Source organism: Hemicordylus capensis, chromosome 3 (assembly GCF_027244095.1).
Source record: "Hemicordylus capensis ecotype Gifberg chromosome 3, rHemCap1.1.pri, whole genome shotgun sequence".
NCBI lineage: Eukaryota > Metazoa > Chordata > Lepidosauria > Squamata > Cordylidae > Hemicordylus > Hemicordylus capensis.
The window spans coordinates 65,628,434-65,880,893 of NC_069659.1; the positions used below are offsets into that span (position 1 = coordinate 65,628,434).

The following is a 252,460-nucleotide window of genomic DNA, read 5'->3' on the forward strand; positions in this document are numbered from 1 at the left end:
TTGAGGGTCTGATTATGCAATGAAAGTTCTAGAGATAAGTGGGACCACAGTGTCACTAGAGAACGCTTCCCTCCCTATACTTCACAACTTAAATTCAGAGGCCCACGACCACACTTGCCAACTCTAGAGAAGATCCAGAAAGGAAGGGAAGAGGTTTACATATAGAGAACCAATCTAGCCAGTCAGCAGCACTGGTGCCAGAGAAAGAGTAAGAATAAGGGGGCTTTTAAACATTGACACCAAGTAACTAAAATGTCTGGAGGGAAGTACCAGAAAAATTGGTAAAATCCACTAAAGCAATCTTCCAGCTCAAATTCTTGGAAATTTAATTTTCAAGATGACGCTGTTTCTACATTCCAGACAGGACATGCAATTCCTGGACTGTCTAGGTCCAGGCCAGACTTGGATATGTGGCAACCATGGTCTGGGCAGAAAGAGCCTTTCATACCTTCCTTGGTTTGTAAATAGCTACTGCTTTCAGGAGCTAGGATCCATAGCTGCTGCATTAGGGTTGCTATATTTATGAGAATAGGGAATCCAAAATATAAAGATGAGCCAAGTTCAGTCCTCAAATACTAGTAGTTTGCAGATAGAATGGCTGGGGGCCGGGGGACCTCGCTTGGCTCTTTTCAGCAGAGGAGGGGCTTTTCTATAAAGTCTCTGGAAGAATAGTAGGTATAAAGATCTCTTCGGTTTTGTTGACAGCCTCAGTTTCTAAGGTGCAAAGGGACTCATTTCATGAAGACTCTGAGCAAAAGGCTTTCTTTTTCACAGGACTGTGGGTCCATGACCTCTCGGAGTTCCTTCACAGCAAGTGAGTTCCAGACTCCCCTCCCCAACCCCTCACACTCTGGCCTGCATCCTGACTAGTGTTGTGCTAGTGTAATTCTGTTCTACTAGCACAAGGATGTTATGCAAAGAAAGGAACACCTGTCCCAGACTAGATCTTGCATAAGCAGAAAGTGTCAATAAGTTTCACAATGCCTCACACGTGTTACACACGTGTCCCATGGTTGTGCAACACTAAGAACATAAGAAAAGCCCTGCTGGATCAGGCCCAAGGCCTATCTAGCATCCTGTTTCACACAGTGACCCACCAGGAACACCACAAATTCACACAGCTCCACAAACCTAAGTCCATGCAATTTTCTCATTGCATTAGTGCAACACTAGTCTAGATGTCAGCCCGAGTTTAATCCCATCCAGCAGTCCAGTCCAGGCCACACCAGTGAATCTGAAAGATCTCGATTCTGATAAAAACTCACCATTTGATTTCTTTCTATCAGCAACTGTTACTCTATTGGGCTTTCCCAGTGGCCGGGCCCAACTCAGAAACCCCCTGCTGAGAGAGGGTCATCATGCTTTCTCTTCACTGGCCTTCTGCCATCAGTAAAAGACCTTTCTTTTTAGATAGGTCTTTGCCTCACATGGTTTCTAATCTCTTCAGCTGTTGGCTGTTTTAAATCTGATGTTACTGGATTAACTGCTGTCTCCTATTTTTGGAATTCTTCTCATTTTTATTTTATCATTCTTTAATTTTAGAAGAAGCCAGTTGCTTTGAGAATTTTTAATGGAAAGGCAGGGTGTAATTTTTTTAGATAAATAAACATTGGCCCACATAGAAGGCAGTGAGCCACACATACAGGAGAGATCCATGCTCACTGCTTCTAAGCCATTCTCCAGCCTGTCAGAGCTACCAGTGATGGCAGGAACTTCTCCATGCTACTGATGCATCTAATTATTGCAACTGTGACCTATTCTCATTGCAATGATGCTTTGCATTAGTGGCATGGAACAGCCCGTGCCAATGCTTGCAGTCTGATGGGCTGGTGGGTGGCTCAAATCATGGCTCGCTGTGCAATATGTAAGCCACTGACGCCAGAACTGTGCAAGATGATTTTCAGTGATATTTTGCCTCCTTTTGGCTATGACATGCTGATCAGATCAATAGAGTCGGGCCATGGTCTCTTCATCCCTAGTCCTGGAACAAATGTATGGGAGGAGCAGGTCAAAACAATCAATATCCAATTAATATGAACAGGAAGAAACGTCATGTCGAATTTTATCTTGTAACTTGATATGAACCCCGCCGCCTATTAAGATCTTCAGGGGAGATTCATCTGAGGGTGCCGCCAACTCACCTGGTGGTGACTCAAAGGCGTGCCTTCTCTGTAGTTGCCCCAGGGCTGTGGATTGTGGAATGCACTTCCTGCTGAGATTAGAGCTGCTCCATGCCTGTTGGCTTTTAGGAAACAACTGAAAACACATCTCTTTAGTTGGTGTTTTATGGATATTTTAATCTGGTTTTTATATGTTTTAACTGTTAAATTCTTGGTTTGTTTTATTATTGGTTTGTTTTATGCTGTAAACTGCCTAGAGACTTTGGTAGTGGGCAGTATACAAATTTATTAAATAAATAAATAAACAATTGGTTGTTCTCTCTCTTTAGCAACTAGATGTGATATGATATATACACACTTTTTATTTTTTGAGTGGGTAATCTTTTTAAAGATCATTTTGTCTATCGCCATTTTTTGCTCCAGGAATTGCTTCTTGTTAATGTGCAAACCAAATTGTTTTCTGTGCTGATCCTCCTTCACACTTGCAGAGCCAAAACAGAGAAGAGGCATGGCAAAGCTTAGTCAAGATGATGTTAGGAACAAAGCCTAGAAGACAGCTTTCAGATGCAGCTACTTTAACAGAAGAAGAATTCTTCAAAGACTTGAACTCTCTCTGCCCCTCTCACAGGAAGGGGTCTCATGGGAGGAAGAGAAAACAGCTTTCATTTTAACGAGTCATGGTATTTATGGCCCTTTCATGAGTTTTGTTTGAAAATATGAAAGTAGATGGACTTAAACCTGTTTCTAAAGAGAGCAGAAAGAGGCAGGAGCATATGAAGGGCAGATGAGGCTGAATCATCTCTGCCCGTGCTAAAAAGAATCAAATGCCCTTTTGTCTTAAAACGAGACTTTCATTTAAAAAATGATGGATAGACATTTTGTATGTGTGTGCGCGCGCGTGCATGAGTGTGTGCCGTGCATGTATGCGTGTCCATTTCATGAGAGAGAACATGAAAAACGAAGGTCATTTACATTTGGGGCAGGTAAAGGTAAAATAAGACAGTGCCAGGTGGAGCTCCTACTGATTTATTTAGAGTAGTAAAGAGCAAGGTGAGATGCTGGCAGGCAGAGGCTGCGTAGGACACTAGCAAAAGCTGGGCAAGGAGATACAAACAAAGGATAGGCTGGGCAGGTTGAGTTTATGGTAGAGAGTTTCAGTGAACTGATCCCCTTTGCTGGTCAAAGCAAAGGAGCAGGCTTGACCTAGAAGCTCTTATAGGGGACTGTCCTCGTCTATTGACCTGTTTTGGCCTATTGGCTTTCAGGAGACTTTTGTAGTTCATGCAGAGCAGACAAGCAAACATGCAGTGACATCTTTTACTACTAGTACAGAGTTCCTATTAGGTTCATTGTATACACACCTAAATGTAGCGTGATGCATTTACATTTAAAAGAGATACCCACTGTTGTAGCGCATGTTTTATGAGGCTATGCCTACTGCTCTGTTACAAAGGTAAATTTTTATCTTTGGAGTTGATTCCTTTATAGCAAACAAAATTAAAAGCCTTCAACAAATTCTCTCCATGTGACTGATGCCTGACATTTTGCTCCATTATGAGTTGTCAAGGGAACACTCTAACTTTTTTTCCTTCAGTTGTTTTCTTGATATAGATACAACAGAAACAGAAGACAATCGTTTAGGATTTAGAAGGAAAGGAATATTAAGCGTTTAGCTGTACGGCCCAAACAATAACAGAGCATCTGTGCTAAAGGAAATGGTACATTGTAAAATTGGTGCTGAAAGCTGTTGGTTTGGTTCCAGTTCTAATCATGAGGAACTTAACAGAAAATAGCAGAGTACCATATCAATGACTGCAGACAAAGGGTGGGGGGAATGCATCTGAGGTAACTATTTCAACTGAATGCTTGCTTTGTCTGTAATTTTATTTTTTTCTGTTTTGTTAAAGCACTTTCCTCCAGATTCAAGTAGCACTTGAAAAGTGCATACCAAGAACTGAATTCTGACACACCATCTTTCTTTCGAGGTGCTGTTCTTTCCCCTCCTCTCAGGATGAGAACTGAACTATAAGTATCTGTAGGACTAAACTCTGCTCTGCTCATAGGGAAGAATAATTGGAACTGTCATGGTGGGTGATCAAAGTGTAACATTTGAAACTGGTTTTCTTTCTGAGACTTGGAAGGCTTTCCTTTAAAAGTTGGAGGAAAATCATGGAATTGGTATGACTTTGCCCTCTATTACTCATCTTTTCTTCTTCGAAGCTTTGCCTTGGTTTCTTCTTGTCGACTTCTCCAGGCAGCAATAATGGCATCATCATCCATTTCTTCTTCTTCCTCCTTGCGAGAGTGTTGCCTGTTTCTGAATAAATGCCTTGATGAAAAACACTCTTTGCTTTCCTCCAGTTTTTCTTCTTTCTCTCCATTCTCTTCACACTTTGCAAAGCTTTGGGTGAATTTTCTCTTGGCTCCAAATTCAGAGACATCTGAACAGGACTCTTCCTCACATTCTTCCAAGTGATGTGTTCTGATTCGACTATGTGTAGATGGTTCAGAGGACTCAGAGCTGTGGCAAGGTTCTGGAGTTCTTCTGAAAAAATATGGCTCTGGACTTCCTTCTCTGGAACTTGTCTCACTTAACTTTGATCGTGTAAATCTGTATGCCCCCCTGTCTTCTTGTGCAGAGGCTGAGGAAAATCGGGATGAGGTCCTCTGCAAGTCATTTCCATATTGATAAGTGGAGGAACTATCCATTTCTTCTTTTTGGGACCTGTGAAACCTATAGCTGGAAGCTTCAGTATCCTGCTCTCTGAATGTGGATGACCTTGTGTATTTCTCTCCACTAGTGTCAGTGCTGTCCTGGTAAGAGGATTTTTCTTCTGTCATCAACTCTTTGAGCCACTGGTTTACATTGTTTTCCACCTCTGATCTTATAGCACCTACTTTGGCAAACTGGCCTGAGAGAGCAGAAGCTGTGTCGCTCCTGTCAAATTCTCCTTGCATGGAGTACCTAATGTCACCAGTTCTGTTTCCTATATCATTTTCTGTCATCTCATCTTCATCATCGCCCTTGATCTTTTTCTTCTTAAATAAAGTGCTACGTTTATTGTCACTGATAAGCTTTTTAGCCTGGTAATCTGACATTTTCCCTCTTATCTCCATTTGCATCTCCTTTTCTTTTCTGCTAAGTTTCTTCAGGTCAATCTCATCAGCAAAGAGGCTATAAAGAGGTTTGCTTGTTTGTGTCACTTTCCTGCTTGAGCTGGACCCTCCTGTCCTTCCACTCACTGAAGTGTTACAAGAAAGAAGAGACTGAGCATCAGCATATTGGGCATCCTGCTGGCGAAGCAAAGAACTAGACAAGGACAAGCCACTTTGTGCACTGAGCAGAGATGACTTGTCATCATCCAGATGTCTACCAGGATCACCTGATTTCACACTGGAAGCCAATGCTGATGAGGGGCGAGACAACATCAGTATCTCATTTTGTTTCTGAGCAATAGTTTCACTAACCACATTGGCAATCCAGTTCTGAATGCTGGCTATTGATATCGTGTCCTCTGGGCCAACAGGGAGGTTGGGCATACTTGGTGCTACTGCAGGGGTGAGCATGGCTCTGCCACTGCTTCTAGCCTGAGAGAATGATGAGCGATTGGTCTGCATGCTCAATGCTGAAGCAGAATCCTCTTGACCATTTACTGAAGCTGTTGATGGCCAAAAGGCTGACAAAGGGATACTTCCACTCATTGTGCTCTCTGCCTCCCAGCTGCAGAGAGACTGACTTTCTTCCAGAACTTTCTTTGAATGTTCAAGCAACTCCATTCGTCTCTGCTTTCTCTTGGCAGAGGCAGAATCTTCCCCTATCACAAGATCCACAATCTCATCCTTATTCTCACTGCCCACCTTCTTCTGGTGTTTTGTCTTCCAGGCCTGATAAGCTGTCAGGTTAAGATCTGACAAGTTCTTCTCCTCTTCTATAGCTTCTTTATTTTGTTGGCTGCCGTCCTCAGCCTTGGATTGCTCAGAAGCATCTGAATCTTTTTTATGAAAGCCAAATTGGATTCTTTTGATTTTCCATCTTTCTAAAGGAGTCAGTTTATCTTTGTTCTTTTGACAGAAATTATAAAAGGAACTAGTGTCAGATAATATACTTTCTTCATCTACCTCTTTTTTCTTTGTTCCACTTTCAGGCATCAAATTTTTATCACCACATTTTGTTCTGGAACAATATCTTTGAGCAGCTTCCTTCTCTATCTCCATCATCCTCTCATTCCACATATCCCAACTGCTTTCTGTAGACATGGAGTCTGTGCGCCCTCTCCTCATCCTGTTCATGCCACTTGCTTCCAGCTGTTCTTTCAAGATCCTGATCTCTTGGCTACTCACACTTTCAGTATCACTTATATCCCTTACAGAATATGGTCTTTCTCCCATGCTAGAGTCTCCATCTTCCTCCCTGGGAAACAAGTAGTTTTCCATTTGGTACTTCTCATTTTTGCATTGCCACTCTTGGATCATCTGCGTCATGTCCTCATTAGATTCTTCCTGCACGTGAAATGCATCATATGGGAACTTGCTATCCCCATCCTTGTTTGAAAGTTCCCTTGCAGGCAAGCCTTGCTTCTTTCTCCATTCTTCATAAAGTTGCTCTTCCTCCTCTTCACTAATAAGTGTAGGCTGTTTGGAAACCAAACTTGATTGTCCCATAGAGGAGGCAGTCATAACACTTCCCAGAAGGCTAGTAGTATCTTCTTCCTCTACCATGATAGAATGGGCTTTAGCTCCCATGATACTCCCGGAACCTTCTTCCCCAGACAGCTGGGAACCGTTTCCCACTCTAACAACAGAAATTTGGCTACCTGTTTCATCATCAGAATCTTCTACATCTTCTTCCTGCCGTTCTTCCAGGAGCTTTTCATTGAGCTCCCGAAGCTGTTTCAGAAAGCCATCGTTAGGATAAATAGCCCGCTTCTTACGCATAGTCATCAAGGCTTCCAAGATTGTCATGTGATGGAAGATCATCAGATAAGCAGCTACCAGCACTGCTGAGCGGCTGATTCCCATTTCACTGCTTACCAAGACTTTTCCTAGAAATAAAATTATACAGGTAGTAAATCACTTTTGGTTGCATGCTAGGGTAGTTCTGAAGTATTTTCTGGATCAGGTAAGTACTGGATATTTTCTGCTGTCTTAGTCTTTATTTCAGTGTTTGTTTTGATTGGTTAGCATTACCATTAATGCTGGGAATGTTGGCCTACATCCAGACTAGTATTGTATTAGCATAATCCTGTTGTTCTAGCACAAGCACTCAATGTCATCCCACAAAGAAAGGAATGTCTGTTCCACACTAGTTTTTGCACTAGTTGAAGATGTTGATAATTTTCCACTAGCAGTTGCACACATCATGAAGCCCTACAACTCCACAAAGTTCTGCAAACTTCTCAAGTGTGTGCAGTTTCTCTCATTGTACTAGTGCAACACTAGTCTGGATTTCAGCCATTATAAATTAACTAAATAAAGAATTCGTATTCCCCCCCCCCCAAATCTCCAAACATCTTGTAAACATTAGTAATTGAAGTTTTATTCTTGGGGAAATAGTGCACAGATAATTATAGTTCCCTCTTTGAATGAAGTATATTATACTGACTCAGTCATGCCAGTATAGTTAAGATGGAGAGTGTTTTAACGTTCTACCATTATAAGCCCTGAACATTTTATTGCTTATATATCAAAACCATCTGATCAATCTGCCTGGTCATCAGCACACATTAACTACGTGACAACCCCCCACCTCCCTGCAAATTTGGTGAAGATCCATTGAAAAATGGCTTAGAAATGGCAGTTTAATGTGTCTCTATTGAATAGGGGTTTAAAGTGCTGGTGATGTTTTTTCAGACTGAAGGTGGCATTTAAATGATTTTGTCATCCATTTAGGCAGTTTCGCCTTTAGAGTGTATACTGGAGAAGTGCCTTTTATATAACTCACCAGGATTTTAAAAATTGGTATTTTACAATTGTTCCCCAAAGTTATGATTTTAAAGACAGAAAAATGCATACTTGACACAAAGAAGAGAAAAATGTCTGTGCAGTAGCAATGCTGATGTTCCAAGTGCCAATAGCACTGCCCACACAGCACTACCCCACAATCAATATGGTGGCTGATTCTTACCCTGAGTCGCTGGAGCACAGCCATTGTTTCCTTCACTGCCCTTCTCCCTCCCCTCCCCTCCCCTCCGCTATGTGCATTGCTGGTGCTGGCTGGCAGTTGGGCTGGGCTGTAGAGGTGCTCTTCCCAGCACGGTCCAACCATATGCTTTTGCTCCCTCTGCAGCCAGCAGACCAGCAGTGGCTGGGGAACAGACTCACACCATTGGGCCATACTGGGAAGAGCTTCCCCAGTGGAAGAGCCTGGGTCCAGCGGTTCTTGAAGGCATGGGAGGGAGACCAAAGTGGAAGATAAGGAGCGCTCACTGGGTGCTTGTTCTCTGCCCTTACCTTCATGTAGTGGGTTTGGTTGGTCCCACTCTTCCAGTCAAGAGAATACTATCTTGGGCAGGCTTGGGTCCTTGCCAGTGCCACAAGATGGGGTCTGTGTGTGTGAAGGCTGACTAGACAGCTGCGAGGAGGTAGTTTGCCTTTGGAAATCTGCCTCTGCTGGACTTGTAGGGGATCTGGCTCTCTCGCCTTCCTTTCATTTCTCTCTTTATCTTCTTCCTTATGCACCTACACTTTGCCTTGGTCTTTCAGTAGGAGATTGGGCTGTGGAGGGATGCATCCAGGCAGACATTTAATAGGTGCAGCTTCCCTAATCACTTCCTAGAGATGCCCCTGATGAATTTCTGCCTGATCAAGGCAAAGTGTGGGTGCATGGAGCCTCATTTCTAAAGTCATCATCATACAGTATGTCAGACTGTACAAAGTCTTTACAGCTTATATAGTGCGGAAGTTAAGGTGGGCACCTTAACTTGCAATTTCAATTCTTTTTAGAGCATGAGTGAAAATGTAAAGCATCTTAACTCTCACCTTAATCTGAAGGTTTTTAGATTGCTGAATATTAAATAAATCTTGTCCTTAAGATATGCTTTTTAAATTTAATTTTTGAGAGGGCAGTTCTCTCAGTTTTTGAAAAATCAGAAATTTTCCTGTTGATTCATATAAAAAATCCATATGCATATTTTGGTTAAAATCCACTTAAAACTATCATCAAATTTGGGATGGGAGTGAACCATATCTAGTGTTTGGAAAATGAAATGTCTTCCCCCAGTTCACACTCACTGCAACTGACGAACCACTTATATGAAGTTTGGTGCATACCTATTAAACAATCATGATGCTACAAAATTTCAGGAGTGGGGTGTCCTTCACATTATTAAAAATTAAGGTTTCAAATATTTCCCATGTTTTCCATTAGACAAATTATAAATGTGTAATTTTTATCCTCCTATCTTGTAATATAATGATCTTCCCAAAGGAAGACATCAGTGTTTTAAAATGGTGTCTGACATGACATGCAGCGTCTGGAAGGAGAGCTGGCCTTGTAGTAGCAAACATGAATTGTCCCCTTTGCTAGACATGTGTGGGCACTGTAAGATATTCCCCCCAGGGGATGAGGCCACTCTGGGAAGAACATCTGCATGCAGAAGGTTTCAAGTTATCTCCCTGGCATCTCCAAGATAAAGCTAAGAGAGACTACTGTCTGCAATCGTGGAGAAGCTGCTGCCAGTCTGCGTAGACAATACTGAGCTAGATGGGCCAATGGTCTGACTTGGTATAAAGCAGCTTCCTATGTCCCTATGTCTCAGTGATGCAGCGAACCATGATGGGCCTGCTGTAGACATGTAACTCCACCATGACATTGTTGAGGAGGAGTGGTTGTGTGAGCAGTGCTGCTAGAGTTACTCCCATTGTGGCCAATGGGAGTAATGATGGCTGCTTGTCCTCAACCATGTTGGGGCTGCCTTACACGTCCACAGCAGCCCTGACATAGTTTGCAGAGTCACAGAGGTGCTGAGTGTCATGTCAGCCACTGTCTAAAGAACAGAGGCAAACTTATTATTAAAGACCTTACTATCTGCTTCACAAATGATAATGAAACAATAACAGCCAAATACACAGATTAGTGTAGGCTCCTGTTTACCTTTATAGGTTAATAGTGCTTCATCAAGGAACTCTGCAGCTTGACGGAAATGTTTAGAGATGTCGGAGTCTTGGAAATCATCTACCTCAATGCCTAAGTACTGGATATCCATTCCATTGTAGAAGTCTGGTCCTGTATATACACCAGTGCCATGAGCAGCATTAAGGATGTGTGTAATTCCTAGTCGCTTTAGACGACCTTTATTCACTGCAACACTCCTTAAAGGCAAAGAAATAAAGATGAGATTTTGACTCCTGTCTTGAGTGCTTGAGTACTAGTCTTGTGCCCAAAGGGTATGCAAAAGAAAGAAGGTTAAATCGATGAGAATTGGATGAGAAGCATAACCCTCCTCATCACAACTAAGTTTGTGCAAACTGACAATGAGTCAGATAGTTAAAATGGCATCAGAAGTGCCAAGAACAGAGCAGATTCACAATGCATGTAAAATATGTGGTTGGGTCCAAAATGTAACCGCATGACTGACCTCTAGAAGTCTCTCAGCTCACTTCATCATTGTGCGCATTGGCACTCCTCTCAGGCATATAGCTATAATGGGGTGGGGGAGGGACAAATGTCCGTGGGCCACCAGAGCTTGTGGGACTTTTGGGGGCTGCCAGAGGCTTGCCCCCATCTTTGCCCCACCTGTTGCATTGCTTGGACATCAGGTGCCCAATGTAGCTGAGCTGTTCCACCACTCCTGCCATTGCTTTCTGCCACTACTGCCATGCACGGGGTCCACCAGCCTTCATGGCCCCTGCCGACCCTCTGGTCACCTGCCCACTCATGCTGCCACTGCGGTCTAATGAGGTCATGGTGCCAGCTTGCACCAGCTTGGTGATGTTATTAGACTATGATATGTCCCAGTCCAGCTGGCAAAGGGAAGCAGGATAGGCTGATGGGCAGAGCATGAGCAAGCGGTGGGTGAGTAGTGCGTGGTAGCAGTGGTGGGGACCAGCAACAGTGATGTGGAGTTGTTGTCTGCAGCCCTCTTTCTTTCTTTCTTTCTTTAATTGTGTGACTTATGTTACTTTCCGAACCCATCCATCTTAAAATAATTACCAACGCCTCTGGCTAGTCATCTGAGAATTCAAGAAGAACCAGTTTATCTACTCACTTTTCTGCTATGAAGATATTTGGCCAGACCTCATCAATGGCATCTTTTGGTGACTCAAACCGATCCTTCACAAGTGCCCTCTGCAAGTCCATGACACATGGTGTGTTGAACAAGCTAGTGTCATCTATCTTTTCCTTAACCCGATTGTACAAGTCTTCCACCAGTAGCTGCTCTGCAGATTCCAGCATCCCTGGACACACAGAGTTTGCCTTCACCTCCTTTGTCTTCAGCTCTGGAATGAACCAACACTGTCATTGTTAGAATTGGAAGCAATGTTTTAGTATTGTTTACCTTTGCTAATTCCCCTTAATGAGTGTTCAACACAGTGTCCAAGCTATATGCACACTAAAGTTTTATTTATTTATTTGTCACATTTATATACCACCCTATATAAAATCTCAGGGTGGTTTACAACTTAAATAGACAGCAGCTAAAACCTAAAAATCATATAAAACAGATTAAAATTACCATAAATAAAACTTTAAAATCCGAAAAAATCATAAACAAAAAGCCTGATGAAACAGGAGTGTGTTCAAAAGTAATTTAAAAACAGCCAGAGATGGGGAGATTCTGATGTCATTTGTGGATGTGTTCCAGAGCCTCAGGTCAACCCTAGAGAAGGCCTGGTTTTGGGTGGCCACCAAGCAAGCCAGTGGCAACTGCAACCGGACTTCCCTGATGATCTTAATGGGCAACAGGTTTCATGAAAAAAGGCACTTTCTTAAATACCCAAAATAAATACCATTCAGGGCCTTATAGGTAATAACCAGAACTTTTAATTTTGCCCGGAAACTAATTGGCAGCCAGTGTATTTCTTATAAAATAGGAGTAATGTGGTCTCTATGGATGTGGTCTCTACGGGTGGTCCCAGAAACCAACTTTGCTGCCACATTCTGCACCAGTTGCAGTTTCCAAACTACATAACAAAGGAGCCCAACGTAGAGTTCATCGTACATAGATGTTACCAGCATATGCACCACTGTTTTAAGGTCATTTGTCTCAAGAAATGGATGTAGATGGAGTATCAGCCGAATCTGATAAAAAGCACTCCTGGCCACTGCCTCATCTTGAGATATCAGAGAGAGGTTTGGGTCCAGAAGTCTCAAACTACATACCTGATGTTTCAGGGGGAGCATAACCCCATCCAGAACAGGCAGATCTAAACCTTCCTAAGTTCTGGCCTCCTACAACGAGTACTGCCATCGTGTTTGGATTCAATTTCAGTTTGTTCTCCCTCATCCAGCCCATTACTGATTCAAAGCAAGCATTTAGAGTGGTTAAGCTGACTCTTGATGAAGCTGATATGGAGAAATAGATCTGGGTGCCATTAGCATATTGATAGCACCCTGCTCCAAATCTCTCGATGATCTGTCCCAGTAATTTCATGTAGATAGAATGGAGCCCTGTGGAACTCCATACAATAGCTCTCTTGGAAGAGCAACACTCTCCAAGCGACACCATCTGGAATCTACCCGAGATGTAGAAGTGGAACCACTGCAAAGCAGTGCCTCCCACCCCCAGCCCCCTCAAACAGTCCAGAAGGATACCATGGTTGATGGTATTGAAAGCTGCCAAGTGATCCAAGAGGACCTATAGGGCACTCCCCCTGGAGATCAACCGGAGATCATCCATCCGGCTGACCAAAGGAGTCACCCTAACCTTAGCCTGCCTGAAAGCCAGTTTGAAATGGGTACAGATAATCTGCTTCTTCTGAGACTGACTGGAGTTGAGAAGCCACCACCCTCTCAATCACCTTACCCAAATGTGGAAGATTGGCCTATAATTGCCTAGCTCTGAGGGATCCAATGCAGGTTTCTTAAAAAGTGGTCTAAGAATTGCCTCCTTGAGACAAGGGGTCATCCTGCCCTCCCTCAGAGAGGCATTGATGATACTAACAAAAACTCCACTAATAATTTCCCTGCTAGACTGTATAAGCCATGTAGGGCGATGGTCAAAAGAACAGGTGGTAAGGCAAACTTCTCCAAGCAGCTTGTCGACATCCTCAGGAGTCAAAAACTGAAACTGATCCAACCTAACCATCTTATAAATTCAAGTTATAATCTTAATGGATTGTTATGCCTTAGCATTCTATCACAACATTTTGTTTCAGCATGGAGTTAAGTGGAATCTCATTCCCATACCAGATGGATGGAGGAATGTAGTAAAGGAAAGGGGGAATTAATTGGCCATACAGAAGAGGAAGCAATTTACGGCAAAAACTGTAAGATGAAATTATAAAGAAAGCAAAGCAGTCCTGAAAAACTTCAATAACTGGTGCTGCTATTGTGTTTTAAATTTTTTTAAGCTAAAGATCAAATCTGAAACAAGACAGGAGGAGAACATTAAAAAACACTGGAATGCAACAAGCTAACAATAAACAATGGCAGACATCCAGACTAATGCTACACTGGCACAATGGGGAAAGGGTGTATTCAATTATCTTCCCTTATCTCTGAAACCCACTTTGCCTCCTGAAAATATGTCCCTGTGGGTTGTGCAACCCTCAGGGACAGATTTTCAGAAGACACAGAGGGAAGGCAAATTCAGAGATTGGCAAAAATTGCCTCACCCTTGTAGCACCAGTGCAGCTTTAGTCAGCCACTGTTGTCTGGATTCTCTGCAAAAAGGCAACAAAGAATGGCAATTCCAGACTAACTGCTAATATGGGAGCACATCAGAAGAGGGAGATTCTATATGATTTCCAGATATTGTAGAATTACTGAGTTGGAAGGGATAAAATAACATCTAGTCCAATCCTTTGCACCAAAATGAGGCCATCTACAAACCAGCTTACTTACTTCGCTACCTTCCCCTCTGCCCCCTACCTTCCTTGATGATCTGTTTAGCAGCCACAGCAGATGACAGGTGGATGGGTTCCATGAATATGCTCTCAGTATCTGTATCTGATATCACTGAATATCTGTTGACCAATGACAACTGCATTAGGCAAGCTTTTCTGATTCCACTGGCACTCACTTTTGGCTTCAAAACAAGTAGCTAAAGGAAAAGTATGTGCAAAACAGCTGGTAGGTGAAGAGGCGATATGGCAAGAGGGCCTGAGTTTGAGTGATTTTTTAAGAGCAAAAAAGTAATGCTTCCATAGACACCCATTCGTATGAATATTCTCCCCTCCAAATGTGGTGAATTAAGAAACAACATAAAATTAATTTGTGGAAAATCAATGTTGCGTTTCCCATGTTTGGCTGCATCCTCACAATCACAGTGATTGTGAGAACGCAGCCTTTATATGTTGATTTTACCATGTGAAGGAATTGTGGAAGAAATATATGAAAATGTAAACTCATAGTGACATTTCCTTTAACTAATTGCTTGTATAAACTCATCCATTGACTCTCACTATGCTGTTTCCAATTTCTCCTCTGTAGCACAGAAGCAATAAGCATCACTGCTTATATTAGTTACAATTATACTCAGATATACAGGTTAGATTACTATAATATGTTATATGTGGACTTGTCTTTGCAAAGTGACTGGAAACTTCAGCTAGTGCAATTCAGCATCTAGACTGCTGACTAAGAGATCAAATCTGTTACTGTAATATCAATATTGTACTATCTTCCTTGGCACCCAATCCAATTTCATTCCCAGTCCAAAGTGGTTCTCACTTTTAAAGATTTGGGATCAGGATGTCTTGGTAATCATCTCCTGCTATATTAATCTACCTGTATGCTCCAGTCTTCCAGGGAGACCCTTTTTCATATTCTACTTCTGGCAGAGGCGGGTGGGAATAGGAAAAATGCCTTTTTTGTGGTAGCTCCTGGGCTCTGGAACTCTATGCCTTGGGAGGTTTGTTGGCCCCCTCTGTTCATTTTTAATTAAAAAAAAAATTCAGTGATTCTCAAATGAGAATTTATTTTTGCTGCAATTCTCTGATATGAGTGTGATTTTAGCTATTACCACATTCTGATTTTTCTCTTTTTCTCATAGAAGGCTGTGTTGTTGGGTGTTTTTTTTGCAGGGGGGGGGGTTGGCTTGAGAAGGTGTTCTTGCACAACTGTGATACTTCAAAAGGATTTCTGCACTGTTTCTTCTGGGGGGAAACAGAATGTGGTAATAGCTGGACAGAGAGGTCTGAAAGTTGGCACACAGGTAGTGGAGGCTGGCAGGACTCTGTGTACTTAATTTCAAGTTAATCAGCTCATCAAATGATTTTTTAAAAAATCAAGGATTTTTGATATGAAGTTCCCCCCCCCCCATGATTCTCTTATGTTAGTGTGGGTTTGGCTTCATCTTTAAATAATCTTTAAATAATCAATAAAAAATCAACAGATGAACATATTTAATTGAAATAAAAACAGAACCCTGCTATCCTCCACACCTGTGTGCCAAATATCAGAGTTCTCTGACTAGCTGTTTCTGTGTTCTGATTTTTTAATCTTTTCCCCAAAGAGTGGGATGGTTAGGATGTAGCCCTCCATGACATTAGCTGGACTGGAGCATCATATTGATCTTGCATGCCAATACTCCTGCACAAAAGCATCCTGAATTTTTTTTTTTAAGTGTGTGTGTGTGGGGGGGATATATACATGTATTCCCTTCTTCACTATATGGTCCAGAGGGAAGTGCAGCAATGAGAAGTAGGTGAGTTTGTGAAGCTGCACTCTGTGCTAAAGCGCTCTATAGCCCTCCATGGGGGAAAAGATAGAAATATGACTAACTAAGAAATGTGGTTTGCTTGGGCATCTGAATTGCACGCAGATAGTCTTGCACAAAACCACTGGAAATAGCAACCGTGAGAAATGTGAGAATTTCACCCTGAGAACTACTCTCTCCCCCTCAGTGAGAGTACAAATGTTGTTTTGGATTAATTGCTGAGCTCACTGACTATAGATGGTTTCAATTGATCCCTTGCACAGATATCCTTGAACAAGTACACCAGGATATTGGCGGCGGGGGGGGGGGGGGGAATGGGACGGAAACATTAATTTGGGGGCAGGGAACCCTGGGCACCACATATGTGAACAAAGGTACACCTTAACTACCTGGGGAAAGGTGAATGCAACAATAGGAAGCAAAAGGCAGGGCATCCTGCCTCCTCTTTAACCTTATTAGCTAGAAATGGATGGATCAGTATCGATCAGGGAAAGCCTGCTGTGTGAACAAACCAGTGTTTGAAAAAATGTTAACAAACTATATTCAACTGTAATAAAAAGCAGCCATGTGAACTTACTCCCATTTATGCTTATTAATGCTTATTGATGTTTATATGTGTTTTGTATACTCTTATCCTAACTCATCCTAACTTAGACCACTTTACACCACAGTAAAAACCCCAGTCTGTGATACTGCCTAGTCAGGGTAGCAGAGCCATGCATACTCCTGATAAGCAGTTTGTTTATTCATTCATTCATTCATTCAATTTCTATACCGCCCTTCCAAAATGGCTCAATTAAAACAGAACAATTAAAATCAGTTAACAATTAAAACAGAGATTATAAAACACCATAAAACAATAATTAAACAATCAGAACAATGTAAAAACCCTGAAAAATCAGGTTACATCCTTAAAAACCCTTGTGTGAATTCAGTTGTGTGAATCCAAACATCAAGGTAGAAGAAGGGGAGAGTGATTGTGTGGGAGCTGGGTAGGATGGTGTTTCATCCAACCTCGATGAATGCTGGGGAAGGAATGTGGGTTGGGTGTGCCCATTCTACCCTGGATCCCATTCTACCCTGCTTATAGCTCTTCTATCCTGGCTGGGCACTCATCATCAGCTGTTTAGGGTCATGTGAACGAGCCCAATAAACATCGAATGATATTGATTGTAAAATTATTTGATATATCTGGACTGTGGTTTTAAATTGTTTTAAGGTTTTCATTTTTAATCTGTTTTATGCTGCAAACCACCCAGAGATGGAAGTTTAGGGCTGTCTACAAATCTGAAAAATTAAATAAACAAACAAATATACAGTAATAAAAGAAAAAATATTGTGGAATAATGTGGTATTGGCAGTATAGCTTGCTCAGCACCAGAGGAAAGGATCATTCATGCAGCAGCTCAGAGAAACAGTTGCATTTCTGTCTCTGTCTGACTGACTGTCAGCCCGAACCGAACCTCGGACATTAAAAGGAAACATTGAGAAAGGAATGGCTAAAATATCCCCTGCCCTCTGTTGACAAGATCAAGTGTCCACCATTGTGGCAGAGTTAAAGAGCAGAGTGTGCACGCACTGTCTCTTTACTGAAGAGGAGGATGTTTCTTTTTCATCCACTAGAGGTCCAGATGTCTCTAAATGTTGTAAACAGACGGGTCTGTCTGACAACTGCATTAATCAAAATGGGTCTCCACAGCAACCGATCATGAAATGTTATATGTACAGGAAAGTTCTCAGGCCAGTGGCAGCTGAGAGGACATGAAAGAAGGCTGTGCTGTCTGGAGGTCAAGTACATGAAGCAATGGAATGCTCTGATTCTGGTTAATGCATATTAAGATGGAGGGATGAGCAAAGGTAAGAACACGAATGGAGCCCTGGTGTTTATATTGCATGTGTGTGCATTGCCTTTCTATTTCCTCTGACAAAGGTAAACAGAGTTTGCTCCCTTTTCCTGCCTCAGTCCTCTTAAAAGCAGGGCTGCTGTCCAGGGATTACTTAGAAATCCAGGGATTACTTAGGTGTACTACCCAGCTTCAGGATACTGAAGCCATTGCCCTGAATTTCCTGTGGCACTGGAGCACCAACATAAGAAGAAAGGATTTGCTCTCCACATGCATCCTCCAGATACATCCTGCAGCATTAATGATGTTCCTTCCGTTATAGCACCACAGGATGTCAGTTTGAATTATGCTTCTTCATTTTGAACTAAGTTCCTTACTCAAGAAATTTCAGCATTACCAACAAGCTAACAGACTAGCCCAGTTTTAATCACTCCCTTGCCTTCTTTATTGTGCTAGAACAAAGGCATAGATACTATATCACTCTACTGATGGTGTTACCTACCACCTGTTTGATTGATTTTCTACAAAAATAGCAAAGAATCTTATTAGTTTTCTAGTCACGCCTGTGAATATTGCTGCCAAGCAGTTGTTCTAGAAGCTAAGGATGATGGGAAGAAGAGGAAAGCTCAATCGGTTGAATTTCTTGTCATACAGAGCCCTTGTAGGAAAAGCATGTCAGCCCTAATAAAGGGGAGTATGGGTTTGGAAGGTCTGTGTTATTATGGCAGGTGAAGAAACAGAAGTATTGAGGAAGAATTACCCCATCTCTATAAAAGATGAACAGCAACAGGCTTCTGTAAATAACTTTTCTCCCCTACAGTGGAAAACTGTTAGTTTCCTCAACCCTAAATACCTCTGCTATTTTATAGAAGATGGAATAAGGCAACTGTTGGAAATAATGGAAATTAAGCACCCTAATTTGGCATGCTTAATTTGCTTAACTAGATTTGTATATCATTTACCTTATATTGGCCAGATTTAGGGGAAAACTGGAATACAGCATCTCCCTGCTCTCTGAGATCTCTAAATATATATACCTGCCAACATGTCCCTATTTTCTCATTCAGGTGAATGGGAAGAATCTCACCCAGATTGCTTAGGCCACCCAGATTCGCCTGGATTTCAGCTTTCTTTTCTTTTTTTTAAAGCTAAACTCTAGCCAGTGTAGAAGCTGAGTTACGGAGCAAAACGTGCAGTCACTAATCTGCTCAAAAATTATTTTCAAGCCAATTTACCTAATATGCAAATTAGGCACTGGATTTGGAAAGCCAGAATATGGCAACGCTACCTACAACTCCCAACATCCCCAGCCACAGTGGCCTTCGGGGTAATGGGAGTTGTAGGCCAGCACAATATCTGGGGGCCCAAGGTTGGAAACCCCTGCCTTAGCCTTGGCCAATAGATTACACCAGTTCTTCAATACTCGCTCTCAGGAAGCTCAAGTAGCATGGCAGAAGAGAGAGCACTTTGAGGTCCCAGCCTTCAAATTACCTTCTCTGCTATTGGGCTGTGGATTGGTGCCCCAATAACATGCCAAACTCCAAGTTACCGTCTTTGCCTCCATATTTAAAGGATTCTGAAACTTGTTTAAAGCAACTGCAAATAGGTTTACAATGTACATGCAAATGAGCCATATGCAAAGTAAAAACTGAACTTGGCCAAGTGTATTTAAGCTGAAAGAAAGACAGATGGCTTGGCTAGTACTGTTCATTTTCATCGCCAGCTATGGGAACAGAGAGATACAAGAAAACTGGATCTGGGCTACATAGCCTGATTTATCCTTTACTATTTCTTAGGAACGGAGTGCAGAGCTCTTCAGATAATAGCAGTCCTTTTCACACATTCACTGAATGGTAGGGAGGGGGAACATAGTGTTTGCTGTCCCTGCTCCTGACTTCCATGCATTTATCTGAAGGTCGGAATAAAGCCTACCTGTGCACAATGGAAGGCAAGTAGATTTTGTTCAAAATTTAGATGAATGAATGCAGGCCGGGGTAGGATCAGGAAGTACAGTCCTGCTTCTGCACTATGGCCCCATGCTGTGGAGACAGCAGCCAGGAAGCTGACTCACTGGGCCTACTTGGAGCTAAGAGGCAGAGCTTGGGCCCCACCCATCCCTGAAGTTTTTTTAAGAAGACCTGCCCAATGCCAGCGGGAGGAGAACCTGGAAACCTATTGCAAGATGTCTTTCATCTAGTGGAGGCTAGATGAAAGCAGCCCCTTGTCCTGAGGAGGAATGGACAGGGGTGGATTAAGCTTTTTGCCTCCCATAGGCAAAAAGTCTTTGGCTGCCCTTTTACCTTAAACAAAAAAAATTTGCCTTTTTTTTAAGGTAAGAGGGGGGGACTTTCTCCTTGCCCACTCCACCCTTGCTGCAGCCGCCGCTGCCCACAGAGACAGATGGCAGAATTTGAGGAGGGGCAAATTTTGCCGCTGTAGGCAAATGCCTACTCTGCCTGTCCATTAACCAGGGCTGTCCTTAGGGCATGGCAAGCAGGGAGACTGCCCTGGGCCCCGCTCTTTTAACCCCCATTAGAATTAACTGCAAGGGGGCCCTGCACTGGCTGATTTTCCCTGGGCCCCGCACCCTGCCAGGGCTCTCTAAGGACAGCCCTGCCATTAACCCACCACTGGTAATGGAGACTGAAGGTGAGAGAAGCTGATGGGGGAGAGAGAGTGTGAGGGAACAAGTCCCTCCAAGAACCGAGAAGGTCAGGGAGGGTGAGGGAAGCCACAGTCTTGCTGTGTGCTACCTGCCCACTTGACAAAGCTTGCCTCATTTTCTGTATTTACCTGAATATTTATTTATTTTCTAAATTAATATCCTTCTCTTCCTCCAAGGAGCCCAGAGTGGTGTAAATGGTTATTTTGATCCTCAAAACAACCCTGTGAGGTAGGTTAGGCTGAGAGTTAAGTGACTGGCCCAGAGTCATCCAGTGAGTTCCATGGCTGAATGGGGATTTGAACTTGAGTCTCCCTGGTCCTAATCCTGCACTCTAACCACTATACGACATTGGAAAAGAAGGTGACTTTGAATTTAAGCTGATGCCTTAAAAGATAGAGGTAAAATTGCATTTACTCAAAAGAAAGAGTACTCTGAATCCAAGATGACTCCCCTATATTTAACAAGAAAGAAATAGGAACATCAGCATCTTGGATTTGGGTAAATATGGTACTTTATGGAGCCCGCCCCACCTCCGGCCAAAGGACCATTTGATGTGGAATTGCCTCCTTGCGGGGAGGAGACTGTCATATACCTTCACTGAACATGTGAAAAGGCCTAGGGAGTTACCTCATTGGCCCATGTAATGTTGGGAAGGTGGAAGAGGACATTATATTCACTAAGGGCAGGTCAGCATTCTGATTCTTGTCCTCTTCAAGCATCTAAAAACCTGGCCTGAGACTTAGGCTTTCCCTCACAACTGCCTGCTTCATTCTTTGGGGAACTGTTGCCACAAGTAATACATGTGGCCAAAAGTTATTGCCATACCTGCCAACATGTCCCTATTTTCCCATCAGGTGAATGGGAAAATAGGGACATATTGGCAGGTATGGTTATTGCTAATGGAAACTCCAAGCACCTTCTTTGGTGAATCTCACTTGCTCTACCTTATAAAAACCATATTTGTTTTTCAAATTCAGACAATTTTCCAGAATCAACTGAAGCCATGCACTAGGTAAAAACTTACATAACATACCTCCATGCCTGTTGCATTTATTTCTGATGCAATAAAAACAAGAAAAGTTAAATTTATTTTGGTGTGCAGTGTAATCCTGCCTGCGTTTACTCCAAGGTACGTCCCGCTAAATTCAACAGCTTTTATCCTCAAATAAGTGGGCATAGGATTGCAGTTTTAGACATGTTAAAAAAAAAAAAAGAGGCAAGAAGGAACTGCCAAGGCAGAAAGAAGCATCTTGTGTGAGAGAAATGAAAGATCACAGGTTGAAACATGAAAGATCACAGGAGTCCAGAAAGACTTCCTGTAGCAGGCTTGAACAAATGGACTAAAGAAAACTTTAGAAACAATTGCAGCCTGATTGACACTGTTTTCCCGAGAACCCCTCTGTGCAGGATCCAGCTATCCTGCTGCATGTAGATCCATATCTATACAATGAGCTGAATCAAACACTTGGAGCCAAACTTATCTGAACTGTGGAAAAACTGATAAAAACTCTCACAGCTTGGGTGGGCTCTGCCGCTTCTGTCCTGCCTCAGCAAACTTTGATAATGCTTTCTCCAGTAACCCTTGTGTTTGTGGAAAACCTCAGTGGAATTAATTGGATAAATAATGCATGAGCTCTGCATCCTGGCCTCTGAAAGGAGTAAGAATTCGTTAGGCTCTGTCCTTCATCGGGGTTTGGGTAATATGCAGGGCTAGTGTAGAAAAGGTGTGTATGCGGAGGGGGAGAGAAAGCATTGAATTTGTTCCATGCTGCCTGCCAGTAGATTTCTACTTGGCAAAAGCACTCACCGACTGGGGGAGGGACTACGGAGATAGTGGGCTTGCACTGTTTTCACACTGGGTCCTTCTTCATCTGGCACCACCTGCTCACCATCTGAATCCGTACCACTTGCCATGGCTGTTTGGGGGACCTTCGGGAACTGGGGAGATAGCAGGGTTAGAGAGATCAGAATACACTGGAAACCATCATCTAGAGGGTTCCATCTGCCAGTTTGCAAAAAGCAGATCAGTCCAGGTAATATATTTTAGAAGAAAGGGAGGTGAATGGGAATATGACAGGTTTGCTTTCCATAATGAACCAATGATCATGATCAACCTAATGATTCCAGAGAAGGTTAAATCCCAGGACTCAGTCTAAGGAGGCCTTTGACATGGGCTGATACCCATTGCAAGCTGGAAAGGGGGCAAGGAAAGGAATCTGCATGAGGACCGTATTCAGGAAGGGCAGGGATTTTTTTTTTGGGGGGGGGCTATTTTTCTGGCTAGTTTGCTAATTGTCCACATTGGCCTGGTTCAGATGATTCAACAATGGGAATGCAGGCCTAAGGAAATCCAATGCTGTACTCTCCCTCCTCTCTTTTTGTCTATACTTCTGGCATGGAGCTATGGCAAGTATTGGTTAAATCACATAAATCCATGGTTTGTTTGAGCTTAGGAGCTGGGGTTTGTCACTTACAAATCAGGGGATATGAAACTGGGATCTCCTGGTCTTAAACCCAAGTTAATCCACAATTTCTGAATTTGGACATGTAGATTCAGAGCTGCTTTGGCTTGTATTCATGAGACAACAAACCATGGTTTGTTAGATTGAACCATGCCATTTTAATAGGACAAGGTACACCTTATAAAAGTCCAAATCCCTTTCCTTAAAAAGTGGACCCATGTTGATAATATTGCTCTAAGTTATAAAGTATATTTAAAAAGTGATCACAGAAAACCTTTAAAATACACAATGTTTTTGCAATTTATTTTAAATCTTGCAAGCCCACTGAAATATATTTGTCTCTCCCAGCCCCACAATTTAACCTCCCCCCCCCACACTGCCACGGGTCCTGTGTGTGGTTTAGTTAATCTGAAGAAGCCGTAGTCACTTCTTCAGACTATAGAGAGAAGCAGCCTGATTTGGTAGCTCTTGCTATAGAAATATCTGTCCCATTTCAGCCCACATGGCGTCTTCCCACTCCCCACTTAGTACCCCTTGCAGCTTGTCTCAAATGTCAGGAATGCCGCGGCCATGCCTCCATAAACAGGCTGAACTGCTGTCACACAATGACCTAGCAAAATTCAACTAAGAAGATACGAGAGCCCAACAGCAACTTACCGTTAGCACTGGGGGTATGTGTGTCGCTCACACAACAGTACAATTTTCCTTGTGCCTAACTGAAGCACTGAGTGGAAAAGCTGGTATTGTGGCAGGAGACAGCTAGGACAAGGACATTTGCCAGCCTCCTCTCTCTGTGGTTTCTTCTCAAAGGGGCAGGACAACTGTCAGCTTCAAACTTTATCAGCCTTCTAAATATAGCATCCCCCAACACTGGCTGCTGGGAAGAAATGCAGTGCCTCACAGACTGTGCCCATGTGAACTTTTTCAACTCTGTCCCCTTCGGTCAAGGAACCTCTTAAGCTGCAGAGGAGGCCAAGTATATGAAGAATGAAATTCTGATTTGTTTTCCAATGCCTCCTTCAGGAATCTTGCTGGTGATTTTCAGTCCCCTATCTGCCTCTTTTCTCTAGGCCATCATGGACTGCTACAATCTGAGAGAGGAAGGCAAGTGGGACCAGGATTCTAATAAAATGTTATTTTGGGGGAAACAAGGAGCAAACTTTCTTTCATACGCAGGATCCAATGAATATGTAATCTGGAAGATTCCCCCCCCTCCGCTGCGGTCAAACTGAGTATTGATCCAAGTAATCTTAGGAATTTTGCAGTTTATGGGTTATCTTACTTGCCAAAATGTGCTACTTTATAGGTACACTGGTATGGTGTGCTTTGTTTGCTTCTGTTTCTGTAGTATGTTGACCTGGATTGTGTGTCTTAATCCCTGAGGGCTGGTGTGCAGAGCATTCTCCTTTGGGAGCAGGCTTAAATGACTTACTGACTGAAATGACTAAATGACTTACTATACTGTCACCTTCCATCCTCCATGATTTTTTCCTGACTCTTATTCCTGACTCTTCTTGTATTTTCCTACAGATGTTTTGAAGGTAAAACAAAGATATTATTCCTGGGCCCTCCCAGGTCTTGGGTATTTTGTTGTTTCTATATGATACAGTTGTGTATAAATAATACAGTTGTTTATACACAATATAGTTACTAGTGTGCGCTCATGGTGCACACACATCCTTATCATGAGGGGATGTAATGCTTACTATCTTGGATAAACAGTTTGGAAATAATGCCTGACGAGTCTGTTTCTGCATTCAAATTCATACCATCCCTTGCCAATTTCTAAAAGGGTAAGAGCAAGCAGAAGCCTGTTGATAATATCATGACATGGTGAGTCAGCTAGTCAGGGAGACCCAAGCATCATTTTATGTGTGATGACTAGTATTCTGGAAGCACAAATACAACTCTAAATGCTACTGCAAACATTCTGGGCCCCAAATCTGAGTGTACGGAAGAGGAACTTCCACATCTCTCCATTCTGTTGAAGATCCTGGTGGTTGCTACAAATGCCCTCTTCCCCATTGCAGAAAGTTTAAAGTATGTGAAGGTGAACTCTCTCAATCCTTAATTGTAGCTTTGGTCATATACAGGGGTGCAGGGTTGGTGGGCCCTGGGACAAGAAGTGAAGATGGGCCCCTCCCTCCCTGCTGGGCATCTCGCCGCCTTCTCCTCACCACCCCATATCTTTGCGACATGAGAACAGTAAGGAAATAGTAAAACATGAAATATTCTCAACACATTGTGATTTGGTGGGGAGCTTAAAACCAAAGGTTCTTGGGCACTTCTTTCCTCTTGCTCCTGTAAAAATAGCACATCCTCACCACATATCCTCGCCAGTAATCAAATACTTTCACATGTGTGCATTCCCCTGACTTCTGTGTACATTTCCCTGATGCAGTAATACTTTTTAACATATATGCCTAGTATAATCAAACAGTATAGCCATACATCAACAATGCTTTTCTTATTTGCCTGCTCTCTCTCATGCATGCACAAGCAACCCAGTCAAAGTTAGCAAGCCAGTCAGGTGGAAAGGGGAGGAGGAAGAGGGAGGGAGAGATGCTGCCCCATATTCCCCCTCCCCTCCTGGGAGGGGAAAGGAATCATCCCACTTGGAGCTAAGTCCTCCGATCTGGAGCCAACAGCATGCCAGTGAGTAGGGGAGCCCCACCCCATTCCTCAGGACCCAGGGACATTGGTCACACCTTGCTGATTTATAACTATATTCCTGAGTCATATATATTCTTGAGACTCCCTGTACTTTCGCTTCTGATCTTTACTTTCGGTGGGAGCTCCTGTTGAGAGGAGAGCTGGTCTGTTGAGAGGAGAGCTGGTCTTGTGGTAGCAAGCATGACTTGTCCCCTTAGCTAAGCAGGGCCCACCCTGGTTGTATATGAATGGGAGACTTGAAGTGTGACCCCTTGGGATGGAGCTGCTCTGGGAAGAGCAGAAGGTTTCAAGTTCCCTCCCTGGCATCTCCAACAGGGCTGAGAGAGATTCCTGTCTGCAACCTTGGAGAAGTCACTGTCAGTCTGTGTAGAATAGACAATACTGAGCTAAACCAATGGTCTGACTCAGTATATGGTAGCTTCCTATGTTCCTGTGTTCCCGCCTGCTTAAAGTGCCAGTCATACCTTTCACAGTTTCTGTGTATGATTTTACAGACATTAGAGCTTCAATTTCAAACAGCAGATATACAAAGACCCAATCCTCAGATTTCGCTATTAATCCGGGTATTTTGGTCTACTTGATAACCAAACTCCAGCTTTCTAGCTGTTGTGGGGATAACTTAGCATTTGTGATACTCTTGTGACTGTGTTTATATACACAATGAAATGGCTGGTTTCAGGTTTCGGGGGGCCTTTGGCAAACCACTCTCCATGACCACATTCTTCCTGTGTGGGGCCCAAGAGAGTTTCTCTGCCACAACTACACAAAGGCTGGAGGCACAGACATGGTCTCAGAGAGCAGCGGAGGGCACTCCTGAGGGCCCTGGACCCTCAACATCTATCTGACACAGCTGACCCCCAACACCAACCCTGCACAATGATCGAGTGGTCTCTCTAAGGTGTGAGTAAATTAACAAAACCTTTTGGTCCCTGTCTCTGTCACGTACAGGCGCTGGTCTGAGGAAATTAAAGAGAGGCCAAGAAGACACCATAAGCACACAGCAATTTGCTCAGTTTTAGTTCTAAAAATACTCTAGACAGCAAATTGCAGCACAGTGGGTAGAAAGAATGGAAGGTGTTTAATAGCATACAATATATATAACAACAGTGCTGAATAAACAAAATACTGCAGCAAACAGAAGGTAAAAATGCAGTTAAGGAGACTGAATAGAAATTAGACAGAGGAAAGTTGTCCTGATCCTTTTAATGGCGACAGATAAACATCATCCTTCAACTATCACCATAACATCTACAGTGCCTGGAGCAGGACTAAACCGTACATTTTGCTGCTGTGTCTTATAGTGTTTGTACTGGCACTTTCACCTGGACTCCTGGGATACTTTATTGCTTCCTTTGTGTACCTGTTTTTCAGATGAGATCAGGGAGGGTGGTTTGTTTGCTTAAGTGAGGGTAGGGCTAATTAAAAAGCCACAGTTGTTTCGTTTAGGAGAAAGATAAGAACACAACCTTAGTGGAGAGTGAGACAACCTGTCATTCTAGTTAAAAGGGGTGGGAGGGAGGCGAACAAAGGTGAAAGGCTAAGGGCGTGAAAAAAGCAAATTCAGGAAGGAAGTGAAAAACACAGTACAGATCACAACCAGCTGATCATCTTTCCCTCAAACACCAGATATAACATCAGTTATATGGATATTTGGCATCCCTAAAAAGGCTTGGGAGAAGCAAAGGAGACAAAATGCGAGCAAGGAAGGGGGCTGAGTTGTTCATACTCAGTATGGGTGAGTACTACTACCTTCCTACTACTAGTAGTAGGAGAAGGAAATGTGTTACTATATAGATGGTCTTTGTGAATCTCTCTCAGAACAAACCTCAGAGCCTTGTAATCCCCCCCCCAGCATATTGTTACTGATTTTTTTAGACAAGATCCAGGCATCTTCCCTAAAGTACTGCTGTTACTGGATTATTGCCTTGTTTCTGGACTCAAACGACAATATTTCATACTTTGGAAAATATGATTCGCTACCAGGAGCTTTTTCAGACAGATGGTGACTTTTCTTTGTGAGGCTGTGTATGTGTGTTCACATATCCACTAGATTTACCTCTAAGTTGATGCAATATATCAGAGGGCACTTCACACACGATTTGTGTTTTTCACTGCATTTTGGAATCTAGCCTGATTTATGTCCGGGGTAAAAAAATCCTCTTTTTGCATCAGTGTATCCATTATACCCCAAACCCGCAGTAAAACCTGCTGTATGAAAAGCCTCTAGCTAGTGTATTCATTGCTTTTGCAATTATATGTATATATATAATCTCTCTCTCTCTCTGAGGCATACCTGTTGCTAATCCCATGGGTGGCAGCTCTCGTAAGAGTTTGCGAGCGAGCTGCCGGCAGGGGGAGAGGAAAGTACTGGTGCCAGTGGACAGACTTACGGGCGAGATGGGAAAGATGGTGGTGGGTGGGGGGGAGAAAATGGCGGCGATGGGCAGGTGAAGAAAGTGGCGGTAGCAGGTGGGCAAGAAAGCAGCCATGGTGGGCAGGCGGGGAGGGAGGGAAAGAAAACAACAGTGGTGGGCAGGAAGGGAGGGAAAGAAAACAGTGGCAACAGTGGCAGGTGGGCAAGAAAATGTGGGTGGGGAGGGAAAGAAAATGGCGGTGGGCAGGCAGGAAGGAGGGGAGAGTACTAGAGGCGCAGATGCTCTGCACCCCGCCCAGCTAGTTTTTTATATTCCTAGACTGCCTTTTGTCCTAGGACCCCAAGGTAGTTCACAACACAATAAATCTGTGTGGAATGTAGATCCAGGTGCACCATGGGTACCAGGTCCCGACTGTCCTCGCACACTGCTTTGTCAAGATGCTTAGACTGATGCCTTCATAAGAATCCACTGAGGGGCCTTTGTGCTTCAAAGAAAGCTCAGGGCATTCATTGCCTGCAGAAGCTGCATTTGTGCATCTTTCCTCCTTGTACTAAATGGGGAAATCTCTGGAAATGCAGGTTCTCCAATCCCTGCTCTGAGCTTCCTTTGAAGCCTACAAGAGCCCCTCAGTGGATCCTTATTAAGGTGGTAGGCTGCACATCATGTCAGCCAGTTAGGGATGTGCACGAACCTGTTCAGAGGCCCTTTTATGGACCGGTTAAAAGGCAGGGGGATACCTTTAAGGACTGGGGAAGGTGCACTTACATCCCCCCCACCCTGCTGCTGCATTTTCCCTGCCAGCGCTGCTGTTTAGTGGCGATGAACCAGTGGTCTAACCCTATACAAGGCAGCTTCATAGCTCACTGGTTGTAGGGATGACCATAGAAGTGGCGGGGGATGGCTCAAGGGTGGAGGGGGGATACCTTTAAAGGACTGGGGAGGGTGCACCTACCCCCCCCCCACTTCATTTCCCCCACTGGTGCTGCAGTTTAAAAGGGTCTGGCAGGGCAGCAGCGTACCTCCCTGCCGCCCCATTGCCTCCTCGGACCAGAAGTGACCGGAAGTACCCGATGCACATGTGTATGTCAGACGTGTGCACGTTCATGTGCACATCACTCTTGCTTGTGTGCATGTTGGGCGCATGTGATCGAGCACAGCATGCATGCAACTGACGTGCACCAGGTACTTCTGGCCCAAGGAGGCAATGGAGTGGCAGGGAGGTACGCTGCTGCTCCACCGGACCCTTTTAAACTGCAGCACCAGTGGGGGAAATGAGGTGGGGGGGGTAGGTGCACCCTCCCCAGTCCTTTAAAGGTATCCCTCCTCCACCCTCGAGCCATCCCCTGCTGCTTCTATGGTCATCCCTACAGCCAGTGAGCTATGAAGCTGCCTTGTATTGAGTTAGACCACTGGTTCATCTATCCCAGTCTTGTTAGCTCTGACTGGCTTCTCTGAAGTGGCTCTCTCGGGAGTCAAGAAGAGGCCTTTCTCACTTCTCAGAGCCTTTAATTGGAGATGCCAAGGATTAAATCCTGGACCTTTTGCATACGGGGAGCGTGTCCTGTGCCATCAAAACACGGACCCTTCTTAGCTTGCCTCAATAAATCCAATTCATTTATGGCAGAAATGAGATTTGAATTGAAGAGACATTTCCTGACTAAGTGCTACACTACACATGTATTCATAAGAACTGTTTGCCAGAACAGGGATTGGAAACTGTAAAAAATAAGATAACGGTATGTAGGGATGGATGGGTTAGTAGTATGGATGAGTAATAGCATGTGGTAGTAGGCATGGTTCATAATATTATGCTCTGGTTCATGGTTACATTCCTCAGAGGGACTTTGGGTGTATTCAGTCCAGTTATTTTTCACATGGTCTGGGACAGTGAGTAGCAACACAGAAATGAAATGGACCACAAGAGCTGGTTTGGCCACACCTTGCAGTGCACTTCACTACATGTAGAAACTAGATCCATGTTGGCTTTCCCCATATAATCAGGGAGTCCAGTGAAGCATACAGAGTCAATGAACACAGCTGATGAATGCGTGGAATTCTGGAGCGGGAAGAGCTGGTGTGATCTTGCCCTCTGGCTGACTTCATGAAAAGGTGTATTGATTCCCACCCCCTAGCCTTACAGATAAATATTTAAAATAAAGCACAGCTTCTGTTTAATGTTCTTAAAGAACTCAAGTTATTAGTTTTAGTGCACTGTGAGTATGTGCTCCTACAGTACTCCAGAGTTGCTTCCACATTAGCCTTTTCCTCTGGAATTTTCATTCTACGCTTACTCAATTTGTCCAGTGAATCCAGTTGATATCCTTGTTACAAATGACAACAAACCAAACCATGGGAGAGATGGAGGCTTTACACACAGGGCTTCTATCCCAAATCTACTTCAGAGAAGAGTGTGTGCGTTCACACACCAGCCAAATGTACCCCAAAGTCCCTTTGAGATCCTTGGACCCACTCCACACACAAATCAGGCTTTGTGATGTGAATTCTAGCTTATCTCGACGTATTTCTGGATTTTTAAAATGCTGGTTGTAAGCTACTTTTTCTGAAAACACCAGAGCAAATAGGGAGAAGCACTGACGTAGAATTATTAACATGATAAGAGGGATGTTCTTGTTAGAAATGCATATATCTCTCTTTAGGAAGCTCCCCCCCCGCCCCCATTGGCTGGAAGGAAAACACAGAGCATGCCATTTGAACTTCTTTCAAAACATAATTCGAGAGCAGAGGGAAGGGGCTGCTTCCCTCAGTGTCGCGAGTGTAGTTTGAAGTGGCTTTGCTCAACATTTACCCCAAAGCATGAAGCCATGTGCGAATAACTTCCTGGAGGATTCGCGAGGGGATTAGCAGGGGGATGAACTTCCTCTGATTGCAGACAGGTACAAGTGAACACATACACAAAGTTTTCCCACACCACATCATTTCTGCTTCTAGAAGGACAATGGTGGATTTGACTGGGAACAGAGAAATGGTGGGCAGGGTAAGGGTTCAACACTCTCTCTTCTCCACTGCTTCTCTGTTTCCCCCTGCCTAAACTTGACCAAAACCAACTTATTTTCAGATCTGTAACCTATCTTAATCTGTACAGCTGAGAATAAAAAAGCATACAGGGTTAATGATATGATGAATGTCAAAGGGAAAGAGGTACAATAGATAGGGGAAAAGGCTTGCCAGCATCTAACAAAATTGGGAGTTGTCAAAGCCCAGAAGAAAAATTTAGAGATGATGCTTTGTGCTGATAGATCTTCCAGCATGAAAACTCAATCATAAACCAGTCAGAGAATATCAGTATAACAGAGGTGATAAAATAGAAGGTACCTACAACATTAACCCATAGCTTGCCTGTTGCCAACAGCACAATGATTCTCAAAGCATGAGCTAGGCCTCCCTAGGCACATATATAAAAGGCACAATGTCCTCTTTTACTGTGTCAAATTCACAGTTTCACTGAAGACTGCTGACTTTACAGTTGCCACCCAGATTAGTTATATTGACTGCTAGGAGTCAATGGGGCAAAACTCTGTTTCTCTAGGTTTCTGCTTCCTTGGTGTTCCTCCTGACAGGCCCAAATGCTGGACTGGCCCCTTTTGCTAGGTATACAGCACTTTGGAGTGGGCAATATGGTTACTGTTGGATGGAAGGCAAGCTACCTACCAGAGCCCAAAACTACATGAATTTAATGGAAGAATGCAGCCCAGAGAGCTATAAGCTCCAGAAAAGTTGGGAGTGGGAAGCGTATTAATATTTTGTCAAGGGAAGCATTAATATTTTGCCAACTGGGTTGTAGGGTTACTATCTATTGGCCGACACAATCTGCAGTCTAATGGAGCTGGAAAACAGACCTCATACTAACACACAAACACCTGCTGTCGCTGGCTGCAGAAGCAGCATTAAATCCCCAGTTAAGTTACCTAATGGTACAGTGGGGAAGTAACTTGCCTAGGAGTTTGCCGGTTCTAATCCCCACTGGTATGTTTCCCAGACTATGGGAAACATCTATATTGGACAGCAGTTATATAGGAAGATGCTGAAAGGCATCATCTCATACTGCGTGGGAGATGGCAATGGTAAACCCCCTCCTGTATTCTACCAAAGGAACCCACAGGGCTCTGTGGTTGCCAGGAGTTGACAGCGACTCGACGGCACAACTTTACCTTCAGGTTATCCTCATTGTCACATGCATGGCTCCTGGTTTTTAAAAGCTGCAGGGCTGCCTTCCAGCTCTGCTACAGCCCTGACTCCGTCTTGCAGTTTCGTTAGACTGTACATCATGACTGAAAAATTAGGAGTTTCCCAGACTCAAACACTCTAAGTTTATACGTGGATTGACTTTAATTAATTAATTAATACATTTCTATACTGCCCAAAACGCAAGTTCTCTGAGCGGTTTACAAACAATAAAAACAGTCAATAAAAGATTAAAACATTTCAACAATTAAAATTAAAAAGTTAAACCTATTAAAACACAATTAAAACAGTATCTAATTAAAAGCCTGGGTGAACAAATGCATCTTGACTGCCTTTTTAAAAGTTGTAAGAGATGGGGAGACTTATTTTAGCAGGAAGTGTGTTCCAAAGCCTTGGGACAGCAATGGAGAAGGCCCATCCCCAAGTAGCCACCAGATGAGCCAGTGGCAACTGCAGACAAACCTCTTCAGATGATCTCAATGGGCGGTGTGGTTCATAGTGAAGAAGACGTTCTCTTAAATACCCAGGGCTCAAGCTGTTTAGGGCTTTATAGGTTATAACCAAAACTTTGTACTCTGCCCGGAAACTTACCGGCAGCCAGTGTAGATGTTTTAAGATGGGAGCGATATGGTCTCTCCGAGATGACCCAAAGACCAATCTGGCTGCCGCATTCTGGACTAACTGCAGTTTCTGGACTACGTACAAAGGCAGCCCCACATAGAGTGCATTGTAGTAGTCAAATCTGGAGGTGACCAGCAGATGTACTACTGTTCTGAGGTCATTTATCTCAAGAAATGGACACAGCTGGTGTATCAGCCGAAGCTGATGAAAGGCACCTCTGGCCACTACCTCAACCTGGGACACCAGGGAGAGTTTTGTGTCCAGAAGCACCCCCAGACTGCATACCTGTTCCTTCTGGGGAAGTGTGACCCCATCCAGAACAGGCAGATCAAAATCATCTCCCGAGTTCCAACCCCATCTTGTTTACCTCCATCTTGAAGTACCTCCATCTTGTTTAGATTCAGTCTCAACTTATTACCTCTCATCCAGCCCATCACTGCCTCCAAGCAAGCATTTAGGGAGGTTATGCCTTCTCCTGATGACGTTGACATGGAGAAATAGATTTGGGTGTCATCAGCATACTGATAACACCCTGCACCAAATCTCCTGATGATCTCTAAGCGGTTTCATATAGATGTTAAACAACATCGGAGACAATATGGAGCCCTGAGGGACACCATACCGAAGTTCAGTTTTTGAAGAACAGTCCCCTCAGACGCTCAAGAAAGATACTATGATCGATAGTACTGAAAGTCACTGAGAAGTCCAAAAGGACCAACAGAGTCACACTTCCTCTGACAATTCCCAATTGGAGATCATCCATCAGGCCGACCAAGGCAGTCTCCACCCCATAGCCCACCCCAAAGCCGGTCTGAAACGAGTCTAGATAATCAGTTTCATCCGAGACTGCCTGGATTTGGGAGGCCAGTAGGGATCAGACCTGATTTGGGGACCTCTCAATTACCTTGCCCAGCCATGGAAGGTTGGAGACAGGCCTATAGTTGCTCAACTCTGAGGAATCCAGGGCAGGCTTCTTCAGAAGTGGTCTAATAATTGCCTCCTTAAGACAAGGAGACACCCTGCCCTCCCTCAGAGAAGCATTTATGATCTCTACCAGGCCTTCTACAGCAACCTCCCTGCCAGATAATATTAGCCATGTCTGGCAAGGATCAAGAGAACAGGTGGTAGGCCGCATCGCTCCAAGCAGCTTGTCCACATCCTCACGAGTCACAAACTGAAACTGATCCAGCCTAACCACATAAGAGGAGTCGCTGGACACCTCCAATTCAGACACTGCAGTAATTGAGTTTGAATCCAAGTCGGCCTGAATATGAGAGATTTTATACACAAAGAAATCATTAAACACATCACAGCGGGTAATAGATGGTTCCAAATTCTGATTCAAGGGAGGAGAGCTCACAACCCTGGACAACTCCGCCGGACGTGAACTTGTGGATGCAATACGGGCTGAAAAGAATCACTTCTTTGCCACCCGTATTGCCAGAGCATAGATCTTCAAATGTGCTCTATGTTGTAATCTGTCAGATTTGAGTCGAGTCTTCCTCCACTTGCACTCCAGTGGTCTGCCTCGCCGCTTCAGCCCCCATAGTTCTTCTGTATACTAAGGGCCCAATTGTGAAGTGGGTCGGAGAGGGTGCTTAGGTGCAATCATGTCTACTGCCCTGGTGAACTTGCTGTTCCAGTTCTCCACCAGGGCATCAACAGGATTACCGGCAGAGCCAACACTAAATCCTTCCAAGGCTTCTTGGAACCCTATTGGATCCAATAACCTTCTCAGGCGGACCATTCTAATGGGCCCCTCGCCCCTGTGAAGGTGGGGTGTGACTGTGAGTCCAGCCTTAACCAAATGGTGGTCCGTCCATGACAATGGGGAAATCACACGAATCCTCACTCACGGAACACCACCCTGATCAAAGTGAAAGAACAGATCAAGCATGTGACCTGCAATGTGCGTCGGTCCTGAGACCCTTTGGGATAGGCCCATAGTTGTCATGGCCGCTATGAACTCCTGAGCTGCCTCAGACAAATTGGTCCCATAGTGGACATTGAAGTCCCCCAGCACCACAAGCCTGGGAGACTCCAGTGCCAAACCTGAGACCAAGTCCATCAGCTCATTTAGGGACTCCACAGGGCAGCGGGGCGATCGGTACACCAAGAGAAGTCCCAGTCTATCCCTGGTCCCCAAACTTAGGTACACACATTCAATATGGTCAGATACTTCCACAGGGATCCTGGACAGGGATACGTTATTCTTATAGACCACAGCCACTCCACCTCCTCGCCCACATCCCCGCACCCACTCCTCAACAGAATAACCTGGAGGGAGAAGCTGGGACCAGACTGGGCCACCAGCCTCCCCCAACCAAGTCTCTGTAATACATACCAGGTCTGCCCCTTCATCCAGAATCAAATCATGGATAGTTTCCGACTTATTCTGGACACAGACCTGGCATTACAGAGGAGCAAGGTGAGAGTCTGTGGGAGGTTGGCATTGCTCCCCAAGTTCAAAGAGCTGGCAGGGCAGCCGGAAATGGAAACAGCTAATAGATTTCTGACTTCCCTTCTCCTGTAATGATGCGCTGACCTGCCAACTTTACTTCCTCTATTCCCCACCACCACCGGAATAGCCATCCCACAGTCAGTGGACACATCCCCTGTCTCCCCATCTCCAGACAAACCAAGACACATCTGAAACACCCAGGATCCAAAAACAATAGAAGCCAAAAAATTTCATCAGGCCCTCCTCCTCGTTGCTCCCCGAAGTGGCTCCCCCAAAGGGGCGACCCCCTTTGGCGTCGCCCCTTCGGTGACAACCCCACCACCATAGTGCAGCAGTCCTTTTATACACCCAGAAAGATGGCTACTCCAGCTGACCCTCAGGAACTGCTGACTCACCCCCTCTGGCCCTGATCCCACACAGACTCACCTGTAGGGCAGCCACAGCCCTCTGGGGCACCCAGGCTGGCAAGCTGACAACAGCAGACAGTAACCCCCTAGGCTCTCACCACTGGGCAGCCACTGTCTCTGGGAAGCAGATGTTAAAGCCTCCTTCTCCCTACAAGGCTTCTGGCATTGACATGGAGGGGAAGCTGCTGGTTGGTGAATGTGAGACTGGGGTTTCTACATGTGTACAGCTAGACACACTTGGATCTTTGAATGGAATTGGGAACTCTGATTGTAACTGATCAGGGTTCCTGACTGCATGGAAGAATCTATAAGATGAGGGAGAGGGACAGCTGGCATGTGGGGATTAGAAGTGGGGCTAGCCAGCTCAGACTCCCTCCCTTTCATGTGTTGGGGAGGGAGACTGAAACATGAGCACAGGATTCTCCTCGTTTTTAGCCAGGGGCACATTTGGCCTATATTCTTAGCTTTGCATCCTGGTCCCAACATGTTTACACAGGAATCGGTCCCAGTGTATTCCATGGGACTGACGTACTAGTAAACATGTCCAGGATTGCAACCTTAGGGTTTTTTGTTTTTTGTTGTTGTTGCTGTTTAATTTCTGGCCTCCATATTTTTTGAAAAAGACCCAAGAATAGTAAGCAAGGTAGAAAGACTGTGAGCCACTCCCCTAATCTTTATCTCAGCTAAATCCCCCCTTAGGTGAGAGGAGAAACAGGAGCTTCCTAGGTTACCTTGGTGACAGAACAAATACAGCTTTCTGATAGGCCCCTGCTGTGGATGAGATTTTAAAAAGACAGAGTTTTTTCCTGCTTAAATTTCTGGAGGAAAATGCTCAGAGCGAGACATTTGTTTGCATTTTTACTGGATGGGTCTCTCTCTCTCTCATTCTCGCCTTTCTGCTCCCTCTAAAGGCTATTTTATGACCTCATTATGAACCCAAGCCTGGAGGAACCAGTTTCTCAGGCACCACTGAACTACCTCAGCAGATAATAATAATGTACATGGTAAGAAACAAAAGCCTTGTGGGCATTCTTGCTTGCTTCCTACTGCTCAAGAGCTGATAGGGAATCCAATCTCTGCCTACTGACACCAAACAAGCCTTTCCTTTGGATATACAAAAACAAAAACAAAAACAACCCATCCAGGAAGCTGAATAGATGCCTCACAATGTAAGGGGCATGCATGTACATGTAGAGATTGGACTGAGAAAGAGGTAGGACCAGCCACATTTTAAAAAGAGAGGGAGGAACGGCTACATTCCGTGTTAGCTGGGAGTGCCACTAATAAAGACATAACAAACAGAGGACTTTGTCTTCCTGCAGTTTCTTCCTGTTAGAGCCCTAAATGTACTTTATTGCCATGAGTCAATGATGTTAGCCTCATCTCTCATGGTGTGTGTGTATGTGAGAGAGAGAGAGAGAGAATAAAAATGAAATAACATTCTGAGACCAGGGAAGGGAAATCGCAGATGAAAAATCTAGATCTTTTCTTAGCCTGTGTCGTGTTCTATTCTGTAAGGTCACATGCACAGCCCACTGTACCGATATGAAATTTGAAATATTAAAACTCTGAATGTTTTAAAATAAAAGCACATTTATATTCCTTCACACTCCAAATTCAAGGAAGATTTTCATAGCCATGGCAGGAACAAAGGGCAAGGAATATCTAAAAGCCTAGTTTTGCTGGCTTGGTTACCTCCCTTGCAATTCCATAAAGCTTTATGGAGAGAGCATTTAAAATGTTTTTGGAGCTGTACAGAGCCTCATCCATGTGGCAGTGATTTTTGGCACTGCTACATATCTATCCTGTGTGAAACGGGATTTTATTTTATTTTATTTTTATTGTTACATTTATATACTGCCTTTCATTAAAAACGATCTCAAGGCAGTTTACAAAAGTTAAAAAACATACAATAAAAATGAAAAAATAATTAAGTTAGAAATATAAAACCAATCTAATTAAAAATCTATAAAATACAAACACAAAAACTATACGCAAGTAAAACACATAGAAGCAGCAATAAAACAATCATGTAAAGGCCTGGATAAAAAGCCAAGATTTAACAAGCTAAAAACTGTGATGGAGTCAGAGGAGCGAATGGCCACTGAGAGAGCATTCCAAAGTCTGGGGGCAGCAACAGAGAAGGCCCTGTCCTGAGTACACAACATCCGGGCCTCCCTCATTGTCGGCACCCGGAGCAGAGCCCCCTCAGATGACCTTGTAAAGCGCGCAGCAACCCTTGGGAGCAGGCGGTCCCTCAAGTACCCTGGGCCCAAACTGTTAAGGGCTTTAAAGGACAATACCAGCACCTTGAATTGGACCCGGAAACGAACTGGCAGCCAGTGCAACTCTTTCAAAATAGGTGTGATGTCCTCCCACCCGGCAGCTCCAGATAAAACCCTAGCTGCCGCGTTTTGCACTAGCTGCAGTTTCCGGATATTCTTCAAGGGCAGCCCCACATAGAGCGCGTTACAGTAATCCAGCCTGACGTGACTAAGGCATGGGTAACTGTGGTCAGATCTGCCTTCTCGAGAAAGAGACGTAGCTGGCACACTAGCCGAAGCTGTGCAAAAGCATCCCTGGCCACCACCTCCACCTGAGCTTTCAAAAGCAGAGCCGGGTCCAGTAGTACCCCCAAGCTGCATACTTGCTCCTTCAAGGGGAGTAAAACCCCATCCAGAACAGGTAGAATCACCTCATCCCGATTGGCTCTCCTACTGACCAACAGTACCTCCGTCTTGTCTGGATTTAATCTCTGTTTATTAGCCCACATCCAACCTATCACGGCTGCCAGCCCCTGATTCAGGACATCCACCGCCTCCCTAGGATCAGGTGACAAGGAGAGATAGAGCTGAGTGTCATCCGCATATTGCTGACAACTCAGTCCAAGTCCCTGGATGACCTCTCCCAGTGGTTTCATGTAATGTTAGACAGCATGGGCGACAAGACCGAACCCTGCAGGACCCCACAGGCCAATGGCCACGGGGCCGAGCAGTAGCCCCCCAGCACCACCTTCTGGACCCTCCCCCCAAGTAAGGACTGGAACCACTGCAACGCAGTACCTCCGATTCCCATACTCGAGAGGTGGCCCAGAAGGATACCATGGTTGATGGTATCGAATGCTGCCGAGAGGTCCAGCAGAACCAACAGGGACGCACTCCCCCTGTCTAGTTCCCGGCGTAGGTCATCCACTGGAGCGACCAAGGCAGTCTCAGTCCCATACCCGGGGCAGAAGCCAGATTGAAAAGGGTCCAGATAATCCGTATCATCCAAGACCCTCTGCAGCTGGGATGCCACCACATGCTCTATAACCTTGCCCCAAAAGGGAAGGTTAGATACAGGTCTATAGTTGTCCAGGTTGGAGGGATCAAGGGAGAGCTTTTTTAATAGTGATCTTACCACTGCCCCCTTGAGGCACGATGGCATCCTGCCCTCCCTTAATAAAGCATTAATGATCACTTCCAACCATCTGCCTGTACCCTCCCTGGCAGCTTTTATTAGCCATGAAGGGCAAGGGTCAAGAGTGCATGATGTCGCCCACACACTGCACAGGATCTTGTCCACATCCTCAGGCTGCACCAACTGAAAAGAATCCAACACAACGGGACCAGATGGTTCCAAAGGCACGTCTGCCAGAACTGCCAAAACTCTGGTGTCCAGGTCAGCACGGATGTGAGAGACTTTATCTGCAAAGTGGCAAGCAAACTGATCACAATGGGCTGTAGAAGATTCCTTCCCCATTACCTGGGGGGATGTGTGGAGCAATGTTTTCACCACATGAAACAGCTCTGTCTGTCTGCACTGAGCAGATGCAATGGAAGTGGAGAAAAAAACATTTCTTCGCCACCCACACAGAGTAGTCCCTAAAATGGGCTCTAGCCCGTGTTCGGTCGTATTCGTCACGACTCTTCCTCCAGCATCGTTCCAGCCATCGCCCGAGTTGCTTCATTGCCCTAAGCGCCAAGAAAACCAAGGAGCCGATTGGGCTCCACCAAGCCGGAGAGGGCGTTTAGGAGCAACCGTGTCAACAGCCCGGGCCGTCTCTCCATTCCAGAGATCAACCAGGGCTTGACAGGGTCACCAGCTCTGGACACTGGAAACTCCCCAAGGGCCTTCTGGAATCCAAGCGGATCCATAAGCCTCTGGGGGTGGACCATCCTAATTGGTCCACCACCCCTGCAGAGGGCAGATGGAGCAGTCAAACTAAACCCCACCAGAAGATGATATGTCCATGACAAGGGAGTTGTCTCTAATTCCCCCACCTCCAGATCATTTATTCCCCGGTTGGCAACAATCAGATCCAGAGTATGTCCCGCCATGTGGGTAGGGCCCAATACCAACTGAGACAGGCCCATGGTTGCCATGGAGGCCATGAAATACTGAGCCGCACCCACTGGGGGGCCTCCGCACGGACATTGAAATCCCCCAAAACAATAAGCTTGGAGGAACCCAAGGCCACCTCCGAGACCACCCCCGCCAGCTCAGGTAGGGAGATTGAAGTGCAGCAGGGTGGTTGGTACACCAGCAGAATCCCCAGCCTATCTCAGAGGCCCACCCTCAAGGACAAACACTCAAAATTCTGAAATTGCCTGACCGGGCACCTGGAAACGGGGAGGATCTCTCGATAGACTACTACAGTGCCCCCTCCCCAACCCTCGATGTGGGGCTGTTGAATGATCTGGAAACCTGGAGGACAGAGCTGAGAGAGACCAACCCCACCCAGTTCATCCAACCTAAATGGGATGCTGGACTAGACAGGCCTTGGACCTGATCCAGCAAGACTGTTCTTATATTCTTATGACAAAAATGTAATTTGATTCATGGGGAGGGGGGGAGGGGTCATAACTCAGTGGTAGAGATTCAGTTATAAAGATTCCAGGTGATGGGCTGAGAGAGACTTAAGATCTAGAAGGTCATTCCCACCAGAGAAGACAATTTTGGTTTAGCTAGTTAGCTAGACCAATGGTACGCAAGTATGAGGCAACTTCTTTTCTCATGTGAATCCGTGCTGGTGTACTACTACAGTAAGAAACAGAGATACAAATCGAGACCTCTCTGGTTTGAAACTGCCTTCTGTCAGGAATCCACTAAGTGGCTGTAGACAACTCAGCCTTAGCCTCCCTCCTATCTGTCATTGGACCCACTCCACACACAAACTGGGCTTGGTGATGCGAATTCTAGCTTATCTCGACGTATGTCTGGGTTTTTAAAATGCTGGTTTTAGGCTACTTTTTCTGAAAACATGGGAGCAAATGGGAGAGACACTGACATAGAATCATTAGCATGATAAGAGGCATGCTCTCTTCAGAAATGCAGATCTATCTCTGCAGGAGCTCCCTCCCCCCACCATCGGCTAGAAGGAAAACACAGAGCATGCCATGTGGGCTTGTTTCAAAAGAAAACCAAGAGCAGGGGGGGGGCTGCTTCCCTCAATGCCGCAAGTGTACTTCGAAGTGGCTTTGCTCAACGTTTACCCTGAAGCCTGAAGCCAAGTGCAAATAATTCCCTGGTGTTTTTCACCGCAGTCACGCCTGACCTCTCTGCAGCAGCTTACTCCACCACTACAACTAGCTAATGTAAAATGAAAAGATGAGACATGTTGTGCAGATGAGATACTCCCAGGGTTGGCCCTAGGTTAAGTAGTGCCTGGAGCAAGGATTGTCTTCAGCATATGATGCACATGCAGGGAGAGAGAGAGAGAGAGCGCCAGCCCTCAATGGTTTGTTAATCAGCATTATCATAGTTCGTTAGCATCTCTTTCAGGAAGGTGCTTTGTGCAACCTCCCGGCTTGCCAATCTCTATAGCTGTCCCTGAGCACTCCTGCAGCTCCCTCTGTCTGTTTTTTTCTCCTGCCCCAAGGTCAGTTTCTGAAGAAACCTGGAACAGGGGAAAGGGGAAGGGGTGGAAGTAAAGATGTTTGACAGTTCCTTGAAAATGTGTGTGCATTGGATTAACATGGACAAAATCCTTACCATTTTGGGGTGGACAATCACCCATTTTATGATGCCCATGCATCTCTACCAGGCTCTACTGTCTAACCATGACAATGTGTGTGCCTCCAGTTGTTGTTGAACTACAATTCCCATCATCCCATCCACAAATTATTATAGCTGGGGATGGTGAGAGTTGTAGTCCAACAACAGCTGGAGACACACACTTTGCCTACCCCACCTACTGTGAGCTTAGTTCACAAGACTGCACTTAGTTGTGTGAGTGGCATCACAAGCATAGCTCCTGAAGAAACCGGGCTAGTAGCTGTAGTGTGGAGAGGTCTCCATGAAACAATCATTGACCTGGGAGGCTTGCACAGATACCCTCATAAATGTATACCTCCTTCTTGTCCTCCTCCATTATCTCTAATGATGGCTGTATTTTAATCAGCCAGAAGCAAATTATTCAGGCTTCGTCGTGACAAGAATGGGCCAAGAACAGAGTGAACAAGAATGAGATCCTTGCAGAAACGGAGTACAGTCTTATATTATACCTTACTAGTCTCTGATCTAACTTGTTTCTGCAATTTTTTCCCATTTTACAAAATGGTTTCATCTCTCTTTTTCTCTTTTTAGTTGTGGGAGTTATTCATACTGTCACGGTAGAAACACCTACCAAAAAGGTGGAAGTGGCAACAGGAAAAAATGCCACCCTGCCCTGCACCTTCAAAAGCAATAAGGACTTCCAAGCAGGAGACATTACTTACTGGACAAAACAGTCTACAGAGGTAGGCCATCATGATGCATGACATATACCTGAGTGGCTGTAGAATACAGAAAATGAATAAATGGAGAAGTGGGTTGGGGAACCAGAGAAGCCTCTTAGACCTCTGCTAGAGGCTGCATTTTCAAGGGTTCCTTTGTCCCTGACTGCAAGAGGAAGGGCGTAAAATGAAGCCTAAAATCTGCTTAGTCCCAGATTCTTAGTGTTGTGTTACAGAATATTGGACTACCACTATGGACCTGTTCTAGCACTAGTCTCAGGCAAAGTGTAATGTGTAACAATTGGTAGGATGCATCCAGCCAATTGTTGAGGGATGCGTAAAGTATTGGGGTTTGTAATTATTTAACAAAGTGCCAGAAGGAAGCTACCCACTCCAGTTAGAGTAGAGTACAGAGTTTAGTTGTTGCAGTTATTTTAAGAACATGTACAGAGATTGTTGTTGTACAATCTAAACTAAATAGGTTTATTGGTTAAGTACACTTGATTTAGGAAAGACCTAGTCCTATCTATTAGCTACATAATGGATATGTAGGGAGAGAGATATGTTTCCATCTACTCTCTACGAGGAAAAGAAGAGGACTGGCTCCCCACAGGAAATACTTGAGGAGTCAAGGCAGAGGTCATAGAGTAGAGGCAAGCGATTTTTATCTGTGATTTTTAAAATCTGTTTTTATGATTTTAAAATGTTTTGTTTTTATATTATGTTTTACTCTGTACACCGGCTAGAGATTTCTATACTAGGCAGTATAGAAATGCAATAAATAATAAAGGAGGGACAGGTAAGGAGACCGTCACTCACTACCCCTACTCCCAATGTCTCTAGTGGTCATTAGGATAGTTGGTGCAAAAGGTTGATGCACTGAAACTCCATCTCCCACATAGTGTTGGATCATATCAAAGATTACTCTACTCCAGGCTCGTCGTTTCCTACAGTAGCCCATCAAATCCCTCTGGGAGGACCACTAGCAGGAGATGAAAGTGGCCATGAGGATGAGGCTGCCCTCCAGGCTGCCCCTTTCACCTGTTAGGGGGAGGCCACCTGTGTGAGTACAAGCAGTGAAAGAAAAGAACAAAAAAACAAAGCAAGGCGAGGAATGTATTCGTAACAGTGGCTTACATACAGCACAGCACACTGCCCATGGAACAGCAGGCCGCCTGTCTTAGCTCTGTGCAAGTCCAAACTGTGTCACCGCTGCTAGCGAACATGGGGAGCCTTGTGACTCCTAAGGATTGTGTCAGAGCTGCAGTCACTCTGCTTCCCCTGGGAACAATGGAAGCAGGGTCACTGCAGTCCTTCCATGGGCAGTGAACTGCACTGCACATAAGCCCTCTTTTTAAGAAGATTCAAGCTTTACAGAAGAAGAAAGGCACACGTTCTTGCAGTGTTTATATTGATGCTGCAAACTGCCTTTTGTCCACTGTCAAAAGTTGGTATATATATCCTTATCTAAGCACAGTCTCTTCCCAGTGGCTGTTGCAGGTGTGTCGACCTTAAAAAAGAAAGAAAGAAAAAGACTAAGTCCTTTGGGGACAGGGAACAAACTTAGTTATTTATTATTTCTTTTTCTATATTAACCACGTTGAGAATGTTTGTTGAGAAGCAGTATATAAATATTTGGAGTAATATTTTAATAGATAAATTAATCATAGGCAGGATCTCTTACTGAGTACATGCTTGTCTTCTCAAACAAACTCTGTGCCAGGGACATCATTGGGGGTGACTCAGGGGATTCAGGCCCCCCAGTGAATGGCTCAGAGTCTGGAATCTCATCAGACACCTTCTTGAATGAGGAGCTGGGCTGTTGACTCTGCTCCAGCAGCAGCAATTGTTTCTGTCTCCTCCCTAAAAGGTGTTGTGCAGGCGGGGGACACAGACATTTTAGTCCTCAATACAGCACTTGTCTCCCCCAGTTTCCCTTTGGGGAGGAGTCAGAGTAATGATCCTTGGCGGGGGCATGTTTGAGTTTAACTATCAGAAGTGGGACTGTAGGCCGGGCCCCAGATCTTTTATTTATTTTATTTATTTATTATTAAAACTTTTATACCGCCCTTCCAAAAGGCTCAGGGCCGTTTACATTAAAACACCATTAAAATCAGTTAATAATTAAAACAAAAATTATAAAGCATAAAACAATGATTAACCATTAAAAACATCATAAAGCAACAATTAAATAATCAGAACAATTTTAAAATAGGTATTAAAAAGCTGAGAAAGCCTGGCTGAAGAGATGCGTTTTCAGGTGTTTTCTGAAAATTGCCAGAGATGGGGAGGATCATATCTCAGCAGGGAGCGCATTCCACAATCTCGGGGCAGCAGAGGGCCAGGGCCTAAGCCGTTTAGGGCTTTATAAGTTACTAGTGTTTTCAAGCCCGTTAAAATAACGGGCGCTAGTAGGGGAGAGTTCATCCCCCATGCCCCACTTCCTCTTGCCCTTCCCCCTGCCGCACTCCCTCCTGCCCTTGCCCCTCCCCCCTGCCCCACTCCCTCTTGCCCTGCCCCACTCCCTCTTGCCCTTGCCCCTCCCCCCTGCCCCACTTCCTCTTGCCCTTGCCCCTCCCCCTGCCCCACTCCCTCTTGCCCTTGCCCCTCCCCCCACCCCCTTTCCCCTCCCCCTGCCCCACTCCCTCTTGCCCTTGCCCCTCCCCCTGCCCCACTCCCTCTTGCCCTTGCCCCTCCCCCTGCCCCACTCCCTCTTGCCCTGGCCCCTCCCCTGCCCCCTCCCTCTTGCCCCTCCCCCCTGCCCCACTCCCTCTTGCCCTTGCCCTTGCCCCTCCCCCTGCCCCACTCCCTCTTGCCCTTGCCCCTCCCCCTGCCCCACTCCCTCTTGCCCTTGCCTCTCCCCCTGCCCCACTCCCTCTTGCCCTTGCCCCTTCCCCCTGCCCCACTCCCTCTTGCCCTTGCCCCTCCCCCCTGCCCCACTCCCTCCTGCCCTTGCCCCTTGCCCCTCCCCCCTGCCCCACTCCCTCTTGCCCTTGCCCCTCCCCCATGCCCCCTCCTTCATGCCCTTGCCCCTCCCCCTCCCCTTCCCTCTTGCCCTTCCCCCCTGTGAAAAAAAGACTCTTACCTGTCTTCCGCTCCTCCTCCCGGGTGTCAAACAGTTAAGTGATCAGTTTCGGAAGCGCCGGCGAAGCAGCAGCAGGAGGTGGCGACTGGTTCCTTTGCCGGCCGCGGTGGGCCCGCCACACCACGTGGCCTGCCATGGCCGCTGCCGACGCTTTTCCGTTGTTGCGGCTGGCTGCCGGACAGCCACCGCTCCCCCCAACATTAAACCTTTCCCCAGACCCTCCTGTTTGCAAGCATCCTTTTGAGAGGGGGAGGGGGGATGGGGGTGGGAGGTGCCTGGGCTATAGTTCTCTCTCTCTCTCCTTTTTTTCCTTTCCCCTCTTCTCTCTCCCTTCTTTCTCCCCCCCCGCAAGTTTATTTCTTTTCTTTTTACTTTTAAATATATGTGATTGGCCTTGAATTATGCCCCCTAATGGGCAATCTACAATTTTCTTGGGTTTTTTTGTTTTTTTTACAAAACTTTCCTCTTTTAAGCTTTTCCTTTTTTTCTTTTGCTTTAAGGTTATCCCAGTGTGAGCCTCTGTGGTTTTTTCCCCCTCTGCTGCTCTGTGATGTCTATGAAGTTTTAGAGGCCAGGGATGGCACTTTCTTTGGTTATGAGTGGAGAAGGGCTTCCGTGCCGGTTGGTCTGCTGACTCCCCGCAGGGGGTTTCGACTCCTGGCTGATTTTTTGTTTGTTGAAGGCAATGTGAAGACAGATATCACGGGTGTCTGCTGTTCTGCAATATTGGCGGTGATATAGCAGCGACTGTTGGTCTGCTCGCCTGCTGCCGTAATTTATGCAGCCTGTTTTCCCGCCCTTGGCTGGGGGCGGGGGCTTTTTTCTACTCTGTTATTGGTCAGACGGGGAGAGGGGGAGGGAATGGCAGCTGTGGTCACTGGTAGTGTTCCCCCCCCCACTCCTTTGGCTCTCGGGCGGCTGGGCTGGCGGGGACGTTGGAGATGGCCACTGCTTTTGTTTGTGGCACTGTGTGTGCTTTTCACATGTATGTATGGAGCTTTGTCTGGTTTTGGGGGTGTGTGTGCTTGTGTGTTACTTTGTGTGGTAAATCACGGGCGCTAGTACCTTTTTTGTTTTGTTTTCTTTATTCCTTCTCCCTCTCTCTCGCCCTCCTTTCCTTATTTTTTTGTTTGTTTGTCGGGCAGCCGGGCAGAGAGTTCCGCTGCCGCCGCCGCCCAGAGTTCTCCCCGGTTCCCGCTTTGCTGCTTGCTCATCGCTGTGAGGGGAGGGCGGAGAGTTCCGCCGCCGTCGCTGTGGGCGGCCGGGCGGAGAGTTCCACTGCCGCCGCCACCCAGTGTTCTCCCCGGTTCCTGTTTTGCGGCTTCCCGCCATTGCCGTCTCTGCTCTCCTGGTCTCCCCGCGGGCCCGTCTTTTAACTCTTTACTTTTCTCCCCGCCGTTTTTTTTTGTTTGTTCCCCGCTGCTCTCCCGGTTCCCCCGCTGCTGCCTCTGTCCTCCCGGTCCCCCTGCTGTTGCTCAACATGGCCGCCCGTGTCTGGACGGCCGAGAAAGACACGGACCGGAAAAGGACACGGGATCACGCTCAAGGCTTTTATTATAGAGGATAACTAGCACTTTGTATTTTGCCCGGAAACCTATTGACAGCCAGTGTAACTCCATCAACAAAGGAGTAATGTGGTCTCTCCGAGATGACCCAGAGACCAACCTGGCTGCCGCATTCTGAACCAACTGAAGTTTCCGGACTACGTACAAAGGCAGCCCCACATAGAGCACATTACAGAAGTCCAGTCTGGAGGTTACCAACAAATGTACTACTGTTTTGATGTCATTGATCTCGAGAAACGGGCGCAGCTGGCGAATCAGCCGGAGCTGATAGAAAGCACCCTGGCCACCACCTCAACCTGAGAAACCAAGGAGAGACCTTGATCCAGAAGTACTCCCAGACTGCGGACCTGTTCCTTTTGGGGAAGTGTGACCCCATCTAGAACAGGTAGATCAAAATTGTCTCTAGAGTTCTGACTCCGCACAATAAGTACCTCTGTCTTATCTGGATTCAGCTTCAGTTTATTCTCCCTCATCCAGCCCATTACTGCTTCCAGGCAGGCATTTAGGGAGGATATGCCAACTCCTGAAGAAGTTGACATGGAGAAGTAGATCTGGGTGTCATCAGCATACTGGTAACACCCAGCTCCAAATCCCCTGATGATCTCTCCCAGCGGTTTCATGTAGATGTTAAAAAGCATTGGAGAGAGTATGGAGCCTTGAGGGACACCATACTTAAGCTCAGATTTTGAAGAGCAACAATCTCCAATCGACACCATCTGGAATCTGTCCGAGAGGTAGGAGCGGAACCACTGTAAAACAGTGCCTCCCACCCCCAACCCCCTCAGACGTTCCAGAAGGATTCTATGGTTGATAGTATCGAAAGCCGCCGAGAGATCCAAGAGGACCAACAGAGTCACACTTCCTCTGTCCATTGCCAATTGGAGATCATCCATCAGGCCGACCAAGGCAGTCTCCACCCCATAGCCCGCCCGAAAACCAGTTTGAAATGGGTCTAGATAATCAGTTTCCTCCAAGACCGCCTGGAGCTGAGAGGCCACCACCCTCTCAGTTACCTTGCCCAGCCATGGGAGATTGGAAACAGGCCTATAATTGCTCAACTCTGAGGGATCTAATGCAGGCTTCTTTAGAAAAGGTCTAATAATTGCCTCCTTAAGACAAGGAGGCATCCTGCCCTTTTGAGATCCTAGCATCCTCAGTCTGTACTAGTACTAGCGAACAGCATGGGCATGTGGATATTTAGTATACTGGTGTGGAGGGCAAGGCTTGCAGGTAAATGTTTCATGAATGCTGCACCCGATTATGAGGTCATTCACACAATCGGAAATTGGGTATGACAAGTGTCCTAACAAGGTGTGGAGCCACTATTGTATGGACGGGTCCAAGGAACTCGGCCACCACTCCCCGTGGAGTCGCACCATCCAACCTAACCATGCCCCGTGTCTGACATCCAATGCAGGGAGTGTGGCCATATGCCGAAATGGGGCTGCACAGCCCAGTTCGCAAAGCGTTTCAGCCAGTGCTGGGTTCCCAGCTTCTCTCTGCCATTTGAGGCAGGGAAAGGTGCTCCCAGCCAGGCTGGAAACCCAGCACTGGCTTAAGCTCTTTGTGAACGGGGCTGTGTTGCCCTGTTTCTGCATATGGCCATGCCCCCTGCATCTGACATCAGATGCAGGGTGTGTGGCTAGGGTGCCTAGGGGCTGCTGGCAGCAGTTGCACCTACTTCTTGTGCACTTGTTCCTACCCAGGTTGGGAGCTGTATGTATTCTCAATATTTGGTTATGTGGGGGAAAAAAACTAGGTAGGATGAGGGAGAAGAGATTGTGTGGAATCTACTGTAGGTAGGAGGAAAAGCTGGGTGGGGCAGCTTTTCCTCCTGCCTTGGTCAAATGCTGGGTATGTAAGCTGGGTAGAACAGTGCTGTCTTACCCAGTTGTTCCTCTTACCCAAATTCCACACAATCACTCATCCCACTTCCTACATAGTTTGCTCCCACACAACTGAAAATTGGGAGCACACACAGCTCCCAAATCCAGGTAGGACACTTATCCTACTCAGTTTCCGGTTGTGTGAATGACCTCTATGTGTCCATGTTTTCCATAATAACCGAGCAGAGCTCTAGTTTGGACTTAAGTAATGTGTGAAGGTGAAAGCCTCTGTGGAAAGACAGATTGTGGGGAAGAAGTCCAAATATTAAGCATTGAGGAAACAATGATGAAGTCATCTACTCTTCAAGGCTTCTTCTTGAATTCTGGTGGAACTGAAAGAAACGCTGGCACCTACTGAAATGCTTAACTTTTTACAAATTTCATTTGGGCGACTGAGGCAGAATATAGGCTTAGGAGACAGGAAAAGGTTAGGACATCTCTTCATTTTTAGTGCATCTCATGCTTAGAATACTATAGCAGCCAGTGAAAAAATTGTGCCTCTATCCCACAGTTTAAATGGATGGTGATCTCTCTTTTCTAGGAAGAAGTTATTAATAAGTACTTTGATAATGGTCAAACAAATGAAGGACTGGGTTACGAGGGTCGTGTGAGCTTTTCTGGCAATATAAACAATGGCGACATCAGCATCATCCTCAATAAAGTGACTATGGATGACAATGGAATCTATGAATGTTCAGTCCGGTTACGCAGTGATCCTCCCCGGGGACATGCAACAGTGAATCTTTTGGTCCTTGGTAAGGCATTCAACTCTCTGCTTCGGTAGCCCATCGGAGCTTGCAGGAAGTAGCTTGAATATATTTTATATAGAAAAGCTGGTTATACATTAATAGGCTAAACTGATCAGGAAGTACTCTGTTCCTAAAAGTGCATTGATTTAGTACCTCTCGCAAAAAAAAAAAGGGGGGGGGGGAGATAGCCACACATAATTGTTCTAGATGAAAATATTATGTAGTGCTCTACCATGGGTGACCTTGGAGATAAGGCCCTTTTGCTTAAGAGAGAGGGAGTGGTGATAGCAGCCTGGTATTTTATCCAACTTTCTGTTGAATTGGAAAATGAAGAGGTAAGATTCTAAGAAGCAACAATATGATGAATATTCATTGCAGGATTGTGTGAAGAGTATCATACATAACTGTTGTGATGGAATCCTAAGACAGAAGGTAGGTTTCATGCTCTGCAACACTAAAACTTCCAGCCTTTCACTGCCGAATCTGCTCAGGTTATTCTTTCTCTCTCTCCTTGCTTATCTAGTGGCTCCATCAAAGCCAGATTGCAAAATTGTAGGGACCACGGAGTATGGACACACTATTAACCTTACCTGCAATTCTAATGAAGGCTCTCCACAACCTCAATATTCCTGGCAAAGCTATGATGCACAACACCAGCAGCGGCAACTTGGGGGAACAGTATCAGGTATGAGAAATACTGTTAGATCGTTTTGTGGAAAGCCCTGTTTTTGTTTTCAGATCTGTTTTTTGTTGTGTTTTTAGGTTTAAAATACATTATTTTTTAAATTTATCACTAAAACATGAAAATCATTACTGCTGTTTGCATTTACTTCTTAAAGCAAGACCATCCATTTCAGAGAGGGGGGAAAAGTGGGGTTGTGACTTTCATGTGTTCAAACCCAGCACAGATCTGAAACACCCACAGAAGAACTGACCCCTAATAATATTTTCCCAGCCTCTTTCCTGAAGTAGCTGCTAAAGCTTTTCAGACTGTGGGTCATGGGCCCAATTGCTGAAAGGCAGTGGGGTTTTTTTTTAGCTATTGAAGAAGATGATGATGAAGAAAAAGTAAGAGAGGATCTATATCCAAAGTTAGAAAAGATGTACACTCAAAGAAAACAAATGTAAAAAATAAACTGGCCAGATATTGCTGAGAGAGAGATAAAGGAGTCTTGCTTTTTCCTTTTCATATGTTCACATAGTCCTAGGAACACTGAAAAGCCTTTATATAAATAACACACCATTATAAAAGAGAAATGTTTTTTTAAAAATGAAAGAAAAACCTATGGATTTGCTATGCTGCGATGTTGAGGAGCTGTGCTTTGTGTCAGTAGTACTCTGATGCAAAAGGTGCACAAGGTTACACCTCTTCCACAAGATTGTGATTAGTGTGGGAGACTACAAGAGAATCATAAGCTGAAAGAAGGGCTTGTGTACACACCTTGATTTGCTCAAAAACAAATAGTCTGTACAAGCTCTGGGATCACTAAAAATCTTAGCCTTAAAAAATTAAGTTTCCAGCTATCATTACACTGAATTTCCTTTTTAAACTTAACAGCATGTTGCAGTATACTCTTAATTGCTTTCTTCAATGTCCCTTCATTTTCCTTCTGCCCAGCATTCTCTGGAAAGTTACTTTACTCTGTGACAATCTCTTTTTCTTTATCGGTCTGCTTGTGGCCATCTTCACTGCTCTGCTTGGGGTCGTCTTCACAATCTTTGATTCAATATTTTAAAAATCATGGGTGTGGCAAGGCAGGAGTGGCACACTAATGCTCTTCAATCAGAAGGACTTTTATTTCTAGTGGAGGGAAGGCCCACAATTCTACCCACAGCCCTTGAAAACTAGTACTGCCCAATAGTAGCAAATACAAAATAATTACCACTTCCTGGTTCTTCTCTTGTGATCATTATAATCACCACTTTGACCTGCTTCTGCCCTTTGACCCATTTCAAACACCTAAACTAATTAACCTAGGATGGATATAAATTACCACTTCTCATGTAGCAACTGAACACAGGTTGCATATAAACAGCTTGATAAGCTGATTGATTGGATTATTCTAAGGAACAAGCAAATGGTGAAGAACATTTTATCACTCCCCTGCTTCCTCAGATTTCTGGTATGCATGTTCAGGATCTTCCCTTTATTATGAAGTGTCAGTAACACAATTAGAATTCTGCTGGGTGAAAATCGGGTCCTTTAATTGCCCTAGTGGGGGAGACCTATTGCCAAATGCAAGACCAAAAAGGAAAACACGGATTCAGGGAGTGCTAAGACACAGGTCTGACGAATGAATTAATAGTGGTTTATTTTTTCACTACTGAATGCAACAACCAATGGGATGTAAAATGATAGCAGCATAACTGAAGCTGAGCAAAAGCAAACCTTGAATGAATGAATGGCCCAGTTCATATGTAATGGTAAAATGGAGGTCTCTTCGCCTCCAGTTTCCAGACATACAAACTCTTGGAAAATGGAGTTTGCGGGGAAAAGTGACCGGCGGTTTCCCACATCAAACTTTACTCTGAACAGAGTTTTGCCGCCACAAGCTCAATTTCTGCGGCACCAGCATTACGTACGAATTCTGGTACCGCAGTTTGGGCCCCACGGAGCTGGAGTTGAGGGAGGAAGCTCCTCCCTTACTTCAGCCCAATTAGCTGTATGAGCTGTCCTGTGAAGGAGAAAGCACGCAGTGTCAGTCTCCCGCCTCTCTGCAGTCTTGCTGACTTCAGAGAGACTGCTCTCCAGTATGTCTGAATGTAGATGGGACAGTGGGCAGAAGTGGGTACGGAACCATTGGACCTGCGGTTCCATGTTACATATGATCCGGGCCAATGTGTAAAGCACCCAAGACTGTCTAAAAATATCTAATGAATGGAGGAGCATTAATAAAAACACTTTTAAGTTTACACATCTGTTGTATTTTATCCAGAACCTTCTATGTTTTGTGGCTCACAAGTTTGTCCCAGTGGGGATCCTGTAGAAAGCATGTGGGGTGGAGTCAGAAAGGAGAAAAAGGAGTTGTTTCTGAATAAACTCCTAGTTAAATCTTTACAAGATTACTTTGTATTTGTGAGGGCAGCAACTATAAAACATCATCTCAGCCCAGGGAGAAAACAGTCTACCCGTGTTGGAATATATAGCCCAGTTGAAATAAGTGATGCTGCACTCTACAAATGCCATCATTTTTTCTGGTCATGAAACCTCTAACAGGGAAATTCAGTTCATTTCTCCTTAAACTAATGCTTTTGTTTGACCATAGAAGTGTCACACATTTCCCCTGCAACTTATGTTTGTAATTTTTTTTTAATGTGATAATTTTGCTTTTTCCTAGCTAGCACTTCCTTCCCTTTCAAAGAAATGCCCTGTAAGTTTAGGAACACTTATTTTAATCTTTTTATTCTTATTTGATTATTCATGTGTAGTTCTGCTGTTGCTGTTTGCAAACTGCAAACCCACAAAGAGCAACAGCAGAATGTCCTGGGAGAGAAGGAATGAGGAGGGACACCTTTGCTTTTCTTCTTCCCATAAATAACTCTGAAGTGCAAAGATGTCATAACAGTTAGTTGGCACATACCTGCCTTTGATTGCCCGGACAGGCCTTATGAACAGTTCAAGTTAATAGCAAAGGAAATGTGTTTCATACAGTATGTGCTTGTTGTTCATCAACCTGACCTATAGGTGGTGGCACTGCACTAGGAAATAGGTTCCTTCCCAGACACTGCTAACATGAGGTCTATCCCCAAGAGATACTGACTACTTTAAATTCTTTCCCTTCAGCGGGAAACTGTTTGCTCCAGTTTCACTTTCCCCCTCCTTCTTTCTCAACACCCCCCACCCCCAAAAATGCAGTCTATAAAGGGCATCACTGAGGTCAGATTATGGCACTAATTGCAAGCTGCTAGGGAAGGGAGGGAAGGAGAGGGAGTGGATGACTGTACATGCATTCACTTTAAAAGCAACCTGGGTACAGTTCCCCTCAAAGGCTAGACTAGAATATGTACTATGGACAGGGCAAGATATGTACTATGTAGAATATGGATAGGTAATGTACTAATATCTCTGTGTGGAACATAACGTATGAATAACTGTACATGCATAAAGTTCTAGATGTGTGTATATTGTACACAGAATGTGCATGTGCTGAAGATCTTGGTCCGCATGATATGCCCTGGGCCTGCTGCAGATTGAGAATGCAGCACCCACACTGAATAATGAACAGGTGTGCTATTGACGCTTCTGCAGTTTCCCCATTCTTGCACATGGGGAGGAACTGCAGAATCACTGCTATCAAAACTACCCCTTAACAGTGTCAGGGCTGCATCCCAAATCCACAGCAGCCCCAGGGGGCAGCATTATGAAGCTGTAATACTGTGCATCATGTCAGAGGATATGTGAAGAGGACATACATCCCTGTGATGTCAAATGCGAATTCATCCATGGAATTTCATACACCGTCTGGTCAACAAGGGAGCTAGACTAAAATAGTCACAACTAAGTACTACTTAAATAAATGAGACAAACAGATCATTACTAACCCAAGTCTCACCCCCCACCCCAACTCCTGTTAGGCTGCCTCATCGTGGAGGGTGTGTGTGTTCCTGGGAGGAATGAGCAAAGTATGCTGGGAAGTATACTCCCAGTAGAGTCACCCAAAGCACAAAGGTCAGCCCAGCTGTCCCGCTCAAGCAAGCAGGCACCTATACTGGGCAGCAGCGATATAGGAAGGTGCTGGAGGCGGACGATCACTTCAGTGATAATGACAATGGCATAGTTTCATATTTTGCTGTAGAAGGCAACGGTAAACCACTCCTGTATTTTACTAAGAAAACCACATGGATAGACAAAATAGAATGATTGTCGATGTAGTGATGGATAATGGTCCCCTCAGGTCGGATGGTACTCAACATGCTACTGAGGAAGAGCTGAGGATCTCAGAGTACCGATGGTGATTATGTTGTGGTTAGACTAAAGCCTTTTGGATGTCTAGCAGCTGATATTGATGTGTGGGAAAAGAAAACCCGAAGCTGCAAAGACAGAATTACAATGGGAACGTGAAACAGAAGCTTCAATATGGGAAAGCTCGACACAGTGAAAGATGAAATGAATCTACTATAGATTGACATCTTGGGCATCAGTGAATTAAAATGGACTGGAATGGGACACTTTCAGTCAGAAAATCATACCGTTTACTACTCAGGACATGAAAACTAAAGAAGGAACGGTGTTGCTTTCATATGACAGTACTTGAGTAGAATGTGGTCAGTGACTGACCTATATCAGATTTTGTGGACAACACTTTAACATGACAGTTCTTCAAGTCTATGCCCCAACGACTGATGCAGAGAAAGAGAAAGTTGATGCGTTTTATGCTTAAATTCAGTCTGAAACTGACAGAACATGCAAGCAAGATGTGATGCTGGTGGGTTGGAGACGGGAATGCCAAAGTTGGAAGAGGTAAGGAAAAACACAGTGTCAGCCTATATGGCCTAGGAAACAGAAACGAAGCAGGAGAACGACTTATTAATTTCTGCCAAGCCCATGATTTCTTCATTGCTAACACATTCTTTAAACAACCAAACTGGCGCCTATACACATGGACATCACCAGATGGAGTGCACAAAAATCAAACTGATTACATTATTGGTTGAACGAGGTGGAAGAGCTCAGTTATAACAGCAAAGACATGACCGGGGGCTGACTGTGGAACTGCTCATGTACAAGTTCCAAGTCAAGCTAAAGCAGAAAAACAAAGATATCCGGCTTCCACGATAAGATCTTGAGAATGTTCCCACCATTTTCAAGGAGAACATCAGGAACTGCTTTGAAGTTCTGAACCTCATTCATAGGGAACCAGAGAAGCAGTGGAATAAAATCAAAGAAGTTGTTAAGGACGAATGTGAAGAGACTGCCAAAGACCAAGAAACAGAAGAAAGCAAAATGGATGTCAGAACAGACGGTGGAAATTGCCCAGAAGAGGAGAGAAGCCAAAGTCAAGAAAGATAAAGACCTAAGGAAGGAACTTAATAGGGAATTTCAGAAAGCTGTTAGAAGAGAAAAGGAGCAGTACTACAATGACATCTGTAAAGACTTTGAGGATGGAAACAAACACGGAAAAACAAGGCAAGTTTTCCAAAAGATCTCTGAACTCAGAGGGAGGTTCCAACTTCGAACTGGTATGTTAAGGGATGCCAAAGAACAGATAGTAAATGATTCAGAGAAGATAAAACAAAGATGGGAGGAGTATACTGAAAATCTGTTCAGCAGGGATGTCAACATCCAAGATACTCTAGAAGATATTCCCTACTTGCAAGAACCTCTAGTATGGGAAGATGAAGTTGGATCAACACTCCGGTCATCACCTAGTCAGAAGGCTACAGGAATTGATAGACTAGCTACAGAAATATGGCAAGCAACAGAAGTAGTAGTAGTAGTCAAGGCTCTAACCAAACTATGCCAGCAAATTAGGAGAACACCACAGTGGCCAACAGATTGGAAGAGGTCAGTCTACATACCCATACCAAAGAAAGGAGACTTAACAGATTGCACAAACCATCACACAATATCCTTAATTTCACATGCTAGCATAATAATGCTCAGGATCATCCAATGCAGATTAGAGCCCTACATGGAAAGGGAAATGCTGGATGTTCAAGCTGGTTTCAGGAAAGGGTTAAGAAACAAGAGACATCATTGCTGATGCACGCTGGATAATTGAGAAAGCCAAAGAATACCAGAAAGAAGTCAGTATGTGCTTTGACTACAGAAAAGCCTTTGATTGTGTTGACCATGTCAAGTTGTGGAATATCCTTAGGAAAATGGGTGTCCCAGAACATCTCATTGTTCTCATGAGAAACCTATACACAGGGCAGGATGCCACAGTCCAGACGGAACATGGTGAAACAGACTGGTTCCAGATAGGCAAAGGAGTAAGACAAGGCTGTATACTTTCTCCTTCTTTATTCAACTTATATGCTGAACATATACTGAGAGAAGCTGGATTGGAAGAAGATGAGCATGGTTTTAAAGTTGGAGGAAGAAATATCAATAACCTGCGCTATGCGTATGACACCATTCTGATAGCTGAGAATGCGAATGACCTACAGGTTCTAGTAATGAAAGTCAAGGAGCACAGTGGAAAAATTGAACTACAACTAAATGTAAAGACTAAACTAATGACAACGGGAACAGCAACTAGCCTCAGAATCGACAATGAAGACATTGAAGTGGTGGATAGCTTCTGCCTTTTAGGATTGACAGTCAACAGTAAAGGATCCAGTACTCAAGAAAAACGCTGGAGACTAGCACTTGGCAGGGTTGAAATGATGGCCTTGGAAAGGATATTTAGATGCCGTGACATGTCTATACCTACAAAGATTAGAATTGTTTGGAAAATGGTTTTCCTCATGACACTCTGTGGATGCGAAAGCTGGACTTTGAAGAAGTGAGATAGAAAAACCATTGACGTCTTTGGTGCTGGAGAAGACTTTGGAGGATACCATGGACAGCCAGGAAAACAAACAAATTGATCATGGAGCAAATCAATGCAGAATTTTTACTTGAGGCACAAATGACCAGGCTCAAACTATCATATTTCGTACACATTATGCAAAGATCCAGCCCTCTTGAGAAGTCCATAATGCTGGGTAAAGTTGAAGGAAAGAGAAGAGGATGACCAGCAGCAAGGTGGATGGACTCGATTATAACAGCAATGAATGCACCACTGAGAGACCTTAAATGCCAAGACAAATCCTGGAAAGAAACTATCTATGTGGTCGCTAAGAGTTGACACTAACTTGACAGCACTTAATAATCAATCAATCAAAGTCCCATTAGTTTCAGTGGAACGTAAACATTATTCACCATATCCTGGATCCGACCCTAGGTCTCCAGTTGAATTCCTCATATATGTTGTCCCATCAATGTGTGTACATTATTTGTGTGGCCATGTGAATGAATGTGTACTGTCTACTAACATTTGGCACAATACAGTATTCTGGAAAACAAAGACAAATTCCTGAAGAGTGGTGTGTGCACGCACAGATTAATCTTCCATACATGTGGCTTACATCATTTTCAGATTTAAATTCCTGATTGATATTATGAATCCCCTCCCCAAATCTGAGTTGGGTCAAGAGGAACTGTCAGATCTGTTTCTGAGGTGCTGGCTGCCCTTAAGTGAGATACTTCACGTTACATATTTTGTAGTTAGATTAATAGATTTCTCCTTCTCACACTCTTCTGGTAATTCAGGTGTCTTTTTACTATATGTATACCAAATTATAGCTTTCCACAGTGCTGTAGAAGTACTGTATCAATTGTGCTACACTTGTGAGTGTGTTAGGGAGTCATTGAGGCATAGTATCATATCAGGGCTCTCAAACATTTGTCCCCAAACATAGGAAGCTGCCATATACTGAGTCAGACCATTGGTCTATCTAGCTCAGTATTGGCTCTACACAGACTGGCTGTGGCTTCTTCAAGGTTGCAGGCAGGAGTCTCTCTCAGCCCCATCTTGGAGAAGCCAGGGAGGGAACTTGAAATCTTCTGCTCTTCCCAGAGCGGCTCCATCCTGAGGGGAATATCTTACAGTGCTCACACTTCTAGTCTCCCATCATATACAACCAGGGTGGGCCCTGCTTAGCTAAGGGGACAAGTCATGCTTGCTACCACAAGACCAGCTCTACTCTCCAATTGTTGTTGGACTACAAGTCCCATCAGCCCGGCCACAGTGCCCTTTGGCAATACACCATACATATATTGGCTTGGACCCAAATGGAATCTAGTCATCCCTCATCTTTGTGTCCTCTGTAGCACCTACATCCCCCAAAAGTTTGTACATGATGTTTGGGGGAACTTTCTAGAAGAAGATGGAATATGGCACAGGTACTCTGTATTCCCTTCTGTATTTCTAGTTTATCTCTGAGTGGGGAAACCTGGATTCAGATTCCCACTCAGCCATGAAGCTTATTGGTAGTTATTACTAATTCGATTTCTATACTGCCCTTCCAAAAATGGCTCAGGGTGGTTTACACAGAGAAACAACAAATAAATAAGATGGCTCCCTGTCCCTAAAGGGCTCACCTTTCAGAGTTACTGTGAGAATAAAAAACCAGGAGTGGTCATGTGTTCCTATCTGAACTCTTTGGAGAAAGGGTGGAATTAATGGAATTATATTTGCTCACAGAATGGTGGGTTATTTTTGACAGACTGATACTAACAAACATAGTAACTGAATTGCAATAACAAGATCCCAATGTTTTTCTGGGCTGAAAAATGCAATTCCTATACATGACATTAAATTATCATATCTGGTTTATAACACTCTCTCACATAGACTGAATTTAGAATAATGATGTACTCTTCCCTCTCTTTGTACCTGCTGTCTAATGATGGCATTTTATGGCTTCTGTTTTTCTACAGGGGGACTGTTGACGCTAAAGAATGTTTCTGCAGATACATCTGGCTACTACATCTGCCTTTCCAAAAACAACGTTGGAGAGGAAAAATGCAACATCACTGTTTCCATTATGCCACGTAAGTCACTCATCCTTTGGTAAAATCCAGATTGGACTACTGAATTGCGCTCTACGTGGGGCTGCTCTTGAAGACGGTTTGGAACCTTCAGCTGGTCCAGAACATTGCTGCAAGGATGCTCATGGGTGCAAGTCATTTCATGAGTCACACCCATCCTGCAGCGGCTTTGTTGGTTACCAGCCCGCTTCCAGGTAAGATTCAAGGTGCTGGTTCAAGGTGCTGGTCTTGATCTTGAAAAGATCTACACTGCCTGGGGCTGGAGTACCTGTTGGACCACATTCGCCCACATGGACCTGCCAGGACCCAGTATCTCAGGCTCTGCTTATGGCTCCATTGCTGAGATCCAGTTGAAGGAGACCAGAGGGCCCTTTTGGTTTGGGCCCCTTAGCTTTGGAACACCCTCCCTAAAGGGCTTTGCTATGCTCCCTCCCTCAATGGTTTTTTTTTTAAATTAACACATATTTTTAAAAGAGGCTTTTAAATGTTTTATCTGCTGTTTATATCTAGTTTTTTTTAGTTTTTATAGTTCTCAGTTTTTAGCTTTTTATTAATAACTTCATTTGAAACCTTTTTTAAAAATCAGTTTTAATTGTAGTTTTACCCTGGTCTTTTATCTTGTTTAACTTTAATATTTTATTTTTCCTTGTATCTATTTTATTAATGTTGTGAGTTGCCCCAGGCAGTAGTGTACTGGAGGGGCGAGATATAAATATTTTAAATAAAGTGGGGTTACTCTACTTGCACAGAATCCTTGAGCACATGTTTGGACATTCCAACTTCATATGATGCATGCAAAACAAAACAAAACACCCCTCACCTCCACACTTAAGTGTTTGTCTGAAATGACAAACACTAATCATGGAGAGATCTTCCTTCCCATGATGCAGAATGTTAGGGTGACAACAACCCCCACCCCCACATTCTGACTCTCCACAAATATAGTGTTTGTTTTTTCAGACAAATACTGTCAACATGGAGAGCAGAGAGCAGTATGCATTATGTTGGGATTTCCAAGCATGCCCTCAGGGAAGCTCAAGTATAAAACATCTGAACAGGGCTTTAGCTACTAAAAGTAGAGTGCACTTTAGTTGAAAATAAGCTCAAGAGCCTCTAATACCTGATAGCTCTTAGTTAATATGACTATATTCCCTGATGAACATCACTTGACAGCACAACCCACCAAATACTTGCTTCATTGTTTTGCCCTCAAGTTTGAGGGAAATAGAATAAATGACAGACTCGTCTTAGACGGTGAGAACTAATGTCTTCCCAAAGGGGAATGAGTTTTGTTTATCAACTACAGATGACAGTGCTAAACATTTTCTTCACAGCATCCATGAACATTGCCCTCTATGCTGGAATAATTGGTGGGGTTGTTGCAGCAATCATCATTATTGGCGTCCTGGCTTATTGTTGCTGCTGTAGAAATAAAAAAGGCGATGACTATGAGATGTGAGTATTTTTTTGCTTAGAAATGTGGGTTGTACATAAGTAGCACAGAGTGTGCCTATTCTTGAGAAAGGCAGTAAGTTCAAGACTCTTCATTCCCCACTGCTGTTGTAAAGAATGTGACTTTAGGCTGGTTAAATCTCAATGAAGTCAGTGGGAGGGCTCAGACATCACAGATGGAACTACTATTTCTTTTAACTATGGTTTATTTAACAAACATGGATTAAACATGCTACAGATACATAGGTTTGTTTTGCCATAACATGTTTGTTGGGGTCACACTCCTCCTCCTTCCCTCCCATAATCAATGTTTGCCTCACTCACATAGGAAGCCCTGCAAGGGCAGATTACCCTTAAGATTCTATCTTATTGATAGAAATCAAGATTAAGCCACAAATGTTGGTTCAGACATCACAGAAACCCTGGCCAGGACAAATAAACCCTTTTCAAACCTTGGGTTCAGATTGTGGTTTGACTGCCCCAAATAAATCAGTTTGTTGAGGGAATGAAATAAACTGTGGTTTCACATTATGTCTGAACCTGCCCAATGAGATTTACGCGGCCTCTTTTCTGGAGAAGGGAAGAGATCTCTTCTTGTTCTCAATTAGAACATGCCCAGGCTTTATTTTTAAAATTTATTGTTAAATTGATATACCGCCTTTCATTAAAACAATCACAAGGCAGTTCACATAGAAAGCTAACAAGACTATAAAAGTTACACAATTAAAATATTATGCTAAAATATAAAAACAGATCTAATTTAAAAAAATTAAAAATACATACATAATGTGTTTACTATCACATTACCTTCCTTTGTAGTTTCAGATGTTGATTATGTGGGTTATCAACCAGAGTTGTGTTGATGCAAGTTTTAAGTAACAAAAAATAGCAAAACCCTTCACTTCTACCAGCTATAATGGTGAGAGCAGCTTCACACTTAGGCATGTAGATTTAAGACCACCTAAGTGGCTTGACCATTGCTCTATGGAGTAATCAGTTTCTGCTTGATAACCAGAGCAAGTCCCAAATTTAATCACCATCTAAGAAATTATGTCATATGCCTGCTCCAAACTGGGAGGTTACTGCTGTGAGATGCGCTATAGTACCTGTTATGGGAATAAAGAAAATAAAAACATATTCAAAACCACATTGGAGTATTTTGAGATCAGCTTCAACCATGCCTTCTTTTACATTTATAGCTTGCTCTTCCTCCAAAGTACATGGTTATGTTTATCCTCAAAAAGTCTATGAGGTAGGTTAGGCTGAGAGTTAAGTGGCTGACCCAGAGTTATCCAGTGAGTTTCATGAAAAACTAATGAAACTCAGTGAGTTTCTATAAAGAGTTAATGCTGAAATGTCTAGATATTTGCATAATTTGAGGCCTTGTCTTAGCATGCAGGAAAGGAACATAGGAAGCTGCCATATACTGAGTCAGACCATTGGTCTATCTAGCTCAGTATTGTCTTCACAGACTGGCAGTGGCTTCTCCAAGGTTGCAAGTAGGAATCTCTCCCAGCCCTATCTTGGAGAAGCCAGGGAGGGAACTTGAAACCTTCTGCTCTTCCCAGAGTGGCTCCATCCCCTGAGGGGAATATCTTACAGTGTTCACACATCAAGTCTCCCTTTCATATGCAACCAGGGCAGACCCTGCTTAGTTAAGACAAGTCATGCTTGCTACCACAAGACATAAAAAAATGTTATGGGCCAGTAGCTGACCTTCCGACTAATGCTGTGCATGTGCAGCCAAAATAAGTATGTGCAGCAGATGTGTTTCTGCTTCTGAAGCACAGGTGCTCACACACAGGAAGTGACTTTCACCAGTCTCTTCTTCCCACACATCTGTGCAACATACAAGTATGTCTGAGGGCTGTAAGACCCTCAAGGACATATTTGTGTGTTCCATAGAGGACTTCTATTGCCACCTCCTTGTATCTACATACATAAAGATCTAGCACAGAAGTAATAGCACACAGAACTCTAGTTCAAGTAGACCCACGAAACTGGAAAATCATTTTGGCCAATTTTGACTTCACGACTTAAGTCTACAGGCGAGATCAGTGTATTGTTTCAACATTATCCCCCCTGCCCTCATACATGCAGAGACAAGCACAATCCTATTTACCAAAATATGGGGGGGGGGGGGGAGGAGAACTAACATGTATGTTTTCACTGGAGATGAGAGTTTTCCAGCATGTTATCAAACCTCATCTAACCCCCTTCTGATAAATCAAGTTTCATTTTATGCAAAAAAGACACAGCAGTTAAACAGCAAGATGCCAGAACTATTTGGATCCAGCACCAGTTAAATAATGAGATGTATAGGCAATAGCAGCAAAACAAGTTATAATAAAATGGAACTTTAAAACCTAAAAACATTGATGTATAGAGTAGGTGTAACTATTTAGTAAAAGATACATCAATTTAATGAATTAAACTAATCTTTTCTCAATGTATCTTGTTACAAATTAAAGTTATAGGTAAAATGCTAAAAACCTATCAGGTTTTTATAACTTTAATTTGTAACTTGTTAAAAATGTAGTTTCAGCTTGGTATTTTAACCCTTATTTTTATTTTTATTTTGTATCTATTTTATTTTGTGAACCACCCTGAGCAGTAGTGTACTGGAAGGGCGAGGTATAATTATTTTAAAAAATAAAGTCACAACTCAACCATTATTTCTTTCCTAGTGTGGATCTAAGCAGTTCCTGTTGCAGAATATTGCCACAAAGGTTAATGCTAATTAGTTTCAATTCCACATCTGTTCTTGGACAACCATTTGTTAACACTTCCCTCTTATCTGGATTAGGTTTCAGCTTGTTTGCCCCCATCTAGCCAGTAGCGGATTTACCAAGCCTTTGTCTTAGGTCAAACCCACGTGAGAGGAAGAAAAATGCTGAATCATTCCCTCCATGCTTTCAGAACAAAGGCTTCTCCCCCAAAACTTCCATTTATTCCCAGTAGCTCATGGTGCCGCTGCCACCACCACCTCATTATTAACAGAGTTTGACCCCCTCTCCCAGGCTTGGGTGGAATTCCCAGGGAAGCACTCTCCTCAGCTATTGGAAAAGTACAAAAGCCTTTCATGTACAAGCTTACACATGGTGAGAAAACTGGTAGGTTGCTGAATGATCTGAGACATATTGCACCAGAGACAAAAAACCCTTTCAGCCCCCATTTTCTGAATTAAAAATCCACTCAAAGGGGCTTGTAAAATTGCAAAAAACAAAAAGAAAAATTAAGCTTTTCAAATACTACAGACTGCTTCAGGATGAGATTCTCTCAGCTTTTAATTACAGATAAAAGGAATACTCAGTAGGTTACAAGAATACTTCAAAAACCACCCCAGTAGATATTGAGGTGGCACGCAATCCTCCTTTCTGCAGCCATTTCCATGGCCACATGTCTTGCTGCAAGCCCAGCCCAGCTTCTTTCTAACAAAGGATACCTTCTCTTTCTCGTCATGGCCCCCTAGGTCCCACCCACCTGGTGTGCTTACTGGCCAATCCCTAGAATTCACCAGCCTGTCAGTCACGACAGTGTTCACTTCCAGTTCACTCTTTAGGGGAAAGGAGGAGGTGATTAGAAGCTGATCTTTACACAGCCTGCAAACACCAGTTAAGAACATCTACTGTCTCCCTGATATCTGCTGACAATGGGCAATCTCCCACTGTGATCCTCTTACACCAGCCCCTCCTTTCAGCATGGACTGCAGGAAGCTGTTAGACTGAAAGGAAACTGGAACAGTGATTGGCAGTTCCAGTTCTGCAGTATTGAGTCACTGTCTACAACTATTTTTATATATTTTAGAGTGTGAGACTTTGAGAGAAAAAGTACTACTTCCCAATTACTTACACATCCCAAATAACAAGATGTCACTTAAAATTATCTGAGTGAACTACTTTACACTCCACAATATGCTGAATGAACGGTTTAAATTATAACTTATTTTTAGAATAAATTCTGAATATAAGCATAGTTTTGCCTTTTATTGTTCTTAGATTTAACAGTCAATCAGATCAATAATTTAAGAAGCGACATGTCCAAGAGAAGCAGAAGTTCTTTCTAAGATTCAAATTTATTATGATTTAAATTTCCTATGCATGGTATATGACATTTGAAGTTGACATCCTACACATTTAAAACTGTTGCTTTTACATCCCTTTTGCAAGCACATTAATAAAAATTGTTATATATTCAATTTCTTAAGACTTTCCTATCAATATAATCTATATAAAATGACTAAAGTTAAAGTTGTGCCATCAAGTCAGTGTCGACTCCTGGCGACCACAGAGCCATGTGGTTGTCTTTGGTAGAATACCAAAGGGGTTTAACCACTGTCATCGCCCACGCAGTGTGAGATTATGCCTTTCAGCATCTCCCTATATCGCTGCTGCCCAGTATAGGTGTTTCCCATAGTCTGGGGAAAATACCAACAGGGATTTGAACCAGCAACCTCTTGCTCCTTAGGTAAGTTACTTCCCCACTGTGCCAATAGGTCAATTGTAGATCTCACCTACTAGTTTTAAATAAATAAACAGAATTAACTGAAACCAGTCCCTTTCTGTGCCATATTCTGTATTTAGGGAGAAAGAAAATGGATATCAGCCACCACAAAAAGAAGCTGTACGAATCCGGGGACCAGCTGAAGAAGAGATTCCAGAAGAAGAGGAGGAAGAAGAGAAGGCAGTGGCAGTGGCGATGATAGAAAGATGAAGAGGCAGGAAATACAAGCCAATATCACCTTACTCAAGCCATCTCTAGAGATTTCAGACATTCAGGGTTCCTTACTAATTGGGACAGGGAAAAGGAACCCCATTTTGAAAGTGTCCCTCTCTACCAGCTTGTTGATTTCCATGATGTACACTTACACAGTAGGCTCATGACAAGAATCCCCACGGTGTCCTGGAATGAATTTAGCACATGGCGAAGAATACTGGTTACAAAGGCATGCTGGCCCTCAGGCTCCTTTCTCAATTGTCCATCCAAGTCATCTATTTCATTAACAAGGGAGAGGGTATTCTACTGTGAATATTATCTTGTTACTGTCACATATGCTCCATACAGGTTTTCATATGCCTTGATTCTTACGCATTGCCCTTGTTTAGAAGTAATGAACATAGTTTAATGCTACATAAACAAGTCTAACAGTTCATGCACTCTCTGGCAAAAGCAATGCCAAGATATAGGGCAGATAACCGTGCCCAAATGTCTCAGGGTGGAATTTGGAACAGGACAGCCTTGCAAGAACATAAAAGATTTGCAAGAGCAGGTCAAGGCCTATTTAATCCAGCATTTAATCCTGATTTGCACAGTGACCAACAGGTACCTCTAGGAAGCCCATGAGCAAGAGATGAATGCATATGCCCTCTTTCCACCATGGATTCCTTGCAACTGGTAGTAGCATATAGCCATCAAGACTAGTGTCCTCAGATGTTTAAAGCCATCTGAGGTTGTCATCTAGAATACCCTGCTAGCCCCACATGTCTGAAGTACAGGCACTCTTGTGCAAGAGTGCAACTGTTTTGAGTGCACTCTCCACAGTCTAGAAGCCCTCCTTAGAGACATGTTTCCACTGTAATAGGGTGCTTCAGGTAGATACAGCCTAGAACATCACCTCCTCTGTTTTGCCCCGTTCGTCTAAATTCCACCCCGAGACATTTGGGCACAATTATCTGCCCTATATCTTGCATTGCTTTTGCCAGAGCTTGTGTTCCTTTTTGTTTCCCTCATTAGGACAGGACTTGTTTTCTGAAGGAAGCCTTTTATGGCTTTTATCTAAGCCTCGCAGTCATTCTTTGAGGTACATGTTCTAGCTGAGCTTCAATTATTGCAGTTTAAATGATCACATTCTGGAGAGATTTGATCCCCTTGACTTTCCCTTTCAATTTCCTTCTTACCTTCTCAAATACACTTTTGAGAAGTGAATTTTGAAACCAAGAGTGTTTGTGATAGAAATCCATGTCCGTTTCTCACTTTTCACTCTCTTCCTCTCATGTGTGAGGGAAGAGAAGAAAGCTGAGAGTGTGAGATCTTGGCTCTGTTCAGCTCACTCTCATGGCACCGAGCCATGGTTTAGTGTTATGTCTGAACTGTCTTGAGAAGCAAAGACCATTCATGCAAGTTAACAGATATATTACTTTCACTCTAATTACAAGAACAGGTTCCTTTGGAACACACAACTCTGGGATGTCTTCCATTCACTAAGTGGGCCATTGGGATGTGATAAAATATGAAACAAATGGCCTTTTAGATTACCAATTTGTAGCACAATGTGCACTAGTTTCTCATTTGGGGGGAGGTATCTGTGGGTGGGTCCTGATACAATCCCTAAAAGCTGTGCCCCCCACTGACATTTTACTTTCACTTAAAATCATATTGGTAGCAAGATGCTTTTCAGTCCTCTATTAGTGCATCCATTGCTATATGGAATATTGCAAGTGTCATGAGCACCTATGACACATGCAATATGCCCTATCTATGTATCATTTTAACAACTTTTAAATAGCTCTATACTTTTCTTGTAAGCTGTCATGAGCACACATACACCTTTTAGCCTACCATTCTTAAGTAAGCTTATGAGATAACCCAGCTTTCTGTCTGTGTCCGTGTGTCTCCCTATCAACTTTACAATGCCAGGACCAATTTGAAACAAATTTGGTACAGTTGTAGGAACACCTCAATAGCACAGTTTGCAATGGTGTCATCCACTGTAATTCAAGATGGTGAAGTGTGAATTTTTGAAGTACAAGTAGGCTAACTAGTAAAGATAATTGTAGATTAAGATTATAGTGAAAGCAGAGTAAACAGATTTCTTACAAGAACTTTTTTTAAAAGATGAGTACAAGCATAAGAGTACTGTTTTTGTCACTGCTGCCCATTCCATTTCAGAAATCTCAACTTTCAAGTTGTTTATTTACTTGCTCTTGGCACTGCATCAGTGCTAACATATTTTTTTAAAAATCATCTGAAAAGAGTCCTAACTGCAGTTTGTTGAAAAGCCTTCAATGCATGGGTTATTAATGTTTTTTTCTTTGTAATTTGCATTACTTTGATTATGGTTTTTAATTAAAGAGATATACTGCAAAGCTGTTATTGTTGGACATAACTGAAATCAAACTAAGACTTTCCCATACTTGCACCCTGACCCACATAACATGCATGTATGACTACACCACAAAGCATAGGAGCTGGCCTTCTTACTTTAGAACATGAATTGTGAGTTTTTACAATCATAATCATATCTTATTTAAAGAGACAAGAGGAATTCCAATCGGGCTATGAGGGGCATATTGGTTATACTAGCAATGCAGAAACCCTCAATCCCAGAGCAAGGATTTCCCACTTTCAAATGCAAAACACAGACAGCACAGGAAAAACCTTCCTGTTCCAGATAAGTAGTAGCACAGAGTGTAGTCACAGTACTGTCAGCATTATCTGCAGTTCAGACAAGGGTGAAGTGAATATCCACACCGCAGTTGAAACTCTAGAGACTAGCTGTATACCACTGCATATCACACACCAGGGATGTTCCTCAGAGGTCGTTTCCGGCCACAATTTTGTGGCTCATTTGTAAGAGAAAGAACTAAAGAACTAATGGTTTCCCACCAAAAAATGGTGGAGTTGAGTCTCTTGAGGGGCATTGTTGGACCAATGGGGACCCATGGAGCACAGTACAGGACTTTACTTGGCTTTTTTTCATGCTTTCCCTATATTTCCTTGCCATTGCCCCAATGCCTCGATATTTGTGGTTTGGGTATCCATGGTACTTGCTGAGGACATAGCCCCCATGAATACAGAGGCCCTCCTGCACTAGTTATCATGACTTTGGCATTTATATACCTAACAACTGAGCACTGACATATTCACTTCCTTCCATAACAGAACTGCCATCCTCCAGAAGACTGAGGATGCTGTTTAGGGCCAAATTACACATTAAAACACAGAGAATGAATCGTTGGCACTTACCTGAAAGGTCATTCTCCTCAGAGATATGGGTTGTATCCGCAAAGGATGCTGGGTTGTCTCGGCCTCCTGCTCCTAGACAGGGCCAATCAAGAGCTTTGGCTTGCAGCAGGAGGGAGGGGCAATCCCGAGTCTCCAGTTCATAGCCAGCTCTAAACAATGCTCCAGAACAGTATGGTTAAACGGAAGGTAAGAAAACAGGCAGCCATATAAATGCAACACAGCAAAAGATAATGAACTCGGCAAGGAACCCATTCCAGACACGTAGCCCGGACTAGCTAACAAACCCGCTCCAGGGAGAACCCCAGAAGGAAACCACCCCACAGGCATATAGGGTACAGTTGGGGTACAGGATTACAGGACAGAAGAAGAAACAGACCGGACGAACAAGCGGGTGGGGGCGGATACAACCCATACCTCTGAGGATGACGACCTTTCAGGTAAGTGCCAACGATTCATTTTCCCTCAGAGGAGGGTTGTATCCGCAAAGGATGCTGGGACCTACCATAGCCCCTATGATACACTGGGTGGGAGCTGTGAGGTCCGGTCTCAAGGAGGAACCACCTGCTGCACAACTCTCCTTCCAAAAGCAGCGTCTGCGGAGGTCCAATCATGAATTTTATAATGCTTCACAAAGGTGGAAAGTGAGGCCCACGTGGCAGCTCAGCAGATATCTACTAGAGGAGCCAAGGTGGAGAACGCAGCAGAAGCAGCTGCACTCCTGGTAGAGTGTGCTGTAATTCCATCAGGGACCGGGGAAGCGGAACCAGAATAAGCTAACCGAATACACTGGCAAATCCAGCGTGACAAGGTGGAAGTCGAAACCTTTCCCAGTGAACAATCCCTGAATGAAACGAAGAAAGAATCCGAAACCCGGGAAGGCTTAGTGCGCCTCAGGTAGATTCTTATCGCCCTGCGTACATCCAACTTGTGCCATTCACGTTCCTTGGGGGAAGAAGGTTTTGGACAGAAAGAGGGTAACATAAGTTCCTGAGCCCGATGGAAAACAGAATCCACCTTGGGAAGGAAGGTAGATCTGTACGTAAAAGAACATAGTCCGGGTAAACCAGACACAGTTCCTTCCTCACAGACAATGCGCGCAGATCCGAAACCTGCCTGGCAGAGGTAATGGCGATTAAAAACAAAACCTTAAAGGATAACAACTGTAAAGGTACAGACCGCAAGGGCTCAAACGGGGCTTTGGTAAGGGCCCTGAGCACCAAGTTAAGGTTCCAAGTCGGAAACCTGTGAACTGTAGGGGGATTAAGAACGGAAGCCTCTTTGAGGAAGCGCTGAACATGGGGATGCTGAGCCAAAGAGGCTCCCTCCAATTGCAACACCGAAGCAATTGCAAAGACCTGGCGGCGCAAGGTATTAGGGTGGAGTCCTTTTTCTAGGCCACTTTGAAGGAAACTCAAGACCTGTGTTATTGAAGCAGACATCGGTGAGACCCCTTGGGAGCTACAACAGCTGGCGAAGGTCTTCCAGGTAGACTGGTATACTCTGACCGTGGAAGACCTCCGGGAAGCCAATATATTGTCCTGGACCGAACTAGGATAACCGCACGCTGCTAAGGAACTCCGCTCAATCTCCAAGCGAAGAGATTGAGCCACGCCGGATCCGGATGGAATATCGGACCCTGACTGAGGTGGTGACTGTGCGATCCCAGAGGAAGCGGAGGTTCGACCGACAACTCCACCAGATCTGAAAACCAGGGCCTGCGAGGCCAGTGTGGAGCCACCAAGATGACCTCCGCCTTCAACAACCGAATCCTTCAAATGGTCTGAGGAATTATGGCAAATGGCGGAAAGGCATAGGATAGGCCCAGGGGCCATGGAAACGTCAGAGCGTCTACACCCTCCGCCCCTGGAGAGTGGTACCTCGAGAGGAAACGATGTAGTCTGGCGTTGTCTGGTCTTGCGAACAGGTCCATGACCGGCTGACCGAATCGCTGTACAATCCGCTGGAAGACCAGATGGTCTAGGGACCACTCTGCTGGATCTATCTGTGATTGGCTCAACCAGTCCACAACTACGTTCAGTGCCCTGCTGACATGGTCGGCCTCCAAGGACAGCAGGTGCTGCTCCGCCCACGTTAGCAGCAGCGAGGCCTCGTGCATCAGGGCTCGCAACTTCGACCCGCCTTGCCTGTTGATATGGGCTTTGGCTGTGGCGTTGTCCGTACACACTAGAACATGACGACCCCGAATCATTGGTAGAAATTCTGCGAGAGAGAGACGAACTGCCTGCAGCTCCAGCCAATTGATGGAGTTGGCGCGCTCGACCTTGGACCAAAGGCCTTGAGCCACATGCTGCTGGTAGTGACCTCCCCATCCCAGGAGACTGGCATCCGTCATCACCTGGACACGTTCCACAGGAAGAAACTTGGTCCCCTTCACCGTGGCTGGTGACACCCAGCAGTGCAAGGAGCTGACCACTCGAGGTGGTAGATTGACCAGCATTCTGGACCTGTCCATCACCTGGTCCTGGAATTTGAGGAGAAACCACTGGAGCGGGTGGGAATGGAACTGGCTACAAGGCACTATGCCCAAGGTAGACACCATGCGCCCCTGCAGCTGGGACAGAGACAGAATATTGGACCTGGGGTGAGCTATTAGTGCAAGACAGGAAGCCATCAGAGACTTCCTGCGATCCGAAGGTATGCATACTGTCCCTCGCACTGTATCGATTTCTGCCCCCAGGTGAAGAACCCTGGTTTGGGGAGTGAGGGAACTCTTGGGACCATTCACTATAAACCTGTGTGCCTCCAGTACGGAAAGGGTCAGTTGGACATCCCGCTGACCCCTGGTGAGGGAGGGGGACCTGATCAAAAGATCATCCAGGTACGGATAAAGATGGACGCCCTTGGTCCTCAAGTGTGCCACAAGTGCCACCATGAGCTTGGTAAACACCCGAGGCGCAGTTGAGAGACCGAAGGGAAGGGGCCGATTCTGGAAGTGGAGGGATTGATAGGCAAATCTCAGAAAATGTCTGTCCTGCTCGTGAATGGGCACATGAAGATAAGCCTCCTTCAAGGCAAGAAAATCTCCCCGCTGGAGGGCCATCAAGATGGAGCGGAGAGTTTCCATGCGAAACCGTCTCTTCCGAAGGAACTTGTTCACGAACTTGAGGTCTAGAATAGCTCTCCACTCCCCGTTCTTTTTGGGGACTAGAAACAGGATGGAGTAAACTCCCTTCCCCTGTTCCCCCAGATCGCCCAAATAGCCTGCAGGTGAAGGATAGCCTCCAGCATCAATCGGTGTTTGGAAGCCTTGCGAGACCCTGGAGATGGGAGAAACCGATCTGGAGGCTGCATCGCAAACTCAAGAGAGTATACTGAAAAACGGTTTATCGGATCCAGACGTCGGGACAAGTCTGAGCCCAGACCTGCGAAAACTCCCTCAGCCTGCCCCCCACCAGGGGGAGAGCTCGAGACTGAAGGAGAGGACAGTCATTGGGCCTGATTTCGTTTGAAACCTGGCTTGGGAGACTGGTTGGACTGCTGGGACTTTCGAAATGACATGTCCCGAAAGGAAGACCTGTATCCCCTGAAACCAGACGTGACTGGGGAAAAACCCCGTTGATCCTGGCACGGAGCCGCAGCAGCAGAAGGCATTGCTTTCTTATTGTCCTTTGTTTGAATTAAAACAGGCTCCAGCGCTTCACCGAAGAGCTTGCCTCCCTTAAATGCTGAATTGGCTAGATTAGACCGGGATTTCTGGTCAACTTTCCAATTCTTCAACCACAAATGACGTCTCACAGTAACATCAGATGCCAGTGCCCTGGCAGACAGCTGGGCGGCATCCAAGGATGAGTCCGCCATGAATTTGACCGCCTTTCCCAATTTGTTAAGGCCCTGCCGAAGGCTGGTAAGCTCAGGCGGGACCAAGGGAGTGAGTTCTTTTACCCACAAAACTGCAGCCCTAACAAAAATAGAATTAGCCGCAGAAGCTCTAATGGACAGCGCAGTTGCATCATGAGATCTACGCAGAGCAGCATCACACTTTATCTTCCACGTTTTTCAAAACGTCCTCCCCTTCTTTAGGGAGCACAGCCCCCGTGACCAGGGTGGCCACCTCCGCATCAACCAGTGGCACCTTGAGCTTACTCATGAGGGCGCTGCTAGAATTATACATGCGCCTCACCACTGGAGAAGGACCTTTGCCCTCAGTGGGCTTATCCCACTCAGCCTGAAACAGGTCCAGGAACAGCTGAGGGCATATAACACTGACCTCTTGTGGCCTTAAGGAAGAAGGTACTGTTGGGTCCCCTTCTGCTCCCTCGGAAGCATGTGGAACCCACCCACCCCCAGGCGAAGGGTGGTCTTAACCTTGTGCAGCAGAATGGGATAGTCTGCCTGAGAAAACAGGCGATAGTTCGATTGTTGGGAGGAGGAAGGCTCCTCCTCGTCTCCAGAGAGTTCCCCCTCCTCCCTGTCAGAATCGGAGGAATCCCCAGGCTCAGGTAACCCCCGACTAGAGGAGCGCTGAGGGGCCGCAATGGGCGGTGGCGCGATAGGGCGGCAAGGGGAGAGGGCGGGGGACCCCCCGGAGAGCAATCGGCCGGGCCAGCCTGAGAAGTGGCGCGCCTGAAGCCGTTAAAATGGCTGCCCCCGGGGATCGGGCGGGAAGCGGCAGGGCGGGAAAGGATGGCGGCACCATGAGCGGCTGCATCGGGGCCGATAAAGGGGCGGCAATAGGCGCAGGAGGCCAGGGCAGCTTGCTGAACTCCTCAGCCACCACGAGCCTTAGCAGAGCCTCAAAACGAGGAGGGATGTCATCCACCTCCTCAGCGACTTCGCCCCAGGCAGAGACGGCATCGGCAGCCTCTGGGTGGGGGACCTGAGTGGTGATCCCTCATACCCAATTCTCCCTCCAAAACCACCGTTGGTTCACCTACCGACTGAGCCACGACCTCCGTTTCACGCTGCAGGATAGGAGCTGCAGCCTCCGAAGGAAAATCGCCCCCACCCTCCTGGAGGAGAGCTTCATGGACGGGAGACTGGGGCTTGGTCTGAGCGCCTACCGGTCTGGCCGCAAGCAAAGCCTTCTCGCGCTTCTTTGCCTTCTTGGTGGCCTTGGCTGATTTGTGGGACCGAGGAACGGGTGCAGGAATGGAAGCCGCGACCCACTCGGCCTGGCACACAGAGTGCACCACAGAATCCTCTGAGAGAGAGGGAGAAGCCTCTCTCTCGCCGCGCTGGGACTCCATTGCCAAGAAAGGACAAACAGGAAGTTGCGGCAGAGACAAATTCTAATTTCCTACCACTATCGCCGAGGCAGAAAAGTGAAGTATAGGTAGAAAGAAATAGACAATAGAGGAGCAATTTGAAAATAGCCCTGCTGGAGCGAGACAGTGTGAAGAAATGGAGACTCAGGGGATTGCCCCTCCCTCCTGCTGCGAGCCAAAACTCTTGATTGGCCCTGTCTAGGAGCAGGAGGTCGAGACAACCCAGCATCCTTTGTGGATACAACCCTCCTCTGAGGGAAAAGACTTGCTTAACTTCTCTGTACTAAACAAAAACCACAGAGCCCCCCATTTGGCTCAAGACTGCATGCAGTGGAGACAGGTCATAATACTTTCCACCACACCATGGGCCTTATCTGGAACAGGTCTCCCACAACTACTATTTGACCCATGCAGAAAACAGCCATAGTACCAAAGGGATATTTCCACCTGGGTCAAATAGCAGTTGCAGGGGCTTATCCCAAGTGAAACTCGGTGGTGGTGGAGGTAGTGATAAAGCTCCCCCCACCCCCAGTCTGGTTTGGGGGCCACTGCAGCTTCAGTTTAGTGCAGAAAAGCTAAGCACTGATGTGCTTGACAATGTGCAGTTTGGTCCTCAGTTCTACCCTTTTAAATCTCTAGTTCAGAAGGCAACACCTTACAAAGCTGTAGGGCCAAACTGTATAGCACATGATTGGCATAGTAGTCATACCAGGCCATTAAAAACTGTGTGTTTTAAATTGTGAGAAACTTTACAATGCTGGCTTTCTACTGAAAGTATGAGGTTTTTTGTTTAGATGCTGCTGTTCTCATAGGACCTTTGGGAATTCACTACACATGAGAAGCTTATTAATAGCAACAAAAAGACATCTGAAATGTAACAAAAGAACAAACAATTTCAGAGAGGCTATTGAAAAAGGATGTGCAATAGACATAAAATAAGCTATTCCAAACAAAAGGTGAGCAGCAGTACAGAACTAAAGAACTGAGAAAACCACACACTACCATTTATTCAGTCTTGCAGGACTGATGTTCCTTCCGATAAAACAATTCACACAGACAATACAATGCTCATTTAACAAATCTTTACATTATTTCTCCACCCTGCTATAGATTAACTTTGAAGAAGTACATGGCTACTTAGGACATCAAGGAAGAGTTCGTAAACTTACTTCTCTGTAACTTATTCACTTTACAATGGTTTACTCAAGTTCTACTCAGACACACAGAGCCCCGAGAACTATCCCTGTGTCAGAAAAGCATGAGACTATATTGGGTAGAACTTGATTTGGTCTCTGTGCTCCCCCTATTTAGTAGTTCTCAGTCACCAACGTAGGCTGCATCTGCATCACAGTAAATATGTTTACATCTATTGTTATGTTAAATATATCAAATGACACTTTTTGCCCCTTAAGTGATCAGATTACTTTATAATCTATAAATTACCATAATTTATAGATTATAAATTAAATTATAACTTTATTTCAATAATCACATAGAAATGACTGGGGGGAATCCATTCCTAGTTTCGTGTGCTGGCTGGAGCTGGATAACCTTGCTCTGAGGCTATCCTGAGACAGACACAGTACAGACAGAGCAAAGTACTAGCCCTCTCCCAACACACTAGAACTCAGGGTCATCCAAGTACACAGACTGGAGATACATCTTTTGTCCTAAAACATTTCTTCACACAGCATAATGGAATTATTCACTACCATGAAATGTGGTGATGACCAGTAGCCCAGATAGCTTTAAAAGGAGATTATTCATGAAGGCTAAGGGTCCATGGCTACTAGTCATGGACTAGTACTAGTATTACACACTACCTCTAGGTTTATAGGCAATTCATCAGTTATAGGGGCACAACAGGAGAGGCCTACATGTCTCACTTCTGGTTGGCCACCACTATGAGAGGCATCTGGTTGATCACTACATGAAACTAGCTGGAACTTTTGTCTGATGTTATGTCTTCCTTGGAGCAGCAAGTGGTATCTCTCCTTGGAAACAAATAATCAATTTGGGTGTTGCCTGGGAAGCCGTTTGGAATCTCAGCCAGGGCAGCGGGCAGTCAGGTAATTGCTGTCCACTTCTCTGCCAAAACTGGAGGCAGGAAGAGCAACAGCAAACCATCACATCTTCTGTAATCTGCTGAAGTATTAGCTAGTGAGAACCAGTTGCCCACTTCTACCTGTAAGGCTGGAGAGCAAAGGGATATCCTATCTAGCAGCTTGCACTGCATGGGCACTCACAGGAGCCCGTGTGATCATGGTCAAATGAGTTTCCTCCCTTGGCTAGAAAAGACATGTGTGGCAGGGTGTGGGGACAAGGTAAAAGGAAAATTAACAGTCTAAAGTTAGCAGTTCTAGTTTTAGTACAAGAACCACAAAGACGCCTCATCAAAAGACATAGCCTACACATTGGAAGTGGACTCCTTTGTAGAAGGCTGGGTTACCTTCTGAGATGGAGAAGCTAGTGCTCTCCTATTAGAACACCTTTACTTCATTGAATAATTTATAAAGCATAGTGAATGGTGTATGTGACTAACTACAGGGAAGACCACCATAATAGTTTCATAACACAGCAAAACCCTTTATTATACTATCTTGCAAGCATTCCTTCTGTACCACTCTCCCTTCCCTCCTTGCTAGCTGATGACTGGAAGAGCTGCTTTGTTTTGAGGATGTAATAGTGTTGCTGCCAAGAACCCTGAAAAATATAAACCCTAGGAGATTGAATGAGATAGATGAACAAAGTTATCTAGTGCAAAACTTTTGTGTTTTTTGATTTCTTAGGCAAGTTTCATGGAAACCCGATATGGATTGAAATGCAGAAAACTGAAACATTGTTTATCAAATTGTGGAAGTCTGGACTTTCTGTTGAGGTTCAGGTGCAGGGATAGGGAGGACAGACAGTTGGACACACGCTTTCATTTTGCAAGCATGCATCCTATACCACAGAGTCTTGACTCTGTCTAAAATTACCTAAGAAAACTGCCAAAGTGGGTTTGAATCCCAACTCATGCTTTCAAATGAGCGTTTTTCTGCATTTTCTGGAAACTTAAGATCATTTCCCCCCTGGGGCTTTCAATTTTGGGGGTACTCCAGGTGTAGTCTGCATTTTGCCTATGAAAATGGCGTCCTTCTACTGTTGACAGGGACGCAGCAAGGTTGGAGTGGGCCCAGAGACAAGATTTTAAAATGCGCCCCCCCCCCGCCTCACTGAAGTTCAGCTCATGAAGAAATCTTAAATGAGGCTGAATAGTGGTAACAAAAAGCATAGAGAATTTTTTAAATATATATAATAAATATAACCTATGTGCCACAATAGATAATTATAAATTATTTTTTTAAAGGTTTTATAAATTGTGGATGATGCAAGTCATTTAATGGTACTAACTAGAGAAAGACATGCTGTTCTGGTAGCTCCAGATCTTAACACACATCAATTTTGTAGGATTAATACAACTGAAGGAAGCCCGGGCAGGTGCGCAGCTGCGGGAGTCAGTCATGTGACCTGCCTCTGGGGAGGGGGAGGCAGTGGGCCCCCAGACAACTGTCGCCCCTTGCCCTATTATAGTGACGCCCCTGACTGTTGATGGTCTGGAAGTTTCATGAACATGAGTGAGTCCCAAGCAGCTTTATTCAGATATTTTGAAGAATTTTTGTGAAATAGTCATACTTCCAGAATATTTACAGATATCAGATTTTGCATGAACAATCCTGCCACTTAAATTAGCTGAATGTATTGCTTTTTATGCTGGAATGTGCTGGGGGAAAGATTAAAATAGTTTGTTAGTAATATTTTTTTAGAAGAAACTAAATGTATTTTAACTTATTCTTCTCAGATTTTTAACATTCAATAATTAGATCAATAATTCCAAAACATGTCCAAGAGAAGATCTTTCTCAGATTTAAATTTACTAGGATTCAAATTTACCACACATGATAATTCAATAAAATGTTTGAAGTTTAAATGCTACAAATTTCAAACTTTTTATTTCCCTTTTGCAAGCACATTAATACAAAATTCTATAACTTACTTAATTTTTTGGACTTTCCTACCAATGTAAATTATGCAAAATGTCTTTGCCTGGTAAATGATGGGCATCACCTAATTGTTATTTATATAGTACCAATGTATATTAGAACCTTAAACGGCAACACAACTAGACAGGTCAGTGTCTCAAGGGGCCAACTTGATGTTTAATGAACCTATGCTAGCTACCAAGGGATACCTAAAGTAGAACATTTTTAAGATCAAAGGCATGTTGTGACAGTTTAAATTAAGGCTCTCATTTCCAACTCTTTCATTTTCCTAAATCACTTATCTTTCAGATAGCTCCTTCCAATCCATCCTTTGTCACTATTGCTTAGTATTGTTATTTACTGCCAGTACACCAGGAGTTCCCCCACAGTCTAACCCAACAGGTTAAATATATATCCAGGAAGTTTTGTCATATTGGTGCTGTAGATCAAGATTTTACACAGTGAATTTAAGCCTTCTTTAAACAGGATAAGAACACTTTCCTGCTTCTTGTGATCCTTCCTGGTTCTCAGATTAGCAGAGGAGTTCCATGTTTATATTCTATCAGGAAACCTAACAACAAATCCTGAACCACCATCTGCAGAATTTTTAAATAGTTCATCTCACAAATGGCCAACTCTAGAGGTTAGGAATTACCTAGGGCTCACCCTCTAGTTACTATATGTAATAGTTACTATATGTAACTATAGTACATGTGTGCTTCATCTGATCACTTCATTTACTCTTTCTGGGAGATAAGATTTTGATTGCCATACAAAGCACAAACTATGAACACACCAGCAGAAGAATCACCTTATCTTTCCAATGCAAGCAGCTCTGGAAGGAAATTTCTCACATCCCACCTTCACCTGAAGTCCTGGGGGAATAGGGCAAAAATGACAATTACAACATCTTGCTAGAGCTTAAGGCAGAGTGAAGGAAAAATTAGGGAATAGAGATAATACAAACTTAGCTTAATATTAGTATTCTTTGTTGTCTTTTAAAGTTATAAATGTACTTTTGTAAAAAAAATAGCTGCTTGGATGTATCTGTATATTGCGGATTCTTTGATGTTGAGGACACCAAGCAGGCAAAAAGCCAATGAATCCATAACTAAATAATGAGCTCTCCCCCTTGTTTCCGCCTCAGTTCTGTCTCAGTAAATCTCCAGCTGTCACTTGCTGCATAGAAAAATCTTCTTTCAGGTGACAAGCTAGTTCTATGCTCATCATAGACATACTTCAGCTAAATATAAAATTATCTTATTTACAGACACTTCCCTATGATTGTTTTCAGGTGCACACAGACCAGCTTACACACACATTCAACTGATAATTATACAACATTGTCTAATCCCTAATGATGTGCACAAACTGGAATTTGAGCACAGGTTTGGCACTGAATCAGTTCAGACAGTTAATAATCCACCATTATGGATTATTAAGGATGTGTACGAATTGAGATTCGAGCACACGTTTGGCGATGAACTGGTTCGGCGCTGTGGGGAGCGGAGTGGTGAGCGGCAGCTTTAAGGTGGAGGAGAGCAGGTCCTTACCTGCTCTGTCGCCCCTTGCATACACATGGCATCCGCACATACGTGAGTGCCATTTGTGTGGTCAGCAAAACCATAATGATCACAGAAATTGTGTCTGTGCATGCATGGATGCCATGGGCATGCTAGTGCCGTACGCAGGTATTTGGGACATAAGCATGATGCTGCATGGGGCAGCAGAGAGCAGGTAAGGACCTGCTCTCTTCTTCCTTAAAGGTCCCGCTCTCCTCCCTGCAGTGCCAAACTGGTTCATCACCAAACCTGTGTTCGAACCTCAGTTCACATACATCCTTAATAATCCACACCATACATCCATGCTGTTTAGTATTTTCACTAGTTTTGTTTATGAAAGTTTACATCAAAGGACTTAATTTGCATTGGGGCTCATCACCAGCATCTGTTTTCAATACTAGGGCTCAATCCTGGAATGAGAGAACATAAAGTATGTTCCCGAGGAAGTGCGGAGTGCTGTACCACCTCAACACTATCTGCTAACCAGACATTGGAAGGAAGTGATTGCTAAACAGCTCTGATATCAAATATCTTTTTCTAGAAATTAAGTACTGCTTGGAACATTTAAGATACAACTTAGAGCTCTGTCCGTTTGAACTTGGAAACTGGAAAAAAGTGGGCTTTTGAGAAGTAGAAGTAACTTCCATTTTCACATTCCCCCATATTTTTACATCTATTGTTTCCCAAACCTGCTGCTGCAACATTTTAAAAACTAAACATGGCTTATTGTATTCCACTTGAGCTAATGAGGAATCATGTAGCAAGTGAAATACTGTATCATGAATATGACCACATGGTGACATCAGTGAGGGCAAACCAAGTCAGTTTTGTTCTGAAGCCCTGATCTGTATCTAGTCTTACCACAATGTGCATTCAAACACATCTGAAAGTGCATTCAGATATACATCCTACTGAAAGCATTAAGTGCCAATAGGAGATAAACATCTTCGGATTACATTTGGATATATATGCATATCAGTGTTTCCAGTTCTATCAGGATATGCTGTGGTGGTTTCAGACTACACTTTAACAAAACACAGTGTCAGTTTTGTTACCAAGCTGCATGGGTTCATCTCCTAAGCACTTTTGCACTCTTTCAAGTCCCCTTCCAAAAGACAGTCCAACATGGAAGTATGCAGAAGGTTTCACAGAGGTCAGCATTTTGTTTCAGCTTGTAGTACAGTCCCTCCCAAGATTATGGGTGCAATTATGCAAATTCAGTCTTTCAGGATACAAGAACTCAAACTCATGCATTCAAGGAGAATTACTACAAAGAACAAATGTAATACAGGAGTACTGAGCTGGATGGGCCTCTGTCAGACTACGTATCAGAGCAACACTTTGGAACTCACACAAGGGTTTGAGATCAGATTCAGCATCATTTACACAATGATCTCAACATAAACAGGGGGAAAGAGCAACTTGGAAGGTGAGCCTTCCATTGGCAAGACAGGTCATATACAAATTTTGTTCAACACAGTTAACATCCTACAGAAAAATAGTTTTAGAATGTTTGAGAGGGGTGTACCCAATAAAGAAAACACATGACTTATATGAAGCATTTTTGCAAAAGTAGATATTGCTTGAGGACTGGGTAGCCTTACATTTTTTCTTCTTTTCAGAAGGCTAGTTATCAAGTTGCACATGTTGCCACATACAAACACTATTTACATGACTAAAGTAGTTCTGGTGTTTTAAGTAATTTCACATAAAGACAAAAAGATTTCAGTCTTTCTGAACTGTTATTGACCCCAAAATATCACAAATGAGAAAGTTCCAATTCCCTCTGAGAAAGTTCCAATTGCCATTTTCTCTACAAACCATCAAGTTATCTATTCATGCCACTCGTGATGCATTTGCTAACCAGTAGGTACTACTGAACCAATACAATTTTTTTGCTGCGACAAAGCTAACAGTTAATATTCAACAATCCCTATGAACACCACATCCTACAGAAGTAAAGCTAAAGCATCAAATCTTAATCTCTCACCTTAACCTCAATTTGAAAAATTGTCTTTGTCACCTGGACCCAATTAAGATAAAATTTTAGGACAAGATTACACAAGTTTGCATCCCAAGTACTACAATACTCTATGGAAGGCCTCTTCTATACTGTTAATCTCTTCAGAAGTGGAGTATACAAAATATTAAAAATGCAAAAAGCAAGTGTACCATTGTTCCATGCACAAACAACATGCAGGTGGCAGGCACAATGACAACTTTTCACAATACAGAAATTGCCTGTGCTTATCAGGAATAGATCCTTGAAATAATGCCTTCACTACCCACTCTGCCTCACACAGATCATCTATAGGCATCTGGCTCTGTCTTGCTAATAGCCTTGCTTTGCTAATAAGTATTTAGCATCATAGATTTGCATTCCGCAACCCGAACAAGAACAGGTAGTTATATAATCTTGACACAAGCTGTGTCAACCAGTCTTCTCTCTGAGTTGCCCATAAGGATCCATTTGAGAGTTTAGAATCTACTCCCGCCCCCATCCCCGCCACACACAGAGGTTACTAAGTGAAAAGTTTACACTCCTGTCTTACCCTCCACATTTGTGAACACAGCTAAAATGTTAGTTCTAGAAGAATGGGGGTTGGAAAAGCAACCAAGACCTGATATTCAGATGGTGTGCAAGTTTCCTACCAATAACTCTGATTCAGCCCCATGTACAGTATGGGAGTAACAGTCTTCAAGGAAGGCTATTCTGCTTGATTAGACTTCTTGTGGAAAGGTTAAATTCAGGGTACTTTGGCCACAAACTTAAGAACTTCTAGATCCAATTTTTTTAGTCACCATGAACGAATGTTATCGTGCATGTACAGGAAGAAAGCTGGTTCCAGAGAAGCAAATTATTTTACTAGGCAGTTGTGTGGCAGAAATTGTAGACATATACAACAGTCCCTCACAGGTCCAAGTTCTCATTTGTATTTATCCTTGCAATGATATCTACAGATGTATCAAGAGCAAACATATGATAGATTCAGTGTAGATAAATACCTAACAGCAGAGACTGCTTTAGAGTGTAGCAAAAAGAAGTCAAAGGATGCAAATGTTGTATTTATTGAGCCAACTTGTTAATGGCACCCACTTAAGTTCAAAACAGTTCACATTAATTAGACTTCTACTGCAACACAGGTAACTGAGCAAGTTTAATGTTTGTGGACCGCAGCCCTATAAATATTGGATACTATGAACAGGTGTGTGTTATTACTCTGATTGTTATTCAAATACTATTAGTTGCTCCATTACAGATCCATATCTACACCAAGACAGCATGCACAAGAGTCACTGAAGGTGCATGCCTGTCCTTCAAGCAGCTCCATCTCACTTCTAGATCTGTTCCTATTTAAATAGCATTCTAGAACTGTTGCTTTTACTGTTCTATACATGAACATACATAACATACAACTGTATTTGAAAACCAAGAAACTCAAGCAGACCCTGCCTAGACAAATTGGAAAGAAGGCCTTGTAAGAAAACAAGCCAAGTTTTCTTTAACCAAGAAAACTATCTTGGTTAAAGAAACATTAAATATCATATCCTCAAAGGAAAAAAGCCAAAATTTAAAAGTTATGTGTTAAATAAAACCTAGCTCCTCAAGAAAAGGACAATCTACTTTGAGCCTGGACTAGCCAATAATTTAAAAAACCTACTTACCATAACTGCAACTGAAGGTTTCTTCCATCATCATAGGGATAGCAAGGGTTATTGGGTACATAGAGTTGTAAATAGGCTTTGTTCTCTGAATAGTGGACAGAGATTCTGAAACTAGAAATCTTCAGAAAGTTTCATTTTATTCAATTTCTATTTAACATTTCTATTGAAATTCTCTTCACTACACTTCAAGGATAACAAAAACATTTAACACAACAGAACGAGATTCCCACCATCTTTGAAAATACAGATACAAACAAATGCTTTAGGAGACACTGCAAATTAACTGCTGGATAGCTTGGAGATATTGTCCAGAAAACGTGCAATTCCTCTTCCACATCTAGTGGTTGCTTCACACATTGTCTTCACTCCTGAAGGATGATCACCTAAGCAAACAGTGTATTTGTCAGCACATAAGCTTAACAAGAACATAGACAGCCTTACAGGTTGCTTACCTGTAACTCTTGATCTGGAAGTGATCCATTGAAGTAATAAGGAAATGGGTTCTGAGCCTGCGCAGGGACTTCGCGGGCTGACTGAGTATCTCCTCATGACTCCCCGCCCCGCCCGCACGTGCTGTGCTCGTTAAAAGTGGCAGTTGGGGCATCTCTCCTTCAGTTGCTTGCAGACCGCCCATGGTGACAATCCACAAGTTCAACTACGATGTCCTTTTCCACTATCTTGTACTGCAGTGGGGATGGTTCAGGAGGGGCTTATGACTACAACACATCACTTCCAGATCAAGCGTTACAGGTAAGCAACCTGTTTATCTGGATTGTGATCCGTTGTAATCATAAGGAAATGGGTGATTAGCTAGCTTCCCCTACTGGAGATGGGTACAGTAGACCCCCAGCTTATGCTAATACCCTTTTCTAGTACATCACTCCTGAAATTTGCCTCTCATGCCATTCTCAAGTCTATCACATAATGTTTGATGAATGGCTGTTGAGAGGATCATGTACTGCCATGCAGATATCCGACATCCTGATGCCAGATAGGTGGGCTGCTGATGTCACATATGCTCTAGTTGAGTGCACACGGACAGTATTGGGAGGTGCAACCCCCTGTCATCTATATGCCAGGAAAATCAGCTCCACAATGTGCTAGGCGCTGGCGAGAAATCGGACGGCTCTTGCATTTGCCCTTGTACCCCACAAAGAGTTTCTTGGATTTCCTAAATTCATGGGTTCTCTGTAGGTAAAACAGAAGGACCCCCCTCACATCTAAAGAGTGAAGAGCTTTCTCCAAGGGCGTTTAGGCCTCCTGGAAAAAGGTGGGCAGGATTATCTCCTGATTAAAATGGAAGTCTTTGTACAGAAGCACGGATCTAGCTGCATGACTACTTTGTGGGGATGGAACTGGGTATAAGGCGCATCCACCCAGAGAGCCGTTAACTCACTCACATGCCTTGCTGACATGACTGCCATCAGGAAAACAGTTTTCAGTGTGAGCAGCCCGATGGGCACTGTCACCAGTGGTTCAAAGCAACGCTCTTTTATAGCTGACAACACTAAAGAGAAGCTCCATTGTTCTATTGGCCTCCGCACCAGTGCATACAAATTATTAAGCCCTTTCATGAAGCGTTTACAATCAGGATGGGAAAACACAGTAGTTCCATCCCAATCCTTGTGCCTTGCTGAAATGGCTGCCAAATCTGCTTTGATTGACACATTAACCAAGCCTCCCAATTTCAGGGAGAATAGGTATAGTAGCATTTGTTGTAGAGTGGCACATAAGGATTTGAACCCCTTGTCCTTCATATAGGCCATAAAGTGCTTCCATTTGTTTGTGTAATTCTGCCATATTGTCAGTTGCCTACTGTTCAGCAGGATGTTCTTCATAACCTGATCCGCCATGCCGTCATTTGTAGGGCCTGGACCTCGGGATGTAGAACCCTTCCACCCTTTGTAAGAGGTTGGGTGCCTGTGGGAAATTGTGGAAGTTCTCCTTTGACAATTGTAGAAGCGGAGCAAACCACGGCTGGCGCGGCTACCACGGTGTCAGTAGAATGCAGGTTGCTCTGTCCCTTATAATTTGCGCCAGTGCCCATCTTATTATCAGCAATGGCAGAAACAGATATAGAAGCCCCACACACCATGTGTGTTGGAATGCTCGATGCCCGCATGAGAGGAGTAGTTGGCACACTTTCTGTTGGCAGTTGTTGCAAACAAATCTTTCGAAGGGCCTCCCCAGTTGTCGAACACCTCTAACAAGTGGTAACACTTGTGCCTCTGATTGTAATCGGCAACTCGGCTGAGGTTGTCAGCCAGGTGATTGTCCACACCCCTTATGTGGAGTGCCACTAGATAGATGACATGTTGTACGCACTACTCCCAAATCCTCTGGGTAAGAACACAGTGATATGGAGACTGTTCTCCCCTGCCAATTGATACAGGCAATCACCGATGAATTGTCCAACTTCATTTGTACCACTGACCCCTGGAATATCGGTTTGAATGCCTTTAGTGCTTGGAACACTGCCATCAACTCCAAATAGTTGATATGCCACTGGGTTTGGGGCTGTGTCCAAGTCCCTTGGATGCAATGGATTGCACAATGAGCCACGCAACTTGTCAGTGACGCATTTGTCGTGACCCAACAGGTCGGGGCTAAAGGCACGAATGGAACACCTTGAGTCAGATTGTTCCCTTCCATCCACCAGCAGAAGCTCTTTAACACTATCTGCGGAATTTCCAAGCAAATGCTCTGGCTGTCCACATTGGGTTGGAAGTTGCGAAGATACCAATGTTGCAATGTGTGCATGTGTAGCCGCATGTACCAGACTGTCGTGGCACAGGCCATCAGACCCATCTGCCTCTAAATCTGCACCACTGGCTACAGTGGTTTGTTCAAAAATTGCTGTATGAGGGAATATATCTGTTCGATGCAACCCTGAGGTAAATACACACTTTTTTCTCTAAGTCCAAGACTACACCTATGAAATTCAACCGCTTCATAGGGGTGAGGTTTGACTTTATTCAATTGATATTGATCCTTAGGTCATCGAGCAAGCGGACCACGTGTTGGATCTGTTCGACTAGCAGTTCCCTGTTGTGGCTGACAAGGAGCCAATCATCTAAGTATGGATAGACTATTATTCCTTGTGTCCTCAGGTAGGCCACCACCACTGCCACCACCTTGGTGAATACCCTCGGCGCGGTCGAAAGGTAGAACCGCATATTGGTAGATCTGATTGCCCACCGTGAACCTGAGATATTTGCGGTGGTTCTCCTGGATGCCCATGTGGAAGTAGGCATCCTTCAGATCCAATGTTGCTGCCCATGTCCCCTGGGCCAAGAAGGGTAGAACTGCCTGTAGAGTCGTCATTCTGAACTTTCTGTCATGATATAATAATTGAGGCCCCGAAGGTCCATAATTGCTCTGATTCTGCCATCTCTCGGAATCTGGAAGTACTGGGAATAATAACCCGATAGCCTGTTTGCCTACTGCACTGGAACAATTGCTTGCTTTTCCAATAACACTTTCACTTCCTCTTGGAGTACCACCGCGGCTGCGGTGAATTTCAAGCCCGAAAATGGCAGCTTGGCTTTGAACTCTATTGCATAACCCGTTCGTACTATGTGTAAGACCAAGCAATCTGATGTTATATTGTCCCATGATTAGACTGGCTTGCCAGTCTGATGGTATTTCCAGCAACTACAGGACCGATGATAGGGGTCCTGGCATGATTGGTGATTTTGAGTGGTAACAAGCCAATGTTGCGGGTGTTGGTGTTGGCCAGTGAAGACGTGTGCAGTGGATGAATAATCCTGTCAAAAGGTCTGCTTTGCATTGTCCTTATTTTGGCAGGCATTATTTCCTTTCGATTTCTGGCTAAACCCTTTAGATCATTGACAGGGCCTGTACTGCCTTCTGAGATCTCTCTTCTCCTGAAACTTATAAGGCCTCTGGCGAGAATAGGAGTGGCCCCTTGATGAATTCCCTGCTGTAGCTGAAGATGTTATAAAGGTATGCGCTGTGAACCTTGACTTCTTTAATGACTCCATCATTGTATCTGTGTCATCATGGAAAAGGCCTTTTCCATCAAAGGCAAGGCTTTCCACTCCATCCTTCATATATTGTTGTAGGGACGTGGAATGGAGCCAGGCATATCGACGCATGCTCATGGGTGGAGCGTGTCATCGTATAATGCTGCCCAAAGGTGAAGTGCTCAATTCTGCCGGGTTTGTTTAGAAAAAGAGCAGCAAACCTTACATACTGAAGTATTATGCTCTTCCCCAAGGCACATCAAACAAGCGTCATGGAGGTTTGTGGAAGCTTAGCCCGGCACTTCACACAGCGTTTGAATGTCTTTTTCACCTCCATTATCGAAGAGTACCGATAAGTTCTATTCTTCTAACTTAATTGGTAAGCGAAGCAAGTCTGTTCTCCAAATCCAAAGTCCAGTTCCAAAATCAACAAGTATTGAACAGAGCCAAATCTTTATCCAAATCAGAGTCCATTGTCCAAATCCAAGGTCAAACAGCAGAGATAAAACTTTCCACTGAGGAGTTAACACGAGGTTTGAACACTTAGGCAGTCTGTGAGAAACTGATGGAGAGATGCCCCAACTGCCACTCTTAATGAACGCAGCACAGTACATGCAGGCGGGGTGAGGCGTCATGAGGAGCTACTCAGTCAGTCCGTGAGGTCCCTGCACAGGTGCAGAACCCATTTCCTTATGATTACAACGGATCGCGATCCAGATCTTCTATATATTTATTTCTCCTAGGCATACACGCCACTCTTCATATGTAGCAGCTCTAGCAAGAGTTCGCAAGCAGCTGCTGATTAGCGACAAGAATGGGGGAGAAAATAGGAATGCCGGCCACGGGCAAGCTGCCTGGCCAGTGGGAGCAAGCTGCCCAGCTGGAGAAACAGGCAGTGATAGTGGGCCTTCCGGCTGCCAGGAGCAGGCCAGCCTGTCTGGTGGGAGCAGGTGACAGGTTGGCTTTCTGGCCAGCCCACCAACCAGAAAGTGCCGGGTGGGGGGTGAGAAGAAGCGGACTGGCTGGCTGCCAGGAGCAGGTGGCGGTGGCGGCAGGCTGGGCCACTGGGAATTGGTGGGTGCGTGGGAGGAGGTGGCGGGCCAGCTTTCTGGCTGGCCTGCCATCCAGAAAGTGCCGGGCGGGGGAAGTGAGAAGCAGGCCGGTCTGGCTGCCGGGAGCAGATGGCAGTGGGCTGCCCAACCAGCAGGAATTGACAGACGTGCTGGCAAGTGGGAGGAGGTGGTGTGCTGACTTTCCAGCCAGAAAATACTGGCCGGGGGGGGGGGGCGGAGAGAAGCAAGCCAGCCGGTCAGCCCGCCAGCCAGAGCAGTGGAGGTGCAGATGCTCTGCGCCTGGCCAAGCTAGTTTAATTTACATTCAGCAGTAGGCTCTGGCACAATAAACAACAGCTATTATCTCCACTGAGATTCAGTGGCACCCCTCTATCTGGCAAGGGAGAGAACCACAAGACATTCCTTTCCTCCCAAGTAGGAATTCTGTCTTGCTGGCATATTAGGCCAAAATAGGAACTTCTGACAGCAAAGGCCTACAGAATACTGCATGGGGTGGGATGGGGTGGGGGAGGAGCATATTGAACTTTAAAGTTTCGAGTTGTTTTTTTCTACAATGTATTCAGAGTAACATTCACATCAGGAAGCTACCACTAGCACTGTCGCACAAGGGAATCGCATATCTTGTGCAGAGGAGGGACCTTAATTTCAACCTTTGTTGTCCCCCTTTGCCACTACGCTAAAATGGGATTTGTGCTGGTATTCCCACATTCAAACAAATGTTTCTACTCAGCAATGACATCAATAGGTAGTATTAGGCAAGTCAAATCCATCCTGAACCAACTCACAGGGTTGTTTTGTGACTGGGGGCATAATTATGAAGCAATCTACATTGAGAAACACTAAAGTTCTACTATTTAACTGATTAGAATTAATATAAGTGTTCCTCTCCACCCACCCCAAGCATTTCTATTTACAATACATGGAACAGTTGAAGCTTTAAGTTCACAATAGTGTTAATATCAAATACAGCATCACAAAAATATTTCATCAGAATTGCACAGGCAGTTCTGAATATAATCCAGTTTTCCTCTTCTCTCAGCATCTGAGAACCTTCTGAGAATCAAGTTGCAACAAGAGGTTTCCATAAATACAGATGCACAGAATTTATTCCAACACCATTCTATGGATGTACATTTTTGAACCAACTCAAATCCTTCTAGAGTTTTGCATAAAACAGCATTCAGATTCCATTTTTTGAAGCTGTGTACCTCCATTTTAAGTACCACCAACAGCAGTAGGGAAACAGCAGTAGTTTGGTTCTTGACTGGAACATTACTTTTTATCACATCACATGTGATGAAATGCAGGTCCCTATCTTAGCTCAAGAAAGTATTACACTTCCACTCCACCCCAAGTGCTCTGAATGGGGGACATTCCTCCCTTGTACTGCTGAATGATGACAATTCTTGCTTTTTGTCATTGAAAGTACAGAGCCATCAACCTCTAATCTTAAAACCTTCACAGTAGGTGACAAGCTCAAACCAGACCTCTTTTTAGACATGTAACTTCAGACCCATTAAAGAGGAGGAAACTCTAAACTTGAGAGAAAATCTCAATCTTGGATTGGCCCAAGACCAGTGTAACATCAGAGATGTGCTGCCTCTTTTCACTGGATCGCAGCGCTGTCTATTTCTGAAAGAGTGGGAAAGTCTTCCCCCCTCCTTAATCACCATCTAATAGGGGTAGACCTGTCCTTTGGACAGACTGATTGGGGTGATTGTTCTGAGTTGCCCTCGCCCCCACGTGCACACTCTTCCATCCTGCAGCTAGCTAGCAATGGCAGCTGCAATGCATGGTCTGGGAGGAACTTGGCACTCTCTCCCCACCACCACCTGTGGCTGAGCACACTTTCTCTGTCCTCAGAGCAGTTGACGCTCAAAAGCAGCATGCACAGGCTCAGCACTCTCCCTACCTTTTAAGGAGGCACATGCTGATTCACCCACAGCCCGTGCCCTCCTAGTGACAGTCCTGAATAGGGACCCAGTCCCCCCACCATTTTATCACCAGTCCCTGACAAGAGTAATCTAAGTTACCCTGTCACCAGCTGCTTCTGGTGTCTAGAAAGGAAGAAGCCGTGGAGATCAATGCTCTCTCAGCCAAAGACCTGCCTACTGCTATACTAAGGTAAAACTCAGTGCTAGTTCATTAATATTTTTGTATCTTTTTAAAAATTCCTGTGTGCCTTTACTCCCAATTGCCCCCTTTTCCCTCAATTCCTTATTCTATGTGCAATCCTTACTTAATAAATTTCATATACTTAGAAGTGGCTTCAGCAGAACACTTTGCGATATGCCTTGTAAGGTCAGTTTTTTTAATATGTTTGTCTAGAGCTGGGTTGTGGAACTACGGTTGTACAGTGCCTGTAAGTCCTAAACTGGACAGTTGTAGATTGTTGAAGCTGTTTCTGAGCCTGGTCAGTGGCTTTAGATCGATCTTCTACTGCTGACAGTCTACCTCAAAGGAGTGGCATGTTCCTAAATTGGAATCACAGCAATCTCGTTACAGAGGGTAGATTCCAGGAAGTCATAGAATAATCTCTGGTCCATTACATGTTAGTGACCCCTCCCCTCCGTTTTAGGGTATACTGTAGCCAGGGCAAAAATAGACTCAAAAAATTGTCAGGAAGACAGACTATAAACAGCAACAGGATTGTCAAGACGATCCTGCTACAGATCTCCAAAGAAAAAGTATGAGGGGACAGAAAAGCTCATCAGGATTATTCTGAAAAAGTAAATCTAGGAGCTTGGTATTGTGTTAGAATGGTGATGTCTGTCAAACACGTGAACATGGGCCAATTGACCACATTCCATTCACCAAAAAGAATGAACTGATGGCAAATTTATTTCTGCCCTCTCCATCAGTGGAGGAAGGAATTCAAATATTATGTCCACTTGGAGAGCCCTCTCATTTACCTGAATTCATTCCTTGTTGAGCACCTGCCTCTCAAAGGCTGCTTCCGCTGAGGCAAATAAGTTTAGTTTAATTACAAAGGTCGATACTGGTGTTCACATGGTTGGTCTCCATATATCTATTACAGGTATATTCCTGCAAAGGGCCCAAGTGGCTGTACTTAGGATGTGCAGGGTTGCCACAGGTGACCTGGAAGCAGTGACTTCATAAGCAGCTATGAATCGTCTCTAAACCATCTATACAGCATGGCTTTAGATACTCTTTCAGGAAAGGAGTCAGAGCTGCAGAACCGATGTGTGTTTGAGCTACACCTTGAAGGCTCTTTCAAAGCTGAACATGTGCTACTTATGGGAAAGTAAAAAAGGTGGGAAGCACTAGTTCTTGGGTCTGTAGAAGTGAGAATTATCTGACCTTCCTAGCCAGGGTTCTCTTTCTACAATCTGCATGTTTTCATATATTAGACAGTGGTCCTGCCAAACTAAGAAAACTTCCAAATCTAAGAAGCTACATGGAAATGACCAAGAACACAATAGACACTGTCTGGATGGGTTCAAAGGACAATTTTGTTAGATCCTATAGCACTTGTATGTGCTAATACCCATGTATATTTAGAGAATCCACCCCACTCCCCCATACTTCAGGCAAGAGAAGGGCGAGACAAGAGAGGGTTCCAGCCAGCTCATGGAGACTGCTGTATTTCCCTTGAGCATGTGGTCTAAGCCGCTTTTCTAAGCCTGCACGGCCAAGACCACCTTATGAATCACAGTGCTGCTTCCTTTCCACCACCAGCAGCTGAAGAAGCCTCTTACTTAGTTTCATGTGGCATTCTTACTAGTCAGAATGCCAACAGTCAGTAACATGTTTTCATTACTTTTAGTTTTCCAATATAACCCTCCACTCACCAGAAGATGTGGCATCTTGATCCTGATTAAAAGATCTGAAGTACCTATCATTTCCAGCACAACCAGCTCTCACTTTCTGCAATACAAAGAGACAAAAACACCCACACATTCAGGCTGCAAGCAGACTCATGCATTACCTTCTCACCTACTCACTCATTGGGTTCCAAGTTATCCTAGTATATAACATCACCAGAGACACATAATTGATAAAGGAACACTTGCTTTTGTGCCAACAAATTGCATGCATTAATATTCTGCAAATGTTTCAACCAACAAATTATGTTGGAAGCTGGAAGAGGTCTTCTAGTCCATCAAGGCCAAACTCCTGCCCAATGTAGGCAATCCAGAGCTAGCGCATCCAAGAGATATCTGTACAACATCTGCTTGAAGACCTGCAGCAAGGGAAAGCCCCTGCTGCCTGTAACTGGTTAAACTGTCTTAACTGCAATGATCAGTAAGACGTTTCTCATTATTGTTCTACTGAAATATGCCCTCCTGTAATTCAGCCCTAGTTCTGGGGCACTAGAATACATCTTTGCTCTCCTCCACACTACAGCTCTTCAGAGATTTCATAGGAGCTCTCATGCTCCCCACCCCAAATCTTTTCTCCAGGCTAAATATGCCAGTTGCTTCAATGTTTCCTCATAGGGCGTGTTTTCAAACTTATTTGCCAATAAAAATATTATGGGGAATGTTGTCAAATGCCTTAATGGAATTAAGATAAATTACATCCACAACATCCCCACAATCTTCTAAGCTTAAAGAAGTTAACCGAGAAAGATTTAAGCTAAACAAATCCTCTTGCTGCTACTAATTACTCAGTCAAGGTGCTTGTATAATGATTTTATGATCTGTTCTAGTCCCCTGATATCAAAATCAGAATGACCAATTTGAAAATTTCCCAGATTTCTCTTTTTCCTTTTTTTTGAAGATTAGAACATTAAGTTTTCTCCAATCTCGTGGCAACCATTCTCCTGGACTTCTTAATGATAGAGTTTCAGAGTACATAAACAAAATGTAGCTTAGGAAGAAACTCATCCAGACCTGAACTGAACTGCAACTCTGACTCCTCACTATCCATACTGTTTTTGTGAGTTTCCACATAGTTCTCCTTTTGGGAGAAGGCAGAGGAGCAGTTCCAACTTTTGTTACCCTTTAACATTCCACAATTCTCCCCCACCCCCCAGCCTCCTTCATTGCAATGAGATTACAACAGTGCAAATGGCACATAGAGGCAATTTTATTGACCTCCATGCACACGCAAAGGCCTGAACTGGGCCTGCATGCTCCTGCGGGGATGGGGGGGACCGTCACAGCCATTCCCGTGGCACCTTTAAGGCAAACTGACTCCCTTCCTGCCCCAACTATGTTTAACTAAGTCCCTTGTCTCCCCCCTCCCCCTTTACCAGTGAATTTCAAACTGGCTCAAGTTGAACCGGTTCTGGTTCGGCTTGAATTTGGGCTGAACGAGGCCTGGTTTGGCTTGACCCGAACCCCTTTTAAGTCGAGCCAGCTCATACACCCCTAGTTGCTTTGAAGGCAGTGAAATATGTTTATTTGGATCTCAAAATGTGGTTAATACAGCAGAAACTTTCATTCCATGTTTCTTGAATGCCTCAGAGAATATTTAACAAGGGATGCCTGCAGACTTCTAGTTGTTGGACGTGTAATCTGTATGAGGGTACACTTTCACCTATCGCTTGGTCCTGTCTGGATATTGTGCCATTTTGGCTTGAAATTCATAAGGTTGTTAACTGACATCACAGCAATCATTGCCTGTCAAGGATGTTCAAGTTTTGTTGGGGTATATTCCTAGAATATAGAATATAGCATTACTTCAAGAACTGTGATTTCTTCATGCTTGGCAGGGGGTCACCAAAAGGATAATACAACACTGGAAGGACAACTTTACTCCTGAACTGCAACTTTGGATATAACTGATGTATTCCTGGACAGCATTTGAACTGGTTCCCCCACCCCATCAGAAAGGTAAAGAGGAATTGTCATCCCGCAATTCTTACTGAACAGTGTGCCTATCATTCCCTTTGAATGCACCTGAAAGAGACCTTTTCATTGCTCTGAGCTTCCCTTACCAGCCTCAGCTCTTTCTTAGCATTCCTTTTCCTCACAGTGCCCCTACAAAGCTGGACTACTTAACTCTATTAGTAATTGGCAAAGGGATAGTCATGTCTCTTAATTTTCAGGTCACCATTAAGTTTTTCGTGCAGTCACATTAAGATGTCTCACATTTTTCCTTTCACTGAGAGTGACTGAACATGCCTCTAGCAGCTCCTTAGTAAGAGGAAGCAAGCAATGCCAAGAATCTGTTGATGCTTGGCAGAGCTTGTATCCCAACAAGTATCAGGGCAGTCCTCCATTGGGTCATGAAGGACAAATAAAAGCCTTTGTTAAAAGCACAGAAAAATTATACCAGTTAACCATTTTTTATCATCCACCATGAGGATGTTATTTTAGAGTTCCCCAATGAAAATTACCTTTCAAATATTTGCTGAGTACCCCACAGGAAGGTTAACAGCACATAAGACCACACCATTTGTTAAGTGAGAAGACTGACCTGGAAACGTCCAGCATCCAAAACAATCGTCTTAGGGTTCACTGTGCTTTGGAACTCCTTGTCACGCAGTGGTAAGTGTGATGCAGTTAATGGAATGTCGTACATGCTAGCTAAAGAATTGCTGATGCAATATCTACATTGAACAGAAAAAAGCACTAAGACAAACATACCCCCTCTTTTAAGATGTGAAAAAGACAAACCCCCCAAACCATATCGACAATAGAAAGGTGAAATATAGTGACACCCTCAATACACACAAGAACTACAGGACCCAGGATCATGAGTGCCTGAGGAAGGAGGATGAGTTAGCTGAGGGACTAACTCAAATGAAGCATGAAGCAGTCTGGTGTGGAAGCAACAAGCCAATGTTTCAGGAGACGACCACCAGGCGGCTACAGAACCTGGGACCTGAAGCACTGCCTCAGCTACTAACAAAGACTATTGATTATTTGGGAACAAAGGCCTACTCATGAGTGAGGCCCTGATCATTAGCAGGGAAGGTGAATGGGCATAGTTAAGAGAGCCATCTATAAGGGGCATATGAAGGATTTCTCAAGCTGCTCTTAAAGCAAGTCCAGAGATAAAATGCAGATACTCATCAACCCTCTTCCCTTTGGGTAAGAAGCTTTTGGGGTGTTTTTAAAGGCTAGGCCAAACTCTTATCTCAGAAAATTACACCCATAGATCAATGATATATTAAATCACACATCTAAAGGTTTCCAAAAAGGACCTGTTCAGAAAATTTTATCAGAGCAATGAATCTGATTTTGTTCACAATGGCTTATTTCTACAAGTTTTATTCATAGTCACTGGAGCTAGATATCTACTATGTGCTTAAAAAAACCCATGACCCAATGCTTCCAAAAATAGGAGAAGTGCCACAGAAGGCACATCAGCTGGCTATTCAGTTGGGACAAAATGCTCACTAGAGTGTATACAGAAGTACCTTCAGATTATGCATTGAGAGCCCACAAAATAAGCCCAGACATTATGTCAAAGAAGACTAAAATTAAAATAAAAGTTGATTATTTTCTAAGATAGAAACAAGTCATATAATATTCACAGTATTCTAGTACTTACGCAATTTTCTTACAAGTACCAAGAGCACAGAATAGTACATCATTTTCTTCATGCCACTTGCACCTAAGTATAAATCATACTTGCATCATGAATCCAGATTTTCTATCTCCCTCTCACACAGAGACACTTCAGCACAATTATGTTTTAAGTTGTAGACACAAATTAAATAAGGTTCTATTTTTTGTTGACTCAAAGACTGAACTATAGCAGAGATGTGGGGTGAAAAAAATTCTTGAAAATATTCCCATACTTTATTTTTCTGTCGAAATTTCCCCATTTCTGAACTTTCTACCTGGCAACTTGAAAAAACATTTGAGATACAGTGAGGAGAAATTAATGCTGGAGGGTTTTTGTTCTTTTATTGCATAAGTAGGTCAAACAACACGCCAAATCAGATACAGTCTATTTAGGACATCAGAAAAAATTGTATAGTAACTTTTGAGGAAAAAATAATACAAATGTTAAGCAAATGAGGGGAAATTTGCATGGTAAAATTTTCCTATTCACATTTTTCTAGAAAACCCCCATCTCTGGAGACTACTGTTTTTATATCCATTTAGAAGGACAGACCACAGGTTTTATAGCAGGGAAAGAAATCAAGTGTTTGCTTCAGCAATAGTAAATACCATATGATGTGGGAAACTCACTGAGGAAATCTCTGCATCATAACCACCCCCCAAGATCTCCCAGAGCAATGCCTACAGCTTAAAAACTGCAACACTATACCTACCCATTGGTTTCTACTCTTTCCATTTTTCTTAATCAAGGAAGGTCTTACCAACAACTCTATGAAGATTATAAGAAATCCTATGAGGACCAACTTGGCATCTCCATACTCAATAGTCAGAGTTGCCCAGTTCCTGTAGAACATGTGGACATTATACATGCATATTTAAAACATGCATTTCCACATGTGAAAACTGACCAAATCATGGTGTAGTGATCAGACTCCCACTAAAGAGTTAACTGGAAGTGAACCCTGACTTGACTGACAGGCTGGTGAACTCCAGGGTTCAGTCAATCATGACACCAGGTGGGTAGAACCTAGAGTGTGGTTGCCAGGAAGAAGAGCAGTCTTTGTTGGAGAGAAGCAGGTATGGAAAGGCTTGATGAGGGGCAATGGAGTTTGCTTCCTCATGGTGAAAGCCAGCATGGAGGTTTCTCTCACGGAATAACTCTGTAGATCCTTAAAAGAAAGGATTGCAGGAAGCTTGATTCTCCTCAGGAATTGGATGAGTTCAAAGAAAAGGGAATTCAGCATAAGGAACAGTTTGTTAGACTGTGCATTAGAAATTTTATATTTCTTTGGTGTGTGTTTTGCATATTCCCGATACTGTTTTATTTCAGTTTACCTGCAACGTAATTGAAATAAGAAACACTAGCAGACGCCCACCCTACCTAGGGCGTTGCAAAGGGTCTCAATAAACATTTAAAGGTGCCTAAGACAACCTGTTTTTGTAATCGAGTAAGTATTTTTAACTATCTAAGAAAGCTAGAAGGCCTCAGACGGAAGCAGTCTGCAGTAATTGAAAAAAACTGTTTTTAAGTCTTTTCTTCTTACAAGTCTCTCAAAGTTGGTTTTTATTTCTGGAAAAGGGGGGACATGCGCAGGGGGAATTTTCTCTGGTGCAAGCACATCCTCAGACATTCAGCAGCTATCAGTTTTCTCATCCTGTGTAAGCTTACATGTGGAAGGGTTTTTAAAAAAATATTTGCCCAATAGTCAGTCACAGAGGGACCTTGGATGACAGCACTCAATCCACTAGTCCGGGTCTCTGCAAGTTTTAGGGTGCTTGGCGGCAGCATTTTGAACCTACCAACAATACAGGATAGTTTTAGGAGAAGCCTAGCCAAGCAGGGATGATTCAGCATCTCTTTCCCTCACGTGAGCTTGCTCTGAGACAAAGGCTATAATCTGCTACACATAGTTAGTCACCTAAGTGCCAAGTCTCCCCTAGTGGCTTGAATAGCAGCTGTGCTGCAAAAAAAAATGGAGCAACACAATCTTCCTTAAATTAATGAATTTAATCCTAGTGTTGTAATGCTATCAGACTGCTTTAATCTGTGTATTTGTTTGATACCTCTGCATGCCATCTTTATTCAAAGGTGTTCAAAGCAGCATACAATTCATTCATGTAGGCACTGGCCAGACCCAGTTTGACCAGGATAATGGAGCCATATGCCTTTAGGGTGAGAGTTTTTATCTATCTAAAATAATGCTTGGTAAATTTCAATTGGTCAATTACTTGCATTTTATTATTTCAGAAAACAAAAAGGGACACTGCAGCAAGGATAACATAAGAGGTGAAAGACGAAGACTGGATTTGTAAAGGAAAGGACATGGAAAAGAATCAGAAGATATTCTGAACCACTGGAACTAAGAAACCACTTTCAGCATCTTTCCAACACAAGTGTGTCTGAATATCCAGATACAGGACAGTTATAGCAGGCTAAGTTAGATGGGAAGGAAAACTTTCAACCCCATACAGATAAAAGACTAAAAGATTCCAGCACCACCTGCAGGGAGGAGGAGGAGAGTGGTGGCTGACAATTCTCTACTGCAGGCGTGCTCAACTTAGGCCCCCCAGCTGTTTTTGGACTACAACTCCCATAATCCCCAGCCACAGTGGCCAATAGCCAGGGATTATGGGAGTTGTAGGCCAGCATCTGCAGGAGGGCCAAAGTTGAGCAGCCCTGCTCTACTGAGAGGAACAAAGACGGCTGTGGGTCAACCAGACCCCTTAACTCTTTAAGTATGCTGTCCAAGATCTGAGAGATTGCCATGACTACAAGTCAAATGATCATTATCCCTTCTTGCTCATCCACAAGTGAACAAATGAGAATGTTAGACACAGCTATGTGAGCTGTGATATGAGTCTCTAGGAAGGCAAAGGGGCCCTGGTGCTTGCCTGATAAACAATGAAAAATGTATCTATCTAATCTGATAAATAAGCACTTGAAGACTTATCTCTTCACCCAAGCACTGGTTACACAGATGGTTTTGATAAGAGACAGTTGGTTTTCAGGACCACAATTCAGACTCTCTTAAAGGAGACCTATTGGCAAGGAATTGATTGTGTCTCAATAGGACTGGAAAAATGCATTTGACAGAAGTCTGACAAACCTAATCGGTGGGGGAGGGGGGAGTAAATGACCTAAAAGATCAGATTTGTTTTATGTACTGCTTTCAAGTTGGTGGCCACATGAGGCAAGGCTTTTTCTGTTGTGGCTCCTTCCTTTGGAATTTTAATCCCAGGAAGACTTGTTTTGCCCCCTTCCCCGATTTTACATGTCTAGCATAAAAATGCTTTTATGTCAAGATGAATTCTAGTGTCACAAACCGATCTGTAAGTGAGACTATAAGAACATAAGAGCAGCCCTACTGGATTAGGTCCAAAGCCCATCTAGTCCAGCACCCTATTTCATAGAGTCCCCCTAGATGCCTTGGGAAGCTGCATGACCAGCATACGAAGGCATGCCCTGTCCTCTGCTGCTAATACTCCTCTTCTACAATTGGTATTCAAAGACATCCTGCCTCAGAACATGGAGGTAGCCCATGGCTATCAATACTAGTAGCCACTGACAGACCTATCCTAGGTCTATGCGGAGGTATGGGATAGAAATATTTTAAATAAAATATGACTAGATGGCTTTAATAGACTTGGTGGGTTGACTCTCAGAATTGTAATGAGCAATTGAAAGGATTTAATTTATTTAAAAGAATAGATGCTTATCCAGTGGAGAGAATCTATGTAAAAATAAATGAAGGAAACAAACACGTTATAGTTGGAGACTATTACAGACTGCTATACCAAACAGAGGACAAGGGTGATAGGCTCCCGAAACAAGTTACAGCTGTTTCAAGAAAGCAAGGATTAGTAGTAACCGGCAGGGAGTGGGACCAAGTACCCTGAAATCTGTTAGAGACACGTTCTGCTAATGATCCAACAAATTCTTGACATGCCTTGTTGAAAACTTTCGTTAGAAGGCAGAGGAAGGAAAAAGGATACCCAAAGAATAGCCAAACCCACAGTGAAAAGTTGATCAATGAGGTTGAGTCAATGGGAACTATGGCAGAAAGTGACCAAATGCTGAAATTTTTTATCTTATGGAAAGCTAAGTGAGCTTAGTGAAACCTACCTTGGGTTTTAGGAAAAGCTGATTTTAATAAGCTCATCAGAAAGGTGTTAGGTGAAGAGTCAGAATTTCAGATCAAAATCAATAGGATTTTTCCTGACCAAATTCTTGTCTACCTTAAATGAGTTCAAGTCTTCAGAGCTGGATGAATTGCACCCTTTGGTACTAAAAAATCAGGGCAATGAAGATGGTTAGGACCTGGAAAACAAGCCCTTTAAGGATTAAATGAACAGCCTATGTTCCAGAGAGTAAGAGCTGGTCTTGTGGTAGCAAGCATGACTTGTCACTTGAGCTAAGCAGAGTCCATCCTGGTTGCATATGAATGGAAGACTAGAAGTGTGAGCACTATAAGATATTGCCCTCAGGGGATGGAGCCGCTCTGGGAAGAGTAGAAGGTTCCAAGTTCCCTCCCTGGCATCTCCAAGATAGGGCTGAGAGAGATTCCTGCCTGCAACCTTGGAGAAGCTGCTGCCAGTCTGTGCAGACAATACTGAGCTAGATAGACCAATGTTCTATGCTTCTACGATCCTGTTTGTACTCTGGAGAAAACTGATGGAGGACGCCATAGCCTCTTCCACATATAGGGCATTCTGCTACCCCTGAGGGAGATTTAAATCAAACAGGCCTGAATTACAGGACAGATTTCAGTTGACCAGTGGAAGTTTCTTAATGGAAAGAATAGTTCAACACTGGAACTATCACCTGGATGGGTGATCTTCCTCACTGGAAGTTTTCAAGCCAAGGCTGGATAGCCATCAAGTGCAGAAGTTCAAGCTCTGGGTTTTCTGCATTTTGTAAGGGACTGGACTTGGTGGCCTACAAGACCCCTTCCAGGTGCAATACTGTGCATACTTGCCTTTCAGGCAGAGGTCTCGCAAAGTGATTTACAGGCTATTAAATGTTACCGGGAGGCTTTGCAGACAGGGCTTCTACCCCGAATCTCCTTCAGAAGAGAGTGTGCGCGTTCACACACCAGCCAAACTTACCCCAGAGTCCCTTCAAGATCTTTGGAACCACTTCACACACAAATTGGGCTTTGTCTTATGAATTCTAGCTTATCTCGAGTTATTTCCAGGTTTTTAAAATGCTGGTTTTAAGATACTTTTTCTGAAAATGCCGGAGCAAATAGGGAGAGGCACTGACATAGAATTATTAGCATAAGAAGGATACTGTTTTTGAAATGCAGATATAGCTCTTTAGTAATCTCTCTCCCTTCCCCCCACCCATTGGCTAGAAGGAAAACACAGAGGCATGCCATGTAAACTTGCAAAAACAAAAACTGGGAGCAGAGGGGAGGGGCTGCTTCCCTCAATAACACAATTGTAACTAGAAGTGGCTTCACTCAACATTTTCCCCGCAGCATGAAGCCATGTGCGAATAACTCCCAGGTTTCAGGCTGCAGGGTTAGCGGGTTTTAAAGCTGTAGGCACAAAGTAAACAGCCCGGAGGAGGCCCCTGGCGATGACTCCTGCAGGGGATGAGGCTTCCCTTCTTTTGGCTCACAGATGTAAGAGTGGCACTTGAGAAACATAATATTCCTGAACTTAGAATAATTCTAATTTCCATCCCTTTCCTCTCTGAAATCTCAAAGTTTGCTTTGGAATATGTCATGCACTGGTACAGTATATATGAGCTAATAACCTGTGCAACACCATTTCACTGATTTCATGGTCAAAAGGATCTTCTCAGTCTGGACACTATACAGCGTGTATGTGCAATTATTATAACTTGGGTATAAATTTATACTAGGTATACATTTTACCGAGTATTGCTGGAGTAATCCCACATGGAGGCATCCAATGTGTTGCATACCCAAGTCTTAGAAGGCTCCTTTTGAAACTTCTGATGATACAGCTCTACTACAAGGTCTTCCACACTGAGAAGTTCCAGTTCATTAACTCTACCTAATAAAGAAGTATATTTTAGGAACATCTGAAAATGCAGAAAAATCCATCTAAACGTCTTTCCTACTGTAAAAGAAAGCATTCTCACCTGCTTCCCTAGCCATGTGCTTCAGGCACCAATTGACCCTAAACTGGTCATCAGACTGCAAAAAAAAGAAGTAGTCAGGATTCAAGCATTCATTGTAAGTCAAAGAACATGAAAAAATGAGGTCTTCCCTAGATCTCAGTGTTAAGTCTATTCTGGTTACTACGTTTACGTGCATGAATCCAGCTCTGCTGTTCTTGGAAGAGTTAACTTTACAGCAGAACAGGCTGTAAACAGAAACAAATCTGTAAACAGAAATATTTTCTGGACAGAAGCTTCTTTCCAGTTAAATTTCCACCTATGAGAAAGGAGTATTAGTCACTCACTCACCGTGAAGGCTTCTTCTAGCTGCTGTTGTGGAAGACATCTTGTGTGGGTTATCATCCTGAGCTCGCTCCAGAGAGGCAGGACTATGTAAATAAGCTACCAAGCCTATAAAAGCCTTGGGAGGATAGTCCCTCCCAGTTTAGGTTGTCAAGCTAAGCTTCTAGAAAGGAAGAGGTACAAGTTGTAGTTAATACAGTTATCAGCATAGAAAAAACAGGTCCCAGTAGTCCAGATGTCCTGGGTGGGTCGAGATGTCTTCCACAACAGCAGCTAGAAGAAGCCTTCATGGTGAGTGACCAATGCTCCTTTCTCAGCTGCTGTGGGAAGACATCTCGTGTGGGACATGCCATAGCTGATAGACCCTGAGAGGGAGGCATCCCAGCTACTGGGGAGGAAGAACGTGCTGGAGAACATGCCTGCCAAATGCAGCCTGAGAAGAGTGCAGCAAGTCAGTTTTATAATGTTTTGTGAAGGTCGATGGGGAGGACCAAGTTGCTGCTCTGCATATTTCCTCCAAAGGTGCGTGGGTAGAAAACACTGCTGTTGAGGCTGCTGCTCTTCTAAAGTGGAATACGCTGTGATCTTCAATGGTGTAGGTAAGTGTTGGACTTCAAAAGCCAATGCAATGCAGGCTTTAACCCAGCGGGCTAAAGTGGCAGCCGATACTTGCTGACCCATGGTGGAAGGCAAGAACGACACAAATAGACAGTCTGTAGCTCTAAAGGCTTCCGTTCTGGATAAGACAGGTTTTCAAACAGTGCCTGACATCCAACTTATGCCAGTCTTTTTCCTTTGGATGTGACAGTTTGCGAAAGGACGACGGTAAGATCAGATTTTGTGACCTATGGAAAATAGAGGCAACCTTTGGGAGCACTGAAGGATCTGGAATCAGAATAACGGAGTCTGCTGAAAATATACAGAACTTGGGGTGAGCTGAAAGAGACTTAAGTTCTGAAATCCTTCTGGCTGAAGTAATTGCCACGGGAAAAGCCAATTTCATTGATAAAACGCGTAGAGGAATTGAACGTATAGGCTCAAAGGGAGGAGCATGAAGCACCCACAGCACCTTGTGAAGTTCCCATGTTGGGAACCTGTGGACCACTGGTGGAGAAACTAACGTAGCCCTTGGGATGTGCACGGACCGGTTCGGAGGCCATTCTAAAGGCCTCCAGACCGGTCCAGACATGGGGTGGTTTTGGTTCGGGTGGGGGGTTCCAAAAGAGTACGGGGGGGCATTACTCACCCTCTCAAGAATGGCGCCGTATTTCATTGAGTAAGCGGGCGGCATACCTCCCTGCCGCCTGCTTCATTCCCCCTCCTCTCTGCGCGGCTTCTAATCCTCCTCCCTTTGAATACTCAATCGGGCGGCAGGGTATCTCCCAGTCCCTGCCGCCCGGCTCTTCAATTCCCCCGGCTCGGCTGGCGGCCACCCCCCGCAGCCCCAAGACCCCTGCTGCCCCTTCCCTTCCCATACTCAAGGGGTCGGCAGGAGAACTCCCCTGCCGACCCCGTCCCCTTCGCCGGCTGGGCTGCAAATGGCTTCTAGGAAGCCTTCTGCGCGCCTGCGCAGAAGGCTTCCTAGACGCCATTTGCAGCCCAGCCGGCGAAGCGAGCAGACGGCAGGGAGTTCTCACGCCGCCCGCTCTCTAAAGTCTGGGTCTCAACTTGAGAGAGCGGGCGGTGGGAGAACTCCCTGCCGTCCGCTCGCTTCGCCGGCTGGGCTGCAAATGGCGTCTAGGAAGCCTTTTGCGCAGGCGCACAGAAGGTTTCCTAGAAGCCGTTGCAGCCCAGCCGGCGAAGGGGACGGCAGGGGAGTTCTCCTGCTGATCCCTTGAGTCAGGCGGCAGGGACTGGGAAATACCCTGCCGCCCGATTGAGTATTCAAAAGGAGGAGGATTAGCAGCCGCGCCGAGAGGAGGGGGAATCAAGCGAGCGGCAGGGAGGTATGCCGCCCGCTTACTCAATGAAATACGGCGCCATTCTTGAGGGGGTGAGTAACGCCCCCCTTATTCCTTCTTGGAACCCCCCACCCCAGTGCCGGACCGCAGCTCCGCGGTTCCGTGCACACCCCTACATAGCCCCTCTCAGAAATCTTTTCAGGTGGGGGTGAGAAGACAAGTTTTTTCCCTTGAATTACGCCAGAAGAGGACTTAGCGCAGCTGCATGGCACTTGATTGTGTTCACGCTAAGACTCTTGTCCAAACCCTCTTGTAAGAAGGCTAGAAGTTCAGGCAAGGAACATGTATCTGGAGATTGTTTTTGTCTGCCGCACCAGCGCAGGAAAACTCTCCTTGTAGATTGGTATATTCGGTTTGACGACAATCGTCTAGAAGCCAAAAGAGTATTCAGGGTGCTTCGTTCATAACTCTGGCGACTGAGGATGTTACGCTCAGTCGCCAATTGGCAAGCTTGAACCAGCTGGGATTGTGGTGCAGAATTGGACCCTGGCTGAGAAGATCATCTGAGTCCAGAAGGAAAAAGAGACCGTGCACCGCAAGATAAAGAGTCTCGGTAAACCACGGACGTCAAGGCCAATATGGTGCGACCAAGAGGACCTGTGCTTGTAACAGACAAATGTGCCGCAACAACTTGCTCAGGAGTGGAACCAGAGGAAACGCATACAACAGGCCTGGAGGCCACAGGGCTGACATGGCGTCCACTGCTTCTGCCTGGTGATACAGCAATTGAGCGAAAAAACATGGTAGTTGGTTGTTGAGACTGGATGCAAAGAGATCTACAAGAGGGCAACCCAGCTTCTTGGTGATTTGTCTGAAGACTCTGGGATTGAGCTTCCACTCTGCAGGATGAAGCTCCTGACGACTCAACCAATCTGCCTGTACACTGAGAGACCCACTGACATGGTGAGCTATTATTGATGTCAGATGGTTCTCGACCCAGTGTAGTAAGAGCGTCACCTCCTGGTGGAGCGCATGAGACCTGGTTACTCCCTGTCTGTTGACATGCGCCTTGGCTGTCATATTGTCCGTACGGATTAGAATGTCCTTTCCCCATACCAGGAGCTTGAAGGCCAATAGAGCCAAGCGAATGGCCCTCAGTTCGAGCCAATTCATGCTATGTTTTCTTTCTTCTGAGGTCCATGTGCCTTGAGCTGAATTGGACAGGCAGTGAGCCCGCAGCCGTGAAGGCTGACATCTTTTGTTAAGATGATTCTGGGCGGATCTAGGAACGGTCTCCCCCTGTTAAGGTTGTGACGAGTCAGCCACCACCGCAGAGAATCCTGCATGTGACATGGCAGAGACCCCCTCCTGGGACTCTTGCTCGCGATGTCTTCCTGGAAGAGTAGTAGGAACCATTGTAAGGGGCAAAGGTGGAAATGCGCCCAGGGAACAGCCTCCAGAGTCACCACCATCAGTCTCAATAGTTGGGCAAGGGTTCTGACTGGAATTCTTCAAAGTGATAGCATGTCCTGCATTAGGCCAATGATCTTCTGTTTGCGTTCCTCTGGAAGAAAAAGCTTGTCCTGTATCATGTCGATGAAAACCCCCAGATGCTGCAGCCGAGTAACTGGAGATAGGTGACTTTTGGCTTCGTTCACTATGAAGCCATGAGAGTCCAGGGCATCCAAGGTGATGTTGATGTCCCTTTTTGGCATCTCTTTTGACTGAATGAGCATATCGTCCAAATAAAAGAACAGTTTGACCTTTTGCAGTCGAATGTGAGCTACCGGGGGGCCATTATTTTCGTAAAAATTCTTGGCGTTGAGAAAAGGCTGAAGGGCATTGTCGCATACTGGTAATGGTGCCCCTGGTAGCAGAAATGAAGCAGATGTCTGGATCGCTGATGAATTGGCACATGGAGATAGGCCTGTCAAGTCGATTGACGACAAGAGATCCCAGTGATGTAGGTTTCCTGCAATAGAACCAAGGTTTCCATGCGAAACTTTCTTTTCCGTACCCATCGGTTGAGGTATTTCAGTTCTAATACTGCCCTGAAAGTAGCATCTCTTTTGGGCACGGTAAATAAGATGGAGTAGATTCTGCAATGACGTTGATCCTGAGGAACTGGTTCTATGGCAGAGATGGCCAGAAGATGTCTGATGGCCTGCTGTATGTTTCAGATGGGACTTGGACCAAGGAGTGGGCATGAACCTGTCCCTGGGCCGGGATGTTAATGTGATTTCTCAGACTTGCAGCACCATCTCCAGGACCCACTGGTCCGACACTGATCCTTCACAAGCATGAAAGAATTGAGAGAGGCAACCTCCTACTTCTGACAAGTTACAAGGTTTGATGGGGCCTGGTTTGTTGCCTAAACTGTTGCTGCTTATAGGCGGCAGACCTGTTATTAAACTGTGGTCTATTCCAACGTTGCGGAGGATCCAGTTGTCTCTGTCCCTATCGTTGTTTCAAAGGTAGGGACGAAAGGACCGAAAGGGCTGATTGGTTCTTTTGTATGGTCGCTTGTCCTCTTTCCTTGTGGCTGAAGGCAGGGCCTTTTTCTTGTCCTTTGTCTCAATTAAAATGTCCTTGAGGACTTCATCCCCAAAAGGGTTGGTTGCTGTAAAGAGTACCGTGGATAGATTGGACCTAGACGCCGCGTCCACCTGCCAATGCTTTAGCCAAAGTGTCTGTGGCCACATTATTTGCTGTTGCCCAGGCACCAAAACGCACGGAATCCAGCGTTGCATCTGCTATGAACACTTGAGCTTTTTGTAATTTCAGAGCAATCTCTCTGCCGGGCTGGTTTTGGTGGAGGAGATTGCAACAGTTCATCAGTCCAAAGCAGAGATGCTCTTGAGACTATAGAAGCAGCAATAGAAGCTCACACTGAGAGCGATATGCATCCATTGTTCTTTTTTAGATGAAACTCAAGCTTCTTTTCTGTTGGGTCCTTAAGAACCAACTCTCCATCCCGGGGAAGAACTGCCCCTGACGTAAGGGCTGCGACATGAGCATCGACCGAAGGGGGGGGGGGCAGGGGTCTGAAAAAGATTGGTTGCCATGTCAACAAATGCATAGTGCTTGTTAGCCAAAGACGTAGTCTTTTTCTGGATAGCGGTTGCCTACCATTCTTATTTCAATACCTCAGAGAAAGTCTCAGGTAATAGCTCTGGGTTAGATGTAGTCGGAAGCACCAGAGATTCCCTAATTGGAGTTGTATTGTTTTGTAAACCTTCTATTGTTAGACCTAAAGTATGCAAGGCTTTAACAAAAAGGTTAGAAAAATCTTCAGACGGGAACAACCTGTGTGAATAAGATGAGGGTTCTGCTCAGTTCCCATCTGACCATTTCCCATCCTCCCTATCTGTATCTGTGGGATCATGCCCCAGTCCCAAAGGATCCCTTCCTCTCCCAGAGGGACTCTATGGGGTCTGTGTTGGCATGGGATCCACAGGTCTGTTTGGTCAAGGATCAGGAGAAGCATAATTCGAGTCCTCGGAAGAACGGGCAGGGGAAGGCTGTTTAGGTTTCCTCCTGCGCTCCTTTTCCATGTTGGCTTTATCCTTGTGTGTATGTTTACGTTTATGACTTTTTTTTCTCCTTTTAGGTGAGGAAGAGCCAGAGCCAGACCCTGAAGAGTCTGAGGCAAAGGAAGGAGACGAGTGGGGGTGTTCCCTACACCTGCGGCACCTTCTGAACAAACACTGGCTTTCCAAAGTGGTAGATATAACAGAAGTAAACCACTGGCGCCACTCAATGGATATTTCACCTACGGGTGGAGGGAGTGAAACAACTGGGTCCCTGGGTGGTTCTGTCCCTCCCGGGGAGACTGGCCCACTTTGACCCTGACTCACCGGGATCAGTGTTGGTGGAATGACGAACCCGACCTGTTGAACAGGCACCTGAGGTTGTGGTGGAGGTTGTTGGTTGCTCCCCCGCCTGGGCTGATTCGAATTGGTTGTTGGGCGATATCCTCCTTTTCCAACCCAGACGACTCAGAGGGGGTTGCTGCACCCAACTCCAAATCCACAGTTTTTCCTGCCCTCGCAGAACTGAGCAGCACCATCCCAAGAGCCTGGGCTAGCTGCTCGGGGTTAACTAAAGGAGAGACTGGGGGTTTGCGCTTTCACACTTTTCAGCCGCCACCCCGTTGGAAGTCTGTAGAACCCTGCTCGTCGTCTCTCTCAGCCATGCCCAACGAAGGCCCAGAGGCCTTGGGCAGGCTGCTTTCCACAAACACAGTGGTGCAGGGACTTAGCTGCTTTTGCTGCCGAAGCTGCCTTTTTAGCCTTGGCCATAATGCCCTGTAATATGCTGGCCCCTCTAGGCTCCATTAGGCAGGGAAAGCAGGTAAACAAAAGCGGGAGGAGAAAGACGCGGAGAGGATTAGCGGCAAGGGATGATAGGGCAGCAAGAATAAGAAGCTGAGAAGACCGAGGGGGTTTTTGTTGGTTTTTTAAGATACAGAAAAAACTGGAGGCTTGAGGGAAGGAACAAAATTACCAGATGAAGAGAGGAAAGAAGTTGGGAAAGGCTTGTTCTCTGACTACTCTGGAGTTCTAGCAGGACGAACTAAACTGGGAGGGGCTATCCTCCCGAGGTTTTATAGGCTTGGTAGCTTATTTACATAGTCCTGCCTCTCTGGAGCGAGCTCGGGATGATAACCCACACAAGATGTCTTCCCACAGCAGCTGAGAAAAGTAGCATGAACAGAGTAAATGCATGCTCAGTTGAAATATTGATCAAACAGCCAAGTTTGATCAAAGCAGGAGACTCCTACAAAGTTCTATGGTGTACTAGTAAGAGCAGAGGTAAGGGGATGGGTGAGCATCTCAAGAATTATTGACAAATAGATTCAGGATGTGGTTTTTGAAAAGTGATTTGTTTTTGGACTCAGTGCAGTAGAGATGTGGTGTCACTGGCTTTAGCATACTGAAATAACTTAGTTCTTCAGACCATCAGAAGCAAGGTCAGATAAATTTGGTTTAGCAAGTATGTACACAAGTTTAGATGGAAAAATTTATTTTTATAAATAAAGTTGGACTGGGTCTGTTTGACTCAACAATCAATCCCTAATAACAGCCAAACTTGGATGTGCTATTCTACCAAGTACTAAAGGCTCTGGAACCAAAAGAGACTAAGGCACCTGCCAGTGCACAGCACAGGGCACCCTATTTCCTCCCCTTGCAGTCTTGGAATGCTCCAAGGCTAAAAGAAGATGCCAGGCCTGTGCTCAGTCTTCATAACCTATGGAGGACAAATACCAAGGCTCTCTTGCAGCCCCATGTTAGATTTAGAGGCTGGAAAGGAATAAGCCTCCATGGGCTGCTCTGTTGAGGCTTTCTCATCCATGAGTGACAGTTATATATAGTTGTAGCTTCCAGGCTGGGAGGTGTCACTTGGGAGACAAGCAGGCAAGTTACAGATTGAAAACCTCATCCCTGTTAACTTTTCCTGTGAGAAATATTTAGGCAGAGATTTGACTACTACTTTCTGAAAAACATGAACCATTTATGTCTAAAAGTGCTAAACTCTACCTTACAATATACAGGTGGCCAGCTGTTCCGGCGTGGCTGAATAAACATGTACAGATCATGCAACACAGAATGCTCTGTAGTTGCAAATTCAAAGCCTGATATGGGAATCCGGTGTGAAGCATCACCTAATCGAAAGAATATAAAAGTGTCAGAAAGTGGTTTCAAAGTCATCTACACACATGCACTGTAGTTACAGTTCACAAAACTGTACTTAATACTTAAACATCTCCTTTAAAAAGTTGTCTTAAGTATCTGAAAACAGGGAAATGAGCCAAGTCAATCCTAAATGTACATAAAGGAGAGCTATAAACACGTTCCATAATAAAGAAGGAAAGGTTGTTAGAACTAGGGTATCTTCTTTGAAGAATGTGTCAGTCAAGGCCCATACAATTATAATGAAAACAGCTAGACTTAATTACTTTAAAGAGTTTTCTATTCAATATTGCTTCACCATACTGCAGCGTTTTTCACTGTAAGGACCAGGGGTCAGTGGTGGCTCCCATCAACCCTAAGTGCAGCCCCACTTGACTAATTGCTTATTAGGCCTATGCAAAGCTTTGACCAATGCCTAATCCTCCGCACAGTACCCCTGGCACTGTGTAGAGACTATAATTCTTACCATGCAGTGATGTACTTTGCCCAGTGCTGGTGGGAGATGCTCCTTTAAAGGAAATGGAGCCCTCTTGAGCCACTGCGCCATCTTGGAAGGCCTGCAGAGAGTATTAGGCAGTTGGGAAGTGTAGCCCTTGCCAGTGCTTTCCTCCCAGAGTTCTTAAGAGAAGGCTCCATTTCTTAAAGGCCCTCCCAGCACTGAGAAAAGCACAGTACTATGCAGAGATCAGCACAGGAAATGGCTCTTACATTGAAGGTTTTTTGCCAGTGACTTCCACTTGAAAAATATTGAAGATCATTGCCATACTGCCTAGCTTGGGGTAACCAGACAGACATATTTAAAGTTATGTACAGAGAAACGTAGTTTAGGTCTTCACTGAGAGGTAGTCCCCTATTTATTTATTTATTACATTTATTTATTATCCGAAGAACTGCCACACAGCCCTGTGGAAATGTATGCCAAATACTTTATACCAGTTAACATTAATCAGATCCAAATCTATAGGGTCTATAAGCCTCAAATATGAGTTGGGTCACACTGAATAAAAATTAAAAATGTGAATTTAGTTCCCCATCCTCAAGCGTCAGCTTTAGCAAGGCCTTCTTTATAAAATTACCCAGCTTAAAATGAAATCTGAACTTAACACCTCTTAAACTTCTTACTATAAATATAGTCCTTTAACATACAGCCCTGCTATAAATGGCTGCTCTTACTGTAAAGGACCATGATAAAAAGTATCTTTGCCAGCTATCATGCAGCACAATTGTTCATGTGCTTCTATTATAGGTTAACAGGGGCCAGAAACAGCATGTCACCACAAGTGTCACCTTCTGATCCATCTAGGTGACTTTTTACTCCTTCATGCTTACAAACTACCTTATGTCATCTGGCTCAGAGGCAGAACTCTACCTACCAAAGGACATGGAAATATACTTTCCATTTTATGGAGTGCTACAAGAGCAAACAGGCACTTTTTTAAAGTGGCGATTCTCTTTACTTAGCAGGGGACAGCTATGTAAACTGCTTTGGGGACTTTGGTTGAAAAGCAGTATATAAATATGTGTCATGTTAGAACTGCCTGCTTAGGAACTACTGGTCTGTAGCAGAAAGGGAAACTAAAGCCAAAGGGAGGGAAGGAAAAAGCAACACTTTCTAGTGTTGAGTCCAACCAGCACCACTCTACAAAAAAATCCATCATAGCTACATGTTTTGAGAGGCACACCCCATTTGGGAACATTCAGAGTAGGGATGTGCATGAATCATGATCTGAAGAGTGGTTTGTAACACATCCCCTGCACCTTTAAAATGGAGCGCAGGTGCAGATCTGCTCCCCTGCTGCTCGCCACCACTTCCTGAATCAGCAGCCATGTGTGTGCTGGCATTGCATGGGGGCAGCCTGGGGAGAGCACCGCCGTGCATGAAGATAGCTTGGAGGAGCGCCGCTGATTCAGAAAGTGGCAGCGAGCAGCAGGGATGCACCTGCTCTCTTCTATTTTAATGGTGATGTGTTAAAAATCGCCCTTCAAATTGTGAGTCGTGCACATCCCTAGTTCGGGAAAAGTCGAAGCACCCTGAGCATCCAATCCAAGAGCAGGGCATGTGTGCTGGCTCTGTGCACCTCTGAACTCTGCTAGAAAGGTTGCAAAACAATTACTACTGCCAATTGCATCATCACTACCACTATTTGTCCTTTCCTACTAACGGGAGAATTGTCACTGCAGTGATGGTGCAATTGTTGGTAGTGACAAGAGCCTCTGCAAGCTTGCTAGCAGTGTCTGTGGATTTGGGGATGCATGGAGCCAGTGCACATGGCCTGCTCTTGGATCAATAGGACACTGTACAGTATGTAAGCCACTGTAACAAAAAAATACAAGGCCTGGCTGCCAGAGTGAAGCAACGTTGGATATTTCTATTGTTCTAGCAACAAATCAGTATGCAGATTTAGAAAATATCTAGCACAGAACATTTTGAATTAAATCCTTGATTGAAGTCAGCCTTTTTTCCTTGGTGACTTAAAAATCAATCAATGAATTAATCAATCCCTTCCAAGTCTAGTTAATTCCATCACGTCAACATTCTACTCAGGACATCTTACAATAGGACATTAGTGAGATCCTCTAGGAAATCTGGTCCAGAGCATTTATACTGTAAATGGGATGGCTCAAAAATGATTGGATGAACATACATGAATTAAAGAAAGATAAAGCTATCAATCTACAAATTCCACTCTACTTGCCCAATACCTACTTGCTGCCTGGCAATGAAATCGAAAGCCCCGTGGCACTTCTCCTGCAAAAAAAACCCAGAAAGAAACCCAACTTTTTTTTTTTGCAATGCCAAGCTGTTAGTAGATTTCATGTTCTTAAAATACTGTTCACTTTCTTGTACAGTGAAGGTTTAGTATTCCAAATTCTTTTACGTTCATTTTATTTTTTTAACCGAGTAACTATCTGGATAGCACCCAGAGACAAGGAAATAGGCACAGAAGTGTACCGGAACCTTAATTTGGCAGCTTCATGCTTTCTGTTGATATGTGAAGTACTTAGTATATTTAAATTTTCAACTCATTTTTAGTAGTGCAAGAAATTAAAAATGCACCTGAATTTGAAAGCTTTATGTTGGTACAGGACAGATTCTTTTCTTCCATTACAAATGAAAGACAAATTTATTCCTTCCTTCCCACAAGCTCACCAGGATCTATAAAATGATGAAAGTCTTCAATGATGCCATCCTTAAGTGAGTATTTGACACAGCCAATTTCACAAGGAAGAAAACGCTGATTGGTGTGAGGAGGCAGCACTCCATGGCTGAAAATATTCAGGAAGTAGAATGTCGTTTCAAGCACAACTGCAAAGATATTTTGAACCAGGAAACATAAGTAATACAATAAGAACAAGATTTACTGTCACTACTATTTTAATGTAACTGGATGTTATACAATTTCTGTAGACCACCATGCAGGGCATTGCACCTAACAGGAAAAATAAAATTTATCGATGAAAAAACCTTTAAAATGAATAAAATCTGTTCAAATGACTAAACCAGAATTCCCTGAATATTGCTTTTCCCAAAGATAACTAGATTAAACCTACATGAAAATGTTTCTGTGATTAGGATCTCAAACTATTCTAATGGCCACTTAACTTGCGCGCTTGATGCAATTCAAACCTATAAGAGTTAGTTTTAATACTACCTGCAATTTGACTCGTGTAGTAAAGGAATAATGAATGCAAGAGAACAAGTGACATTGCAAGTTTTAGATGCATGAATGGATACTTTTATATTTGCAAGAGCCATTCATGAACAGCCTAGTAGAAGCTCCCTTAGCCAAACAAATCCATATAGACTGCACACACTGAACCTATTTATTGCGCTTGAAGAAGCAGCAATTGCTGCAGCAGAAGTATAACCATCAGGGAGTACAGATTGTAAAACATGCAGTATTTTGTGCATGCAACAATGAGATACTATAAAAGCTATATAAAATGTGATTGCACATCAGGAGTTGTGAGAGAATGGATGATGTTGAAATGTCACAATCATGTACTGGATATTTCCTGACAATGAAAAATTAATACTACTTCTTATCCCCACCACACCCACAATTATGTGATATTTTGGAAAGCAGTCTTTAGAAGTATCATACTTCATTCACCTACATTGAAAAGTGTGTAACCAGAAAAGTTATTTTAGAAAAGAAGGAACACAACATGACTATCTGCTCATCTAACATGAGCAAGCACACAAAGTTCTCCAGTGCATTCCCTCTATAATCCAAAGACCTCCCATTCATTTTCAGCTGCAATAGTATTAATTTGTCATGTATCAGTGCTACTTCAAATCAGAGGACCATGTTTGGGCACACTGTGAATGACACTTCAGTTCACTTTGCACGACAAAGCAACATTGCAGTGTCTAATAATTTTATCCAATGCAAGACTTGTCCTCCATTTAGAATCATTTGTGAATAACAATCTACAACAGAAACCAGTAATGTAAAATCACAGGGATAAAGCACAATACATCTCAACCAAGTCCAGCGTACGTGACATAGTGCTGTATTATTGAACAAGTACAATTTTTGGCTTTGCATGATAGATTCAATTCACATTACCACTGTCCAGTGTTCCCTCTAACAGGGAATCCCAGATGTTTTTGACTATAACTTCCATAATCTGAAGCCAAAGGCCACTGCAGCTGGGGATGCTGGGACATCTGGAATTCCATTAGAGGGAAGGCTGCCACTTTCTATTTCACTTACTGTTGCTATTCTTTGAAAGTTTTTTAAAGTTGCTCTTCTCAGCAGCTTAGATGCTTCAGCCTCCTTTATAACACATAGCTCAGCTGCAAATGCCACTATAGCCTTAATTTTTTATGTGAAGCACCCACCCACCCTCATGCTGAATGGTTCCTCCTATGACATTAATTCCAACAGCCCAATATCTGGATTTTCTTTTTATTTGTCCTATGTCCATCTAGACTTTCATGGTCCCTTTTCTTCCTTGCAAAGCTAGCTACCAGTCTCCCACCAGCAGACTACTTCTAGTCAGATACACAAATACAGCAAATATGTATATACTGCTTTTCAACAAAAGTTCCCAAAGCAGTTTACATCGTGTGAGCCTTGTTTGTTTCTGTCCCCACAATTGCTTTTCCTTGGATCAAAAAAAAAAAAAGGCAGACCTGTTTGCACTGTCCTCCATTCTAATCTAAATATGGGGTGAACTGCTCAAGCATCTAGGGTGTTCTTACAATACTTTACCTTGATCATGCTCTCCAGTGGGACTGGCAAGATTTGCAACAGGATCTTTCTGAGTATGTATGGGAGGAGGGGGCGCGACCTGGCCCAGTGACTAAGAAAAGGTTAAACAATCAATCAGTTCATTGTGTTCTGAATCAAGGAAAAAACACAACACAATCTTTCCCTATCTCCGTGGAACAAAGCACATGTTATGTCAAGCACATGCTTAACACTGGCATGCCGCCCGAGCAGTAGTGTACTGGAGGGGCGGGGTATAAATATTTTAAATAATAATGATAATGCTTGGTATTTATTTTTACAAAAACAGCAGCGAGTGGGGAGGGGGAGAACCAGGATCATCCTGTAGCTGCAGCCATGATTGCCCTAGGAAGAAAGTTTCCATTGGTATTAAATGATCTAGCCAAACTGAGACCAATACACACATAGAGCCACGTCGAGTTAACACATGAGTTAACACATCGAGTTAACTATGAGCTAAACCACGAGTTGCTCCTCAGACGATCATTCCAGGGAAGTATTGGATCACTGGGCTCAAACAGTGTGATAAATGGTTACACCAGTTCCCATGTCAATGGCTGAGATATCACACAGGAACAGAGCCACAAACCAGATGTGCACATGGAGGTTTCCATTCTCTAAAACAGTCCCTCTATATGATCCCAGAAGCAGCCCTATACAAACTTAAAGCAGTTAGGGAGTTCCTGATGTACAACCCCATTATTGTAGTGTTTATAGATTGTGAGCCCTCTGGGGACAGGGATCCATCTTATTTATTATTTCTCTGTGTAAACTGCTCTGAGCCATTTTTGGAAGGGCAGTATAGAAATTGAATGAATGAATGAATGAATGAATGAATGAATAAATAAATAAATAATAAAACATAGTAGATTTAAAGCAGCTGAAGTCTAGTTAATCTAGATTTAACGTTGACATACTATCCTGAGATACAGCTAAATCAAGTATTAGCCAAAGATTTACAAACATCACTCAAAACCTTACAATGCATTCTGTCTCTGTTTAATGAGACAGCAATGAAGAAAACAAATGCAAAAATTGCTTGTGTATAACTCAGGCTTGGGAATTTTGACCACACTACAACTGTTGCTTTACTTATTTTTCAAACAATTCATTATTTAATCCCCTAATTCAAGAATAGCTGAACCGACTCCTTACTCAAAGTACTGTAACCATAAAAAGCTAACTGGAATATAAGAAATATATTTCAGTTATAAGAATATAAGTAAAACTTAAAGGACAGACTAGAATAATGGCTACTGCTGGAACACCTGTGCAGTGATCAACCTTTCCCACCATGTCCTTCCTTCCACAAATGCATTAACTCTGCAAAGCTGCTATTATTTTGCTCCTCTGATCCAATAGTTCTTCAGTTGTGGAATCCTTCTGATTTATTATACAATTATTCCAACTTGCTAGAGGCCTTAAAGTAGAGAATGATATATAGCAAAGTAAATGTTTCCACTCCAGATTCCAGGTTCATTCTTTTTACCTTCTTTAATGTCACTTCTGATTTCTTAGCTTTCCACTGACGAGCCATTTCCACATACTTTTCTTTTTGTTCCTCAGTCAGCATCTTGAAGTAAAATTAGGATTACATTGGCTTTTCCAACATTTCCTTCTAACAAGACAGAAAAACTTCCCCAAAAAACATAGCTATCAAAGATCCAGAAACAAACACTTTTCATCCTTAATTTTGGGGAAATTAAGTACTGTACAAGCTAAACACTCACTTAAGTCAATGAGACTTTTAAAAGCACTTAACGTTGCTTGAATTGTGACTAGTAACATCACAGGTCATTATCTAATGCATGTGTTTTTAGATGCAAGCCCCACTGAATACAATAGTTATTTCTTCCAAATAAACATGCACCGGTTTACAGCTAAATCCTGAGCAAGTTCATATAAGTGTTACACTTCTATTGTACAGTATCAAAAATTCAAAACATTTAAAATGTGGTTAAGTGTGGGGGGAATTTAACCACGTTTTTTGTTTTCTGTAAACAGTAAAAAGCTGCATTCTATTAATTATTCTATTACTCATATTCACCATTAATACTACTACGGATCCATTTTTTTAAAAAAGCATTCTGTGCACACAAACTAAGTCGGACAGCAGTAACTCAGGGGAGTTTCTACCCCTCTGTACCCAAGTGATTCAATTCAATCTGCTGGAGCAATTAAAGGCCTGCATCCTCCTTGAGGCGTTCCCGACCCACTTTTGAATACTTGTGAACGGTAACGCAGCAGTTGCTCGTTGCAGACAGATGCCTTCCTTCAGCACGACCCAAGAAATAAAAGCACGCCCTACTTCAGGGATGAGTTTTACAGTGAGAGTTTACAACTTCTGTGAAAAAAATATTAAAGGTTTGCAGGCACAGAGTAACAACCGGATAGGATTCTGCCTGGGCGGGAAAAAGGGAGCAGAGCATTCCCACGCACTCCCAAACTGGCTGAACAGTCAACACGGCAGAACCGGGCGGTCTTATTTTGTTTTAAGCTACTGTGCGCCTCTGGGAGAAAAGTGGGATGAAATTTTCTTGCTCAGTGGGTATTACTGAGTTGCCCTACTAAGGTTAGTTGGTCGGCCCCGGCAGCTACGCACCCGCCCCAGCCAGGCCCAACAAGCGCACACAACCCCGCCCTGCTGGATCCCTCACCGCCCAGTCCGCAGAGCAGTGCGGGATGGCGTCGGCCACGCCTGTCACAGGCAGGCCGCGCCGCTTCAAGGCCGGCAGCTTCTCCAACACGAAGAAATAATAAGCATTGCGCGCGCCTTTCCGGTTCGGCATGGCCGCCCACGGTGTTGGGAAGCCTCACACGACTGAGCAACGAGGAGGACTCAACACGACTAGGGAGAGCCTGACACTACCTAAAGCCCAACGAGCGCTGTAAGAGAAACCGCCCTCTCCGCTCTCTTCTCCAGAGAGAGAAAAAGGCCAAGCGCTCGCCCTCGTCGACGCCTTTTAGAGAGCCGCGTATTTGCAAGCCCAGCGGGGCTGCACGTGCGCGCCACTAGCGGGCGACGGGGGAAGGGGCGGGGCTTACGGTTTAAAAAGCAAACCAAAGCAACCGCAAAAAGAAGAAACGTTCCTTGTTTCTGTTCAGATTGGCGCGGGTGGGCGGGAAGCTTTGTTATGATAAGGTCTCGGGGCGGGGCGGGGCAAAATCTAGCCACAAATGGTGGTTAGCGCCGCTCAAAGATTCTAAAATCTGCGTAAGTGGCTCTGGTGGGCGTATCCTGTGTGGTCTTCAGTCTCGACGCCCAATCGCCACAGCCCGTTATTGTACCTACCTATAGGAGTAGTAAGCTTGAGCCCCCGGGTCATGTTTGGGGTAGTCAGTCTCTTTTCCGGTACTTTTAACAGCTGTTCATCTCCCTGCTGGGACAAAGCTTCACTTGCCTGTTATGTCATCTCTCTCTAGTGTTGCAGAAACAAGTAATTTAGGATTGGGATTTATTATTATTATTATTACTATTACATTTATATCCCGCTCTTCCTCCAAGGAGCCCAGAGTGGTGTACTACATACTTGAGTTTCTCTTTCACAACAACCCTGTGAAGTAGGTTGAGAGATGCCTGACTGGCCCAGAGTCACCCAGCTAGCTTCATGGCTGAATGGGGATTTGAACTCGGGTCTCCCCGGTCCTAGTCCAGCACTACAACCACTACACCACGCTGGCTCTCGTTAATGACTCGCAAGTTTTACATTTTTACTTTATATACCCACTGTCTTGTTATGAATATATCTGTTTAATGCAGGTGGCTGAAGCACTACTGGTATTTGTAGGAGGTGTTTTATTTGTTAGTACTGTGTGGTTTTCCAACAGGAGATGAAGGCTACTGTTGTGTTCAGAAATTCTTGCTGAGGTGTAAACTTTTTTTTTTTAGCGAAAGGCATAAATGGCCTTATTAATACAAGCAAGTCAAAGGGGAGCAAAATAATGCATTTTTTAAAATCCAGACAATAACTGAACACAAATCTGACCTTGCTTCTCACCCTGCAATGATTAAATTCAGAAATGGGGGGAGGGGGTTTACCATTGCCATCTCCCGCACAGTATGAGATGTTGCCTTTCAGCATCTCCCTATATTGCTGCTGCCTGATATAGGTGCTTCCCATAGTCTGGGAAACATACCAGCGGAGATTCAAACTGGCAACCTCTGGCTTGCTAGGCAAGCTGCACCACTGCACCATTAGGTGGCTCTCAAAGCTGCTACACTTCAGCAAAAGACTTCAAAGAAAGATGTCTGTGTGAAATTGCTAAATGAGAATTTTCAACAAATTTGACTTTATTCAATTTAATATCAGCAACTTTATTTGTTGTCTGCCCCATAACAGTTCTTCTCTGGGAAGCTCACAAAATATAATAATATAATAAAACATTCAGTTAAAACACATTACAATAATTCAAATAAAACACATTACAATTCAAATAAAAGATTACAATAAAATGGTTTCATGGTTGCTGACCATGCAAAAATGGTTGCAAATGGCTGCCGTGCATGTGCAGAGGCCATGTGCGTGCTGGCGTCACACGGGCAGCTGGGGGAGAGCGCTACTGATGCACGAAAGTAGAAAGGAGCACCACAATTAAAGAAGTGGTGGTGCACGGTGGAAGAGCAGGTATGGACCTGCTCTCCTCCATGGACCACCTCATACCTCCATCTTAAAGAGATGTGCTGTGATTCGGCATCTGAATCACGTTTTGTACACATCCCTACTAAAATTTGGCTAAACTTCAGAGGCCACATTGGATGGAGTGCCCCTTTTTTGCCAAGAGTAGTGCATGTGAAGAATTGACTCAGAAATAAAAAGTTTAGTTAAAAATTATTTCTATAAATGTTGCTTGGTTTCAGAATTAATGAGTTAAAGCTTGTCAACTGCTTTCAGGTACTTGGATTGACAGGAGGAGTTCTATAGATGTCAGAACATTTGCTTTAGAGTAAGTGGGAAGTTAATTGTCAAGGAAGAAGCTGGGAGAAAGGGACTCAGACTGAAGGATAGTGAACTGTAACTGTTGTGCTCTGAACTGTTTTTGTTTTTGTTTTGAAAGGACCATCGGTTGTTTTGTTTCTGGTTCTGTTTCTTTGTGAAACAATACATGCTCTTTATTTTCAAAATATTTGGACTTTCCCTGTTGGAGTAACACTCCATGGGCCCTATGAAGGGCAGTAGATACTGGAGGAGAGGACAATTGAAGATAAATAGTGGTAGTGGATACAGGAACTGTCACAACGCACATGAGAGCTGTTAACATGTGAGTTTTATTGTATGTTATGGAGCCAGGTTACATTGTAACGGTTTCAGATGTTGTCATCTCTTTTTGCCTCTTTAAAAATCTCTTCTAAATAATGAATGTATTACTTAAATGATTATTTAAGTATATTACTCAACGTTCTAGTTTTCTTTGTCTGCAGAAGTTTTTACTGCCTCCCCCCCACCCCACCATTCCAGGCTCCTGTATGTTTAACAGCTGCACAGGCAAATGTTTAGTAGGGATGTGCACAAATTGAGTTTTTTAATTCAATTTGTGCCCCAAACAAATCACCCTTGATTTGTTTTATATCCAAATCTACTCCCTCCAAATCACCTCAGATTCGATTTGTATTTGCTTTGATTCAATTTGGATTCAGACCAATTCAGACCACTTAACAAGGTCCTAGAGGACCAAATTTGGGTGGTGGGTAGGTCCCCATGGGTGCCACCTACACCCAAATTTCAAGGCAGTGGGACACTTGGTTGATTTTTGATGAATTATTTTAGATTTTACTGATTTTGAACATTTCCGCCATAGGAAACAATGGGGATTCAAAGTTGCCATATCCTAACCCTAACACGGATCCCCAGCTTGCTTTCTTTCTTTCTTTCTTTCTTTCTTTCTTTCTTTCTTTCTTTCTTTCTTTCTTTCTTTTAAAGCTAAGCGCTAGCCCTTGTAGAAGTAGAATTATGGAGCAAAATGTTCAGTCATTATTTTTCAAGTGTTTGGATTCTTTGGTGCATAATAACTTTTCTTCATAATGAATCCCTATGAGGATTCATTGCACACCTTCATTTCTTCTGTTTATTTTGACTATCACTGGACAGTGTGGACTGTCAACTGCCATGTGCCAAATACACCCCCCACCATCTGCAAGGCAATGGGCTTGTCATTTTAATTTTTAGGAATATTGAAATGTTTAGATTCTTTGGTGTCTAATAACTTTTCCTCATAATTAATCCCTATGAGGATTCATTATATGCCTTCGTTTCTTCTGTTCATTTTGACTATCATTGGACAGTGCCAACTGTCAACTGCCATGTGTAAACTACACCACCACCATCAAAACCCACCCACCCCCGCCACACACACACTGGGGTACTCAGTTTATTTTTTAGGTATTTTTGAAATGTTTAGTTTCTTTGGTGTCTTCATTACACACCTTCATTTTTTCTGTTCATTTTGACCCCACTGCTTTGCAGGTGGGAGTGCAGAATTAGTGGGATCCCATGTTCCAACTACCCCACAAGCCACTGGGTACTCAGTTTATATTTTAGGAATTTTTGAGGTGTTTAGACTCTTTAGTGTGTAATGAATCTTCATAGGGATTCATTATGAGGAAAGGTTATTAGACACTAAAGAGCCTAAACGCTTGAAAAAAAATCCTAGAACATAAACTGAGTACTACCGCACTGCCTTGCTGGTGGGAGTGGGTTGTCGTTGGCTTATGGCAGTTGACAGCTGCCACTGTCGAAAAGAGAGTCAAAATGAATAGAAGAAATGAAAGTGTGTAATGAATCCTCATAGGGATTCATTGAGGGGAAGTTATTATACACCAAAGAATCCAAACACTTGAAAAATAGTGACCACATATTTTGCTCCATAACCACTTCTACAAGGGCTAGAGCTTAGCTTTTTTTTTTTTTCCCTAATGAAAGCTGAGAATCTGGGGAACTTAATAGGAGGGATTCTTTTTATACCTGAATCTAGCCAATGGACCACAGGGGTGATTTGTTTTGTCTCCAAATCACCCGAATCAGTTAGATTCGGGTACAAATTGATTTGTAGCCAAATCAATTTGCACATCCCTACTTTTTAGTGGGGAAAACATTTCCCCAACATGGAAAAGAAACTTTACATATGTTTAATATGCTAAAAAGGTACAGGAGCCCTAGAACAAGTTGGCAATGGCAACCCCTATCTTCTACATCAAAATTCCGTAAGTGTGTATGTGTTATAATAAGGACACTTTTGTTAAGTGCATTGTATGTATCTAGTTGCTACATTGTGCATATTGATGTCTCACTCACATGTTCAATTTTGTTGTGCTTCTTTGGGGCATGGAAAGCTGCCTGATCCTGAGTCATCCCGTTGGTCTATCTTAGTGGCCATGGCTTTTTAGGGTTTCAGACAGGGGACACACCTCCATACTCTATCAGGAGATGCCACCAGGGACTGGAACTGAGACCTTCTGGATACCAAAGCCTTTGCTATACCATAAAACTAGTATCATGCCTCTTCTTGGGTACCTTTAACATAAAAGTTTCCTTAGCTGGCAGAAGACGAGACCCTTCTGTTATAGGGGTATCAACCCTTCCCTTACCCACTGATGTTTTGGGGGGAAAGAATTAAGACTCTGTGACTCAGCTAGTTTGAAAATGCTGAGAACCTAAAAAGCACTGGGGATGGAAGTGCTGCTGAAAGATCACATTTTCAAGCACCTCAGTGGAATGGGGAGCAACAGAGTCTCAGGGCATTTCAAAGGAAAAGGTTCTCAGTATTTGAGGAAAAAGTTAGAGGCAGATTATCTGGTCTCACACTGTGCTCTTTCCCCCACTCCCTGAAAGAATTCATGTTGTGGCTAAATCCCTGTAACTGCTCCTTCCATGGCAACTAACAGTCTGATCAGGCTTCCTCAGATATAGCTGGAATTTGCTTAAGAATAAATTATATGGTGGTTAATCTGAAGAAATACTGCTGAACTGTCAGTGCAAACAGATGTACCCACCTGTAGGAGTTCCTGCATCTTTTTTTCTGATGCAGGACAAGCCTTGCTGCCCTTCTGCCCAACTTTGCTCCCGTAATGGCATCCATAGGTAGCTCTGAATCCAGCACTGATCCAGGTGGGTTTTAAGCTTTTTGTTTTTAATTCAGGTAGCTGGTGTGTTTACATGGTTAAACACCCATTTTATGCCCTTAAAAAAAATCTAAATACATTTACTGTCATGGTGGTGCCAATTTGGTTAAAATGAAGAGCCCTGAACATTCTATTGGTCATAAAATCTGAACTGTCTGTCCAACCTGCCTGAAGGTTTGCAGATGTCAACTAGGCAACATCACACCTCCAAATCTTGTGCAAATCAGGGCGCTTTCCAGACTATACCCTACAACGGGGTCAGGAAGCATCTCAGAAGTGTGTTTCTACACTTCCTGCATCTTGACACTGCAGTCCCTATGCAGACAGCAGGATGCCGTTCACATATCCTGTATCGTATATCCTATGTGAAAAAGTTGCTGCTTTTTCGGGTTGTTAGTTGCTGCGAGACTGCTCCCCCTGCTGTTTACATTCCAAATGCGACTTGCCCGAATGGAAGCATTTTGCTGCTGATGAGCAGTTAGTCTGGAAAGCGCCCAGATGTAAAATGGCAGAGATGTAGCAGTTTAAATATTGCCCCTTAAATTAGAAAACAAACGCTGGCTACGTTTTTAAAAAAATCCAGGTTTGCTAAAGCATAATCCTGTGTTTATGCTTTAAACACAGGTGGTGGGGATCCATCCAGTATTTCCTGAATTATTAGCCTCAGAAGTCCCCATACGAACAGCAGAGTAAAAATAGCTATGGGTGCAGATCAGCACTTTTGCTCACTGAGATTCTGAAACCACAGCTGGAAGCGAAAAGAAAGAGTGACTTCCTAGTTCTGAATGTAGCTGCTTGATAAAGAGAATCTCAAAGCACTCTGGCACTCCTAAATTAAACAAGCATAATCTTCTCCCTCCTTTCGCCTTGATGGGCTTTTGCTTCTTCCTTCTCTAAGGCAGTGGCAAGGTGGTGGGGTGCCATACAAGAGCACAGGAGCTTGTGGCAAGGGAACATATGGCAGAACAAGGTGACAAATGGACTTATGAGGGAATGCAAGGTAGTAGGTGGCATGGGTCTTGGGAGGACATGCAAGGCAGCAGCAAGGTGGCAAATCAACTTGGGTGGGCATGTGAGATAGTGGCAAGGTAGCAAACAGACTTATTAGGGAATTATTTTCTTATGAGGGAATGTGGGAGCAAAGTGATGGGCATAGCAAGGGCATACAAGGCAGGTCAGACTGTCTTTAAATGTGGTGTCCTACACTGAAGGTATATTGCCTCCCACGAGGACCTAGAATTCTATAATTGAACATGAACTTTCTGCATCGAAGGTGTACTGCCTGTGAGTATGGAGACTTTGTTTAGCTAGCATAGGTAAGAGTAACTGTTATGTTTCTCTTTCCCACATTGCCAAGCCAGGTTTTTATTTTCAGAAAGCCCAGGCATTCAGTAATCCAAAATCATTTGGTATAAGATGAGAGTTAAGATGCTTTAAATTTTTGTTTGTATTCTAAAAAGCATAAAAAATTGAAGTTAAGGTGCCCATCTTAACTTCCATGCAATATAAGCTGTAAAGACTGTGTATAGTTTTGTACATTATGCTGGCTTTAGAAATTAGGCTATATGCACTCATGCTTTGCCTTGGTTTTTCACCTCAAAGTTGGGCTGGGCAGAGATGTATCCAGGCAGAAATTTAAAAGGTGCAGTTTTCCCAATTACTTGCTAGAGATGCCCCCTGCTAAATTTCTGCCTGATCAATCTCTATTAAGTGTGTATGTAGGCATTAAAATAGACACTAAATTTGGATATTGTGGTATCTTTGGAAGATAGCGTTAACATAGATACCAACATTCAACTGGCAGACATGCAGCCTGATACTATAGTTTTACCAAAATGTCCACTGCTGTGCCATTGCTTGCACCAATGCGACATTGTCTGTAAATTGTCCTTACTCAGAAGCAGTTCAGCAGCAACCTTAACATAAGAACAGCCCTGCTGGATCAGGCCCAAGGCCCATCTAGTCCAGCATCCTGTTTCTCACAGTGGCCCACCAGATGCTGCTGGAAGCCACAGGCAGGAGTTGAGGGCGTGCGCTCTCTCCTGCCATTTCTCCCCTGCAACTGGTTCTCAGAGCAATCCTGCCTTTTGAGACTAGAGGTGGCCCACAGCCCTCCGACTAGTAGCCATTGATGGACCTCTTCTCCATGAAGTTATCCAAACCCCTCTTAAAGCCATCCAGGTTGTTGGCTGTCACTAGGTCCTGTGGCAGAGAGTTCCACAAGTGGATCACGCGTTGTGTGAAAAAGTACTTCCGTTTGTTGGTGCTAGACCTCCTGGCAATCAATTTCATGGAGTGACCCCTGGTTCTAGTGTTATGTGAGAGGGAAAAGAATTTCTCTCTCTCCATATTCTCCAAACCATGCATGATTTTGTAGACCTCTATCAGGTCTCCCCGCAGTCGTCTTTTTTCTAAGCTAAAAAGCCCCAGGTGGTGTAGTCTTGCCTCATAAGAAAGGTGCTCTAGGCCCCAGATCATCTTGGTTGCCCTCTTCTGTACCTTCTCCAGTTCAACAATGTCCTTTTTAAGATGTGGTGACCAGAATTGTACACGGTACTCCTGGTCGCACCATAGTTTTGTATAAGGGCATTATAATATTAGCCGTTTTATTTTCAATCCCCTTTCTAATGATCCCTAGCATTGAATTTGCCTTTTTCACAGCTGCCGCATATTGAGTCGACACTTTCAACGAGCTATCCACCACGACCCCAAGATCCCTCTCCTGGTCAGTCACCGACAGCTCTGATCCCATCAGCATATACTTGAAGTTGTTGTTTTTCGTCCCAATGTGCATCACTTTACACTTGCTAACATTGAACTACATTTGCCATTTTTTCGCCCACTCCCCCAGTTTGGAGAGATCCTTAGAACACTGAAAGAATCATGTGTGCAGGCACATGTAATGAGCACGACTGTACACATACAAACTGAGATTGTATCCACTCTTTATGGAGCTTTATGGAGAGAAAAGACTGCAGAGTATAAATTGACTAGATTCAGCCAGCAACAAAAATGTATGTTGTTGAGGCACTGTAAATAAGTACTTCAACAGCAATTTGTTGTGAAGGTGCTAGTAATGAAAGAGAGATTCTAAAAGAGAATGCTGACAGACAGGGAAGCTTTTATATTACATGGTACTCTTAAAGAAACTGACTAAACAATATGAAGTTACTGAAGAATTAAATGTAACTTTTTGCTGCATGCTGTTGGCCTTTAGTGCACGCAATGAAGCAATTTAGCAGTGTCTGTTTGTTGAGTGCTGCCTCACGTCTCAGAAGGCTGTTAAAAATCACAGTTTCTACAGAAATTGCTGGAAGGTAAATCCAGACAAATGCACTACAAAGAAAAGTGAATTTCCATATAAAATATAAGGGGAAGCTAAGTAAAGGTATCTGTGTCTTGCCATTGCAGCTCAAGCTGGAGGATATTTACTGCAGCCTGTGACAATTGCTTTTGTTCCCCATATGTGCATGCATGCAGGTGGGGTGTTGATGCAGGGTCACTTCTGTCATCATTTCCCCTTGTCTTTCACAATATTATATTATTACATACCTTGTAATCTTTCTTTCTGCTTCCTCTCCTGCAAGAACTTGAGTAAGATAAATTGCTACATGTGGAGATTATTTAGTCACAAGGCGTCAGTATAAAGACATCAGGTGCCAGTTGCGAATTTAAATAGAGACGGAATGTGCCTATTGCTGAAGAAATGGCTGCTGGACAGGGTAGTGCTGGAAAATTAGGGAGAAAGGAAGAATAACCAAGTAGCAGGTTCTGTGTTCTGCAGCACCAGCCTGTTTCGTCATGTTTTTATTGCTCTTGTGGACTTCTATGAGAGTATTCTGAAAAGGATAAAGCCAGAAACATTCCCAGCTTTTGCAGGAAATCGTTTTTCTGTATTAAACTCAGTATGATATTCTTTCATAACACAATCTAAGATACCCCAAACAGCTGAATTATATATTTTTAATCAGACTAAGAGGAATTGGTCCAATAAAAGGTTTTGAGTATTTAGATGGAATGTGTTATTCTCTAGGACTAACATGCCTATGCCAAAACAAATGCGCACATACACCCTTGTATCTGCCAAACAAACCTAAAGTCAGTTAACAACAGGAACTGATTATTGGGATGGGGCCAGTAACTGAAAGCTGAACTCTACCGCTTATAACATACAGGCTTTTACTGAATCATACAAAACTGCCCCACTTGACCCAATTGTGGATTATATTTGTATTACTAAATAATTGGCTAGTAACCAAGATGTTTTACAATAACATGAACTTATCTTTCATTGAAAACAAAATAATATGAAATATATCATTGTAAAATAAAAAATGTCTAATGTTGAACTAGTGATACCTGCCCAAGTTAAGCAAAATATTATTTGGGGCACCTTTAGGTGTAATCAAGACAGTACAAATATGGAGGGTTTGTTTGGCAGCCTACATTCTTGTCCTAGGACAGAAGCCAACTAGATCAAAGAAAAGGATTTCTGATTTGTGGTTCTGCAGTATCACTGAAGATCCCTAGGTGGGAGCCACATGAAATAAAAACAATAAGTTCTGGTAAGAACTAATCTGCCTACTTTCATTTCACTATAATCTTAATTGATAATTACCATCTTCATGTTAGCCTACTTCTGCCTCAAACGTTCATGCACCCATCATCTTGAATTGGGGTAGATGACATCATCACAAACTATGCCGTTGAGATGTCCCTATGTGTCATTACAACTGTACCAAGTTTAGTCCAAAATCAGTTGACAGTTCACATATTAGCCCACTTATGCGGCAAATGTTCAGGCATCCGCTATCTTGAACTGGGGTGAATTACATTATTACAAACTACACCATAGAGGTGTCCCTATGTGTGATCACTACAACTGTAACAAATTCAGTCCAGATCGGTCCAAGCATTGTTAAGTTGTGTCGCACACACACACACACAGAAAGCTGGGTGGCCTCATAAGCTTAATTTCCTTAAGGAAAGTAGGCTAAAAACTGCATTATAGCTTCACTGATTTGATTCCCTATGAAGCCCTAAACAGTTAGGCCCTGGGTATTTAAGAGAATGTCTTCTTCACTATGAGCCCTACTGCCCATTAAGATAATCAGGAGAAGTTTGTCTGCAGTTGTCACCATCTGGTGGCTACTCAAGGCCAGGCCTTCTCCATTGGGGCTGTAACTCAGTGGTAGAGCATCTGCTTTGCTCTACCACTGCGTAAAGTCCCAGGTTCAATCCCCAGCAGCATCTCCAGGTAGGGCTGGGAAAGACCCCTGCCTGAAACCTTGGAGAAGCCACTGCCAGTAAGTGTGGACAATACTCAGCTAGATGGACCAATGGTCTGACTCAGTATATGGCAGCTTCCTATGTTATGTCAAATACATTTGAGGAGAGGAGAGCTGGTCTTGTGGTAGCAAGCATGACTTGTGCCCTTAGCTAAGCAGGGTCTGCTCTGCTTACATTTGAAAGGGGGACCACATGTGAGCAATGTAAGATATTTACCACAGGGGATGGAGCCACCCTGGGAAGAGCAGAAGGTTTCAAGTTCCCTCTCTGGCTTCTCCAAGATAGGGCAGAGAGAGATTCCTGCCTGAAACCTTGGAGAAGCCGCTGCCAGTCTGTGAAGACAATACTGAGCTAGATAGACCAATGGTCTGACTCAGTATATGGCAGCTTCCTATGTTCCATTGCTGCCCCGAGGCTTTGGAATGCATTCTCTGCTGAGATAAGAGTCTCCCATCTCTTACAACTTTTAAAAAGGCAGTCAAGACACATTTGTTCAGCCAGGCTTTTAATTAGATACTGTTTTAATAGTTTGTTGTTTGTTTTAATAGTTTTAACATTGTTTTAAATTTTAAATTATTGTAATTTTTTAACCTTTTTATTTGTTATTTGTATTGTTTTGTTGTAAACTGCCCAGAGACTTGTGTTTTGGGCAGTATAAAAATATGTTAAATAGATAAATAAATAATCTCAATCAACTAAAACAGCATGGTGTAGTGATTAGAATGTTGTAATAGGAGCAGGGAAGCCTGAGTCCAAACCCTCAGTCAGTCATGAAACTCATTGGGTGACCTGAGCCAGTCACTTATCTCTCAGCCTAACCTACTTCACAGGGTTGTTGTGAGGTTAAACATAACCATGTATACTGCTCTGGACTCCTTGGAGGAAGAGCGGTATATACATGAAATAAATAAATGACTGTTGATTACAGAATGGGGCTGAGAGAGAACTTTTCCAGACAGCAATAAAATGTGGGATTTTGAAAGCTCTACATGCAGTCTTACTCACAGTCCATACACTCATATAGGCTTCTGTGCTCCTTCCTAGTCTAATTTTACTCTTTGCTGACTTACCAAGCAGGACTTCACACACTCCTCACAGCACCTCCTGCCAAAACTGAATGAGCTCCCTGCTTGGCATGTGGCTGGAGGTTCAACTCATGCTAGGAAGGAGCATGGAAGGCTACTGGAGCATGTGGACTATATGTAAGATGGCATTTGGAGCTTGTGCAGTAGCTTTCAAAATTGTGCACTATACAAAATACAGGGACTGACATCCTGACCCTCAGCAACATGTTTCCTCTCTTTCAGAGGCAGAGCACTTCTAGAGTATGGATAGAGTGGGGACATTTCATCCACTTGTACAACAGTGTGTGCATAGAGGGGCAGGTGGAATTGCATCCCATAGCCCCCTTTTTACACATGCCCATTGTTAGGGTGTCATTCAGGGCTTTTAACAAACAACTAAAGACCCATATTTGTAGATAAGCTTTTTAGTGTCTGTTCTTTGTCTTGAGTGGATTTTTAATTTGTAAATCTGATTTTAATTGGGTCTCATTTTTAAATGAATATTATTAATTTTTGATTCTTTTTTAAAAAGCCATCCTGAGCAGTATTGCACTGGAGGGACGGGATACAAATATTTTAAACAAATTACCATCTTGGAAAGCCCAGAAACAGTCCAGCAGGCTACTTCCTGGCTTTACAGTGTCAACAACAATGAGTGGGGAAGTGTGGTGTCAGGAAGGCATTTGTTCTAACCACTGTTTATGCATCCATGGGGAAGCCTGAAGAAATTTGATTTTCAAGTTAACTTTTAAGCTGGGCAGTTAGCATGAATGTCAGAAAGAGGGAGAAACAGACCAAAGGTCTAATCTGATCAGACCTGTGCCCTGAGCTACCTCGAGAACTCTTGCATTTGTTGTGCATGCACATTGAGTCTATCCAATGATAAACTCAGAATATAGGGATATTTCAAAGTGAGAATACATCTGCATTGCATACAGAACAATACAACTTCCTTGTATTGAGAATCTCTTTCTGTAGCAAGTCAAAAGTTTATTTTTAACAAAGGTGATCTCTGCCAAGTTTCCTTGCCGGTGCTGGAGGAAAAATGCAGAGAATATTAACTAAATACTCATGCTAGGACCTTTAGTAAGAACAATGTTGATCATCTGAGAAAGCATCAGCAGGCCTGTTCCAAGATACTTTGAGCTGGATTTCGTCATTTGACCAATAATTGAAGAAAATCAGGAAGAGTAATTTATTTCCTACTCTTGTTCCTTGGAAATGACTATTCTATACAAAACTTCATAGACCATGAGGCGAGTCTCACAATCAGTGAGACTCGCTGGAAGGGGGGTTGTGGAGAGAGTGGGCTTAGCCCGTTCTCCCTGCAGACGATCAAAAGGGAGCCCTGGGTGGCCGGATTGGCCACCCACACAACTTCTGGCTCCGTGATGGAGCCATCGGGGGCCATGTGGCCCCTGGAAGTTCCAGGATGCTCCACGTGAGCACACAGGGCATCCTGGAGAGACCCACTTTTGGGCGATCGTGAGAATCGCCTCTAAGTTTTTAATAAAAAGGGTGCAACTTCTCAGCTGGTATAAATCGACACAACACCATTATTACCCTAAAATGAGAGATTTTACTGTGAAACCACTATTTATGCCTTTGCTGAGAAAGTGGAAGAGCTACATATACTGACTGCAAAATTGTCAAAGAGCACTGTCACGTGGTATTGGGAACATTACTGCTAAGTGTAGCATCATGTACTGGATTCTTAACAGTCCTAAGCTTTCAAGTTTATTTGAAAAGCACAAACCACTAAGCACCCTGCAAGTCCCATTAGTTTGACAGTATGCTGCAGAGCTTAGCTGTGCCTGATGGGTTTTGTCCAAAGTATCTATTTAACTTAGCTATCTTCCAAAGGGTCTCAGTGCCAGTGTTCCTCCCTTGTTTTGAAATGAAGGACTAAACTGATTGACTGATTTCTGTGGCTTCTTTTTCTCTACTGACTACCAACTCATTCTACTGCTTATTTGACGGATGGTTTGGGCCCAGCAGGCTCGAAACCAAACAACATATTCAGGCCAGGGATCAGGTTCCAGCTTCTGTCCCAGTCACAAGTGGGGATGAAAAGAGCTCTTAAGGCCTTAGCCCTCTATTGCAAGGAAGAGCAACTGGATATTAACGATCAGAAAACCAAAAGCTTGGCCTTCTCCAACAGGAGGAAAAAATATAAATGGAGGATTGACAATCATGACATAGAACAGGTGAAATTTTTTAAGTATTTGGGGGTCGTATTTCAGGAATCGGATGAAGACCACCCAAATAGTTATGCTGTTGCTCAGGCACAGAGAAGTGTGTCATAAATTCTCAGCTTCTACAGGCAACAGGGAGGATGTTCATTCTGGCTGCCATCAACTTATTCAAAGCAAAGTCAATGGCTCAAATGCTATATGAGGCACAGCTGGGATCCTATGCTAACTATTCCCTCCTGGAGCAGGTCAAAGCCAGATTCTTAAGAACATTATATCTGACCCCCGTATGTATTTCTAATGCTACTCTGAGATTGGAATCTCAATAGAAGCCAGAACGTGGTATCTAATACTAATAAACTGGACAAAAATCACCTTATGGCTCTCTGGTCTCCTTCCCTTGTTACTATTGGATAGGCACTGTTCGAGCTGTGTGAGAACTGTGTCAAGAAACTCCATACCGATGGACTTTCTCCTGAGGCAGTCCTCTCTGTGGGTTTGGAAAGGGCCAAAGAACTTGTTAAATGAAGGATCTGGGGTGTTGAGTTTCAAAAAGACCTGTTGAGGACATCTAGGTCATTCCACCTGCTAATGGTGGGATGAGAACTTGCCCAGCAGATTAGCTATTTCTCCTTACTTCCCCTAAACATAGATGGGCCTTCTCGAGGGCCTGTATGAATGCCCTCCCTTTGGAATTTTTGGCTGGTAGATACAGTAGAATTCCAACTGAGCAGAGATATTGCCCCTGTAACTCTGATGAGATTGAGTCAGTTGCACATGTGCTCCTGCAGTCTGTCTTTTATATAGACCTTAGGCAACTGACCCTCTTTTACATAATCTGCCAGGTCAATTGGATGAATTCTACATCAGATGTTTGCTTATAGATGTGAATTTGTCTATCACACACACAGTTGCAAAATTCTGTTGTTGTGCAATACGAGTTCATCACACTCTGCTCACTAATGGTTAGATCTAGTGTACAGTTGTGTTACTAATATGGCTATATTTAAAATGTTATATTGTTTTAGATGTAGATGAAGGAAAATTCCACTGTCCCCTTTCACCTAGTTGTGTAACCTACTTAAGTCCTGAAGGTCACAAGTTTCTGCACCCGGCTGTTACGAGGGCCCCTTTTCTTGGAAACAATACTCTGCTGTGCCTGAGTAGAGATAGACACCTGTTGACCACAGCTTGCCCTGCCCCGAGTAGGCATAAACGTAGCTAAAGCTGATTGGTGCATTATTGCTGGTTTCTGCCCTGTAATTGGTTCACCTTGTCTACCAATGGCTAAGCTTTATTCTGCTTGCACTAGCATGAAACTAGCTGGTGACTCTGGGCCAATCACTTCTCTCTCAGCCTAACCTACTTCACAGGGTTGTTGTGAGAGAGAAACTCAAGTATGTAGTACACTGCTCTGGGCTCCTTGGAGGAAGAGCGGGATATAAATGTAAAATAATAATAATAATAAATTGTTTTTATTTCTTCTCGGCCAGATATAACTGTAGTCGAGAAGAAAGAAAAACAAGTGAAAATAATCGACATAGCAATACCAGGGGATAGCAGAATAGAAGAAAAAGAAATAGAAAAAAAACCCACAAAATACAAAGATCTACAAATTGAAATTGAAAGGCTGTGGCAGAAAAAGACCAAAATAATCCCAGTGGTAATTGGCACCCTGGGTGCAGTTCCAAAAGACCTTGAAGAGCACCTCAACACCATAGGGGCCACAGAAATCACCATCAGCCAATTACAAAAAGCAATCTTACTGGGAACAGCCTATATTCTGCAACGATATCTATAACAGCAACAACAACAACATTGACAATAAAATTCAGCCATCCCAGGTCCTTGGGAAGGACTCGATGTCTGGATAAAACAAACCAGTCAATAACACCTGTCTGACTGTGTAAATAAATAATAATAATAGTATGATTGGTGTATATCATGAAACTTTGGCCCTGTACTCTGTACTCAATCCTATAGCCTGTATGTAAACAGTATAAAAGACTCTTGCCAGAAGCCTGAGTGTGTGCTCTTGGAAGAGAGACACCTGGCATGCCGTGATCAATAAAGCTTGAACTTGATGGACGATGAGGGCTTCTGCTCATTAAATGAACTCAGAATTCCTGGAATTTCTCCGTCAGTGTTGTGTTATTGGTCAAAGACCATAATAAAGACTGACTGACTGACTGGTTCCAGCTTGGGCAGATGGGGAACCCCAGGGTCAGAGGCAGAAAGCATCATCAATGATGGTCAGGTTCTGGAGCAAACAAGGATCCAAGGGCTAGAGGTGTCTGGCATGGTCAAGAATGGGCTGGTACTTGCCCTGGGTATTTAAGAGAACGTCTTCTTTGCTATGAACCACACCGCCCACTGAGATCATCTGCAGAGGTTCGTCTGCAGTTGCCACCGGCTTGTCTGGTGGCTAGTCAGGGATGGACCTTCTCCTTTGCTGCCCTGAGGCTTTGGAACACACTTCCTGCTGAAATAAGAGCCTCCCCATCTCTTAGAACTTTTAAAAGGGCAGTCAAGACGCATTTGTTCACCCAAATACTGTTTTAATTGTGTTTTAATAGTTTTAACTTTTTAATTTTAATTGTTGAAATGTTTTAATTTTTTATTGGCTGTTTTTATTGTTTTGTAAACCACCCAGAGAACTTGCTTTTTTGGTGGTATAGAAATGTATTAAATAAATAAAATAAAATAAAATAAAATAAAATAAATAAATGTGCATCCCTAGATGGTGTACATAAGTTAAAATACAACAAATAAAACAGGGTAAGATGATTAGAACAATTTTATGATATAAAATAAACCATTTAAAATTAATTTATTAAAAGCCTGAGAAAACAAGTTTGTCTTAAGGATCCATTAAAAACAGCCAGAGATGGAGAAGCTTTGGTCTTGACAGGAAGTGCATTCCAGAGCCCTAGTGTAGCCACAGAGAAGGCCCGGTCCTGAGCAGCCAGCAAGCGAGCTGGTGGTAACCGTAACCGGACCTCCGCAGATGATCTTAATAGGCAGTACTTTCTTAAATTCCCTGGGCCCAAGCCGTTAAGGGCTTTATAGGTAATAACCAGCACTTTGTATTTTGTTAGGAATATATCAGTAGCCGGTGCGGTTTTTAAAGATTGGTGTTATATGGCCTCTTTGGGTTTTCCTGGACACCAGTCTGGCTGCCTCGTTCTGCATCGGTTGTAGTTTCTGGACTATGTACAAAGCCAGCCCCATGTAGAGTGTGTTAACAGTAGTCAAGCCTGGAGGTTACCAGCATATTTACCATGGTCTTAGTCTTGGTTGGCTGATTTTCATTCTGCCAGCAGAGGGGGATGGAGATGGTGAAGGGGATGGAGATAGTGATGGTGATTTCTGGGTCTGGGCAAGGAACTGAACAAAGGCAAAAATTCCATGGGTGAATTCTAAGACATAGGGTAACAACAACTGTACAACAACATTGAGGAAGGCCCACATCTATACACAAGTTATTCAATGAGCCAGAAGATTTCTGAGAATCTTAAAATTCTAATTATTACTGACAACATCTGTTTGTGGCAGAAATATCCCCCAGTTAATTCAAGACTTTTAGCTTGAAATAACTTCTTGTTTCTGTTTTGTAGTTCATTTCTATTTTATTAGTTAGGAAAGGAGAAATGTTTTATTTATCTTGTGTGGTTTGACCATTGCACAAGTTTTAAAATTACAAAGGTAGTAACTAAAAGTGAAAATAACCACCTTTTCTACAGATATTTACATTCTGCATTGGTTATTTTAATACATACCAGTCCACTCTGAATTTTATGATATGTCAATGGGATGTTGCCCTTAGTTTTAATGGGATACGTGTACAATGTAAACAGGTATTCCCTTGTACAGCGAAACAATATATTGATAGATTGCATTTATTTATTATAAAATTGCATTTGTTTGTTATAAAGTCTAAAACTTTAAAGATATAATTTTACCAAGAAAGAGATGCAGAAAAGGAAAAGCTTGAGTATCATCTCCACACTTGAATCTTTGTGGGGAGAGGAAAGACAACTTGAGGGCAGGAGAAAAACAGAAGATGCAAGTTATTAGGCTGATGAGGGGAGTTCAGTAAAAAGAGGGGGAGCTTCTCAAATGTGTAGGGAGGTATCTGCACCAAGAGAATGCTGCTGAGTAATCACTTATTTTTTCATTTTGATACTGTTGCAGAATGTTGATGTTTGTTTCAGAATGCTACAAGTTCTGCTGAGAGGGAGAGGGAGAAAGAGTGCACATGCCTATCTGTGTGCGTGTACACATGTGCGTGCATGCATACACACACACGGTGTATGTCACACAAGGGCTTTCTCTTCATACCTATATCAATCCCTTTAACTTTATTTAGGGTCACACGCACTGTCTTCCCATTTTAGTTCCAGTGTTTCCATTCTTTTGATTTCACTGGATTACATTCTTGGACCTAGTTGGTCCCTTTTATATTGCTTGCTCTTAGACTTTTAGTCACTCTGTTTGGCCCTTAATGCTAAAGAATCTACTGATGAACTCTCTCCTGTTCCTGGATAGCTTCAATGGACAGCCATGTGATTTAGAAACTCCTGTAGCCTCGGTTGTCTAGTGTCAGGGGGAGGAGAAGAGTTAAAACATCAGTGTTTTAAGCTTGCTTTAAATCTGGGCTTGGTCCAAGGAGTACAGCTGACTAACTGTGATTTCCCCCCCACCTTTCCCTGAGATTAATAAGTAAGTCAACAGGGAACAGAGTAACTGGGGAAGAGCTTTTATTTCTTCCCCCCCTAGCGAAGTGGTAGCTCCCATTCAGAACTCTCTATTCACACACTGTGCTGTGTGGTGGAGAGCTGCAGATAACGGGGAAAGAACACTTTGGGTGCTAGTCGATTCATAGCAGGGAACCTTATTTACTTTCCTGGCTTTGGTTTTGCCCCCTCTCTTTCAATCATCCCTCTCCTGTCTGGACAGATCAAGAAGATGGATGGGATCTTATTGGGGTGGACTGCTCTCCTATGGGTAACAGGTAATGCTTTCCAGTTCCATGTTAGTGAATAACTTTTTAGATCCCAAAGGGAGCTGTCTGTTTTTTCTTGTAGTGTGTTTGCAAGTGAGCTTGTTCAGTGGGGGTTCATGTTTGTTCTGTGAGTGGGAGACATGAAAAGAAAAAGAAAAATGCTGAAAAAATGCTGAAAAGCATGACTGACTGAGATTCCTGTTTCACTTATAAGTGTTGCAGACATTAAAGGGCAGCATGCCTGCACATCATATTTCTGTCAGCTGAGAAATGTCTCTTTACCTTTCTTCATGTCCTTCTTTCAAACCTCTCCCTTCTTGATTTGATTCAGAAACAGGCAGGCTCTGCCTAGGTATGGGCTGGAGAGAATGATAAAGAGGAGCAGGACTCCAAGGACTTCTGGAGAGATTGTGTTTTTCCCCTTGGGTCTCATCTCTGAAATGCTTTGGAGTTGGTTATACGTGGAAAAATATCTTCATAAAATGTATGGGGGGTTGGGGGGAATAGCAAGGCTGGCTCTAGATTTTTGTGTGCTGCCAGGCACAAGATTGTATGTGAGTTCCTAATGCAAACATAATGATAATTAAGGCAGAGCAATCACTACCCCCTACATCTATCCTCATAATAATTAATGTGTACTCCCACGTTAACCCACATCACCAGGAGGAAGGAATTCTCAGGCCACGTGTATCAAACATGCCCTTATACTCTTACTCTCTCTCTCTCTCTCTATTCCAGCTAATGACCAGCTGACCCACCTTTCTTGCCACTCTTATTTGGCCCCTGGGAAACTGGGGGATCCTAGGCTAGAGAACCACTTGTTTGGTCCCTTCCAAAAGCTCATCACTCATCCTGATCCCAATTTCTGCAGGAAGATGAGGCAAGATTTTCTGGCTTGCAGGCAAACAGCATGCCCTTTCTTCCATTCCTGTGTAAAATAGTTTGCTATCTCTCCTTTCTTAGCACAGGTGCTTCTTACACTGAAGATGCTGCCAAACCCAGTTCCCTCCCCTCCATTTATAGGGACTCCCATTTATACATTTTTGGACTGCTGGTTTTGATGCTGAACAGGTTGCCTGCCTGCCTGCCTGCCTGTGGCTGACACACTCACCTTGGCTGCCCAGATCCACTACAGTTCCTTCACCCTGCCATTCCATCAGGAAACAGGGCACTCCCTGCAATGGCTTCTGTTTTATACTTGAGTCTTCAGAGTGTGAGACAAGGGTTGAGGACATCAAGAGAACAAGGAGAGGGGCAGTAAAGCAGCAAGAAGTAGCAGGCCTGTGGCACTCTGGTCACCATGGATGATGTTCTCAGTGGGGTTGCACAGGAAATAGGCTAGCAGGAGTTGGTGCTCCTATCTTGCTTGTTATAAAAGGCAAGCAGAGTGTAGGGGTTAGTGTGGTGCTGTCTAGTCATTTACTCCCACTTTTTTGTGTTATCTAGCTACTGGCACAGGCCATGATGCACATAAGAACAGCCCTGCTGGATCAGGCCCAAGGCCCATCTAGTCCAGCATCCTGTTTTGCACAATGGCCCACCAGATGCCGCCGGAAGCCACAGGCAGGAGTTGAGGGCATGCCCTCTCTCCTGCTCTTACTCCCCTGCAACTGGTACTCAGAGGCATCCTGCCTTTGAGGCTGGAGGTGGCCCACAGATGGTGGAACTCAACCTCTTTTTGGCCTTAAGGAAATGCCCAAGCTTTCTGGCTATGAGTGCCAGCCATTTCTAATAATATCTTGAGAAAAAGAACCAGTCCCCAAAGCAGGGGGAGGGAAAACATATGCCAAAAAGAAAAAGCTAAGCTGTTGTCCTCATATTTGGAAAATGCAGTTTTCTGGTTAGACTGGCAGTTCTGCCTGCACAGGGCATAGTATACCTTTCCCTGTTTTTTCACGACCAAGTTGTTGCTCTCTTTGTTACTGCTCAGAAGGACTTTCTGAAATAGAAGAAGAATAGCATTGCTTTTTTGGCACCATCTTGTTTTGCTTCTCACAGATTTATGTCTCCTCTATTTGCTATGAAAAATGATCATATGTAGAAGTGTGTAGTGCCTCGCAATTCATCTTAAGTGGCACAGCGGGAAAATGCTTGATTAACAAGCAAAAGGTTGCCAGTTTAAATCCCTGCTGTTATGTTTCCCAGACTATGGGAAACACCTCTGTTGGGCAGCAGCAATATAGGAAGATGCTGACAGCCATAATCTCATGATGCACAGGAGGAGGCAATGGTAAACCCCTCCTGTATTCTACCAAAGACAACCACAGGGCTCTGTCGGTGCCAAGAGTCAATATCAACTTGACAGCACACTTTACCTTTAGTACCTCACAAATGTGTACATTAAGTGTCAGTTGGAAGGCTACTCTATGTAGAGCAGGCACAGCTGAGAAGGTGAGCAAGCTTTTCTAAACATCTAGTTTCCCCCCCTTCAAACAAACTAACAGAAAGAGGGGAGATTTGCAGGGGCTGTTTCTCTTTAAGGGGTAGGTCTTAGTCTCTCTCTCTTTCTCTCTCTTTCTCTGTCTGAGTGTGGGTGTGGGTTAGGGTTAAGGTTAGGATTTCCCAGGATTTCCTAGGGCCAGGAGTTGATAGGGTTCCAAATTCCAGTGTTTACTTAGTGCCTGCTTGGAGGGGGTGGAGTCAGCTAGGGCTGGGAGAGGCCCCACATTCCTTTCCTTTGACCCACATCCTGTGTGTCAGTTGGAAGGCTACTCTGCAAAATAAGTTAAGGCCTGAGAGCATAGCGAACAGAGCATAGCGAACAGAGCATAGCGAACAGGGATAGCAAACAGGACATAGGAGTTTTGCAGGAGTTTAGCGGGAGGTGTGCGGGGGAGTTTGGATCACAAGGAGCCTGGTGGAGAAGAGAATGTAAGTACATATTCCTCCCTCGTATCCCTCATATTCTTGGGAAAGGCTGTTTGGACAGTTAAATAGCTGACCATTACAGCTGAGACCTATCCTTCTAATAAACAGATAATAAACTACTTACAATAAACTATCTCTGAATACTGTAAACAGCCAACAAGACAGTATGAAGATAGAGTCAGCAGGGGAAGGGGCACTTCCCAGTGTATTGCACAGAGTGCCACATGTATGACTATTTGCCCCATGGGCAGAAGTCATGGGTGTGTGCTCGGTGCAAGGAGCTCCTGGCCCTCAGGGAACAAATCCATCCCCTTGAGACCAAGGTGGCAGATCTGGAGAAGCTCAGAGAGACAGAGAGGCATGAGGCAAGACCCTCAGTGATGTGGTAGAGGCATCCCACTCCGGGGCTGATAGCTCCTCTGCTGTCAGGGAAAACAAATGTCTTGGGCAAGGATGACATCAGTCTGAGGAAGAGGGAAATGCTCCTTTAGAAGGGACCCCTTCCGTGGATGATGAGCCCATATCCTCTCGCACAGGGAATATTCCTCTGGGGGGTGGGGGCCTCCTTGTAGTGGGTGATTCAATCATTAGAGGTATAGAGAGATGGGTTTGTGACCTGCGTGTTGACCGCACGGTGACTTGCCTGCCTGGTGCGAAGGTTGCGGACATCACGCAGTGTCTAGACAGGCTCCTAGGCAGTGCTGGGGAGGAGACAGCTGTCGTGGTGCACGTTGGCACCAACGATGTGGGGAAATGTAGTCGGGAAGTCCTGGAAGCCACATTTAGGCTGATAGGTAGTGTATTGAAGTCCAGGACCTACAAGGTAGCATTCTCAGAAATGCTACCTGTTCCACGCGCAGGTACAGTGAGACAGGCAGAGCTGAGTGGTTTCAATGTGTGGATGTGACGTTGGTGCCAGGAGGAGGGGTTTGGATTTGTTAGGCACTGGGACACATTTTGGGGCAAGCAAGGCCTGTACAAAAGGGACGGGCTGCACTTGAACCAAGATGGAACCAGACTGCTGGCGCTTAAAATAAAAAAGGTGGCAGAGCAGCTTTTAAAATGACACCTGGGGAACAGCCGATGGGAGCTGGGCAGTATCCCGTTTGGTAAAAGCCATCCCTTAAAGTGCGAGGGTGCAATGAATTCAGATAAAACAGAAGGGAACAGTGCAGAACCGCATAAAGAGCAGACAGGAGCCTGTGCCAGCAGGTCAAAGAGTCATAAGAATAGCATACTTCAGGGGAGAGATTCAGAGTATAGGTGCTTATATGCTAATGCCAGAAGCCCTCAGGCCAAGATGGGTGAGCTGGAGTGCTTGGTTGCTAACGCAGAAATAGATATCGTGGGCATAACAGAAACATGGTGGAACAGTGTGAAACAGTGGGACACAGTCATTCCTGGGTATAAACTCTACAGAAAGGACAGGGAGGGGCGCATTGGAAGTGGAGTAGAACTGTATGTTAAAGAAGGGATAGAATCTAACAAGCTTGAAAACCTAGGTGGACTGGAGTCCTCCACAGAAACCCTGTGGGTGACTATACAAGGCCGGAAACGGAACGTGCTACTGGGGATGTGCCATCGCCCTCCGGATAAAAACGCCAACAGTGACTGGGAGTTGCAGGAAGAAATCAGGGAGGCGTCAAGGAGAGGCAGGGCTGTAATTATGGATGACTTCAATTACCCACACATAGACTGGGTAAATTCACAGTCAGGTCAGGACAAAGAGGTCAGATTTCTAGATACACTAAATGACTGTGCCCAAGAACAGTTGGTCATGGAACCGACCAGAGAGAAGGCGACCTTGGACCTAATTCTGAGTGACACCCAGGACCTGGTGCATGTTGTCAAGGTCATCGACCCTTTAGGGAACAGTGACCACAGTGCCATCAAATTCAGCATACATGCGGGGAAAGAATCACCAAGGATGTCTAACACAGACATTTTGAATTTCAGAAGAGGAAACTTCTCCAAAAGGAGGAGGATGGTGAAAAGAAAGCTGAGGGGGGAAATCCAGGAGAGTCACTTCGCTCCAGAGTGCATGGAGTTTACTCCAAACCACAATACTAGAAGCCCAGTTAGATTGTATACCCAAAAGGAGGAAAGATACCACTAAGTCCAGGAGGATGCCAGCATGGCTCACGGGTACCGTCAAAGAAGCCATAAAAGGGAAGAAGACTTCGTTCCAAAATTGGAAGGCCTGTCCAAATGATGAGGACAGAAAGGAACACAAACTCTGGCAAAAGAAACGCAAGGTGACAATAAGGGAGGCAAAAAGAGAGTTTGAGGAACATTTAGCCAAAAGTATCAAGGGGAATAACAAAAACTTCTTTTTTGAAGCAGTAAACCTGCCAGGGAGGCGGTTGGGCCATTAGACAATGAAGGAGTGAAAGGGATTATTAAGGAGAATATGGAGGTTGCAGAGAAGCTAAATGAGTTCTTTGCATCTGTCTTCACAGCAGAGGATAGTGAGCATATATACCTGTTCCTGAATCAGGCTTTTTAGGGATGGAGGCTAGAGAGCTGAATCAGATAGTAGTGACAAGAGAAGATGTTCTAAAAACATCTGGAAAAACTGAAAGCTAACAAATCACCAGGGCCTGATGGCATCCATCCAAGGGTCTTCAAAGAACTCAAACGTGAAATTGCCAACCTCCTTGCTAAAATTTTCAACTTATCCCTGAAATTGGGCTCTGTACCAGAGGACTGGAGTGTAGCAAATGTAACACTGATTTTCAAAAAGGGACCCAGGGGCGATCCGGGAAATTACAGGCCAGTTAGCCTAACGTCCATACCAGGCAAATTGATGGAAAGCATCCTCAAGGATAAAATTGTAAAGCACCTAGAAGAACAGGCCCTGCTGGGAGTGAGCCAGCATGGCTTCCGCAAAGGTAAATCTTGCCTCACCAACCTTTTGGACTTTTTTGAGGGTGTCAACAAGTGTGTGGATCAAGGTGATCCAGTTGACATAGTATACCTGGACTTCCAAAAAGCTTTTGACAAAGTTCCTCATCAACGACTCCCGAGGAAACTTAGCAGTCATGGGATAAGGGGACAGGTACATGTGTGGATTGCTAACTGGCTGAGAGACAGGTAGGTATAAATGGAGAGTTTTCACCATGGAGGGAAGTAAGAAGTGGGGTCCCCCAGGGATCTGTACTGGGACCGGTGCTTTTTAATTAATTCATAAATGATCTAGAAGCAGGGTAAGTAGCGATGTGGCCAAATTTGCAGATGATACCAAACTCTTCCGGGTAGTGAAATCCAAAACGGATTGTGAGCAGCTCCAAAAGGATATCTCCAAACTGGGGGAGTGGGCGACAAAATTGCAAATGCAGTTCAGTGTTAGCAAGTGTAAAGTGATGCACATTGGGACGAAAAACCCCAGCTTCAAGTATATGCTGATGGGATCCGAGCTGTCGGTGACTGACCAGGAGAGGGATCTTGGGGTCGTGGAGGACAGCTCGTTGAAAGTGTCGACTCAATATGCAGCAGCTGTGAAAAAGGCAAATTTAATGCTAGGGATCATTAGAAAGGGAATTGAAAATAAAACGGCTAATATTATAATGCCCTTATACAAAACTATGGTGCGACCACACTTGGATTACTGCGTACAATTCTGGTCACCACATCTTTAAAAGGATATTGTTGAACTGGAAAAGGTGCAGAAGAGGGCAACCAAGATGATCTGGGGCCTAGAGCACCTTTCTTATGAGGCAAGACTACAACACCTGGGTCTTTTTAGCTTAGAAAAAAGATGACTGCAGGGAGACCTGATAGAGGTCTACAAAATCATGCATGGTTTGGAGAATTTGGAGAGAGAGAAATTCTTTTCCCTCTCACATAACACTAGAACCAGGGGTCACTCCATGAAATTGATTGCCAGGAGGTCTAGCACCAACAAACGGAAGTACTTTTTCACACAACGCGTGATCCACTTGTGGAACTCTCTGCCACAGGACCTAGTGACAGCCAACAACCTGGATGGCTTTAAGAGGGGTTTGGATAATTTCATGGAGGAGAGGTCCATCAATGGCTACTAGTTGGAGGGCTGTGGGCCACCTTCAGTCTCAAAAGGCAGGATGGCTCTGAGAACCAGTTGCAGGGGAGAAATGGCAGGAGAGAGTGCACGCCCTCAACTCCTGCTTTGGGCTTTCAGCAGCATCTGGTGGGCCACCACATCTGAAAAGTATACAGTGTACTGTGCTTGATGGGCCAACAAACCTGCCTGACCTGACCCCATAGAGAATCTATGGGGCATTGCCAAGAGAAGGATGAGAGACATGAGACCAAACAATGCAGAAGAGCTGAAGGCCGCTAATGAAGCATCCTGGTCTTCCATAACACCTCATCAGTGCCACAGGCTGATAGCATCCATGCCACGCCGCACTGAGGCAGTAATTGCTGCAAAAGGGGCCCAAACCAAGTACTGAATACATATGCATGCTTATACTTTTCAGAGGTCCGATATTGTTCTATTCTTCAATCCTTGTCTTCTTGGTTCCATGTAATATTCTAATTTTCTGAGATTGTGGATTTGGGGTTTTCATGAGCTGTACGCCATGATCATCACAATTATAACAAATTAAGGCTTGACTTATCTCGCTTTGCATGTAATGCGTCTGTCTCATATATCAGTTTCACCTTTTAATTTGCATTACTGAAATTAATGGACTTTTGCACGATATTCTAATTTTCCGAGTTTCACCTGTATACCTGTTTTAAATTCTTACATTCTTGTGAGTTCAGTTGCAGTTTGTGTCCTCAAACATGCACATGTTAAAAATACTGTGTTTGTCATGGTGTGTGTGTGTGTGTGTGTGTGTGTAGGGGCATGATGCTTAACTTGCAGTGGGGGGTGGGCTCTAGCAAGGGGAGGGGGAGGCTCCAAGGGCCTTTAAGTCCAGGCTCCAAAATTACCCAGGTGCATCTCTGCTGGCAGCATACACCATTTTAAGGAGAAGTAGAAGAAGGTGGCTGTATGGTTTTCCTTTGAATGTATAAAACCAGAAATACTATGGTATGCAACATTGCCTGCCTTACTCCTGTTCTTTCCCTTCTGCACAGAAGCAGTTAAGAGGGGACTATTTTTACATTTCTCCTCTTGGTGTTATATGTCCTTTAACACATACTATACAGTCTAAAGTTGAAACTAGAAATGACATTAACTGTGTCATCATCTAGTTAGGGGCATATTTTCACTTAAAAATAGCATGGTTGTGGGTGTTTAACTCTCCACTAACATGCTGCTTTCCCGCCAAAAAAATCTCCCCAGTGGCTATTTGATCCAAAGGTGCTATTTGATCCAAAGGTGCTATTTGCCATGGCACCATTTGAGTTAAATAACTGTGTCAAGTGGGCAATTTCCAATGGGAAAATGCTGCAGTAGTAGCTCTGTACCATTGTCCCCTTCCCCTATGTATTGTCCCAATTTTTAAGGGAAAATAAGCTCCTAAAGAGAACAGCACATTTAACACGGCCAGTTTGTTCTGAAAGAACATAAAGTAGGAAATGTGATAGAGGAATGTGAGATGGAAGCAGAAGTAGTAAAGTGGGCAGTGGGGAAGGGAAGTTTAAGTGAGCCTAGAAAAATCAAAGGAATAATTTTTCTGTAGTTATGGTGCTCTTTTGTCCCATGTCCAGTTTCTTTTCAATGCAGTTATTCCCAGCTTGACCTCAGGCAAGCTACATAGGATAGCTCCTATTAGTGTCAAATGAGGATTCAAATTTAAGGACAGAGAGTAAAAGAGTATCATAGCATAACCTTTTGTGGGAAGTTATCATTCAAGTGGTGAATATATGTCTTTCTTAAGTATGAAGAAAGGGAAGGGGAGGAAGAGGAGTAAGAACCCTCTGATCAGCCCCAAATAGGAGAAAACAAAGAATAAGCTCACACAACTGGAGTCTTGCATAAAAAGCTTGTCCACCACACCTGCTTGGACTTGGCAAGGGTACAAGGTTCTTTATTTGAGACCCAAGGTCAGCATAACATAACATAAACAAAACATCTCATAACATAGAAAGATACAATTGGAAAAAAGAGATATGTAAATATGGATAAATATCCACGAATAAATAATCAGTAAAATTTTAAAATTAATCAAAGACAAGCTTGCTGCCGTAACAATACTGCAATAGAACATAATTTGGCCACCTTAAAGGTGACATCTAAAGTTCTATCCGCAAGAAGATAGGAAACATAAAAATCTCCTGAACAACGTAGGAAGGGTGTCAGAAGAGGAGTTAATAAGGAATATCTTAAATCTCTATATAATGAACAGCGCAACAAAACATGTTGGATGGATTCAACTTCCCCCATACCACATGGACATAATCTGTCCTCCCTAGGAATCCCCAGAAACCTCCCCGAGAGCACCGCTGAAGGTAACATATCATGTCTTGCTCTGAAAAAGGCCCTCTGGTAACACATCATGCTCAAGGCATTCAAATAAGCAGCAGGGCCTCAACTAGAACTGCTCAAACCCAGCCTCCTTTTAGTACAATCAGGGATTCGAGAGAATTCTTGTTGGATTTCAGAGTCCAAGAGTCTTTGTTTCAGGATCTGCCTAGCCTGGTCGTGACTTAACAGGACCAGGTAGTCCATAGACAGACCCAAGGACACAATTTTGTCCTTAATAGCCTGGGCCAAAGTGGGCTGGAATACATCAGGACTTGGCAAGACTTTTCAAAAAATAATACTAGTCATCTGCAGCCTATACTTTGCTTCTCTGCAGAAAAAGGACACCAGGCTATCAAAATTCCACCATGTTACAAGGGGCCAACACAGTGGTACCCTTCACTCACCTAGTGATATTGTTATTCTATCCAGTCCAGTGACACACAGAGTCAAGTAGAAGCATTTGTACTATCTTAGTGTGATGGTCTCCTCATCTCACCTCACCTCACCGGAGAAGGTTCATACAAATTGCCCTGGTCCCTCCATCATATCCCCAGAAGAGTCTCTAGTCAGCAGCATTGCAACAAGGTAGCCCTTTTATTTTTCTGCTACAACTGCAAGCTTATCTCACAGTTTTCCTGTCCCTAGTATTCCATGGCTCATTCCATCACAGGTAGTGTTGGCTCATCTTTTAATCAGACAAATGCCCATCAGCCTCATGCTCAAATGTGGGATCTGCAGCTGATCCCCACATACATCAGACTACATCTCTGAGGGTGTGCCCTGCCCTCTACCAGGCACCTACTATGGCTCCAGTTTCCATCCCTGGAACAGCTGTGCCAGGGCCCTAACATCACCTGCTGTGTCATTCTCAATTCCCTGGATCCAAACCAGTGACCTTCTCTGAGTGCAGGAGCTGCCACCTCACCATCCTTTTTGCCTGTTATTGGGGTTCACACCTGCCCCACCACATCCCCACAATTCAGGGGGAGGCTTTTTAAAACCATGTATGACTCAAATAGTATTTCTACCACACGACTCAATAGTACACTAACATCAGCAACTATCTTTTCAGAGCTTCAGTCAGAATGATTCTGCATGGATCCCTTCTGTTAGTCACTCCCAGAACCAGAATCGATTTGTATATATTTATTGCATTATTTATTTTTAAAGCTTGTGGGCTGCTTTTCTGCAAAAACAAGAACACAAAGCAGTGTACACTTTAAAAAAATATACTGTACACAAAACAAAAACAAATGAAAAAGGACAGCACTGAAAATAGCATATTAAAATCATAACAAGAAATTCCCAGCAAAAGCAGAAATTGCAACAGCGTAATGCAGTACAGCAGAACCAAACAAACACTAATCACTTCTGGAGGCACAAAACCAGTCATATACTGAAGACCTGCCTATAATAATACAGTCTTTGCCAGCCTCCAAAAGGCCAGTGGAAAAGGAGCTAGGCAGGCTTCCTCAGTGAAGGAGATCTAGGATCTAGACACCATAGCCAAGTAGCTCTTGTCCCAATGTACCCATCAAAGTTGCTTCACTGAGCTCAGATGGAATGCAATGCAATGCACAACCTCCCCAGCAGATCTCAGGTATATCTGATTATGAGATTCCCATCCTCCCTTGACTGTGAATGATGAGGAAGGACTGAGATTGCCAGCAAGTAACACCATCTATCATATGGTCTTTGGTTTGCAGAATGTAATGGCACCCACAGCCTCAGAAACAATTATCTCAGGCACTAGCACTCTCACAACAGGAATGTCTAGCTATGTGGACTCTATTCTCAGGCTTTCACCGATAATGTTCTATAAAATGCCATTCTGGTAGCCATGGATGGAGAGAATCTATGTACCTATATCTTGCACAAAGATGGCCTACAAGCTATCAGAAATGTTATTTCATGAAGATGCCACAGCACTCCTGACTGCTGAGCTTCACTAATTTGTCCTTACCCACATGTTTCAGATTTGGGAACAATTTGTATGTTCAGATCAATAGTAGTGCTGTTATCCACATAACATTATCCACATAATTATCCACATAAGTTCACAGCATACCAACACGTTTATTGCTGATTTAGAAGAAAGGTTTTATACTCCCTCCACCACCACCACACCACCATGCCTTTCTTCTACATGAAATGCATCAATACTTCTGCTGGGCAGATGGAATGAAGGTTTTTAAGAAATACACATTCCTTAACGTCACACATACAGGGGTGTGGCATGGGCTCCAGAGAGCCCCAAGTGAGCTCTCCCTCTCTCATTTCAGTATGTGTGACATCATGTGCAATGGGGGCCTCATCGGCCCTTTTCATTGGTGGCCCGGGTTCATTGAACCCATTTGTTCAATGGTGGCTCTGCCCCTGAATGGTGCATTAAGGAATTTCTTCTCAAGCTGGGCACTCTAGGTGCCCGCCTTTGTGTCTCCTTGGGCTGCCTACAGCCCGAGCAGACACACAACTGGGGACCTGGTTAGAAGGACATGCTCATGCCCTTCAACACAGGTAAAAACCCAGGTAAAAACCTTGGGCTGCCCAGGGAGGCAGTGCTGGGATCGTCTAGGTAGGTAGGGCTGCCCTGGGATCAGCCAGGTAGGTAGGGCTGCTCAAGCCTGCATAGTGTTGCTCATGGGAACAGCCTCCTTTTATTCTAAAACTAAACCCTGCTGTCTTCATCTGTTCAGGGTGGATTCATGCAATCAGGTTTCTCATATGGTTGTTACCACATTCTAGTTTAGTTTTTTGTAGCTTCCATATGGTATTGGTTCATCCCAGGAATTTAGTAGGTACAGGTGCAAACCATCAATGGGTAAAATGATAGCTTGTAATCAGCTTATCACCCCATGAATGGATTTAAAAGGTCTGCTGGATATTCATTCAAGTTTCCTGTCCTCTATACTTGAACCTATCCCCAATTACTCTATTTTTTATATTAACTTGTCCCTCTGAATTTCTGAAATATATTCAGTGCATACTAAGTTTGATTCAGTTTTGCTCTCTTTATTTCAAATCCATCCCTATAGTGTCCTCAAGCAATTCCACATCCTTTCTCACCTTCCTTCTTCTGAACTGTTAGTTTGTTCTTTCTGATGCTTTACTTAGACTTGCAAATATTTTGGGAACTGAGGGCTCATTTAAATAAAGTCATGTATATCTTAGTGCTGCAATAGATGCTTTTAGAACCTCCACCCCATAGCTTTGACTTTGCCTATTATGCATGTCAATGCTTGGAAGGGGTAAGGTGGAGGTTTGTTAAGCTGATATGGCTGTTTCTTGTGCTTTATGTAATATAATATAATATAATATAATATAATATAATATAATATAATATAATATAATATAATATACTAGCTGACCCCACACAAAGCATCTGTGTGGTCGTGCACTGAGCCTGTGGCATCCCCCACCAACTCTCTCGCTCACTCGCTCCACCCCCCCCAACTCTTTCATTCTTTCTCCTGCGATTCTCTCTCTCCTCAGTCTTTCTGTCTCTGTCTCACAGTCCTTGCTTCCCTTTGCCACTGCCAGGGCCTGTCACCCGTTCGCCTGCCAGCCTCCGAGCTCCTTGTTCATCTCTCCCGCTCTGTCAGCCAATCGCCTCCTCCCTCTCTGTCAGCCAGTCGCCTCCTTTCTGCCATGTCCCCACACATGGCCCGTCTTGGAGAATTAATTAATTCTATCTCTCTATCTCTCTCTCTATCTATCCTCTCTCTCTCTCTCTCTCTCTCTCTCTCTCTCTCTCTCTCTCTCTCTCATATATATATAGAGAGAATATATATATATATTCCTATAAGAAAGGAATACAATGCTACTGCTGCAGTAACACCTATGTAAGTAATTCCCATAACGCTCCTTTGGGGTCTAACCATTCTATTTCTCCAGGTGGGAATAGTGACAGAAAACCAGGGAATGCAATGTTCAGCATTAGTAAATCAATAGAAATCAACACTTCTATAACCTCCTGTTCAATTTTCTTCCTAGCAGATAGAAACAGCTAACTGAACATTAAGTTATTAGAAGTGTTTATTTCTGTTGATTTGCTAATGCTGAACAATGTATTCCAGGGCCTTCAGTCTTCCCGCCTGGAGAAATATTGTTTGGATTACTGGCTCTATTTGAGCTTTTAGTAGGAGATGTCCTATTCAGATCTACAGTTTTCTTTACCATTTTGTAATGATCTGATGCTAGCTTTTTAAATTGCCTGTTTTATATGCCTGGGATTTTGTAGAGATAAAATATATCTTTATACTTAATTACTAAAATGACTTGCAGTATGCAAGCATACATCCTGTACCACAAAGTCCAGAGAAAACCACCAAAATTTATTCAGACCCCAACCCTACTGCCAGCCCCTCCCAACCCTCACCCTAATGTCAACCCTCACACAAATTCTACCACCATCCCTACCCCCTCCTGACACTAACCCTCACCCTCACCCTAATCCAAATGCTAACCCTAACCTTTGCTTTTCCAATAGGAGAGTTTCCCTACATTTTCTGGGAACTTAATGGATTTTTCTGGGGTTTCCCTTTTTTTGGTAGTCTGGACGAATTTTGATGCAATTTTCATATTTTCTGTGCTGTGTAACCACACTGAGGGTTAAAATGCTTGTGTCTCATATACAGCAAATAGTGAGGCTGTTCTCACGAGCAGCCAAGAGTGGGCGAAGGCAGCCAAGCCCGCTCTTGGGCTGCTCGTGAGAAGCAGCAGGAGGCAAATGGCTGCCGGCGCCGTGGCAAACCCGCCTGCAGAGCTTGCAGCTTATTATTTCTTTCATTCACTTATTTATTTAAGTGGTTTCAGAAAGGGGTCTTTTCCAGCCCTAACTGGAGGTGTCAGGAATTGAAACTTCTGCATGCAAAGCATGTGCTTTACCACTGGCTTACAGCTACTCCTCATCATGAGTTTGAGGGGCATCATATTTTGATGGCTTTAATCATTCCTGGATGACAGGTCCTAGAAAATGATTCTTGGAGAATACTGTCCTGCTCTTTGGCTTTTCACTTATGGAGGACTGAAGGATTCCATTTTGTCCCTGACATTTTTTAAACATTTGCATGGAACTTCAGGGTGAAGTTGTTCAGATTTGGGCTATGAAGTCAACAGGGTGCTGATGACACCTAACTCTGCCTATAGTTTTAATCAGATCCTAGGGAGCGAGTGGGAATCCTGATTGCATGACTGTGAGACTGTGCTTGATGGCTATGAGTGAGTAGATGAAAGAAAACAAACTGAAACAATGCAGGTAAGATCAAACTGGTGAGAAACTTCTGAACCCCGGAGCAGATATACAGCCTGTTCTGGATGAGGTTGTACTACACCTGAGGGATCAGGCTTGTAGCTTGGGGATGCTCTTCAGGCACAGCAGTGATCAGGAGTACCGTTTGCCAATTTCACCTGGTTTGCAAGCTGCCCCCAATCTTGGAAAAGTCAGATCTAGTCACAATCATTTATGTTTTGTCTCCTGACTTGACAACTAACAATCTACAGTGCTCTTGAAAAGTGTCTAGAAACATCAGCTGGTGCCAAGTTCTGTTGTTAACCTGCTCACTGGTGCTGACAGACTGGAGCATATTAGTCCAGTGATGTTTGATCTTTGTTGTTTGCGTGTTTGTTTCTTGGCTCAATTGAAGGTGCTAGATCTCTTACTTTTACAGTCTTGGATGGCTTGGAAGTTGGGACCTTAAGGACTTCTTTCTCCTGTTCATACCTCCTTGTATGCCCCAGTCAACACCTGAGGTCCTGCTTCCTAGGACCAGCTGATTCCAATTTTATGGAATGCTCTCTCCAGGGAGGTTGGGGTTGGTTGATTTTTATTACCTGTTGTTGCCGCACGGTGAGGCTGCTCATGTGGAGCCCAGCCTAACCCTGCTCCTAAGCCCAGCTCTAAGCCGAGTTTAAGGAAGCAAGTGCTCCCTTAACCTGGATACTGGGATTGTGTGCCTCCTTGGGGTCCACACAGGGCACCTAGAGTGCCCGTCTAACTGCAGATCCCGTCAATGCACCATGCTTGTGTCGCAGTGGGTTGGAGGATCTCTGGAGACTGGGGTGTGTCATCTCCGAACATATTGTCCCGGCCACCAGTGTGGATAGTGTGGGAGCGTGATCCATGCTCCCAGCAACCTTCTTGTGATCATCTGGGGGGAAGGCAAGTTGAAGCAACCTTCCCTCCCCCCCTCCACCTGCCCAGTCACGTGAATGGCCACCATGTGTATTCGTTTGTTTATTACTGTTTTGCTGCTGTGGATTGTTTTAATCATTCTGTTATTAATGACTTTGGATTATTTATAAGAAAATTGGGATATATATTTAATTTTAATTTCTCTGCTCCCTTATTGCAAATATTCATTCAGCACATTTTCTTAGCACTCACGTCTGATTATGACTTTAAGGTTTCAGAGGCAAATATCACCATTTGTTTTCTGTCTCATTCATATCCACTTTGCAGATGGCTTGAACACAGCCGGTCAATAACATTTTTGCTTTCCCCCCATAGCTGTGACTGAAGGGCTGCAGGTGATTGTGCCTGAGAAGAAACGAGTAGCCATGCTCTTTCAGCCTGTTGTGCTTCGATGCCGCTTTGAAACCTCTTCCAAGCAACAGGCTGTAATCCAATGGAAATTCAAATCCTATTGCCAGGATCGCATGGGAGAGACTCTTGGTGTGGTCTCTGCAGGGATACAGGCGGTGAGCAAGAGACACTTGGAATGGGATCCCTACTTGGACTGTGTGGACAGCAGGAGAACAGTCCGCATTGTGGCCTCCAAGCAGGGCACTGTAGTCACAACTGGAGAATTCTACAAGGGAAGAGATGTCCGCATTGTCCATGGTAACTCTACTTGCCTTGCATTGTCCATGGTAACTCTTTTTAGAGCCAATGGAAGCTTCCCCCTGCCCCAGGGCAAACAGTGTGTGTGTGTGTGTGTGATCTGAACTTGGCCTAGCGGGTGTGGGTGTGTGTTAAGCCATGATCCTGATCCAGTGCACTCCCCCCATGCTCTTTGCCTAGTAAAATAAACCTAAACTGAAGTCAACTGAAGGGCCCCACCAAAGGTAAACAGCATATGTGGGGCCCCCAGATATTCAAACTGGGATTGCAGTGGGTGATAGGCTTAAAATGCCCCCCACACATCAGGGCCAATAATGTGATTAAAGTTAGACCTCATTTGATCCTCAGTGCATGCCTTGACCCTCACCATAAGGCAGGTAGACTTGCCTGCCATTCTAAAGAACAACTTACTATGCAATATGTATATGTTTTTCTATTCATTTTTTGCCTTATTTAAAATGAGTTACAAAACTGCTCAGGAAACATGTGGCGGGCATCAATATGTGACATCAAAGCACCCTCTTCGAGTTGATCTTGCCCATTTCACCTCAAATCTGAAGAACCAGTTTTAAGGGCTAGCACTGAAGCTGGAGATGTGAAACTGCCTCTGTCAATGTAAAATGGTATATTTGTATGCCTCTCAAATTACTTGTGTGCTGGTGCGTGGAGATGGAATGTACATCCTAAAGCAGAAATGGGAATACTTCAGCTTTGTCCTATTGATGCCAATGCAGGTTTGCTGAAATTCTCTGTCAGTTTTGTCCTAGACATTTATGTCCTCCTATCTCTGCAAGCCAAGCAGGAATTATGTCTGTGCCAGTAATTTCATGATTTCTGATGTCACATTGGCACATGATTGTTATGCTTCATTCGGAGCATTTAATTTGTGCAGCATATCCTTGGACTTCTGTATGGCCTCATCTGTAGAATTGCACTTATTCTCCATTCAGCATTCTGGATTATTGAGCTGAGTCCCAACTGAAACACTGGTCTTTCATATCTAACCCCAGAACACTGCTGATGAAGCACGCAGCTCTCCAGAGTGCATTAGGCCTTTATTTGCAGTATTGACTATGAACCAACTATATCATTATTCTGGAGAGGAGAAATCTACCCCCGCCAATGGCAACTGGTGATGTCGGCCTAGTTTTTAACTGTTCATGTTCTTTGTTTGAGTCTGACCCTATGTGTTTTACAATGTATTTCAGATGCAGATCTCCATATTGGAAAACTGATGTGGGGAGACAGTGGGCTCTATTACTGCCTCATTATCACACCTGATGATGTGGAGGGCAAGAATGAGGAGTCGGTGGAGCTGCTTGTTCTGGGTGAGCTGCCTTCTCAGCTTGCTTTTTCCGGCAAATATAACCTACTTCTCTGGCCATTTCAACATCCTTATCTGTGTGTGTGGAATGTTGAGTACAAAAGGCTTGTTACATTTTGGGGATCTCAGTCTCTGTTGCTCTGTACCTGGCATAGTTGCTTATGCCTGAGTAGAGGTGATATAAGGAGATGTGAGCTCGTTCTGCTTCACAACCACTTAGCATTGCTGTAAAGCTACATGTAGCAAGGGGTGGTGGAGTGTTAGGTTCTCTCCTTCTAACATTTAAATGATAAAATTCAATTGAAACAGAATTCTGAGATGATACGCATTTATTTAAAATAATTGCATCCTGTCTTGTCTTTTGTAAAACTCAAGGTAGCTCACAATTAAACAAAAAGCATAAAAGAATGATTTTTTTAAAAAAAATCAATGCTAAAATCAGTATATAACAATATCACCACTCATGACATGTTAGGTACACATGAAAAATGCATTTTCAGAACAGAGTTTTGCATTCTCCTCATAATAACTGGAGAGTTTTCTAAATTGCTTAGAGAAATTGGAAAGAGAAATGTCTAGCTGAGCAGAACACTTTAAAACAAGCACAATTTAAACTGTGGACTCAGTATCAAATTGGTTTGCCTGATACTACCATCCCCTTTGTCTGCCAAGAGGATGGAAAACAGCAGAGGGAGATACGGGCAAATGGTGTGCATATCACATGGCACCCAAGATCTTTGAGTATATTGTAAATTCAGGCATCCATCCTACACAATTTTGTACCTGGCAACATCTTGTACTTGCTTTATTGGCAACATCTTCAAATCAAATGGTGTAACATGAACCATGCAAATCCAATTTCATTGATGCCCAGTTTGTTCCCAATTGCTTGCAATAGATAGATAGAGGTCAACTGCTGGTTCTACTAAGATCAGTAGTGCCTCAAAGTAAACTCGTGCGGGTGATAAGCCCACAGATAACTAGAAATTATTGACAATCAAGTGATAAGTGATGGAGCAATGATTTCTTTCTTAATGTTTATTTTGCTTCAGTTTCCAAGAGTGCTGTACACAGAAATGATAGAATGCACTTGTGCATATGCAGGATGTCTTACATTATATATACTGTATTAAATTATATATGCTTGGTGGGCTTTGAGCCTTAAGATTCAAATGAGTGACGAGAGAGAATCTCAGTGTACCTTAGAACTGACAAAGTATATCACAAGTCTTTGATTTAAAGATTGAAGGGAAAAGGCACAATGGCCTGCAAAGGTGAGTGGGTGCTGATACAGATAGGGTGAGTGGGTGCTGATGCTGGTATTATGTAGGTGTGAATTTCCCCCCTCAAATTTTAAAAGAGCAGATTATTGCGTCTGCTTTAGTGGTACAACAGGAGTAGCTCAGCCTGTAGAAGTGTAATTTTAGTATAGAAATATAAATGTCACTGAAAAATCATGTCAGCATGAAAAAGAAACTGGATTGTGCTGCTTGTCAGCCATAGTGCCAGAGGCACTGGCAAATTAGCTGTTTGGGACACTCGCTCAAATGCAGTACCAACAGCAGTACTAACTGCCATGAGTTTGTTTTTAGGGGAAAGAATTGCATTTCCCCAGCAACTAAATCTAGTGGTTTGATTGGGAGGAGAAAATCTGGATAGTGTGCAACAGCTTTTTAGCTATTTGACACTCACCCAGGCCAGACATAATGTAGAATCAGAATTGAATTCTGATTTTATGCCATGTCTTGTTGCTTTGGGCAAATGCACTCCTTCCTCCTTTTCACAGGATTACCTGAATTGAGCGCTCCTAACCAGAATCATCCAGTTTGGATGTCTTCTTCTAAGCCTGAGTCAGAGGCAAAATCTTTCCTCCCCTCACATGCAAAGGAGAGAGGGCAATGTGCATGCCCAAAGGCAGTATTACTTTTCCTACCATACATCATAGAGACACAATATGACATTATAATAAATCCACTATATTGATAGCCTTCTTATTAACTTAACACTCGTATAATGCTTTTTAATATACAAAGTGGCTTGCTATCCTTAGCTCATTTATCCCCACAATAACATTGTGAGGAAAGTTAGTCTAAGCAATAGAAAGCTTCATGACTGACTTGAACTGGGGACTTCTACATCTAAGGGCAAGATCACTTTCTCCTTCTTGAAACTGCATAGAAAAGTGGAACACAAAGGTCCTGACCTTCTTTGTGGTACATCTATCCCAGTCATCAATTTCCATACTTTTCATGGAATTGTGTGTCTTAGATCAGTGTTTCTCAATGTTTTCAGAGTCAAGGACCGGTACATTCTTTGTGCGCAGTTTCCTGGACCAGCAGTTAGTAAAGGGGTTTCAAGTTTATTTATTACCGCCCAAAACTTGCATCTCTGGGCAGTTTACAATTAAAATATTATAAGCATTAAAATTAGAATCATTTAAAAGCAAACATTAAATATTAAAATTATTTGCATTAGGCATGCAAGCCGGAAACATTTTGCATTAAAATGGGGACCTTGGATTGAATCGCTTGATAAGGAAAAGCAGGTACTGGTATTTATGAAGCATGTGAAAAGCAAACTGCTTTATGTTGTTTTCCTTCCATCCTCATGTGAGGCCCTGGATCTCTGTGAAGAATGATTCTTTAGCAGCTGCAGGAGGCAGTTGGGCTTGTCTCTGCCCTGTGCGTAGCTCCCAAGGCAAATCCTCCTCCCCCCTCCCCCCCCGCTCCCTACTGAGAACACAGAGATCTCTCAAAGATCTTTGAAACACAGGGGGCAGGGCCCAGTATCCACAGAGCTCTCCTGAGCTCATTTCTAAGCAGGCAGCCCTTGCTGCTACAGGGTTTACGTTCATTTTGCTTCCTCGAAATGAACATAAACCCTGAAGCGAGGGCTGCCTGCTTAGGAATGAGCCCAGGAAAGCTCTGTGGATACTGGGCCCTGCCCCCTTTGCATGGCACAAAGGGGGCAGGGCCAGGGGCGTAGCTAGGGGGGAGGGGGCCCGTGTTCATCCCTCTCTCTGGCGGCCCCCAAGAGTGAGGGAGACAATGAAGATAATAGGGAGGGATGGACTGGAGGGCCCTCAGCAGCTGGGGGTCTGTGTTCTTTGAACCCTTTTGCTCAATTATAGCTACGCCCCTGGGCAGGGCCCAAGAGCCACGGAGCGTGTGCTAGTTCTCCTGAACTCATTCCTAAGCAGGCAGCCCTCGCCTGCTTAGGAATGGGTTGGAGGATCTCTGGAGACTGTTTTGTCTCCTGACTTGACAACTGTAACAATCTACAGTGCTCTTGAAAAGTGTCTAGAAACATCAGCTGGTGCCAGGTTCTGTTGTTAACCTGCTCACTGGTGCTGACAGATTGGAGCATATTAGTCCAGTGATGTTTGATCTTTGTTGTTTGCTTAAACCGCAGGGTTTATGTTCATTTTGAGGAAGTGAAATGAACGTAAATCCTGCAGCAGCAAGGGCTGCCTGCTTAGAAATGAGCTCAGGAGAGCTCCCGGCAGCGTTGGCCTCCACCAGCTCAAAATTGTTGCGGGGGGTGGGTGGTGGTTAATTCCCCAAGTCACAGGCCAGCACTCAACTCTTCATAGACCGTTACCGGTTCGCAGACTGGCGGTTGAGAAACACCGTCTTGGATCACTTTACAATGGCTATATATGTATTTTATACTATTTCCCTATAGTCATGCATAGTTACATAACTACATGCATAGCATTTGTTAATTATAAGATACTAGCTGACCCCTCACAGAGCATCTGTGCAGTTGTGCTCTGAGCCTGTGGCACCCCCCCCAGCTCTCTCTCTCGCTCTCTCCCCCCCTGCAGCTCGCTCACTCGCTCTCCCCACCCGCAGCTCTCTTGCTTGCTCTCCCCACCCACAGCGCTCTCTCTCTCCCTCCTGCAGCTCGCTTTCTTGCTCGCTCCCCCCCGCAGCTTGCTTGCTTGCTCTCCGCCCTGCAGCTCTCTCCCCCTCGCAGCTCTGCCCATTGGGCGGGCCAGGGCCAGGCCATCCCACCACTGCCTCCCACCTCCTCCTCCCGGCTGGTAGGGCTTTGCCCGCTGTCTGCCCACTTCCTCACCGCCACCATTATTTCTCCCCGCCATTGCCTCCTCTTCCTGGCCAGTGGGGCTTCGCCCGCTGTCCACCCACCTCTTCTGGCCGGAGAGGCTTCGCCTGCCGGCCCTCCACCTCTGCATCCTCACCACCGCCATTATTTCTCTCTGCTTCAATGCTGGAACTCTCGCACGCTCTAGAGCATCTGCGCGTTAGTACTTGATTGCTCCCCTCACCTCAGAGATCTCCCCACCCTCACCTGAGCTGCACTCCAGCTCCTCCTCCTCCATCCCGTTGCTTCCATCCCCTTCACCCTTCTTGGTCGTGGCTGCAGCATTGCTGCCACCTATTGGCCAAGCTGCAGCCCCCTATCCCCAGAGACCTTCCCACCCTCACCCGAGCCCCGCTCCTGCTCCTCCCCCCAGGAGCAGCAGCAGTGGTTATCTGGGCCGTTCCTCTCTGCTGCCACCACCATGGCCGCTTGTTCCCCTCAGGCCACTGACAGGCTTGGACCCATCCTTTGCCTGCCTGCCTGCCTCCCTCTGACAATGACCTTGGTAGCCCCAAACAGCAGCAGTGGTTGACTGGGCCCTACCTTGCTGCTAGTCCTGCCATGGCCGCTCATTCCCCTCAGGCTGCTGACAGGCTCAGGCCCGTCCCTTGCCCTTTCTTCTGTCTCTCTTCCCCCTCCCTTCTTTTTCTCTTTCTCTCTCCTCCACTCACCCTTCCCCACTCTTTCTTCCCCCTCCCTCCATGTTTTTTCTCTCCCTCCCTCCCTCCCTCCCTCCCTGAGTTAACAGATTTTGTTCATCTTGTTTCCTCATGTAATTCACACAATGGCATCCTCCTTCTCCTGAAGGGGCTCTTTCCTCCCTCACGACCCGTCTTTTTGCAGACCCCTGCCTGCCTGTAACAGTTGGATTCCAACTGACCTTAACCATCACAGGATCCTCCGCCTTACCTGCATAAGGAATCCCCACTGCCCAATCACCATGGTGTTTCTGCTCTCACAGGCTCCTCCTCCCTATCTGCATATGGAATCCCCACTGCCCAATCAGGTGCTTCTGCTTGCAAACTCTGTCATCCAATCGCCTTCTTTCTACCACGTCTCCATGCATGGCCCATCTTGGAGAATTAACAATAGGGAAGATAGAAGATGCTTCACTGGGATCACCTATGACAAACCTCTGCTGTTTATTTACACAATCTGTTATCTTGAGGAAGCATTTCCTTAACTTGTTTCAGTTATGGGTTAATTTATTTTATCAAAGGATAAATTCAATCATGTTAAAAGTAGGAAAGAGTTATGGATATTATAGGATTTCCTGCTTGCTGCAGTTATTTTCCCAGCTTTGTTGACAATGCTATAATGTATTTTGTATTTTGTTTTTGAAGATTGCATATCCTGCAATTTCCAGATGCCCTGCTAACTGGGTAGAGGGGCACCTTTTTAAAGTGCTGGCTTTAACAGGGGGAGGAAAATTTAAAAGGGGAAGAATTCAACCCAGCATAGCATCCTTTTCAGTGGCTGCCGCTGGTGTGTGTGTGTGTGTGTGTTTAGACCGAATCTGCTCAACTTTGCCCCCCCCAGCTGTTTTTGGACTACGACTCCTATAATCCCCAGCCACAGTGGCCAATAGCCAGGGATTATGGGAGTTGTAGGCCAACATCTGCAGGCAGAGATTCACATAGGTAATTTTGGAGCCTGGAACTAAAGGCCTTTGGACCCCCCCCCCCGCACCCCCCCCCCAATTAAGCATCATCATGCTCAGCTGGGTGACAGGAAGCCTGGAAGTCCAGGGGTAAGAGCATTTCTGTCCGCAGGAGGGTCAAATTTGAGCGGGCCTGGTTTAGACTGAGAGCCCTTTTTTGACAAGGAATTTTATATTTTTGTTTTCTATGCAAATTGCTTTGAAAATGTTTTTGTTGAAAGGAGTATACATACGTATTTTTAATAATAATTCATGACATGCACTGACATTTACCTTGCAATAGTGAGCTGGGGCTATGGGCTACAAGACCCTGGAAACTAGTCTAGTCTGATATACTTTGTTCTGGTTCATTGCTCTTTGTGGCTATTTGCACTTACTTTCACCCTCAGGTTTTGTTTACAAGACAGGGTAATCAAACCCATTTAATGTGTGATAAGGAAGCCAAATTTCAGGCTAGGAATTAGGAAAGGTGCTGAAAACAAAATTGTCTGTGTAATAATGTCTTTACATAAACCTCATGGTGTTGCCACATTTTGAACACTGTGTGCTATTCTGGTCACTCATTCTCAGAAATAACAATATGGCCATGAGTTTAGGAAACTTTGAAATGGGTTTAGACAAAAAGGAAGGCTTTTTAACCTCATGCCCTGCTGTGGTCTTCTCAGAAGCATCTTTCTGGCCACTCTTCGAAACAGGACTAAATGAACCCTTGCTTTGATTAAACATGTTCTTAGATGTGTGTTTAATGCTCACCACTAATATTAGGGATGTCAGCACGATTCCCTGGGCTCAGAAAAGAATTCTTGGAGCTTCCTCCTCCTCTCCTGCTCCCCAGTTTAAGTGAGGGATTTAGAGTCCTCCCAAAGGCTACAGTAATGCAAGTACAATATCCTTTGAGAAGACTGCAGAGTCTAAGAGCCATCACAACTTTGATCTGGCACATGTTGTACATGATAACCACAGGAGGGTGGTGGTGGTGTAGTGGGGAAGCCTTCTGGGTCCTGTGCAGCAACACTGCTGCTCCCTTCCTGGTGCTTTGGGGTGGGGGTAGCCTTCCTCCTTCCCCCAAGACACTGCTACTTATTATTCCATTGCCCTGCCACCAAGGCCAGTGGGGACAGGGAGGGGGTGAAGAACTTGTCCAAAGTGCCTAAATTGGTTTGGCAAATGGTCTGAGTTCTTTCCAGTTTTTGAAGAACTCTGTTCATTTCCAGACTGCTCAGATACAGGTTCTGATGCCTTCACCCATTTCTAATTATATGCACTCGGTTTCCTGCATACCCAGTGATATTTCCTTGCCACTTCTTAGCAGTTATCTCTCTCAGGGCACAATATATAATTTGAAGCAGAAAATATGTACCTAGAAACTATCATTTGTTGATGTTCTGAAACTTCCTTGAACATTTAGACCCCCATCTCATTATTAGTGAATTGTAAGGAAAGGCTGAATATAAATAGACTATCTGAAGTCCTAGGAGAGTCACAGTGAGAGGCTTTTGTTTTCCTTTTTTCCTTTTTTTTTTTTTTTTGCTGTTCAGATGGGAGGCTGATTCCCTTAGAGGGGGATGCAAAACTAGAACACTGAAGGGATTAGGGGTTGCCTATAAATTATGCAACACCTTGGGTGCTGAGCTGCCCCTTGGATTTATGTAATATTGTCTTTTTATGCTGCAAATGCAAAGCTCTGGAAAACCACCCAATATGTGCTGTTTAATAACATATAGACAGTTATGGCTGATCCCACATAACTGAAAGAATTGATTCCCTCCCGTTGTGATAGCCTGTGTTGACAAGTGTATTTCACAGTTATTCTTTGTGTATTCCTGGGATTGCTATTGCTTAAGGTCATAGACCTACAAGCAGAAAAGAATCTATTGTATAAATATATGAAGGTGCTTTATACTGAGTTAGACCATTGGTACATCTTGCTCGGTACTGACTGAGGGTCAAACCAGATGTTACTCTAAGCACATGCTATGCAAGCCTGTTTCTTAAATGTGAAATATCAACCATGTCATCATGCAGCCCCTAACCCCCGGATCACAAGTGTGGTAGGCAGAGGGTGGGGCTGGGGCGGGATTTTTAATCCTACTACCTGCCATGGGCCCGATCCCAATCAGCCTCATCTCCCATTGCTGCTAATTGTTTATTATTTATTTATTTTATTCTATTTATATACTACCCTTCCAAAAATGGCTCATTCTGTCAATTACAACAGAATAAAACCAATTAAAACCAGTTAACAAAATCAAAATTATAAAAACAGAATAAAACCAATTAAACATTCAAACAGTTAAAAACCCTGGAAAACCAGGGCAAGCATTTAAAACAATTTAAAACAGTTTACAACAATTTAAAAGCCCTGGAAGCCCAGGGTGATTTCCAGTTTAGCTGCTCATTAGCAGCAAAATGCCTTCCTTTGGGCAAGTCGCATTCAGAACGGAAACAGCAGGGGGAGCAGTCTCGCAGCAACTAACAACCCAACAGAACAGGAACTTTTCCATGCCAGATGTACCATGTCGTAGCTCCATTTTACAGTGATTAAATTCGAAACAAGGCATTTGAAATGGTAAAGGCAGCCTGCTGTCCGCATAGGGACTGTGGTGTCAGGACGCAGGAAGTGTGGAAGCACACTTCCGAGATGCGTCCTGACCCTGTTGCAGGGTCTAGTCTGGAAAGCGCTCAGGCCAAACAGATAGGTTTTAAGGGCTCTCCTGAAAGGCAATAATGAACTCAAATTACGGATTTCTGCTGGGAGTGCATTCCATAGCCCAGTAGCAGCTACAGAGAAGGCCCGCCTCTGAGTCACCACCAGACAAACTGATAGTAACTGGAGACGGACCTCCACAGATGACCTTAACATGCGGTGGGGATCATGCAGAAGAAGGCGCTATCTAAGATAACTTGGACCTAAGCTGTTCAGGGCTTTAAACATAATAACCAGCACTTCGTATTTTGCTTGGAAACATATCGGCAGCCAGTGTAACTCTTTCAAGAAAGGCATAATATGGTCTTTCTGGGTTAAGAACATGAGAACATAAGAACAGCCCTGCTGGATCAGGCTCAAGGCCCATCTAGTCCAGCATCCTGTTTCACACAGTGGCCCACCAGATGCTGCTGGAAGCCTACAGGCAGGACTTGAGGGCATGCCCTCTCTCTTGCTGTTACTCCCCTGCAAATGGTACTCAGAAGCATCCCACCTTTGAGGCTGGAAGTGGCCTATAGCCCTCCAGCTAGTAGCCAATGATAGACCTCTCCTCCATGAAGTTATCCAAACCCCTCTTAAAGCCATCCAGGATGTTGGCTGTCACCACATCTTGTGGCAGAGAATTCCACAAGTTGATTATGCGTTGTGTGAAAATGTACTTCCATTTTTTTGGCCATAGATTTCCTGGCAATCAATTTCATGGGATAACCCCTGGTTCTAGTGTTATGTGACAGGGAGAAGAATTTCTCTCTATCCACTTTCCCCACACCATGCATGATTTTATAGACCTCTATTATGTCTCCCCACAGTTGTCTTTTTTCTAAACTAAATAGCCCCATGTGTTGTAGTCTTGCCTCGTAAGAAAGGTGCTCTAGGCCCCTGATCATCTTGGTTGCCCTCTTCTGCACCTTTTCCAGTTCAACAATATCCTTTTAAAGATGTGGTGACCAGAATTCTACATAGTATTCCAGTTGCGACTGCACGATAGTTTTGTATAAGGGCATTATAATACTAGCAGTTTTCTTTTCAGTCCCCTTCCTAATGATCCCTAGCATGGAATTGCTACGGATTGCTAGGGAAACACCTGCCACACATTAAGTGGACACTTTCAATGAGCTGTCCACCACGACCCCAAGATCCCTCTCCTGGTCAGTCACCGACAGCTCAGATCCCATCAACGTATACTTGAAGTTGGAGTTTTTCGTCCCAATGTGCATCACTTTACACTTGCTAACATTGAACTGCATTTGCAATTTTGTTGCCCACTCAACCAGTTTGGAGTGATCCTTTTGGAGCTCCTCACAATCAGTTTTGGATTTCACTACCCAAAAGAGTTTGGTATCATCTGCAAATTTGGCCACATCGCTGCTTACCCCTGCTTCTAGATCATTTATGAATAAATTAAAAAGCACCAGTCCCAGTACAGATCCCTGGGGGACCCCACTTCTTACTTCCCTCCATTGTGAAAACTCTCCATTTATACCTATCCTCTGTTTCCTGTCTTTCAACTAGTTAGCAATCCACCCATGTATTTGTCTCCTTATCCCATGACTGCTACGTTTCCTCAGGAGTCTTTGATGAGGAACTTTGTCAAAAGCTTTTTGGAAGTCCAGGTATACTATGTCAACTGGATCACCTTGATCCACACACTTGTTGACAATCTCAAAGAACTCCAAAAGGTTGGTGAGGCAAGATTTACCTTTGCAAAAGCCATGCTGGTTCTTTCCCAGCAGGGCCTGTTATATGTGCTTTACGGTTTTATCCTTGAGGATGCTTTCCATCAGTTTGCCTGGAACGGACGTTAAGCTAACCGGCCTGTAATTTCCCGGATCGCCCCTGGATCCCTTTTTGGAAATCGGTGTTACATTTGCTACTTTATAGTCCTCCAGTACATAGCCTGATTGCAGGGATAAGTTATATATTTTAGCAAGGAGGTCGGCAATTTCACATTTGAGTTCTTTGAGGACTCTTGGATGGATGCCATCCGGCCCTGGCGATTTGCTACTTTTCAGTTTTTCCAGACAATATAGAACATCATCTCTTGTCACTTCTATCTGACTCAGTTCTGTAACCTCCATCCCTGAAAAGCCTGGTTTAGGAACAGATATATGCTCAGTATCCTCTGCCGTGAAGACAGACGCAAAGAACTCATTTAGCTGCTCTGCAACCTCCATATCCTCCTTAATAATCCCTTTTACTCCTTCATTGTCTAATTGTTCAACCACTTTCCTGGCAGGCTTCCAGCTTCTGATGTATTTAAAGACATTTTTGTTATCCCCCTTGACGCTTTTAGCTAAATGTTCCTCAAACTCTCTTTTTGCCTCCGTTATTGTCACCTTGCATTTCTTTTTCCAGAGTTTGTGTTCTTTTCTGTCCTCATCATTTGGACAGGCCTTCCAGTTTTGGAAGGAAGTCTTCTTCCCTTTTATGGTTTCCTTTATGGTACCTGTTAGCCATGCTGGCATCCTCCTGGACTTAGTGGTACCATTCCTCCTTTTGGGTATACAATCTAATTGGGCTTCTAGTATTGTGGTTTTGTGTAAACTCCATGCATTCTGGAGCGAAGTGACTCTCCTGATTTTCCCTTTCAGCGTTCTTTTCATCATACTCCTCATTTTGGAGAAGTTTCATCTTCTGAAATTCAAAATGTCTGTGTTAGACTTCCTTGGTGATTCTCTCCCCGCATGTATCCTGAATGGTCACCGTTCCCTAAAGGGTCAATGATGCTGACATCACGCACAAGGTCCTGGGTGCAACTCAGGATTCAGTCCAAGGTCACCTTCTCTCTGTTTGCTTCCATGACCAGCTGTTCTAGGGCACAGTCATTCAGCGTATCTAGAAATTTGACCTCTCTGTCATTACCTGACTGTGAATTTACTCAGTCTGTGTTTTGATAATTGAAGTCACCCGTTATTACAGCCCTGCCTCTCCTTGAAGCCTCCCTGATTTCCTGCTGCAACTCCCAGTCACTGTCAGCGTTTTGATCCAGAGGACGATAGCATGTCACCAGTAGCACATTTCCTTTCAGGCCTTGTATTGTCACCCACAGGGTTTCTATGGAGGACTCTGGTCCACCTAGGTTTTCTACCTTGTTAGACTCTATCCCTTCTTTAACATACAGTGCTACTCCACCTCCAAGGCACCCCTCTTGGTCCCTGTCCTTTCTATAGAGTTTATATCCAGGAATAACAGTGTCCCATTGTTTTTCACTGTTCCACCATGTTTCTGTTATGCCCACTATATCTATTTCTGTGTGAGCAATGAAGCACTCCAGCTCTCCCATCTTGACTCGGAGGCTTCTGGCATTGGCATATAAGCACCTATACACTGAATCTCTCACCTGGTGTATGCTATCTTTCTTTGGACTCTTGGACCAGCTGGCACAGCCTTCTTTCTGCCGACTACATTTCCCCACATCGTTGGTGCCGACGGGCACCACAACAGCTATCTTGTCCCTAGCACTGCCTAAGAGCCTATCTAGACACTGCGTGATGTCCGCAACCTTTGCACCAGGAAGGCAAGTCACTGTTCCGTCAACACACGGGTCACAAACCCTCTATACCTCTAATGATCAAATCACCCACTTCAAGGAGGCCCCCACCCCCTGGAGGAGTATTCCCTGTGCGAGAGGATATGGGCTTATCATCCACGGAAGGGGTCCCTTCTAAAGGAGCATTTCCCTCTTCCTCAGACCGATGTCATCCTTGCCCAAGACATTCATTTTCCCTGACAGCAGAGGAGCTATCAGCCCTGGAGTGGGATGCCTCTACCACATCACTGAGGGTCTCGTCCGCATGCCTCTCTGTCTCTCTGAGCTTCTCCAGATCCACCACCTTGGTCTCAAGGGAACAAACGTGTTCCCTGAGAGCCAGGAGCTCCTTGCACCAAGCACACACCTATGATTTCTGCCCATAGGGCATATAGTCATACATTTGGCACATTGTGCAATACACTGGGAAGTGACCCCCCCCCCGCTGACTTTCTGTCTTCATACTGGTTTTGTTGGCTGTTTACAGAATTTAGAGATAGTTTATTAGAAGGATAGGTCTCAGCTGTAATGGTCTGCTATTTAACTGTCCAAACAGCTTTTCTCAAGAATATGAGAAAGGGATTTGTACTTACCTTCTCTTCTCCACCAGCTCCTTGTGATCACAGGGGCTTGTTCCAGGCTCCCCCGCACACTTCCCGCTAAACTCTCACAAAACCCCCATGTCCTTTTTGCTATCCCTGTTGGCTATGCTCTTGGGCCTTCAGCTCTCATGTAGAGAGTAGGCTTCAAACTGATACACAGGATGTGGGTCAAAGGAATGTGGGACCTTCCCTAGCCCTAGCTGACTCCACACCCTCTAGGCATGGACAAACAAAAACATTGGATTTTGCTAGCCCTGGCAAATAACAGAGAGAGAGAGAGAGAGAGAGAGAGAGAGAGAGAGAGAGAGAGAGAGAGACTAGGGCTTATCTCTTAAAGAGAAACCAGCCCCTCAAAATCTCCCCTCGTCCTGTTAGTTAGTTTGAAGGGGGGAAAGGCTAGATGTTGTTCTGTTTAGAAAAGATGGCTCACCTCCTCAAGCTGCTTCTGCTCTTCCCAGAGTAGGCTTCAAACTGCCAAAAGATTGGTCTCTTGGTTGCCCAGAGACCACTCTGGTGCCCCATTTTGAACTAACTGAAGTTTCTGAACTATGTACAAAGGCAGCCCCACATAGAGTGCATTGCAATAGTCAAGCCTGGAGGTTACCAGCTGATGCACCACTGTTTTGAGGTCATCCTCTTCAAGGAATGGATGCAGCCATTGAATCAGCCGAAGCTGATAGAAAGCACTCCTGGCCATGGCCTCCACCTGTGATACTAGGGTGAGGCCTGGGTCCAGGAGTACTCCCAAGCTGCACACCTGTTCCTTCTGGAGGAGTGTAATCCCATCCAGCCCAGGGAGCTCTAACCGATCCCTCAAGTTCCAATCCCACGCAATGAGCACCTCCGCCTTGCTTGGATCCAGCTTCAATTTGTTATCCCTCATATAGCCCATTACTGTCTGTAGGCAGGCATTTAGGGAATGAATGCCATTTCTTTATGATGAAGATGAAAAGGAGAAGTAGATTTGGGTGTCATCAGCATACTGATAACCCCCAGCACCAAACCTCATGATGACTTCACTCAGCGGTTTCATGTAGATACTGAAAAGCATTGGTGACAGAATAGAGCCCTGAGGGACTCCATATAACAGCTCCCATTTTGAGAAGCAGCTGTCACCAAGCTCCACCATCTGGAATCAACCCAAGAGATAGGAGCGGAACCACTGCAAAGCAGTGCCTCCTCTCCCCAACAACCCTAGGGGGATCCAGAAGGATACCATGGTCGATGGTATCGAACGCCACAGAGAGATCCAGAAGAACCAGCAGAGTCACACTCTCTCTGTCAGTTCCCCGGTAAAGGTCATCCATCAGGCCTACCAAGGCTGTCTCAACCCCATAGCCTGCTCTAAAGCCAGTTTGAAATGGGTCTAGATTATCAGTTTCCTCCAAAACTGCTGGAGCTGGTCGGCCACCACCCTCTCTGTCACCTTGCCCAATCAAGGCAGATTGGAGATTGGCCTATAATTATCCATTACTAAGGGTGCAGGGAAGGCTTCTTATGGAGCTGTCTAACCATTGCCTCCTTCAGTCACCCTACCCTCCCTCAGCGATGTATTTATGATATTAACTAGGCCACCTTTAACAATCTTCCTTCTAGATAGAAGCAGTCAAGTCAGACAAGGATCCAGAGAAAATGTGGTAGGCTATTAATTCCTATTGGTGTCAATAGGAACTTCCCCCTCCCAACCTTGAAAATGTTAACAAAAGTCTTATAAGGCTGTTTACTTAAATTCAGCTGTGGGGTAATGGAAGACTGAGGTATGGTATTAGGATTTTTATCCAGGTCTAAATCAGATTCCAAAGCTGAAAATCTGTTTCTCACAGGAATTACAATTTTGGTTTGTTCAGGGACGTCTTTGAAAAATTGGTCAGTTATGCTTTGCTTGCCTGCTCATGCATCCATTGCAGTCCCTTCCCTAGATCTTTTTGTTTTGCCACACATTTAAAATATACAACAAAAAACACAAAACAATCCAGAATACAGCAATAACTGACAGTGTAAAGAAACAACCTATAAACACCAGATAGCACTGCCAAAGGCCACTGCCTTGGGCTTTAGCCAAAGAGTTAGCTAAATAAATCGAACCCCAGAAGAGTTTCCAAGTGTTTCTGTCAGACTGCTAAAGTCTCTCTCCATTCTTTGAACCACAGCTGAGAGCAATGGCCAAGAGCCCTTGTACTCTTGCCTAGAGGCTCATGTCCTTGAGAGGCACAAGCCTTTTGTACCTGGAGAAGGAAAAGCAGAGTACAGTCTATTACTACTACTACTAGAACAACAAATATTTCTATACCACTTTTCAACATAAGTTCTCAAAGCGATTTACATAGAGATAGATAGATAGATAATATGGTTCTCTGTCCCTAAAGAGCTTATAGTTAAAAAGACATCTAAGATAAGACACCAACAGCTGCCACTGGATGGATGCTGTGCTGGGGCTGGATAGAGACAGTTGCTCTCCCTCTGCCAAATATAAGAGAATCACCTCTTCAAAAGGTGTCCCTTTGCTCAGTTTGCAGAGGTCTTGGGTTAGCAGTCTAAACACCAGCTCACCTGCAAATTGTTTTCCCTTTCCCTCTCCCAGGCCTTGACAAATATTAGCTCTGGACAAGAGCAGTCCAGGTCAGGACCGTAGTGGCAGGTAAGGTGAAAGTCTCCCTCTCTCCTCTCTGGTCCCCATTGATGGTGGTGAGAGAACCAGCTGCCATTTAACAATTAAAGCACAAGCAAAGAAAATGTTTAAAGTAACACCTAGTTTGACACTGTGGCTGCAGACTCTTCAGGGTTTCAGACAGGGATCTTTCTCAACCCTACCTGGAAATACCAGTGATTGAAACTGGGACCTTCTGCATCCAAAACAGTAACTGTGGCTTCTCCACAGTTACTCAGAAGCTGGCAGAATAAGGAAACAGACTAATTCATTATGTTTGACAAAGAAGAAAAGATTATATTGGCCACAGTCTACCATTTAAACAGTTTAAAGTTACCATGCATTATGTTTCATGGCCTTGCCTTGGCTAAAGCTTCAGGCCTTAGCCTTAAACAAGTTACTGAAAATATTGAAGACCCCATTTATAAATTCTTGCAAACTGCGAAGACCTCCCAACCAACTGCATTACCTATGCTACCAGTACTGCTACAAGTCTTAAAACAGGCTTGGAAGAAGCTGTCTACTACGGCTCCCACTTCCAGGCGGCTTGAAAATATGTATAAGGTCCAAGAAGAAGGTTGCAAATACCTTTTTAAACACTCACAACCTAACTCATTGGTGGTTAATTATTCATCATCTTCCCGCTTGCAACCTCGATTGACAAGGAGGGTCATAAGTTAGACTCCCTTGGAAGATGTTTGTATTTGACTAGCACCCTGGCAATGCGTATTGCCAACGGCACTGTGTGTTTGTCACGTTATTAACATTCTTTGTGGAAGGAACTTGCTGAAACCAAGCTGGAAGACGCTACAGGTCAGATCAGCTGATATTACAAAACAACAAATAAGCACGGCTCGCCATCTGATGGACTGTGAGTTTTGGAGAAAGATGTGATAGAGCTCGTACCCCAACCACCCAAGGGAGCAGGTTCTATTCTGGATATTTCCAAGTGCCAAAGAAGGACGGAGGCATTTGTCCCATCCTGGACCTCCGAACGCTCAACAAATTTGTACAGATGACCAAATTCCACATTATCTCCATTACGTACATGATTCAGCTTCTGATGGGAGACAGATGGTTTGTTGCCATCAAGTTAAAAGACGCTTAATTGTATCTGTCTGTCTGTCTGTCTGTCTGTCTGTCTATCATATTTCTATACCACCTGAAATGTACATCTCTAGGCGGTGTAAAAAATTTAAAATATTTAAAAGTTACAAATTAAAATACATTAGCCAGCCCTGCACAGAGCATCTGTGCGCTCTTTGGGGTCGGTGGTTACCTCCCCCCACTTCTACCCCAGTCTCTGCTTCTGGGCCCAGCCGCCTCTCCTCCCCACCGCCGTTTCTGCCCCCCCTTTCTTTCCCCCCTCCTGGGCCTTGCCTCCGCGGCTGGGCCAGGCCCGCTGCTACCTCTGGCCTCCACAGCCGGGCCGCTGCTGTGGCAACCAATCCTCCTGGGTGCGCCTCAGCCAATCAGGTGTATCCACCGACCAGCCAATCAGCTTGGCACTGGGGATGCACATTCCAAGGCACACCCAGGAGAATTATATAGATAGATGACAATAAAACAATAGACTAATATATATATTAAAATAAGTTTTAAAATTATTAAAATTAAATTTAATTAAAAACCTGCAAAAACAGGAGAGTCTTGAGGTACTCCCTGAAAACAAACAGAGAAGGAGATGCTCTTATTTCAATAAGGAGCATATTTGAAAGCCCTGGGGCAGCCACAGTGAAAGCGCGGTCATGGGTCACCACAAAGTGAGGCAGTGGCAACCGTAACCAGACCTCTCCAGAAGATCATAACAGACGGCAGGGTTTATGACAAAGGAGGTGCTCTCTTAAATAGCCTGGGCCCAAGCCGTTAAGGGTTTTATAGATAAGAACCAGCACTCTGTACTTCACCAGGAAACATATCAGCAGCCAGTGCAGTTATTTCAAAACCTGTGTTATATGGTCCCTTCGCATTGTCCCAGAGACCAATCTGGCTGCTGCATTCTGTACCAATCGTAGTTTCCAGAATAAGTACAAAGGCAGCCCCACGTAGAGTGCATTACAGTAGTCAAGCCAGGAGGATACCAGCATATGTACCACTGTATTAAGGTCATTCACCTCTAGAAATGGACGTAGATGACGTATCAACTGAAGCAGATAAAAAGCGCTCCTGGCCACCGCCTCAACCTGAGAAACCAGAGAGAGCTTTGCGTTCAGGAGGACTCCCAAGCTACGTACCTGATCTTTCAGGGGGAGTGTAATTCCATCCAGAACAGGCAGATCTAAACCATCTCTTAGATCCCGAACTTGCCCCCCAGTCAGTACCTCCGTCTTATTTGGATTCAACTCCAGTTTCTTATCCCTCATCCAGCCCATTACTGCCTTCAGGCAGGCATTTAGGGAAAATATGCCATTTCCTGATGAGGTTGGCATGAAGAAGTAGATCTGGGTGTCATCAGGATATTGATAACACCCTGCTCCAAACCTCCTGATGATCTCTCCCAGTGGTTTCATGTAGAAGTTAAAGAGCATTGGAGACAGTATGGAGCCTTATGGAACTCCACACTTCAGTTCTTGCTTAGCAGAGCAACAGTCTCCAAGCAACACCATCCCGAATCTGCCAGAGAGGTAGGAATGGAACCACTGTAAAACAGGGCCACCCAATCCCTCCTCCCTCAAATGGTCCAGAAGGATACCATGGCTGATGGTATCAAAAGCCGCAGAGAGATCAGCAGAGTCACACTCCCTCTATCGATAGCCATCCATCAGCCAAGGCAGTCTCAACCCCATAGCCCACACGAAAACCCGTTTGAAATGGATCTAGATAATCTGCATCATCCAAAATTGCCTGGAACTGAGAGGCCTTCCACTTGCTCAACCACATTGCCCAACCATGGAAAATTAGAAACAGGTCTGTAATTAGCTAACTCTGAGGGATCCAGTGTAGCTTTCTTCAAAAGTGGTCTAATAATAGCCCCCTTAAGACAAGGAAGCATCCTGCCCACCCTCAGAGAAGCATTTATAATATTTACCAGACCCTCTCTGATAATATGATTATCATATGAGATAAGCCGAGTTGGGCAAGAGTCAAGAGGACAGGTTGTAGGACATACAGTCTGAAGCAGTTTGTCTGCTTTCTCAGGAGTCACAAACTGAAAATGATCTAATATAACTCCATGAGAGGAATTGCTGGACATCTCCACAATAGACTCTACAGTAACTATGGAATCCAGCTTGGCCCGAAACGGAGATTTTATCTGCAAAAAAGTCATTAAAAATTTCACAGCGAGTGACTGATGGTTCCAAATTCAAAATCAAGGGGGACGGGGTACATACTAGCCCCCTCACAACCCTAGACAAATCAGCTGGACATGAATTTGCAGAAGCAATGCAGGCAGAAAAGAACCGCTTCTTTGCCACCTGCCAGAGCATAGGTCTTCAAATGTGTTCTGTGTTGTGCTTGATCAGACTCGCGCCGAGTCTTCCTCCACTTGTGCTCTAATCGTCTACCTCGCTGCTTCAGCTCCCGTAACTCATCCAAATACCACAGGGCTGTCTTTAAGGCAAGTTGGAGAGGACGCTTAGGAGCTATTGTGTCTACTGCTCAAGTAAGTACAGTATTCCATTTTGTACCAGAGCAACAACAGAATCATTAGCACAGCCAACCCTAAACCCTTCCAGGGCTTCTTGGAATCGTCTTGGATCCAATAACCTCCTTGAGTGGACCTATCTAATAGGTCCTTCACCCCTGCAGAGGTGGGTTGTGGCTGTAAGTTCTACCTTAACCAGATGGTGATCTGTCCATGACAGTGGGGAGATGACAGGGGCCCCACCCACGGAACACCACCCTGATCAGAGCAAAAGGCCCAATTGAGCATGTGACTAGCTTCATGTGTCGGATCAGAGACCAACTGAGATAGGCCCACATTCATCATGGTCGCTATGAACGCGTGAACCGTCCCTGACTACCCGGTCCCAAAATGAACATTAAAGTCCCCCACCAACAACAACCTGGGTGACTCTAATGTCAACTCAGCAATCAGGACCATCAGCTCAATTAGGGATTCCACTGGGGAGCGAAGTGATCAGTACACCAGCAGAAGTCCCAGTCTATCCCTGGTCTCTAGGCTTAGGTACACACATTCAGTATAGGCCAAATCCCTGACAGGGATCCTGGTAAGGGAGTTTGTATTCTTATAGAGCACAGCCACCCCACCTCCCTGATCACATCCTCTCACCTGCTCTACTACAGAGTAACCCTCTGGGAGAAGTTGGGACCAAACTGGACCACTAGCCTCTCCCAAGCAGATCTCCATAATACATACCAGGTCAACATCTTCATCCATAATAAAGTCATGGACTACCTCAAATTTATTTTGAACTGACCTGGCATTACAGAGTAATAAGGTAACGTTCTGTGGGTGAGTGGCATTGCTCTCCAAAATCAAAGAGGTGGTAGGCCTGCTGGAAGAGAAAATAGCAATTAAATTTCTGAATTCCCTTCTCCTATAACAGCCCGCTAGCCTTCCAACACCATATATTCATCAATTCCCCTTCAGCACTGGTATAGCTGTTCCAGGGTTAACCCGCACCTCCCCATCTCTGTTCATCCCAAGACACATGCCTGTACCAGGCCTAACTAAGTACTAGGCAACAATGAAATTGCCTTTCCAGCAGTCCAAGGCAATAAGTTGGTCCCAGGCCTCAGTCCCACCCCCAAGGGCTGCCACCAAAGGCCGTCCCTCTTTGGCGGTCAGCTTCAGTGGCCTCCTTCAGGTGCCCTGCACCAGCAGCTGTGCCTCTGGCTGCAGCCATCCTAATAAAGGCCAGGAGATCAGAAGTCCAGTGGGTGTATCTCTCACCCCCACCAATCAGACAGTTTGGGCAGGTGCAGAATATCAAAAACACAATTAGAGTGAGTCCAGCCCCCTATAACAAACAGGCTGCAAAGAGGAGGAAAAGAGCATAGAAAAAGCGTTGGCCAGACCCCTTTCCCACTCAGAGGAGATTGGAGTGCAGAAGTCAGATAAGAACTCCTTACCCCACAGCTGTCTTCCAGTTGCCCTTATCTTTTCATGTCTGGATCTGTCCAAAAGACAGAAAATGTCTTCCTTTCACTGTTGGCCCCCTAGCCTAACAATATAAAGTCCTGCCCTTTGGGCTCTCTACCATCTCCAGGGTGTTTACCAAGATGATGACTGTGGTGATCACTCATCTCTGTTGCCTTGGTCTAGAACTATACCTGTACATACTTGAACAACTGGCTTTTGACAGCACTGTACATGGACAAACTGGAGCAGTATTTGAATACTCTTCTGCTCACTTTCGGCAATTTAGGCATCAATGTGAATTACAAAAAGTCCAAAATGACCCCTACATGGCCCATACTGTTTATAGGAGCATTATTGGATTCAAATGAACAAAATGTTTTTCTTCCAGAAGAGCTGATGCTGAAGCTTCTGCACCACGTAAACCTGGCTCTCTCAACCCCTACGAGGACTGTACACAAGATACAAATTTTACTGGGCCTAATGTGTTCATGTACTGCTGCGGTAGTTCATGCAAAACTACGCATGCAACCTCTGCAACTTGGTTTTTGAGGAACTTCGATCTCCTTTACGGATCTCCGAGACAATTCTTGCATATACCGCAAGCTGTCCAAAATTCCCTTTGGTGGTGGTCCCTTCGGGAAAACCTGAACACAGGCATCAACTTCCAGCCATGCTTCTCACAGATGATTGTGACTTCGGACACTTCTTACGAAGGTTAGGGAGCTCACTGCTTCATTTACAAGGTGAACGGGTCTTGGACCATCACCCAGAGGCGACTTCACATAAATGTGCTGGAACTGCTGGAGTGCTTCCTCGGTTTGAAGGCCTTCAGACCAATATTACAAGGCAAAGTAGTACAACATGTGATGGACAACACTACCACCATCGCGTATGTGAACAATCAAGGGGGCGGGGACTATCTCACGTCCCTGTGCAGCTTGGCATTGAAGCACTGGGACTGGTGCATCCAACATGGAATTCATCCTGTTGCAATCCACATCAAAAGAGTTGACAATGTGGAAGTCGACTCACGGAGTTGCACTTTGTGTCACTTGGACGCTCATGAATAGAGCGTGTCCATTACCTACCTGTTACTGGTATTCTACACACGAGGGTTTCCGCGAGTGGACTTATTCACATCTGAGGAGAATATGAGATGCGATCTGTTCTGTACAAGGGTGGGCATGGGCACCACCTCCATGGAGGATGCCTTTCTCATTCTGTGGAATGAAACTCTGTATTACATATTCCCACCCCTTCCCTTGATCCCAAGAGACCTCAACAGGATCGCTGTATCCATCAAAAGACTGCATTCAAAAGACTGCATTATGATTACCCCAGATTGGCCACATTAGGCGTGGTATCTTACTGTGTTGAGACTGTCCAGGGGCAGATACCGACCCCTGCAAGCTGTTCTGGACCTGCTGTCCATGCATCATGGCCAGGTGTTGCATCCAGACATCAAGATGCTGAAACTTACTGCATGGAGAATCAAACCACTGAACCCAATGTCCAGCTACTCGAAGAGATCCTCTTTAATGAGAAGAAGCCTTCTACATGGAAGATGTATGCTTCCAAGTGAAAACACTTCACGTTGTATGCTGCAGCACATTCTTTTTTGCCCTCAAGGACTACCATATTATAGATATTGGAATATCTCTCTAGCCTGAAGATGGCTGGTCTCTCTAATGCATCTATTAGGATCCACCTTGCTGCTATCTCCAGCTGTCATGAGGGAATAGATTATTCTACCGTTTTCTTCCACCCTCTTTCCAAAATGTTTTTTAAGGGCCTGAAAAACATGTACCCACATACAAGGGCCCTGGCACTGCAATGGTCGCTGTCTCTAGTTCTGATGGGTCTCATGAATGTTTGACTCTATGGCTACTGTCCCTTTATGGTTCTTATCTATTAAAATGTCCTTTCTCATAGCTATCACCTCGGCCAAAAGAGTAGGGAGTTGTGTGCCTTAAGGTCTGATTCCCCTTATGTCAGGTTTCATAAAGACAAAGTAGTCATATCTGGATATGGACATATCTTTTATTCCTAATGTAAACTTAAGTTTTCACATCAACCAAGATGTGATCCTGTCGGCATTTTTCCGTAACGCACAATCTGACGTAGAGCGATTTCTATACATGTTGGATGTTCGCCGAGCATTGGCCTTCTATCTGGATAGGACTCATCACTTTTGTAAAGATAGTAGACTTTTCATTTCCTATAGAAAAGACAAGAAAGTCCAGGGTAAAAAAAATCCACTTTTTGCATTGTTTTTTTAGGCAAATTTGAAATATCCATAACTTGCAGTATTTCACCCCCTCTTAATCCCACAGTAAAGTCTGCTGTCTGGGAAAACTCTTGGCAACATCATGAATCTCTGTCCAGTTCTACTCCTGACTCCTTTAATGCTGTTTAGAAATGCAACTTGTTGCCCCATCATCCCATCTTCCTTGCCAGCCTCAGCCACACGCTGCTAACAAAGGATACCACACAATTCAAAGGCCTCAACTACTAAGGTTTCTATGGGAACAGCCTCCTTGGCAGTCTTTGTTGCCTGTTAAAACTTTGATCCCTGGGAATGACTGCTGCTGTTTTGCCCTTGATTGACAAACCAAGAAGGGGAGGCATGTGAAGAAAGAAAGGAAAAGTTTGTTTCTAACAGAGGGAGCAAGGAAGAATTTATTACATTGCCACACTCTCCCAATAAATCTCCCAGCGGTTTCCTAGAGGCCCCTGTAATTTATATTTATTTAGTATCTTGTACATTTTTAATGCTGTTACTAGATCATTTGCCAAAGCCCAGATAGCTTGGCCAAAGAGACATGTTTCCCACTGCTGGAAGCAGAATAGTACCCTGTTTCTTTATGCCTTTCACAATGAGTTTCTGTCACTGGGTTATAGAGCCAGATTACCACAATCCTAGCCTCTAAAGATAGTGGTTGACATTCAAACTAGCACTGAACTGGTGCAACCATGCTGAGTTCTACACTAATACTTCATATTGTGCAAGTGGGGGAAGGGTAATTTAAAAAAAACAAAAAACTATCTTCCCTCCTGGGGCCAACTGAGTGTCATGAAAATATGTCTCTGAGGATCATGTTACTGCTAGTAGTAGTAGTAGTAGCAGCAGCAGTAGTAGATAGTTTGTGTTAGTATGGAACTTAGTACTGCTGCACTGGCACGGTGCTCGTTTGAATGCCAGCCAAGGTTCTTGTAAATTCCTATCCTCTGTTTGATTCCACATGCGGTTTTACTGGACTTACATTTGTGCTTGTGTTATATAATTCTCACTTTGGCCACCATATTATTGTGAGATTCTTTCTATTTCCTATTTCATTTCATATTTTCCTAACCCTCTTTCTTCCTGTTTTATAGTCTTCTTCCCTGATCCCATAACCCACTCACTTTTTATGTTTATTGTCTTTGTGTGCAATAATGTTAGTTGTTCTCTCTTCATCCTTTCCCATTCCTCCCCAGATCTCTTTTCTCCTCCTGCTTTATTTCCCCACCTTATTATCAGCACATCTTTCCCTTGGTTTAAATGTCTGTATGTCCCCCTCCTCCTTCTGTTTTATATGCCCCTGTATTCAAAACCAAATCAGCTTCAGTTACTTCTTTGTAGATCTTGCTACACTCTTGTTACCACTTGATTATTTGTATGCCTGTAACTTCCGTTTGTGGCTGAGAGGCAGCAGGTGCATTTTAGGGAAATGGCTCAGAGGCAGCTGCTGGATGTACTTGTACAAAAGGTATAATCAGCAATGCAGCGGGAATAGAGACAATGACAGCATGTCCTAGTTTTTTTTAAAAAAAATTGAAACAAGGACAAACTTGCCATTTGGATATAACCATCTGGGACAGTCCTAATAAACTGGGCCATCTAGTCAGCCTAGCAGGACTTGCTGTGAATCATGGACATTTTGAGAGCAGGAGGGGTTTTAGCCCTCACTGATAAGAGGTGTTTATAGAAAAGACACTGAAAACCATGCTTCTGTCTCAATCCATTTATCAAACATCTGTCATTTCCTTTCCAGTGAGACAGAGCAATAATAAACAGGAAGCAAAGAAAGATGGTCTGTGTTAACTGGGTAGTTTAATATGCTGTTTTCCCTTGCCTGCTTGTTCCTAGTCTCTGCTCTTTTGTGTTTGATTTTCACTTGAGTTTGGCTCCTCTGCTAAGTGCCAGACTGAGATCTATTCCCTGTGTACAATTACGGGAACAGGTGAAAAGGCAGAATAAATGTCCTCACTTACCTCTCTCTGTGTGGGAATGATTTGTTCTGATTATCATTTAACCTGAGGCAGTTAGCCCTTAATAGTGCTAGTCCTGTGGGGAGGGGCTTCCTCTTTTCGAGTGACTCTTCAGTAGTTCCTAGTTACACTGCTCACACTTGTTTGTATAAATACACCTTCTAGGGAAGGAAATCCCATTTTGAAGCAGCAAGGGATCCCTGCTGAAATGATAGGACTTCGCTACTGACAATCTAGCTGTGGTAAGATATTTGGACACCATGAGGACTGCAAGTTTTAGTCATGAAAGACCTTGTGTAACAGGAGGAAGGCTGACAAATAGATTAAGCTTCGACCATCACTTCAGTAGCATTGTAATAAGAGAAGCAGCACTTGCCTAACATCTGGGAAAGTTTGTGTTTCTTATGGACTAGGAGTTAAGATCTCTAGACACAAATGATCTGTTCACTGAGGACATTTGCTTTAATTTATCAAATAGTAATACAGGAGGCCCTTTTTATTTGTGAGGGTTCCATTCTTGCCTACAACTGCAAATATGGAAACCGCGAATAAAGAAGCCGTGGGCCTATGGGAATCTGGGTTCCTCAGAAAACTAAAGTGTGCTAAAATTGTCAAAAAGGTGGGGGAAAGCAGAAATAAGAGAAGTACGGAACAGTGCCTTGCTCTCCAGGTCACTATCAATGCCCGCTCAAACCCTCAAATCCTATTATTTTTCGTGGGATTTGTGTGTTTTTTAAAGAGCCACAAAATGGCTCTACACTGCCACTGGACTAGAAATGACCCTAGAAATTATTTCCAGTGGCTCAGGAACTGTGGATAGGTGAAATTCAACTATTTTTTCTATCACTAATGAGGAAACCACATCTCTAAGACCCAACCGCGGATATGTAAAACCATGATCTGCAAAATCATAGATAAAGGCCTCCTGTACATATTTATGTTGAGTTATAAAGATATTTTTAAATACAGACAATACGTTAACATTAAAACTAAGAACACAATACTCACATTTTATGAGCCCTTTGATATTCCTTTCATACAGATTTCAACCACTCAAAACCCAAAAGTGTTTTCAGTAATGTGCTCTGTGTGTATATACATAAATATCTCACCTTTGATGTATATGGTATGATAACAGCAAGATGACAGGCCAGTAAACTACAATCTAAAATTCAGCCCAGGGGAGGTATCCAAGGGAAATGAGAGTGATAGAAATAAAGATAGGGAAGAATATGTGTTCCATTCAGTTACATATGTTTAACTTTGTAGCAGTAGGGAATGAGAACCAGAAGGTTGTACCAAAGTCTTCATTGTAAAGAAGGGTTTTGAAGATGGATTTGAAGGAAGAGAAAGAGGCAGCATTTTGAAGATGATATGGGAGGCAGTTCCAAACATACGGGGTATCAAAGAAAAAAGAGCAGAGAGAGTGGCATTTGAGGGAACAGATCTTTGGATGGTTGAGGTTGGTGGAGCTGGAAGAGTTAAGGTCACAGGCAGGGATATATCAGGATGGGAAGGCAGAACTCAATAGAGGACTTTGCAGTTATAGACAAAGAGCTTATGCTAGAATCGGGAGCAAGAGAGATGAATGGTTTTAATGGCAGAGTTCTGGAGAGAGTTGAAGGGGCTAACAATCGAAGGCCAAAAGCGAGAAGGTTGCCGCTTTCTGTTTGCTGGAAGACAGAAGGCTCAGGGTCTGGTTCTGCATGGCAGTTGCTAGACAGAAAACAGCAACTGAATAATGAGACTGGAACAGCTCTGTGAGTGAATATCAAACACTCTTAATATTACAGCTCCACCCTGAAGAATCTGGCAACAGTTGCATTTGACAATCCTCCCTTGCATTTCTATTTATTTTTTCAGCACACAGTCCTACAAGATAATATTTTTTTTGTCGCAGCGGTTTTTGGCCTGAATGTAGCTATCCCAGCTTTAACTGTGCAAAACATCTTCATTTTTGTACTAAAATCTCCAAAGGGTATTCAGACCTCTTCCTTCCTTCCCCACCCAGAGTGTGTTCTTTTGTCTTCTCTCGTTATATATTTTTGGTTCACTTGTTGCTCATCCCTGTGGGAGGAAAGTTGGCCTTCAATTAGCGAGCATTCATGACAAGCCTATGTGTTACCTCCTCCTACCGTTGCTGTGGTAACCACTGGTATGAACAAGAGTGGCTGGGTCAGCTGTAGTGTTTTTCAGCAGCCTACTTAACAGCCGGTATTAAAAACCAGGATCAGGGGGAGTTTCTGCAAAGGGAGAGAATTACACAGCAGTAGGAAGAGGGGTTATCGTTGAATTAATTCAGCTTATGGAAAGAATCGAAATGCTGAAAGCTGGTTGCGGCAGCACAGCTATTTAGTGATTGTGGTTTTTCTTTGTGTGGGGTGAGGGGGGGTGTTCAAGTCAATGGTTTGGATTTAGGCATAGCCTCTGCTCTGCCTTTTGCTGAAATGACCACTAAGAAGACAGCTTACAGAAATTCCTTTACAGATTGAATTCTTCAGAATAGTTGGGGCAATGGACTGCGAGGCGGAAGTATCCAAGAGACTAGGGGGAACATAGACAATCAATGGGACGTTGTGGTTTTTGCTGTGTTCCGGAATCCAGTTATTACCATTTTTGTGGGAGTATCATACTCCTTGGAACTCCAGGCTGATTTGAGCGGGAAATGACTTGCCTAGCAAGCATGAGGTTGCCTGTTCGAATCCCCACTGGTATCTATCTATCTATCTATTCGATTTCTATACCAGCCTTCCAAAAATGGCTCAGGGCGATTGACACAGAGAATGAATGAATGAATGAATGAATAAATAAATAAATAAATAAAGGTATGTTTCCCAGACTATGGGAAACACCTATATCGGGCAGCAGCAATACAGGAAGATGCTGAAAGGCATCATCTCATACTGCACGGGAGATGGCAGTGGTAAACCCCTCCTGTATTCTACCAAAGAAAAACCACAGGGCTCTGTGGTCACCAGGAGTCGACAGCGATTCAACAGCACACTTTACCTTTATAGTACATTCTAGAAGTAGGCATGGACAGCTAGCGGGGCTATAAGACCTGTTCTGTTATGGAGGCCAGAGTATTGCTCACAGTTTGAAAGAGCTCGGACGTTCACTCCTCCAGATCTTGACTCAGGTTTTCAGGGCATTTGCCGTTCCCCAGGCATTTACACCTAAAAATGCCTAACGAGAGTGGTGTGTCTGTGCTGTATGAATGTGTGTGTCTGTGATGGGGGAGTGGGTTGTCTGTTTAGAATATCCAGTACTTACAAGCATCAGAAGCTGCCTTAATGTACTGGGGTAATACCCTTGGTCTTTTTCGCTCAGTATCATCTACAGTCACTGGCAGCAGCCATCCAGGGTTTCAGAAAGAGGTCTTTCCCAGCTCTGCACTGCCAGGCATAGGAGGTGGGACCTTCTGCATGCAAAGATACAAAGCATGTGCTCTACCACTGAGCTATGGTTCCTTGTTGTTGCTGCTGTTATTAAAATATGTATATACTGTTTTTCAGCCAAAAAAAAAAAATGGTTCTCAAAGTGGTTTACCCAGCAAAAGACATGATAGATTGTCCTTAAAGAGCTTGCAATATTTAAAAATAAAATAAAAATCAAGTGAGACTCTGGCAACACCTACTGAAGAGATGCTAGGCTGGGCTGAACAGCGACAGTTGCTCTTCTCCTGCTAAATATTAGAGACCAACCACTTTACAAGGTGCCTGTTATGTATATATTTACTTACTTTATGTGGCTGAAAGCAACCAAAGACATTTGAAATTAATGAAAGCAGTCCTTCATGCAAGTGGGATTTTATATTTGTGTGAAGGAAGAATACACAATTATGGAAAGGAAATATACACAATTATGAAAAGGAGAATTGACCCCAGCAATCAGGGTCAAGCTAGGTGAGACTTGAGATATCTGAGCACAGCTTTTCTGATGTGTCCTTTCCCCTTAAAAGCAGCTACAGTGAAGAGAGAATTGGATCGTGGCTACAATGCTAACTTTTTTTTAAAACATCCCCCACTTCCTTTTTCCTGATCTAAATCACACACCCGCATACCAAAGCAGCTATTTGCCCTGCTGGGAAAAACATACAAGTACCAGGATGTTTTCTTCCAGCAGGGCAAATAGTAGCTTTGGGGTGGGTATGGGGCAGTGCGGGGAGGAGAGAGAGAGAGAGAGAGAGAGAGAGATTTAAATTGAGAAAATGTCATGGGGGAAGAGTTAAACTCACATAGAAAAGACAGCTGCAAGAATGTTCTCAATGTGTTTCAACTGTACTTTAGCAAGAGATATTATAGATCTGTAACAGCAATCAGAATATGCAATAAACATCACATTACATGACAACATACAAAACAATCAAATATCCTATTGTCCATAAATAAGCTAGAAATTTATTTGATCATTTGTATAAGGGCACCCCAGAACATCTCATTGCTCTCATGAGAAACCTATAAACAGGACAGGAAGCCAGAGTCCAGATGGAACATGGTGAAACAGACTGGTTCCAGATCGGCAAAGGAGTAAGACAAGACTGTATACTCACTGTAGGGAGAGAAAGCGAAATAAATGTTGTTCAGGCCGCAAACGCAATCTGAAATTGGGGGAGAGCTCTCTAGGGCTCTCCAGAGCCCAGGCCACGTCCCTTGTGACTGGCCAGTGGCCACTCCTGGCACTTTAAAAGGTAAAAAAGGGGGGGCATGCTTCCCTCCTTGCTCCCCCTGCAGCCAGCCACCGACATCATGCCCCATTCTGCCATGGTAGCCCCCAGAGAGGCACGGCAAAATTTGAGAAGCGGCAAAAGTTGCTGCACCTCAAATTTTGCCACTGTAGGCAGACACCTCCAATGCCTTAATCTGCCATTGTCTAGTAGTGAAAGTCAAGGAGCACAGTGAAAAAAATTGTACTACTACTAAATGTAAAGAAGACTAAGCTAATGACAACAGGTACAGCAACCAGGCTCAGAACTGATAATGAAGACTTTGAAGTGGTGGATAGCTTTTAGAAAGATAGATGAGAAAGCTGGACTTTGAAGAAGCAGGACAGAAAAAGTATTGATGCTTTTGAACTTTGGTGCTGGAGAAGACTTTTGAGGATACCATGGACAGCCAGGAAAACAAACAAATGGATCATAGAAGAAATCAATTCAGAATTTTCACTCGAGGCACAAATGACTAGGCTCAAACTATCATACTTCGGACACATTATGCGAAGATCCAGCTCCCTTGAGCAGTCCATAATGCTGGGGAAAGTTGAAGGAGAGAGAAGAGGATGACCAGCAGCAAGGTGGATGGACTCGATTATGACAGCAATGAATGCACCACTGAGAGAGCTAAAAGGTCAAGTTGAAGAAAGATCATCCTGGAGAGAATCTATCTATGTGGTCACTAAGAGTTGGCACTGATTTGATGGCAATCAATCAATCAATCAATCAATCAATGTGCATGTGGTGTTTTGTTTTACATTCTGATTACTTTTACCAGAGCATAAATTCCCTTGCTGCCGCCCTTGTCTGGGCAACGTTCTGCACAGTCTCCTGTTGATGCTAAGGACCCACCAGGGCCACTGTGTGACTTGTTTCCAATGGAAAGGAGTACTGCTGCCCAGAAGTGCTTTAAAGTCTTTCTGCAGTAGCCTTGTCGTTATATCATTGGAGCAGCCTTTCAAGTTGTGCTGTCCTGTGGCCCTGATGGGTCCTTAGCATTGAGAGGAGACTGCATAGAATGTCTCCCACTGTAGACCTGTTGGGACCAACAGTCCTTGCCATTCTTTTCCCCATGCTTCTGCATTTTTAACAGTCATTTTCATCCCCACTATTTTGTTGCCTGAAGTCCTCTGGCCACTGAGCAACATTGCTTGTAGGAATCTGTGAAGAAGATGAAATAAATCACCATCTGGAAATCCTCCCAGTTCAGTCACTGCTCTCCTCGTGTAAGCCCTGACAGCCAGATGCACTCACCTCTTGAGAGGAGAACTGACATGACAATTAATGCCGTAGGGCTGCCACAGTGCTGCAGGTGAGTCAGTGGAAAAGATGACAAGACTGAACATTTAATGATTGCTTTTAGGTAGGAGAGGGAATGTTGACAAGTGCAGTTTATCTCTCAGGGAATGAGGAAAGCTGCACTTTCTGAAATCCTCTCTTCTACACAACTAAAAAATGTACCGGAGCCATCTTTTCCTTTGCACTGGGTCACTCTACACAATGTGGTGGTGGTGGTGGTAGAAGATGAATTGGCATTGGAGTACCTGAAAAATGATAATCAAATATTGGCAAGCCGTCTATAGAGAGGATGAGAGGATGTGGTGAGGGGTGTGTGTGTGTATGTGGCCAGCAAACTGTAGTGGTTAGAGTGTTTGACTAGGACTGGGAAGACTGCAGTTCAAATCCTCCTTCAACCATGAAACTAACTGGGTGACTCTGGGCCAGTCATTTAACTCTCAGCCTAACCTACATCACAGGATCATTGTGAGGATAAACATAGCCATGTACACCGTTCTGAGCTCCTCGGAGGAAGAGCAGGATATAAGTGTAAAAATGAATGAAATGAATGAATAAATGAAATGAGCAGTGCAAAGCAAGGCCCTCTCGTTCAAACTCTATCTTACCTCTGCACAGCACTAACCATCATTGAACAAATCTTTACAATAGTAATTTAATTGCTATTATCAGGCTATGTTTTAACACTCTGTAGTGACTAGGCCTTACTTAGAGCAACTGCTGGGAGGGTGGGCCTTTCCTAATAAGGGGGAAAGCTCGGTAAAATAGCAATAGCAATAGCACTTACATTTATATACCGCTTTATAGCCGGAGCTCTCTAAGCAGTTTACAATGATTTAGCATATTGCCCCCAACATTCTGGGTACTCAGAATGCAAAAGCAAAATAGAAGGATCAATCCAGAGGACTGGGTGGGAACTACACTCACAGCCACCAGCAGAAGAGGAGAAAGTGTTTGTTCTGTCCCAAGAGTGCCCCAAGGAAGCAGCTGGCTGAGAAGCTGCTGGGAATTGGGAAAGCCACAGCCTGGACGCTGGTTACAGCAGGAAGATTCCTGCCTGTGTGAGTAATAAGATAGGGACCAGTTCAGTTAGATGTGTGAGGGAAGCTATTTTCCTTTATTTTATTGCTTGAATCTGAGTTGCCTGTTTAAGGAGAAACAGTCTTTCTCTTTTAAGGAGAAACAGTCTTTTAAGGAGAAACAGTCTTTCTCTTACAGTCTGCTTTATGAAGAGACAGTTCTTACTCTTGTTTCTCTTTTAATCTAATAAAAAACACTTGTTGGTGAAGTGTGCTACTTTTCATTTTGGGTTTGCCTTAGTCACGCCTTTGGAGGCCTAGGACTGCTGAGCCCTTCTAGGGAGGGTTTTGCCACTGCCCCCCCGCCCCGCTCCATCTTATATGGAGAGAATAATATGGAGAAAACAGCAGAGCTCTTTTCAGGAGGCATTTATGTTGTGTAACCTGTATGCCCAATATAAATACATGTAATAGTGGACATGCTTTCCAGGTTTCCTTCAAGGAAACTGTTCATTAAAGGAAAGAGGACATGACATACAAATATTGCCCTTTCCAGTGAAGGAACTACAGTTTAAATTTAGCAAAACAAGATGGGCTTACCATAAGGGTCAACTTAATTTGATCTGATCCATCATAACATTCCACTCATGGCTCTTGTCAGTTTTTCAAAGCTCCATGGTGCCCCCATGGAACGTTGAGTGCCAAACAACTTAATCCAGAGACATTATTCATTGTTTATATAAACCTCTTATCTTGGAAAGGCTCCTAGAGAGGATGAAGTGCTTGCAAGACAATTAAGGTACCTACAAGTTTCAGGATGACACAAACTCATGCTGAGATAATCTTTAAAAGTCGATGTGACCAGGCTTAGTGCAACCATTTAATCATATAAATGTGAAGCTGGTGCTATTATACTCTGTTTAAGTTACCACACATTGCACCAGTGAAATTACAATGGATTTTAGTTAAAATGTACTATTTTTGTTATAGCAAGGCTATTCTATTCTGTTCTTTTCTGTTCTGATCTATTCTCCTCAGCATTGTATCATCCGTACTGCTTCCAAGAAATCACTGAACTCTGACAAGCATTAGTTGTGTGTGCTTTTTGCCTCTTTTCTTTTCCTATGGACTGTACCTGAATGTATAGAGTTCTCTTTCTTCACATCATTTATTATCTGTCTTATTGTTGGCACAAAAAACACAGTGCAGAAACACCCTGTAGATGCAGGAAACTCTGGTACACGGGCATATTGCCTGTATGTGATATGTAGTTTAGCTTCATCCATTCATTTCTTAATTTAATTAAAGATGACAAAAGGGATCTACAAGTATAATGACCTAGACTATTTCAGTATATATAGCCCATTCCTTCTGAGAACTTAGGATAGGTAGCGACCACAGATTCTGCACTGAGTCTAAAACTGATTACTTCTGGTTTACATGGAAACAACCTGAATCAGCAGCACTTTACCGAAAGGATTTGCTTGACATAAGGAAGTATAGTCTACATGCTCGCCCCCACACTATTATGTTGGTGCAGCTTGGGTCAGCCCAACCTTGGTTGCCTGTGGTGCTTTCAGAGAGTCCTGACAGCAGCACCCTAAGGATGGCATTTTCTTAAGAAAGCTGATGTTCTTGAACTTAGTATAGGGATTCCTTAGATTTTTTCCTTATAGTTAAAGCATTGAAACTTATCAGTTAAAATAGAAAATGCTGCAAGCTGAGTTATTTTTCCACTACCATTCCAGTCTGGTTTGAATAATTTGATTATACTAGCTCTGTGCCTCACCTGCATCAGTCTCTGAGCACCCTGCAACAGCACAGGACAACCAGATGTACAAGTACAATCAGGCAACCAAGATGATCAGGGGCCTAGAATAGGGATTCTCAATGTTGGGTCCCCAGATGTTATTGGACTTCAACTCCCATAATCCCCAGGCCCAGTGGCCTTTGGCTGGGGATTATGGGAGTTGAAGTCCAATAACATCTGGGGACCCAACGTTTAGAATCCCTGGCCTAGAGTACCTTCCTTAAGAGGCAAGGCTACAGCATCTGGGGCTTTTTAATTTGGAAAAGAGGCAACTATAGGGAGACATGGTAGAGGTTGATAAAATTATACATAGAGTAGAGAATGGACAGAGAGAAATTTTTCTCCCTCTCTCACAATACTAGAACCAGAGGTCATCCCATTAAACTGAGTGCCAGGAAATTTAGAACCAACAAAAGGAAGTACTTTTTCACACAACACATAATTAATCTATGGAATTATCTGCCACGGGATGTGGTGATGGCCCCTAGTTTAGAAAAATTCATGGAGGAGAGATCTATCAATGGCTACTAATTTGGTGGCTATAGGCGACCTCCAGTCTTGGAGGCAAAATGCCTCTAAATACCAGTTGCTGGGGAGCAACAGCAGGAGAGAAGGCCTGCCCTCAGGCTCTTGCTTGTGGGATTCTCAAAGGCATCTGGTGGGCCACTGGGAGAAACAGAATGCTAGACTAGATAGGCCTGGGACCTGATCCAGTAGGGTTGTTCTTATGTTGTAGAACAACTATGCAAAGTGGTGTTTGCAAAAAAAAACCCCACAACCCCAGTATAAATAACATCATCCTCACACATATGTTGTGTATACTTTCACTGTGAATTGGTGTTAAGATCCATCCAACTGATATACATTTTTGAAAGGACTGTAAAATATTTTGTAACTAGTATTGAAATTGTTTTAAGTGCCCTTATATATGGAATATACCTTACAGATCTTACCTTGTAATTCTGTGCAAGGGAACCATCATTTCATCATGCTATGCCTAGATAGTTAAAACAGAGCTGATGAACTTCCTCATCATCACATGATGAGAGAGCAGCAATGCTATTAAGGCAAGGGCTGGGGAATCATTTTCTTGCACTAACTTCTCTCCTTCTTTCCCTTTTTCTGTCTCTTCTAGGCAGGACAGGGCTGCTTGCTGATCTTTTACCCAGTTTTGCTGTGGAGATTATGCCAGGTATTCAGTCACATCACACTTTATTTATCAAATCTTCTGTTACCTTATCTGTCCATCCACTCACTGCAATTTGTACATTCATTCATTCCTTTGTGTAGACATGTGTTCTTGATTCCTGGTCTCTTTCATAACTGGAGAGGAGAGCTGGTCTTGTGGTAGCAAGCATGACTTGTCCCCTTAGCTAAGCAGGGTCCACCCTGGTTGCATATGAATGGGAGACTTGATGTGTGAGCACTGTAAGATATTCCCCTCAAGGGATGGAGCCACTCTGGGAAGAGCAGAAGGTTTCATGTTCCCTTTCTGACTTCTCCAAGATAGGGCTGAGAGAGATTCCTGCCTGCAACCTTGGAGAAGCCGCTGCCAGTCCGTGAAGACAATACTGAGCTAGATTAACCAATGGCCTGATTCAGTATATGGCAGCTTCCTATGTTCCTATGCTTCCCACTGGCAGTTGGGGAGAATGGCTGAGAATTAGTAATTGAAGATAGCATTGCTGTTATTCAAGTGCCAGTCACATGGCAAGTAACTATCCCTTTTTGACCAGTAGCTTGTGGCAAGCTATTTGTCACACCCACAGCTAAAGCTACACTATGACATTTGACTGCTTATGAATAGGCATACAGCTTATTTTCTGAGTTTAGCTTATGAAGGTGGTTGAAGGTACCATCCAACCTGGTGCTGAAATCAATATGCCAGTGTTTTTAATATGAAATTGTTGTATTCATCCATACATTTTGTGTGTGCTCACACTGACATTGCTATCTCCAGGAGAAGCCTAGCTTATCCAAAATTGTAGCATAGCACAGTTGTACACCTGTACAGTATTATACGGAGCAGCTTCTCTTCAAATTACCACCATTTATCATTTGGTAAATGGTTGACTATGTCCATCCATTGCATTTGGGCCTGTTAGTGTAAAAGGTGGGCACAGAAATGCAATGCCTTTTAGGGCAAAACAAAAAAGTTCTTAGAGAATGATAGCTGCTGTTTGCGTCTGCAGGGATATATCAAGTCATGGACACTAGCTGGTTAGCTAGCTAGATTCATCCCTGTTTGGGAAGCAGAGAGTTTATTATATTGTACAACTGTGACTGAACACCTTTCCTAGGTGGCAGATTGCTTTTAGCTTTGTAAAGTGGCAAAAAGCCTCCAAGGGAGAGGTAACCAGTAAGGAGATCCTGAAGAAAAAGAGTTATGTTAATAGAACTCATAGTAACAAGCTTGTGAGCCACTTGTGCATGGGTTTGCTGCCTGCACCAGAAGAAGAACTGCCATTTTTTGTTTGTCTTTTGCCAAAATATTTTGAGAGCCGCATCTCTCTCTCTCTCTCTCTCTCTCTCTCTCTCTCTCTCTCTCTCTCTCTCTCTCTCTCTCTCTCACACACACACACACACACACACACACACACACACACACACACACACACACACGATTCATCAATATTAATTGTGACTGACGGGGGGGCATATAGGGAAATCAAGTCTAGCTCACAATAAGTCCCTTCTATTCTATTTCTTGTTCATTACAAAACTAACTTGATAACTATATACATGTTGCTGTTGCTATCTTTGTGTTCCAAACCCTTTTTCCAACCCCGTCTTCCCCAGCTGCCTCTCTTAAAGCAACATTATTACTTCTTTTACTTTCTCCTCTTGTGCTTCCTTTACAGTGCCCTCTGCTGCTCTAGCTGGCTTCTGGCTATGCAGAATCCAGACTCAGTCACACTTTACACATAAAGTGGTTCATTTAAAAGTATAAATAACGTACAAAGGTTAGATGTTGTTCTGAATAGGTCAAGATGACTTTTTGTTTACTTCTTCTTAACAAGAGTCAGTGTGTACTCGAAGAGCCTCATATGGCTTGGAGTTGCAGGTTGCAGACTCCTGCACTGATGTATAGTGTTGAGTCTCTTCTCTGACTGGAAATATAGAACTAAACATCTTGAACATCAGTGGAAATTGGAATTTCAGATGGATCTTCCAAACATTCTCGTTATAAGACATGGGCATGCACACCCCACATACTGGCACACCAAAAGATTAATGGGAAGCAGGCCTTTATAGCTTAGGGCTTAATAGAGATGTGATAGGGATAAATTCCTCATTTTATGGCTTGCTCAGTTTTTCAAATTTCAAACACCACAATTTAGGCAGTAGAAATTAAACTGTAAAACTTTTTTTTTCATCATAAGGAAATAAAAGTACTGGGCCCAGTATGGAGAATCTAAAGGTAAAAGGGAGGGGTTTGCCATTGCCATCTCCTGCGCAGAATGAGACGATGCCTTTCAGCATCTTCCTATATCACTGCTGCGTGATATAGGTGTCTCCCATAGTCTGGAAAATATACCAGTGGGGATTCAAACTGGCAACCTCTGGCTTGCTAGTCAAGCCATTTCCCTACTGCGCCATTAGGTGGCTCTAAATGACCTTAATAGTCTTCAGAAAAACAATACTAGGGTCTAATATGAAGTTATGCCGTCGAGTCGGTGTTGACTTCTGGCGTCCACAGAGCCATGTGGTTTTCTTTGGTAGACTACAGGAGGGGTTTACCATTGCCATCTCCCGTGCAGTATGAGGTGATGCCTTTCAGCATCTTCCTATATCGCTGCTGTCTGGGAAACATACCAGCAGGGATTCAAACCAGCAACCTCTTGCTCCCTAGGCAAGTTACTCCCCCGCTGTGCTATTAGGTGGCTTGTCAGGGTTAAAAAGTGCCTGACTTGCTGTCAATGTGCAGAGATGATTTCAGTGTTTGAGGGTGCATTTTTCTGCATATTGGTTATAGAGGGACAAAAAGGCTAAAGGCAATAGATAGAGCCCTTTCTGGTTCATAAGAAGAGCCCTGCTGGATCAGGCCCAATGCCCATCTAGTCCAGCATCCTGTTTTACACAGGGGCTCACCAGATGGCGCTGGAAGCCTACATGCAGGAGTTGAGGGCATGCCCTCCCTCCTGCTGTTACTCCCCTGCAATTGGTACTCAGAAACATCCTGCTTTTGAGGCTGGCCTATAGCCCTCTGTCTAGCAGCCAAAGATAGACATCTCCTCCATGAAATTATCCAAACCCCTATTAAAGCCACCCAGGTTGTTGGCTGTCACCACATCTTGTGGCAGAGAATTCCACAAGTTGATTATGCATTATGTGAAAATGTACTTCCTTTTGTTGGTCCTAGATTTCCTGGCAACCAGTTTCATGGGATGACCCCTGGTTCTAGTGTTATGTGAGAGGGAGAAGAATTTATTTCTATCCACTTTCTCCACACCATGCATGATTTTATAGACCCTGGTTTTATAGGCCCTGCTAGATCAAGCCCAAGGCCCATCTAGTCCAGCATCCTGTTTCACTCACTGGCCCACCAGATGCTGCTGGAAGCCTACAGGCAGGAACTGACGACATGCCAAACATATTTGTTATAAAACATGCTTTCAGTTGCAAAGTATCATTAAGCCTATAGACGATGGGTGTAAACATCAAAAGAACATGGATCAATGGAAAAGGAAATCAACTCACAATCTGAGAAAATATTTATTAATATTGAATATTTTTATTGTAATAACCATCTGTTATTTTCCTTGATCTCCTTTTCTCTCAGTGGCTTGGTTGATACATGGATGAGCTCTGGAACTTAGGTTCAGTTTCCTCTTTGTAGTAATATATGCTTAGGGAAATTAGTTTGCAGCCCCGCCCCCCGTAAGACTAGATTTGCTATATCATCCCTCCTGGCCTGTGCAAATGAATAAATTATTGTTAATATGCAGAAGATTATAGGGTACTCTTCCCCCTCCCCCCCACACCATTTGACATCAAAGAACATGCTCTTCTTATAATTGCCTCCCCCTGCCATCTCCCCTCATTACTCTCCTCTGTTCTCTCTAGATGCTCTCTATTCTGAGGGGACCACTCTTATTAAATTTGATGGTGTGATCAAGCCAAAAGCTTTGGCTTGATCACAAAAAAGTAATCAACTTTATATTAGTATTTCCCAACTCGGTATGAGCAGGGTCCCCCCCACCTTCTATTTTCTAAATTTAAAACACAAAATTTCATTCAAGCTCAATAACCAAAAACTCTCAGTTCTAGATTTTTAAGATAAGTTTTGCAATGTAATAGGATAAATCTCTTTTAAACTTTTTTCCCCTCATGATATTGGGCCCACTACATAAATAGCTCAATTGGAAATATTCAGTGGCCTTTCTAACCAAAGGATTATTGGCTTTTTGGAGCCAATATTGGAGACTCTAAATGAGAGATTAAAATCTTATTGGGCAATATCTAGAGCAGTCTACTGTGGGCACTCCTAACATCTGCTGCCATGCTGTGTGACACCCCCCCCCACCATGTTGTCTCCCACATTGTCCCCGAAGTGTGGGTGTCTTGCACAAGACTGCAAATAGGTTTTGAAGCTTGCCCGCACTTTGGAACTGCTCAGAATGGAAACACATCACTTCGTGATGTGTTTTCTGCTCTAAAAGAGCAATTCTGGAGCACAGACAAATATTTGTGCTCTTTGGGGAAAGCATAGTGCACACGGGGCAAGGCTATGTGGTGCCAGATGTCCAGAGTACCTGTGGTAGACTGCTCTGGATGTCAGCCATTTTTTTTTTAAACAATTCTATTTGAAATATTGTTTTGACAAGTTGTATGTTTTGTGGTTTTGTATTGATACCAGTTTATCCCAGGATCATGAGCCCTTAAAAAAAAAAATCTATAAATAAGAATGAAGAATATCCAATACCAAGAATCTCTTTACAATAAGGAATGCACAATTTATCTATACAATTAAAAAAAAACACAAATAGAATTTTTAAAAAGGGAAATCCCAATTCATCATCACCTTTAAATTTCAGGGTCCTTCTAGCTTTGCATTTATTTCAGACCCCTTACACTGTGTCCAGGACTAGACTAACAAATCGAATTTCCATAATAATCCTTTATGGTTTGATCTTCTTTCTCTGAAATATGATTCTAACAATCTTACTATATTCCAAGATTCACATAGCCTTTTTCATCTCCATATCTTTCAAGACAACAGTTCTATGTACTGTCAAAGTGGAGAAATGGGGATGAGATCGCACACTAACACCCCACTCCCTAACCTCTAAGCATTGATTGGGTCATATGCACAGAGTGTTCAAGTTCTATACACATAATCTGTACCTTGCATCACGTGGACGGAGTTGGCAAGTATGATCCTGCTCCCTACTCCATAAGTTGATTCTTGTATACATGTTTGTTTTCTGTACAGAGCTCAATAACTTGCTTGTTCTAGCTTATATGTTTGCTTTTGAGTTGACTGATAGCAAACAGTCGGAATTTAAAAAATGATTTTCAGCAAGTGTCCTACCTTTCTTCCAGATATTTATTATTTATTTTTATTCTGCCCTTTCTCCAAGGACCAAGCTTTTTATATATCCAGTGGTCTACCCAATTCATGGTGCTGGTTTTGACCTTTAAAGCCCTTAATGGTTTGGGCCGTGGATACCTGAGAGACCGGATGCTCCCAAGGGTTTCTGCCCACTTGACAAGGTCATCAGAGGGGGCTCTACTCTGCGTGCTAACAATAAGGGAGGCTTGGCAGTCGTGCACATGGGACAGGGCCTTCTCAGTTATAGCCCCCTGACTTTGGAAAGTTCTCCCTGTGGGCATCTGCTCCTCAGTCTCCATCACAGTTTTTAGAAAGCAAGTGAAATCTTGGCTTTTTAACCAGACTTTGAGTTGAGTGGTATTTTTCAAACCCATTTCAAATCCATTTTTCAGACCCATTTCAAACTGGCTTCCAGACTGGCTATGGGGTGGAGACTGCCTTGGTTGGCCTGATGGATGATCTCCAATTGGGAATTGACAGAGGAAGTGTGTCTCTGTTTGTCCTTTTGGATCTCTTGGTGGCTTTCAATACTATCAACCATAGTATCCTTCTGGAGCGTCTGAGGGGGTTGGGAGTGAGAGGCACTGCTCTGCAGTGGTTCTGTTCCTAACTCTCAGGCAGGTTCCAGATAGTGTCCCTTGGAGACTGTTCTTCAAAATCTGAACTTTTGTATGGTGTCCCTCAGGGCTCCGTATTGTCTCCAATGTTGTTTAACATCTACATGAAACTGCTGTGAGAGATCATCAGGAGATTTGGTGCAGGGTGCTATCAGTGTGCTGATGACACCCAAATCTATTTCTCCATGTCAGCATCATTGGGAGAGGGCATAACCTCCCTAAATGCCTGTCTGGAGGTGGTAATGGGCTGGATGAGGGATAGCAAACTGAGACTGAATACAGATAAGATGGAGGTACTCATTGTGCGAGGTCGAAACTCGGGAAATGATTTTGATCTGCCTGTTCTGGATGAGGTCACACTTCCCCAGAAGGAACAGGTACACACTCTAGGAGTGCTTCTGGATCCAAGTCTCTCCCTGGTGTCCCAGGTAGAAGCAGTGGCCAGAGGTGCCTTCTATCAGCTTCGGCTGATACGCCAGCTGCGTCCGTTTCTTGAGATAGATGACCTCAAAACTGTGGTACATCTGCTGGTAACCTCCAGACTGGATTACTGCAATGCGCTCTATGTGGGGCTGCCCTTGTATGTAGTCTGGAAACTACAGTTGGTCCAGAATGCAGCTGCCAGGCTCGTCTCTAGGTCATCTAGGAGAGACCATATTATTCCCGTATTGAAGGAGTTACACTGGCTGCCGATATGTTTCCAGGCAAAATACAAGCTGCTGGTCATAACCTATAAAGCCTTAAACAGCTTGGGCCCTGGGTATTTAAGAGAACATCTTCGTCATGAACCCCACCACCCATTGAGATAATCAGGAGAGCTCTCTCTCAGGGGCGTAACCATAGGGGGGGCAGGCAGGGCACGTGCCCTGGGTGCCACCCCGGTGGGTCATGTGGGGGGCACCAAAAAGTGGCTCTCCCCGCCCCCCCTGGATTGCCTGCCGAGTGTGGCGGCAGGAGTGCGGCGGCGATTTTGCGGTGGTGGCAGGTCGCCCGTGGCCCGCCGAGTGCGGCGGTGGCTGGTGGCTGGTGTGGCGGCGATGGGCTGTAGCACGGCCCGAGCAGCAGCGGCGGATTGCCCGCCAAGGACGGAGTGCAGGCAGAGCGACGCTGAGCCTGCCTCCTGGCCCGGTGTCGCTTCCCAAGTGTGCTGCCAAATCGCCGCCGCACGCCCGCCACCACACTCGGTGGGCGACCCGCCGCCACCGCAGAATCGCCGCCACTGCCGGCGATCTGCTGCCTGGGGGGCGCCGCCGCGCCCTCACAGGTATGTGGGGGGTGGGGGGGCATTTCAGGGCCAGAGCTTGCCCTGGGCACCGTTTCCCCCCGATACGCCACTGCTCTCTCTGCTTTTGCCACCGGCTCGTCTGGTGGCTACTCAGGGACGGGCCTTCTCTGTTGCTGCCCTGAGGCTTTGGAATGTGCTCCCTAGTGAAATAAGAGCCTCCACATCTCTGACAATTTTAAAAAAATCTTTAAAGACACATCTGTTCACCTAGGCTTTTAACTGATATAGTTTTATTTGTTTTAATGTTGTTTTTAGAATATCACTTTTAATTTTTTTTTAATTGCTGTGTTTTAAATTTCTTGTTTTTGTTTTAAACTAAAAACAAGTTTAAACTTGTTAAAACTTGTTAAACAAAACAAATTTTTTTTTTTTTAAAACTCTGTTCTTATCTGGTTGTAAACCGCCGAGAGATGTAAGTTTATGTTAAATAATATGTTAAATAAATAAATAAATAAATTTTGGATGCTGCTCCTCTGTATTTTATGGCCCTATTTTATGGCCCTATTGCTTTTTAAAAACTTTTAATTAGATTTGTATTTTTATATTGCAGTTTAATATTTTATTGTGTAACTGTTTTATATATTGTTTTAAATGTTTTGTAAAACACCTTGAAAAATTTAACTAAATAAATACATCAGTGTGCCCAACTCCTGCTCTAAATATATTGGTAAAAAAGGGACTTGTACCAGTCTATTTCATCTAAGACACAATTACATGTAATTGTAACCTCATTCTCCATCCTTTCCAGACTGTATATTTCTTCAGTTTTATAGGGCATCAATGAAGTTCCTTGGTTTAATTTACATTTAAACCCATTAAATTAATGAGGGTGAACTCTAATTAGAGGGCCTGTCAGTTAAAAGTACACTTGTTTTTTAAAAAAATATTTTAAATATATATTTTATATTTTATTTATAACAGAAAAGAAAATTACAGAAAAGAAAAAGATAAAAAGAAAATTAAACAATTGCAGCAAATAACATTTTTTATTCTGATGGACTAATGTAATAGGAGATGAAAAAATATAGAAGTTGGAAGTTGTTTCTAGTGGTTAATGGTAGCTTAATCTCCTTCTCCTTCAACAACAGGCACCTGCAGGTTTTTGAAAGAAGTGTAATAGCGGTTGGAGGATGGGTTGTGATCCTGTTCCCCTTTTTTCATCCATAGTTTGAAAGTATGCAGAACTGTTATCTTGAAAGGTGTAGAGATGAAAAAGGCTATGTGAAAACATGGAACATAGTATGATTGTTAAATCTAATTAGTTTTGATAATATGCAAGCTTATATTAAACACTTATTTATATTACATAAATAAGCATAAATATATTACTCCAAATATTCATGCTTATTGAGGGTGGTATTAGTGACTGACAGCCAATCTAAGTTACTCTTGAGGAGTCCCACCAAAATTAATGTGACTACTCAATAACAATTTGACCTAAATGTCAGCCACAATGTTTAGCACCTAGTAGGAAGCACGTCTCATTAAACAGGAAGGGACTTGCTTCCGAGTAAACATGCATAGGAGTGTGCTGTAATGGTTAACGTTAAGACATGATAAAGCAATAGCAACTGTTTAATTTTATTAATTTTGTATTGGTTTATATTGTGGCTATTTTATTCATGTTGTGAGCTGCCCTGAGCAGTAGTGTCCTGGAGGGGTGGGGTGCAAATATTTTAAATTAAAAATTAAAAAATATATTCTTTGTTGACTCTCCTGTGTTCTACATCTCTCCCTCGCTCCTCTCTGTTTCTAGAGTGGGTGTTTGTGGGCTTGGTGATCCTGGGGGTTTTCCTCTTCTTTCTTCTGGTTGGGATCTGCTGGTGCCAGTGTTGCCCTTATAGCTGCTGTTGCTATGTCCGCTGCCCCTGCTGTCCAGATACTTGCTGTTGTCCACGAGCACGTGAGTAACTGCTTGCAATATGGAATGAATTGTAAGTTTTCTTTCATTTAAACATACTGTCGTTCTTACTATATTCTTAGTAAAAGTAATGGCTTACATTCTCCTCAATTTTACAAAGATGGAGCTCTTGCTTCACTCTCACAGGGAGCCAGGACACTAGCTGCATAGTAGCTTTGCTCCACTCAGCCCTCAAGGATATGTTCCTGACACAAGTCTCCCTCAGTGATAGATAGTTATAGGTTTTATTTATTTATTTATTTTTACATTTTATATCCCGCTCTTCCTCCAAGTAGCCCAGAGCGGTGTACTACATACTTAGGTTTCTCCTCACAACAACCCTGTGAAGTAGGTTAGGCTGAGAGAGAAGTGACTGGCCCAGAGTCACCCAGCTAGTCTCATGGCTGAATGGGGATTTGAACTCGGGTCTCCCCGGTCCTAGTCCAGCACTCTAGCCACTACACCACGCTGGTTGGTCTCCAGTCTCCCATGGTTGGGCAAGGTGATTGAGCAAGTGGTGGCTAACCAGCTCCAGGCAATTTTGGAGGAAACTGATTATCTAGATCCATTTCAAACTGGCTTTAGAGCGGGCTATGGGGTTGAGTCTGCCTTGATGGGCCTGATGGATGACCTTTACCAGAGAATTGACAGAAGGAGTGTGACTCTGTTGGTCCCTTTGGATCTCTTGGCAGCATTTGATACCATCAACCATGGTATCCTTCTGGATCACCTGGGGGAGTTGGGGATAGGAGGCACTGCTTTGCAGTGGTTCCACTCCTATCTCTCAGGCAGATTCCAGAGCTTGGTGACAGCTCCTCTTCAAAACGGGAGCTTTTATATGTTTAGGTTAGCTGTTTAGGTTAGCTGTTGGCCTTTAAGAGAGCCCTAAAAACCTATCTGTTTGGCCTGGCCTTCCAAGATTTTTAAATTGTTTTTAAAAGTATTTTAATTGGTTTTAAATGGTTTTGAATTGTTTTTGAATTGTTTTTATATTGTTTTGAGCACAGTGTTTTAAATGGTGTGGTTTTTTGTGTCTTTTTAAACTTGTTGTACACTGCCCAGAGCCTTCAGATGGGGCAATTTATAAATGAAATAAATAAATAAATAAATTTTGTGGCACCAGTCAGGGCTTTTGCACGCAGGGGAGAGAAGCAAAAGTCATTTCCTGATCCCTGCCTCCCCGTGCACTGGGCTCTGAGTAATACTACAGTGCAGCTAGTCTCCAGGCTCCATGCAAGGGCAGAGCTCTCGTTGTAAAGCTGCAGAGAATGTGGGCCAGTATTTCATCTTTTGTGTCCTTCACTGACTAAAAGAGCCAGTTGTCAGCAGTGAACTACTATGTCAAGTTAAATTCAGACTTGCCAATTGCCAAAGAGATATTGGGTTGGCCTTTCACAGGACTGAGTTTCTCATGGATCTCATTATGAGGGGTGACTGCAAACCACCGTAACCCCAACCCAGCAGTAGTCATGTGCAAGAAGTTGCTTACAACAACTCCTGGGCACTGGATGAGATTGAGCCAATAGTTGTTAGGAGGCTTTGAAACTGTTGAAGATGGAGTTCCAGTGCATCAACCTTTTGCACCAGCTATCCTAATGACAAGGGGCACTGGGAGTAGAGGTAGTTAGTGAGGGTCTCTTTATCTGTCCCTGCTTTACCTCTACTCTGTGACCCCCGCCTTGACTCCTCGGGTATTTCCTGTGGGGAGTCAGTCCACTTTGTTTCCTCTCGGAGAGTAGATGGAAACATCTCTCTCTCTCCACCTATCCATTAAGTAGCTTATAGTCAGGGCTAGGTCTTTACTATCCAGAATGTACTTCACCAATAAACCTATTCAGTTTGGATTGTACTACAATCTCCATGCATATTCTTTAGATGACTGCAGCAACAAAAACTCTGCACTCTACTCTGTAACTGGAGTGGATAGTTTCCTTTGCTGATACTTTGAAAAATAATCGCAAACAACAACGGAAACAGTCTCAGATTTGTCACTATTCTTCCCTGCAGAACTCAGGTTGGCTGTATTCCTCCCTGAAGGGCTCATCCATTTTTTCAGGCCTTCAGCCACTCAGATGAGAGGAATGTGAGCCTGCTTTTCTATCTGTGTTGCTCTTTTAGTTAATATTTGGTTTTTTTTAAAAAGCCGCTTAAGTGTTGACGAATTTGAAACTGTTTGATTTGTTGCGAGATTATCCATGCAGTTGAAGTGAAATATAATTATTTAAATAAATCCACATCAATAGATGGATCAGCCCGTTTGATGCAGGCTAGATGATCATAGGAACACAGAAAGTTGCCTTTTACTGACTCAGATCATTGCTCCTTCTAGCTCATATTGTCTACACAGACAGACAACGGCTTCTCCAAGGTTGCAGGCAGGAATCTCTCTCAGCCCTGTCTTGGAGTTCCCAGGGAGGGAACTTGGAATCTTCTGTAAGCAAGCATGCAGATCTTCCCAGAGTGGCCCGATCCCCATGGGGAATATTTTATAGTGCTCACATGTATTCTCTCATTCAAATGCAAACCAGGGTGGACCCTGATTAGCAAAGGGTACAATTCATGCTTGCAGCCACAAGAATGCACAGCTAGCATAGATGTGCATTTGAATGCTCATTGATGACATGTGTAGAAGCCTTATTGGGTCCACAGATTTTACATGCTTTGTGTAGTGAGAAAAATCCATCATGCAAATCCTTGGTTCAAAATGTGTGCCTGCTATTGTTGTGAGCAGAAAAGTTGCATTGAAGTACAGCTGGAATTTCTGGCCAACTAGTTGCAGGCCTTTTATACAAGCTTGAGGCTGCCAATAGTATTAAAGGTGAATTGTTATGAGGCTTAAACAGAAATTGAATGGAGTCTATTTACATGGTGAATGCTTTTTGCTAATTCGACTGGGCAATTTTCCTGAAATTCCATTTAGGCTCTGGGTGTTGTTGTTCACTCAGTTATTTGAGTCTTAATTAGTGTTCCTGTTTTTTGTTTTGTTTTTTTAAATCAAATTAATCCTCTAGTTATTTTGCTCAGATAAACCTGCTTGAGAGTCTTTCTATGAACCTAACCTGATTTTGCATATGTGGGGAGGGCAGTATATATACCAAGGAATTTGATCTGGAATGTGGAAGCAAATCTGACACCTTCTGATGAGATTGTTAGTTTCAAATGGGTTCAATATAATGTGAATTTTAAAAACAACCACCCTGATATGGCCAAGCCCTTGGAAGAATCAACTGGCTTTTGAAATTTTTTGAAAAATACTAAATTCCAGTCCCTGGGGCAAGAACAAATGCAAAGTGATGAGCACCATGGAACTGAAGAACTAATATCCGTGATTAGTTGATATTCATTTTTTTCAGTGTATGAAGCAGGAAAGGCTGCAAAGGCTGGATACCCTCCAGCCGTTACATCTCTCCCTGGACCTTACTACATTCCCAGTGTTCCTGTGGGTGGTGTCCCATCTCATGCTGTCCTGATGGAGAAGTCACACCTTCCTCCTTTGGCATCAAGTGACTCCAGCACAGGAGGACAAAGTGGTAATCCAAAAACTTCCTATGTCTTTTTTATGTGTTTGCCACCCCTCAGTGGAAGCAGGGCAGGAGAAAGATTGTGTTTCCAGGTGTGATTAAATTAGCATAGTGCAGAGCTAATTTCTACATGCAGAAAATATGAAGTGCCCTTAGTCTCACAAAGATCCTTACAAGATTGAAAAGGGGTGTTTGTTCCAGAAGAATAAGATGCAGGCTTCTGCACATGAGTGCACGATTGGTGGTCCATGTGACGGGCAGCTGTTTCCACATATTACAAAAATTACTCTGAAAGCTTCCTCATGTCAAGTAGGTTTAGAGAGCATGGCCAGATGGTAGATACTGCACTCCTTGTGCAATTTAGTGCTAATTTGGAGGTGAAGAAGGACATGCTGCAAAATAGAGCTATAAAGGTAGTCATCATTTTGTGCAACAATCCCTTTTCAATCCATCCACAAGACTGTGCTCTTTGTGCTGACCACACAAATCCTCTGTGTGCTACTCAGCCTTGCAAGGACTGGCACAGTGTGAGGCCTGTGAGTACAAGTGTGCTGAATATGCATGTTCAACACCTGGACATTCCTCTGTTGCAAAGTGTACTCAAGGCTGATTCACACATTGCGATCAATCACCTTCCCCCCACCTCTACCCGCCTCCTCCCACCAGCTCATATAAGTGATCAGCGCACGTGACCCATGCAATGTATGAGATATAAACTATTGTAGCTACTTCTGTGACAAGGGAAGTACAGTTTGGAGCTCCCCCAGATCACAGACGTAGCCACCACAGTATTTTGTGATTTCTTGGTTCACCTGTTGTACTGCACTCAGAATAAACGGTGGTAATCAAACTGTCCTAAATGATTTGTCAGGGTTCTCCGGTTTCTGTTTCCTCTGAAGTTTCTGCTTACTTTTCAAACAACTGTGCACTCATTTTACTGTTCAGAATACTGTTCAGAATACATTTTGCATTTCCCACAATGGGTCTCTTGAGGCTCATGTAACAAATTTGAGAGTTTGCACAATTGTGTAAACTGAAAACAAAACACCCCATTGCCCCACTCACCACCTTGGCTGTGCTACCCACAGGCAAAATTCACAGTGTTTGATGAGCAGGACTTCCATCTGTACATTTTTAGCCTGGAATGTTGTAGCAGAACAATTTGCCCTTTTCCACACTGGTAAAGTGTGCAGTGTGGTGGCAGCCCACCTACACAGATTTCGATAAGCTTTCAGTGCAGGCTATATCATGTCAATGAATCAGCACTGATCTGTGCTTTTTTTAAAAAAACACCTTTGTGCTAACAAAATCTAAGGCTGCATATTTCCTTCCAGGTAAGTTCTACTGAACGTGGTGAGACATGCTTCCAAGTAAACATTCTTAGGATCAGGTGGCATACCATTTGCCCATCACTGATAGACACCCATAAAAGAACACAAAAGCTCTTTATGAACAGCACTGCACAGTGCTTTAGGATCAAACAACAATTTTCTTGAAACCACAGATGGCATTTCAGAAGAAGAAATCTGATCGGTAATAGTCACAAGTTTGACTCTTACCACAGCACCATGGTGAGATGACATTACTGAAGAAGCTTTTAATGATCATATGCCAGCAATAAAGCTTTGCTCCCTTGTGCTTGTGTATTGACCTTTTGCAGGATTGTCAGAAAAGTTGTTTCAAATAATCTGTGCATTCCTGCTCTCCGCCACTCAGAATAAGAATAGATGAACTAATGAGAACTGTTGAAGTGTACTTTCATTGTTAATGAAAAGATCTGGAGCACAGCATTTAGGAATAGGCAATCAGCAGTTGGCCCAAAGCGGAATTATATCCAATGAAAAAGCATCACCATCAACAAAACACGTTGGATCATGGACCACTGTGCGCGCTCTCTCTCTCTCAAATGTCACTGCACAACAATTGCTGTAGTGATCATATCATACACTGTGGTCTTGGAAACCTCTGGGCTTAGCATTAAGCAATGTATTTCTTAAAAGTCATTGGTATCTCATTGTTATTATCTCCAGTATTGGGTCTGATTTCCTTCCTTGTCATTCTAAATTGGTTTTTATAAATTGTAAGGATAACTAGCTAATATCCTGACTAACAAAAGAACAGGTGCAACAGGAAAAGCACTAGTGTAGCACCAGTGCTTCTGAAGAGTTCTAGACCAATGCTGCACTGTTATTCACAGGAGTTGAGACATCTTTGGAACTTTGGGCCAAAGCAGGGGAGGCTTTAGAACAACTAGTTTTGGGGAGCAGTGAGGTGGGAAATAACGTCAGAGGGTATGAGGATTTGCTATACATTAAATGCTTATAGGGGTAAGGTAATGTTTGTCTTATTAAGGAAGCTTGCTTGATATTTTCAAACTTAGTCAAAAATGGGCCAGATTTCTCTTAGAAAATTGTCTTTTTGGATTAGGACAAATCTTCCAGTCTCCTTCCAAGGTAAGTTTTCTTCCTGTCCAAGACCATGTAGCAGGGAAGAATGGAGTTGGGAGAGAGATCAGTATGAGGCCAGCTGAAATCCGCAGGGCAGAAGATTCCACACACCTCTGCACACATTGGCTCAGTTCCTGGCGAGGAAGAAAGCGAAGGGGTAGGCCTAGCTCCTTGGAGGAGTCTCGTGCCTACCTGGCTTCAGTAGCTTCTGATACTTATTCTGGGGTAGAGGAGCAATGGTAGATTATCGCATAAGCAATATAGCCAGCCACCTATGGCGGCAAATCTTGGGGAACGGCATCTTGTAGGGAAACAATTCTTTTCCCCCCCAACCTTTGAGAATGCCATTGTGTAGTGGCAGAGGCTCCGCCCACCTCCTAACCATCACAGGAGGTGAGGTTGGGCACTGGAGTATGGTGGCAAAAGAGGCCCTCACCCAAGGCCTTGCAAATGACACAGCGCGGGTGATTTCGGGCCTTTGCATATGCACGCTCAGAGGCCCGAAATCACCTGCTCTGTGTCATTTGTGAGTAAGCCAGGCTTGAGTGTGGAGCTGTGTATTGTCTGACACTGTGTATTGTCGGAGTGTGTATTGTCTGACCCTTTGCTGTAAAGTTCCAGTCTGCTGGATGGGGGAGCAAAATGGGGAGCAGGAAATGTTGTTGTTTTGTGGGGAGCATCTACTACCCCTTGATACTCTTGGTCTCATTCATGGGCCAAAGTAGTCAAGACATTAAATTAAACGTGTCTTTGTATAGTTAGTGGCTAAAATAGATTTGCGGAGAGCAACCAGACAGGACTTCAATATGGACCAGAACCATGGTTCACAGGTAGGAGGTGTTTCACCCTTCATTTCACATGTGCTCTAGCAGTGAACTACAGCCCTTCCCCTACAGTCACATTCTCATAACAGGAACTACTTATACTGAAGAGTTCTATTGAAATCAGTAGGGTTTAAAAGTGTGTAATTTTGTCTGGATTGTATCTTGGGTCTTTTGAGTCAACACACAGAAAACCTATTTTATCCATAGCCATCAGTAGTTGGATTCTGTGGTATGACATTTTAAAGCATCTAATTACCATGACTAAGTGCACATACTTGTGATTATCTTTTAACATTTAGCATTATTTAGCTTGCAGTATAATAGCAAGTACATTCACTCTGCTAGGTCATGTCCTCTCTCTTTAATCTATCAACAGATGACTTTTAGAAGTAGTGACAGAGCTGTTTTTATGTGGGTGAAATGAGAGAGCTTATGCGGGGTGGGAAATGTAGATCTGATCTTGGATCTCCAACTTGTACCTATTTTGGCCTGCAGAAAACTAATTTTAACACTATGAAACTGGGTCATGTGAATGTGTGACATGTTATGTCCATTGTAAACATAATCTGGCAAGTGTCTTTTGAAGTGTCTTCATTTAACTCTCTTCCATATGGTTCCCACTATGTGGCAGAAAAGTGGTCATTCAGTATTTTAAAATATCCCTCCTCTTTGTGAAACTGAATGTAGTTAGAAGTTGTATGCAAGTGACAAGAAGGAAAGTTAGCCCATTTCGCATTCAGGCTTGGAAAGATATTTTATTTATTTATTTAGCAAATTTTTATACCACCCTAACCCAAGGTCTCAGGGTGGTTCACAACAAACAAATACTAAAAACAGTTTAAAACAAATAATAAACAATCAAAAGTTTAAAAGTTAAAAAGCTAAAAGGCCTAGGTAAAAAGATAACTCTTTAGACACTTTTAAAAAGCCGCTAGAGATGGGGAGACTCTTATTCCCACGGGAAGCATGTTCCAAAGTCTTGGGGTGACAACAGAGAAGGCCCATCCCTGGGTGGCCACCAAACGACATGAAGGTAGCCACAGACGAGCCTCCCCTGATGTACATAGTGGACGATGGGGATCATGCAGAAGAAGATGCTCTCTTAAGTACCGTGGGCCTAAGCTGTTTAGGGCTTTATAGGTTATAACCAGCACTTTGTATTTTGCCCGGAATCTTATCGGCAGCCAGTGCAACTCCTGTAATATAGGAGTAATACGGTCTCTTTGAGATGACCCGGAGACCAACCTGGCTGCCGCATTTTGTACTAATTGTAGTTTCCAGACTACGTACAAAGGCAGCCCCACATAGAGCGCATTGCAATAATCAAGTCTGGATGTTACCAGCAAGTGTACTACTGTTTTGAGATCATGAACCTCAAGAAACGGACACAGCTGGCGTATCAACCGAAGTTGATAGAAAGTGCTTCTGGCCACTGCCTCAACCTGGGAAACCAGGGAGAGGTGTGGATCCAGAAGCACTCCCAGACTGCGTACTTGTTCCTTCTGAGGAAGTGTGACCCCATCTAGAACAGGTAGATCAATATCGCTTCCCAAGTGACGACCACACACAATAAGTACCTCCGTCTTGTCTGGATTCAGTCTCAGTTTGTTATCCCTCATCCAGCCCATTACTGCTTCCAAGCAGGCATTCAGGGAGGATATGCCTTCTCCTGATGATGTTGACATGGAAAAATAGATTTGGGTGTCATCAGCATACTGATAACACCCAGCACCAAATCTCTGGATGATCTCTCCCAAGGATTTCATGTAGATATTAAAAAGCATTGGAGACAGTATGGAGATAGACAGACAGATCTTACCCTAGTAAAGATGTTCTGTGTGGCCCTTTGAAAAAAGTTATGCTGGTGGTAGTACTAACCTAATTCACAGGCACAAAGCTGACATTAAGAGTTGCGACTTTTGGATATTTTAAATGATTTATGGAGAAGTCATTGTTTACAGCAATATTTTGTTATAGAGCAAGTGTGAAATGGAAGCAATTGATCAGTGTTACATGGCCAGCGAGTTCAGGGATACAAAGGTTTTATTGCTTACAGGCTTCAAACAGGCACACCCAACAATTTATTGTGTTGATTGTCTTATGCTTTAGTCAGCCACGAATAGGTTTACAAAGCAAAAGTGCACTGCCAAGAATACATCTTGGAAATAATTAGAAATGTTAAATGTCTATGATGTTAGACTTCAAGCATGCATAGTTTGAGATGTCATCCTAGATCAGCTTTGCCTCAGGTTGGCTCCATTCAGGGATATTACAAACATAAATTCTGTTGACGATTGTGAAGCAACAAGTAAAAAAGCAGAAGGCAAGGAATACTCTAATGCATATTAAAAAGCTTACTTCTTGCAATGAACATGATGACCACACATTGATTTCTTCTCTCAACAGTGCGCAAAGGCTACCGAATCCAGGCTGACAAAGACAGAGATTCTATGAAGGTGCTGTACTATGTTGAGAAGGAATTGGCTCAGTTTGACCCGACCAGGAGGATGAGAGAGAGATGTGAGATACAGACCTTGTCCAGTTATTTCTAGCAAATCTCAACTTTGCTTCGTTCAGCATAGTTGTCAGAATAGATGGTTGGTTTTCAGAAAGAACTCAGTGGGAACTGATAGACAGTTGATCCACTTGCCAATAACATAAGCCAAGTTCACACTGAAGTAGTAAGCTTGTGCTGGTGGTCTGTCCCACTTCATACTGCATGTGACAGCTCATATGATGAAATGCTCCCCCATGAAAAAGGGGAATACTAGCATACTAGGGGACAGGCTTGGTGAGAACCCTTCTCTATGTTTTAGAACCTTCTCTAGTGTCTAGATGGTACTAAGTCATAAGTTTCCAGCTAATCAGTGTTGTTGCACTGTTGGCTAGGGCTGTAAACACACAGAACTGTTTCCCCCCACTCTGAGCTTGATCCAAAAGAAAAGATTATACACCTACACAAAATGTGATTAGTGTACTTCCACAAAGGGCTCACTACTCAAACCATGGTATGTACATCTGTACACACCTATCATTTCTAGTGAAAGAAGACTGGAAAAATAGCACTGCAGACAGTTTGTGCAAGTCAGTGATTCATCCAGTCCATTCAGATATGGTGAATACAAATTATGTTTTATTTTAAAAAGTGCTGCCCTCTATTTTTAGTGTACATTTTCAATAGATCCAACTCATAAGTGCCATTAGGTCCTGGCAGTCACAGACGTGCAAGCTGCCTCAATCAATTGACAGACAGACTCAAGGAATGACTTTAATCACAGCTCTGAGAGAAACGAACAAATTACATGGTGTTCTAAAACAGTCATCACTGAACATGCTGCCATTTCCACCCACAAGAAATACTATAAAAAGGCTTCCTCCAGATTGGAATGCCTGGGATGCAGATGTCACTTCATGTAGTGGAGTAGGCAATGAAGTAGGCAATGGGGGTGATGGGAGGGAAAGATCAAGTCATTAAAAAAAAAAAGAGTTTGGTTAATCATATACAACCAGTTTGTCTCCCACTCCAGAAAGAGTGGAGCTGAGAGTGCATAGTTTTAATATGCTGAGGGCTGATTCTTCTGTAGTGTTTCATCTCCATAGAGGAGTACCTGTGAAAGGATGCATGTAGCAATGTTTACATGGCAACTGAAAGATCCAATTGATTTGCATTCCCTAGTGGCTGAGATCCAAAGAGCTACTTTAGACCCTTCGGCATGGCCAGTGGAATTTTTGTCTTTTTCCTTTTGAGCAGCAGACCCCTATGCCATACCACAAACTGCTTTTCAAATGTTCCTCATTTTGTGAAACACAATTCCGGTACCCACCCACCCCCTGCTGAGTACATGGAACTAGCCGTGTAGTTATTTGGATCCAGGCCTATATTGTTTACATGCACTCTTTAGTGAGCATTTCTCCATGGACTGAAAATGTCATATCAAAGCAATTGTCCAGTTAACAGTTTTCAACCTGGTCAGCTTATTTGACATGTGAGGGGAAGGGAAGGGTGGGGAACAGAGCCAGCGTTACTTTTGATAACCAATCACACCATTCCTACTACTAAAAGAATATAACTTTTCCATTCAGAGGGACCTGGCCACTATCTGAATGAACAGGGATACGTCCCAGCACCATCTTTTATCATTTCCATACCTTATCTTTCACCCCAGACAATAATACCATCTCAGAACTCAGTTCCTTGCATGAGGACAACAGCAGCTTCCGCCAGCCTTACCGCCAGGTGCGCCGGAAGCCTCTACCTCCTTCAGGAGACTTGGATGGTGATGCAGAATATTGGGCAGGGGTTGTCAATGGAGGTGGAACATCCAGACCTCAGACATGCTCTGATTACAGAGAAGAGAGGGGCAGTTTCAGGATCAGGTGAGTACAATGCCTGGGAGATGTTACAATGGAACATAGGAAGCTGCCTTATACCAAATCAGACCATTGGTCCATCTAGCTCATTATTGTCTGCACAGACTAGCAGCAGTGTCTCCAAGTTTACAGGCAGGAGTCTCTTTCAGCCCTAAACTTCTGCATGCAAGCATGCAGATGCTCTTCTCAGAGTGGCCCCATCCTCTAAGGGGAGTGTCTTACAGTGCTCACACGTTGTCTCCCATTCAAATGCATATCAGGATGGACCCTGCTAAGCAAAGGGGACAATAGGAATGTGCACGGACCGGTTCGGAGGCCATTCTAAAGGCCTCCAGACCGGTCCGGTCACGGGGTGGTTTTGGTTCGGAAGGGTAGTTTGAGGGGTTCCATTAAGGGTGGGGGGGGCTTTACTTACCCCTCCCGCGCTTTCCACACTCTGCTGCCATAATTATTGAAAAAATTGCTCCTCCGATGGCTCCTCCTCCGATGGCTGCTCCGTTTAAAAAAAATGGTTCCCCCCTTGAAGCCCCGGCCCCCTGCTGCTGCTGCCCTCTTGAAGCCCCCTCCCGCCTCCTTAAATCTTGCCCGGGCCCCGAAATAACTCTTCAGAAGCGGGCGGCGGGGAGATGTCCTAAAGATGTCCTCCCCGCCGCCCGTTTCCCTGCCGGTCTGCAAAAGTAAAAGTACTTTGGCAGACCGGCAGGGAAACGGGCGGTGGGGAGATGTCCTCCCGCTCCCTTCCCTGCCGGGCTCAGGCTGCAAAAGTCTTTAGGAAGGCTTCTGTGCGTGCGCGCGCAGAAGCCTTCCTAAAGTCTTTTGCAGCCTGAGCCCGGCAGGGAAGGGGGCGGGAGGACATCTCCCCGCCGCCCGCTTCTGAAGAGTTATTTCGGGGCCCGGGCAAGATTTAAGGAGGCGGGAGGGGGCTTCAAGAGGGCAGCAGCAGCAGGGGGCCGGGGCTTCAAGGGGGCAGCCATTTTTTTTAAACGGAGCAGCCATCGGAGGAGGAGCCATCGGAGGAGCATTTTTTTCAATAATTACGGCGGCAGAGTGTGGAAAGCGCGGGAGGGGTAAGTAAAGCCCCCCCCGCCCTTAATGGAACCCCCCACCCCAGTGCCGGACCGCAGCTCCGCGGTTCCGTGCACACCCCTAGGGGACAATTCATGCTTGTTACAACACCAGCTCACCTCTCATATTGAACAGGAAGGATGAATGCTGCCATTTTTTGCTTTCCTAATTTTCTGTGCCAGAATGGCATGGAAAAGAGTGATAGGCTATGAGGAGATTCATACTAATCATTGCCAAACTGGGCCTAATTGCATCTGTAGCTGTAAACAGCAGCTGGTGGTTGAGAGAGATCACAATCAGGACCATGGTGAGGGGGTCAGGGTTTATTTCATTTTATTTATTTAAACTCTTTATTGCCCTGCCTCAGTCTTGAGTAACATTCTCCACTACCACCACCGTGCTGCTATTTGCTTTGGGAGGGACCAGTGGCAGCTTCCCTTCTTTGGCGAATAGTGTCACAAGCTCACTCGAAGGAAGACACTGGCCAGAGATATATGATACAATAGCCAGTAGCTCAGGTATCAGTTTTGTTGCTGAATAGATGGGTTTAACAGTCTCACCAGGGATACAGACTTGAGGAGTAAGAAGCCCAGATTCCAAGGTCACAATCTCTCCAACAGAGGCTCAAGCCGATTTGACGTGTTGTTTCCAGCAGTTGTTCAAGACACAGGCTGCCTGATTTATAGTCAGCAGCCACATGCACTTAATCAACACTCCACCCCCGCCAGCTGCCATAGATTCAATCCGGCTCCTGCTGCCTCCTCACGAGCCCATGACTCCTCCCTAATTCCCTCACCAGTTGCTGACATCTTTCCCATCTGCGTCCTTGAGGAGATAGTGGCCATTCAAACTCTGGCTCAGATCCTGACCCTTCTCTCCCAAGGTCACCCGGCTCTGCTTGCCCCTGCACCAAACACTCACCCTGGCCTGTCTCAATTATCTCCCCATTCACATCATCGGCCTGCTCCTCCTCAGGTGCCTCCCCACCTACTAGTAAGTTTTCTGCTCCCCACTCCTCTCCAGTGTCCTCGAGTGAGGGCATGACAAATAGGAGTCTTGTAGAGGGGAATTTTTGTTACAACTATGGCACATGTATAAAAAGTTTTAAAAATCCCCTCCCACACCGTGTTCTAGGGATGTGCCAAAAAGCGATTTGACCATCCAAATTGTGGGCACATCCCTTGAAAATCAAGGGCTTACACAGACCCTTTAAATTGGAGGAGAGCAGGTCCATACCTGCTCCTCTGATCACCACCATTGCCGTAATCACAGCTCTCCCCCGCCACCAGCTGTGCTGGCGGGGTGTCTCCCAGCTGCCCCTGCGCAATGCCAGTACACAGATGGCCACCGCATGCATGCTGGAGTCACTTGGGGCAGCTGGGAGATGCCCTGCTGGTGTACAGGCGTAGCTGGGGGGAATGCCAGGATTATGGCAATGGCAGCAATTGGAAGGGGAGCAGGTATGGACCTGCACTCCTCCACTTTAAAGAGACTGTGTAAGCCCTCATTTTTGAAGGGATGTGCCTGTGATTCGGATGCCTGAATCACATTTTGGCACATCCCTGCCATGTTCCTAATTCTGATTCTGCCACCCGGCCAGCCGCTCACAATGCAGCTTCAATTTACAATGACAAAAGTAAAGTACATTCAGTGTAATGTGCAGTCAGCCTTTAGATTGCAATTCTAAGCACGCTTGGAATTGTTCCATTGATTAAGATGATCGGTTGATTCCTTGGATCAATCCAGAGAAGCAAATCAAGGTTTGAACTGGAGGTAAACATTAATTCATACCATGTGTGCCAATTATCTGTACTATACAGCTGAGGAATTGAAGTTGAGTGTCTGTGTCAGCTAGACTCCTCAAGGATTCTGTAGGTGCATTACATTTGGGCACTTGTCAGGCCACTTAAACACATTATGCTGCAGTAAGTAACAGTTTCCCATGGTATTTGCAAATAGCAGGGAGCCGCAACTTAGCTTCAGTTTGTGTTTATGTCTAAGACATACATAGGCAGAAACATGCACTGACTGCAAGAACTCTTACAGCTGAGAAGAGAAAGATGAATGTGGGCCTCTATCCACTCAGGACATGGTCAGTCTCACCACTGGTCATCTGAATTGAATAGATCAGGCAGTGCTTCTTCATTAAATCAGTGCCTGTATTACTTTAAAAACATACTCACTTATACATGAATAAAGTCATCTGTTGGAAGACCACCCCAATCTACCCAATAAGTCAATCAGGTTTTGAAAGGTCAGAGTGCAGTTCTCTGACATTTGGACCACACATACTGTGTCCTGTGGATTACTTTTGCTATGCCAAATTTGGAACTGTCACAGATTAGAACTATTTTTCTGCTCTCATTGACTTGTGCTCTGCTTCTCTTGCTAGGAAAGGGCAGGAGAGGGAGCCATGATGCCATTGAGGTGCTCACCTAGGCCAATGGGGTGCTTGCCTTTCCCCAGGCAAATGGAAAGCTACAAGGCCAGTCTAAAACACAAAACAATTTTTTTCTGTCTCCTACAGCCAGCAGAGATGCAAGTCGGAAATGCTCTCAAGGAAGAACTTCTCTATGGGAATGCCAGCTGTCTCCATGGATGAGCTTGCAGCCTTTGCTGAGTCCTACAGTCAGCGTGTCCGTCGAACAGAGGGAAGTCAAGAGCCCCGGTGCTTTGAGAGATCAGGTTCACGAGGACCACGAGGAGGGTCAATACATCACCCAAACAACTCCTCAGATGATTATTACAGCAAGCGTAGGGGAAACCAGGAGCCATTGACAGATTCTGACCGGGGCTGGTCGTATAGCCCATCGAGGAGACGTACCCATGAAGAGAAACAGGTTCCTAGGCTAGTGTGTCGGACACCTGGAGGGAGCCAAAAGTACGATCACTCCTACCTCAGCACTGCCCTCGAGAGGAAATCACGAAGCTATGATGAGAGTGGTGAGCATAGTGAGACGCCTTCAAAGCTCAGCTCACATTCCAGTCAAAGAGGTGGAACGTACTATGCCTGGTCACCACCATCTACTTACAAATCAGGACAGCAACTGCAGCAGCCACCTCCCCAACAAGAGGAAGAAGACTCTTTGCCGCCATACAGTGAGAGGGAGCTGACCCGGGGCCCTTCATACAGAAGCAGGGAACAATCAAACCTCAATGCTTCAGACAAGAAGAGGAAAAAAGAGCCCAAGAAAACAGTGAGGCCATGTCTGACAATCCTGATCCAACTGGGCTGAGCAGGGATCACCAGGCAGGGGATACTTCTGGGGGGAGGGTGGGGGCTTATGGGCTGCTCAGGGCCACTTCTAAAGAAATGTATTGCACTTTGGTTCTGATACACAAGCTGCATTTAGGAAAGGAACTCACCACCACTTGCAAATGCTTTGAAAGGAAAATCTGAAAATTAGAAAACTACACCCTTCTTAACTGATGCAAGATCATATGTTCGGTTTGGGAATAAGGTGGCTTCAGACAAAATGAAGTGCTGAGGGAATATCTGCAGGAGAAGGGTTTTTTGGTTTTTTTGGTAAAGGCTGGGAAAGGATCATAGGGAAAGAAGCAAACAATCTTAATGTTTTCAGTATTGAGAGAACTTTAGGTAGTCCATGATGCACCCATCATGGAAATGGAAGTTGGTTGTATGCAACACTCATGGGTTAAATGGAGAGGCAATTCTTAAGCTTATAACTGTTTCCAAGATTTAGAGTGGATATGTATGTCCTCCTTATAGCATTCATGCTAGATGGCACTTGGAAGTATATATTTGGGGGATTTGGATGTTGAACTATCATTATAAAGGGAACTTAGAGGGGTGTGTGAATTCTTCTGCCAGTTCATTTACTGGGGCAAAAGCATTTAGTTTTGGTTTTGATAGATAAGCAGATTAAAACATGCCACTTCATGCTTAGTGGCGTGTTTTATTTCATCTTCAATAGCTAAGCGTGTGTTTGCACTGATTTATGTTCCAGTGACTTATTGAGATAGGTTGTTGCCGTTTGTGAGCACAATTGGTGGTTAGGATTGCCCACTAATAGCTAAGCAAGAGGAAGTGCATTCATGTGTATTCTGGCCATGAAGAAATGCTGGAAGAAGCCAGTACAGAATGAAAAAAGGAAGATCAGTTGGTGCAATTGTGTACCTAAGTGTGTTGCCTGTGATGGAGAATCAGTGGTATCCTGTAGCTTAGAGCCAGTTTACAAAACCCTTGAACTCATTGTGAGCTTTCTTGGTTTCTGTTCAAACTCTGCAGTCAGCCAGTCTTATCAGTTAATCAAGAGTGCAGACTATGATTTTTATACCACAGTGGATATTCTATAACACATTTTATATACCACACTGTTTTTATATACCAAGGCGGTTTGTGAACTGCTTTGAGGCTTTTGTGGTATACAAATGTATTAAACAAACAAACAAACCATGCAGGTGAACAATTATACCACGGTCACGCTCCGAACCTGGAATGAAAGCAAGGGGTCTCCAAGTGAGCGTTCAGAAGGGTCATGTGAAACTTGAATTGGCCCTTCATGTTGAGGTGGTTGTGGTGCTGGGTGGGGTGGCAAGGGAGAAGATGCATGAGAAATGCTACCATTAGTCTAGTTGGCTTATGAGGAAGCCTCTTGACTGAGTAGTGGCAGCAGGCTAGTTAAGGCCCCTGTAGCCTGAAAGCAGATGCCAAATGGCCACTACGCTTCTGTTCTCTGCTGAGGCTGCATTTTCTCTTCATGTTATGATTGATATATTTTGTTTACAAATTTTTGTCTCTCTTCCTCAGAATGAGTTTCCAACGAGGATGTCACTTGTGGTGTGATACTGTAGAAGTGTTAATGGAAAAGCAAAAGCGGCCATAGAGCGGAGCCACGCAGGCTTCAAGGATTGCGTGCTGCCACCAGATATAGATATTCAGACTTGTCTGTTCATCGTGGGAATGAAGGTCTCATGCGGAGGCTAGTTCAAACCAACTGCTCTCATCCAGTTAACCCTTCAGAAAATAACTTTTACTCTACCAAGAAATGAATAATAGAGAAGGTTTATCTTGCCAAGCTCATCCTCTGATTTCTCTCAGCAAGGGTGATGTCTCCGCTTCCCCTGAATCTTCTCTGTACCTGCAGCACTGGAAGAACTACTTTCTTGTATAATTTAGAGTATATTCCCTTCCTCATATTATCTACTTCTCACCTGTACTGTTTTGCATTCTATATTTGTCAGGGGAAATTGCCAAGTCTAGGGGCCTCTCACCATTTGCCCTTTCTCTCCTTTGCTGAAAGAAATAAGCACTTCATGTAGCACTTGGAGATTGCTTTGAAATGAGAGCAACATCATCAAGAAAAATGGCAAAAGGAAATCTCCATCCTTTTGGAAATGTCCTAAAACTGAGACCAGGGGCACTGCACTTAGAAGGACAAGTTACCCAAAGACATTTTGGATTTTTGCTTTAAAGTCCAGCTCATTCAGTAATGGGAGCTGCCAGTGAGATTAATGTTTTGTTTTGAAAGTGAAACTCAGTAGATTTTGCTGTAATGAGAATGTGCCATGTTATTTCACTGTTGTCTGATATGATGTATCAGCGTTGCCTTACAGTTGAACTATAGCCATAAAAGGCTTCAGCTGGGACTGCTGATTGGTCCTACTGTAAGCAGAGCTCAAGCTCAGGTTCTGCTGACAGTACTCTCTGGACAATGATGATGATGATAATGATTTTTTGAGCCAACTAGTAGATAACAACAGAACTAGAATGAGGAAATCAGGGTGCAAAAGAAGAGAACAGCCATTGCTTTTTATACTTCTACAAGGGCCAATATTACTTCTTTCTGGCAACTGGCTGAGGCCATTCAATAAGGCAACAGAATATCTGAACAATAAATATATTGAGCGAATTACCAACCTTGAAAGTTACTTCATTCTAGCTGTTCACATTTTGCCCTTCTGCTAGTGGGTTAATAGCTCAAGGACCTGCCACAAAGGGAGCAGAGTAGCCCCCAAATGGTAGGAGTAGCAGCTATGAAAAAACATTTTGTTTGGTTCAAAGTTAAAGGAAAAAGCAGATTTTCCTGTTTTGCTTCAGCTCATAACAGAAATCTGATGTGTGAGCTTATCCCATGCGTGATAACTAGCTGAATGATAAATTGGTCATGGTTTTGATTTCTGTTATGATATTTAAGTCCTCTATGCTGGACAGGCTGTTGCTTACTAAGCTTAATCAAGAATAGAGAAACTTCAGAGTCACAGAAATGAGAAAAGTATTCCTCTATTGCCCTCTTCTGATGATATAAACAAGTTGTTCTGATAAGAATTAGTCTGCATACTTTCAACTATCATCCTAATTAATAATTACCATCCTCACAATTTAGCCCACTTCAGCCTTAAACATCCACACGTCCAATGTCTTGAATTGGGGTGGATATCACAAACTGTGCCATTGGGGTGTACCTATGTGTCACTCACTACAACTGTACCAAATTTGGTTCAGATGGATTAGGTAGTCCACAAGTTAGTCCACTTGTGCCTCAAACATTGATGCGGCTGCCATCTTGAATCAGGGTAGATGACATCATCACAAACTACACCACTGAGAAGTCTCTGCAAATTTGGTTCAAATTGTTTAGGCAGTTCATAAGTTAGCCCAGTTAGCCCTTAAACGTTTACATGTTTGCCCTCTTGAATTGGGGTGGATGACGTCATCACAAACTATGCCATTGAATGTCCCTATGTGTCCCTACAACTGTTGCGAAGCTGATAGGGTCACGCCTACACACAGAATACTGGGTGGTCTCATATGCTTACTTTCCTTAAGAAAAGTAGGCTCAATAAGGGATGCTGTACCTGCGTATTAGTGTCCTGAGAGTGCACTGGGAAACTCCACCCCAGCACTGAAAAGCCTCAGCACCCATCCCCAGCACTATCCACACTTATGTGCTGTCCATGCTTACAGTGTTTGTATGGTCTGCAAAGAGGCAAATGATGTAAGTGTGAAGGAGGTTGTTTCAGTCAGAAGACTGGGGCACTGTTTATAACATCCCAAGAGGGTTTATTTGTTAGTTGTAAGATGCAGGGACTCAATAACCCAATTGCTTAAAAATGATCAATTCTTGGTGCTAGAATTCAGTCAACGTGTACTGTAGTAGTAGATTCACTTACATCCACACAACTAGAAAACCTTTTTGGTCTAATTTTTAAAGACAAAATTACACTTGCTGCTGATCAAAGGTCCAGGCTTCAGATTAGTGGGCAGCATCCCAATTAAGTTTCACAGAAATTAATGTGAGTTAAGTCTGTCATGACCCCTACTTTGAGCAGTGTCTGACTCTGAGGGGGCAGGAGCAGCACTAGCTTCAGGCCCTGACACAGAGACAGAATTTGAAAGCACCCCAGAACAGGAGCCTCCTGAAATGGCACACTTAGAACCTGAGCCCTCTGAAGAGCTATCCTCTCCCACACTGTAGCACTTCCTGACTTCTTTGCCCACTCAAACATATGCCCCTGAGGGTTGCACAGCCCTTAGAGACATGCTTTCAGGTGATGCAGAGGGCTTCCAGATAAATGGGAAGTTGTTGAAATTCTCTCTCTCTCTCTCTCTCTCTCTCTCTCTCTCTCTCTCTCTCTCTCTCTCTCTCTCTCTCTCTCTCACACACACACACACACACACACACACACACACACACACACACACACTAGTTCCAGCACTAGTTTGGAACTCTTCAGGAGCTATACTGGTGCTTCCCCTGTTGCACCAGTGCTTTGTTAGGATGAAAGCCTCTGATAGTTGCACAGTAGTAGCTGTGCTGGCTAGAGGCTAAGCAGTATTATCTATCTATCTATCTATCTATCTATCTATCTATCTATCTATCTATCTATCTATCTATCTATCTATCTATCTATCTAATTTGTATACCACCCCAAACGTCTGTCTCTGGGCAATTTACAACAACATAAAAGTAAAAACCTTAAAAACAATTAAAAACCACAATTAAATTAAAAAGCTTGGGTGAAAAGATACGTCTTTAGGGACTTTTAAAAAGTTGTCCGAGATGGGGAGGTTCTTATCACAGCAGGGAGTGCATTCCAGAGTCTCGGGGCAGCAACAGAGAAGACCCCTCCCTATGTGGCCACCAGGCAGGCTGGTGGCAGCTGCAGATGGACAGCGGCCACCAGCTGCCTTCCTCCTATTAGAGAGGAAGACAAAGGGTGCCAGGCTCCAAGCCAGAACTCTGCCCCTTTAAAGTTTCCACCCTCCATGCAGGGAGATGAAGTACCATGAGCTCAGAGGTATTTAAGAGCTCAGGCTACTTCTGACTACTGTCTGAGCGATTTGTCTCACTGAACTGCCTTACCAACCTCAGGGGTTCTTATCTGTAGTTTGAGATAGGACATTACTAGGAATTGTGGATGTATCTTGGAAGCTTCAGCATTATCACCCCAGCTTAGCCCACACATCCTGGCTCCTATTAATCTGACGGAGCAGGGCCAAAAGAAAGATGATGCAATATGTGCCCCTCTCTCCCAGGAAGTGATCTGAGGTTTGCCCACAAAGATGGATGCAGCAGAGTTTTTCTCTCTGAACTATCACGGCTATATCTGCTACAGCATTGTGACCAGTGTTCTATTCCCCCCCCCCATCTGTGTGCAGAAAGAGTTTTGTTCTGGGCAGCAGTATCAAGGCAGTGTGTGTGCACGTGCATTCAGAGTAGGACCTTCAGATTCAACCTGAGTGGGATCTAAAATTAATTGAGCGGACATTAAAAAAATTGTGAGTGCACACACATGTGCATACCTTAGAAGAAACATGATTGTGAGATCTCCAGGTTTGGCTACAAACCATACTCTGGTAGATTGTCTGAGCAACAATGTGTGATCTTCCAAAGGCTGATGGGCAGTCTCTAGACTCTCCACTGACTTGCAGGGTTAGAGGCGCACTCTTTGGGGGCATTCTGACTGGCAGTTACATCATGCAGTCTTACTGCTTCATGATGTTGAGTTAGTGAATTTAATGATAAAGTAAAGTTGTGCCCTGGCAGTCACAGAGCCATTTGGTTTTCTTTGGTAGACTACAGGAGGGGTTTACAATTGCCATCTCCCGCGCAGCATGAGATGATGCCTTTCAGCATCTTCCTATATCGCTGTTGCCTGATATAGGTGTTTCTCATAGTCTGGGAAACATACCAGTGGGGATTCGGACCAGCAACCTCTTGCTCCCTAGGCAAGTTACTTCCCCGCTGTGCCATTAGGTGGCTCCAAGTTTAATGATACCATTTAATGATACCACCTTGGACTTTCCTAGCACAGAAGATGCTTTGCTTCTTCACTCTGGTACAGGATCTTTCTCAGTCAAGCTGTTCAGGGGCCAAGACACCCCTAGCTATGACATTAACTCTTTGCCCCTTCGGAACACCTTGGTTTGGGAAAGCCTCCTAGCAGACTCCACAAGAGGAAGCAAGAAAGGGCTATAATCAAGCAGGTTCATCAACAGTTTGCTTTGGAAGTTTGCCTCCAAGAGGACTCATCCTAGGAGATATGACATTCTCATACCTAGGAGATACCTAGGACATCTCATACCTAGCAGATACGACATTCTGGAGATTATGAAATTCTAGAGAGCCACTGCCAGTCAGTGTAGACAACACTCAGTTAGATGGACTAGTGATAAGGCAGCTTATCACTGATTCAGGATAAGGCAGCTTCATGCTGCACAGGAGATGGCAATGGTAAATCCCTCCTGTATTCTACCAAATACAGGAGTTCAAGAGTTAGCAGTTTCCCTCAGGCTGCAATGTCATCTGTTCCTTATAGGCTAGACTCAGGGCATGGCCTGAAAGTTCATGATGCTGCAACTTTTGCTGAAACTAAGGTGGTCTGGGTCTGATGAATATCTTGCCTGGGAATTAAGGCAATTCGTTAAGACAAGATATGCTGCCTTAAGTTTCATCATAGAAGAAAGGCAAGGTATAAAAACAATAGCCAATGGTCCAAATTGGCACAAAACTGTGCAACATGAAAGGCAGCCCCAATGGTGTTGCATGACAGTTGTGCAATGACTTAAAACAGCATTCCAATGGAAGTAGCACTGCTGTGTTCCAGCATCATCAGGGTTTCAATAGGCACACATTCAAAGTTACATCACTTACTCATCCCTATTGTAATGGAGGCAGCAGATAAGAAACTTGTCTTATCTGTCTTCTCTCCCTGGCCTGATGGCCAGGTATTGTCTCTGTTTGCGAGAGGAAGAGGGAGGTTTAGATTTCATTCCAAGGCTGAAATGATCTTAGATGCCAGACACTTGCAGTAGCTAGTGTTGGGAGTCTGCTTCGCTGGGTACCACACATAGAGAGTGTGAAGCGAATCCCCTTTCCCATTTGTGGGGCTTGCAGCCAAATCTAGGGGTTACCAGTCCACTGCCAGCTAAGTGACTTGTCCCCATAGACTGAGAACTCACATTGCAGTGCAGCTCCTGAGCATAGCAAAAGTGAGCATAGCAATCTCCAAGCTTGGAGATGCATTTGCAACCAGGGAGGCTTCTGGAAGCAGGCAGAATAAGCTCAGCTGGTAACAGAACCGATAGAACCATCTCTCTCCTCCTACCTATGTATTATGTAGCTGATAGGATAGGTCTTTCCTATCTCAAGTGTACTTCACCAACAAATCTATTTCGCTTAGATTGTACAACAGTCTCCATGCATGTTCTTTAAATAACTGCAACAACTAAACTCTGCACTCTACTCTGTAACTGGAGTGGGTAGCTTCTTTTGGTGCTTTGCTAAATAATCATAAACCCCAACAGTTCCAGCATCATCAAGGCTGCCTTTCAGCCCTGCAGTTGTGCAACAGCCTCGGTGGGTACCTAATGCCAGGGTAGCACTATGTGGAATGTAACCCTATAATGCCAGGGTGTGGGATGTCACTGTATCTATCCTATCTATCTATCTATCTATCTATCTATCTATCTATCTATCTATCTATCTATCTATTGCCTGCACAACCCTAATTCTGCACATTTTTGTTCCAATTTCTGAAACCTCCCCACACAACATAGGTACATACTGCTGGCTTCTCTTTTTTGTGCTACAGATTGATTGGGTGTGATAATAAGTGGCAGTTTTCTATTATACGATGGGATGAATATGGTAGATCCTGTCAAATGGCAGGAGATGGGTGTTCATCAATGCACAACAATTATGACTCATCTCTAATGGAAACACTTTGAATGTGGCATTGTCTTCCTAGAAGATTTAAAGTTGCTTAACCCTTGAAAAGCAGATTCACAAGAAATATATGGCATTTTTTAAAAAATCCAGTATTTCAGCAAATGCTTGTTATCCTTGTGTTTTCTGAACAGGAAAGGCTCTTTGCTCTCTGTGTAACCTTGTAGAAGTTGTGCAGTATTATTGATATAATAGCACCATCATGTGGGCATCTGCTTATGTTACTGCTGTTACTATGGAAAAACTTACATGCTGTGCAGCTTTATGAGGGTGGTTCAGCACCTCTCAGGCCACTGTAAGTGTTTAACAAACATGCCCATGGTGCTGTGCAACAGGGCTCTTCTGCTACTATTTACGTTTGTGGGTATTATTGGGAATAATGGAAAATGCCATTGTGCAAGTGCAAGTAGAAGCAGAAGAGTCTTGTTGCACAGCAGCATGGGCATGTCTACACTTGCAATGGGGTGGGTTGTTCTGAAACATCCTCATCAAGCTGTGCAGCATGTAAGCCGCTATTTAGATTGAAATCCTAATTTCTACTTACATGGAAATTTTATTGGTTTAAAATATTGATATCCTACCCCTCAAGGACAATACTGCTCAGGTTGTCTATGGGACCTAAAGGTAAAATAAAGTGTGCCATCAAGTCGAGTTCGACTCCTGGTGTCTACAAAGCCCTGTGGTTTTCTTTGGTAGAATACAGGAGTGGTTTACCATTGCCTCCTCCTGCGCAGTATGAGATGATGCCTTTCATCTTCTTCCTATATCACTGCTGCTGGTTCAAATCACTGCTAGGACCAGCAGGGATTTGAACCAACAACCTTCTGCTTGTTAGTCAAGCATTTCCCTGCTGCGCCACTTCTTCTTCTTCTTCTTCTTCTTCTTCTTCTTCTTCTTCTTCTTCTTCTTCTTATTATTATTATTAGATTTCTATACTGCCCTTCCAAAAATGGCTCAGGGAGGTTTACACAGAGAAATAATAAATAAATAAGATAGATTCCTGTTCCCAAAGGGCTCACAATCTAAAATAAACATAAGACAGACACCAGCAACAGTCACTGGAGGTACTGTGCTGGGGGTGGATAGGGCCAGTTACTTTCCCCCAGCTAAATAAAAGAGAATCACAATGTTAAAAGGTGCCTCTTTGCCAAGTTAGCAGGGGTACCACCTTAACCACTTAAGCTGGTTATTAACCTATGGGACCTACTTCTGAGTAAATGCATAGGTGCAATCAGGCAATGAAGATGTTCTTTTATTGCTAGAGATCTTTTTTTTTAAAAAAAGCAATTTTCTCCTTTCTGGCATATGTCAAACAGTTTCTTACCAACTGTGATTCTGAAGGTCAGCCTAAGGCTGAAAACAGTTCTAGAGTGCCTTAAGAACTGGAATAAGCAACATATCGTAATAAGCATTCAGTGATAAGTAATTGTCTTGAAACTGTGGAAATGAAGAGAAGCACCTCTGCCATTAGCCAAAGGATTAAGGGCCATTGTCTCCCAGGCCTGGCCCCAATAATCAGCCAGAGAGAAGGAGCAATTACTGGAGGCTTGATTTCCTCCTCTGCTCTTACCAGCTGAACACTCTGTCCCAATAGCCAGTTGCTCAAAGACTGTAGAACTGAATGGAAGATCACTTTGCTATCTAATGGAGGATGGAAGGCCGATGGGTTGTGTGTATGTGTGGGCTTTAGTGGGGCTGTGTTAGGGCAGCCTTCAAAAAATGAAATAAACTGGAGTGAGTAACATTTGAGAGACAGGTGGCAGGGTATAAACCTTCTAGATAGATAAGCAATTAATATAAATGACTACCACCTATGGTATGGAAATTGAAGAAAAAAATTCACCCCATTCCTACCCTGCAGAACGTATGGTTGAATTTACAAAACCACATACTGAATATTGCCATGTGATAATGAGGCTTTTGCCAGCAGGTGTAAGTCCACACTCTGGCATCATTTTGAAACAGAGAGACTTAAATGTTGATTTTGGAGGGTATGCATTTGTGTTGTGGAAAGACCAAGCAGGAGAGCTAAAGCTATTAAATAGGATCCAGTGGGATGGAGATTTAATCCCCGCATCTAAAGGGGGACATGGAGCTCTAGTGCAAACATTTTTCCTGTATTATTCAAAGGCAAGGAACGCTGCACATGTGACAGGGATGCCTGAACAGAACAGCTGCCCACGGAAATGAATGAAAGACCTTTTGTGGATTGTAGGCACATATGGATATGCAAGTGCTCCAAAGAGAGCTGGACTGGAGCACCACATTTACTAATTTATTAGTGAGGCTTTCTTTGGGAGATTTGGGCTGGGATTTTGTCATCAGTATGTTGATAATGACACCCAACGCGGCTTCTGCTTTTCATCTGTCCAGTGAGACCAGTTTGGGAAAGCTCCTGGACCCAGTGCAGTTGTTGGAGGCTTTTATTGGGAGTGTTTTGCAACAGCTTTGTGTGGTGTGCCATCTGGGTCCTCTCCTGGGAAATTATGGCCGTGCTGCTGTCTCAAATGCTTTCGTATAAGATGAAATGACTGGTGTAATTAATGCACTCCATGTGGCTTGCCATTTAAGACCTTTTGGAAACTGCAGTTGGGTTCAGAATGTAGTAGCCAGTCAGACTGTTGTCTGGAACTCAGCACTACACATATTAACATTCCAATAAAACTTATGTACTGACTTTCAGTTAATTTCCAGGTGCAATGTAAGGTTCTGGGTGGCTATTCCCCCACCCCCACCCCGCAACCTTGCAGAACATTCTCCCAAGGGAGCTTTGGTTGATCCATTCTATTATCCTTTCAGAAATAGCCTAAAACAACAACCCTGCTCTTTTCTAGAGAGTTTTTGGAGTGATGTGGAGGGGTGTGTGTGTGTGTCTGTGTCTGTGTCTGTCTAAGCCATTCCCATACTTCCTGCTTTTTATTATGCATTTATTTATTGTATTGTGGCTGGCTTTTTGTTCTGGTGTTATGTTGTGAGACACCTTTCTTGCATGTGGGAGCAGAAATGGTGGAATCAATCCTCATACTGTTCTAGTGGTGGGTGCTCTCTTTTGTTAATTGCCATGGGACCTGTGCAGATACTGAACTTTGAGGTACAAGCTTAGTACTGAATAGCTAGGCCGGATATTTTATTTTAAGACAAACCCTCAGAGGTGTTTAGTTTACAAGTGCAAATAATTCTTTAAGCACAATTTCCACCGACATTTTTAAACTGTTGCATAGGGAGAGAATCACATCCCAATTCTTTATTGTTAGAGATATTAGAAGTTATTTTCCCAAGCCCAAAATGTTACTTTTTCTTTCCTCTATGGCTCCCGTTTGGCTATGCCTTTCTAGAAACCAATTTTCTCTTGGGTTGAAAATCATGAATTAACCGCACTCATTGACACAAGTCTCTGTCTCTAAACCTCAATTCACTATCACAGGAGAATAATCATGGCTTACATACCTACCTACATACCTACCTGTCATGCTTATATACCACCTGATAGACACGATACATCACATTAGTTTACTAATGTGAAAAGTGGCTATAAAGATGATGGCTAAAACTGTTATTTAAATTATTACGAACCACTCAGAGAACTCAAAACCATCTTAGTATTTTTATTTCATTCTGCAACTTTATTTACTAAGGATGATTCTTTGATAGCTCAATATCCTGCCTTTCATTCTCAAAGCCCCCACCCACCCCCACCCCATGGCAGCTAACAATGGATCATACAATTAAAAAGAAACTGTAAGATTTCAGGTGGGTCTCCTCCAGCCCAACCTGCAGATCTTGTTAGGGAGTGAACCTGGGATCTGATGCAAGAAAATGCTCTGCCACTCAGCTACAGCCCCATCCCCTAAAGGGAGTATCTTAAAGCACTCACATCTAGTCTCCCATCCAAATGCAAACCAAGGCAGACCCTGCTTAGTAAAGAGGATAATTCATGCTTGCTACCAAGCCACCTAATGGCACAGCGGGGAAATGACTTGACTAGCAAGCAAGAGGTTGCTGGTTCGAATCCCCACTGGTATGTTTCCCAGGATATGTTTCTCAGGATGTGGGAAACACCTATATTGGGCAGCAGCGATATAGGAAGATGCTGAAAGGCACCATCTCATACTGTGTGGGAGATGGCAATAGTAAACCCATCCTGTATTCTACCAAAGACAATCACAGGGCTCTGTGGTCGCCAGGAGTCAACACCAGTTGACCACCACAAAACCAGTTCTCTCCACTTTCTCATTGAGAGATTGTTCTTCCTCCACAAAATGATTACCACAAGAAGTTCCATTTAACAATATTCTAACTTGATATTTAGAAACATATTTTATTTTATGTAAATATTAAAGTTATGCCCCCATCCTAAAGTAGAAAAAAACCATCTCAGGGACGCAATACAAACAGCAAAACAACGAGCCCTTTCTCATGAGCATTGAGAAAGGGCAAGGTTAGCGGGGAAGAAGAAGCCCTAAAGAGTTTACCTCCCTGCAGACAATTGAGGGTGTCCTCTTCGGGTGGATCACCTTCAGGTGGATCACCTGCTGCTGCAGGTAGCTCGGAGGGCTGGGGTGCTAGGATGCGTCATCCTGCCACCCAGAGCATTATGCAAGCAGACACAGTTGTCAGACAACCACAGAAACGGGGTTAGGAGAGTGCTCGCTCTTCTAACCTCGTTTTGGAGGATGTCTGCCTAGGTGGGTTTGCTACTTAGGTGCCTGCCAGGATCAGGCCCAATCCTGAATGAAAGAGAGAGTTTCATATAGCTAGAAGTGTCAAGGGGAAATAACAAAAATTTCTTTAAATATATCAGAAGTAAAAAACCTGCCAGGGAAGAGGTTGGACCTTTAGATAATGAGCATGTGAAAGGGATTATTAAGGAGGATAAGGAGATTGCAGATAATCTGAATGAGGTCTTTGCATCTGTCATCATGACAGAGGATACTGACCATATACCCTCTACAGAATTGAGTTTTTCAGGTTTAGCGGCTGAGTAACTGAACGAATTTGAGGTGACAAGGGAAGATGTTATTGAAAAAGCTAAAAATTAACAAATTGCCAGGGCCAGATGGCATCCACCCAAGAGTTATGAAGGAATTCAAATGTAAAATTGCCAATCTCCTAGCAAAAATATATAACTTGTCCCTACAATCAAGCTCTCTACCAGAGGACTGGAAAGTAGCCAATGTGACCCCAATTTTCAAGAAGGAATCCAGGCGGGATCCGGGAAATTACAGGCCGGTCAGCTTAACTTTGGTGCCGGGTAAATTGATGGAAAACATACTTAAGGACAAAATTGTTAAGCATATACAAGAACAGGCCTTGTTGAAGGAGAACTAGCATGGCTTCTGCAAGGGAAAGTCTTGCCTCTCTAAACTTTTGGAGTTCTTTGAGAGTGTCAACAGGCATGTGCATAAAGGTGATCCAGTTGACATAGTATACTTGGACTTCTAAAAAGCTTTTTGATAAATTTCCCCACCAAAGTCTCTTGAGTAAACTTAGCAGTCATGGAATAAGGGGACAGGTTCATGTGTGGATCAGTAACTGGTTGAAGGACAGGAAACGGAGAGTAGAAATAAATGGAGAGTTTTCACAATGGAGGTAGGTAGGAAGTGGGGTCCCCCAGGGATCGGTACTGGAACCAGTGTTTTTGAATTTATTCAACTAGAAGTTGGGGTAGACAGTAGGGTGGCCAAATTTGCAGATGACATTTAACAATTTATGGCAGTTAAATCCAAAACAGATTGTGGCGAGCTCCAAAAGTATCTCTCAAAACTGAGGGAGTTGGCAACAAAATGGCAAATGCAATTCAATGTTAGCCAGTGTAAAGTGATGCACATAGGGGCAAAAAAACCCAACTTCACATATACGCTGATGGGATCTGAGCTGTCGGTGACTGACCAGGAGAGAGATCTTGGGGTCGTGGTGGACAGCTCATTGAAAGTGTCGTCTCAGTGCACGGCAGCTGTGAAAAAAGCTAATTCCATGCTAGGAATCATTAGGAGGGAGGTTGAAAATAAAAATGCTAATATTATGATGCCCTTATACAAATCTATGGTGCAGCCACATCTGGAGTACTGCGTACAGCTTTGGTCACCGTATCTTAAGAAGGATATTATAGAACTGGAAAAGGTGCAGAAGAGGGCAACCAAAATTATCAGGGACCTGGAGCACCTTCCTTATGAGGCTAGGCTACAGCATCTGAGGCTCTTTACCTTGGAAAAGGGGCGACTGAGGGGAGACATGATCAAAGTGTATAAAATTATGCATGGAGTGGAGAGGGTAGACAGAGAGAAATTTTCTCCCTCTCTCACAACAGTAGAACCTGGGGTCACTCTATGAAACTGAAGGCTGGGAAATTTAGGACCGATAAGCAGAAGTACTTTTTCACACAGCGCATAATTAATCTATGGAATTCCTTGCCATGGGATGTGGTGAAGGCCCACCAGCTTGGATGGCTTTAGAAGGGGCTTAGACCTCTCCTGCTTCATGGAGGACAGGTCTATCAATGGCTACTAGTCTGATGGCTATGGGCCGTATCCAGCCTCAGAGGCACAATACCTCTCAATACCAGTTGCAGGGGAGCAACAGCAGGAGAGAGGGCATGCACATACCTCTTGCCTGTGGGCTCCCCAGAGGCATGTGGTGGGCCACTGTGTGAAACAGGATGCTGGACTAGATGGGCCTTGTGCCTTCTCCAGCAGGGCTGTTCTTATGAGATGCACACTCTGGCCGAAACACCTTCAATACTCATTATACTTCTAAGGCTTCTCTCCAGTGTGCAGCCTTGGATGCTAGACCAAGTGGACACTCCGACTGAAGCTCTTGCTACATTCAGAACATGCTTTCAGCCTCGCTGCTCTGGGTGTCAGCTGGAGGACCATGGCTATTTGAAGTTCCTCAAGTTCCCCTCCCAAGCAAGTTGACCAGCTGGAAAGTTCATTGTGTGCTGTGATGGCAAATTGAGTTGGCTTGCAGAGGGATTCCCCAGGTTGGGAACAAGAGCCGTTGTTTTCATTGTAAGCAGCTGCACTCTTTGTGAACATACACACTCAGAAGATTTCTCCTGTGGAATTGTTTCAGGTTCACTGTCTTCTCCTGGCAAAAAAGGGGATCAAGACATATTTAACTCCATTGCTTGGAACTTGAAAAAGTTTGTGTATGATTTAAAAACAACAACAACATGCTGAAGAGCAAAAGAAAGGCCTAGAGGATAGAGCATATGTGCGGCCTCCACATCATCTGTTCCGCACAAAGCTGAGCCATGGGGCTGCAAATACTTGGCTCTCTTCTGGTTCTCTTCTTTTTGTCCCTAGTGCTGTAAAGCCAGTGTTTTAATACTGGAGGGAAGCGAGAGAAAGAGATACATATTCAGTCCATATGGGCCTGATTCAAATGATAGCCAGCAACAGCACACATGAATGGGGCACGCCAAAAGAGTGCACGCCCATCAGGACCTCTGTAGAGAACCTTCCAATGCCCTTCTGCTCCGTCCCTTGATTACGTGTGGAGGCTGTTCATCCAAATCACCCTTAAACGAATGCTCAGAGTATTTTCAAAAACAAGTGTGTGGAGCACACATTTAGGGGCCATTTGGATGAGCAGCCCCCACACGCAATCAAGGGGTGCACTCGGAGGTTATCTTACATCCTTTGCTGATGTCTCGATGGGCAAGCTCTTGGTGTACTTCCTTCTTCTTCACATGTGCTGCCAGCTGCATTATTTGAACAGGCCCATGGAGTTGATTGTAGCCCTGTTCAAATGTTATGTTATGTTGTACATGTGCACAGATGGCCTGTACAGATGTGCACGTTTGTGTGAAAGACTGTACATGTGTTTGTTTTAAAAGTGAACCTGGGTACAGGCTCCCTCAAATGCTACATTCTCAAATCTGTTGCTTGATTTAATGGGAACACACACTGGGATGACCACCACTGCTTAAGTGACTAGAAGATTTCATGTGTGCTGAATTGACTCAAGGCTGTTCTCACATGCAACCCAGGCTATGTGAACGGTTGGAATCGGACCTAATCCCAGCAAGACAGTGCTACCTATCCCTGTTCTTAAACCTGGTTCTTAGCCATGGTTAAGAGCTCAAACGGACCCTTAACCTGAGCTCTGGGGTTGTGTGTTTGCTGAGGCTATGTTTATGTTACGTATTTCTGCTGGGAGTGCATTCCACAGCCCGGGGTGGCTACAGAGAAGGCCCGCTTCTGAGTCACCATCAGACATACTGGTGGTAACTGGAGATGGGCCTCCTAAGATGACCTTAATGTGCGGTGGGGATAATGCAGAAGAAGGCGCTAAGATAACTCGGACCTAAGCCATTCAAGGTTTTAATGGTAATAGCCAGCACTTTGTATTTTGCCTGGAAACATATCGGCATTCAGTGCAATTGTTTCAAAACAGGTGTAATATGGTCTCTCTGGGTTGCCCCAGAGTCCAGTCTGGCTGCCGCATTTTGAACTAACTGAAATTTCCGAACTACATACAAAGGCAGCCCCACATAGAGCGCATTGCAATAGTCAAGCCTGGAGGTTACCAGCTAATGCACCACTGTTTTGAGGTTGTCCTCTTCAAGGAATGGATACAGCTGTCGAATCAGCCAAAGCTGATAGAAAGCATAAGAACATAAGAACATAAGAACAGCCCTGCTGGATCAGGCCCACGGCCCATCTAGTCCAGCATCCTGTTTCGCACAGTGGCCCACCAGATGTCGCTGGAAGCCACAGGTAGGAGTTGAGGGTAGGCCCTCTCTTCTGCTGTTACTCCCCTGAAACTGGTACTCAGAGGCATCCTGCCTTTGAGGCTGGAGGTGGCCCACAGCCCTCCGATTAGTAGCCATTGATAGACCTCTCCTCCATGAAGTCATCCAAACCTCTCTTAAAGCCATCCAGGTTGTTGGCTGTCACCATGTCCTGTGGCAGAGAGTTCCACAAGTGGATCACGCATTGTGTGAAAAAGTACTTCCGTTTGTTGGTGCTAGACCTCCTGGCAATCAATTTCATGGAGTGACCGCTGGTTCTAGTGTTGTGTGAGAGGGAAAAGAATCTCTCTCTCTCCACTTTCTCCACACCATGCATGATTTTATAGACCTCGATCATGTCTCCCCGCAGTCGTCTTTTTTCTAAACTAAAAAGCCCCAGGTGTTGTAGTCTTGCCTCTTAAGAAAGGTGCTCTAGGCCCCTAATCATCTTGGTTGCCCTCTTCTATACCTTCTCCAGTTCAACAATGTCCTTTTTAAGATGTGGTGACCAGAATTGTACGCAGTACTCCAAGTGTGGTCACTCCTGCCATAGCCTCTACCTGAGATAGGTGAGGCCTGGGTCCAGGAGTACTCCCAAGCTGCGTACCTGCTCCTTCTGGGGGAGTGCAACCCCATCCAGCACAGGAAGGTCTAACTCATCCCTCAAATTCTGAGCCCCTACAATGAGCACCTCCATCTTGCTTGGATTCAGTTTCAATTTGTTATCCCTCATCTAGCCCATTACTGCCTGTAGGCAGGCATTTAGGGAATAAATGCCATTTCTTTATGATGAAGATGAAAAGGAGAAGTAGATTTGGGTGTCATCAGCATACTGATAATATCCAGCACCAAATCTCCTGATGACCTCACCCCGCGGTTTCATTTAGATATTAAAAAGCATTGGTGACAGAATGGAGCACTGAGGGACTCTATATAACAGCTCCTGTTTTGAGGAGCAACTCTCACTAAGCTCCACCACCTGGAGTCTACCTGAGAAACAGCAGCGGAACCACTGCAAAGCAGTGCTCCCTATCCCCAACTCCCCTGGGCGATCCAAAAGGATACCATTTTTGATTATATTTGATTTGCCGAGAGATCCAAAAGAACCAGCAGAGTCACACTTCCTCTGTTGATTCCCTGATAAAGGTAATCCATAAGGCCTACCAAGGCTGTCTCAACCCCATAGCCAGCTCTAAAGCGAGTTTGAAATGGGCCTAGATAATCAGTTTCCTCCAAAATTGCCTGGAGCTGGTCAGCCACCACCTCTCAATCACCTTGCCGAACCAAGGGAGATTGGGAGTGGCATCTGGTGGGCACTGTGTGAAACAGGATGCTGGACTAGATGGGCCTTAGGCCCGATCCAGCAGGGCTGTTCTTATGTTCTTATGAGACTGGACTATTATTATCCATTGCGAAGGAGTCCAGGGAAGGCAGTCTAACCATTGCCTCCTTCAAACAAGGGGGCACCCTAACCTCCCTCAGCGATGCATTCATGCTATTAACTAGGCCACCTCCAACAATCTCCCTGCTAGATAGAAGTAGCCAAGTTGAGCAAGGATACAGAGAACAAGTGGTAGGCTGTCCCTCCCCAAGCAGCTTGTCCACATCCTTAGGAGTCACAGATTGAAACTGATCCAGTCGAATACTGCAAGAGGGATTGCTAGACACCTCCTTCACAGACACTGCAGAAGTAGTGGAGTCCAAGTCAGCCCCAAAACAGGAAGATTTGTCCGCAAAGAACACATTAAAAGTGTCACAGTGGAAACACTGTTCTTCTACACACAGAGAGATGTTTCTGGTAGCAATATTACAATTGAAACTTTGCCACTAGCAGCCCCATGGAGCCTTTTCTGCTTACACCATGAGGCAGATCTTTGCTAGCAGAGTGAACTTTAAGGATCACTTCCATTTCCTCCCTATAGAGAAAACAGCACTGACAGAATCATCTCCATTAAGGGAGGTTTAGACTACTCTGGCATTGGGTAAATTTCTTGAGATAAATGACCTCAGGACAGTGGTACATATGCTGGTAACCTCCAGACTAGATTACTGCAATGTGCTCTATGTGGGGCTGCCCTTGTATGTAGTCCGGAAACTACTGTTGGTCCAGAATGCGGCAGCCAGGTTGGTCTCTGGGTCATCTCAGAGAGATCATGTTACTCCTATATTGAAAAAGCTACACTGGCTGCCAATAAGTTTCAGGGCAAAATACAAGGTTCTGGTTATAACCTATAAAGCCCTAAATGGCTTGGGCCCTAGTATTTAAGAGAATGCCTTCTTCGTTATGAACCCCAACACCCATTCTGATCATCAGGAGAGGTCCATCTGAAGTTGCCACTCGGGGATGGGCCTTCTCCGCTTTTGCCCTGAAGCTTTGGAATGTGCTCCCTGCTGAAATAACAGCCTCCCCATCTCTGACAACTTTTAAAAAGTCTTTAAAGATGCATCTGTTTACCCAGGCTTTTAATTAAATAGTGTTTTAATAGTTTTTAAAAAATTTCAAATCTTAAAAATAATTTAAATTGTTGTATTGTGTCAGTCTTTACTGTTATCATTTATTTTGTTTTAATTAATGTTTTAATCTTTCTGTTGTAAACTGTCCAGAAATGTGAGTTTGGGTGGTATAGAAATATGTTAAATAAATTAAAGGGGGAACCTCTGGGGACCTCTCCCCTGTAGCTCTGAAGAAGTCACCCGGAGGGGGGTAAATAATTAAAAAATAAAAATTAAAAAAATTCACTAATCTCCCCAAGCCGAGGGATTCAAGGGGGGCAAAAGCGAACTGACCCGGTCTGGATCGAGTCCAGTTTGGCCAGCCGGCCAGCAGGTTTTGTGCACACCCCTAGACTGAACTACTCCTAGATTGCCCTCATTGTACCCTTCATGCTGACAAAAATGTGGCTGCCTGTGTGTTCATGCCATGCTATGAATAACAAAGTATGGAGAATGGTGCATTTGTAACAGACACACAATATTACTGCTGCTTCCCCAGGAGATGCTTGGAATTACGCTCTTGCTAAATTGGATTTAATGCCAAGCACCATTAGTGAAGTGTGAATGCCACACTTGCAAACAGAGAGCAGGAATCAAAGCTCCCATGAATTGTTTGCAGCAGCAGTGGTATGGGCATTTCTGGTGATCTTTCCGGGGAGTGGTCAGGTCTTGTGTGTCAATACACCCATGGTATGGGTGAGCATACCATGAGCAGGAATGAACAAGAGGCACGGTGCCACAGGTGCCCATGTTATACATACAGTATTTCTGGGCAGCAACTGATATGTAACACTAACCACATTTTCAACTGAGTAAGGATGGAAAAGGAAGCATAAATGGCTCAGTTCATTGTTTCTTCCACATGATGGTGGAGGGACGAGGAGGAGGAGGAGGGGATAAACTTGTGGTAAAAACTAATGTACAAATACTAAGAAATTCATATATCATTGGCTGTTAAGTCTTTATTATCTTCTAGTTACCTGAATAAAGTATTTGTTCTACCTATTTCAACAAGAGCTGTTTGGCTACAATGAACTGGAGCCTGAGCCATATCATAATTCACTGTGACCAATACAGAATAACCCATTGGCAATATGGGGTAACCCAAAACTGTGTATTTGGAAGAACTGGATGCAGCTCAGTATATTTGTTTTACAGATGTTATGAATGAAGATTATGACACTATATTAATGTCTGAAAAATGGAGAGAACAATATAATCTAACTGGGCCAGTTCTGATGATAACCATTCTGCTACTTGATGAGGGGCATACATGTGCAGGTTCCCCTCCCCCACTCTGTACACTGTTCCCCCCCCCCTGAATATGCAGTGGAACAGCATGCTGGGATGTGGAGCAGGATGTATGCAGTGGTGTATGCATGTGGTGGACAAGGCTGGCAGACAGTATTGTCCAAACCAGCACACAAGGACATCCATGTATGTGATCTTGATTCAAAAATGTGGACCTAATGCATGTTCAATTTACTTCTATCAACCTCATTACAGGAGTCAGTTCAGAATTTGAATGCAAGTATTCTCTTTACTTGCAAAACAGTAAAGTGTCTCTCCTTCTCTCCCGCTAACTGAGCAAAGAGGTACCTTTCAAAGTGGTTATTCTTTTTATGTTAAGCAGGGAGAGAGAGAGAGAGCAACTAGCCCCTATCCAACCCCAGCACAGCATCCCTCCAGTGGCTCTTGCTGGGGTCTGCCTTTGTGTTTCTTTTTATACTGTGAGCCCTTTGGGGACTGGAACAACCCCTCCCCCCATGTAAACCACTTTGAAAACATATTTTGTTGAAATGTGGTTTATAAATAATTGTAGTAGTAGTAGTCGTAGTATAGCCAGGCAATTTCTATAGATCAACAATGTGAAATTTGGATAAATGATTCCAAAGCACACATATTTTCTATATACTAGAAATACACTTGACTATTTTGTTCTCAACTTTATGCATCAGACTTGAGGCTTATTCAGCCACTAATAATATTTTGCATATATCTGTCAGAGTTGGGTCATGGACAACCACCAAAGGGTGGGTCAGAGTCTGAAGACAGCAGAGGACTAGGAGCAAGAGAGTCAACGAGGAACTGGGGTCAGGAAGCAAGCCAGAAGTCTGTGTTAAAACCAACGGTCAAAGCAGAGTGTACAACAGGAGCCAGGAATGAAATACGAACTGAAAGTCAGAACCAAAGCCAGGGGTCAAGCCAGCAGACTAGATATGTGCGAGCCAGCTTGACCTCAAACCAAAACAGCCCAGCTTGAGGTCAAGCCGAATCCCCCGGGCCGGTTCAGGCCCATTTTGGGGGTGTCAAACATGATATAATTAGGTTTGTTTTTTTAAAAAAGGACTCACTGCCACTGCTGGGTTGGGTGCCCCAGGGAGTGCTGCTGTGGCTACAGGCCCACTGCAGCCGACCCAGCCATGCAAATGACCCATGTGCATGTTTGGTGGCCTCCAAAATGGCCATCACACACTCTCAAAGGGTTGAAACAACCTCAAAATGGGCCAAAACGGCCATTTGGAAACTGGGGGGAGGCCAGTGGAGGGAGGGGGAAGCCACTGGAGGCCTCTCCCTGGGGCCGCTGAACCTGGAGGTGGTTGTGGCAGTGGTGAGTCCATCTTTCCCCCCTAATAATTTAAACATGGATGGCACCCTTAAATCAGGCCCGAACTGGTTCGAATTCGAACTGAACCAGGCCTCAAGTTTGGGGATGCCAAAACCGAACATGCCCAATCCGGTTTGGTCAAATTGAGCAAACCACCTGGGATCAGCAGTCAGATCAAAAGTCAGAGCCAAAGTCAGGGGTCAAGCTAAGCAGCTAACAGGAACCAGACATGAAGGATGAGTCAAAAGTCAGAGCCAAGAAGCTAGGGGTTAAGCCAAGCAGGAAGCAGAATTAGAAAACACAACACCCTGAGACCAAAGCCCTGTTCACACAAAACAGGGTGGGAGGGAGAGGAACACTGTAACCGTGTGTATGACTGGAAGTCCTGCCCCCGGTGGTGACACGTTGAGAAGCCTCATCTTCCCTGCACTCATCATGGTCACGATGTTTCTCTGAATAGGCAAATTCTGTAAGCATGATGGAAGGCGTTTCTGGAAAAGTGTGATGGTGGGCAATTCTGGAAATGCATCACATGTACAACATTTCCTTCTTCAGTCAAATGCTGTAACTGTGATGAGCACAAGGAGGACAAGGCTTCCTGGTGCATCAGCTGTGGCGACTTCTGGGGCATGCTCTGGAATGCTGCACATGGTTAGGGATGTGCACGAACTGGTTCGGAGGCCATGTTGGAGGACTCCGAAGCGGTTCGGAACTGGGCCGGTCCAGCGGTCCGGCACTGAGGGGTATGTGTCGAACTTTAAGGGTGGGGGGGTAGTACTTACCCCTCCCGCTGCTCTTCCCCCTCCGGCGCTGTATTCAGAATTGAAGTTTTGGGGGCGGCAGCGTTCCTCCCTGCTGCCCCTGCCCCCGTCGTTGCCAGGAAGTCATGTAAATACCAGCACGCATGCGCCCATATTTTATTTATTTATTAAATGCATACCCCGCCCAAACTTACGTCTCTGGGTGGCTAACAACAATTAAAACACACATAAAAGTTAAAACAGTTAAACATTATAATTTATTAATAAATAAATAAAATAAATAAAAATATATAGATATTCATAGTAGTAGTAGTAGTAGTAGTAGTAGTAGTAGTAGTAGTAGTAAAATATATCCAACAATAAATAAACAGTATTTCATTAGGCAAAACAATCCAACAATTCATCCAAGGGCACAGCTATAATTTAACAAGGTGGAGAAAATATCCTTGCTCCTTCAAAATCTCTCTCTCTCCACACTTCATAGAATGTCTTTTCAATATTGGACCATCCCATCCTTTAACTAGTGTATTATTCTCATACACATTAGATATTAGTAGTTTTTCATACATTTTTACAATAGAGATAATGGGTTTTCTTTCCTTTGCATCTCATCATTTACAGAGAATGCAGATTGTACTGATAGTGATAAATTATTGTTGAACATATATGGGTTCAATACAGCCAAAGTTGAGCACTTTGAAATCCCATTAATTTCAGTGGATAAGGGGAGAACATGCTTACACTTCTTCAGCTTAAATCAATCAGTCTTTAAAATGTGGAACTTTGGCTGGATGATGCTTATAAGAAAGTATAAGCAAGTATAATTAAAAATTGCATTCCAAAGTTTATACCTGAAACAGGTTCTTCAGCCTCATGAAGAGGCTTCTCACATCTCTCAGCCGCTTTTCAGCTCTTATCTATGATTTCTATTTTTGCTCTAGTAAACGCTTGCCATAAATGGTTTTATTTCTGTAGCTTTCCTTTTATATCTTGTTCAAACCATGTCATTGCTTGAGATGGCCATGTTTACCAACAAATTGCTTTATGAGTGCTAGTCACAGTGAATAGAAATGGCCACATTTCTATTTTGAGGACTTTGTTTTCCAACCCACCCCTATTTCTGAGAATGTTATTCTGAGCCCAGAAGAGAGTTTTTAATCATTTCTAGGCAGGGGAAACTATGTTCGCATAGACAGAACCTGAAAGATTAATTTGCTAGTGTACTATAACACCTTAGCAAAATGAATTTTGAAGCATTTTCTTGTTTTACTATCCAGTTAATTCTTGTTCTTCGAGGTAAGTTTCTTTTGGTTCGGAGATAAATTAATTACATCCAGGTAAATATCTCATGGTAGCTTGAGGATACCATGGACAGCCAGGAAAACAAACAAATGGATCATAGAACAAATCAATCCAGAATTTTCACTCCAGGCACAAATGACCAGGCTCAAACTATCACAATTTGGACACATTATGTGAAGACCCAGCTCCCTTGAGCAGTCTATAATGCTGGGGAAAGTTGAAGGAAAGAGAAGAGGATGACCAGCAGCAAGGTGGATGGACTCGATTATGACAACAATGAATGCACCACTGATAGACCTTAAAGGCCAAGTTGAAGACAGATCATCCTGGAGAGAATCTATCTATGTGGTCGCTAAGAGTAGACACTGACTTGATGGCACTTTATCAATCAATCAATCGATCAAACATCTCATGGAAATCACTAGCTATGTATGGCATTTATATTTGTAGGATTAGACAGACAGTGGCTATAATTCACAATATCCAGAATACTTGTATTTAAGCCATTCTAGTCCCATCAAAGTAAGTGCTGATTCAAGGCTGTAATTGGTTTGTGGACAGACTGTGGCATGTTTTGGGGTGAATTATAGTAAAATCTTCAAATGCTTTAATGTACAACATTCTAGTTGTATTCGAAAGTGCATTCTACTAGAATACAACATTCTAGTTGTATTCGAAAGTACTTCACTAAAAGAGGAGCCACATGTATTTAGCAAGAGTGACGAACACAAAATAATACTGCACAAAATATAATCTGTAATAACAGTATAGCATGCAAACCAATAGAAGTCAATACTTAGTAATGGTACACAGGTCATAGTAAGAAACTGAAGCCAAGGTTTGTATGGGATCGTATCTATGATTTTAAAAAAAAGGTATGCTTGCTTTCCACATCCCACCCCCGCACCCCAGCGCACTTCACAATCATTTGTAACATTAGATACTGCATGGGGGCGCGGAGGATGTGATTCTTGAGGATATAGATTGTGAAAGTATTTATGCTAATGATTAATGAAAGACTAGAATAGGTTTTAAGGTCTCTAGTAGCTAGTTAGAGTATCAGAATAAGCTAGTGGCATGGTGTGTACCTGCCACACCAAACAATTCTCTTTCCTCCTCAGCCTCACTGACTGTTTTCACTGAACATTTTATAACCTGCCTCCCCTGACTTCTGCAATCCCCAACAAAAAAAATTTTTGGAGGCTGGTTACAGGCCTGGCAGTGAGGAAACTGGTAAACCATTTTGGATTGTTTTATTGCCGAAAGTAAGACCATGTGACAAGCCCAAAGCAGGGTGGGGGCACTAGAAAATAAGAACTTTCCTTATAGGTGCTTACACTAAAAAGTTTTTTGTTTTTTTTAAAGTTTTCAGCTGGAATTTAGAAATGTTCATTTTTATCTTTCCTTGTGCTACAAAAAACACTGTGATCTTTTTCTATAAATTTCTTTTCTTATATTTTCAGTCTATGGCGATGACATACTTGCAAATGAGACTCTAGATGAATCTCTTACTTTCTCTCAAGAGAGCCAACACTTTGCTGACACGACCTGGAAAAGGAAAAACATGATGTTGGGTATTTGTACTGATATTCTTATATATCTTTGCCCTCTGTGAATCTTCTTTCTGTTTGTGACAAACTATGGTCTGGATTGATCTGTGGGAGGCTGGTGTGTAGAAACCTTTGAAATAGAACGGAACTCATTGGGCTTTTTTGAGTCTCACTTCTGTGATTTTTTTTAAGCTGTTTCTATCAGAGAATTTTGCAGTTGTACTTTATGACTGATGTAAAATGAAAGCCCAGTCCATTGAAAAAATGATGCTGTAGGCTACCATTTTGTTTATCGTAGTACATGGCTAACCACATGGAAAGCTGATTATCCACAGTATCTGGGCATGTAGTGAAGAGAATTTTGCCATGCCCCTATTTCCCCACATTTTTGTTTGTAGTAGAGAAATGGTCAAATACATTCACATGGCGATCAGATATAGTAGACAACCAGCTTCCCATTTGATTTAATGGGCACCTTTGCAGGCAACCACAGGATAAACTGAAAATGTTGCCTATAACCAGCTAGTATCAGGGACTTTCCAGATGATACATGTACATGTTGATAAATGATAGATGTATATGTGGTGTACAAGCCAAACAATTGTTTGAGTAGTGAGCAGCGTGAGTGCTGGGGAATGGAGCTGTGCCCCAATTGCAAGACATACGGGGCAATATTACATACCTCTGTGATTTAAGCCCTTTTGGGTGTGGGGGTGAACAAGGGCAGAAGGGGCATAAGAAGGTTGGAGTGGGCCCTGGGGCAAACATGAAGATGGGCCCCTGCTCCCCTTCTTCTTCAGAGAATGGGGGGCAGGGAGGCATGAAGGGGAGAGCAAAGTGCAAGCTGTCACTCAGCTAGCAGACCCCACTTCCTCAGGGGGCCTGCCAAATATATTAGTTATCTTCGTTCAATTGTAGCTATGCCCCTGAAGGGCAAATCCTGGGAGTTTAGAAGAAGCTGAGAGCAGGCTGAATTGGCCAGAATGTTGTTGTGGCTACCTGGAATAACCAGCCTACCAATTTGCAGTTCATGCACCTACTATACATTATTTTTGTGTGTGTGGGGGGTGGGGGGGGTTAGTAATGCCTGGGTATGATGCAACAGGGCTGAAATTAAATTCCAACATTTGATTCTGGTGTATTCTATGTCTATGTTATTCTGCTTTCAGAAGGGAAATAAATGCAATCACCCTGATTTGAACATTGAGACTTGGATTTACTATTGTGTTATCAATTTTATGGCTGAAATTTGAGATGTATCTTTGAAATCCAAATATTTGAATGTCACGAAATACCAAGTTTTGTGAATTAGCATGTTTCAAATTCATTTCAGGCTTATTTAATATTTACTTTTTAAAAAATGGAGTGGAGGAACTGAATTAAATGTCTGTCCAATGCATTTTCCTCTGTATTATTAGAAACCAAACAAGAGGGTATTCTAATCAACAAAACTCTGGGTGATTGTGTGCTCCTTGAGCTGGAGAATAGGAAACCAGAAAGCCACGTGCATGAAGTGACTTGGAAAAAAGGCATGTCCTTAGTGGGGAGGATGAAAAATCAGAATGTGCCAGCCTGCAAAAATGACAACAAAATCTGTATCTTTACTAATGGTAGTCTGAGTTTGTGCCCCACACGGCTGGAGGATACTGGGATCTATACAGCAGAAGTGTTTGCTGTGGATGGAGTGCATCTGTTCTATCAAATAATTCAACTGGAGCTGAGTCGTAAGTATCAGATGGGTGTTCTGTATTTCTCAGGGAAAATAGGTAATTCCCATTAAATGAATATCAAATATTTGCAGTATCCATATGTGTAATGGCCAGACCAATGGTACTGAATCTTTTATATTGTGATGTTACTGTATTTCAATGCTTTTTATCTATCCAGCTTGGGCTGGTAATGTGGGATAAATATTTTAGAAATAAGTAATACATGTTTGTCATGAACAGTTATAAGGCATTTACAAGTAGTCAAAAAAACAACTAGAATCCTTTTTTGATCATCTATTGTTATCCTCAGTTCCATTAAAAATCCCCAGGAGGAGATATAGGATAAAAAGTAGAAAATGTGTCCTGCAAATTGTAGAGGGAACAGCTGGTTCAAATGAAAAATTCAGAAAGTGCTGGAAATGGGTTTTGGTTTTGGTTTTAAATTTAAGTTATGTCTGCTTAGATCCTTTGCATTGCGATTAATGGGACTTATATACACAAAATGTCTGTGGAATGTGCCTATGGTGTAGACTATTCTACAAAAAATATATAGCATATTGGGATGATACATATTTACCACAAAAAGAACCTAAAGGATCCCCCATAAAACTAGCCAATGGAAGGAAAGGAATAATCACAATATGATGGAAAATAATTATATTGGAAAGTATATTCAAAAACAATAGCGTTCACGGACTATATATCAAAGTAGGTCACCTACTTTCACAAGAGCATTTTCTAGAAGCAACAGAAGAGGTAGCACAATATTGAATGTTGCTTCAGCTCAATTTTTTTTGAGACAAGAATCTTTCTACTACATTTGGCTATACAACCGGTTTATTATCAAGAAATTTGAGTATACTGATTAATGTCAGCTCACAAGAACCATGTCCACCAGCACTTGATAAAGAACTGTTTAGAAACGGAGGTCACTGGGTCACTGCAGTGTGTGGACGTCTTCACCAACAATTTCATCTTAGGGACTCCATTGTTCTATTTTGATATATAGTCCATGGACTCTATCATTTTTAAATATACTTTCCAATATAGTCATTTCCCATCACATTGTGGTTATTCTTTTTTTCCATTGGCTAGTATTATGGGGGATCTTTTTGGTTATTTTTGTAGACTATTTTACAAAGAGAAACAGTTTATCTTCAGTTGAGATCCAATTAGAAATGTTAATTCTTGATTGGAATGCAAAATGTAATTGAGATTTAGCACCAGTTTATTTTTGCATCAAATAATATACTATGGGCATGATCCAACTAGTGTTGCATTGGCATAATGTGAGAAAATACATGCCTCAAAGTGGTTTGTGCTACAGAACCACTAGTGGAAAACCTCTTCCAATATATGCAAGATTGTGCAAAAATTAGTTGGTGCTCCATTTGCACTAGAAGTTGTGCAATGTGTTGTGCAACATTTTGTGAAATAGTTAGCTAGTGTCCCATGATGTACTAGAGGTAGTGGAAACATCTTCCTCTAGGGCAAAAATTAGTCTAGAACTAAGATTACTCCTCATGCAAAGTCCTTAAGCACTGTTCTTGTGCTAGTGAAATGGGATGTGCGAAACGTTTCAGATACAAAACGTTTTGTACCCAAAACAGCCCGTTTCGGGTGTTTTGTAGACAAACAAAACACCCATTTTCCAGATACAAAATGTTTTGTATACAAAACAAAACATCCCTGTTTTGGCTACAAAACGTTTTGTTGTTTCAGACTTCTATTTTGTGGCGATCTCTGAGTCAGTTTCCATTTTGTGTTTGACATCTCTTTGAATTTCCCGCCCTTCCAGCCTTCTGATCGGTGAACTAAAGCATGGGCTGACCTGCTGATGATTCCCTCCTTGTTGCCCATTGTCTCTTTTGCCTCTTGCCACTCTTTACTGACCCCACATTGGCCAGGGGAAGGTTGAAGAAGGGGCAAGGGTGGGGTGGAGTTCAAGGAGAGAATTTTGATTCATTCAGTAAGTTAGTAGTCGCCATTCTGCCTTTCTGCCTCATTGGAGAGAGAGAGAGAGAGAGAGAGAGAGAGAGAGAACTAGTTTGCAGCATTGCATGCCTCAAGTTGGCATGATGCCATGCCATTGCCTATGCCTGCCTTGTTGCTAGCCTGAGCCCAGCCTGCCAGCCTGGGAATGGATTCAGGGGCAGAAGTATGGGTTGGGATGTAGTGCCCCAGTGGGTGCCTGCCAGGCTGCCACAACCCAGATTCCAAAGGAATTAGGCAAAGGGCTGATTATATGTGATTTGTTGAAGTTTATGCGTCTTTAAGATTTTCCCCATAGGAAATAATGGAGATTTTAGCAGCCCCGTAACTCCACTTGGGGGGCACTGGGGTGGCCCAGAGCGAGTGGTGGTGTAGTGCACATAGGGTGCCCACCACCCCCATGGGTTGCTAACCCATGGGGTGCTGGGATATGTTGTTTCTGAGGTGTTCTGAGTATAGATTCTCTGGTAGCATATGAGATTTTCAATGACAAACCATGAGTCCACTCTCATATGCTACCAGAGAATCTACACACATAACATCTCAGAAACAACAGAACCCAGTACCCCATGGTTTAGCAAACCATGGGGGTGGTTGGCACCCTATGTGCTCTACACCACCACTCGCGCTGGGTCTCCCCAGTGCCCCCCAAGTGCAGTTATGGGGCTGCTGAAACCTCCATCATACCCTATGGGGAAGAACCTTAAAGACGCATAAATGTAATCTTTAAAAATCAACCTTCTGCCCAATTCCTTTGAAATAATTCTGTTTGCTTCCTTGCCCCCACTGGGCACTACCACCCACCCTACTCTGCTCTGGGCCACCCCTTTCCCCCCAACATGAAGCTATACTTTTGCTGAAACCTCCATTATTCCTTATGGGAAAAATGTTAAACTTCAAAAATTCACCAAAAATCCACCCTTTGCCCAATTCCTCTGAAATTTGGATGGTAGCTTCCACCCATTGGGCACTACCACCCCCACCCACTAGTTTTGCCCCGGGGCCTAAAATCCAAAATGTTTCAGATTCGGATTTTGCAATTTTGAACAAAGAACAAAATTGGGGTGTTTTGAACAGGATGGTTTTGAACAAAGAACAAAATGGAGGTGTTTCAGATTCGTGCCAAAAACAAAACAGAAAAAAACCCAAAACGCCCAACCCTAAATTAGAGTTACCAGCTATAATTGAGCAGATGGGTTCAAAGAACCCAAGCCCCCCAGCTCCTGAGGCCCCATGAGCGCCACCCCTCCCTATTTTCTTCATTATCTCCCTCACTCTGAGGGGCCAATAGGGAGAGGGGCAAACACGGGTCCCCTCTCCCCTAGCTACACCCTGAGTGTTACAATAGTGCAACACTAATCTGGACTCTGTTTAACAGGTGTTCAAGAAGCATCTGGAACTGCAGTTGTATTGCATTGTGAAGCAAAATAACAAAAACAAAAACCTTCTAATGAATTGAGTCCAAATAATTTGGAGGAAAGGCAGTGGCTGACACCTTGACTAAGTTTTTTAAAAGAATTCCTATTGATATTTAGTAGTCCTTTAGAGTAAATCCTGAGTAGTACTATGTAGTAATTTAGTCAGGATGTCAGCCAGTGGCTGCATTCACACATAACATGAAACTGGAGGTTGCCAAACCCATGTTTAATTTTGCTAGCCAAGAATCGCATCACAGACGTTTGTCCAACCGCAGCCCAGCAACCTCTGTTTTCAGGGCAGAGGAGCCCCTCCCTCTTCCTGGTCCACCAAGGCCGCATCCCAGCTAGCTCCATAGTGCTCGCATTGCCAGACTGTGGGCAGGACACCATAACGTCTGCAAGGCAGCAGCCATTGGCCACGATCTTCAAGGGGGCATGCCGAGCGATAACATGCCTTTTTGGAATGGACAGGACCACCAGTCCTTGGCAGGGAAAGGGCATTTAAATCCCTTTAGATGCCATGCAAGCCTTTCATCTGAAAGCGATTGCCCTGCTGCCCTTAGAAGAGCCCTGCAACAAAATAATCTTGCACAAGCATAATTTCTGGCAGCAGGGGGATGCTGAGGGGCATTATTTTCCTGGTACTCTGGGAAGGAAACCTGGTGACTTTCTAGGAGGGGATGTGCATACGAGGGAAGGAAACAGTTCCTGGGGTCTGGCATGTTGTGACCAAGGATGCTCTTGTGATGGCTCACCCCAGCAAAGCAGTCCATGGAGAGCAAACCATATGCCTGCTTGCCACCCAGGGATTAGCCATAATAGGGCCAGTATATGGGAGAGTAACTTCGGCTCAAAACTATTCAGTCTTCTGTTGGATTGCACACTCATGTGTTGAGCTATCAAAAAAAGGGGGCCCCCACTTGGGTAGGGCCCCCATTCTCTCTGGTTAATGATAGAACTTTTGCACAGCAACCCCTTCCTCTCCAGGGAAGCCTTTGACACACCCAAAGGGGAATTTGATGCTACATGTGTCCGGGCGTTGCTGGGTGGGCAGACTGGGGAAACACTGGGACTGGGGACAGATCTTAACTCTCCTTCAAATTTCCTGGGTTCAGACTGGCATTGTGGCATATGAATATCTGCCACCTCAGAGAATCATGAGAGAGCGGAGCCCCAATTATCCATGACCCCAGGATAGTGGTCTTGCTGTTCTGGGCAAAAATAAAGATAGATGCATTCAAATGGGCAGATAGGCTGGCAGAGGGCCTGCTTTGACTACTTTTCATGTCAGTTGCCAAGACAGGGAAAGGTGTTGCCAGGGTACCCATCCCCATGGCTTGATTGTATGGCGCAACCAGGCTGGGCAGCATCTGTCATCCAGCCTGCCTGCATGTCTCCATGGCCTAACACTCTAGTGAGAGAGTGGTCCATGGGAAAAGGGCTTTCGTCACACATTAGTAGTGAGTCTGCCCAGTACCCTGTCTCCTTGTACGGTTCTTCTTATGAGTTGTGAAGGGGTATCCTCATGGCCTTCCACTCTCATGAGAGAGTGGTCCACTCAGGAGCAACATCTGTCATCATATATAAGGAATCTCTCCTTTCACTGGTGGCAATGCTGCTACTGCTGCACAGTTCTTCTCATGAGTAAGCCTAGGGGCTGCATGCGTTAAGCAAAGGGGAAGGGACTGGGCCTCCCTTCCCCAACATCACTGAACAAAAAGTAGACCTGAGGCATTTAATAATTCCTGGGTGGGGCTGCCTTTTAGACCCTTACCCCAGGTATTGCTGCCCTGCCATATGTTACCATCCCAGAGTTCTAATGGGGTTGCCCTGTTTATGTTGCCACTGCAAGTAAATGTGCTTGTGAACATACGTCTATATCACTTCATTTTCAGAGAGCAAAGCACATAGTGCCCGTCTTGCCATCCCTTCCCTTTTCTCTCCTGATTTTTTTTTGGGGGGGACAAAGGACAGAGTGGGAAGGGGGCATGCCCCCATGTGACTTTCCCATTTGACAGGCTGACAAGCTTGGGATGGGACATAGTGGCATCCCTGTTGCCGGGCAACTGCTTTATTAGATCAGAGGCAGGGGGCGGGGCAAGTGCTTGGAGAAACGGCCAGCAAGAAGTGACACAGGCATGCAGCAGGTTTGGGCTGCCCTCTTGATGATTACGGTTCCAGAAACGGCACAAAACTGTGACTATTGTGGCGTCCGCATTGGGATGTAATGCTGTCAATGCAAAACTTCAGGTTAGGGTGGCAAAACCCATTACAAACCAAAGGTTTAAATTGGAGCTTGGTGAGGGAAACAGCAGGTTGCTTTTGCCACGAAACCTCATTTTCACACATTCGGATGTACAAAAATTCCAACCTCTGTCCCATTTAACTGTCGTTTCGTGTTACGTGTGAATGTGGCTAGTGTTTATTGTTGCGATGAATTGGGAGGAGGAACCATAGTTAGTGGTCGATTACATGATTTGCATGTAGTTCAATTCTGGATATCTTTTATTAAAAGGATTTCAGATAGCAGATACGGGAAATGTTCCTTTTTACTGTACCGTGAAGAGCTGCCACCAGTCAAGGCAGATGATGCTGGACTAGATGAACTAATGGTCTGACTCAGCTTCATAAAAATTATTCTCAGGGTCAAAAGTAGACATGATTATGGGAAACCCATGAATGGATCTCCCACAGTTTTTTCAAAGGCTAAATGCAACCACTGGAGATGCTAAACTGGATGTGGGCTGAGGGGCTAAAAGAGATATTAAAACCATTTTTTTCTCACATGATTTTTCTGAACCAAATTGCCCTCCCAGCTTCTATTTGCCCCACAGGACAAAACATGCAGGCACTATACAGGTTTCTGATTGTTTTGTCCAATGAGGCATATGTAATTTATGAGGGGATTCATTATGGGGGAAAGGTGGAAGGAGAAAGCATTAACCTCCCCCAGCTCCATGGTCCCAATCCTGATGGGGGCCAACTGGCTTCATTTAGCCTTAAAACAACAACAACAATTGGAGATCCAGTTGTGGCTCTGCTACCATCTTGTCTAATTGTGCTTTCAGTCTGTGTACTATGGAGCAGTTACCTAGAAAATGGTGTTTAGTACTGGTAGAATTGTTGCAAACAACCTAAGCATGTCTCTCTCAATTCTGGAATGCATTTAAGTTGGTTTTCCAAGCAATGCATGATTTTTAATGTGATTTTACATATCCTCAAGTTATCAACTCTGTCAGATTAATGTAACATTTCTTTTATTTGGTTAATTCTTGAATATGTTGGAAGCAAGGTATTTAATTGAAATGATTTAATCATTTGACAGGCTAATATCAATATTTTATACGGTGTGTGATGCCGTTGAGAGTACTAATGATGCTCTTAGTAAAATATACTCTCAGCAATAATTTCAAATAAGTAATTATTTTCACAATTGCATTCTAATTTTAGAGCGAAAATTAGAATCAGAGCCAGAGCCAGAGCTAGAGCCAGAGAGGACAACAAATTATTCCCATTTACACTTGCCCATCTTAATAGGAGTTCAAGTTGCATTGCTTCTTGCTGTAGTGGGCTCATGTCTATATCATTTTGGAATGTGGAAACCTCAGCCAGGTAATTTTTATTCTTTTAGTTATCCTAATGAGGAGAACTCATTAAAAACATATTACTGGCCAAATAACATGCCTCCTTCTTTCTCTTTTATCTTTGCAAACTAATATTTCCCATTCATCTCATGGTGGAAATCCACATGTACCCTGATTATATGGATGGTTCCACACATTTGGTTCAAAGCCAAAACACACATTTGTCTGATTTATTTGGTTGGTTGTTTTTCAAAAATGCCAAAAGGTTGGCATTTGATCTAACCTGTAGATCTTGTGTATAATCACAAGATGACTTCAGATACTGACTGTGACAATAGTGGAAAAGAGTTGTGCAACTCTATCCAAACATTCATAATGATACCACATATCAGTTCTGGTTTTGTTATTGGTTGTTAGTCATGCATTAGTTACAAACTTCTATTCCAGCATGTAAGGTATAGTGTGTTTTGATAAGCAAAGTGTCACTGACATTTAGAACAGAAACCAATGGGTGATGCAGAGCATGTCGTGACCAATGTTCCCTCTAAGGTATGAACACTTGCCTGCGCTCACAAGTTTTTTTAATGTCTGCTCAGTTAATTTTAGATCCTGCTCAGATAAAATCAGGATGGTCCCACTCTGAATATATGTGTGCACAAACTACCTTGATTCCCACCCAGAACAAAACTCATTCCGCACACATATGAAAAAAATTAGAGAGAAAACTGGTCATAGGAGACCATCTTTGGGACCATAGCTCTGTAGCAGAGCAAATGCTCTACAGAAGGTCTCAAGGTTCAGTCTGCTGCAGTTTGAAAGGATAGCCAGATCTTTTTCTTAGATCCTTACAGAGCTGCTACTAGTTAGACAATACTGAGCTACATGGGCCAATATGTGTAAGGCAGCTTCATCTGAAGACCTCCTTGGAAATGCTAGCATAGCATCTATTAGTGAGAAGGGCATACATAACCAACCTAACTTTAAAACAAATAAAATGGTTTTAAATTGAAATAAATTTAAAACCTATTTTTAGGCTGATCTGCAAAATCTGTTCTCATTTTTGTTTCTCAGTGATTGTGCTAGCAGACTAAAAGCCTCAGCTTTGCAGGGTGGGGAGGAACAAATTATCTATCTCTTTTACTTCTGCCAGCTGTAATGGTGTGTGTGTGTGTGTGTGTGTGTGTGTGTTGGGATGAGCTCATTCCTTTCTCCCAGATGTTTCGCCTTCTGTTGACTTGCAGAGTGGGTTGCAGCAGGAGGAAGGCTCCAAAAGATCAGGCTATGTATACATTTCAAGTAGCAGTATGCCTGTTTGGAGGTGGGGAAATGGGTTGAGGATTCTTTAATATGCACAAGCAGAAAAGCCAGAGGTTTTACACATGGGGCTTATATGAGAGTGTGCGCGCGTTAACACACCAGCCAAACTTACCCTGAACTCCCGTCGAGATCCTTGGACCCACTCCACACACAAAACAGGCTTTGTGATGCAGATTCTAACTTATCTTGACATATGTCTGGGTTTTTAAAATGCATTTTTTAAAGCTACTTTTCCTGAAAATGCCAGAGCAAACAGGGAAAGGCGCTGACGTAAAATCATTAGCATGATAAGAGCATCCCCTCTTCACAAATCCAGATAGATTTCTTCAGGGAACCTTCTTCCCCAACACCTCTCATTGGCTAAGAAGCAAAATACTGTCCTCTGCCAATCTGTACTTGTTTCTAGTAAACCGAAAGCAGAGGGGAGGGGCTGCTTCCCTCAATGCCCAGAGTGTACTTCGCGGTGGTTTTGATCCACATTTAACCCGGAGCCTGAAGCCAAGTGCGAATAACTCCTAGGTGCCACAGGGAAACGCTTATACTATCAGAAATGTCTTCAAACTCAGAAGCAGTCTCTGCTGGATGTTACTAGGAGATTATTCTGCTTATGCTACGACTTATTTTCATGACCCCATAACCAGTGTTCCCTCTAAGGCGTGTGCATGTGCGCACACTCACACCCCACTCCTAGCCCCCAACCACTCATCATCTGAGTGGGCAAAGTCTGTAGCACTGAGTAAAAGATGGGCCTGTTTAGACAATACTTGATCCTCCAAGACTGCACTACATCTTTTGTGCAGTCCCTCATGGACAAAGGTGGGGGATATCAGCAGTATAGGAGTGTGCAGAAAACCAGCTAGCCTGGTTTGGTTCATGGCTGAATCAGCCTCAAACCCAACTGGGCCAGTTTGGTCTGGCAACCCCTTGACCCCCCCCCCCCAGTTTGGTTCAGGTTCGGGGGTTTGTGGATTGAAAATTGTTTGGGATTTTTTTTTTAACCTTCTACTCCCCTTGGGAGAGTTCCTGGAGGCGGCGGGTGTGTGTGTGTGTGAGGTGGCCATGTTGGGGGTTGTGCACATGGCCTCTGCGTGGCCCGGGTGCACAGCCCCCAACATGGCCACCGGGCTGCTGGGTGAAGGCCAAAAACCAGAGTGCTCGAACGAGGCGAGGAGGTGAATTAGAAGCCCGGCGGGGGGAGTGGGAACCTCCATGGACACCCCCACCGCTGCCTCCAGGAACTCCCCTGAGGGGAGTAGAAAGTTTAAAAAAAACACCAAGCAATTTTTGGTCCGTGAACCCCTGAACTTTGGGGGAGGTTTGGTCTGGACAGAACCGGGGGGTGGGGAGTTGGTTCGAACCATCGAACCCCCGAACCAAAACCACAAACCGTGAACCCTCAAACATGTTTGCACATCCCTACAGCTGTGTGAAACAGGATGCTGGACTAGATGGGCCTTGGGTCTGATCCAGCAGGGCTGTTCTTACGTTCTTATGTTATGTACTTATCCAAAATGTTTACCCCCACCTTTTGAATTTTTCACTTTAAAAAATTCAATGGTTAAGCTCACTGGCAACCAGTAGGACTACATCATGCAAGTTTGATAAGAGACCAGGAGGAATATGCAGCAGTCTATAGAAGTGAGCAAGACCAGAGTAAGTATTCTGTCTGTCAGTCCTCAGTGTATTAATAATAAATAATAAACCTAAGACTAGTTTAAGTAGTCAATAGAGCCCTATTCACACATTATGTTCAATGTACGTATCATCTCTATACAGCGTACAAATGTAGAGATTAATATGTACATAATGTTATTCATACATTATGTTCAATGCATGTACAATAGTACACATTCTGACTGTACCCTGTATTTGAGGGGGTCTGTATGCAGGTTCACTTTTAAAATGAACACATGTACAGTCAATCGCACAAAAACATGTACATGTGTACAGACACCTGTATGCACATACAACATAATGTCTTAATAGGAACAATTAGAAGCTGAAGCTGAAATAACAATTGTGGGATAATGTGAGACTGGCTTTTAACCCAAACGAAGGGATATGGGTGGGTCCAAAAAGCATTGGTTTGGCAACACCTGAAAGTTGGGGATTGGTTCATACAATCACAGGACTGGAGGAACACAAGGACAAAGTATGAATGGAACAAAACTGGAAAGTATCCTGTCACACTTCTACTTTTTTTTCAGTCCCACCTGGTCCTTGTTTCCTCCTTTCTTTAATTCCATGTCCCCATCAGCTCAGGTTCCTTCTTTTCAAGCCACTACCTATTTTTTCTCCACGTCATCTAAGCCAGGGATTCCCAACCAGTAGTACTCCAGATGTTGCTCAACTACATCATCCCCAGCTACAATGTATTGTGGTCTAAGGACGATGGGAGTTGTAGAGGATTGCTGGTCTTGTGGTATCAAGCATGACTTGCCCCCTTAGCTAAGCAGGGTCTGCCCTGGTTGCATATGAATGGGAGACTTGATATGTGAGCACTGTAAGATATCCCCCTTAGGAGATGGAGCCGCTCTGGGAAGAGCAGAAGGTTCCAAGTTCCCTCCATGGCATCTCCAAGATAGGGCTGAGAGAGAGTCCTGCCTGCAACCTTGGAGAAGCCGCTGCCAGTCTGGGTAGAAAATACTGAGCTAGATAGACCTGTGGTTTGACTCAGTTTATGGCAGCTTCCTATGTTCCTATGTAGTTCAACAACATTTGGAGTAGCACACGTTGGGAATCCCTGGACTAGTCACTTGGTCTCTTTATAGCTTCTTAGCCCCGCTCTCTCTATGCCCCACAGCAGCACACATCTCCACTTCATTTGAAGTGCAGTGAACTCTATTTAGAATTCCTTCTCTTGATTAACACATTATTAGCTCAGTTCCCTGCTTCATCTATCCCCCCCCCTCAAGTCCTTATTTTTCAGTTTATGTCCAACTGTTCACACTTCCTTCAGCCTATTTGTCTCTAGGCTCTCTGTCTCTTAATATCTCTTTCTCTCAGGACCTCAGCCTGCCTTTGTGCACATTACGTGCTTCAAGACAAATGCTGAACTTGCAGACAGGGTGGAGGATGGGCAGGGGCGTATCTAGGGTCAGGGCAGGCAGGGCATGTGCCCTGGGCACCACTTGAAGGGGGGCACCATTTTGTAAAATTATTTTTTTTAAAAAAATGGCTGCCAAAACCAAAATGGCCACCGTGCATGCTCAAATGGCCTCTGTGAGGCCCTAGGTCATGCCAGGCCTTGCAGAGGCCATTTGAGCATGCGCGGTGGCCATTTTGTTTTCAGTGGCCATTAAAAAAAAAAATTAAAAATGGCCACTGCACATGCTCAAATGGTCCCTGCGAGGCCCTAGAGGCCAGTGGGGGGAGGAGGAACCTTTGCAAACCCCCAAGCCTTTAGGAAGCCCCCCGAAGGGGCTACAGGTAAAATAATAATAATATATAATATAAGTCACTGTACATATATCCAGATTGGCACTATGTACAGAGAATCAGGGCTTGTGAATACTGAGCTGATGCGTATGAGCTAGGATTGTATTCATTTGCTCTTACTTTGCTTCTTGTGATAAGTGAGTTAAATGTGATGTCTTGCTAATATGGCTATTAATGGTGAATTTGTCTTTGAATCAGTGTGAAATCCTTAATATTAAGGGCCACTGGGAGTTTCTTGCTCTCTTTCTCTCATTTTAACTGTCTTTCTGAATATATTCCAAGCAGTGACACAGTTTACTCTGCATATCCTTTAATTATTTACAGAGTATCTGGGAAAAGTCAAAATCTCCATTTATTTTTAAACTTATGTAATGGTGATGCTACAATACATAATAGAGAATTTGACAGGCACTTCTGTTT

General features: G+C 43.9%; 4 protein-coding genes and 1 long non-coding RNA gene across 19 annotated transcripts; 2 read left to right on the top strand and 3 right to left on the bottom strand.

Moving 5' to 3' along the window:
- Positions 1 to 3,130: 3,130 nt before the first annotated feature.
- On the bottom strand, positions 3,131 to 23,727 carry STYXL2 (serine/threonine/tyrosine interacting like 2). 3 transcript variants are annotated; one of them, XM_053310374.1, is made up of 6 exons: positions 23,569 to 23,727; positions 22,257 to 22,387; positions 14,152 to 14,246; positions 11,327 to 11,558; positions 10,213 to 10,430; positions 3,131 to 7,162 (listed from the first exon to the last, which is right to left on the bottom strand). In XM_053310374.1, the coding sequence occupies exons 2-6, from the start codon at positions 22,361 to 22,363 to the stop codon at positions 4,317 to 4,319; spliced, it is 3,498 nt and encodes a 1,165-aa protein (XP_053166349.1). In that variant the 5' UTR covers positions 22,364 to 22,387; positions 23,569 to 23,727; the 3' UTR covers positions 3,131 to 4,316. The 3 variants fall into 3 exon arrangements, with proteins under 3 accessions (XP_053166349.1, XP_053166351.1, XP_053166350.1); XM_053310376.1 differs by lacking the exon at positions 22,257 to 22,387; XM_053310375.1 differs by lacking the exons at positions 22,257 to 22,387; positions 23,569 to 23,727 and adding an exon at positions 19,717 to 19,857.
- Positions 17,732 to 67,782, top strand: GPA33 (glycoprotein A33). Of its 3 annotated transcripts, none has more exons than XM_053310391.1 (7): positions 17,732 to 17,797; positions 42,219 to 42,370; positions 49,424 to 49,637; positions 50,155 to 50,316; positions 59,059 to 59,172; positions 60,504 to 60,624; positions 65,205 to 67,782. In XM_053310391.1, the coding sequence occupies exons 1-7, from the start codon at positions 17,788 to 17,790 to the stop codon at positions 65,332 to 65,334; spliced, it is 903 nt and encodes a 300-aa protein (XP_053166366.1). In that variant the 5' UTR covers positions 17,732 to 17,787; the 3' UTR covers positions 65,335 to 67,782. The 3 variants fall into 3 exon arrangements, with proteins under 3 accessions (XP_053166366.1, XP_053166365.1, XP_053166367.1); XM_053310390.1 differs by lacking the exon at positions 17,732 to 17,797 and adding an exon at positions 27,164 to 27,319; XM_053310392.1 differs by lacking the exons at positions 17,732 to 17,797; positions 65,205 to 67,782 and adding an exon at positions 27,164 to 27,319 and having other exon boundaries at positions 60,504 to 60,743.
- On the bottom strand, positions 60,417 to 79,345 carry LOC128351166 (uncharacterized). The gene is made up of 2 exons (XR_008319619.1): positions 78,645 to 79,345; positions 60,417 to 65,612 (listed from the first exon to the last, which is right to left on the bottom strand). It is a non-coding gene; the product is annotated as an uncharacterized LOC128351166 (long non-coding RNA).
- Positions 79,346 to 83,181: 3,836 nt separating this feature from the next.
- Positions 83,182 to 118,016, bottom strand: MAEL (maelstrom spermatogenic transposon silencer). 6 transcript variants are annotated; one of them, XM_053310384.1, is made up of 12 exons: positions 117,529 to 118,010; positions 116,361 to 116,444; positions 114,854 to 114,944; positions 112,783 to 112,938; positions 112,339 to 112,380; positions 109,479 to 109,603; positions 101,717 to 101,771; positions 101,487 to 101,628; positions 95,588 to 95,650; positions 94,508 to 94,640; positions 91,933 to 92,008; positions 83,182 to 83,444 (listed from the first exon to the last, which is right to left on the bottom strand). In XM_053310384.1, exons 1-12 carry the CDS (start codon positions 117,658 to 117,660, stop codon positions 83,341 to 83,343), a joined length of 1,203 nt encoding a protein of 400 aa, XP_053166359.1. In that variant the 5' UTR covers positions 117,661 to 118,010; the 3' UTR covers positions 83,182 to 83,340. The 6 variants fall into 6 exon arrangements, with proteins under 6 accessions (XP_053166359.1, XP_053166362.1, XP_053166363.1 ...); XM_053310387.1 differs by having other exon boundaries at positions 117,741 to 118,007; XM_053310388.1 differs by lacking the exon at positions 117,529 to 118,010 and adding an exon at positions 117,474 to 117,498.
- On the top strand, positions 117,412 to 221,785 carry ILDR2 (immunoglobulin like domain containing receptor 2). Of its 6 annotated transcripts, none has more exons than XM_053310381.1 (10): positions 118,006 to 118,085; positions 119,927 to 120,130; positions 152,314 to 152,646; positions 153,855 to 153,974; positions 197,571 to 197,717; positions 201,068 to 201,244; positions 206,913 to 207,026; positions 208,673 to 208,883; positions 212,470 to 213,139; positions 214,714 to 221,785. In XM_053310381.1, exons 3-10 carry the CDS (start codon positions 152,364 to 152,366, stop codon positions 214,747 to 214,749), a joined length of 1,758 nt encoding a protein of 585 aa, XP_053166356.1. In that variant the 5' UTR covers positions 118,006 to 118,085; positions 119,927 to 120,130; positions 152,314 to 152,363; the 3' UTR covers positions 214,750 to 221,785. The 6 variants fall into 6 exon arrangements, with proteins under 6 accessions (XP_053166357.1, XP_053166355.1, XP_053166356.1 ...); XM_053310377.1 differs by lacking the exons at positions 118,006 to 118,085; positions 119,927 to 120,130 and adding exons at positions 136,326 to 136,546; positions 188,492 to 188,548; XM_053310382.1 differs by lacking the exons at positions 118,006 to 118,085; positions 119,927 to 120,130 and adding an exon at positions 117,412 to 117,443.
- Positions 221,786 to 252,460: the final 30,675 nt, after the last annotated feature.

Excerpts from the sequence above, each read along its gene's own strand:
- STYXL2 (XM_053310374.1), bottom strand. The coding sequence starts at position 22,363 with ATGGCAAGTGGTACGGATTCAGATGGTGAGCAGGTGGTGCCAGATGAA. Across the intron at positions 14,247-22,256 it reads CGTAGTCCCTCCCCCAGTCG|ATATTCAGTGATATCAGATA; the intron begins GTGAGTGCTTTT and ends ATTGGTCAACAG. Across the intron at positions 11,559-14,151 it reads TAAACAGATCATCAAGGAAG|AGCTGAAGACAAAGGAGGTG; the intron begins GTAGGGGGCAGA and ends GGTTCATTCCAG.
- GPA33 (XM_053310390.1), top strand. The coding sequence starts at position 27,277 with ATGCGAGCAAGGAAGGGGGCTGAGTTGTTCATACTCAGTATGG. Across the intron at positions 42,371-49,423 it reads GGACAAAACAGTCTACAGAG|GAAGAAGTTATTAATAAGTA; the intron begins GTAGGCCATCAT and ends TCTCTTTTCTAG. Across the intron at positions 49,638-50,154 it reads AGTGAATCTTTTGGTCCTTG|TGGCTCCATCAAAGCCAGAT; the intron begins GTAAGGCATTCA and ends TTGCTTATCTAG.
- MAEL (XM_053310384.1), bottom strand. The coding sequence starts at position 117,660 with ATGCCGAACCGGAAAGGCGCGCGCAATGCTTATTATTTCTTCGTGTTG. Across the intron at positions 101,629-101,716 it reads GCACATGGCTAGGGAAGCAG|GTAGAGTTAATGAACTGGAA; the intron begins GTGAGAATGCTT and ends CTTCTTTATTAG. Across the intron at positions 83,445-91,932 it reads TCAAGATGCCACATCTTCTG|GTGATCATCCTTCAGGAGTG; the intron begins GTGAGTGGAGGG and ends CTGTTTGCTTAG.
- ILDR2 (XM_053310377.1), top strand. The coding sequence starts at position 136,501 with ATGGATGGGATCTTATTGGGGTGGACTGCTCTCCTATGGGTAACAG. Across the intron at positions 152,647-153,854 it reads AGATGTCCGCATTGTCCATG|ATGCAGATCTCCATATTGGA; the intron begins GTAACTCTACTT and ends AATGTATTTCAG. Across the intron at positions 213,140-214,713 it reads AAAAAGAGCCCAAGAAAACA|AATGAGTTTCCAACGAGGAT; the intron begins GTGAGGCCATGT and ends TCTCTTCCTCAG.